A 288,358-nucleotide genomic window follows, 5' to 3' on the forward strand; every position below is an offset into this window, starting at 1 on the left:
CCCTGTCCCAAACGACATACATCACACATACACAAATAAACTTTATTTAATACTTTCCGGCTCTCAATTTATGTTAGTACCTGTGCGACCTTTGTTAATCCCATTCTCTATTTTCTAATGTGATGTGACTCGACCCATGCAAAAGTCTTGCCTTTAATGCTGGAACGTATTAATCTAACCAAACGTTCTCCATGATGTTTACATTACGTTGTCAATGAAATATTCTCCGGAGCGAGTCTTAGTTTGGCCGCCCTGCATATACGATGGTTGAAACTTAAATAGTGGCAACATTTTTTCACAGCCGATAGAAAAGGGTTTCATGTTTGCACCTATTACTGTCCTCCACAGTAGCCACCAGCGTTGTGTAGAACCCATTGCCAGCGATATGGAAGGCGTAGTGTACCGTTAGCAGAGCCTGTTCTGTTGATGGTGGGAATGGAGCGGTCTACTGCCTGTCGAATCTCTGGAACAGTTCTGAAGCGAATGGCACGAAGTATTTCCTTCATCTTCGGAATCAAATCAAAGTCACAAGAACTTAAGTTCGAGGAGTATGGTAGATGGTACAGTACCTGCCAGTCCCATCACTGAACAAAGCAGCCACACCTTGCGCTGTATGCGCCCGCGCATTGTCGTGCAAAATGATGGGTGGGCTGCGCAGAAAGGCTCTGAGACCTACGGGACTTAACTTCTGAGGTCATCAGTCCCCTAGGACTTAGAACTACTTAAACCTAATTAACCTAATGACATCACACACATCCATATCCGAAGCAGGATTCGAACCTGCGATCGTAGCGGTCGGGCAGTTCCAGACTGTAGCGCCTAGAACCGCTCGGCCATCCCGGCCTGCTGCGCAGAAAGTGTCGCCGCCTCTTTTGCAGAGCCGGCCGCAGGTGCTGCTCCTAAAACGATCAGCTTTGCGAAAGAAGCGGCGATACTTTCTGCGCAACCCACCCATCATTTTGCCTGACAATGCGCGGGCACATACAGCGCAAGCTGTGGCTGCTCTGTTCGGTCGATGGGACCAGGAAGTACTGTACCATCCACCATACTCTCCGGACTTAGGTCCTTGTGACTTTGATTTGATTCCGAAGATCAAGGAACCAGAATGAGATTTTCACTCTGCAGCGGAGTGTGCGCTGATATGAAACTTCCTGTCAGATTAAAACTATGTGCAGGACAGAGACTCGAACTCGGGAGTTTTGCCTTTCGCGGGTAAGTGCTCTACCATCTGAGCTACCCAAGCGCGACTCACGCTCCGTCCTCACAGCTTTACTTCTGCCAGTACCTCGCCTCCTACTTTCCAAACATTACAGAAGCTCTCCTGCGAAGGAAGGTAGGAGGCCAGGTACTCGCAGAAGTAAAACTGTGAGGACGGGGCGTGAGTCGTACTTGGGTACTTCTGATGGTAGAGCACTTAGCCGCGAAAGGCTAAGGTCCCGAGTTCGAGTCTCGGTCCAGTACACATTTTTAATCTGCCAGGAAGTTTCATCAAGGAATCACTTCTTGGCATTCGCTTCACAACCGTTCCAGAGATTCGACAGGCAGTAGACCGCTCCATTCGCACCATCAACAGAACAGGCTCTCCTAACGCTATACTACGCCTTCCACATCGCTGGCAACGAGTTCTACACAACGCTGGTGGCTTCTTTGAGGGACAGTAACAGATGCAAACATGTAACTCTTTTCTATCGGTTGTGAATAAATAGTTGGCGCTATTTAAGTTCCAACCCACGCAATATGTATGGTAATGGAGCTGTAACACAAACGTGGAACAGATTTGAAATTACTGCTTCCAGTGGGAGACATTCCATCCACAAGGAGCGCAGTATGTTACCCTGGATGTAGAGCCATTCTTGGAGACAAAAGTAACTTCAGATGTTCTTGTTACATGCTGCTGGAGTGAACGTAGCGATTTTTTTTTCGGTAATGCTACCGAGCATGAGTGACTCCACAACTCGGTGCACTACATTTCGAGTCTCAACTTCTTGCGGTGACGCTCGTTGAGACGCTGTGCACCATCGCTGGAGGATAGCCATGTAAGCCGCTAATGGTGCAGCCATCCTTCAGGCTCAGCTGGCAGCTCTGAAAAACAAGCTGTTGTCGGGGCGGGCATTCCCGCGGGCCGGACGGGACGCCGGCGGGCGTAATTGGCGGCGGCGCGGCGCGGCGCGGTGCGGCGTTCCTGGCGCGTCCGCGATAGCGCTGGCGTCGCAGCCGCCGCCGCCGACGCCGACCCGTTGGCAGCACCGTTATAGCGAGGCGACCGCAACCGCGGAAGCTGCGCCGGTGCCTGCCGCTCGGTTTTGCAGGGATTACGCGCCTCGACAGCTGCGCGTCGCCTGCCGTCCGCCCCGTTGACAGCACCGGCCGCCGCTTCCACGAAGGGGCACCGCAGATGCCGTCCAGACGTCGACCTCGGCGCTCGTACAATAGTGCGCCATTTCTGTTTCGTCACTGGGAACATTAGTCCGATCCGAACGACTGTTTTGTCTCACTGGAGGACCTTTTACTTATAGGTCAATGCATGTTCATAAATTTCCTAAAGCAGCACGACGCAATTCTTAATCAAAAAAATCTATAAAAGCGTCTTTGAAGATTAGAATAGTTTCAGTCCATGTTAGGTACAAAGCACCTGCAGAAAAGTAACACAACCGCATCTACATCTACATCTACATGATTACTCTGCAATTCACATTTAAGTGCTTGGCAGAGGGTTCATCGAACCACAATCATCTCTACCATTCCACTCCCGAACAGCGCGTGGGAAAAACGAACACCTAAACCTTTCTGTTCGAGCTCTGATTTCTCTTATTTTATTTTGATGATCATCCCTACCTATGTAGGTTGGGCTCAACAAAATATTTTCGCATTCGGAAAAGAAAGTTGGTGACTGAAATTTCGTAAATAGATCTGGCCGCGACGAAAAACGTCTTTGCTTTAATGACTTCCATCCCAACTCACGTATCATATCTGCCACACTCTCTCCTCTATTACGTGATAATACAAAACGAGCTGCACTTTTTTGCACCCTGTTAAGGATCCCACACCGCGCAGCAATATTCTAACAGAGGACGAACGAGTGTAGTGTAAGCTGTCTCTTTAGTGGACTTGTTACATCTTCTAAGTTTCCTGCCAATGAAACGCAACCTTTGGCTCGCCCTTATCTATGTGGTCTTTCCAACTGAAGTTGTTCGTAATTTTTACACCCAGGTACTTAGTTGAATTGACAGCCTTGAGAATTGTACTATTTATCGAGTAATCGAATTCCAACGGATTTCTTTTGGAACTCATGTGGATCACCTCACACTTTTCGTTATTTAGCGTCAACTCCAACTGCCACACCATACAGCAATCTTTTCTAAATCGCTTTGCAACTGACACTGGTCTTCAGATAACCTTACTAGATGGTAAATTACAGCATCATCTGCGAACAACCTAAGAGAACTGCTGAGATTGTCACCCAGGTCATTTATATAGACCAGGAACAGCAGAGGACCCAGGACGCTTCTCTGGGGAACACCTTCAGTTTTACTCGATGATTTGCCGTCTATTACTACGAACTGCGACCTTCCTGACAGGAAATCACGAATCCAGTCGCACAACTGAGACGATACCCCATAGGCCCGCAGCTTCATTAGAAGTCGCTTGTGAGGAACGATGTCAAAAGCTTTCCGGAAATCTACAAATACGGAATCAACTTGAGATCCCCTGTCGATAGCGTCCATTACTTCGTGCGAATAAAGAGCTAGCTGCGTTGCACAAGAACGATGTTTTCTGAAACCATGCTGATTACGTATCAATAGATTGTTCCCTTCGAGGTGATTCATAATGTTTGAATACAGTATATCCTCCAAAACCCTACTGCAAACCGACGTCAGTGATATAGGTCTGTAGTTCCTACTACCCTTCTTAAACACTGGTGCGACCTGCACAATTTTCCAATCTGTAGGTACAGATCTATCGGTGAGCGAGCGGTTGTATATGATTGCTAAGTAGGGAGCTATTGTATCAGCGTAATCGGAAAGGAACCTAATCGGTATACAATCTGGACCTGTAGACTTGCCCGTACCAAGCAATTTGAGTTGCTTCGCAACCCCTATGGTATCTACTTCTAAGAAACTCATGCTAGCAGCTGTTCGTGGTTCAAATTCTGGAATATTCCATTCGTCTTCCCTGGTGAAGGAATTTCGGAAAACTGCGTTCAATAACTCCGCTTTAGCGGCACAGTCGTCGGTAACAGTACCATCGGCGCTGCGCAGCAAAGGTATTGACTGCGTCTTGCCGCTTGTGTACTTTACATACGACCAGAATTTCTTCGGATTTTCTACCAAATTTCGAGACAATGTTTCGTTGTGGAACCTATTAAAGGCATCTCGCATTGAAGTGACTGGAATTTTTTAAACTGTTTGTCATTGCGAGTCTAGAGTCGTAAATCCAGCCTACACAGTCCAGTCACATTAACGTGACAACCTGCCAAAAGCCTGAAGAACCAGCTTCTGTGCCCCGGACCGTTGCGAGACGAGCAGCAAGACAGTCAGTGAGGTTCTGCCAGGTACAGACTCCAGTAGCTATGCTAGAGTAGCGCGTACAGCTCGAACGAAGTGGCCCCACAGATTCTCGACCGGGTTTTAATCTGGGTAGTTTGGTGGGCGGTGGAGTTTGGTAAACTCATCTTGGTGCTCTAAGGAGCACGAGCGTACACTGTCAGCGGTGTGACATATTGCATTATGCTACTGGTAGATGCCACTGTGCTGAGGAAAAACAAAATTCCCGTAGTGACGGACATGGTACCCAAAGACAGATACATGCTTGTGTTGATCAATTGTGACTTCCACAATGACAATAGCAACCAGAGGACGCCACGAAAATATTCCCCAACACCATTACTCTCTCTCGATTCCTGCAGGACGTTTCCTTTCAGACGTTCCATGCCGTACTGCGATAAGGTATAAAACGTGATTCATCTGAAAAGGTCACCTGTCACTAGCTAGTGAAAGCCCAGTTGCGGTATTGGCGTGCGAATTCCAGCCGACGAACAACAGTCAGCATGGGTGCGTGAACTACGCACCTGCTACAGAGGCCCGTGCGCCGCAGCTTTCGCTCAATGGTCGTTGAGGAGAAACTGCTGAAAATGGGCAGAATCTTAGAACATATTCTGAGCTCAAACATAACGCTGTATTTAGAACAAATGACCACCGTCATGCCAACCAGCATGGATTTCGAAAACATACGAGGGCTATCCACAAAATACATTACGTTTTGAAATTAGAAATAAATAAAGTATTGGAATTTTTTTTTACTATATACAGATGAAAGCCACACTTAAATACTACTTTTCTACATAGTTGCCATTTAAATTAAGGCACTTATCGTAGCGATGGACGAGGTTGGAAATTCCTTCGTCGTAAAATTCGGCCGCCTGCGCCTTCAACCACGTGGTTACCTCTTCTTGAAGCTGTGCATCGTCATCAAAACGCTGCATAGCCAACCACTTCTTCATTGCTGGGAATAAGTGGAAGTCGCTCGGTGCCAGGTCGGGACTGTACGGCGGATGAGGAAACAACTCCCACTTAAAAGATTCGAGAACTTCACGAGTGGCATTTGCCATGTGGGCCCGGGCGTTGTCGTGAATCAGCAAGATCTTTGAGCCCAACTTTCCCCTGCGTTTGTTTTGTATTGCTCTTCTGAGGTCGTGCAGAGTTTGGCAATACCTTTGAGAGTTTATTGTAGTGCCTCTTTCCAGGAAATCCATAAAAATCACACATTTTCTGCCCCAAAAGACAGTCGCCATCACCTTCCTTGCCGACATTGTCTGCATGCATTTCTTGGGTTTTTGGGGGGAATTTGTGTGCCCCCACTGCATTGACTGCAATTTTGTCTCGCAGTTCACATGCTTAACCCATGTTTCGTCACCAGGAACGATGCGATCGAGTAATGAGTCGCCATCTTTCTCGTAAGCGTCCAAAAACGTTAACGCTGCAGCCATTCGCTGATTTTTGTGAATCTCTGTCAAGATTTTTGGTATCCATCTTGCACAAAACTTGTGGTAACCAAGTTTTTCGGTAATTATTTCGTGCAACAAACTTCGTGAAATTTGTGGAAAACTCATAGAGAGTTCCGTTATTGTGAAATTACGGTTTTCGAGGACCGCGGCATCGACTTTTTCGACAAGTTCGGCAGTCACTATGCTGGGTCTTCCACTTCGCTCTTCGTCGTGAACGTTAGTTCGGCCATTTTTAAATTTTATGACCCATTGACGCATTCCACCTTCAGTGATTATGTTGTCCCCATACACTTCACAAAGCTGCCGATAGATTTCTATCGGTGTACAGTTTTTTGCAGTCAGAAAACTTATTACAGCACGCACTTCACACTTCGCGGCATTTTCAATTAATGCTGACATTTCAAACTGTCACAGTAACTCAACGGAGTACAGCACGAACCTCTCACTAGCACGGCAAGATGCCGACTGAGCGGCGGAATGCCATGACACCAAGATGGCCACGCTAGCCCCGCCCCTAACGGACACAAACGAAAATGTAATGTACTTTGTGGATAGCCCTCGTATATCATGTGAAACCAAACTCACAGAAGTCAGGCACATGCAGTATTTCCAGATTTCCGAAAAGCAATTTTGACACGGTACCACACCTACGCTTATTATTAAAAGGTCAATCGCACGGGACGTCAACCGAAATGTGTAATTTTATCAACGGTTTTTTTGTGGAGAGGGCGCAGCAAGTTATCTTGAATGGATAGTCATGGACAGATGTAGAAATAACTTGAAGTCTACCTAAGGTACGTGTATTGGGTCCTTTACTATTCATGTTTCATATTAATTACCTTGCAGACAAAACTGATAATAACCTCATACTTTTCGTAGATGCTGCAATTATCTACAATGAAGTACACTCTGCAAGAAGCTGCAAAAATATTCAGTCAGATCTTGAAAAGATCTCAAAGTTGTGCACAGATAGGCAACTTGCTTTAAATTTTCAAAAATGTGAAATTGGTTACTTCACAATAGGAAAAAACGTAGTGTCCTATGACCATAATATCAGTGAGTCACATTTGGAATCGGTCAACTCATACAAATACCTGGGTGTGTCACTTAGTAAGGACATGAAATGGAATGATCACATACGGTACTCACAGTCGCAGATAAAGCAGGTGGTAGACTTCGGCTTATTAGTAGAATACTGTGGGAACACGAACGGTATACAAAGGAGATTGCTTACAAATCACTCGTGCAACCTATCCTACAATGTTACTCAATTGGTTTGGACCCATACCAAGTAGGACTAACAGGGGATATTGAATATATGCAGACAAGGGCAGCACGAATGGTGACAGGTTTGTTAAACCTGCGGGAGAGTCTCACAGAGATGTTGAAAGAACTGAACTGGCAGATACTTGAAGGTCAACGTAAACTATCTCGCAATCCATATGTGAATGGAACGGGAAAAAGCCCTTATAACTGGTACAGTAGGACATACCTTATGCCATCGACTTCTCAGTCGTTTGCAGAATGTATATGTGAATGCAGATGTACATATACTGATAATCTTTAAGCTATGCATCAGCATTTGTAAAATCTTGTAATTCATGATATTTCAGTTTAGTAAAGGATTGTTTTTAAAAAAGAGTGTGTTACCTAAAAGTTTTGTAATCTTACTTTTATTTAAATTCCATATTTATTAACAAATAGAAAATTAATAGACAAATATGGAATCATATTTTTTTAACTAAAAAATCTTTTTATTTTTAACTACCAAATACATGAAAAATGCGAATATTTACGGTGAACTATTTGCTACAAATATGTGCAATATTGAATAAAAAATGAAATATTTTTATTTCTAGAGACTGAATACTATTAAGAGAGCTTGCATTATTTCATTCAAAAACAAAGCATGTCGAACATCTGTTACAAACTTTATTTTAGTACAATTAGTACCCAAAAATAAAAACGAGTTGTTTTTATTAAAAATTATGTTTCAGTGATTGTTAATGAACGTTTCCATTTGAAATTAAATACAAAATTTACATAAAAGAAACAAAATTAAGTTGACTATGGACAACCGAGCCAGCGAATTTACAAGTACCAGCTTTGTACGCTACGTATTCAGGCTTTGTATGCTACGTATTCGGCACTTGGCGCTGATAATTTCGAAATGCTTTGAACTTAACAGAGCTCAGAAATTTACCATTCCTTAAAGGCCCGTTTTCACAATTTTCTTTGAATTGCTTCATAATGCTTTACGAAATTGATGTCCTGTCACTGACCTCCAAATCCTATTATAAGTATGAAGAAGACCAACGATGGTAGAGCAGTCCGTAGGGTTTCTTTGCCCCAGTCGATTACTCGTGGCAATTGAAACTATTCCTGCTTATTCTTGCTTGTAATGAGTGATTGTTTTATTCACACGTCGGTAATATTTCTTATGTTATGTAAGCTATATGCTGTGCAGTTTGATATCAAAACAGTGTAAATGAGGGTATGAGGGAAATACTTCTTACAAAAGTCGAAATATAGTAACAGGGTCAAGGAACTCATAATGACAATATAGTTTATCATTGACCAAAGCAAAATTCGTAGTGTCTCAAGAATGAATTTTCACTCTACATAAGAGTGTGCGCTGGTTTGAAATTTCCTTACAAATTAAAACTACTTTTTTCCCTAATGTGTATTTATATGTGTGGTGACTGTTCTTTCGTACATATCCGAAACAAGCAGGCACCATTTATTTTTGATCGCACAGCCATAGATTTACATGATTAAACTGAAATTCCGACATCAGCTGCAATGGGGCACTGGAATAAATTATGTGCCGACAAGCGAAAATGTGTGCTGGACCAGTATTTGAACCCGGGGTTCCCACTTTTTGCGAGTGCTTGTCTTAACTGATTCCAAGGACGCATCACGTCCATCCAAAATTTCCAACTTGTCACACATTACCTACGTAGCATCCTCTGTCCATTACCCTCATTGCTCACAGTCTCTCACTGATTCCTGCAAGAGACAAAAATGCATATATTTATGTGTGTGGTGCCTGTTCTTTTGGACATGTCTTAACTGGCCTTCTGTTGATATGTAGTGTTGAACAACAGCATTCTGAAATGACATAGCGGAGGCTTGACGAATGGTGCAGCTGCTAGATGTAGTGGAAACTCGAACTATGGAAACAGTTCTGTGTCCTGCTCCAATATATTAGGCACTGCATCAGAGAGCTTGTCTGCGTGCTGACTTAGTGGTGTAGATGAAGGATATAATGGAAACTCAAAGTCTGGAAGCAGTTTTACACACTGACTTGATTTCCGCTCCAACATGTCGGAAGCTGCGTCAGTGGGCGTATCTGCATGCCAACTTGATTTCTGGTGCTGTTGGTCAAATGTATCGGGCGCTGCATCGTCTACAATATGGGGTTTTCGAAATGAGGAAGACATAAAGAAAACCATGAAAACATGTATAATGAATAATATTTATAATAATAGCGATAATGATAATAAACATTGAATGAGTCAGTTTTTCTGCCTAAAGGTGACATATTCCTGATGGTGCATCACGGTGATGATCAGGCTTTCATTATTGCGTACACAGCACAAGTCGTGAGTTCTCTTGATTGTACAGATTGGAATAAGTATTTCAGACTGCGCCCAATCCCCAGGTCAGCCATCTTAGCTTCTGACGTCATCGCTTATACCATGTATAACCATATTGGATCCCCATGTTAATGTAAATTTAGAACCGTGCAGGTTAGTACATGTACCGTTACCCTGCTATGTGGTTTGTTGTTTTACAGTCCAGACGAGTAATAACATGTTTGTAGACTTGAAGTAGTATTGGGGGGAACTAGGTCAACTATAAATAGTTGATGGAATATGCTACTGGTTTAGACATGTCCATACTGGTTACTGCCTGCAGGGTAGCGGTATAGGGGGAAACAGACCACAAATAGCATTCTTTGTCTAAGTGATTTACTGTATTGAAAGGTCACTCGTGAATAAAATACCAGAAACGCATAGCGCAGACTTCTTCTGAAGTGTTCTGATGGGTGAGCGTTACAAGGCTTCACCACACAATTCCATTAAATCTGTGTACTTAAGTATACCGCACGCTGGATGGTTTTGGCGACATGCATCAGGTTTTTGAAAGTGAGTGCACTGTGTGGTGTTCTCATTGTCGATGTATATTTTCACCGTTCTGACTGGTTATTACTCACTGCAATCCAGTAACATTAGCAACCTAAGAGTTGAACACTGCAGTTACATGTGCTGATCTCTGATATAACCGATATCGGTCATGATCTGATTACACTACTTTCATATTAGCAAATCGTGGATTTTTCATAAGTTAACACTGCACTAAACTCGCAATCTGATGACAGTCCTAAAACAACACATTTAATATTGCAGAGAGTAACGCCACATCCATTGGTGCATTATGCGATGCTAGATGTATATACGTTGGAGATAGTGGAAACTCAATGCCTGGAAACAATAGTTGCACCAGTGTATCATGTATTGCCTGGAAGCAGCTGTGTACGCTGCTTCAATATATTCTTCATTGCCAGTTAGCCTGGACGCTAGGTTGAGTGGCGGATAGAAATCAGCTGTAAATGTTATGTGTCATCTGAATAAAGTAAAACACTTACGATTTATGTGAGGAAACAGTTAAAATGCAGTGCTAGTCTGGTCAATAAATCGAATTCTGCTTATTGGAACGGTGGTTGGCGTATAACGTTTAGTCTACATTGATGTCAAATTTGCATCACATTCGATGTTAACAAATTTCTCTTCTTCAGAAACACTTTCCTTTCCATTACCAATCTACATTTTATACCGTCTCTGCTTCGACCACCATCAGTTATTTTGCTTCCAAAATAGCAAAACTCATTTACTACTTTAAGTGTCTCATTTTCTAATCTAATCCCTCTGCATCACCTGATTTAATTTGACTCGTTTTGCTTTTGTTGATGTTCGTCTTATATCCTCCTTTCAAGACACTCTCCATTCTGTTTAACTGCTCTTCCAGGTCCTTTGCTGTGTCCGCTAGAATTACAATGTAATCTTCTTCTCCGTGGACTTTAATTCCTGCTCCTAATTTTTCTTTTGTTTCCTTTGTTGCTTGCACAATATACATACTAAATAACATAGGGGATAGGCTACAACCCTGTCTCACTCCCTTCCCAACCACTTCCCTTCCATGCCCCTCGACTCTTATAACTGCCATCTGGTTTCCGTACAAATTGTAAATAGCCTTTCGCTCCCTGTATTTTACGCCTGCCACCTTCAAAATTTGAAAGAGAGTATTCCAGTCAACAGTGACAAACGCTTTCTCTAAGTCTACAAATGCTAGAAACGTAGATTTGCCTTTCCTTAATCTGTCTTCTAAATTAGTTCAAAAAAATGGTTCAAATGGCTCTGAGCACTATGGGACTTAACTTCTAAGGTCATCAGTCCCCTAGAGAACCTGCGACCGTAGCGGTCTCGCGGTTCCAGACTGTAGCGCCTTTAACCGCTTGGCCACCCCGGCCGGCAATTAGTTCTTAGGGTCAGTATTGCCTCACGTGTTCCTACATTTCTACGGAATCCAAACTGATCTTCCCCGAGGTCGGCTTCTACCAGTTTCTCCAGTCGTCTGTAAAGAATTCGTGTTAGTATTTTGCAGCCGTGTCTTATTAAACTGATAGTTCGGTAATTTTCACACCTGCCAAAACCCGCTTTCTCTGGGATTGGAATTATTATATTCTTTTTGAAGTCTGAGGGTATTTCACCTGTTTCATACATCTTGCTCACCAGATGGTAGAGTTTTGCAATGGTGGCTCTCCCAAGGCTATCAGTAGTTCCAATGAAATATTGTCTACTACCGGGACCTTGTTTCAGCTTAGGTTTTTCGGTGCTCTGTCAAACTCTTCAAGCAGTATCATATCTCCCAATTCATCTTCATCTGCGTGCTCTTCCATTTCCATAATATTGCCCTCAAGTACATCGCCCTTGTATAGACCCTCTATATACTCCTTCCACCTTTCTGCTTTCCCTTCTTTACTTTGAACCGGTCTTCAATCTAAGCTCTTGTCGTTCATGCAAGTGGCTCTCTTTCCTCCAAAGGTCTCTTTAACTTTTCTGTAGGCAGTGTCTATCTTACCCCTAGTGATAAATGCCTCTACATCCTTACATTTGTCCTCTAGCCATCCCTGCTAAGCCATTTTGCACTGTCGATCTCATTTTTGAGACGTTTGTATTCCTTTCTGCCCGCTTCATTTACTGCATTTTTATTTTTTCTCCTTTCATCAATTAAACTCAATATCTCTTCTTTTGTCCAAGAATTTCTACTATCCCTCGTCTTTTTACCTACTTGAACCTCTGCTATCTTCACTATTTAATCTCTCAAAACTACCCATTCTTCTTCTACTGTATTTCTTTCTCCCATTCTTGTCAATCGTTCTTTAATGCTCTCTGAAACTCTCTGCAACCTCTGGTTCCTTCAGTTTATGCAGGTCCCATGCCCTTAGATTACTACCTTCTTGCAATTTCTTCAGTTTTAATCTACAGTTCATAACCAATATATTGTGGTGAGAGTCCACATCTGCCCCTGGAAATGTCTAACAATTTAAAACCTGGTTCCTAAACCTCTGTCTTACCATTTTATAATCTGTCTGAAACCTTCCAGTGTCTCTAGGCCTCTTCCACGTATACAACCTTCTTTCATGATTCTTAAACCAAGTGTTAGCTCTGACTAAGTTATTCTCTGTGCAAAATTCGACCAGGCGGCTTCCTCTTTCATTCCTTACCTCCAATCCATATTCATCTACTACTCTTCCTTTTCCTACTATCTAATTCCAGTTCCCCATGACTATTAAATTTTCGTCTCCCTTCACTATGTGAATAATTTATTTTATCTCATCATACATTTCTGCAATATCTTCGTCATCTGCGGAGCTAGTTGGCATTTATACTAGTACTACTGTGGTAGGCGTGGGCTTCGTGTCTATCTTGGCTACAATAATGCGTTCACTATGCTGTTCGTAGTAGCTTTCCCGCGCTCCTATTATTTTATTCATTGTTAAACCTACTCCTGCATTACCCCTATTTGATTTTGTATTTATAGCCCTGTATTCACCTGACCAAAAGTCTGTTCAAATGGTTCAAATGGCTCTGAGCACTATGGGACTCAACTGCTGAGGTCATTAGTCCCCTAGAACTTAGAACTAGTTAAACCTAACTAACCTAAGGACATCACAAACATCCATGCCCGAGGCAGGATTCGAACCTGCGACCGTAGCGGTCTTGCGGTTCCAGACTGCAGCGCCTTTAACCGCACGGCCACTTCGGCCGGCCCAAAAGTCTGTTCCTCCTGCCACCGATCGTCACTGATTCCCACTGTATCTAACTATAATCTACCCATTTCTCTTTTTAAATTTTCTAATCCACCTGCTCGATTAAGGGCAGAACGCCAGTTTTGTTTTTCCTGGTAACAACGTCCTCCTGAGCAGTCCTCGCCCGGAGTTCCGAATGGGGGACAATTTCACCTCCGGACCCAAGAGGACGCCATCATCATTTAACCATACAGTAAAGCTACATGCCCTCGCGAAAGATTACGGCTGTAGTTTCCCCTTGCTTTCGGCCTTTTTCAGCACCAGCACAGCATGGCCGTTTTGGTTAATGTTTCACGACCAGATCCGGCAATCATCTAGACCGTTGCCCCTGCATCTACTGAAATGGCTGCTGCCCCTCTTCAGGAACCACACCTTTGTCTGGCCTCTCAACCGATACCCTTCCGCTGTAGTTGCACCTTCGGTATGGCTATCTGTATCGCTGAGGCACGCAAGCCTTCCCGCCAACGACAAGGTCCATGGGTCATGGGGGGGAAGAGCGGGAACATATGATTAAGTAATACGCACGACTAATCGTGTCGGCGTAATCTAGTAAAATTTCGTTGTCATTTTGTCCTCATTTGTTTTTAGGTTACTAAATATTGTGGCAAATTTTTCTATTCACTTTAGAATCAACTTTCACAAAAAGATGAGACAAATAAGGTAAACTCGTCAACTTCTTTTATAAGAGGGCACGCTGGGAAGTAATGCTTTCGAATTTTTTATGCGAAAAACCCTTAAAGATTTTTTAAATAAAATAAACGTTAGTAACATTGTACGTCTTTATTTTTCATGTCTGCATATTTACAGCCTTCTTCGCTAGAGGGCTCCGAATTTTAGCGCGTAACATGGCGGTGTGTAAAAGTAACTGTGTCGGTGCGTGAGAAACAGAACGCTGTAACGTAGTTACGTAGTTTCGATTTGTAAGATATCGTATACACATGGAGCACCCTGCCCTTCAGCATAACAATGCACACCACACACGAGACATCTGCAGCAAACCGACACCGTGAGGAAAAAAAAAAAAAAAAGTTCAAATGTGTGTGAAATCTTATGGGACTTAACTGCTAAGGTCATCAGTCCTTAAGCTTACGCACTACTTAACCTAAATTATCCTAAGAACAAACACACACACCCATGCCCGAGGGAGGACTCGAACCTTCGCCGGAACTAGCCACACAATCCACACTGTTTACAGTTCCGACTTGATGCTATCGGATTTTCATCTATTTCCAAAACTTAAAGAACATCTTCGTGGACTCACTTTGTTAGTGATGAAGCGGTGAGGTCGTGGCTCCATCAACGAAATCAAACATTCTACAGTGACGGTATCAAGTTCAAATGGCTCTAAGCACTATGGGACTTAACATCTGGGGTCATCAGTCCCCTAGACTTAGAACTACTTAAACCTAACTAACCTAAGGACATCATACACACATCCATGCCCGAGGCAGGATTCGAACCTGCGACCGTAGCAGCAGCGCGGTTCTGGACTGAAGCGCCTAGAACCGCTCATTCACAGAGGCCGGCTACGGTATCAAGAAACTGGTCTCTCGCTGAGAGAAATGTGTTCGTCACCAGGGTGGCTGTGTTGAGAAATAAATGTGTAGACGTGAGGAACATGAATATAGACTGTTAATAACATTTGTTTTATTTAAAAAGCTTTAAGAGTTTTCATATAAGTAATTTTGAGGCATTACTTTTTAGCACGTCCTCGTGGGACTGTTATTAGAAACCGGCAGTGGGCTTTCTATGTACCGTAGAGTTCTGTGGACCCGAAAATTTCGAAGTTCTAAATTTATATTACTTTCTGTCACTGAAACAAAACTAGTTATGCATCTGCGATGCGAGAAAGTATCGTTTGATCAGCTGTGAATATAAGTGTCAGGATAAAATTACCACTATTCATATCATTGCAACAATCAGCTGTTAAAGATTTTCAATTTCATAGACCATTAGCAATGAATAATTCAAAACAAAATTTGTGACATACTATATAAATATGCATCTCGCCAAGCAATATACAATTCTCTGTCCATTGCAGACCAGTACTAGCGATGTTCCGTCTTGCGTATTCAGTGAGAGTGACGTGTCTACATGATTCTGTACACGTCCTAACTTCCTTACCTTATTCCCAAGAACCCTATGGGAGAAATACGACGATGGCTGGAGAATTTTTGAGCATTATTCCTCGAACACGAATTCTCTAAATTTATAAAACAGGGTTTCGTGTGATCAAAGCGCCTTTCTTCCAAAGATTCACATTTAAGTTCCCTGAAAGTCCGTTACTCATTCATCGACGCCACGCCGGCCTGATACGATCGTAACAGTGCGTATCTGAATTCATTCATGTCTTCTGTCAAGAATAGTTGACACTAAACGATGGGGCAGTACTCTAAAATGGGTCGCACTAGAGTCTTGAATGCTACTTCTTTTATTGATCAGAAGCACGTTCTCACAACGTTTTCCACACGTCGGTCATTTCCTTCCCTACCACAGATTTTAGCTGCTCGTCCCATTACGGATGTTAGTATTACCCCTAACGATTTAAACGATGTGATGGGCAGCAGCAGTTGCCTTGAAGAAAGACTTTAACTATTAGATTTCTTAGGTACAGCTTCGCGCTTCATTTATTTTCTCGCAAAATTTGCTGCAAATAATACGTTATGGTTCAGAAGTAATACTGATGACCATAATTATGATATTAGCACATGTAATTTCCTTCTCTTATTTAAAACTGACTTTAGATAAGAAAAGGTTAAACAATGCAAATCATTGTTTGTAGAAGTTTTCAAAATTACGAGGACTGTTTTTCAAGGTTAGATCTGTCATGAAATGAAAATCACAGTGAAAATCAAAAATTCTTTAACTGCATCATCTATCTACACATTCCAGCTACTTTCCTAAGCAGTCGCCACTCCGACTTAACATTTGTCGTAGCGTTGTACCAACTTTCCAGTACCCTCGTTATAAAGGCAGTCGCCTGTGCTTTCTGCTAGTTCTCTACACCGGTCTGCAGCTCGTGGTCTGTGACAAAATGCAGTCCTCGGCGCAAGCGGTTCTTGCAAACAAAGAGATGGAAATCAGAGGGCGCCAAATCCGACTTATATGGTGGATGACCAAACACTTCCCATCGAAAGGGAGCGTCTTTGTTGCAGCTGCAGTGCGCGGCAGAGCAGTGTCATGAAGGAGAGTGCCTGATGCCAGCATTCCTCTTCGTTCGCTCTGAATTGTCCTTCATTGCCTGATGCACTCGCTGAACAAGATCGTTGTTTAATACTCGCGTTCTTTCCCTACCGCCTGCATCATAAACGTCTGTACCTCCATGTTCAAAGTTCTGCGCCGTTATCGCTCTTTAATGAGAGTCACGTTATGCGGGCTGCATGAAATCAGGCAGAACCCCAAAGCATGAAGGAATCGAATAACAACATGCACTTCACGCTTAACGACTGTACTGTTCTAGGCACTTTTATGCGCTAACTTTGCACTCGGAAATGAAAAGTGTGACATGACGCAATCGACGGTCACAGTAGACACACTGGATCGGATTTTCACTGTAGTTTTCTATACGCAATTGATCAACTGATGAACCTTAAAGAAACAATAGCCCTCGTATGAAGGACGTTTTACCAAATTTGTGCTTTTTCTTCGCTAGCTCATTTAAAGTTCAAGCATGACGTATGTCCTTGGGAGGAACTCATTATTTTCAGGAAGATTCGCTGCCCACTGCAACTTAAAAAAAGGCTATAATATCACACCCTTAAGTCTAAAATGTACTCTAATTTACAGATAATCTATCTGTTATTGCATGAGGTAGCCTGCAATTTTCTTATGTTCACAATATCCCAATGTAACATTTAGAAAGTATGACAGATTTTGACTAATCATCGTTGTCATCGTATGCTTCAAGTATTAGGCCACTCGGAATCCTGTGAACTTTATTTAAAATTACTTCAGTGCTGTGATCGTTGGACAATGCTTGAGTGTAAAACGCCATCATCTGCCTTGTGTTAAACCCTATAGCGCCTACATCGATAGACAACCCAACTAACTCCGGTGTACTCGACGTATCCGCAGCTTAGCTGTAGGCTGAATTGGTACTATCGTTAAGTTGTACGAAGCGATGCTAATTCCCTGAGTCTGCTGAAGCAGACTGAAATCAGCCGAGTTCCTGTGTGCTGCAGAAAAGCAGTTAGGTCATGCGAGTGAGCGCTGCGTGATGGGCCAATTAAGTCTTAACGCCTGACCGCTTGCTACAGCATACCATGTTGAGATCCAGTTTCATTAATCGATAGTGCTGAACTCCGCTATTGCTCAATACAGGGCGGCGGATCACTTCACGGTAATTGAACAGCCAGTCAGCGAGGACCGCCCCTGGGACCCGTCTTCATCGGCGTGTGACCGCTGCGTCCTTCAAGCGAGGCAGAAAGAACTGCTTCAGTGTCCGTAATTGCTTTGAACGTTATGGCTCTCACTAAAACCCACGATGAAGACATTCCAGAACAGTAACATCATGCAACAGGCGTAAGGCGCGAGAGGTTCACTTTTCTTTAAAGAAATCCGGAAACTGTCGACAGCGTTCGGCACTGCTTCCTGTGAATATGTGCACGCCTTTGATTTTACCACTTAGTTTAGTGCATACGCAGATTCGCATCTGCAGAAGGAGCTGCACGGCCTTCGAGACATCGTGACCCCTTCTGTACTAAAGGTGATGTAACATCTCTTCAGCAGTTCAGTGCAGGAATGATTCATCTACACAGATAATATTAACAACAAATCCGAAAAACAACATTATTCATTTCCTTCACAGCACTGTCGGTGTAATGACTGCGCAACGAATGCTAAGTTAATGGAAGTACGCAGTTTACTTTGGTTCATCCACGTAATGACATTTCTCTTCCTGTCACGGTAATATCTACTCATTTGACAACTTCCTGGTGCAGGTTATACATTTCACGAGTGTTACTTACTACGAGAAAAGCAGGACATTAGCCATATATTTAATTACATAGAAATTTCAGTCATTTACCTTAGTTTAGGCGAAAACTGTGGGACACATGACTTCGTCAGCTATCGCAAAGTTCATAGTTATGTCACAATATAGTGAAATGATGTCTACTGTCCTCAAAGATCATTTCCGGTAGTACAGTAATTCTTTTCCTCTGTTGGTTTTTCAAGCAAGTTGGCGTAGTGGTTAAAGACATAGCACACACATTCGCGAGGAGCAGGGTTCAAATCTCTGTCCGGCCCGTCAGACTTAATACCTTTAGTGTTCCGTGCCTTACCCGTAAAAAAAAAAAAAAAAAAAAAAAAATCCTCATACGATAACAAAGTTGTCCGTCTGTCTGTCCATCTGTCCGACTGTCAGGAACCCTTTGTTTCAGGAACGAGTAGACGTGTCGAGATCAAATTTATGTCGGACATTAAGGTCTAAATTCACTTGGTGACGCGAAAATTCTAGAAATGTAGCAAGAACCAAGGTTACAAAGTACAAGTGTAAGGTGGCTATAATTTAGCACCTTACAAGGATTCGTCTACATACTTTGCCGTGATTTACAACCGGAATTAGGTATCATTTGAAAGGTTGTTCATCGTATATATGGATATTTAGAGATGATTGACATTGTCATGTACACCTTGTAAATACACTACCGGCCATTAAAATTGCTACACCAAGAAGATGACGTGCTACAGACGCGAAATTTAACCGACGGGAAGGATATGCTGTGATATACAAATGATTAGCTTTTCAGAGCATTCACACAAGGTTGGCGCCGGTGGCGACACCTACAACGTACTGACATGAGGAAAGTTTCCAACAGATTTCTCATACACAAATAGCAGTTTGACCGGCGTTGCCTGGTGAAACGTTGTTGTGATGCCTCGTGTAAGGAGGAGAAATGCGTACCATCACGTTTCCGACTTTGATAAAGGTCGGATTGTAGCCTATCGCGATTGCGGTTTATCGTATCGCGACATTGCTGCTCGCGTTGGTCGAGAACAAATGACTGTTAGCGGAATATGGAATCAGTGGGTTCAGGAGGGTAATACGGAAATACGGAACGCCGTGCTGGATCCCAATGGCCTCGTGTCACTAGCAGTCGAGATGACAGGCATCTTATCCGCATGGCTGTAACGGATCGTGCAGCCACGTCTCGATCCCTGAGTCAACAGATGGGGACGTTTGCAAGACAACAACCATCTGCACGAACAGTTCGACGACGTTTGCAGCAGCATGGACTATCAGCTCGGAGACCATGGCTGCGGCTACCCTTGACGCTGCATCACAGACAGCAGCGCCTGTGATGGTGTACTCAACGACGAACCTGGGTGCACGAATGGCAAAACGTTATTTTTTCGGTTGAATCCAGGTTCTGTTTACAGCATCATGATGATCACATCCGTGTTTGGCGACATCGCGGTGAACGCACATTGGAAGCGTGTATTCGTCATCGCCATACTGGCGTATCACCCGGCGTCATGATATGGGGTACCGTTGGTTACACGTCTCGGTCACCTCTTGTTCGCATTGACGGCACTTTGAACAGTGGACGTTACATTTCAGATGTGTTACGACCCTTGGCTCTACCCTTCATTCGATCCCTGCGAAGCCCTACATTTCAGCAGGATAATGCACGACCGCATGTTGCAGGTCGTGTACGGGCCTTTCTGGATACAGAAAATGTTCGACTGCTGGCCTGGCCAGCACATTCTCCAGATCTCTCACCAATTGAAAAAGTGTGGTCAATGGTGGCCGAGCAACTGGCACGTCACAATATGCCAGTCACAACTCTTGAACTGTGGTATCGTGTTGAAGCTGCATGGGCAGCTGTACCTGTACGCGCCCTCCAAGCCGTTTGACTCAATGCCCAGGCGTATCAATGCCGTTATTACGGCCAGAGGTGGTTGTTCTGGGTACTGATTTCTCAGCATCTATGCACCAGTACCCAAATTACGTGAAAATGTAATCACATGTCAGTTCTAGTATAATATATTTGTCCAATGAATACCCGTTATCATCTGCATTTCTTCTTGGTGTAGCAATTTTAATGGCCAGTAGTGTAGTTGTTAACGCTTATTGCATGAAAGGTGACGGAGTGTCTTTATTATCAAAACGGCGTAATGAATGATTGCCTATACTAGTAGAGATTGGAAATGAAACTGCAGGCGTAACTCAAGCCCTGGGCTGAAAAGCCCGCACAGGTGTGTCGGTCCTGCTTAACATAGTAAGTAGCCAAGACGGACGGTAGGGTACCTGAGCGCTGAAGCACAATGGAGCGGCGGCTGGCTTACATTGTAGCGAGGCCGCAAGGATAACCGGATAATAATTCGGAAACTCCGAAAATCTTAGACGTAATAGAGAGGAAAGAGGAAGCGTTACCTCGGAAATCACGCCCTGAGAAGCTACCGTTGTATGAATTCCTAATTAACAGCAAGAGGTATTTCCTCTCAGCTTTCCGCGCTGGACGATTAAAGACTAAAATATGGTTGGTCAGCATTCGGAAGAATGTGTAGAGAGGCAGAATATTGTGTGGTTTCGAGAATATGATTCGCCTTCTGCAGTTACGAGGGAGGGGAGCCGAGCATTGCTGGGAAGCCAGCGGTGGATAGAAAGGGGTCTTCCGTTTTGAGCGCCCGTGTTTGATGGTCGCTCAGTAGCAGCTTTTGTTGGTACAGACGGAATTGCTGTCTTTGCTTTCAGGAGGTTTTATAGTTAGTGAACGGTTAGACGCTGTCCTGTTGCTAACTTAACACGATTCTGGGCTTTACCTCCGGGTAGGGAGTCGTCGTTAAGTACGCAACATTCAGTGATTGAGTACACTTCTTCTGTCTATACTCACGTCGACCCGTTATCTGAATTCTGTACTTGTGGCTGGGAGTTCTCGTTTCTCGTCTGTACATCACTGAGAAGAGAAGACAGTATTAGATAATACTTGTCAGAGGACTGCTTTCTGCTGTCCTAGTGTTCGAATGAGGCTTTTTTTCATATTTTGTGGCTGAAGTTCCGTCGTCGCAGACGTGTACGAGAACCATCACTCCGACGCACCGGACGCAGTAAATACGGTGATACTGCTAATCGCTTTGGCTTATTGGGGCTATACAGCTAAATATCTTTAATCACGTAACTTTATTTCGAGTGAATTTGCTCGCCACTGTAGATTATCTTTGAAAGTAGTGTCTTCTAGCATTTGGTACCTAGATGATGTCAGTCATCTCGCGTCCCAAAAAAGGGCCGATTTGGGCAATTGATCAGTAATATTAGTTAGGCAATTCATTTTCATTTCTTTATGTCCATTGGACATTGAGATGTAAAGATTTGTGATATATAAAGGGGTTTTAATCTACAATAAATCTATAAGCAGAAACAACAGTTCCCTTAATCATTCATTTATGTTTTATGTTGTAATTTATATGTTAAAGAGCAATAAGGAGGAAGTAATGGCTCTGAGCACTATGGGACTTAACATCTATGGTCATCAGTCCCCTAGAACTTAGAACTACTTAAACCTAACTAACCTAAGGCCAGCACACAACAGCCAGTCATCACGAGGCAGAGAAAATCCCTGACCCCGCCGGGAATCGAACCCGGGAACCTGGGCGCGGGAAGCGAGAACGCTACCGCACGACCACGAGCTGCGGACAGAGGAAGTAATATCACCTTTAAGAGATCCTAAGACAGGGCCAAATCTTCATTTTCGCGTTCAGTATTTTCCGTTGCGCACATTAATTTTTACACCCGCCTGGAGTAGGATCTTGGACAACTATAAAAATCCGAAGATCGTTCATTTGTAGTTAAACAACACGAAAAAATATTTTTGGTCATAATTTATCCGTCTGTGTGTTTGTCTGTCTGCCCGTCTGTCAAGAACCTTTTTCTGTGGAACGGTGGAGCAAAATTTTGAGCTTCTAGGTCAGTGCTGTCAAAAGATGCAGCCATGTATATCACACATTTTGATACTTGGAAAGTCAGTCATCAAAACCTATAGCGTAGGCCTACTTTCCGTTGACATAGACTCATGAAATATGCGACGAAGCAATTTTATATTTCATATCCGATAGTTGCTAATTTGTAACCATATAACATGAAAAATTATTTCTTTTGTCATTATTGTTATGCGATTTCAAACCTGAAATTAAAACATTCTCGAAAGTCTTGGAACCTCTGAGACCGACGTCTTGCCAGTATCAACGTCAATTAGAGGCAAAAATCGTCAGTATTCTCGATTTCCGGTATGAATGAGATGTCTGTATAAATAATCGAGTTTGTACGGAACGCTGAGTGCGCGAGCCCTATTCGCACGTGGTCAGTTTCTTCCCCTCTAAATAGAGTAATATAGAGGCGACAGACCCTGCAACCCACTGATTGCGGCGAGACGCAACACGCTAATTGGGGTCACCTCTAAGCTAGCTCCCGTGATTGCGTTTAGGTCATTACCCTTCGTTTTTCCAAGAAATCAAGATCCAAGTTCATGACGGTAAAACTATTTAGGACCAGGTGGAATCTTTAGAAAAACCGAACATAAGGAAATCTGTACAGGGTGAGGCGACTAACTTTTTCGCCTCAAATTATTCGTACTTTTGACCTGCTAAAGTCATTTATAAAGTATTGTCATGCAAAGAAACAGTGGCCCAAGACTCATGAGATAACCAATAATACGTTCTTGCAACGTCATTAATAACCGAGATACAGGCATCAGCTTTGTTTTGTTTTAAGTGGAACTGATATTTTTACCGGCAGAATAGTAGATCTCGCTGAGACAAAATCAGTAATATCTCTTTTGTGGCTCCAACAAGAAATCACGGACTAAAAGTACATTGAATATAGCGACTTTCGCGTTTTTATTGCGGTCGTTGAGTAGCCAACCACTCGGAAGTTTACGCCACCGCAGAGTCCAATGCCCAAGCATGGCATTTGTGCCTCAGCCCAGGGTGGCACTATATATATATATATATATATATATATATATATATATATATATATATATATATATCGCTGACAAGCCATTCAGCCGCCATTAAGTAGTTAACTTTTTACCTCTCATAATGTTCAACGCAGTGTTAGGTATGCCTGAGAAAATTTAATGTTCGCAAAAGAATGCACTTAGTACAAAGTTATTAGAATTTCCAGGATAAAATTTATTTTAAATGAAATTCATATTATTTCTTCCGTTTGTTTTATACTGTGTCATTTATACGCCCGGCAGAACTCGTGCATTAAAATAATACGTGAAATAAATTAAACTTGGTTCAACTGTGAACAGAAACCAATGAAGACATTATTAAGTCCCATCGTATTTCCGTTGGTGATTTTCTCTTTATAGACAACGTTCAAAGTGGGAATCATTTGCATCACGACGCTGGGTGACTGACGAGCTCACTGCTGTCAATATATCTGGAGCAACTGCTTCAGACTTCACCAATTCGCTCTCACAGAATCTTCTTGTAGACCATACGCCTCGCATGACTCCATAGGAAGTACTGTAACTGCATCAGCTAGGGCGATAACCCCGAATACGTCTGAACAGGACTGCCTCTTCCTACCCACCGGTCTCTCTTGCTACAAATTATTACGGGGAGGACACCTATCATATTGGAACCACATCATTTGATGCTTTCTCAAGGACACATTTTCTAATAACAAAATTTGTGCATACTTTCCCCCATTCAATGAGCCATTATCGAAATAATGGTCGATTACGTGGCGTCCGATAATGCTACACCACCAGTTCACACCTCACTATCGTTGATTGAACACATGCATCTTCCTTTGACCAGTAGTGCCTGTTTCTCAAATTTGCATTCCCGTGATTTGTTCAACTTGATCTCATCATTCATTGTTTAAAACGAAGTTGAAAATCATTGCTATGTAGCTCTTGGTTGTAGAAACATATGGAACGGGTGATATACGAGGGCAGTTCAATAAGTAATGCAACACATTTTTTCTCGGCCAATTTTGGTTGAAAAAACCGGAAATTTCTTGTGAAATATTTTCAAACATTCCCGCTTCGTCTCGTACAGTTTCATTGACTTCCGACAGGTGGCAGCGCTGTACGGAGCTGTTAAAATGGCGTCTGTAACGGATGTGCATTGCAAACAACGGGCAGTGATCGAGTTTCTTTTGGCGGAAAACCAGGGCATCTCAGATATTCATAGGCGCTTGCAGAATGTCTGCAGTGATCTGGCAGTGGACAAAAGCACGGTGAGTCGTTGGGCAAAGCGTGTGTCATCATCGCCGCAAGGTCAAGCAAGACTGACTGATCTCCCGCGTGCGGGCCGACCGTGCACAGCTGTGACTCCTGCAATGGCGGAGCGTGCGAATACACTCGTTCGAGATGATTGACGGATCACCATCAAACAACTCAGTGCTCAACTTGACATCTCTGTTGGTAGTGCTGTCACAATTGTTCACCAGTTGGGATATTCAAAGGTTTGTTCCCGCTGGGTCCCTCGTTGTCTAACCGATCACCATAAAGAGCAAAGGAGAACCATCTGTGCGGAATTGCTTGCTCGTCATGTGGCTGAGGGTGACAATTTCTTGTCAAAGATTGTTACAGGCGATGAAACATGGGTTCATCACTCGAACCTGAAACAAAACGGCAATCAATGGAGTGGCGCCACACCCACTCCCCTACCAAGAAAAAGTTTAAAGCCATACCCTCAGCCGGTAAAGTCATGGTTACAGTCTTCTGGGACGCTGAAGGGGCTATTCTGTTCGATGTCCTTCCCCATGGTCAAACGATCAACTCTGAAGTGTATTGTGCTACTCTTCAGAAATTGAAGAAACGGCTTCAGCGTGTTCGTAGGCACAAAAATCTGAACGAACTTCTCCTTCTTCATGACAATGTAAGACCTCACACAAGTCTTCGCACCCGAGAGGAGCTCACAAAACTTCAGTGGACTGTCCTTCCTCATGCACCCTACAGTCCCGATCTTGCACCGTCGGATTTCCATATGTTTGGCCCAATGAAGGACGCAATCTGTGGGAGGCACTACGTGGATGATGAAGAAGTTATTGATGCAGTACGACGTTGGCTCCGACATCGACCAGTGGAATGGTACCGTGCAGGCATACAGGCCCTCATTTCAAGGTGGCGTAAGGCCGTAGCATTGAATGGAGATTACGTTGAAAAATAGTGTTGTGTAGCTAAAAGATTGGGGAATAACCTGGTGTATTTCAATGCTGAATAAAACAACCCCTGTTTCAGAAAAAAAATGTGTTGCATTACTTATTGAACTGCCTTCGTATATGTCTATCAACAGCACGCGAAACGATTTTTTGGCTGACACCAACCTCTCTTGGTATTTCACGAGAACAGGCATACTGATTTATTGTTGTAGCTTCAATAACCGCTACGCCTGCAATTTAAATTGGTAGTAGTCTCCCTACGTATACAGGGCTATTACAAATGATTGAAGCGATTTCATAAATTCACTGTAGCTCCATTCATTGACATATGGTCACGACACACTACAGATACGAAGAAAAATTCATAAAGCTTTGTTCGGCTGAAGCCGCACTTCAGGTTTCTGCTGCCAGAGCGCTCGAGAGCGCAGTGAGACAAAATGGCGACGGGAGCCGAGAAAGCGTATGTCGTGCTTGAAATGCACTCACATCAGTCAGTCATAACAGTGCAACGACACTTCAGGACGAAGTTCAACAAAGATCCACCAACTGCTAACTCCATTCGGTGATGGTATGCGCAGTTTAAAGCTTCTGGATGCCTCTGTAAGGGGAAATCAACGGGTCGGCCTGCAGTGAGCGAAGAAACGGTTGAACGCGTGCGGGCAAGTTTCACGCGTAGCCCGCGGAAGTCGACGAATAAAGCAAGCAGGGAGCTAAACGTACCACAGCCGACGGTTTGGAAAATCTTACGGAAAAGGCTAAAGCAGAAGCCTTACCGTTTACAATTGCTACAAGCCCTGACACCCGATGACAAAGTCAAACGCTTTGAATTTTCGGCGCGGTTGCAACAGCTCATGGAAGAGGATGCGTTCAGTGCGAAACTTGTTTTCAGTGATGAAGCAACATTTTTTCTCAATGGTGAGGTGAACAGACACAATGTGCGAATCTGAGCGGTAGAGAATCCTCACGCATTCGGGGACGCAAATTCGCAATTCACCAAAAGTTAACGTGTTTTGTGCAATCTCACGGTTTAAAGTTTACGGCCCCTTTTTCTTCTGCGAAAAAAACGTTACAGGACACGTGTATCTGGACATGCTGGAAAATTGGCTCATGCCGCAACTGGAGACCGATAGCGCCGACTTCATCTTTCAACAGGATGGTGCTCCACCGCACTTCCATCATGATGTTCGGCACTTCTTAAACAGGAGATTGGAAAACCGATGGATCGGTCGTGGTGGAGATCATGATCAGCAATTCATGTCATGGCCTCCACGCTCTCCCGACTTAACGCCATGCGATTTCTTTCTGTGGGGTTATGTGAAAGATTCAGTGTTTAAACCTCCTCTACCAAGAAACGTGCCATAACTGCGAGCTCGCATCAACGATGCTTTCGAACTCACTGATGGGGACATGCTGCGCCGAGTGTGGGAGGAACTTGATTATCGGCTTGATGTCTGCCAAATCACTAAAGGGGCACATATCGAACATTTTTGAATGCCTAAAAAAACTTTTTGAGTTTTTGTATGTGTGTGCAAAGCATTGTGAAAATATCTCAAATAATAAAGTTATTGCAGAGCTGTGAAATCGCTTCAATCATTTGTAATAACCCTGTATGTTTCCGTAGGGCAAAACTTCCAGCCTCGCGAATTCTTCTGATAGTGTGAACGAGTTGGACAGCTCTCTACCTGGGAATGGTTCTGCATGCTCTTGACGCACTTTGGTGACGTTCACCATAAATTAAGACCATATGGATTAATTCTTGATCAGTAAATGGCATCGTATTTCTGAAATTGGTTTACGCATTATTAATGATTCGACTGTTTGGATGTTTTATAAGCAATATACTGTAAATGAATTGCAGCATTCCGCATAAGAAAACTGATTTACGTAGACACTGGTTCGACTGTACTTGAGTTAACTGCTCTGAACAGTAACATTCTCTTGTCTCGACGACGCAGGTGTCCGTAGAGAATAGCATAAATTGTTCCACTGCTGTATATCTCACGAGCCCCTGGTCACTGCTCGTCTAGGTGAAAAAAAAAAAAAACGTTACGAATGTCTTTAACGGGCCCAAAGAAATTTGAGATGAAAAAGTTATGTGCCTCGCCTGTATCCCTACAAAAATGTTTCTTTTGGCACTTGTCATCCGTCGTCCAGTTTGGGATAAAAACATTCTCGAAAGTCTTAGCATTCGTGGAACCGGTATCTTGCCAGTATCATTTTCGACAACAGGCAAAATTCTTTGAGATTCTCGAGTCCTTGAATGAACGAACTGTCTGTATGCATAATTAAAATCGTACGAAACGGAACCCTCAGTGTGTGTCTCCTACTCGCACCTGGCCAGCTTTCTATTCTCAAACTGTAATAATTCGTTTGTCTGTACCTGTACATCACATCTACCGATTTCTGTCGCCATTGGATAATTCCTTCAAGTGCATCTTTTTCGTCAGTATATTTCTCCTGTTACCCACGGTTTCTTTGCAGCTACCGTCCCTATGCTTTCCAACTTCTGCGATGGTTCTTTTTAGATATGTCCATTCCTCTTCAACTGACTATGATATACATTATTACAGTATCTACAGCCTCAGAGAACTTCAAGCGTATCTCATCATTCGTTAGTACTTCCATACTCTAGTCTCTTAAACTTCAGCCTACTCTCCACCATTACTAAATAAATTGTGATCTGAGTCTATATCCGCTCCTGGGTACGCCTTACAATCCAATATCTTATTTCGGAATCTCTGCCTGGAATCTTCCCGTATCATCTGGCCTTTTACAATTACATCTCCTCCTCTTGTGATTGGTGAATACAGTATTCGCTATTACCATCTGAAATTTATTGCAGAACTCAGCCTTTATCATCTCTCATTCCTACTACCAAGACTATTTACTCCCGTAACCCCTTCTTCTAGTGCTTCCCTTGCAACCGCATTCCAATCTCCTGTTGTTATTAGATTTTCATCTCCCTTTACGTACTGGATTACCCGTTCAACATCGCTATACACTCTACATACTTTTTCATCTTTCGCTTACGAGTCAGCATGTTGCAGGTGTTAGTTTGCTGTGATTCTGAAAAGAAAAATCCTGTCACTGAATTGTTCACAGTAACTCACTCTTGCCATATTCTCCCGTCCACAACGAATCCTATTCACGTTATACCATTTTCTGCTGCTGTTGATATTACTCTATACTCGTCTGGCCAGAAATCCTAGTTTTCTTTCCATTTCACTTTACTGACACTCGCTAAATCTAGATTGAGCTTTGGTTTTTGCGTTCTCAGATTTTCTCGCTTCCCTGATATGTTCAAACTTCTGATTGTTGACGCCCCGACACGAACGTTACACTTTCGTCGGTTACTCAATTTTTTTCTCGTGGTCACCTCCATCTTGGCATTCTCCTCCTGGAGATCTGAACGGGGTACTAGCCCGGAATCTTCTGCCTATTGAGAGATCATCACGAGACTTTTTCAGTTATAGGCCGCATGTCCCTTGGATACGCTTACGTGTCTTTGATGCAGTGATTTCCATTATTTGCTGCATCCTCATGGCGTTGACCATTGCTGATTCTCCTGTCTTTTAGGAGCAGTTCCTCAGTCCAAGAGCGACAGAGTACCCTGAACTTCTGTCTGCTCCTCCACCCCTTAGACAAGGCTGTTGGTAGAACGAGGATGACTTCTTATGCCGAAAGTCTTCGGTCATCTTGTTTGTGTTCATCTGACACCCTCCTTTCAAGACGCTGTCCATTCCGTTCAAATGCTGTTCGAAGTCCTTTGCTGTCTCTGTCAGAATTACAATGTCTTCAGGAAACCTCAAAGCTTTTATTTCTTCTCCCTGAATTTTACTTCCTACTGCAAATTTTTCTTTGTTTTCCATTACTGCTTGCTGAATGTACGGATTGAATAACAGCGCGGACAGGCTACAACACAGTCTCACTCACTTCTCAATCAGTGCTTTCCTTTCATGCCCCTCGACTCCTATAACTGCCGCTGGGTTTTGTACAGATTGTAAGCAGCCTTTCACTCCCTGTATTTTATCCCTGCGACCTTCAGAATTTCAAAGACAATATTCCAGTCAACATTGTCAAAATCTGTCTCTAAGTTTACTAATGCTATAAATGTAAGTTAGCCTTTCCTTATCCCATCTTCTAAGAGAAGTCGTTGGGTCAGTATTGCCTCTCGTGTTGCTACATTTCTCCGGAATCCAAACTGCTCTTCCCCGAGGTCTGCTTCGACCATTCTTTCCGTTCTTCTGTAAAGAATTCGTGTTAGTGTTTTGCATCCGTGACTTATTAAACTGATATTTAGATAATATTCACAACTGTCAGCACCTGCTTTCTTTGCAGTTGCAGTTATTATATTCTTCTTGACGTCTAAGGGTGCCGGAGGGGGTGGCCGAGCGCTTCTAGGCGCTACAGTTTGGAACCGTGCGACCGCTACGATCCCAGGTTTGAATCCTGCCTCGGGCACGGATGTGTGTGAAGTCCTTAGGTTAGTTAGGTTTAAGTAGTTCTAAGTTCTAGGGGATTGATGACCTCAGAAGTTAAGTCCCATAGTACTCAGAGCCAGCCAACGTCTAAGGGTATTTCGCCTGTGTCATACATCTTGCACACCAGATTGAGGACTACTGTCATGGCTGGCTCTCCCAAGGCTATCAGTAGGTCTGACGGAATGTATATTCTTGGGGCCTTGTTTCGAATTGTCTTTCAGTGCTCTGTCAGACTCATTTCTCAGTATCATTTCTCCCACCCCATTTTCATCTGCGCCCTCTCTTCCTGCTATAATATTGCCTTTAAGTTCAACTCCCTTGTTTGCACTCTCTGTATACTCCTTCCGCTTTCAGCTATCCATTCTTTGCTGAGTACTGGTTTTCTATCCTAGCTCTTGATATCCATAGAGCTGCTTTTCTTTTCTTCTAAGGCCTCTTTAATTTTCCTGTCGGCGGTATCTGTCTTTCCCATCGTGAAACATGCTTCTAAATCCTTACATTTGTCCTCTAGCCATTCCTACTTTGCCACTGTCAGTCTCATTTTTTTCAGCTGCTTCATTTTTACATTTTCTCCTTCCGTCAATTAAATTCAATAGCTCCCGTGATATTATAAGGATTTCTACTAAGCCTTGCCTTTTTACCTGTTTTATCCTTAGCTGCCTTCATTATTTTATCTCTCAAAGCTACCAATTCGTATTCTACAGTATTCCTTTTCCCTGTTCTAGGAAGTCGTTACCTAATGCTCCTTCTGAAACTCTCAACAACCTCTCGTTCTTTCAACTTATCAAGTTCTCATGTTCTTAATTTCCTACCTTTTTGCAATATCTTCAGTATCAATCTGCCGCTCAGAACCCATATATTATGGTCAGAGAGTCTACATGTGTCTCTGGGAGCGTCTTACAATTTAAAATCTGTTTCCGAAATCTCTGTCTTACCATTATGTAATCAGCCTGAAACCTTCCGTTGTGTCCAGGTGTCTTCCACGCATACAGCCTCTTCCATGATTCTTAAACAAAGTACAAGCCATGATTAAATTACGCTCTGTGTAAAATCCTACAAGGCGTCTTCCTCTTTCATTCCTTCCCCTCAGGTTCATATTTACCAGCTACGTTTCCTTCTCTCCCCCTTCCTACAATCGAAATCAGTTCCTCCTTTACAATTAAATTTTCGGCTCTCTTAACTCTCTGAATAATTGCTTTTATCTCATCATATATTTCTTGAATCTAGTTGGCATATAAACTTGAACTACTATGGTGAGTGTGAGCTTAGTATCTTTCTTGGCTACAATAATACATTCACTATGCTGTTGTAGCAGCTAGTCCGCATTCCAATTTGTCGTTCGTTATTAAACATACTCCTGCATTAACCCTAATTGATTTTGTATTTGTAACCCTGTATTCATCTGACCAGAAGTCCTGTTCCTCCTGCCACCGAACTTCAGTAATGCCCACAATATTTAACTTCAACCTATCCATTTCTCTTTTTGAATTTTCGAACTTACGTGCCCGATTAAGGGACCTAACATTCCACGCTCCGATCCCTAGAACGTTTGTTTTGTTTCTCGTGATGACATCCTTCTGAGCAGTCCCGGAGATAGGAAAGGGGGAATATTTTACCTCCGGAATGTCTTACCCAAGAGGATGCCTTACAGTCGAGCTGCACTACCTCAGAAAAATTATCGATACAGTTTCCCCTTGCTTTGAGCCGTTAGGAGCACCATCAGAGCATGGCCATTTTGGTTGATGTTACAGGAGCAGATCAGTCAATCATTCAAACTGTTGCTCCCGCAACTACTGAAAAGACAGCTACCCCTCTTATATATAGGACCCAAATGCTTCTCTGTCCTCTCAACAAATACCTCTCCGTTGTGAATGCACTTGCGGAACGGAAGCCATCCCTTCCAGAGCATGTTTCATGGACCAGGGAAGGTGGGGGCAATTTGCCACATGCCACCAGTGGTTCGTTTATGAGCAGTATATACTCTACCAGATGTAGACGCAAGGGAAGAGGTTGCTGAAAGCCATGACTCCCCTCCATCCCCACCCCACCCCAAAAAAATTATGAGATGGGTTTATATTGTTACATATATCAACGTCCTAATTTCTATGCATCTAAAAAGCCAAAAGATTCTTGAAATTATAAACCGTGTTTATGAGAGAATACTTTCCAGCTGCCTGCCTGGATGGGTCTGTCGACTGACCAAATACACAAAACATTCTAGGCGGGTAAAGGCTCCAGTTCGTAGACTGACTAAGCCTGCTGGCAACAACAAACCCGGTACGAATCGTGAGCCCAGGCGTCGTCCGGGAAAACCATAGGAAGTTGAGTGAGGCAAGGCAGAAGTAAAAAACCCCTCTGCTAAGAAAAAAACGTAACACAAAACTTTACTGAACGTAGGCAGGAACGACAGAATTAACAGCATTTTCCCTATCTACACAGCGATACGCATGGCCAAAGTATTCAGACTTGTGTTCACAATCGTTATGATAATTGAACTGGTGACATTGGAGAGCGCACGTGTTGATTTTATGTCACGGAAATTATGACAATGTCAAAGTTGTGAGAGTTTGTTGCTGTTAAAAGTCTTAAATAAATTGGAAGAGACATGTACCTTTGAAATGTTCGGACAAATATTTTTCAAATTATGTAGTTCCCTGAAATGCAGTTACTTTGGAGTTCTGCTAGAGCGATGTACTCAGCACTAATGCAATCAGATCGAAATGACTATTTTGAAATTTGTATATATTTTATAATTACTGAAATCCTAGGTATCTCTGCCGCGTTTTAAAAAAAGCTGGTTCCGACTGCAAGTTGTACTGGAGTGGGAGCGGTACCAGAACCGAAACCTGGATCCGCCCCTGTCCTCTTCTACTGTTCACGAGGAAACCTGCAAAAGAAACGTGAAGAAAAGAAATATCTACTCACTTATAGTCTGCAACGTCTAAAGTTATTAATGCGAAGTTGAATGCAGGAATCATTGTACAGCCAGGCACCTATTCATATGTGAATGAACAGGGTTTTTAGAAACTGTGTTATCTATCGGAAAAGCAACCTTCAGAAACATGTGCTCTTCTTTACAGAAACTGAAAGAGAGAGAGAGAGAGAGAGAGAGAGAGAGAAAGAGAGTTGTTAAGGTTTTCGTGGCCACTTGTTGACAAATTGCCTGTTGGTTTCTTTCTCATGCTCTTCGGCTGACATTTTTTGTGATTTTCCGAAGGTTCGCCAGCACGAGAGTCTGGCATTGTCAAAGCTTCACCCACCCAGTCCACCACCAGCAATCGAGGGCGAAACTTTGAGAGAGCGAGAGAGATGGTGGCCGACTGAAGTTGTGATCCTGACCATTTACAGGGACTCACTACTCGAAATCAGTGACCGATTTTCGAGACCTTGTCCGGTATACACTTTTAATGTGTCAGAAAGTTTCATTTTCCCTGCTCTTTTGTGTAGCAGATAGATAAGCAAGGCTGTCGAATGCAATGCGTATTTAAAGCTTCATCCGTTAGTCTTTCACGTGGTCTTCTTCCCAGAGAACCGCATGACTCATGAGACAACTGACCGGTAACAGGCAGCACATAAGTATGGCTAATCTCTGATGATCCATTTCATCAAGGGAGTCCTTTCAAAACAAAAGAGCATAGAAAAATCACCGTTCACTACTTTTTATATCCAGCAAAGTGTGGTGTGTACTTGTCACAGTCACAATATTTTATTTTCCTGATGTAATCCAACGCGTTTCGGAGCTAAGAACCTGTTTTCAAAGACTACGTTGAGGATTTTCAGGTCTTTAAAATGAGCTTGTAGATCCAAAATATTGTGACTGATTAAGGCGTGTTGCTAACAAAAATATTCCTAATTTATAAGTTACAGTCACGTAAACTCGTTGACGAAATGTCTGTTAACAACATGTGCATATATACATGTGCAAACACTTGCACCACACGTAATTAAACACGTACAGCTAGGAGAATATATTTTTTGGGCAATAAAAAAATGGTTCAAATGGCTCTGAGCACTATGGGACTTAACATCTGAGGTCATCAGTCCCCTAGAACTTAGAACTACTTAAACCTAACTAACCTAAGGACATCACACACATCCATGCTCGAGGCAGGATTCGAACCAGCGACCGTAGCGGTCGCGCGGTTCCAGACTGGGCAGTAAAAGAGTACAGCAATGACTTGAAGATTCATTAGGTATATCAAATTTGCCATCACAGAATTTAGTATACGTTTCCTCTTTGCAGGAAATAAGTGGTCTTGTAGACAAGTGCTGTACACATTTTCTGCCACTTAACATATGCTATAATTGTATTTCAATTTGATGTAGTACGTAACATATATTTTATTGTTTTGGTGAAAATTAACAGCGCATTTTTATGTTATGTTCCCTGTTATAGGTAGCATTACACTGACTTAATAGATTTGAAGAAAGAAACACTACAAATTAAGGAGGATTCTATGTGTATGCTTAGGCGAAGCCGGCCTGGAACAGTTGCCGAAGTGTTGACAGTTTTATTTCTAACAAAATAAAACTTTTATTCTTTATGGAAGAGGAACACTTCGACTGTGATGAATAAAGGTTTCTTGGAATTACTGCAGCCAGTCGTCTTTACCTTTATTTCTATCAATACATGGTGATTTCTCCAAGAGAATATTATTAGTAAGGGAGGATTCATTGGTTTATTTAAACGAAGGAAACTGACGCTTGAGCAAGCTACCTAAATACTGCTAACTATGACTTTCGTGAACAGTCATATTAAAATATTTACTTCTATTTCTACTGCTTCATATTGTATATCTACTACAAGCCTGTTACCAAAGCGGAAACCTGCCCATACAGCTGGGACTACACAAGTACAACGAATATTATAGTGTGGTTACTTTCCTTCTGCTTAGAGTTAATGTCAATGTCCGATTTCGTCATGCACCCGTGTATTTCTTGCCGTCGACTGCTCTTAATTTATACCATTGCATTGTAAGCAGTCGTACATTAAAAACTCCTGCATTCTTAGCCACAACGAGCAGGTAAATATCAATGGACTGCTGTTAAGAATTACTTTCAACAACGTTTTGTGTTGTTAGTAATTCAAGAAAATTTGACTAATTCCTATTGCACCGAAATTCTACACCTATAATGAACATTTATGCAGTTACAAGCTGGTGATTACGTATAGTATCCACCAGCAAGTAAAATTATTCTCTTATTGAGACTTGAGAAGAATGTTTCTCTGGTACGATGTATATTTGGAGTCTATTTTAAAAATGTTCAAATGTGTGTGAAATCTTATGGGACTTAAATGCTAAGGTCATCAGTCCCTAAGCTTACACACTACTTAACCTAAAGTATCCTAAAGGCAAACACACACACCCATGCCCGAGGGAGGACTCGAACCTCCGCCGGGACCAGCCGCACAATCCATGACTGCAGCGCCCTAAACCGCTCGGCTAATTCCGCGCGGCGGAGCATTAAAGTTGCATAAAATACGACGTCTTGGATCATCGCAAAAGAGACTATTCGTTCATAACTTTGATAAATGATTGCTGTCTCACTATTTGATTGTAGCTGAGCTAAGAACTTGAATCATTTTTTTTTCTTTTTATTTCACCGTTTAGTCTTTCACTGATCAAAGTAGCAGAGTGGTAGGGTGAGAGAACAGAGACTAGGACATGATTCAGGTTTTGCGTAGAACCGCTAACGCGCTAGAGACGAACATAGAGACAGTTCCTTTAGAAACACCCCAGTCAATACGTTCTCCCACACGAGATGAAACTCAATTATTTGCAACTCAGCAAGGTCATCGTTAGCGGTGTGGCAACTCTTATCAAAACACAATAACAATTAGCCCTTGAATTCTTTGAAATGTACTATTCGAGTTAAGAGAAGCACCCTGTTTTGTATGGTTATCTCTGAATGGTAACTAGAAACACCACGGTCGTCATTCACTGCGTCACAACTAGATTCGGCACCTCTGAATCAGATAGCTATGCCAATACTGCTGGGCAGGTAATTTGGTTATTCTTCGAGGTATTTCATAATTTTCGAACATTCTATGTATTGACAAACTGCCTATTGGCTTCTGTCTCGGGTTCTTCGGCCGACGTTCATCTAACGATTTTTCTGACGTTTCGCCAGCACGAGTGGCTGGCATTGTCAAAGCTTCACCCTCCATTGCCGGTGGTGAACTGGAGGCGCTCTCTCTTCGCACTTGAATTCCTCTTCTTGAGGATGTTAAGGGGGAGTTTGTTGTCGTTAGATATTTACTCCACTGAGATGGGTTGAGGTATGCTGGGACTTTGGGAATAACTGGGACGGTTGTGCGTATTTGGGTTCATGTGAATTGCCTGTCGGAGACAGGCGGTAGGTCACGTGAATTGACAAGTATGCACCGGCTAGGGGCCATTACTTAACTGGCCCTGTCGACGCCTGGGACTGTCAGTCGGCGACTGACAGAGCGGATATTTAATGATGATGAAGATGATGGTGATGGGTGCCGGACACAGTGAGGAGGAGAGTCTTCTAGGTCCTTCTGGCGTCTGGGTATCTCTTCTTGTCCTTCTTCTTCTTCTTGTTGTGGTGAGTGTCTGCTTGTGACACTTTAGGATGTATCACATCCTCCCAGTTGGCAGCATCGGCGTCTTCAGCGGTCCTCGCCCCTTGTTCCTGGCTTGCGTAGTCTTCTTGTTGCTCTTGTTGTTCTATTGAAACGAAGAGAGCTTCCCACTGGACAGGCGTGAGAGGAGGGCGGGCGTTGTAGGACCTGAGAGTGTCCAAGTGAATGGACACTACCTTCTGCAACTGCGTCTTAGAGAGGGGCCAAGGAGCCTCCTCCATGATGGTTTGGGTTGCCATGGTCTCCGCCACGACAATTGTCTGTGCGGCTGCGTCTTGTGTTTCCACCCTCGTGGCTTCCTGTATTACTACAGGTTCCACGGGGGCGGCAGTCTGCGTGTCGGCGTCCTTCTTCTGGCTGTAGAGAAGCACTATCACACGCGCTTGTTCAGAGAAGCTGTAGAAATCCAGAAACACGCGAACAGTTTCAACAAGAAAGAGGAAAGCCTTAAGGTAAACGGATCCTGGCTTCCCGTACTGCAGCAAACGACCGTCGCAGGTAGCAAGAGGAGAACCGCACCGGAAATGACCGCGGAGAAGCCCTCGGACGTTGGCGCGCCAGGTACATATAGTCTGCGGCCGCGTAACTCACACTACCATCCCCCTCACCACAGAAGTAACACAGGCGCCACAACCTCTGCCACAAAGCACAAATGCCGCTCCTAACAACACACCAATACCCGCACAAGCGGCCGCTAACTCCACAACAGCACCTCAGGCTGCCACACCCAACACCAACACACCACCTGGGGGAATACTGGAAACACTATTCCCCCGACACACGACCGTTCAAATCCTTACCAAGGTGCTGACGGCCGTCACTACACTCATCACCCAGCTCATGAGCGCCGAACCCGGGCAATACTGGGCTGTCATACACACTGCCATCACAACACTCTTTCACACTCTTACATGAATAATATACCACACCCGGCCCATAACGCAGACCCGCATACACTATCACAGATCCTGTTCTGGAATGCAGACTCGATCCACAACAAAAGGGCAGAATTTGCCGCGTTCATGGAGCGCAAGGGAATCCTTGTCGCGCTACTGAGCGAGACTAAACTTAAGCCGCACAAACAATTAAACTTTCCTGGCTATTGTGTCTATCGTACCGACCGACCGGGCGACGCCGTGGCAGGTGGAACTGCAATCGTCATACACAAAGACATTGAGCATACAAACATAGAGCTCCCTGAACTGGAAAAAATCGAGGCTACGGCCGTCAGAGTCAAGTTCAACGAAGCCTACACCGCACTGGTATCGGTATACAACAGCCCTGTAGGCATCTCAACATGCGATATCAGCACATTACTCAACATTTCACCGCGAGTAATAGTCGCTGGAGATCTGAACGCAAAACACCCAGAATGGAATTCACGCATACGAAATCCCAACGGCAAGAAACTGTACGAACGTTCGCTAGGCAGAAACTACATTATACTAGCGCCGACTGAACCGACACACATTCCCTATCAGAGGGGACACAGGCCAGACGTGATAGACATGGCCCTCATCAAGGGCATTACAGCGACACTCAACGTTGCCGTTGAAAACGATCTGCCCTCAAACCACCAACCTGTAATACTATACATTGAGGAAACACTGCAGCACACGGAACAATGCAAGATGTTGGACTACGGGCGCGCGAATTGGACATTGTTCAAGCAAACGCTTGATAGCCACATCCCACCTATACACGAAATTAACGAAACAGGACAAATTGACGAGGCAGTAGAAACCCTCACTAACGCCGTCCAGGACGCAATGGCAGGCACCATACCTGATCGCACCTCACAACAACGCAGTGCGGCCCTACCCCAGGAAATCCTGGGCCTAATCTCAATGAGGAATCGCCTCAGGAGACAATGGCAGCGCACCAGGCGTCCGTACTTCAAACGGCACATTAACAGACTACAGGGCATCATACACGATAAAATACAAACACATAGAACACAACAGTGGAATCAAAAACTCGAAGGGCTGGACACAGCACGACCTGGCGTGTGGCAGCTAGCCCGACACTTCACCAGGGAGAAAATATACACCCCAACGCTTCAAGGGCCTGACGGACCTGCATACTCAGCGGAAGAGAAAGCAGAACTAATGGCTCGAACACTCGCAGCGTCATTCACACCGAACCTGGTACCATCAGATCCAGTGTTCACACTTGCTACTGACCAAGAGGTTATACGCATTCTAGCCCAAACATCGCGCGACGACATTCGACGTGCTAGCACAGCCGAAGTCTCCTGGGCTATAATGCATTCCGCTGCTAGGAAATCCCCTGGTCATGATGGCATTCAAAACCGTGTCCTCCAGGAGTTCACGGATAAAGCAACTGAGTACCTAACACGCATAACGAATGCCATACTAAAACACCAACACTTCCCCACCTTTTGGAAGACGGCCAAGGTCCTGATGTTCAGGAAGCCGGGGAAAGACCACAGCCTCCCACAAAATTACCGACCCATCAGCCTTCTGAGTTCGCTCAGTGAGATTGTTGAGAAGGTGATTCTCAAACGCATCACTAGGCACTGCATAACAAATGACAACCTGAGGCCGGAGCAATTCGGCTTCAGGAATCACCACTCCACAACACAACAACTCCTACGGGTCGTTGAACATATAACACATGGCTTCAACATAAACAAAGCTACAGGGGCAGTGTTCCTGGACATCAAAAAGGCTTTCGACCGTCTATGGCACAACAGCCTCATCCGCAAACTCAGCGACGCGGGATTCCCTGACGGGCTGCTGCGTCTAATACACTCATACCTCACAGACAGGAGTTTCAACGCTGACGTGCAGGGAAAACAATCAACACGACACGGTATACACGCGGGAATACCCCAGGGAAGCATCCTAGGGGCCCTACTGTTTAACCTCTACATAAACGATCTCCCAACCACACACAACACAATGATGGCAATCTACGCGGATGACACAGCCATCCTTGCGCAAGATTGGAAACCATCAAACATTACGTCACGCCTACAGACTGCACTCAGAGTGGCCGAGCCTTGGTTGGAGAAATGGCGTCTTAGAGTAAACGTCGACAAGTGCGAAGCCGTTCTGTTCACTAGAAGACCGAAGCAACTGTGCAAACACCGCTACTGCAGACCAATAACTCTACATGCACGTCCAATACGTTTCCGTGAGAAAGTCAAATACCTCGGTGTCTGGCTGGACCGGAAATTACTCTGGGGGGACCACATACAACACATGACCAACCGAGCTAGCGCGAGGCTCAAACAGCTCTATCCTATGTTCAACAGGCGTAGCACACTGAACAGAAGGGTGTCGAGGTCCATGTACATGACACTTATCCGACCCCTGATGACGTACGCAGCTCCTGTCTGGGGATACGCTGCGCCTACACGCCTGCGCCGTCTGCAGCTCATACAAAACAAAGTACTCAAAATCATAAGCAATGCTCCACGATACACACGCATCGCGGACCTTCACCGGGAATACCGACTTGAGACCCTCACGGAGGTAATCCACAAACTCACCACAAGACTATCCAGAAACTCCAGACATTCGCAGAACCCGTTTATTCTGAATCTGGGGAACTACGACCACAACCATAGATGGAAACATAAAAGACCAAAAGACATACTTGTAAGGACATAACATCTATGGCCAAGCATACGCAAACATAACGGCACAGGCGAGCCCCTGTTAATCAGACGCCATTACTGGATATCCAGCTGGAATACACTGCCGAACAACTGGCTCCACACAGGGAAGCCGTACCGTACACTGCATGCAAACAAGCTCCACACATCCCCCACACAGTGAGATGATCTATGGCCGATCTCCCACTACTGTATAACGATCTTGATTGTTCCAGGAATGCAGCAGCAGCAGCAACTGGGACACATCGCAATCGCTCGTCATGGTAATGATGCATGATACCTATACTAACAAATCCAACCTTGCATGAGCTATCGCAGCTAGTAAGCCACTACTGCTCTTACTACCCATCCCACTGTCGTAGAGGTTTTTTTCCCACGGCACGAGCCATGGCACTTTTTTTCCCTCTGCTCTTCAAATCGCTACCCTCACTCGCGTTTCGTCCACTATCTATCACCTGATGGACCGTGTTAATGCGTAGTCTTACCCAGACGCACGGACAACATCACAGCCCAACATCCTGTGATCCACTTACTAGACAACTAACATGTTTACGGAGGTGACAGTAGAACTTTCGGTTTGGTCACCACGTTGGTGCGGGCGTGGAGGGGCCCCATCTCTTTTTTTTTTAGCTCGTCTCCAGTTCACCACCGGCAATGGAAGGTGAAGCTTTGACAATGCCAGCCACTCGTGCTGGCGAAACGTCAGAAAAATCATTAGATGAACGTCGGCCGAAGAACCCGAGACAGAAGCCAATAGGCAGTTAGTCAACAAGTGGCCACGAAAGCCTTAACAATTTTGTATTCTATGTATTCCCAAATCTACTACAAATCAATGTCAGTGATAGCGGCCTATAATTTAGCAGGTTACGTAATTTTCTTTCTTGTGTATTGGTGTGACTTGTGCAACTTTCCAGTCTTTAGCTGTGGATATTTTGTCGAGCGAGCAGTTGTATGTGATTGCTAAAACAGAGCTATCTCATCAGCACACTTTGAAAGAAACCTAACTGGGACAATCTGGACCGGAAGACTTGCCTTTATTGAGTGACTTAAGTTGCTTTGCTACACAGAAGATATCTGCTTCTAAATTACTCATGTCGCTAGCTATTCTTGGTTCAGATTCTGGAATATTTACTGCATCTTCTTCGGTGAAAGAATTTCGGAAAACTGCGTTTAGTACTCCGTTTTAGTGGTACAGTCGTCCGTAACATTACCAGTGCTGCCGTGTAGTGGAGGTACTGTTTCTTGCTGGTGTGTAGTCAGCGAAAACATTTTTTTGGAATGTGAGGTTCTTACAGATCATGGCACCAATATTATTTACTAGAGGAATGTCGTATCTTTCTGAAATATATAACATGTAAGTGAATATTTTATGTCAATTACTTACTTCAGCAATCTGTATTACGTAAAAATAATTCACTTGCGTGTAGTAAAAGTACAAGTATCTCTTTCAGCACACACAACACAATAATATTTCTTCACGTTTTGAAGTTTCACATACGGTTATACTGCATGAAATCCGAACAATAGTATGTATCGGTATTCTTATACGTAAACAAATGCATGTTGTCACTTGGGTTATGTCTGGTAAGCTACAATTTGGGACAACGTTTACGTTGCTTCTAATGCCGGTGAGCAACCGTAAACTCTGGTGATCTTCCCGCAACATTCTTTTGCCTTTTCATTGTGTGCGACAGTTCATAATGAATATAGCCATTACAGGCGGCTTTAATTATTTAACGCATAGCGATACATCAATAAGACTTTCGGAGAACGCAAGAGCAAGTTCAAATATCAAATAGTTCGCAAGCGCAATGAAACGGGAGCTGTCCGATCGCGGTAATGAATAACTGAAAAGTTCCGTGTCAGATTTTTATGTGCATGTGTCTGCTTTGCCGATAACACAGAACTATGGTATGTATCGGAATATGTGGCGTGAAATGGATTGTCCACGTGACAGAGAGAAGTCATATGTGGAACATCTATAAAGTACGTGAAAAACTTCCTTATCGGTGTATCGCTATCCGCTAATAGTCAAGAGCAGTTTGTAATCGCTGTATTCATTTTGAACTGCCCTACATTTTGTTCGAACGAAACGCGAAGAAATTAGTGCCGCGTGATACTTCCCGTTATTTGTTATTTCGTACTTCCTAGTCTCCTGGCAGAACAGGCAGTCAGGCACTGTACGTGAAAAGTGTTTCCGAGCTCGGGCTGCGCGGTCGTATCGCAGGTAGCTGCAGAAGGGCAGAGCAAGGCGGCACTGCTATTGTCTGTTTTTCCCCCGGGGGCTCCAGCTGAGTGGGGCAATCTGCGCCGCAGAAGGAACAGGTTTTCCGTGGGACTGTGGTGGGGAGGGGAGGGGAGGGGAGGTTCAGCCGTCTCCCCGCCAGTGGGCAGCACTGCAAATGGCTACACCAGCTGCGTCACACCCGGCGCTTATGCAGGAAGACTGTGAGGCGAGCAAACTGTGCAGGTACAGCTGGACTGTGGCTTTTCTTCTGTATGTTTACTATCGCTTCAGCAATCAGCGTATCACGATCCTCCGTATGGAAGAGATACAGTATATTATACGTTCTGCTGTTAACTGTCGTTCTTACTGGTTTTCCACATTGCCGTTAAATTTACGAGATGTGGTATTGTCACAGTGAAGTTTATGAATACGGTATAAAAAGAGCTCATGGCTCCTTAAAACGCAGGTGAAGACGTCTCTGCTCCTCAAATTTAGTAAACATATGTGAATTTCCATCGATTAGAGTTATGAATAGTATGATTGTTTACATTTTTACCTTCAAGATATGCACGTTTTCAGCTGTTCCCTAACTTAATTGTAACCTGACGTTTAAGGGGAATATATTTCTGTACTTACGTTTGAGCGGAGTCAGATTAAAATCTTCATTGATTGTTGTAATTAGTCTACATTGTTTGATGTATGACGTTGTATAGCAGTTCCAAAACATTTTCGTTACACAGCATTTAAGAAACCAGTTTGAAAATAACGGTAAGTTTAGTACACTTACTCGTTTATTGACAGTCACTGTTGTTCCTAAATTCTTATGAAGCTGTAAAACTTTTGTCAGTGGCCTTGAATATGTGCTGTTTGTTTAGTGTTACTCAGATGTACTGAAAGGTACCAGCCGTAAACTGCGCCTCAAATTAAAAATAAAATAACACGGTCAACCGAGCGAGGTGGGTCAGTGTGAAGATTGACTCGTTCATATTCAAAGGTGGGCTGGTGACCCCAATACACTGACTGATTCAGATTTTCTATGGTTTCGCCAGGGCCGGTTGAGACGAATGTTTGGGAGGCTTTTTAATCAAGGTCACGAACGATCCTCTTACTCTTCTTTGTCCAACTGGGGCTGTAAAGGTGACAACGTGGGAAGGGGGGGTGAGGGGTTAAGCTATTCTTTCTGTGGTTATTTATGATTTTTATCGTAATGCCAGATAATATACAGTATTAAGAAGAGAGGCAAACTTGTTTTAAATGAGGTCAGCAAAGCCAACCTGCAGTAATGGCCCCCTGCTGTAGAACAGCTTTGTGATCAGAAGCAAAAACAGATTCCTGAACAGAATAAATTCGAGGGAGAACAGTATTGTCACTTTAATCGTAATGCAATCGAAAATTGTGCTATTCTTTTTTTCATCATCTTGGATTCGTAGGGTTTCATCAGATCTTGTTTTTAATACACATCGATAATTCTTACAGGCCTCTGGATTATGTCGGAAGCTATTTGCAAGTTACTGTATTACAAACTGTGAATGTCCTTGAATAGGGCTGTAAAATATTCAGGTGATGCCGTTTACGACAAATGTTTCTGTGTACTCTGTCGATTAACGCATTACCTCTTCTCTGATTGTCTGATCGTAAGTACTCTTTTTATCTACTTTGGCAAGTACGTCAGCTCGCACTAATACAGCTGATCCTCAGAAGTTAGCAAGTTTTCATTTTGGAGATCAGGGAAAATTACATCGGTAAAGGATGTGGAGGATCAGTTGAATGGAGCAGATAGTTTGTCGTAAGATGAATATCAACAAAATTAAAATAAGGGTAAGGAGTGTAATGCATCTGATGTCGGAAGAATTAGTTTCGGAAGTGACGCTATTTTTGCCATTTGTGCAACAAAATAAGGGATGATGCCCAAACCCTTAACTAATATCACACGTCTGTGAGGCGGCTGCCACATCCACACTTTCCTCCGTGTATCTTTCAGATGGGGTGGTGGCTGCTTGCTGCGAAGGTGGAGTGGTGATGGCACTACTCCGCCTTCAGTAAAACCACATTAAAGTCGCCATGATGTCTCTCAGGTACTATTTGCGTGATTATTATTCGTTGTACGTTTTTATGGACATCTCGTGTTTATTGCGATATTATGTAATATGTTGTTATTGGCAGTGTCTCGTAATTTGCACAATATGGAGCCTGTACCATGACCATCTCATTCACTACAGCTTCAACCAAGTGGTTATTCACAGAGAGTTCTGAGAGTAGATCAACCGAACTTCGAAATGCATTTGGAAGAAATTATTACAGAAAGTTTGGGCGATAGTAGTGTTAATCTAGATTATTAGATAGAAAAGGACATAAACAGATGATGATCTGAAAAAAAAGTCCTGTCGCTGTGGTTTCTGTTGTTATACAAGGGAAAACTGCTTCAAATGGAGAAAAGCACTATCACCAACAAATGTCAGAACAGGGTAACGTAAGTGTTGCAGATTTCTCTCTGCAATTTAGTGCTAATGCCTTTGGTAGGACTCCAGATGTTGAGCAAGTATGGGGTCTAATATTTATTAACGATATTTTACACAAGATTCTATAGTGGTCGAAGAATAAAATCGGTTAAATAAAAGTGCTCTCGAAATACCATAATCTATCTTTTGTGCATGATATTGATGTCCATGAACTGAAAGCTTTTATAGACTTGTTTGTATTCATAACAGCCTCCAAATCTGGCAGTGAATCAATACGTTATGTTTTGTCAGTGGATGGAACAGGATGTATTACTGCGAAACTTGGGTGAAACAAGGGTGTTGTATATAGGCACATCCTGACAAGCAGTGAAATCGGTAAGGATTCATCTAATGTGTGAGGGGAAGGGGGGTTGTTAAAGTAATTGCAGCGAGACTAAGGTGCTACAGTAAGCAATATAGGCAAGAAGGGACCTTCAAGTGAATGTAGACTGCAGTAACAATATAAAGGAACAGCAGCTTGCTCAGGATAAACGAGCATGGAGAACTGCATCAAAACTGTCTCCGGACTGGTCGATGTAACAGTAATATTGGTTCACGAGTTTTGTAATTTCGAGCGAGTATTAAGGGCAGTCGCAGTTTGGAAGAAGTGTCTCTTTCTCGGCAATGTTCAGTTAATGAGCTTGATTATTCCGTAAGTTGGGGATAGATATTAGATTACAAGAATGTTCCAGAGTACAGAGAGTTGTTTGTTGGGAGTTAATGATTTGGGTCGTTGGTCGTTGGTCGTTTGTTTTCCCTTGGGGCGTTAGTGGAACTTTTCTGGACATTGCGGTGGTTCGATGGTTGATGACAGTGCGGGAAATCGAACCAAGAGACGGCAGCGTACAGAGGATTGTATTTGAGAACAGATTCAGTGAGAAAGCCTGCAATTGAGACAAGAGCGAGTCAAACCGCAGCTACGACGTTGATTCGACTAAAGAACGAAATATTATAACTTTTTCATAGAGTGCTCTAGTTGGTCCTGGTGGTGTTCGGATTCGAATTTACGCCAAGTGAAGCTCTGGAAATTGAGAGCGCCCTGCTTTCGCAGAGCGATGGCGATAGGGCCTCATAGTTCTGTGATCGTTGAAGCTAATAGTCTGCGTCCAGAGGGACCGGCGGGCTTCCAAAGTGCTCGCAGGGAGCGAGAGATCGTGGTTACCTGCCTTCTCCACGGGCGACTGATCTGGAAGGGGCACACGGAGAGACCATGTCGTTCTCAAGCTAACAGTGAGTCTTTTCGGCGCAGATCTGTATACAGTTCTGCGTAAGAGGAGAGAGTCAATAACTATTATACTATAGGATGCGATGGGCGGAAAGGACGACGTAAGTTATATTAAACCAAATAAAATTTTGGTCCAGATAAGACCAAAGTATTTGTTTTGATATAACTGACTATGCCGTTCTTGTATTTTCCATCCAGAGACTTTTCCCTTTCTCCCTACTAATGAAGTGGAACATCTAGGGAGAAAAAGGAGATAAGACCACGTGGAAGATTTTTTGCTGCCCGAACTCCAGGTTTTGTAAATGCTGATATGCTAGAGGGTTATTGTCGACTTGAACCTACTTGCTGCAAGTCAGTGGTAGAAACAATGACCTTCCTACTTTTCAGCATCTGGTTTATAAAATAAAAAATAGACAGAATTACAGACCAAAAACGAGAACAGCGTTTTTTGCATTATCATGAAACATATTCTAATGCTGTTATAACAATAAGCACCATCACACCCTGCTGTAAGTATTATGCAGTACTGCTCTAATGCGTGGGCTATTCAAGCCGGCATGAAGGAAGTAGTTCTGACGCAGATAGCGCTCCATCCAGTTGGTTTAGTCTGCATAAAAGTGTGTTGCAGATTTACAGGAAAAATTACGTAGCAATCACTGGATAAGCAAAATTCCCTCCACGAAAGTTTACGATGTTAGTCTTACAGATTAAAAAACAAAAGCTCCACTGTAAATTTGACGTACGGATAATAAGAGGAATAGGAGACTGTACGAAGATGCACAGAAAATAATTGTTCATTCGCCCCATAAGCGAATGACAGGATGGGAAGCGAGTAATCATGGTACGAAGTACCTGCCTCTTGTACCGTATCTTGGATTGGCGATTAGGATTTACAAGTGACTTGCGACATGTATGCTTGGATATTTGATATGGTGACCGTCAATATTTGTGAAACCCTGACTAAACAGCTATGTAACTGTCACGATACCACTACTTGTTAATCTACACACACACACACACACACACACACACACACACACACACACACACACACAGTTTGTGCCATGCATGCCTCTATCTTTTTACAGTTTTGTTGACAACTTGACGTACTTGAACAGTGTTGCAATAATCAAGAGCACAAAACATCAAGGTAATACTGCCTTTGTCGCTCATTAATTAGAAGGCTTTTCCTGTAATCGGAGTTTCGCCAACGTCAGTTCTTTCCAGAGCTGCTCTGTTCGCCCTCGTCTTTTTCTTCTTTGGTTACAGACCGAGGCCGCTCTTCAAGCAGATCCCTTCTGTTAGCGTACAGTCGTTCCACTCGCGTCCTATTCTCGACACTACTTAGTCGATAGACTTCATTTCTAAGGATCCTCGTGTTTTATGCTCAAAGTAGGTTCTGAAAGACGTAATCTTGTTTTTTCTCTTAAACTGCAATAATTTTTAATGGACTCAATCTTGTTGAAAGCACTCCACTCAGATTTTGGCGTATTATCTTTACAAAAAAAATTTTAGCTTTCGAGATGAGCATGGGAGCAGACTGCCCTGCTGCGCCTTCGGTTAACTCGACCTGACTCGGTGTCGCCCCACAGTCTTTTTCTTAATGACACGACCGTGTCGATTCACTGTAAGCAATCGTACTAGTGAGACAGCACTGACAGCCACTGCCGCATCTTGCAAAATGTGAGCTAGAAGAGCTGGCATGTTTTAATGGAATAGGGCTCGAAAAAGGCTGCTTTAAGCTCTTCCAATACGCATCTTGAGTAGTTTTCCATGGTTTCTTCAACATGACTAGGGTTCATTCCTACCCGAACAATGTGCAGAGCCGAAACTCAACAGGAAGCTTCAGACAAAATCACCATCGGCTAATTGTTCCTCCAACAACAGCATGGAAATTTCTTTAGTCCTAGTTCAATTTATTCGCACCATGTTTGATGATTATCTAATTTTTAATTATTTTTTCCATCAGCTTTCTAACTGGTCTGATGTGGCGCACCACGAATTCCTATCCCCGCCTCTTCATCTCGGAGTAGCACTTTCGCTCTGTGCTGAGTTTTTTATGCTAGATGTCGTTTTCCAGTTTCTGTTTTTCCCTGCGGTTTTTACTCTCTACAGCCTCCTCAACTACCATGTAGGTTACTACGTGATGTCCTGTTATTCTGGTCCTTCCTGCCTTTGTTTTCCACATGTTTCTCTTCTCGCCGATTCTGCTGAGAGCCTCGGCATTTATCACTCCATATAATTTTCAGCGTCTTTCTATAGCACCACATCTCAATTGCTTCGATTCTCTTTCTCTCAGCTTTTCCCACAGTTCATTATTCATTTTTATAGAATGGTGTGCCCGAAATGTAAATTCTCAGAAATTCGTTTCTCAAATTAATGCCTGTGTTTGATTCCGGTAGACTTCTCTTAGCCAGGAATGCCCTCTTTGTCAGTGCTGTTCTGTTTTTATGTCGTCTTTCGCTCGTCCGTCATAGGTTATTTTTCTTCCATGGTAGCCGAATTCCTTAAGACTAGTTCTGATATGTTTATCGCTATTCTAATTTCCGCTGTTTCTCATTTTTTAAAGTCTTGCTTCCATTGTCAAGCGCAACGTCAGAACTACCGTTCTGGTACCTACCTCTCCTAAAGCCAAATTGATCGTCATGTAATAGATCCTCCGTTTCTTTTCCGCTCTTCAGGATATGATTCATGTAGGCATCTTGCATGAACTATTACGCTAATTGTTCGAGTATCTCTACACATTCTACAAACCAACTTCAAGTCGTTAGAGTGCCACTTCCCTCAATGATTTTAGAGAATCCGAAGGCCTTCGGCATTATTTGATCGCAGCTTCTCCAACGCTGTGTTAAACTCTAACGAATTATATTACTTAAAATCCTGTCAAAAAGGAAGAGATTGGAGTTCAACGTCCCGTCTAAAACGAGGTCATTAGAGACAGAGCAAAACCATGAGTTAAGGATGGATGGGGAAGAAAATCGACCTTTCCCTTTCAGAGGAACAATCCTGACATTTCGTGAAATCACGGAAGACCTAACAGGACGGCCGCACATAAAAAAATTCGTAGTTTGACAATGTACGCTTAATTATCATGTGCTAACCTACGATGGTAGTTGATCTCGTTGCGATTGGGTGACCAGTAATGTTCTGGTCGAACAGTTTGTTGGCTATGGTGGTAATGGCTTATTTCTCACAGTTTCGGAGGAAATAGTAGCATTTCGTTGAAGTTTTTCATAGTTAGATACTCCATGTATCCTTTGGAAATTCGTATAAGATTGCCGGTAACAACTGGTATAGAAAATTTTCTTAGGTCCTGATAATTAGTTCCGTTTCGTATTTTACTTTATCAGTGCGGGTTGTTATTGATTTGTTCCTCAATATGTCGTAAACTCTATACCTGAATTTTATTACTGATACATACGTGCATGTCGAGAAGTTAAGTCTTCTTAGAGACCCTCTAAACAACACGAGGGAGGGCGACGTGGTTTGCACTAAGTAGTGCCCAGGCGACTATAGCTCATGAGGAACACTTTTCCTGCCTACTTTCTCCCCCCCCCCCCTCCCCCCCTCGTTGCTTACGCTGTCTGCTTTGATCGGCAGAAATCGCGTCGCGCATTTCAGGCCATGTTGCGCTGTACCATTGCGTACTTTCGGAAGTCGTTGTTGTTGTGGTCTTCAGTCCTGAGACTGGTTTGATGCAGCTCTCCATGCTACCCTGTCCTGTGCAAGGGTCTTCATCTCCCAGTACTTACTGCAACCTACATCCTACTGAATCTCCTTAGTGTATTTATCTCTTGGTCTCCCTCTACGATTTTTACCCTCCACGCTGCCCTCCAATGCTAAATTTGTGATCCCTTGATGCCTCAGAACATGTCCTACCAACCGGTCCCTTCATCTTGTCAAGTTGTGCCAAAAACTCCTCTTCTCCCCAATTCTATTCAATACCTCCTCATTAGTTATGTGATCTACCCATCTTATCTTCAGCATTCTTCTGTAGCACCACATTTCGAAAGCTTCTATTCTCTTCTTGTCCAAACTAGTTATCGTCCATGTTTCAGTTCCATACATGGCTATACTCCATACATATACTTTCAGAAACGACTTCCTGACATTTAAATCTATACTCGATGTTAACAAATTTCTCTTCAGAAACGCTTACCTTGCCATTGCCAGTCTACATTTTATATCTTCTCTACATCGACCATCATCAGTTATTTTGCTCCCAAATAGCAAAACTCATTTATTAATTTAAGTGTCTCATTTCCTAATCTAATTCCCTCAGCATCACCCGACTTAATTCGACTATATTCCATTATCCTCGTTTTGCTTTTGTTGATGTTAATCTTATATCCTCCTTTCAAGACACTGTCCATTCCGTTCAACTGCTCTTCCAAGTCCTTTGCTGTCTCTGACAGAATTACAATGTCATCGTCGAATCTCAAAGTTTTTATTTCTTCTCCATGGATTTTAATACCTACTCCGAATTTTTCTTTTGTTTCCTTTACTGCTTGCTCAATATACAGATTGAATAACATCGGTGAGAGGCTACAACCCTGTCTCACTCCCTTCCCAACCACTAGCTCCCTCTTATAACTGCCATCTGGTTTCTGTACAAATTGTAAATAGCCTTTCGCTCCCTGTATTTTACCCTGCCACCTTTAGTATTTGAAAGAGTATTCCAGTCAACACTGTCAACAATTTTCTCTATGTCTACAAATGGTAGGAACGTAGGTTTGCCTTTCCTTAATCTTTCTTCTAAGATTAGTCGTAGGGTCAGTATTGCCTCACGCGTTCCAATATTTCTACGGAATCCAAACTGATCTTCCCCGAGGACGGCTTCTACCAGTTTTTCCATTCGTCTGTAAAGAATTCGCGTTAGTATTTTGCAGCTGTGACTTATTAAACTGATAGTTCTGCAATTTTCACAACTGTCAATACCTGCTTTCTTTGGGATTGGAATTATTATATTCTTCTTGAAGCTGAGGGTATTTCGCCTGTCTCACACATTTTGCTCACCAGATGGTAGAAGTTTGTCAGGACTGGCTCTCCCAAGGCCGTCAGTAGTTCTAATGGAATGTTGTCTACTCCCGGGGCCTTGTTTCGACACAGGTCTATCAGTGCTCTGTCAAACTCTTCACGCAGTATCGTATCTCCCATTTCATTTTCATCTACATTCTCGTCCATTTCCATAATATTGTCCTCAAGTACATCGGCCTAGTATAGACCCTCTATATACTCCTTCAACCTTTCTGCTTTCCCTTCTTTGGTTAAAACTGGGTTTCCATCTGAGCTCTTGATATTCATACAAGTGGTTCTCTTTTCTCCAAAGCTCTAATTTTTCTGTAGGCGGTATCTATCTTGCCCCTAGTGAGATAAGCCTCTACATCCTTACATTTGTCCTCTAGCCATCCCTGCTTAGCCATTTTGCACTTCCCGTCGATCTCATTTTTGAGACATTTGTATTCCTTTTTGCCTGCTTCATTTACTGCATTTTTCTATTTTCTCCCTTCATCAATTAAATTCAGTATTTCTTTTGTTACCCAAGGATTTCTACTAGCCCTTGTCTTTTTACCTACTTAATCCTCTGCTGCCTTCATTACTTCATCCCTCAAAGCTACCCGTTCTTCTTCTACTGTATTTCTTTCCCCCACTCCTGTCAATTGTTCCCTTATGCTCTCTCTGAAACTCTGTACAACCTCTGGTTTAGTCAGTTTATCCAGGTCCCATCTCCTTAAATTCCCATCTTTTTGCAATTTCTTCAGTTTTAATCTGCAGTTCACTACCAATAGATTGTGGTCAGAGTCCACATCTGCCCCTGGAAATGTCCTACAATTTAAAACCTGGTTCCTAAATCTCTGTCTTACCATTATATAATCTGTCTGATACGTTCTAGTATCTCCAGGATTTTTCCATGTATACAACCTTATTTTATGATTCTTGAACCAAGTGTTAGCTATTATTAAGTTATGCTCTTTGCAAAACTCTGCCAGACGGCTTCCTCTTTCATTTCTTATCCCCAATGCATATTCACCTACTATGTTTCTTTCTCTTTTCTTTTCCTACTCGTGAATTCCAGTCACCCATGACTATTAAATTTTCGTCTCCCTTCACTACCTGAATAATTTCTCTTATCTCATCATACATTTCATCAATTGCTTTATCATCTGCAGAGCTAGTTGGCATATTAACTTGTACTACTGTAGTAGGTGTGGGCTTCGTGTCTGTTGGCCACAATAATGCACTCACTATGCTGTTTGTAGTAGCTTACCCGCACTCCTATTTTTTTATTCATTATTACACCTACTCCTGCATTACCCCTATTTAATTTTGTATTTATAACCCTGTGTTCACCTGACCAAAAGTTTTGTTCCTCCTGCCACCTAACTTCACTAATTCCAACTATATCTAACTTTAACCTATCCATTTCCCTTTTTAAATTTTCTAACCTACCTGCCCGATTAAGGGATCTGACATTCCACGCTCCGATCCGTAGAGCGCCAGTTTTCTTTCTCCTGATAACGACGTCCTCTTGAGTAGTCCCCGCCCGGAGATCCGAATGGGGGACTATTTTAACTCCGGAATATTTTACTTAAGAGGACGCCATCATCATTTAACCATACAGTAAAGCTGCATGCCCTGGGGAAAAATTACGCCTGTAGTTTCCCCTTGCTTTCAGCCGTTCGCAGTACCAGCACAGCAAGGCCGTTTTGGTTAGTGTTGCAAGGCCAGATCAGTCAATCATCCAGACTCTTGCCCCTGCAACTACTGAAAAGGCTGCTGCCCCCTCTTCAAGAACCACACCTTTGTGTGGCCTCTCAACAGATAGCCCTACGTTGTGGTTGCAGCTACGTTACGGCCATCTGCATCGCTGAGGCACGCGAGCCTCCCCACCATCTGCAAGGTCCATGGTTCATGGAGGAGGACTTTCGAAAGTATCGAGTGAAATAATGCCACGGTACTTTGCTTCCGGCAGCAGTCGTAGAGTCCAAAGGGGGGGGGGGGGGGGGGGTAGTTATAGGACTCCAACTGAGGAGAGAGAGGCACCGAGAAAAATTTTTCTGCGTTAACGTAAATCATCTTAAATTCGACGACAAATGTGTCATGAAATAAAACGTTAGTATTTTAACGTCTACAAATTCGTGATGTATGTTGCTCTATAATATCCCTCTATTTGTACGCAGACAGTAGAGAACTGAGACCGTGTGACTTAGAAAACACACCTGTCGTTTCTTTTCGCAGTCAATGTTGAATTTTGAAGACTGTTTCAAACTATTCCCATTTCTTTACTTGAGTTTAGTATGTGGCTACAGCAAACAAATGACTAAATATAAGAAAAGCATAAAGAACATTCATTTGCGATTGTAGCAGTGGTTTTTTTTCCTCGATATTTTACAGCTGTTTCTACACTGTAGTAAGCTATACCCAAATACTAGACACAGTACAAGGGTTGGACAAAAATATGGAAACTCAGCGAGGAATGCATGCTTGAACATAAATGCAGATGCTAGCCAAGCCTGCAGGTTGCGCTGTTGTATTTGTCGACGAAAGCGGCCTCATTATGTTGCAAGTGTCAGTCACGGTCAGAAGACTGTTCTATCCAGTTGTGAGTGCATTCGAACGTGGCTAAATTGTTGGGGCTCATATGATGGGTGCTTCCGCAATCCAGTAAGTTTAAATGTTTGGTGTTTCAAGAGGCACCGTATCGAAGTCTGTATACTGAATACAGGCGAAAGGGGAAACATGATCTGCTAAATCACAACGCGCACGAAAATATGTGTTGATTGATCGAGAGACCCTAATTGAAGAGGAATGTGACGGAAAATAAGAGGACGACAGCAGTAAAAGTCACTGCAGAACTGAATGTTGCACTCGCGAACCCTGTCAGCATCAAAACGAGACGAAGGGAGCTCCAAAGCAGCAAAATTGCAGGGTGAGCTAGAATTCTAAAACCACTTATCAGTGGCGCAAATGCCCGTAGCAGGAAATCGTGGTGCAGAAGCCAAGGACTATATATCAGTTGAAGAAAGTCGCTTGGTCGGATGATTTTTGTTCCACACTGTTTGTAACTTCTGTAGAGTTTACGTACCAAGAGTGAAACATGGTGGCGTTCAGTGATGATTTTGGCAGCCATATCGTGGTATTCCTTGGGCCCCACGGTTACCTGCAAGGTCGCATTACTGCCAAGCATTAAGTGACCATGTTGGCTGATCAGGTTCATCCCATGGTATGTTTGTTCCCCAGTGGTGATGCCGATATACGAAATGTCCAGGACTGGTTTTGTGAATACGAGGGCGAATTGTGGCAGCTCCACTGGCCACAATAACAATAGTCTCCAGATCCCAACATTAATGAGCCTTTGTGATCTACTTTTGAGAGAAGTGTGCGTGATGGCTTTTTATTTGAACTTGCTACTGTTTTGGAGGGAGAATGGCATAAGATTCCCATGAAAACCAAACAGGACGGACCTGTATTTATCCATTCCAAGACGGCTGGAAGCTGTTTTGAAAGTCAGTCAACTGTTTTCTTACACTGTATTAGGCACGGTAGGATGTTGTGACTTTTGGTGTTTCCACATTTTCGTCCACCCTTTGTATACAAAGTGGCAGAAACAGTCTGTAAGTCTTTTAAGGGTGTTGAGGGGTAGGCTGGTGCTGAGAATTTCTGAAACAACTATTAGATACGTTTTGCCGTTTCCAAGTCAATTGACACTGAATTTACCTAGTCATACTGTTACGCACGCAAATTCAAGCGCCCGTTAAGAGTCGGCGTCGACAAACGTATTTATTTGGTTTCCTAAAATCGAACAAAAGAGCAGTACAAAAATTGGATATGGGACCGTGGTAAGGGTCGAATTCGAGCCAAAGCATGAACAGCCTCGTGCGCTATCATTTATGCTATTAAAATAACTGACACTAATTGTATCTGTCAGGCCGTTTGAATTAATGCGAGCAACAGACTGATTGGCTAACTTCAATGCTAATTAACTCGTAAATGGCGCAACGTACCGATTATCTCTCAGCACAACCAATGTACCCTGCGATATCCTTACAGTTTTTTATACTGTTTCTGCCCACCCTGTGTACATCAGTGATTTTTATTATACAGGGTGTTTCGCAATTCATGTTTCACACTTCTAAAAGTTTTAGAGGAGACTTAGTAGATCAAATTTTACGTAGAAACCCATGTCCGGAAACGTCATCCAACGATGTTATAGTGTGTCAAAGTTATAGGCGCCGGTGCCTGTAAAAGTGATTCCATGATGATATTACAGACTTCCAAGGACGATGGAGAAGGATAAATCCATCAGTCTGAGGTAAGAGTCCCTGTATCGGAAGCGAGCGAATCGAAAGGTGTAAGAGAGAACCGGTCTCATACCTCTGACAGTGGAATACATGTACAGGTACTGTTGTTGCTATGAATGTAGGACATGCAACTTCCAGAGGTGGCAGTATGAACGAAAAAAAGTATAAATGCCTAGTAAACATGGTCTGTAAAATGCATGGCTAACAAGCTATTAGCTCTTGTTGATCTCACCTACTGAAAAAGTGCTCACAGCTCTTAAGGCTCCATTTTAGAGCCCATGTTTACTAGATATTTTTTCTTTTGGTCCATGCTACCACTACTGAAAGCTGTATACCCTACAATCTAAGCAACAACAGTATCAGTACAGGTTCACAGACATCACCGTACGAGTGTTCTTGTCTGTTCCGACTCTCTTAGTGCACTGCAAGCGCTTCACCAAATGTATCCGGTAGCCACGCTGATTCAGCTCATCCATGACTGCTTAGAGCGGCTCCAGCGCCGTGGCAAGAAGTGATATCTTGCTGGCTACCTAGCCACTTTGGGATACAGGGTAACGACATAGCTGACAAAGCTGACAAGGAAGCATGTTGGGATGGTGCTGTCCATTAATGTCCCCTCCAATTGCACGCCATTATCTCATTTTCTGACAGATGCATCATGCGTCAGTGGGAGACTGAATGGTTGCAGGTGTCGGACAACAAACTGCGGTCACTCAAACAGACTACAAAAGCTTGGCGGACTTCGTGTCAGCCTCGCCGCTGAAAGACGGTTTTGCTTACCAGACTGTGCATTGGGCATAGCCCTTTCACACATAGCTTCCTCCTCCGGGAGGAGGATCCACGTCTCTGTGAAGTTTGTGGCGTGCCGCTTTCAGTTCAGCACACTGTGGCTACGTGTGTCCTGTATACTGATAATAGGGCAGTCCTTGGTCTCGCTGGAGAGCTGCCCACCGTCCTCGCAGATTCCGATACCAGCGTTAAGAGTGGTGAAATTTTGTGAACTATCAGGCCTCATCCCTAAATTGGTGGGGAAGGGCAGCAGACTTTAGTACGTTATAAACTGCTCTGCATGTGGGTTGGCTCTGAGCACTATGATACTTCTGAGGTCATCTGTCCCCTAGAACTTAGAACTACTTAAACCTAACTTACCTAAGAACATCACACACATCCATGCCCGAGTCAGGATTCGAACCTGCGACCGTAGCGGTCGCGCGGTTCCAGACTGTAGCGCCTGCATGTGGGGACAGCCTTCGTCCCCACTCATGAGAATTCATGTTGATTTTTTCGTCAGGGCGCTGATGACCGTGATGTCGAGCGCCCCCTCAACCCAACTCATCATCATCATCATCATCATAATCATGACTGCCATGTACTCTACTGTCAGAGGTATCGGAACGGTTTTGGCTTACAACTTTCGACTAGTTTGTTTCCGATACAGGGACCCTTACCTCAAACTGATGCATTTATCCATCTTCATAGAAAGTTTGTAATATCATGGAATCACGATTTATATACTTACATTTACAGGCACCGGCGCCTTTAGCTTTGGCACCCTGCAGCATCGTTGGATGACGTTTCCGGACTTGGGTTCGTATGTGAAACTTGATCTAGTACGTCCCCTCTGCAGCCTCTAGATGATTTGTGAAATACCCTATATATCGAGGTAGGTGCACCTTTGGACATAAATCATGATCATGTCAGAGTGCTCGCACTGTTCGCTACTATGGTCGCCAGGGCCAGTTTTTGGTACCAGTGGCAGAAGTTTCTGCTCAGCCTAATGTTGATGAGTCCGTGTTTCCATAAAAGTCCTAAAAGGGTAGTGGTCTGTGCGTAGTGCGCTGTTTTCGAGGGCGAGTAATTTTCCCTTAACAGCCATTTATTCCGGCATCTGATTGAAATAAACTTCTGAAGGTTGTGTAAGGAGGCAGCAACTTCTAGAAATTTTCTATCAGCAGGAACAGGAACTGGCGAGTGAAAATGCCTAATTTTGCTGTGGAGACTGATTGGCTGAAAGGGATAAATACTAAATTTCGAGGAACGATTAGATGCTCGCAAGACTGGGAGTGAGCCGACACCCCTCGGAGTGGTAGGAAGTAAGTAATGGACCCTGTGGATAGAGTAGGAAAAGTGTTTCCTTCTGAATGCGATGTTGTGATCTTTCATGATCAACAAATTTGCTTTTCAAACACACAAAGACTACTAGAATCACAATTGCGCTCCGGTGCTCGGTGGTGGGAATCTGTTTTTCGGTGTTATCGGCCAGCGTGGTTTTTATTCAAAGGGTACGTGCAGCTGCGTAGGAAGAGACCTCATAGTAGAGCGTGGAGGCAAGCAGCTTGCGCAGCGATGGTGTCTAGTGAATGAGATGGTGAATGGTGCCTGTTTCAGTAAACTTTCGTAAAATCATTATTTGCAACTATTAACTTGGCTTCATGTAGTTCAGCAGGTTGCTCTTCTGCTACTTGCTTAGTATACGGTCATGCCTGGGCGAAGGACTGCGTAGGAAACCAACATTATTGATTTTATTTCCTTTTTATTTCATGTCAGCATCCTATGTCACCCCTTATACATAATCCTAACCATGGATAGCTCTGTGATGTATGAATGTATGTGTGGATGATTGAAAATGCATGTGCGTTTGTGATTGGGCAGGCCGGCTAGTGCGGAAACAGTGAAAATTTCCACCGAAACTTTGTTCAAATTTTGCACAGTGAACTGGTTGGAGCCTTGAGCAACGGGCACTGGCGCTTTTAGCATCCAACCGACTGGACGAAGTGTCTGGTGCCACGTGTCTTTCGCGACGATTGGGATGTTGCACCAGACCGCAGCTTCTGGAAAATTTTAGAAATTTTCTTAGTCGAGTTCTGACAATATTTTAAGTCGTTCTGCTTTTGAGCGCACTTAGGATGAAACATTTTGGTTGGGATTCCGGTTAGTCGTTTCGTCTCATAATATAAGTTAACCCTGCAGTAATTAAATTCAGTTATCAAGGGATTTACGTAGCTAAATTTTGCAAGTTTCACAGATTTCAAATTCATTTTTGGAAGGACGACTAGATTTCACCATCCACCCAGGTTAGGATTTTTCCATCGTGCGCTACATAATTTCCTAGTCAGAATGAGTCGTCACGAGACAGGTTTGACGGCAAGAGCTCTCAATTCGTACGAATTACTAGGATTTTCTTTGATATGGTGAACTTATCTTCTAGTGGCTTTCTTTCCAACGTGTAGCGAGTGGTTGAGTTTCATTGCCTTCTTAAGAGCGCTGTGTTGCATACTTTGCTGAGAGAATTGTCACGAGTTTGTTAAAAACCCATCACCAGAAAGGAACTCCTTGATAATAGACATCTTCATTCATATAATACAATTCGTTAGTCGTCTCCCCCACGAGCATTCCACAACGCCCTTCCACCTCCTGCGGTTATTGACAATAGCTGTCGTACTTGAAAAACGTCTTTCTAAACAATTAATGAAATTCATTCCCGGATCAGTCTTGCTGAATTCGCTTAGATTCCATGTCGCACTAGAGAGAAATCATACGTCCAAATTCCATCAAATTCTCTTAATGACTTCAGGCTCAGTGGAACTTAAAAATAGAGATATTTCCTGCTCATGATAAGAAGCACAGTGTCTTCGTAAAGTCTACGGTATATGGCGAAATATTTATCCCGTATTTTACAAAGAATCGAAATGCAGAATGATACAGTAATCAGACGATAGAAAGCATCAGTGCGTAAAGTAAATATTGTAGAAAGGAGAAGCAAATTCTATTTGTTTCCATGGAAACTTGAGTGTGGTGTTCGTGTGACTGTTTCCCTATTAACTTTGGACTGTGTTTCTGTTTTGTTGTTGAGGAGGTTATCGGCGGAACCATCTGGAGGCAGTGTGTGAACCGCCAGCACTGTACGTGGTCCAGGCCAGTGGTCGGATCTCAGAATCTACCTGACAGTTGTTACACAACTACATGCCTTTGAATTACTGACTTGTGCGATAATCAGAAGTTTACCCTTGTTTCGCGGATCAAACCGAGGCTGGCGATCCCATTATTTACAATAATGTCACAAGTGTAGCAGAATGGAGAAATAATCTGGATCCTCAGAAAAACGTTTCCGAGTGAATCAGCTGAGCGTAATTGGTCTCGTCCGCCGCACACTGCTGAAAGAACCTGCCCTTTAGTGGTGGCCACGAGGAGGACTTAACAAGACACGACGGACCCGCCGAGGGGGAACAAAAGGAACATTTCAAGCTTTTTCTGAAGATTACAGTGCAAGAGAAAACTTTTAATCTGTTCTCTAAAATAAACGTTGCTGCTGGACAAGCATGGTTTCTGTACTAGAAAATGGTTTGTTTAAGCTGATTTATTTTAGACTTCGGTAACGAAGACTATTCTAGAACTGGTATTTCGCCCGCAACTCTGATTTTTTCCTGTAAAAACGACATTTTACGCCCTAATATTGGTTAGCTTTTCCTGCTGCTGCTGCTGCTGTTGTTGTTTTTGAGGATTCGAGCTATTCGGCTTACAGTATCCTTACGAAAACACTATGTATTTTAGCTCGCTGTCGCTACAGGAACTGCGAACTCTACTGCAGTCACTGATAAAATGCTTCCTTTTTTCCCTGTTTTGAAAGTTTAGCTTTGAAGCTTATGTTCCATCGTAACAATTATCATATATATTATTTCTCAAGTCAGCACCCTTTTTATCAGCACATACTAATCGTGCAGGGATGAATGAGGCATCATAAGAAAGGTTTTTCAACCGGCTGCTGTCATGGCATGCCGATTTTGCGCTAAAAATATTCGTGAAAAATTTTAACGTGAAAGGGTGTTTAACTATCATAAGTAAAGAGCCATCATGGATACCCAGGTTCATACCTGTATTTTACGAAGCTGACGTATTAATCGCGAACGGGAGGCTCTCTTTTCATATTATCCTATTACAAATACCATTTTATTTGTTCTAAAGTATATACTAAGTGGATAATTTATACACAATTTTCTCACAGATAATACCAGTGACCAATGCAGAAGTCCACTATATTTACCAGTTGTACAAGTTGACGTTTCTAAACGAATGTAAGTTCCGAAACGACGGACATATTTGTCATTGTCACCAACTATCATTATCTCAACAGTTTCACTAACTCCAAATACTGTCATTATTTAAAACTGTAAAAGTGCGTAAGTTTCGGAAGGGGCACCTGATACATAAAGTAAAAGTAATTTCAGGCGTGTCCAAGGGAGGTGTTGTGGGAATCCTGGTGTTTGCTGTATTTTCGTGATGAAGCAGACAATACACTTTCGTGACAAAACTCATGGGATAGCAATATGCACATATACAGGTGGCGATAGTGCCGCATACATAAGGTATAAAAATGCAGTGCATTGGCGGAGCTGTCAATTGTATTCAGGTCACCCATGCGAACATGTTTCGGACGTGATTATAACCGCACGACGGAAATTCTCTGCGAGAAATAACCATAGAAATCAATGTAGGGTACGGATGACGAACGTATTCGGTAGGTGAAATTTGGCGTTAATGGACTAAGGCAGCAGAAGATCGACGTGAAAGTCTTTGCTAACAGTAAGACATCACCTGAAGCGCCTCTCCTGGGCTCGTGACCACATCGGTTGGACACTAGACGACTGAAAAATCGTGGCCTGGTGAGACAGATCGCGATTTCAGTTACTAAGAGCTAATGGTAGGGTTCAGGTATGGCGCAGACCCCACGAAGCCACGGACCCAGGTTGTTAACAAGGCATTGTGCAAACTACTAGTGTCTCCATAGTGGTGTGGGCCATGTTTACACGGAATGGACAGGGTCCCCTGGTCCAAATGAATCGATCGTTGACTGAAAATGGTTATGTTCGGCTACTTGCACATCATTTGAAGCCGTTCATGGACTTCAAGTTCCCAAACAACTATGTAATTTTTATGGATGACAATGTACCATGCCACCGGGCCACAATTATTAGTAGCTGATTTAAAGTACATTTTGGACCATTCGCACGAATAATTGGGCCACCCTGATCGCCCCATATGATTCCCATCAAACATTTACGGGACAAAATCGAGAGGTCAGTTAGTTCACAAAATCTAGCACACGCAACACTTTCGCAATTATGGACGGTTATAGTGGCAATATGGCTCAATATTTCTGCAGGGACTTCCAAATTTGTCGAGTGAATGCCACGTCAAGTTGCTGCACTACATCGGGCAAAAGACGTCCGACACGATATTGGGAGGTATCCCGTGGCTTCTGTCACCTCACTGTATAATAGAACTGCTCAGGAAGCTGTGGGAATGGAAAGTGACTCGGGGTGAGTCAGCGTTCTATAAACACATTTATTAGCAATTAAACTCAACAAAAGAGAATGGGTGAAAAAGGTCAAACACAACTAAAATGCCAGTACTCAATGTACGAGTATCCAAAATTTAATATGTAGTACAACAGAACAAACAGTAAAATACTTGGCCCTGCAGAATATCTTCAGCTTTACAATAAGAAGCTGGGCACATAATATACCTACAATCCAACACACAATAAATAATTATGAACATTGCAAGGGAATGACAAATAAAATAATCGAATATTAACACGACACAATATCCACAAAATACCACAGCAGAAGCCGACACACCAAAACCCAAAACTAACGCTAATACCGTATAATGAATTATAAAAGCAAACTGCAGCATCCATGTACATGTAGAGATAGATAAGAGCTCACTTCTTTTATAAAATCAGCGGGTACATGTACACTATATGATCAACAATATCCGGACACCATCAAAAACATAAGTTTCTGATGCTAGGTGCGTTATGCTGTCAGGTACTCCACATTAGTGACCTCGGTAGTCATTAGACATCATGAGAGAGCAGAATGGGGCGCTCCGCGGAACTCAAGGACATCGAATGTGGTCAAGTGATTGGGTGTCACTTCTCATACGTCTGTACGCAAGATTTCCGCACAGGAATTCCAAACTGCATCAGGATCGACTTAAAGTACTATGACAGTTAGGCGGCCGGCCGGCCCGGGTGGCCGAGCGGTTCTAGGCGCTACAGTCTGGAACCGCGCGACCGCTACGTCGCATCTTCGAATCCTGCCTCGGGCATGGATGTGTGTTATGTCCTTAGGTTAGTTAGGTTTAATTAGTTCTAAGTTCTAGGGGACTAATGACCACAGCAGTTGAGTCCCATAGTGCTCAGAGCCATTTGAACCATTTTTGAGTTAGGCGGAAGGTGAGAACTTGGATTTCATGGTCGAGTGACTGCTCATAAGCCATACATCACCCCGGTAAATGCCAAACGACACCTCGCTTGGTGTAAGAAGCGTAAACATTGGGCGATTGAACAGTGGAAAAAAGTAATGTGGAGTGACGAATCACGGTACACAATGTGGCAATGCGATGGCAGGGTGTGGGTGTGGCGAATGTCCGGTGAACGTCATCTGCCGGCGTGTGTAGTGTCAACAGCAAAATTCGGAGGAGATGATGTTAGTGTGGTTGATTTTTTTTTTTTTTTCATGGAGGGGGATTGCACCCCTTGTTGTTTGGCGTGGCACTATCACAACAAAGACCTACAATGATGATTGAAGCACCTTCTTGCTTGCCACCGTTGAAGAGCAATTCGGGGATGGCGATTGCATCTTTCAACACGATCGAGCACCTGTTCATAATGCACGACCTGTGGCGGAGTGGTTACACGACAGTAACATCCCTGTAATGGACTGCCCTGCACAGAGTCCTGACCTGAATCCTGCAAAACACGTTTGGGATGTTTTGGAAAGCCGACTTCATGCCAGGTCTCACCGACCGACATCGATACCTATCCTCAGTGCAGCACTCCGTGAAGAATGGGCTGCCATTCCCCAAGAAACCTTCCAGCACCGGATTGAACGTATGCCTGCGAGAATGGAAGCTGTCATCAAGGCTAAGGGTGGGCCAACACCATATTGAATTTCAGCATTACCAATGGAGGGCGCCACGAATTTGTAAGTCATTTTCAGTCAGTTGTCCGGATACTTTTGATTACATATATATATATATATATATATATATATATATATATATATATATATATATATATATATATATATATATATATATAGGAAATGTAACAAGAATAGTATACAGTAAATGACTTACCACACATCAAACGACTCAAAATTTAAAAAGAAAATTACTAAAAGACAACGGAACAAGCTTCCTCTGTAGTCTCACTTATAACAATGCGATGTATATTAGAACTAGTCTGATCACTTCTCGTCACTCGACGGAGCTACTCTGGGCAAAAAATATGCGGTGGCCACTTTTCCCGTCCACTCACTTTATCACACCTTCCGCTCCCGATCTTACTATTAATTGCTAGCATACGTACATAAATTACTACCTCATATTAATTAACAGTAACTGCAATATGAGACAAGGCCCCAGATGTTTACTAAATGTGTTGAATGTTGTTTTTCTTCTACTCTTTGCGTTTTTACGCAACAGCCTTAATTTGACTTCATATTACCCGCTACAAACATATAGTGATGTACCACATTTGAAGATCACTGTCTCTATATAGCTGCATTCGCGAGAACATGGTACTTCCGTTTGACGTTTGTGTCATAGCATATACCTAATGCGAGTTGCACATGCTCGTGGGTTGTCAGCATTGGAAGACAAAGATTAAAATATTCCCCCTCTCTCTTCTACCAACACCGCAGTGGCCGGGCTACTCACCACTCTGAACTTGAGGTAAGCGACAAACTTAATTCGAAGCTGTATTCACCTGCATCAATTAAAATTAAGCGCGTCTTAAAACCTTACTGTCTCTTAAAGTACATTTAGTTGTTGTTGAACAAGGAAAGTATAGTCGTAAGAAGCTGTTAATGTAAGTTGACGTTTTTGGATTCTGCTGTTAATTTAGAGAAGCGTGTTATTATAAAATGCGGCTGAGAACCGCGAGCCGCTCGAATACTTGATATGGGCCGCAGCCTGACCACCACTGATCTGTAGTGAATGATGGAGGGTACTTCTGGTAGCACTATGTGAACACCCTTCGGATTTTCTCGTTGCTGTCTTTGCATAAGCAGTATGCAGGAGCAAGTAATATGGTGTCCATCTCTTCATGCAACGTACTGTATCGGAATTTCAGTAGTAAATCTCGGCGTATGAATAACGCCTCTCATGTAGCGTGTGCCACTGGACGTTCTCAAGTATCTTCGTAAGGCTCTCGCGGGTGCTACATAATCCTGTGTCGAAACGCGCCGCTCTTCGGCAGATCTAGTTTATTTCTACTACTAATCCAACCTTGTACTGGTCCCAGACTGATAAGGAGTCCTCAAGAGTCAGTCGAACAAGAGTTTTGTAAGCCACTTCTCTTATGGATGAATTACATTTCCTGAAGATTCTTCCTATAAATCTTAGTCTTGCATCTGCCTCTTCCTACAATTAGTTTTATGCCAATATTGCTCTTTAGGTCGTTCAGAATGGCTACTTCTAGCTAGTTTACGATAGTTACTGATTTCAACAGTTTATCACCGGTAGTGTAATTGTACGGTTGTGGATTTCTTCTGCTATGTATACGCAATATATTACATTTATTTACGTTCAGGGTCAACTGGCAGTGCCTGCACCATTAATCAATCTTCAGCAAGTATTCCTGTAATTTGCTACAGTCTTGTGACGGTCCTACCTTATTACACAATCATAATCTGCATGCTGCCTCATATAGCTCCCGACGCTATCCCCTGAATCATATAAGAAAACAGTAACGGTTCTATTACACTTCCGTAGAGTACTACTGAAGTTATCTTTACATCTGTCGATTTTATTCTGTTAAGAGCGACATGGTGAGTTCTATGTGCCTGGAAATCTTGAATCCAGTCGCAAACATTCGGTAAGCGCGTCACACTTTGGGACAGTGTCAAATGCTTCCTGCAACAAGGCACCAAACAGAGTGCCGATGTCTGTCGCGCTCTGGATTTCGTGGAGGAACAGAGCCGAGTAGAGTTTCGCAAGATCTCTCTTTTTGCGGGATCCATGTAGACTTGACACAGAAGATTTTAGTTCTCCAAAAACGTCTTAAGATGTGTGCGTAAAACATGTTCCATAAATTTGCAACAGACTGATGTCAGCGATAAAGGGGGTATAATTATGTGTATCTGTCCTAGGACCCTTCTTAGACGGGAATGACCGCCACGTTTTTCTAGACCTGCAATAAATGTTGCTGGAAAGGGAGCAGATTCTTTCACATAATCTCTGTAGAATCCTGCAGGTATCTCATCTGCTCGTGATGCCTTTCCACTAAAAAGCTATCGTTGTTTTTCTTTGCCGCGATAGTTATCTCAATATCTGCCATTTCGAGGTTCGTGCGAATATTGAAAGGAGAGACTATATTACGATCTTCCGTTATGAAACAGTTTAAGAAGACAGAAATCAGTATATCGGCCTTCTGTCGATTAGTCTCACGTGGTCGTTCCAATTTTAAATTATCACCTGCTTAACTGCCTGTTAATCCAACTTCGTAACACAAGACAACAGCGGTTGTGCGTGACATCGATTCGACAAGTCCTTGGTAGATTTACGGAGGTATGTTGGGCCAGATATCGTCAGCGCACGTAACTCCAGTAAATTACGGGCCGGTGGTGTCTGGGCGCGGAGCTGGTGCAGGATAGCGTCCCAAATGTATTCCGTCAGGTTCAGATCATGTTAGTTTTATGATCAAGACATCAACGTGATATCACTGTCATGCTCTTCGAGCCATTGTAACACAGTTCCGCCTTTGTAACACGGTCAGTATCCTACTGGAAGACGCCATCCTCATCGGAGACTACATCAAGCATGAAGAGAAGCAGGTGGTCCACAATAATGTTCATCTAACCCACAGCTCTCATGGTACTTTCGATTGCTATGACAGGTCCCGTGGAAGTTCAAGCGAATGCCTCCCACAGCATAATACTGGTTGAGTCAAAAAGGACTTTACAACTTTGGAATGATATAAAAATTTCGAGATAAATTACAGAATCGGTAAATAGATCGTTTTGTAGCAATAAACCTCAAGTTTGATTCACGTAATGCACCAGTATCCCACTCCGCCACCACGAGCGCCAATGTACTGCACAGTTAAAATGGCTACTTTCACTGGCGCAGAGTATGCTCGCTGTGTGCAAGCAGGCCTGCAAGTTACTCTTGACACAAGAACTGGTCGCGATAAATCCACAGGTTGCCCACATGTTGATGACTATGTATCTGGATATGCTGGAAAACTTTTTAATTCCACAGATCGATTAAGATGATCGAGATGGGGTGGTTTACTACTAGCAAGACGGTGCGCCGCCTCAGTTTCTCACGGGAGTTCGAGATTTCCTAGATAATTGCTTCCTATGTCGATGGATTGGCCATGAAGGGCCAATTGCAGGGCCACCACGCTCTCCAGACTTGACATCACTGTATTTCTTTCTCCGGGGGTTTCATTAAAGACCGTGTGTATGTTCCTCCCCTATCAAATAATTTAGCTGATCTGAAAAATTGAATCTACGCTACTGTTGTGCAAGTTAAGACAGATTTGCTACAGTGAGTGTGGCGATAAACGGTGGGATGTTGGCCACATCACAAATGGTAGTCACATTGAACCACAACGACTCTTGACACTTGAGGCAGATTGCTACAAAAGACACAGCTACCGATTCTGTAAGTTACCTCAATAAATTTGTGAACCATTCCAAAGTTGTAAAGTCCTGTTTTGACTCACTCTGTACTGTCTCTGCATGTCTGTCTCTGTGACAGTGCATCTTTCAAGTCCACCCAGGGGACTCGCGGCTTTTTCGTGAGCTCTTGCGTGCTGCACACAGGGCTCGAGCTATTGCAGACCATTCTTCCTTCCCAGGCTGCATTTCCTTCACCATATCCCTCCCTCACCATCCTTGCTCCTTCCCCACTGCATCTACATCTACATCCATACTCCGCAAGCCACCTGACGGTGTGTGGCGGAGGGTACTTTGAGTACCTCTATCGGTTCTCCCATCTATTCCAGTCTCGTATTGTTCGTGGAAAGAACGATTGTCGGTATGACTCTGTGTGACCTATAATCTCTCTGATTTTATCCTCATGGTCTCTTCGCGAGATATACGTAGGAGGGAGCAACATACTGCTTGACTCCTCGGTGAAGGTATGTTCTCGAAACTTTAACAAAAGCCCGTACCGAGCTACTGAGCGTCTCTCCTGCAAAGGCTTCCACTGGAGCTTATCTATCATCTCCGTAACGCTTTCGCGATTACTAAATGATCCTGTAACGAAGTGCGCTGCTCTCCGTTGGATCTTCTCTATCCCTTCTATCAAGCCTATCTGGTACGGATCAAGCAGTGGGCGAACAAGTGTACTGTAACCTGCTTCCTTTGTTTTCGGATTGCATTTCCTTAGGATTCTTCCAATGAATCTATCTGGCATCTGCTTTACCGACGATCAACTTTATATGATCATTCCATTTTAAATCACTCCTAACGCGTACTCCCAGATAATTTAAGGAATTAACTGCTTCCAGTTGCTAACCTGCTATATTGCAGCTAAATGATAAAGGATCTTTCTTTCTATGTATTCACAGCACATTACACTTGTCTACATTGAGATTCAATTGCCATTCCCTGCACCATGCGTCAATTCGCTGCAGATCCTCCTGCATTTCAGTACAATTTTCCATTCTTACAACCTCTCGATATACCACAGCATCGTCCGCAAAAAGCCTCAGTGAACTTCCGATGTTATCCACAAGGTCATTCATGTATATTGTGAACAGCAACGGTCCTATGACACTCCCCTGTGGCACGCCTGAAATCACTCTTACTTTGGAAGACTTCTCTCCATTGCTGCGTTATGTTCTACATCTACATTTATACTCCGCAAGCCACCCAACGGTGTGTGGCGGAGGGCACTTTACGTGCCACTGTCATTACCTCCCTTTCCTGTTCCAGTCGCGTATGGTTCGCGGGAAGAACGACTGTCTGAAAGCCTCCGTGCGCGCTCTAATCTCTCTAATTTTACATTCTTGATCTCCTCGGGAGGTATAAGTAGGGGGAAGCAATATATTAGATACCTCATCCAGAAACGCACCCTCTCGAAACCTGGCGAGCAATCTACACCGCGATGCAGAGCGCCTCTCTTGCAGAGTCTGCCACTTGAGTTTATTAAACATCTCCGTAACGCTATCACGGTTACCAAATAACCCTGTGACGAAACGCGCCGCTCTTCTTTGGATCTTCTCTATCTCCTCCGTCAAACCGATCTGGTACGGATCCCACAATGAGCAATACTCAAGTATAGGTTGAACGAGTGTTTTGTAAGCCACCTCCTTTGTTGATGGACTACATTTTCTAAGCACTCTCCCAATGAATCTCAACCTGGTACCCGCCTTACCAACAATTAATTTTATATGATCATTCCACTTCAAATCGTTCCGCACGCATACTCCCAGATATTTTACAGAAGTAACTGCTACGAGTGTTTGTTCCGCTATCATATAATCATACAATAAAGGATCCTTCTTTCTATGTATTCGTAATACATTACATTTGGCTATGTTAAGGGACAGTTGCCACTCCCTGCACTAAGTGCCTATCCGCTGCAGATCTTCCTGCATTTCGCTACAATTTTCTAATGCTGCAACTTCTCTGTATACTACAGCATCATCCGCGAAAAGCCGCATGGGACTTCCGACACTATCTACTAGGTCATTTATATATATTGTGAAAAGCAATGGTCCCATAACACTCCCCTGTGGCACGCCAGAGGTTACTTTAACGTCTGTAGACGTCTCTCCATTGATAACAACATGCTGTGTTCTGTTTGCTAAAAACTCTTCATTCCAGCCACACAGCTGGTCTGATATTCCGTAGGCTCTTACTTTATCAGGCGACAGTGCGGAACTGTATCGAACGCCTTCCGCAAGTCAAGAAAAATAGCATCTACCTGGGAGCCCGTATCTAATATTTTCTGGGTCTCATGAACAAATAAAGCGAGTTGGGTCTCACACGATCGCTCTGTCCGGAATTCATGTTGATTCCTACATAGTAGATTTTGGGTTTCCAAAAACGACATGATACTCGAGCAAAGAACATGTTCTAAAATTCTACAACAGATCGACGTCAGAGATATAGGTCTATAGTTTTGCGCATCTGCTCGACAACCCTTCTTGAAGACTGGGACTACCTGTGCTCTTTTCCAATCACTTGGAACCCTCCGTTCCTCTAGAGACTTGCGGTACAGGGCTGTTAGAAGGGGGGCAAGTTCTTTCGCGTACTCTGTGTAGAATCGAATTGGTATCCCGTCAGGTCCAGTGGACTTTCCTCTATTGAGTGATTCCAGTTGCTTTTCTATTCCTTGGACACTTAGTTTGATGTCAGCCATTTTTTCGTTTGTGCGAGGATTTAGAGAAGGAACTGCAGTGCGGTCTTCCTCTGTGAAACAGCTTTGGAAAAAGGTGTTTAGTATTTCAGCTTTACGCGTGTCATCCTCTGTTTCAATGCCATCTTCATCCCGGAGTGTCTGGATATGCTGTTTCGAGCCACTTACTGATTTAACGTAAGACCAGAACTTCCTAGGATTTTCTGTCAAGTCGGTACATAGAATTTTACTTTCGAATTCACTGAACGCTTCACGCATAGCCCTCCTTACGCTAACTTTGACATCGTTTAGCTTCTGTTTGTCTGAGAGGTTTTGGCTGCGTTTAAACTTGGAGTGGAGCTCTCTTTGCTTTCGCAGTAGTTTCCTAACTTTGTTGTTGAACCACGGTGGGTTTTTCCCGTCCCTCACAGTTTTACTCGGCACGTACCTGTCTAAAACGCATTTTACGATTGCCTTGAACTTTTTCCATAAACACTCGACATTGTCAGTGTCGGAACAGAAATTTTCGTTTTGATCTGTTAGGTAGTCTGAAATCTGCCTTCTATTACTCTTGCTAAACAGATAAACCTTCCTCCCTTTTTTATATTCCTATTAACTTCCATATTCAGGGATGCTGCAACGGCCGTATGATCACTGATTCCCTGTTCTGTACATACAGAGTCGAAAAGTTCGGGTCTGTTTGTTATCAGTAGGTCCAAGATGTTATCTCCACGAGTCAGTTCTCTGTTTAATTGCTCGAGGTAATTTTCGGATAGTGCACTCAGTATAATGTCACTCGATGCTCTGTCCCTACCACCCGTCCTAAACATCTGAGTGTCCCAGTCTTTAGCTGGTAAATTGAAATCTCCACTGAAGACTATAACATGCTGAGAAAATTTATGTGAGATGTATTCCAAATTTTCTCTCAGTTGTTCTGCCACTAATGCTGCTGAGTCGGGAGGTCGGTAAAAGGAGCCAATTATTAACCTAGCTCGGTTGTTGAGTGTAACCTCCACCCATAATAATTCACAGGGACTATCCACTTCACTACAGGATAAACTACTACTAACAGCGACGAACACTCCACCACCGGTTGCATGCAATCTATCCTTTCTAAACACCGTCTGTACCTTTGTAAAAATTTCGGCAGAATTTATCTCTGGCTTAAGCCAGCTTTCTGTACCTATAACGATTTCAGCTTCAGTGCTTTCTATCAGCGCTTGAAGTTCTGGTACTTTACCAACGCAGCTTCGACAGTTGACAATTACAATACCGATTGCTGCTTGGTCCCCACATGTCCTGACTTTGCCCCGCACCCATTGAGGCTGTTGCCCTTTCTGTACTTGCCCAACGCCATCTAACCTAAAAAACCGCCCAGCCCACGCCACACAACCCCTGCTACCCGTGTAGCCGCTTGTTGCGTGTAGTGGACTCCTGACCTATCCAGCGGAACCCGAAACCCCACCACCCTATGGCGCAAGTCGATGAATCTGCAGCCCACACGGTCCCAGAAACGTCTCAGCCTCTGATTCAGACCCTCCACTCGGCTCTGTACCAAAGGTCCGCAGTCAGTCCTGTCGACGATGCTGCAGATGGTGAGCTCTGCTTTCATCCCGCTAGCGAGACTGGCAGTCTTCACCAAATCAGATAGCCGCTGGAAGCCAGAGAGGATTTCCTCGGATCCATAGCGACAACACATCATTGGTGCCGACATGAGCGACCACCTGCAGATGGGTACACCCTGTACCCTTCATGGCATCCGGAAGGACCCTTCCCACATCTGGAATGACTCCCCCCGGTATGCACACGGAGTGCACATTGGTTTTCTTCCCCTCTCTTGCTGCCATTTCCCTAAGGGGCCCCATTACGCGCCTGACGTTGGAGCTCCCAACTACCAGTAAGCCCACCCTCTGCGACCGCCCGGATCTTGCAGACTGAGGGGCAACCTCTGGAACAGGACAAGCAGCCATGTCAGGCCGAAGATCAGTATCAGCCTGAGACAGAGCCTGAAACCGGTTCGTCAGACAAACTGGAGAGGCCTTCCGTTCAGCCCTCCGGAATGTCTTTCGCCCCCTGCCACACCTTGAGACGACCTCCCACTCTATCCCGGGCAACCACAGTCGTAGTCCGATCGGGGGATGCGTGGGACGAGCTGGCCGTCCCCGACAAACCCCCATCCGGACCCCCACAGTGATGCCCATTGGCAACAGCCTCAAGCTGTGTGACCGAAGCCAACACTGCCTGAAGCTGGGAGCGAAGGGATGCCAACTCAGCCTGCATCCGAACACAGCAGTTGCAGTCCCTATCCATGCTAAAAACTGTTTTGCAAAGAACGTCTGAACTAATCTACAGAGAGCGCAAACAAATCGACAAAATTTAAACGGTTATTAAAATACAAGATTGCCTAGTAAATGCAGTAATGCTGCTACTTGCGCACTGCTGACACTGCTCGGTGGCGGAAGGAGACTACGCGATTTTACACTATTCAGGTACTAAAACGCGATGCTACAACTCTCAAGTACTATAATACGCCCGAAATTTATGAATTACACAATGCAAGTACCAAAAACACGCAAAGAAATTAAGAATTAAACTATGTAACAAATGAGTGAGCTAGGAGTATACGACTTGCTGCTGCAGCTGCTTATCCCCTACTTCCCCTCTGTTAGTGTTCTTATTTATATTGATCAGGGTATCCACCTGGGTCCCTGTATTCCATGCAATTTTGTTCCTCGTGCTTGATCTCTTTCATCCTTTTTGGTTTCGCGAGTGATGAGATAGGCAGCCAAGAGTTGCATTCACTTCACAAGATGGTAACTCAGACTAGTGGCAGTCTAACGAATAACTAATGATAATCTTGCTGAAGCTACCTAACGTCCGATAAGCTAAATGCAACGATGGAACAATACGCCAAACCCGGAACCAGCGATCTGCACTACGTCCTCAGAATACTGTGCTTAGAGTGCCTGGAACGAGAAAGGCATCACTACCATCAGAGCAGAAGAAACACCAACCGGCCCCCAGGGCAGGTAACTGGAGCGTTAGCGGCCACCAGGTAAGTCAAAGTACCGCTGGTTGGACTTAACAAATTGTAACAAGTTGAACGCAGTAAATAGTAATAAGTCGAGGAAAGCTAATCAGATCCGCCTTCCCCAAGCACTCCACTCTTTGCTCTTCGCCTCGGCGACACTACGAGCAGCAGCACGAACCCAAGTCACTGGAGAATCGCGAAATATCACAATAGTGGAGGTTTCTCTACTTGGATTGAAATGCACTCGTCTTAAAGCTGGCTGAATCCGGTTTACGACGAGGTCGTGCACCCTCGTGATCACAGCCCTTCCACCCGGCACTTCATGCATGCTGTCAGCGGTCCCGGCGTGTTCTGGAACTGGGCGGACCTGGCCACACACACACACACACACACACACACACACACACACACACACACACACACACAGACACACACCGACACACACAGAGAGAGAGAGAGAGAGAGAGAGAGAGAGAGAGAGAGAGAGAGAGAGATACTACATACCGATAACCGCCGCTGCTGCCACTAGCGGACAGGACACGCTTGCGAAACCGAGTGGTGCCAGTCAACACGATAAGACATACAACTGCAACTAAACGATACCGTCTGGCCTCCAAAAGAGGGCGGAAATCTACAAACAACACCAACGCGAGCCGCAGCACAGCTCAAGACCCTGTGGTGAATGTGGACACCCATTCCATGAGGAAAACACACTGCGTTCCGGCACCTCTGTGTGTAAATTGTCATCACCACTACTGTCTACACTTACCAGTTCGTACAGCTTTTTTTTGGGGGGGGGGGGGGGGGGGGGAGGCATCCGTATTCTGACTGGTTTGATGCGGCCCACCACGAATTCCTCTCCTGTGCGAACTTCTTCATGTCAGAGTATCACTTGCAACCTACGTACTCAATTATTTGCTGTATGTATTCTAATCTCTGCCTTCCTCTACAGATTTTGCCCTCTACAGTTGCCTCTAGTACCATGGAAGTCATGCCATCATATCTTAACAGATGTCCTATCATCCCGTCCCTTCTCCTTATCGGTGTTTTACACTTACTCCTTTCCTCTCCGATTTTGTGCAGAACCTCCTCATTCCTCACCTTATCAGTCCACCTAATTTTCAACATTCGTCTGTTACACCAAATCTCAAATGCTTCGATTCTCTTCTGTTCCGGTGTTCTCACAGTCCTTGTTTCACTACCATACAATGCTGTACTCCAGACTTAGGTTCTCAGAAATTTCTTCCTCAAATTAAGGTCTATGTTTGATAGTAGTAGACTTCTCTTGGCCAGGAATGCCCTTTTTGCCATTACTAATCTGCTTTTGATGTCGTCCTTGCTTCATCCGTCATTGCTTATTTTACTGGCTAGGTAGCAGAATTCCTTAACTTCATGTACTTCATGACCATCAATCCTGATAAGTTACTCGCTGTTCTCATTTCTACTACTTCTCATTACCTTCGTCTTTCTTCAATTTACTCTCAGTCCATACTGTATACTCATTAGACTGTTCATTCCGTTCAGCAGATCGTGTGATTCGTCTTCACTTTCACTCAGGATAGCAATGTCATCGGCGAATCGTATCTTTGATATCCTTTCACCTTGAATTTTAATTCCACTCCTGAACCTTTCTTTTATTTCCATCATTGCTTCTTCGATGTACATATTGAAATGTAGAGGGGGAAAGACTACATATATGTCTTACGCCCTTTTTTAATCCGAGCACTTCGTTCTTATTATTCCCACGTGAGTCTTGTACATATTGTGTATTACCCGACTCTCCCTATAGCTTACCCCTATTTTTCTCAGAATTTCGAACATCTTGTACCATTTTACATTGTCGAATGCTTTTTCCAGTTCAACAAATCCTATGAACGTGTCTTGATTTTTCTTTAGTCTTGCTTCCATTATCAACGCAACATCAGAATTGCCTCTCTCTTGCCTTTACCTTTTCTAAACCCAAACTGATAGACATCTAGCGCATCCTAATTTTTCTTTTCCATTCTTCTGTATATTATTCTTGTCAACAACTTGGATGCATGAGATGTTAAGCTGATTGTGCGATAATTCTCGCACTTGTCAGTTCTTGCAGTCTTCGGAATTGTGTGTATGATATTGTTCCGAAAGTCAGATGGTATGTCGCCAGACGAATACATTCTACACATCAACGTGAACAGTCGTTTTGTTGCCACTTTCCCCAACGATTTGAGAAATTCTGATGGAATGTTACATGTCCCTTCTGTCTTGTTTGACCCTATGTCCTCCAAAGCTCTTTTAAATTCTGATTTTAATACTGGATTCCCTATCTCTTCTAAATCGACTCCTATTTCCTCTTTTATCACATCATGCAAATCTTCCTCCTCATAGGGGCTCTCATTGTATTCTTTCCACCTATCCGCTCTCTCCTCTGCATTTAGCAGTGGATTTACCGTTGCACTCTTAATGCTACCACCCTTGCTTTTAACGGAAGGTTGTTTTGACTTTCTGGTATGCAGAGTTTGTTCTTCCGACAACCATTTATTTTTCGATTTCTTCACATTTTTCCTGCAGCCATTTCGTCTTAGGTTCCCTGCACTTCCTGTTTATTTCATTCCTCAGCTACTTGTATTTCTGTATTCCTGGTTTCCCGCAACGCTTTTGTACTTCCTCCTTTCATCAATCAAATGAAGTATTTCTTCTGTTGCCCATGGTTTCTTCACAGTTACCTTCTTTGTACTTGTTTTTCTTTCCAGCTTCTGTGATTGCCCATTTTAGAGACGTCCATTCCTCTTCATCTGTACTGCCCCACTAAGCTATTCCTTACTGCTGCATCTGTACCCTTAGAGAATTTTAAGCGCATCTCGTCATTCTTTCGTTCTTTTGTACTCCACTTCTTTGCGTAATGATTCTTCCTGCCTAGTGTCTTAAATTTCAGCCTACTCTTCATCACTACTACATTGTGATCTGAGACTATATCTGCTCCTGGGTACGCCTTACAATCCAGTACCTGATTTTTGAATCTCTGTCTCACCATGATGTAATCTAACTGAAATCTTACCTTATCGACCGCCGTTTTCCAAGTATACCACCACCTCTTGTGATTCTTGAACAGAGTATTCGCTATTACTGGCTGAAACTTGTTGCAGAACTCAAATAGTCTTTCTCCTTTCTCATTCCTTGATCCAAGCCCACATTCTCCTGTAAACCTTTCTTCTACTCTTTCCCCTACAACTGCATTCCAGCCTCCCATAACTATTAGATTTTCGTCTGCCCTCCCAATATCCTCATATACTTTCTCCTTCTCGTCATCTTTAGCTTCCATATATACCTGAACTACCGTTGTCGGTGTTGGTTTCCTGTCGTTTCTGACAACAACCCTATCACTGCACTGTTCACAGTAACACACTCTCTGCCCTACCTTCTTATTCATAACGAATCCTTCTACTGTTATACCACTTCCTGCTACTGTTCATATTACCCTATACTCATCTGACCAGAAATCCTTATCTTCCTTCCACTTCACTACACTGACCACTACTATATCTACATCGAGCCTTGCATTTCCCTTTACAGATTTTCTAGTTTCCCTACCAGGTTCAAGCATCTGACAATCCACACTCCGATTTGAAGAATGATATTCTTTCGTTGATTATGCAGTCTGTTGCCGGCCGGTGTGGCCGAGCGGTTCTAGGCGCTTCAGTCTGGAACCGCGCGACCGCTACGGTCGTAGGTTCGAATCCTGCCTCGGGCATGGATGTGTGTCATGTCCTTGGGTTAGTTAGGTTTAAGTAGTTCTAAGTTCTAGGGGACTGATGACCTCAGATGTTAAGTCCCATAGTGCTCAGAGCCATTTGAACCATTTTGCAGTCTGTTGCTCATGGTCACCTCCCCCTTGGCAGTCCCCTCCCAGAGATCCGAATGGGAGACTATTCCAGAATCTTTTGCCAATGGAGAGATCATGATGGCACTTTTCAATCACATGCCACATTTCCTGCGGACACAAGTTACATGTCTTTAATGCAGTGGTATCCATTGCCTTCTGCACCCTCATGCCATTTATCACTGTTGATTCTTCCGCCTTTAGGGGTAGTTTCCCACCTGTAGGACAAGAGTCCTCTGAGCCTTTGTCCGCTCCTCTGTCCTCTTTGACAAGGCCGTTGGCAGAACGAGAGTGACTTCTTATGTCGGAAGGCTTTGCTCGCCAATGCTGATTATTAATCAAAATTTAAGCAGTGGTAGGATTCGAACCCGGGACCGAGGGCGTTTTGATTACTAATCAGAGATGAAAGAAGAAAAGAAGATCCAAGAAAGAAAAGATTACTGTGGATCGTCTGTCTTACACTGAGGCTAGCCAAAATCATGACCGATTGCACCTAGTGTTGATGTTCTTCTACTTTTACTTCTGTTACCTCCTTTCCCCCCTCCTCCCTCTTCCCTAGCTCAGTCGTGTCCCCCTCTTCTCTCCCCCCCCCCTTTCCCGTGCAGTTCCCTCGCCCTCCCTTCCCTCTGCCCAGCCAAAGAAATGCCCCCTGTTCTTCGGCGCATGCCACTGATGGGGCTTACCCACCCCCCCTCCCCCTCCCCGTCATTTATCAGGCCGGAGGCCTGCTACCACGACTCGGTCACAGGATGCACTGTCTCTGAACGCCACGGTCACCCACTCTCTTTCGGTTGCAGATCTCGCAGAAACCTGTTCTCCCTCCGTGCCCTTCACTCTGAAAGAGAAGAAACATAAACCCCAGGATAAAGCCGCTCTGGTGCCCTTAGGAGTGCCACCTCTCCCCTTGTAACCTGAGTCTGATATCTTATTTATAGATGTCATCCTGCAACCTCTGACCCAGTGACATGATCTCCCTTCAGCTTCTTTATGTCCAGCATGGACTCTATCCAAATGATAATCCAGTGGAATTGCAACACATATCCTCTTATTCTGCACTCTGTCTTGCTCTTCAGAAAATGCACTTGTGTGATGACCACTCTCCAACATTTCATGATTACCGAGCATTCTGTCAGAACCATGCCAATCACAAGATAGCGTCTGGAGGGATCTGCACTTTGGTTTGCACCAATGTCATTAGTGAGTGAATCCCCTTTCGTACCAACCTAGAAGCAATAGCAGTATGGGTGCAAACGACCCCAGCAATCACCTATCACAATGTCAGCCTCCCTCCAGGTAGGTGACTTCCTTATGTTGACCTGCCTACCTCAATACAGCAACTCTCACCCCCATATTTCCTCTTTGTGGTCTTCAATGCACAGCACCCCATATGGGGGAGAGCCACTTCAATAGGTAGGAGTCTTCTAATTAACCAACTTATTACAAATTTTGATATGTCTCCCCTCAACAATGGTTCCCTTAACCACTTCAGTGCTGCTCCTGGCACCTTTTTTGATATCGATCTCACATGCTCCTTCCCACTCTCATGGCTTCCCTGGTGATCTTTGTGACAGTGATCACTTTCTGGTGATCCTGTTGTTCCCCTGCCGCTGCCAGGCAGACAGGCCTCCACTTTGGGCATTCTGCAGAACCAACTGGCCTTCATATACATCTGCTGTGCGCTTCGACACCCCTCTCTCGGAATGCATTGATGAGTCATGGAAGAAGTCTGACACTGTTCTTCATGCCGCTGACACTGCTATCCCCCTATCCACAGGTCCCCCTCGTCTTCGACCTGTACCATGGTGAACCAAGAGTGTAACAGTAATTATCCAGGATTGCTGATGGGAGCTACAATAATACCCTTCACAGACCAGCCTTATAGCTTTTAAGCATCTCCAGACTAAAGTTCACTGCCTTATTAAGCAAAATAGACAGGAAAGCTGGGAGTGCTGTGTTTCCTCCCTGGGGGGTGTATGCCTATTCATAGCTGCCTTCTGGGCTGCCAGCGACAATAAACTGTCCAGGGTCTTATCTTACAGGGTGCTCTGTGTACTGATCCATCAATCCTTGCAGAACACCTCGTAGCGCCAGCATCAGCGTCCTTTTTCTTTCTGATGAGTTGAAGGAATCCCCTGTTTCAACCTCCACTAAGCTGAAGCTTATATGAACCCTTTACTGAGTGGGAAATCTTCCAGGCTCTTGCCTCTGCACATGACACAGCCCCAAACCTGGATTCCATCCACAATGAGACGATCCAACACTTGGACATTACACAGAGGCAAAATCTCCACAGGAGCTTCAACCGCATTTGGCTCACAGGTGCCTTCCCCTCGCAATGATACCTGTCTTTAAGCCTGGGAAGAACCCAACGTCTTTCGACAGTTACCGCCCATCTAGCCTGACCAATATACTTTGTGAACTGTTGAGAGGATAGTTACCTTCAAATTATGTTCAGTACTCAAATTTCAGGCCTTTTGTCCTTGTATCAGTGTGGCTTCCGTGAAGGACGATCTACAACTGACCATTTACCCAGATTGGAAACAACATGCTTCAAAATGCTTGTAACCTCTGTTGGGCCAGTGATTACACTGGCGTTATATGTAGACAATTTTTGCACTTGGTGCAGCTCCCTCTTGGTAGGGTCTGCTGAAGACCAGCTCCAAGGTGCCATCCATCAGGTCTCTGTGTGAGCCCTCTCCGATGGCTTCCTGTTTTCTCCTCCAAAACGCGGGTTATGAATTTTTTTCTGTCAACCCCACAGTAGACCCCGACCAGTGCCTAGAAGTTGTTGCACATTCTCATTTCTTGGGTCTGGTTTCTGATAAAAAAGCAGATGTGGCTGCCTCATATTTCGACCTGAAGACTACCTGCATGCAGAAGCTTAATGCTATCTGCCTCCTGGCCCCCACATCTTGTGGTGCAGACCATGCTCTCTTCTCCATCTGTACTGTTCACTGATTTTGTTCAGACTAGATTGTCCATTCAATGATTTCCTGACAATCCCGTGTACCCTGTCCTCTTTGCAAACGAGTCTCCCTCCTGATACCCACCTTTGGGTGGGATTGCCAGTTGTAATGGATATCCATCTCCACCTCCATGCACTGGAAAGTGCCCTGTGTATTTCCTCCCATACCCTCCCCCCCCCCCCCCCCCCTCTCTTGGATGGTGCCTCAACCAAGAATTAGGGCTGACCCATTCCAGGGTCCTAAGGTCTCTGTCAACCATATGATATTCCAGCGTTTTGTATGTTCCATCCTTGATGGGTTTCAGGCCAATACCACGTTCTTCACTGATGGTTCTAAAATGATAATTAAGGCGGGAATGGTTTTACGTCTCCTACTGGCATAGAACACCATTTACAGCTGGGATCATGTAGTGTGTTCACAGCAGAGCTGCTAGCCATTAACAGGGCCGTCTATTTTGTTGCTGAGACCTCTATGAATATATACTGGCTAAATGAGCAGCCAGCAAGCTATAGAACGATGCTACTCTCATCACCCTTTGGTCTCTGCTATACATGACCTTCTCCCTGCTCTTGGCCATGCCGCCTGCTCAGTTGTCTTTCTCTGGGTCGCTAGTCATGTGGAGATCCCAGCAAATGAACTGGCTAACCATTTGGCTAGAGAGGCATATACGTACCCCCTATTCCCTTTCATGATTACAGGTGCATATAAGCAGATACACACAAAATCTCTCTTTGCCCAAATGTGGAATGACATCTGATGCACTACTGCTCCCAGTAATAAACTCCGCACAAACAAGGAGACTACTGCAGTTTGGCGCCCTTCCTTCTGCTTATATCATAAGGCGTCCACTGTCTTATGCCTGTATACAATGGTCTTACTCAGCTCAGCCATTGTTTTCTCTTTGATAATGGTTCAAATGGCTCTGAGCACTATGGGACTCAACTGCTGAGGTCATTAGTCCCCTAGAGCTTAGAACTAGTTGAACCTAACTAACCTAAGGACATCACAAACATCCATGCCCGAGGCAGGATTCGAACCTGCGACCGTAGCGGTCTTGCGGTTCCAGACTGCACCGCCTTTAACCGCACGGCCACTTCGGTCGGCTTTGATAATGAGCCACTCCCACAATGTGATTGTGGAGCCAGACTGATATATACTATATATTTGTGGAATTTCTTCTTCTTTTGGCCCTTCGTACTAGGTATAGCATTCGAGATTCCTTGTCTTTAATATCAGCAGACGATTCGCAAATGGTTGAACCAGTCCTCTGTTTCTTTGTGAAAGTGGTTTTTATTTTCAGTTATGAAGTTATGCTTTCCTCCTGGAGCAGGGGCAGTGTGGTTGTGGTTGGGTGGCCGGTGCCTCACTTAATGTTTTCTGTGCCTGGGACCCACGGCCACTCCCTCATGCAAAGAACGCTCTTTTACCCGTCTTTTTCCAGTTTGAGAGTTGGCCTACCCTTCTATGCCTTCTACTGTGTGTGTGTTTTTAGCTGGTAAGTAATTGGTTCCCCCTCTGACTGGATCCGCCCACTTCTAGCGGACGCCTCTATCTTACGCAAGTAACTTTCGAATAGCGAAACTGATGACCTCGCTGTTTAGTTCCATAAACCCCCTCAATCAATCAATCACGTTTTGAGTAGCTGTTCGCCCGAGTGACAGTATATATGGGCACGACCGTCGACCTGATGTAAGAAAACTTGATTACCGGACCAGACGACACATTCCCATTGATGCAGGGTCCAATACCGGTACCTGCAGTCGTAATATGTGATGTTGGCTCAACAGGGGTATACGTAAGAGTTGTATACTGCGCCGACAGAAGTGTTCTGAAACATTTGTTCCTGTGTCACCATTGTACTCTGTCGTTGTTTGCCACAGATCGTCCAATGTGCTGCATTACAAAGCACGCACTTATGTGATGAGGCATGGACGTCCGACACCTCTTCGTCCACGAGTAATTTCATCGCCCTTCAACCACTTTCCATAGATGCCTACGACAGTAGCACGTGAACAGCGGACCAGCTTAGCTGTTTGTGAAATTCTCGTTGCAGTCGGGTTTCCAGATTGAGTTTTCGAAATTCCCCTACAGCAGACATAAAAATTCCCCAATTCAGCAACGTTACCCAAATATCTTAAACCTACCTGTTGCTTTAAACTATTTTCTATTAGTGTTGGTACATTGAATATGTGGAATTACTTGTTGAGAGCCGTAAAATTGATATACATAAAAAAATTATATTACATAAACTAAAACTTTTAGTTTGTACATAAAAACAATTCCTTACCAGAAAAATAAAATAAACCTGCTCTAGGAGTGCCAAGTTTGCTTCCTTCACGCTTTTTTCATTGTTCTGTTTACAAATTAGCTTCCGCCTGCGTGTACTTTACTTCACTGCCAGTTTTTAGCCGGAAGGGGGAGTAGGGGTGAGGAAGTAAAGTTCTTGAAGACGAGGCATTACTTTAGTGTCCTGGCTTAAATACCAAATCTCTCCGCAGTGTCTCGTGAAGTGAGGGCATGTGATACTGTTGGTGCTGCGTCCGTGAGATGGGGATGTTAAGCTTGGCTCCCTTGGCTAACCGCGAGGACTAGTTAAATTCCGGCACCGGGTTTCACCCTCTCCCTTCTCTCGTCGTCATCATGAACATCATAGTGCAAAACACACACACACACACACACACACACACACACACACACACACACACACACACGGAACGTGTTACAAATAAAGAAACGATAAAAGGAAAGGCCATCGGCTGAGTTGAAGAAAGGGTGACGGTAGTGAATATCTATAAAACTATGCGTTGTTTGAACTAAAACATCAGAGATGGCATTAGTAGGAAAGATAGGCAGATTAAATACTTCCCCGATTTACCCTTTGTCGAAATTTTCTTTCCCATAAATTTTCCCAACGTTTCGGTTTTCCCAAAGGTTCCCACCAAAACAATAGTTTTACCAAAGACTGTGAAAAGAAAAACAATCTGGAATTGTTGCGTCGTGGGGCGGCGGGCCCATGTTAGTCACTTAACGTAATACGTACGTAACAATGTATTGAAAAAAGTAATGAATTCATCTTCGGTTTAGGCAATTCTCATTTATAGTCGCGTCTCAGTTGCATATTTTTAAAATTAGATCACGTGTTTCGATCACTCTGGAATATCTTCAGAGATAAGTCGTTGCGTCAGCAACCCATGTTCTCTAGTCAGAAACACACATGAGAGTACTTAGATCTGAAGACGAACCACAGTGATCGAAACACTTAATCTAATTAAAAAACATGGAACTAAGACGGAACAACAAATCAGAATTATCTTAAATATCTATACAGTTGCTGAATCTCTCAAGACGATTATGTCGAGTATAGTGAGAATTCATCTTCCTTAATTCAGACACGATACGCTTAAAATACACCAAGTATACGGTGTCGATCTATTCCTGGAAGTAATTACGCGCACAAGAAGTTACGCCGCAGTTGCTAATCGCTCTCTGCCGAGTACTCTCTCCGCCTTTCTCCCCCTTCCCTCGGTCGTGGCCACTCTGCTGTCGCGGGAGACGTTTTGTAGCGGCCTAATTACGCTGTTTGTGACGAGGCCGTGCGAGGTGGAGCGCGCCGAGCCAATGGCGGGGCGCCGCTTTACGCTGTGTGTGTGTGTGTGTGTGTGTGTGTGTGTGTGTGTGTGTGTGTAGGCGCGCTGGACTGGGCGGCGGCCGAGGTGGTGGCGGCAGTCGTTGACCGCAGGCGGGCGCGGTCGCGGTCATCGGCCGCCCCTGCCGCTACCCCGGCAGCCTGCGCTGGCGGCAGGTAGACGCGGCGCTGCCCGCGGCCTTTTGCCGCCGGCCAGCCAATCATCCACTGCACGCGCTTCCTTATTACAAGCCTCGCCGGCGATAATTTATGTGAGCCGCCGGCGGTATGTGAGTGTAACGTGTGTGTGTGTGTGTGTGTGTGTGTGTGTGTGTGTGTCCGCATGACGGAATGCAACCCCCGTTCTTGCGAGCCGGCCGTGCGGACGCGTACACAACGGAGCGCACAGGTGGCTCGCCTGGCCTCTAACAAGGCGCGGGATAATCACCGCTCTTATGGCTGCCTCTCAGGATGGTTTCTTTCTCTGGTGGCGAGACAAGGGAAATCCATTTTGATCCTGTGGTACATCCAACACTTCGCCTCCTAACGATGTGGTAGTTAGGCGCACACCATTCGCTAGCCGTAGAATTGCGACGTGACTTGTTCCGATAAATGCGAGATCGGCGAGAGGATTCTGCTGCTGAGTGTTTTCCATATACAGGGTGTTACAAAAAGGTACGGTCAAAGTTTCAGGAAACATTCCTCACACACAAATAAAGAGAAGATGTTATGTGGACATGTGTCTGGAAACGCTTAATTTCCATGTTAGAGCTCATTTTAGTTTCGTCAGTATGTACTGTACTTGCTCGATTCACCGCCATGATTTCATACGGGATTACCTGTGCTGCTAGAATATGTGCCTTTACAAGTACGACACATGTGGTTCATGCACGATGGAGCTCCTGCACATTTCAGTCGAAGTGTTCGTACGCTTCTCAACAACAGATTCGGTGACCGATGTATTGGTAGAGGCGGACCAATTCCATGGCCTCCACACTCTCCTGACCTCAAACCTCTTGACTTTCATTTATGGGGGCATTTGAAAGCTCTTGTCTACGCAACCCCGGTACCAAATGTAGAGACTCTTCGTGCTCGTATTGTGGACGACTGTGATACAATACGCCATTCCCCAGGGCTGCATCAGCGCATCAGGGATTCCATGCGACGGAGGTTGGATGCATGTATCCTCGCTAACGGAGGACATTTTGAACATTTCCTGTAACAAAGTGTTTGAAGTCACGCTGGTACGTTCTGTTGCTGTGTGTTTCCATTCCATGATTAATATGATTTGAAGAGAAGTAATAAAATGAGCTCTAACATGGAAAGTAAGCGTTTCCGCACAAATGTCTACATAACATATTTTCTTTCTTTTGTTCGTGAGGAATGTTTCCTGAAAGTTTGGCCTTACCTTTTTGTAACACACTGTATAAGCTCGCACCAATGTCGCAACGTGACCAAAACTGTCCTTTACCACCTGTATCCGATCTCCGAAATTACTAGCAGGCATGTGATTTGTCTACATCTGTACTCCACAAGTCACTTTGTGCTTTGTGTACCATTCTCACTTCTCTATTTTCTTGTTGCAGTCACCAGTGGCTTGCAGTGTAACGATTCCATCTCAAGTACCGTGCTAAGTGGCGCTGGGGTTAGCACACTCGACTCGCATTCGGGAGGGCGATGGTTCGAACCTGCGCCCGGCTATCCTATTTTAGATTTTGTGCCATTTCCCTAAATCGCTTCAGGCAAATACCAGGATGGTTCCTTTTCAAGGGCACGACCGATTTCCTTCCCCATCCTTCCCTAATCCGAGCTTATGCTCCGTCTCTCATGACCTCGTTGTCGACGGGACACTAAACACTGCTCTCCTTCCCTCCTCCTCCTCCTCCTCCTCCTCATTCCTAGTTCCATCTCGTCTGTTATTGAAAGAGTCCAACAAGTGTAACGTCCCCTTAGAAAAAATTGTGAATGACTGTGCTGGTAGACGTCCACGTTATTTGATACAAAGACAGCTGAGCAAAACTGAACGTACTCAGACAGTTCTCTCTTTACTTATTCTGATCATCACTAAACTGACACACAGTATTTTTTTTTTTTAGCGCAACGCAATCTGACTTTCAATAACCCTACAAAAGAATGGCCCTGAGTAACAATAACCTATACCTTTCATAAATCACTTACCTCACAAAAATCTTCGTTACTCGAACTACTGCAATACAGCGATCGCCACTACTGCCAGCTAAATAAAAGATTCTAATTACTGAAGGCACTAACTACTGATAGGCATAGTTAGCAAATCAAATACAATGTATTTACCTTAGTAATGTTCAAAAGCTATTATATATATGTATATCTCAATTCATGACATCCATCTTAACAAATTTCCTTTTTCTGGCGGACACACGTCCAGATCGTCCGCTTATAGTGACCTCTCAAAACTCTGGCCTCTCTCTCTCTCTCTCTCTCTCTCTCTCTCTCTATACATTCACCACTGCTGGCGGCTCACCTCCAACTGCACAACGCTACGCGCTGTTCACATCCAACTGCCCAACACTACACAAGCGAATATTCCAACAATGAGTCCAACCAGCCGCAGACTGCACACAGCACAGTCAGTGATTTTCATGCAGAGCACTACGTGGCGTTACCAACATAAAAACCTAAACAGCTTACTTACGCAAGGAATATTCCTGCCGCGATACATTATCGCATCTGTGTGCTAACACTGCAAGTTGTCCCTTACATGACATTGCGTGTGGAGGGCTTCAAGGGTTGTACTGAAAGAACCAAACACCGCAATAAATGCCTGGACATAAAGACGCTGTTGTATTTGGTCACGAACTGCACCTACAGTATTCTGCAAGCGTCAGCCGTGGTCAGAACGGCGTTCTAAGTAGCTGCGAGCGCATTATGTCGGAGCTAAGTGCATTCAGACAAGGGTAAATTGTAGCACTGTGACTGCTGCCGTAACATAGTCGAACACTTCGGTTTTTCAAGAGGTATTGTATCGAAGATTCATAACACATACAAGGAAAGTAAAAATAGATCATTTGCTAAGTCAAAACGCCGACGAATGTGAGTGTCGAGTGATCGTGACGTTGGTCATTGGAGAGGATTACGACGAAAAGTAAGAGGAGAACAGCCGCAAAAGTCACACCAGAGCTCAAAGTCACACTTGCAAACCCTTTCAGCACCATCGCGATACGAAGGGAGTTGCAGAAGCAGGGAATTCAAATAGCGCACGTGACATGGAAAATACCCTTAACAGGAAAATGTGATGTCGAAGCCAAAGAACCTGGACTAAGGAGCAATGGAATTAAGTCGTTTGGCCGGATGAGTCTTGTTCAACACTATTAAGTTTCTGTCAAACTTTATATCACAAGAGTAGAAGGGAGATCGGTAATGATTTGGGCAGCGTGTCATGGTATTCCAAGATCCCCCCGGTTACTCTGAAATGTCGCTTTACTGCGAAGTATTATGTTACCATTTGGGCCATCCCATGGTCCAATGTTTGTTCTCAAATGATAATTTTGTGTTCCCACAGCTCGAAACGTGCAGGACTGGTTTTTTGAACACAAGTATGAATTTTCGCATCTCCCGTGGCCACCACACTCACTAAATCTCAACATTATCGACTCTTTGAGGTCTACTTCGGAGAGAAATGTTCGCAGTGGCTAGCCAGCACCACCATCGTTATCTGAACTTGATACTATTTTGTAGGAAGAACGGTATAAAATTACCTCGAAAACCACTTACGGTCTGTATTTCTCCATTGCGAGACGATGGGAAACTGTTTTTAACGCCAACGGTTTTCTTTCACCGTATTGGGTGTGTTGTGTTTTTGGTGTTTCCATATTTTGTCGTCCCACTGTATATTTAACAAACTCGGAAGTACATCTTATCAATCTGCACTTAATGGCCGGCCCAAGTGGCCGTGCGGTTGTAGGCGCTGCAGTCTGGAACCGCGAGGCCGCTAAGGTCGCTGGTTCGAATCCTGCCTCGGGCATGGATGTGTGTGATGTCCTTAGGTTAGTTAGGTTTAACTAGTTCTAAGTTCTAGGGGACTAATGACCTCAGAAGTTGAGTCCCATAGTGCTCAGAGCCATTTGAACCATTTTGCACTTAGTGGTTCGCTGATTGCTTCAGCAGAGACCTACTTACCTCAGACGCGTCGTCCCCATTGGAACTGTTCTCTGTAGAATGCGGCCACGAGCTGGTATTGTCTTCAGTGAAAATTCAGTGTGGTCGTTGGGTTCACTAGTTATGTCACTACAATACTGTTCAAAGTCTTTATCAAACCTTATTTATTTGCCCAAATGAAAGAAGGAAAGACTTTGTCTATATGATAAAATCAACGCTGCGAGAAAGCCAGTCGAAAAACCATACATTAATATAATGAATACATTATTTCATAATATCGAGCACCGCAAATTTTCTACATAATTTCACTGTATCTTCTTCCAAGACTTCCATTATCAAATCGAACTTGGAGAAATATAGCTCGTCCCTTCGATCTCCAGTTGAATGTTCACATCACCAGTTACCGAGCTACATACACTCAGAGATTACTACTACTAACAGTTCCGAGCTCTCGCGCACAGGGCGCTTTCTCGTGATGGCTCGGCCATCTCCGCCCCAATATTCGTTATGTTGATGTAATTCATTTTTTGTCTCTTGGAAGTTAATTTTTAATAAATAGTATTACAATTATAAAGCCTCAGCGTGGGTAAAGACTGCAGCATGGTTTCCTTGAAGTCAGGCAACTCGCCACCAATTTCGTATGGGAGTTCATACTGTCTGTCATAGTTGAAGTTTCCTTTCCTCTATGTGTCTATGCTCTCCAAATGTTAACAGAAAACCTCTCAGTGATGTAAAACTACTCTCTTGCAGCTTCTGCAACTGGAGTTGGATGAGCATTTCGGCGAATCTTTCGCGCTAACTAAAGGAACCAACGACGAACACATTGCTGTTATTTCAGGGGCGGCCATATCGTGCGAAACTTCACGCGTGCAGCGTGTTCTGGCCCAGTTTGTCAGTCGACTTTGCTCGCTATAATTATAATTGTAATTTCTTTATTTTGGCTTTGGGTTATAAGAACCATACAGCCAACAACGTATAAAGTGGTACAGAAATATAATAGTAAAAAAGCGAAATAGCACAATATTACGAAATTAGCATGCAAACACACTGTTAAAGTAAAATAAAACCACAGTTAGACTAATACCAGACAGCCAGCGGCAGTGATGACAATGAAATTGGAGCAGAATTACAAACAGCACTATACAGCAACGTTATGACAAACGTGCATATGCTCTTATAGTAAAATACAAAGCATGAAAGGGCAACACTGTACATCATACAATAAGTACAAGAGAAATGTAGCATGCAGACAGACGTACTTAAAGTAAAAGAAAAACCCAAAATGATAAACACTGCACAATGTACAATAGTGCTAGTTGGACAGTGACATAAAATGCACAAGAGAGCAATAATGAACATTTAATCTACAAATGGAGGTCTGCACTCAAATTAAAACACAAAATTACGCACCCGATTACGAACCGGGCTTATGCCATGTGAAAATGAAGACCACGGCAAATCGTAAATTAAATTTGGATGCCGGTTGCTTTCAAACAATCTGTGAGCAAGTTATACTTATCAAAACGGTGGAGTAAAACAAGAATACTGGTGGAGAGGGTGTAACCTCTCGGAACCAGTTTCTTACGCAAGCTTGATTGCGCAGTCGTGTAATGTAACATATCAATATGATGTGGTTAAGATCCACTAATGCCGTTGGGGCGTTGTCGAATTGTCCAGACGTTATAATCTTCAACCGATATACAGGGGATACACAAAATTTATTAATAAGGGGTTACCCCCATTTGCCCGTAATATAGCTGCGATTCTTCTTGGAATACCGGCATATAACGATTGTATAGCCTCCAGTGGAATGTTACGCCACTCTTCGATCAGAACCTCTTCTAACTCCTGTAGTGACTAGGGAGGCGGCAATATGCTCCGGAGTCTGCGCTCCAATACCGCTCACAAGGGTTCAAATTCAAATGGCTCTGAGCACTATGGGACTTAATATCCGAGGTCATCAGTCCCCTAGAACTTAGAACTACTTAAACCTAAGTAACCTAAGGACATCACACACATCCATGCCCGAGGCATGCAGTCGCTCGGTTCCGAACTGAAGCGCCTAGAACCGCTCGGAGACTGCGGCCGGCCACAAGGGTTCGATAAGGTTCAAGTCCGGTGACTGTGCTGGCCAGGGAAGACGCTGCAGTTTCGTTGCATGCTCCTCATATCACTATTGTACTATCCTGGCTATGTGAATGGGTGCATTATCGTCCTGAAATATGGCATCATTGTTGGGGAACAACATTTGAATCATGAGGTGCACCTGATCACCTAATATGTTCACATAGTCGTTGGCTGCAACACGGCCTTTGAGAGTAATGATGGTACCAGCAGAATACCATGATATGGCTGCCCACAACATCACAAATCCACCTCCATGCTTAACCCTTGGAATCAAGCAATCAGGATTTGTGGTCTTCTTTTGGCATTCTCCAGAAGTAAGCCCGGCCCGAGGTTGGGAATTACGAAAACGTTGACTCTTCGGAGCATATGACGTGTTTCCACTGATCAGCCGTCCAGGATTTATGCTCCTGACACCATATTTTATGCTTCTTTGCCTTGATTGTCGTCACTAAGTGTAGATAGATATGGGGTCTCGAAGACGGTTATTGAGCTCTGTAGTCACTTTAGCCGCCGTATTTTTGTCTTGTTCTGACACAATTCGTGTTAAACCACGAAGATCTCTGTCATTTAGTTTTGATGAGCGCCCACTTTTACGTTTACACGATGACGTCTTTCCATGTTTTGTGTAGGCTGTCATGATTGTTGAAACACCTCGTATGCCTGCTGATTTTCATAAACCTCCCTTCGTACTTCCTTTCTAGAGATATATTTCCTTTGCGTGCTGAGTTCCCTAGTCTGAAACCTTTTCAACTCCAGAGAACTACGGGCTGCTTCCGGAAACTTAACATCAAGCTCCCTCATTCACGATCCTCTCGTAGAAAATCACATACGCGATTACGCTGCTTCTCAGAAATTTCCGGAACAGCACGACGTTTCACTTAGCATTGCGGTACGGCGAAGTGCATTGGGCACAACTCTCTGAGTTCGGCAGAATCATGTAGCCAGTGTCGTTTAACATTCGCTATTTGTTCATTGTATGAAGGACGTTCACACACCCAATGGCTGTTTTTCACAAAAAGAGGCAGTCTAGCGATATGTTGCCGCAGTCCTTTAAAATGAATGGGAATTACAGAAGAGAGGGTTGAGAATTCTCAGTTCGCATGGCGACAGATACTGCATATTTGTTATTAAACGACTGTACTATGCCATGCAGAAAGAATTTAAAGATCTAGTTGACAATGAGAGCAACATACACTACTGGCCATTAAAATTGCTACACCACGAAGATGACGTGCTACAAACGCGAAATTTAACCGACAGCAAGAAGATGCTGTGATATGCAAATGATTAGCTTTTCAGAGCATTCACACAAGGTTGGCGCCGGTGGCGACACCTACAAGGTGCTGACATGAGGAAAGTTTCCAACCGATTTCTCATACACAAACAGCAGTTGACCGGCGTTGTTATGATGCCTCGTGTAAGGAGGAGAAATGCGTAGCATCACGTTTCCGACTTTGATAAAGGTCGGATTGTAGCCTACTGCGATTGCGGCTTATCGTATCGCGACATTGCTGCTCGCGTTGGTCGAGATCAAACGACAGTTAGCAGAATATGGAATCAGTGGGTTCAGGAGGGTAATACGGAACGCCGTGCTGGATCCCAGCGGCCTCGTGTCACTAGCAGTCGAGATGACAGGCATCTTATCCGCATGGCTGTAACGCATCGTGCAGCCACGTCTCGATCCCTGAGTCAACAGATGGAGACGTTTGCAAGACAGCAACCATCTGCACGAGCAGTTCGACGAGCTCGGAGGCCATGGCTGCGGTTACCCTTGACTCTGCATCACAGACAGGAACGCCTGCGATGGTGTACTCAACGACGAACCTGGGTGCACGAATGGCAAAACGTCATTTTTTTCGGGTGAATCCAGGTTCTGTTTACAGCATCATGATGGTCGCATCCGTGTTTGGCGACATCGCGGTGAAAGCACATTGGAAGCGTGTAGTCGTCTTCACCATACTGGCGTATCACCCGGCGTGATGGTATGATGTCATTGGTTACACGTCTCGGTCACCTCTTGTTCGCATTGACGGCACTTTGAACAGTGGACGTTACATTTCAGATGTGTTACGACCCGTGGCTATATCCTTCATTCGATCCCTGCGAAATCCTACACTTCAGCAGGATAATGCACGACCGCATGTTGCAGGTGCTGTACGGGCCTTTCTGACTTCAGAAAATGTTCGACTGCTGCCCTGGCCAGCACATTCTCCAGATCTCTCACCAACTGAAAACGTCTGGTCAATGGTGGCTGAGCAACTGGCTCGTCACAATAAGCCAGTCACTACTCTTGATGAACTGTGGTATCGTATTGAAGTTGCATAGGCAGCTGTACCTGTTCACGCCATCCAAGCTCTGTTTGACTCAATGCCCAGGCGTATCAAGGCAATTATTACGGCCAGAGGTGGTTTTTCTGGGTACTGATTTCTCAGGATCTATGCACCCAAATTGCGTGAAAATGTAATCACATGTCAGTTCTAGTATAGTATATTTATCCAATGAATACCCGTTTATCATCTGCATTTCTTCTTGGTGTAGCAATTTTAATGGCCAGTAGTGTATTATAACTATCGGCAGACGGGATTCATTGTTCTGTTGTACGAATAGTGAAATTTCTGAAGTCATACGCATTATTTAATTCCCAGTTGCAACCGTATTCAGTGGAAGTGTGCGGAAAGTATAGAGACTTCATATGTTACTACAAAGTACGTTGGTTAAGTCTCGGGGCCTGCCTGGAGTAATTTTTCGTTTCAAAACTCGCTATCGTTGAATGTATGAAAGAAAAAGGAGAGCAGGAACGAACATTAGAATTGTAGCCTTCGCATTTGACTTCACATAGCCCACCGTAAGACATTGCTACATAACTTCTTTCTGGTTTGATGGGGATGCATTTAAAAAGAAAATCGCGTTGAGAAGGGTCACATTCTGACGAAGATAGTCCACTTCCCTAAGCTCAGTCCCGTTAAAGAAAGGTCGAGATTTGAAGAATTCGTTCTGGCCTTGAAAGAATTACAAGGGTAGTTTCATAAGGATTTTGAAGACAGTATCAGTGTTACATCTGTTTCCTTGCTGTTTCTGATATCGTTTGCCGTTTCAGATTCATTCATTCATTCATTCATTCATTCATTTCCGTGTCCGGTCAGCATTCCCAAAACATAGCAGCTGTAATAGCTTTGTCATTTCCTTCATGAACATCTTGTATTGCGGACGGGTTGTCCAGAAGGGGGATACAAGTAGGTAGCTTGGATCTTCTTCAGCCCCGCAGTCGCAAGAGGTGTCTACACTCGCTGGTAGAATACCCATTTCTTCAGGTTGGTCTTGCATCGGGGGACGCCCACTCTTAGGCGGTTGAGGGATCTCCATACAGAGTATTGTAAGGTTTGCGCCAGGAGCTAGTTCTTCTTTTGGTGATACGTCTACGGACAGTGAGCGCTTCCATGTTGCAAGATGAATTGCCTCTGGTGTTCCCTCCAGTGGCGCAGTCCTAACAAGGAAACTCCTGCGGGATTTAAGGCGGGATCTTGCTGCCTGATGACCATACAGAGGATATCGGCGGTCATTCTCCAGCTTTTTTCTCTCATTGTCTGCAGCAATGTCCCTCCGGATATTGGGTGGGGTATTCCAACAATAGGATACAATTTCTGCACTGCCTCTTCAGATGAAAGCACCGCTGTGTGTAAACTGGTGTAACTAACTGACCTGCAAGGTAATTCCAGTTTCAATGACAAATCTTTTTACCTTAAGACTGAGCAGGCCGTTTACATTGCTTTCCTCAGGTAGAGTTACTAAGTCTCCATAATGAGGTTGCGAAAGCGCTACAATATTTTGATTCATATATTTGTGTGGAAGACCTTTTCCATTATGAAACTAAATAGGTCACGATTACGAGGCAACTTGATTGCGAAGCTAGCTCTCTCTCTCTCTCTCTCTCTCTCTCTCTCTCTCTCTCTCTCTCTCTCTCTCTCTCTGTGTGTGTGCGTGTGTGTGTGTGTGTGTGTGTGTGTGTGTGTGTGTGTGTGTGTGTGTGTGTGTGTGTGTGTGTGTGACTACCATATAAAAACTATATTACAGCTTCAATACGTCAAAAATAATTAAATACTGCAAGTTACTTTTGTTTGTCATGTATGTTGTTGAGAAATGCACCATATAAAACCAACTCGTGTGCACTGCGAATGCACTGCCATTTAAATGAGGCGCTCAGACAGCGTGACAGCTCAGATGACGTGGCGTGGCGGTGGGGGAAACCTGTAGCCACGCTGAGCGCTTTCGCACTCACGCCCGGGGACAGACTGCGGGCCGAAATCTTGGCCGCCGTTGTCTTATTTTAATCTTCTCTATTTCCTCTGTCAGTTATTCCTGGTAACTGTCCCAGCTGCCGAATATTGCTAAATTATAGATCGAATGAGGAGTTTGTAAGCTATCTCCTTCGTGGGCGGAGTGCATTTCGGGAGGATTCTTCCAATGAATCTGTCTGGGGTCTGCCTTAACTGCGATTAGTTTCATGTCGTCGTTCCACTTGCAATCGCTTCCTATGCGTACTCCCTGATATTCAATGGAGCTGACTGCTTCCTGTTATTGTTCTGCGATGTGTAATCATGCAACGAGTCTTTCCGCTGTGTCGCATTTGTTTGTGTTGAGGGTCAGCCGTCAATCCCTGTACCACGGGTCAGTCCTCTGCAGGTCTTCCTGCGTTTCGCCGCAATTTTCTAGCATTGCGACTTCTCTGCGTACATACCCATCTGCGAAAAGCCTCGTGGAATTCCCTACTCAGTCCGCTAGGTCATTTGTATAGACTGTGATTATACTTAAACTTTGCTACTTGAGCCATTGCTGAAGGAAAACTATTTACCGTCTGGGTACCCATCGTTATAGGATTGGTGACCAGACAGTGCCCTGCAGGACTTGCGTTGTTTGTAGTGTTAGCGTCATGACCTGCCGATAGGCGCCGGTGGTGATACGGCGACGTAGGGTTGATCACGAGCATCAGAGTGCGTTACACTTGCAGACAGTCAACATGGGGTTGCTGCTGTTCGTGAGTATAGACCCATTAGAGGAATATGGAGAGTCCTCTTTCCGCACCAGGACTGATGTACATGCATAATTCGGAAGTTCTAATTAAATGGCTATTGGGAATTGTTCCTGGGAGAGGCTGACGCCCAACTGCGCCACAAGTTCATGAAACAGTTACTGTTCCCATGAGTGTGAATACTAGATGCAATGTATGACCTTCAAGCAGTACACGAGCTATCACGACAACTGAATATTCCATGGTCCACCGTTCGAAAATTGCTGAGAACAGCTGCGAAATGGTTTCTGTAATGTCGTGGACGTAGACGGTCATCACACTGAGCAACCTTTAAACCTGGGACGTAAACGTGGTTCGCTCTTTATTTCTCTAGCGCATGTCCTTACAAATGTTCCCACAAAGTCGTAGGATTACTCATTTCGCAAGGGGGCGCTCTCAAACGGCGAAAGTTTAATTGTAACCACCCTGTATAATGTGAAAGTAACGGTCCTGCAACGCTTCTAATGGGTACACCCGGAGTTACTTTTACGCGTGAATGTTTCTCTCCGTTAAATGTAACATGTTGTTTCAGGCTGTTAGGAACTCGTCAGTCAAAAAACACACAGCGAATCTAATGTTCTGTACGTTCGTATTTTATTTACTAGGCGACAGCGCAGAACTGTATGGAACGCCTTCCGCAAGTCAAGGAATGCGCCGGTGTCTGCTGCTTTGTGGATCCCGTGGACGAACACAGCGAGCTAGGTTTCACCATACCGTTGTTTGCAGTACCCAAGTTGATTCCTACAGAGGACATTTGGGTCTCGACAAATTTCATAACAAGCGAGCATAAAATGTTAAACGATTTTTCCTGAAAACCGGAACGACCTGCATAATTTTCCAGTCGCGGGAAACGCGTCGCTCCTCCAGTAACCTACGGCCCATTGCTTCGAGAAGAGGAGCGAGCTCTTTCACATAAAATTAAAGAAATGTGTAAATTACCCATCGAGTTCAGTGGCCTTTCCTCATCTAATAGTTTCAGTTGATTTTATATTCCGCGTTCCCTTATATCAATTTCTAACATTTTGACGTTCGTGAGCCAATTTAAACGTGCAACCGGTGTTTAATATCCTCGGTGAAGCAATTTTGAAAAATGGAAATTAATATTTCGGCCTTCTATTATACTCCGCTTCGATGCCATTATAGTGAAAGAGCTTGTGGGCAAATGGCTTTGAACCATTTACTGATCTAACATAAGACCAAAACTGTTTAGGATTTTCTGTCCGACTAGTAGATAGAACTTTACGTTTGAATTCGTGAAGACTTCATGCCTATCTCTTCTTAGGCTAATTATCCCTTCGTTCGGCTTTTGTTTGTCTATGATGCTTTGACTGGTTTTCAGTCTGCGTAGAAGGTCATTGCTTTCAGAGCAGCCTTTTTGTTAAGGCTGTCGAACGAACGGCGACAGGTCTTTTCTACTGCAGCACGATGTGGAAGTGTTCTGAGGAAGTGGACTCTTCTGTTTTTGCGGCTCTTGCTGGAAGACTTTCTCTTCCTTTCCTTCATGATGTTTCAGTTTTTCTATACTTGCGGTTGTCCCTACAACCCAGCATGGTGGGCAGAATCATGAAGTAACGCTTGCTGTTGCTGACTGGGTTTTTTTTTTTCCTCAGGGGTGCAGGAGAAATTTTCCTGTGCTGCTACAATGTGTGAGTAGCTTGATTCTTCGTTACTGAGGCTCTGCATTGTCAGTGGGTAGTCGCAGTAAACCCGGACCGCGCAGTGACACTCACCGGTGCGGACGGTGGTCGAGGTCTGGAACGAGTGGACTCAGAGAATCCTCGGCTTTTTTGTAGAAGGCGATGGCCAGCTGCTGGACTCTACCGCGCAGTGGCTGGACGACCATATGGGTGTCCTCCATTGGGGAGTCGCGCAGGAGGTGAAGTCCTGTCCTGAGCGACCGGATCTGAATCGTCTACAGGCGCTGGAGATTTGATGTGCTCTGTGTTGTCCTACACTACGGCCGCGTATTCGAGCGGAGGACGAATAACGGCTTTTTCTTCCTGGGAGGCGTCGAGAAGGTCTTCAGAAGTCAGCAGTGGATAGAGCAGCCTGAGTCTACCCAGTGCCTTGCCCCTGACGATATCGATGTGTGTGGTCGCTACGTAGGCCGCGGTCCGGCGTGACGCCCAGGTATTTCGCAGTCCCACTCCAAGGTACCGGGACTCCCCGTACTGACATTGTGAGCGCGTCGTGTCGGTAGTAGGGCCTTGCGACAATTAGTGCGTGTGACTTCCCGCCCTTGTATCCGAGGCGCCACTTTGAGGGCGTCGGTGGCCGTCTGTAGGCGTCGTTGCATCCGCAACGACTGTAAATCTCCCTGTTGACATGCTCCGTGCACTCCCGGACGACGGCCAAGAGGCCGTAAAGCACAGGCCCAACGACCGACAGGTCTTTCCTATCCTTAAAAACTTTGCTCGGCGTCTATCTTTCCCATCTGTCACAATTTCTATCGGCAGCTACATGTCTAAGGCATAGTGTAGCCTACTATATTCGTGAACTTCATCCGTTCATTCACAAGATTTTCGGTCTCAGATCTGAATATTTCATGTTGACCGCTCAAGTAATCTTAAATCTGTTTCTTGTCGCTCTTATTAACCAGAAATATCTTCTTACATTTCTTTACATTCGTATTTACTTGACATATTCAGTGATGCTGTAACGCCCCTATGGTCGCTGATTCCCTGTTCTACGTTAACTGAGTCGAAAAGTTCGGGCCTATTTTTAACCAGCAGATCTAATATGTTACCATCATGAGTTGGCACCCACATTGATCACTTCTCTCCCAATCTGTAGCTGGTAAGCTGAATTCTCCTCCTAGTGCTACAACATGACCAATAAATTTACTTACGTGGTTCTCTAAGTTATCCATCAAATGTTCCGCCACTACCGTTCCTGAAACAAGAGGGAGGGGGGTCTGTGGCAGCTCTTCAGCAAGTCATGATAGTACTATTACATATTTACTACAAAATTTTTCAAAAAAGTAAATTATCATCTCAAATCCCATAACTGAAAGAGCCATGACGAAAAGGAGTTTAAAGAAAAGAAAATGTGTAATAAAGAGTTCAGTTGTAATTATTTTTATTCAAAAGGTATTTTTAAGGCAATGGTAACATTCAAGCTCTGTACAAAACCATTTTCAATCATAGTATCTATCCATTTCCACGGGGTCCCTGGTTCGATTCCCGGCGGGATAAGGGATTTTCACCTGCCTCGAGTGACTGGGTGTTTGTGCTGTCCTCATCATTTCATCATCATCCGTGAAAAAGTGGCGAGATTGGACTGAGCAAAGGTAGGGAATTTGTACGGGCGCTGATAACCGCGCAGTTGAGCGCCCTGCAAATCAATCATCATCATCATTATCTATCCATTTCACTGTCTCACCATTATAAAGCTTTTTCCTGGCTGAATGCTTGTCTTTCTTTGGTTTTCTTGTGAGTTTTTGGAACGGACTCAGAGCCGACACTATTTAGTCGAATATAGGTGTCTGTAATCTTCTCAAGTCACTCACAAGAATGTACCTGTAAGAATGAGCTGATTCAATCAAAGATTTAAGTTACAATGAAAACTCTCGCACGCATTTGTCGTTCTCCAAAGTGTAAAGCACTCGCCTGCTTAAATACGTGCGCGCTCTTCTATAGGAAGCTCCTATTGCAGAATTGCGGAATTCCTGTCCTCCCAACTACACTACAACTTGCGCACGCCACGTAATACTGGCAACAGCCGCGTTTCCCTTCCTTTAAAATGAGCTAGTTCATACTTTGTCTCAGGCGTGGTTGCGTGGTACTAGCACGTTGTTAACACACCACTCTCACGATTAATGCCGATCGGCACTGCGACTCCTGGCAATGGCCTTCAGGTCAGGTCAGGGGCCGTTATTCTGACTGGTGGTAACCGCTGGGAGTGCCTTCGACCAGAGCAGGCAGCATCATGGCAAACATGGCGAATATCTTGCACAGTAAAAAGACCCGAGTCATGAGTCAGTGACCGTAAGGCTCTGGCAGTCTCTACAGATAAACTGCAATATTTCAGGGCAAAGCGTCAAGGCCTAAAGAGCTTCCCTTCTTTAGCCACGCCTTGGACGAAAAGCAAAATATAGCCAAGTACACGAAATCACTTCCCCCAGATCCCAGTTTGCACCCAGACGGCTGATGGAGGGTTCTTTGTATGTACTAAACCTGCTAGATAACATCGAAAACGTATTTGGAGAAATCCAACCCCTCAGTAAACTACGAAGTGGCGCCTCTTCTTTCTCTTGTGCCTTTATTCCGCATCGGCACAGTGTCAACATGGCTAATTTAAGGGGTGGCTGGATGCTACGCCGTTTCTCCTCCCCACCCCGCCAGGACATAATAGTGTATCCCAACATTCTGCGTATAGTCATGTGAAAGTACGCGAAAATTTTCTAAATATTTGCAAATCGTGGAACTGAAGTGGGACTTGGATACCAACCCGATATTCACCTACTGAACCTAAAAACACAAAGACTTTACTCTGTGCTAAAAAATCATTCCAGGCTGGGCCTGCAGACCACCCCTCGTCGTTAATCCGCCGGGAGTACTCGGTTCGGGGCGGCGCACCTTCCTATTCCGGAAGAGGCGATTTAACACGCAAGCTATCAGGGCAGGTAAACTACGAAATGGTTCTGCCTCAACAACAACATCGGCTCCTACTCACTCTTGAGCGTTACTCTCTCGCAATGAATTTGGTCACATACTTGTCACTGGAATACTTATTAAGAGTCTGAACGTGTTTCAGGGCCAAATTTTTCACGAGGATGTAACGCTGCATGCAGACGAGGAACTATCGGCAATTCTGGAGAAGCACGGGATCCGCTATCTACGTCGTGTACATCGATGGCTGCGATACAAAATGCTGGTACAATTCCTTAGTTGTGGCCGGTTCTTTTTTCCGGCATACTCAACCCTTACCACTTTCAAAGTCATTTCATTCGCTTTGGCTGTTATGAAGTCGCTGGGGACAGAACTCTGCACTCTCTCTCTTTCTTCTTTTTCTTTTCTTGTATTTTTCACGTGAGGCTTTATTTATTTTTTTTTATTTTTTTCATCAGTCTTCTGACTGGTTTGATGCGGCCCGCGATGAATTCCTCTCCTGTGCTAACCTCTTCATCTCAGAGTAGCACTTGCAACCTGCGTCCTCAATTATTTGCTGGATGTATTCCAATCTCTGTCCTCCTCTGCAGTTTTTGCCCTCTACAGCTCCCTCTACTACCATGGAAGTCATTCCCTCATGTCTTCACAGATATCCTATCATCCTGTCCCTTCTCCTTATCAGTGTGCTAAGGAATTGTTATTCAAGACGCTGGAGAACAAGGGGAATAACAAAAGAAAGCGGGAATAAGAATTTAGCTAAGAATGCCATTATCCCAAGCTGTATCCTGAGTCAGCACTTATTAACTTGACGTCAGGTGCAGGTCCAAGGGAGGTGTGAAGAATTCATGACACTTACTCCACTAATGTAAACAAATTAATGATTATATTAGCAAGTAAGATATCCATCTGCACCCGCCCGCCCCCTCTCCTCCCGACCCCCTCCCTCCTACGAGAACCGAGCCCTGGATCCACGCCTTATTGACGTGTAAATTTTGCTGGCTGGCCGACAATAGAATTCACTGAAAAGTTTCCTTTCTTCTGTATAACGATATTCCCAATTAGGAACAGGTATTGGACTCGCTTTTAATTGGACTAGGGCCTCTTGTTGGAGAAGTAAATGTTTCCAAATGGCGAGATGTAATTTTTAAGAACCTGCCGGTTTCTTGTCTTGTGTTTCCGTAGCTAAACACACCAAGGTAGGTGGCTCAGTGGTAAGACGATAGCCTCGTATTGTGAAGGTCGACGGTTCAAATCCCTGTCCAGGCGTCTAGATTTGTGTTCTCTGTGGCATCAAACTTGTGTAAAACTTGTGTAAAACTTGGGGATGGTCCCTGTTGTGACCAAACGAAAATACTGTCGCCTGTCCATAACTTTGGTTTTTTTATTGCTCTGGAAAAAGGCTCATTAAACTAGTACACATGAAATATTAGTTCATTTTATTACGCAGATGAGTAAAAGATCTACTTAGCTTTGACACATTTCTTTGCCACAGTAGTACTAGATGATTTACAACTGTCATTGACTGTGACTATGAAATGATCACTTGATGGATGATGATGATGATGATCAGTTTGTAGGGCGCTCAACTGCGTGGTTATCAGCGCCTGGACAAATTCCCAATCTTTGCCACTTCCATGAATGATGATGAAATGAGGACAACACAAACACCCAGTCATCTCGAGGCAGGTGAAAATCCCTGACCCCACTGGGAATCGAACCCGGGCCCCCGTGCTCGGGAAGCGAGAACGCGACTGCGAGGCCACGAGCTGCGGACTTGATGCATGAGCTAACAAACTGTTCTCTTGCTGCACACTATTTGACTGTGAGAACAGTACAAGTTCATCTGAAACTTTAACTACTCGTTGGTCGTACGCTGATGTTGACTGGGCTAAGCTTTTGCATGCTCGACACTATACTGACATCATCGTGATGTGCTGCTACGCTGAGAGGGGCTGCACGGTCTTCAGGAGTATCTCCGATTGGTTGTTGCGGATTGCAGCAAATCCTCGCTAATGTTTGTGGTGTCGATGTACGTTGCCAACTTTGATGCGACACCGCGATGTCAGGATGATACCACAGTTCCTTTGTGAGGGTCTTGCTGATTTCCTACCCCACTCTTTCCCAACTGAAGTTTAGATCCGTCTCTAATGGCCTCGTCATCGACGAGACTTTAAAACCGAATCTTCCACCCTTTTTTTCATAACTGAACAGGTGATCCGTCTTGAAGACGACCACAAAGAGACTGGTTCTTTTTCCAGCGACGACATTGGGGGTTACAGTTGACGCACGAAAAACACGACGTGAACAGCTAACGGATCGACGCATTCAGGTGAGAAGAATAGTTAAATATCGTTGCCGCTAGCAGAATCGTTTCCCCGTTGTGCCAGTTCCGTAGACAACAAGCGCATAAGAAGCCCACAGTTTGTTGCAGTGCAGGGTGCATTAATTCCGGTATTCCCTCGCGGTTGCCGCTCATTTCGCAGCCTCGGACAAACACTGGTGCTAGATAATAGCAGAGTGGCGTGGCGGAGTATTTACCGGTCGTCAGGTGGTTACGTGCTGGTGGCTAGCTGCAGCGAGCCGCTGATTTCACGGCGTGGCTGCTCCAGCAGCAAGAAGCCGGCCCTGGCAATGACCCGCGGCCGCCGCCGCCGCCTCCACCTCCGTGTTTGCACAGCGGCCGCTCCGCCGCTCTTTGTGCCGCCTTTTTGCTTCTCTCCTCGGCGCCAGATTGGCTGCGCTATTTATACAGCGGCCCCGGGAACTACCTCCATCGATAGGCTCAGAATCCGTACAGGTGCTGAAGAGGGTGGACCGACCGATCCCAGGTCGAGGGTACGGGGTCATTCAGAGCGTGCTGCTAGATAGTACATAAATCAATAAAACAGTTGTCAACATTAAGTACAACAGCTGCAGTACGCTGTTGACGAGTAAAGTGATAGTTCTTAAAAGAACTGTCAATCAATCAGAATTTTTTTATAAGTCTCACACGTGACATAATTTAATAGAACAGTACACCTATTTGAAATTATAACATCTACGAAGAATCACTACTTGGAACTACCAAAATTAGAATTGCCTGCTACCGCCTAATGAAGAGAAGCAGGACTTAGGGAAGTTCAAGAAAACTAATGAAACTACGTACAGTATCAACACAGAAGGATAATAAAAGAATAGAGAGTTTTCAGTATTATTATTATTATTTCTTTCTTTCTTTCTTTTCTCAGACGTTATGTCTGGTCAAAAATGGAAAGTGACGCGGACCTTGATCAAGCGTGACTTCCTTTTAACTGTATGGTCCCCCTGCGGGTCCGGGGATTAGAATAGGCCCGCGGTATTCCTGCCTGTCGTAAGAGGCGACTAAAAGGAGTCCATCCCCCTCACGGGGGTAGTTAGCGCCTGCGTCCGGAGACGGACGGTTCCACGACCTATCATCGTGGTCCTTTTGGTTTTTCACTTCTCGTTTCTTCCTTCCTTTTGTTGGTTCCTTTCTTTGCTCTTCTCCACCTGACTGTCTTCCTTACTCTTTCCCTTGACTTCTCCTTGCTTTCTCATTGCCTTTTTCTCCTTGCCTTCTCATTGCCTTTTTCTCCTTGCCTTCTCATTGCCTTTTTCTCCTTGCCTTCTCATTGCCTTTTTCTCCTTGCCTTCTCATTGCCTTCTTCTCCTTGCCTTCTCATTGCCTTCTTCTCCTTGCCTTCTCATTGCCTTCTTCTCCTTGCCTTCTCATTGCCTTCTTCTCCTTGCCTTCTCTGGTCTCCGCCTCGGCGTTTGAGACAGTCTGTCCTCTTTCTCCCTCTCTCTCTTCTTTTTCCTCTTCTTCCTTCCTCCCTGTGCGTGCCTGAAGGCCGACCCACGCGTTCGCACGCGTAGCCGGTGACGGGGTAACGCGTAAGTCCCCGCCCTGGGTAGACATGTAAGGCACGTGCGTACCCCCTGGTAAAGGCCAGGCCCGGGGAGGGGTGATTGCCTGAGCTGATACCTTCTGACCATGCCGATTGGTCCCTCCGTCTGTTTCTCGGGAGGTGTGACCTGAGGTGTAAACATTCACCTAAGGCGGGAGTGCCCTCTGAGAGGGTCCCCACAAGGAAGGAGCGCGCCATCGGAGACGCTGGCAATCGTGGGGGATTCCTCCGCAATGGATTCTACTCCATCTCTTTCGACTTCGACCCAAAAACGGAAACGTGACCAGCCAACAGTGACAAAAGTACTACCGCCTGCCCCACAGTTCCTCGTAGTTTCTCGATCTGAGGACGGAAAGGATTTTTCCTCTGTCAACCCTTTCGTTATTCAGAAGGGCGTAGATGCCATAGCCGGATCTGTCAAATCTTGTACCAGGTTGCGTAACGGCACCTTATTACTAGAAACTGAGAGTGCCTTTCAGGCACAAAAACTGCTTCGGGCCACCCTCCTGTACACGTTCCCTGTCCGGGTGGAGGCCCACCGAACTTTGAATTCGTCTCGTGGTGTAGTCTATACTAGCTCCCTCGACGGATTGACTGACGAGGAGCTTCAATCATTCCTCGCTGAGCAGGGCGTGACGGCTGTCCATAGGGTCATGAAAAAGGTCAACAATGACCTTGTACCGACCCGGACAATTTTCTTGACCTTCGATAGTGTTAAGCTGCCATCGCGCATCAAGGCGGGCTACGAGGTTATTTCTGTTCGCCCCTATGTCCCGACACCTACGCGCTGCTACCAGTGTCAGCGTTTCAATCACACTCGACAGTCTTGTTCCAATGCGGCTAAATGTGTCACTTGTGGCAGGGATGCCCATGAGGGTGACTGTCCACCCCCGTCTCCTCGTTGTGTGAACTGTCAGGGTGATCATGCCGCATCCTCCCGCGACTGTCCTGTCTATAAGGAAGAACGCTGTATCCAGGAAATTCGGGTGAAAGAGAAAGTGTCCACCTCGGCTGCTCGCAAGCTATTGGCTAGTAGGAAGCCCACGCTGCTCCCAGCGGGGAAATACAGGACTGTCTTCGCCTCTCCTCGGACTACCCGGGAGGTAGCAACCCAGACATGCGATCTGACCTTCAGCACCACGGTCGTCCGTTCGGCCAGTGCTAAGATCGCGCGGTCGACGTCTCCTCTTCCTCCCATCACCCCACAGACACGAGCACCTTCCTCAGCTTCTGCTAAGACGAAGACCCAGAAGTCAGATGCACGGGCCTTCAAGAAGGAACCATCCCGTGCAGACTTCCTCCGTACCTCGACCTCCCAGCCTTCGACCGGTACTTCCACTACACGTCCTTCCAAAAAGGCGCATAGGAAGCACAGTTCTCCTTCTCCGCCACGGCGCATTTCTTCTCCTGCGCCACCCAGCGGTTGCCGCCCCAGGCCGTCATCCGTTTCGCCTGGCCGCACCGCTGGTCGCCGTACATCTGGCCGTTCACTGGCGGAGGAAGCTCCCCCTCCCGGCCATCCTCCCGAGATGGCCGATGACCCTATAGACCCAATGGACGATGACTGTCCGCCTACTGATAGCGGCGGCAGTGCTCGCTCGAAGCCAGGCCCTAAGCGGCCTTCGAGGTGACCACTTCTCTCATCTTTCTTTTCTTACGATGGCACTTATTCACTGGAATATTCGCAGCATTCGCTCCAACCGAGAGGACTTGAAGTTGCTGCTCCGCTTGCACCGTCCGCTTGTCGTAGCCCTCCAGGAAACGAAGCTACGCCCATGCGATCAAATTGCCTTGGCACACTACACCTCTGTGCGTTTTGACCTACCCCCTGTGGTAGGTATCCCAGCTCATGGAGGGGTTATGTTGCTGGTCCGGGATGATATTTACTACGATCCCATCACGTTGCACACCGGCCTGCAGGCAGTTGCCATCCGCATTACTCTCCCCACTTTTACGTTTTCCTTTTGTATCGTTTACACTCCATCGTCATCTGCCGTTACCAGGGCAGACGTGATGCAACTTATTGCTCAGCTACCTGCACCATTTTTGTTAACTGGAGACTTCAATGCCCACCATCCCCTTTGGGGCTCTCCAGCATCCTGCCCGAGGGGCTCCTTGTTAGCAGACCTTTTCAACCAGCTCGATCTTGTCTGCCTCAATACTGGCGCCCCTACTTTTCTTTCGGACACATCTCACACCTATTCCCATTTAGACCTCTCTATATGTACTCCCCAACTTGCACGCCGGTTTGAGTGGTATGCACTTTCTGATACATATTCGAGCGACCACTTCCCGTGTGTTATCCATATCCTGCAGCATACCCCCTCTCCGTGCTTCTCTAATTGGACCATCTCCAAGGCAGACTGGGGGCTCTTCTCTTCCAGGGCGACCTTTCAGGATCAAACCTTTACAAGCTGCGATCGTCAGGTCGCACACCTCACGGAAGTCATTCTCGCTGCTGCTGAATATTCCATCCCTCACCCTCCTTCTTCTCCACGTCGCGTACCGGTCCCCTGGTGGACCGCAGCATGTAGAGACGCTTTACGTGCTCGTCGACGTGCTTTACGCACTTTTAAACGCCACCCTACAGTGGCGAATTGTATCAATTATAAACGATTACGTGCTCAGTGTCGTCGTATTATCAAAGAAAGCAAGAAAGCCAGCTGGGCTGCTTTCACAAGCACCTTCAACAGTTTTACTCCTTCTTCTGTTGTCTGGGGTAGCCTGCGCCGGCTATCTGGCACTAAGGTCCACTCACCAGTTTCTGGCTTGAAGGTCGCGAATGACGTCCTTGTGGCCCCTGAGGCTGTCTCCAATGCCTTCGGCCGCTTTTTCGCAGAGGTTTCGAGCTCCGCTCATTACCACCCTGCCTTCCTCCCCCGCAAACAGGCAGAGGAGGCTAGACCACCTAACTTCCGCTCCTCGAATTGTGAAAGTTATAATGCCCCATTCACCATGCGGGAACTCGAAAACGCACTTGGCCGATCACGGTCCTCTGCTCCAGGGCCAGATTCTATTCATATTCAGATGCTGAAGAACCTTTCTCCTGCGGGTAAAGGTTTTCTTCTTCGTACATTCAATCGCATCTGGATTGAGGGACATGTTCCCGCATGCTGGCGCGAGTCTATTGTTGTCCCGATTCCTAAGCCGGGGAAGGACAAGCACTTGCCTTCCAGTTATCGACCTATCTCGCTTACCAGCTGTGTCTGTAAAGTGATGGAGCGAATGGTTAACTCTCGATTGGTTTGGCTGCTCGAGTCTCGACGCCTACTTACCAATGTACAATGTGGATTTCGTAGGCGCCGCTCTGCTGTTGACCATCTGGTTACCTTGTCGACCTTCATTATGAATAACTTCTTGCGGAAGCGCCCGACCGCGGCTGTGTTCTTTGATTTGGAGAAGGCTTACGACACCTGTTGGAAGGCGGGCATTCTCCGCACCATGCATACATGGGGCCTTCGCGGTCGCCTCCCTCTTTTTATTCGTTCCTTTTTAATGGATCGACAGTTCAGGGTACGTGTGGGTTCTGTCCTGTCCGACACCTTTCGCCAGGAGAATGGGGTGCCACAGGGCTCAGTTTTGAGCGTCGCTCTCTTCGCCATCGCGATCAATCCAATAATGGATTGCCTCCCAGCTGATGTATCAGGCTCCCTTTTCGTGGACGATTTTACCATCTATTGCAGCGCGCAGTGTACACGTGTCCTGGAGCGCTGTCTTCAGCGTTCTCTTGACCGTCTTTACTCCTGGAGTGTCGCCAATGGCTTCCGTTTTTCTGCCGAGAAGACGGTCTGTATTAACTTCTGGCGATACAAAGAGTTTCTCCCACCGTCCTTACGACTCGGTCCCGTTGCTCTCCCAATCGTGGAGACAACCAAATTTTTAGGCCTTACATTTGACAGGAAACTTAGCTGATCTCCACATGTGTCATATTTGGCTGCCCGTTGTACCCGTTCTTTAAATGTCCTCCGTGTTCTCAGTGGTCTGTCGTGGGGAGCGGATCGAACCGTCCTACTTCGTCTATATCGGTCGATCGCCCGCTCCAAGCTGGATTATGGGAGCTTCGTATACTCCTCTGCACGGCCATCCATCTTACGCCGCCTCAACTCCATACAACATCGGGGTTTACGACTTGCGATCGGAGCATTTTATACCAGTCCCGTAGAGAGTCTTCATGCTGACGCTGGCGAATTGCCACTCACCTACCGGCGCGATATACTGCTTTGTCGGTATGCCTGTCGGCTACTGTCAATGCCCGACCATCCGTCTTATCGTTCCTTTTTTGACGACTCTCTTGACCGTCAATACGGGTTGTATGTCTCTGCCCTGCTACCCCCTGGAGTTCGCTTTCGTCGCCTCCTTCAACACCTTACTTTTTCCCTCCCTGCAACCTTTCGAGTGGGCGAGAGCCGCACGCCACCTTGGCTCCAGGCTCAGGTCCGCGTTCACCTTGACCTCAGCTCGCTCCCAAAAGAGGTGACCCCCGGTTCGGTCTACCACTCCCGTTTTTTGGAACTTCGTTCGAAGTTCATCGACATGACTTTCATTTATACAGATGGCTCTAAGACCAATGACGGGGTCGGGTGTTTCTTTATTGTCGAGGCACAAAGTTTCAAATACCGGCTCCATGGCCATTGTTCGGTCTTCACAGCTGAGCTCTTTGCCCTCTACCAGGCTGTTCTTTACATCTGCCGCCACCGACATTTTGCTTATGTCATCTGCTCAGATTCCCTGAGCGCCATCCAGAGCCTCAGTGATCCGTACCCGGTTCACCCTTTCGTACACCGGATCCAACGCTCTCTTCAGCAGCTGGTGGACGTCGGTTCTCCAGTTAGCTTTATGTGGGTTCCTGGCCATGTCGGTATCCCTGGGAACGAAGCTGCAGATGCCGCGGCCAAGGCTGCGGTCCTCCAGCCTCGGACAGCTTCTTGTTGCGTCCCTTCGTCCGATTTTAGCAGGGTGATTTGTCGGCGCATCTTATCTCTGTGGCATGCCGATTGGGCTGCACTTACCCACAACAAGCTTCGGGCCTTAAAAACTCTTCCCGTGGCTTGGACGTCCTCCTCACGCCCTTCTCGGCGGGAGGAGGTCGTTTTAGCCCGGTTAAGAATTGGACACTGCCGGTTCAGCCATCGCCATCTGCTGACGGCTGCGCCGGCGCCGTTCTGCCCATGTGGGCACTTGCTGACGGTTAGACACATTTTAATGTCCTGTCCAGATCTTAACACACTGCGCCTCGATCTTAACCTGCCAAATACTTTCGATGCCATTTTAGCGGATGACCCACGAGCAGCTGCTCGTGTTCTTCGTTTTATCAATTTGACAAACCTCGCTAAGGACATTTGATGATGCTGTTTTTTAATCCTATGCCTGTTAGTCTGTCTTTTATCGTGTTTTCCCTTTTAGTTGTTGTGGTCCACTTGTGCCTCGCGGTGCATTCTTAGAGTAGTCAGGGCACTAATGACCATTGAAGTTGTGCGCCCTAAAACCACAAAAAAAAAAAAAAAAAAAAAAAAAAAAATTAACTGTATGGTGTATGTTATATTGCATTTAGGAACTTTAGGGTGATTGATCGTGTATCATTATTATTTCTTTCTTGTCTCAGACGTTATGTCTGGTTAAAAATGGAAAGTGACGCGGAACTTGATCAAGTGTGACTTCCTTTTAACTGTACAGTATATGTTACCTTGCATTTAGGAACTTTCGGGTAATTGAACAAGTATCAATTACAGATTTCTGTAGTTGTATATATAAGTTTGGATGTAGCTGTATTGCGTTGATGTACTGGTGGATATTGTGTGGTATGACTCCTGTAGTTGATAGTATAATCGGTATAATGTCAACTTTATCCTGATGCCACATGTCCTTGACTTCCTCAGCCAGTTGGATATATTTTTCAGTTTTTTCTCCTGTTTTCTTTTGTATATTTGTTGTATTGGGTATGGATATTTCGATTAGTTGTGTTAATTTCTTCTTTTTATTGGTGAGTATGATGTCAGGTTTGTTATGTGGTGTTGTTTTATCTGTTATAATGGTTCTGTTCCAGTATAATTTGTATTCATCGTTCTCCAGTACATTTTGTGGTGCATACTTGTATGTGGGAACATGTTGTTTTATAAGTTTATGTTGTAAGGCAAGCTGTTGATGTATTATTTTTGCTACATTGTCATGTCTTCTGGGGTATTGTGTATTTGCTAGTAATGTACATCCACTTGTGATGTGATCTACTGTTTCTATTTGTTGTTTGCAAAGTCTGCATTTATCTGTTGTGGTATTGGGATCTTTAATAATATGCTTGCTGTAATATCTGGTGTTTATTGTTTGATCCTGTATTGCAATCATGAATCCTTCTGTCTCACTGTATATATTGCCTTTTCTTAGCCATGTGTTGGATGCATCTTGATCGATGTGTGGCTGTGTTAGATGATACGGGTGCTTGCCATGTAGTGTTTTCTTTTTCCAATTTACTTTCCTCGTATCTGTTGATGTTATGTGATCTAAAGGGTTGTAGAGGTGGTTATGAAATTGCGGTGGTGTAGCCGATGTATTTATATGAGTGATTGCCTTGTGTATTTTGCTAGTTTCTGCTCATTCTATAAAGAATTTTCTGAAATTGTCTACCTGTCCATAATGTAGGTTTTTTATGTCGATAAATCCCCTTCCTCCTTCCTTTCTGCTTAATGTGAATCTTTCTGTTGCTGAATGTATGTGATGTATTCTATATTTGTGGCATTGTGATCGTGTAAGTGTATTGAGTGCTTCTAGGTCTGTGTTACTCCATTTCACTACTCCAAATGAGTGGGTCAATATTGGTATAGCATAAGTATTTATAGCTTTTGTCTTGTTTCTTGCTGTCTCTGTTTTCAGTATTTTTGTTACTCTTTGTCTATATTTTTCTTTTAGTTCTTCTTTAATATTTGTATTATCTATTCCTATTTTTTGTCTGTATCCTAGATATTTATAGGCATCTGTTTTTTCCATCGCTTCTATGCAGGCGCTGTGGTTATCCAATATGTAATCTTCTTGTTTAGTGTGTTTTCCCTTGACTATGCTATTTTTCTTACATTTGTCTGTTCCAAAAGCCATATTTATATCATTGCTGAATACTTCTGTTATCTTTAGTAATTGGTTGAGTTGTTGATTTGTTGCTGTCAGTAGTTTTAGATCATCCATGTATAGCTGATGTGTGATTTTGTGTGGGTATGTTCCAGTAATATTGTATCCATAATTTGTATTATTTAGCATGTTGGATAGTAGGTTCAGAGCAAGGCAGAACCAGAAAGGACTTAATGAGTCTCCTTGATATATTCCACGCTTAATCTATATTGGCTGTGATGTGATATTATTTGAATTTGTTTGGATGTTAAGTGTGGTTTTCCAATTTTTCATTACTATGTTTAGGAACTGTACCAATTTAGGATCTACTTTGTATATTTCCAATATTTGTAGTAACCATGAGTGGGGTACACTATCAAAAGCTTTTTGGTAATCAATGTATGCATAGTGTAGAGATCTTTGTTTAGTTTTAGCTTGATATGTCACCTCTGCATCTATTATCAGTTACTCTTTACATCCTCGTGCTTCTTTGCAACAGCCTTTTTGTTCTTCATTTATAATTTTGTTCTGTGTTGTATGTGTCATTAATTTCTGTGTAATGACTGAAGTTAATATTTTGTATATTGTTGGTAGGCATGTTATTGGGCGATATTTAGCTGGGTTTGCTGTGTCTGCTTGATCTTTAGGTTTTAGATAAGTTATTCCATGTGTAAGTGTATCAGGGAATGTGTAAGGGTGTGCAATGTAACTGTTAAATAATTTAGTTAGATGTGAATGTGTGGAGGTGAATTTCTTTAGCCAGAAATTTGCTATTTTATCTTTTCCAGGAGCTTTCCAATTGTGAGTAGAATTAATTGCTTGGGTGACTTCATGTTGCAAAATTATCACTTCAAGCATTTGTGGTGTCATCTTGTACGTATCTGTTTCTGCTTGTATCCACCGTGCATGCCTGTTATGTTGTACCGGGTTTGACCATATGTTGCTCCAGAAGTGTTCCATGTCTGTTATGTTTGGTGGATTGTCTATTTTAATGTGTGTGTTATCTATTGTCTGGTAAAATTTCTTTTGGTTTGTGTTGAATGTTTGGTTTTGTTTCCTTCTATTTTCACTTTCTTTGTATCTTCTAACTCGTTTGGCCAATGCTTGTAATTTCTGCTTCTTTTCATCTAATTGCTCTATCATTTCTTGTTGTGAGATTTTACCTAACCTTTTTCGTTTTTTTTTTCTGACATTTCTTTCTTATAAATTGTGTTAGCTGTCCGATGTCTTTTCTCGGTTTTTCTATTCTGATCTGTAGCCTGTGTTGCCATGCTGGTTTTGTGGGTTTCTTCTGTGTGTTGGTTGGTTCTGATCTCTGCCTAGTGTGTATATTTAGCGTAGTGAGTGCTCCTATATAAACCAGTAGTTGTAACTCTTCCATAGTTGTGTTTTCATGTATTTTGTTGTGTATGATTGTGTTGATAGTTTTTATTGTTGTTTCGACTTGTGGGCTATTTGCCGGTCTATGCAAGAATGGTCTAATGTCTGTATTTGTGTCTTTGTATTCTATATATGTCAGCTGAAATTTTTCTTCTATATCTAACATGTGTGTCACTTCGTGTTCTATTTGTGCTTGTTCTGGTGGCTGTCTTAAGATTTCGTTTTCCTCTGACTGTTTAATTGATGCGTGTTGTGCTTTGTTTGTTTGCCCTTGAATGTTTGAGTCCATTAGTGTAATTTCTTCTTCTTCTTCTTCTTCTTCTTCTTCTTCTTCTGATTGCACATTATTTTGTTCCAGTATTTGTTGTTCTTGTTGTTTGATGTTTTCTAATTCTGACTGGGGTATCCTGTTATTTTTGATTATTACACGGATCTGATCAGCTAGTCGTTGTTCTTTTAAAAATTTTAATTCTGGGTATCTGGTAATAAAAGTTGTGTATACTTGTGATCTGTATCCAGTTGTGTTGGTTCCTAGGTTTGTTGCTTGGTAATAACAGAACATGAGGTGTCGATTAACTTCATCTGACCATCTCATTCTCTGTCTTTGTTTCCTTCTAGGGTGGTTGTAGGAAGCATATCCTGCAAAACACCTCTATTTGGATTTGAATCATTTTCCAGTTGGCTAGCAGTGTCGTTACCATTGTGGGCGGGCATAGGGTTCAAGCGTCGTCCCCGACCATGACGGCGCTTGTCCGAGGCTTCTTTAGTTCTGTCCTGAACCAAATCACACTAAAATGGGGGTTAGCCCTATTAGTGGTTTGTTCTTTTCGTCGCCTTTTACGACTGGCAGAACATACTGGAGGCCTATTCTTTTCCCGGGCCTCCACGGGAATCATTATTATTATTATTATTATGTGCCTTAGGGTACATCTATAGAAGACAGCATCTTAGTTGGGTTCTCTAGGGTTAGTTCAGTAAGGCTGGTTCACCAGAGTTGGGAACTAGGAGTTCAAATGCTGGTATCTGGAAGATATAATTTGGACATTGGGACTGGGAAGCTTGACTTGAGACATTGTAATTGCGTCATTGGGATTGTGAAGATGGAATTGGGTTCCGACTGTGGAGTTCGGTCGCAGGGATAATGACGGTGCAGTTCGGACGCAGAGATTCCTCATAGGAACAGGTGCACAGCATTGTAAAAGAAGATCTGCAGTAACTAAACCGTGGGAGATTACTTAATGTACACGCTCCACTAAGGACGTTTGAGACTCAAGTAGTAGAAGTAGCTGGAGCACAATTTGAAGGACAACTGGTGTTGCCAGTCATAAACGATAAACTGATCCTCTATAATGCAATATCTAGAGCTGTAGCGAATTTCAAGTGCATCTCATTATTCTTCATTCTCCAGTATCCCGCTTCATTACACTTTCTCTTAACTTCAATCAACACTCCATCATTACTAAATTGTCATTAGAGCCTATAAGGAATCTTCTTTATATAACTTTCTGCTTATGTTGCTATAACTCCCGCATCATTTGATTCTGAAACTGCTGAGTGAAACTGAATGTAAGTGAACCTGCTTAAACTGCTGAGTGAAACTGACTAGACTGTCTCTTTGCTATTTTATCATTTCAACACTGACCTAACAGAATTTTCCCTAGCAAACAGAACTCAAACTTCTCCTATTCATTAATTACCCACAATATTCAACGGTAACGCGATCTGACTGCTTTCAAATTAACTCAGAAGAATGACCCTGAATACGTTTCGTAAGACACTTACCTCACAAAAAATCTTCATTACACGAACTACAGCGATACAGCAAACACCAATACAGCCAGTTACATAAAAGACTCTAACTATTGAAGGCTCTGACTACTGATAAGCATGTGGTTAGCAAAGGAAAGATTTTGTTGCAAAGCATACATGTATTTTTATCTTAATAATGTGACATCAAGTTCAAAAAAAGTATATAATCGTCCGTGACATCCAGTTCCCAAAATTATTTAATCATGAATCATACTCACTCTCCAAGTCGGACACCTCCAAAGCGTCCGCTCGCGCTAATAATACAAACCTCCAGCACTGCTAATTATTAACCTATAACCTCCACCACTGCCTTCTACTCACTCCCAACTTCCATCACTGCTGGCTGTTCACCTCCAATTGAAAGTCCGACCAGCCACAGAGTCTCTTACAGAGTTATTAATGCAGTCTATCGCGCTGCCAACATACAGACACATAAACAGGCTATTTGCAATATCTCCTTCTGACTACCCCTTACAATCATTTATCTGATTTCAGAATCTTTGACTGGCCGTGATGTAGCTCAGCTGTAATCTTGCAGTACCTCTGTGCCCTTCCTTGTTCACCTCCTCCACGTGTCGTTTTTGAACAGTGTCTTTGCTATTATTAGCTGAAATTTATTGCAGAACTCAGTAGTATTTCTCCTCTCTTTTTCTGCAACTAAGTCCATGTTCTTCCGTAACTGTCTTTTATTCCTTCCCCTAGCACTGCGTTCCAATCCCAACCCTTATTAGATTGTCACACTCCAAAGTGCAGGATGCAAGTGATGTGAGATTCGGACTGGGGGTTCTGAAAGCATTAAAATAGCATTATCAACCACCATACTCTATACTGTAAAACTTAAATGACATCAATAGAAGCCTTTAGCACTTAATGTCAAACTAAACAGCATCCTGCCCAGAAATAATTCTTACTTAGAAAGAGGCATAGTAAAAATAATAATAATAATAATAATAATAAAAATAAAAATAAAAATAAAAGTAAAAGTAAAAATAAAAATAAAAATAAAAATAAAAATACATCCAACTGGCTGAGGAAGTCAAGGACATGTGGCATCAGGATAAAGTTGACATTATACCAATTATACTATCAACTACAGGAGTCATACCACACAATATCCACCAGTACATCAATGCAATACAGCTACATCCAAACTTATATATACAACTACAGAAATCTGTAATTATTGATACATGTTCAACTACCTGAAAGTTCCTAAATTCAATATAACACATACCATACAGTTAAAAGGAAGTGATGCTTGATCAAGGTCCGCGTCACTTTCCATTTTTAACCAGACTTAACATCTGAGAAAGTAAAGAAACAATAATAATAATAATAATAATAATAATAATAATTCCCGTGGAGGCCTGGGAAAAGAATAGGCCTCCGGTATGTTCTGCCAGTCGTAAAAGGCGACGAAAAGAACAAACCACTAATAGGGCTAACCCCCATTTTAGTGTGATTACTTGGTTCAGGACAGAACTAAAGAAGCCTCGGACAAGCGCCGTCATGGTCAGGGACGACGCTTGAACCCTATGCCCGCCCACAATGGTAACGACACTGCTAGCCAACTGGAAAATGATTCAAATCCAAATAGAGGTGTTTTGCAGGATATGATTCCTGCAACCACCCTAGAAGGAAACAAAGACAGAGAATGAGATGGTCAGATGAAGTTAATCGACACCTCATGTTCTGTTATTACCAAGCAACAAACCTAGGAACCAACACAACTGGATACAGATCACAAGTATACACAACATTTATTACCAGATACCCAGAATTAAAATTTTTAACAGAACAACGACTAGCTGATCAGATCCGTGTAATAATCAAAAATAACAGGATACCCCAGTCAGAATTAGAAAACATCAAACAACAAGAACAACAAATACTGGAACAAAATAATGTGCAATCAGTAGAAGAAGAAGAAGAAGAAGAAATTACACTAATGGACTCAAACATCCAAGGGCAAACAAACAAAGCACAACACGCATCAATTAAACAGTCAGAGGAAAACGAAATCTTAAGACAGCCACCAGAACAAGCACAAATAGAACACGAAGTGACACACATGTTAGATATAGAAGAAAAATTTCAGCTGACATATATAGAATACAAAGACACAAATACAGACATTAGACCATTCTTGCATAGACCGGCAAATAGCCCACAAGTCGAAACAACAATAAAAACTATCAACACAATCATACACAACAAAATACATGAAAACACAACTATGGAAGAGTTACAACTACTGGTTTATATAGGAGCACTCACTACGCTAAATATACACACTAGGCAGAGATCAGAACCAACCAACACACAGAAGAAACCCACAAAACCAGCATGGCAACACAGGCTACAGATCAGAATAGAAAAACTGAGAAAAGACATCAGACAGCTAACACAATTTATAAGAAAGAAATGTCAGAAAAAAAACGAAAAAGGTTAGGTAAAATCTCACAACAAGAAATGATAGAGCAATTAGATGAAAAGTAGCAGAAATTACAAGCATTGGCCAAACGAGTAAGAAGATACAAAGAAAGTGAAAATAGAAGGAAACAAAACCAAACATTCAACACAAACCAAAAGAAATTTTACCAGACAATAGATAACACACACATTAAAATAGACAATCCACCAAACATAACAGACATGGAACATTTCTGGAGCAACATATGGTCAAACCCGGTACAACATAACGGGCATGCACGGTGGATACAAGCAGAAACAGATACGTACAAGATGACACCACAAATGCTTGAAGTGATAATTTTGCAACATGAAGTCACCCAAGCAATTAATTCTACTCACAATTGGAAAGCTCCTGGAAAAGATAAAATAGCAAATTTCTGGCTAAAGAAATTCACCTCCACACATTCACATCTAACTAAATTATTTAACAGTTACATTGCACACCCTTACACATTCCCTGATACACTTACACATGGAATAACTTATCTAAAACCTAAAGATCAAGCAGACACAGCAAACCCAGCTAAATATCGCCCAATAACATGCCTACCAACAATATACAAAATATTAACTTCAGTCATTACACAGAAATTAATGACACATACAACACAGAACAAAATTATAAATGAAGAACAAAAAGGCTGTTGCAAAGAAGCACTAGGATGTAAAGAGCAACTGATAATAGATGCAGAGGTGACATATCAAGCTAAAACTAAACAAAGGTCTCTACACTATGCATACATTGATTACCAAAAAGCTTTTGATAGTGTACCCCACTCATGGTTACTACAAATATTGGAAATATACAAAGTAGATCCTAAATTGGTACAGTTCCTAAACATAGTAATGAAAAATTGGAAAACCACACTTAATATCCAAACAAATTCAAATAATATCACATCACAGCCAATACAGATTAAGCATGGAATATACCAAGGAGACTCATTAAGTTCTTTCTGGTTCTGCCTTGCTCTGAACCCACTATCCAACATGCTAAATAATACAAATTATGGATACAATATTACTGGAACATACCAACACAAAATCACACATTTGCTATACATGGATGATCTAAAACTACTGGCAGCAACAAATCAACAACTCAACCAATTACTAAAGATAACAGAAGTATTCAGCAATGATATAAATATGGCTTTTGGAACAGACAAATGTAAGAAAAATAGCATAGTCAAGGGAAAACACACTAAACAAGAAGGTTACATATTGGATAACCACAGTGACTGCATAGAAGCGATGGAAAAAACAGATGCCTATAAATATCTAGGATACAGACAAAAATAGGAATAGATAATACAAATATTAAAGAAGAACTAAAAGAAAAATATAGACAAAGAGTAACAAAAATACTGAAAACAGAGACAGCAAGAAACAAGACAAAAGCTATAAATACTTATGCTATACCAATATTGACCTACTCATTTGGAGTAGTGAAATGGAGTAACACAGACCTAGAAGCACTCAATACACTTACACGATCACAATGCCACAAATATAGAATACATCACATACATTCAGCAACAGAAAGATTCACATTAAGCAGAAAGGAAGGAGGAAGGGGATTTATCGACATAAAAAACCTACATTATGGACAGGTAGACAATTTCAGAAAATTCTTTATAGAACAAGCAGAAACTAGCAAAATACACAAAGCAATCACTCATATAAATACATCGGCTACACCACCGCAATTTCATAACCACTTCTACAACCCTTTAGATCACATAACATCAACAGATACGAGGAAAGTAAATTGGAAAAAGAAAACACTACATGGCAAGCACCCGTATCATCTAACACAGCCACACATCGATCAAGATGCATCCAACACATGGCTAAGAAAAGGCAATATATACAGTGAGACAGAAGGATTCATGATTGCAATACAGGATCAAACAATAAACACCAGATATTACAGCAAGCATATTATTAAAGATCCCAATACCACAACAGATAAATGCAGACTTTGCAAACAACAAATAGAAACAGTAGATCACATCACAAGTGGATGTACAATACTAGCAAATACACAATACCCCAGAAGACATGACAATGTAGCAAAAATAATACATCAACAGCTTGCCTTACAACATAAACTAATAAAACAACATGTTCCCACATACAAGTATGCACCACAAAATGTACTGGAGAACGATGAATACAAATTATACTGGAACAGAACCATTATAACAGATAAAACAACACCACATAACAAACCTGACATCATACTCACCAATAAAAAGAAGAAATTAACACAACTAATCGAAATATCCATACCCAATACAACATATATACAAAAGAAAACAGGAGAAAAAATTGAAAAATATATCTAACTGGCTGAGGAAGTCAAGGACATGTGGCATCAGGATAAAGTTGACATTATACCGATTATACTATCACCTATAGGAGTCATACCACACAATATCCACCAGTACATCAACGCAATACAGCTACATCCAAACTTATATATACAACTACAGAAATCTGTAATTGATACTTGTTCAATTACCCGAAAGTTCCTAAATGCAAGGTAACATATACTGTACAGTTAAAAGGAAGTCACGCTTGATCATGGTCCGCGTCACTTTCCATTTTTAACCAGACATAACGTCTGAGAAAGGAAATAATAATAATAATAATAATAATAATAAAAATAATAAAAATAATAAAAATAATAAAAATAATAAAAATATAATACTTATTCTCAGCAGATAAAATGTTTTCAACCATTACTCTTATGGAGCCGCACTGACATATAAGGAAGCACCGACTCAAAACAAATTAACAGAAATCACAGTATGTGCAATATTTCCCTGTAGAAACATTATAAGTGGCCAACCAGAACAACACAGTGCGGTAATGAGCAAATGCCGGAACAAGAACTACACTGTACTACTACGAAACGCCACCAGTTATTCACCAATACTACAGCAACACAATTACACAGAGCCACCGAATATGCTGAGAATACACAGCAGTGTAACACAGAAAATTTATGGATATGTACAATGATTAAAATACGACCTCTGTGTGAAAACAAACAAACAATACAGAAATCACTCTTACGCCCAAGTAACGGCCACGCCGTGACTGCTACACTATGTTTGAAAATGAAACAACAGGTTCTGACTCACTACTCTCACTACCCACCATACAGTATCTTCACCCTGATGACAACTGAAAGCTGCCCAACATGAGGGAATAATTTTAATGAGAAGCAGAAGTCAGAATGTCCAACTCGTTAAACAGATGTCTATAAGATGATCGTAGGTGAGCCCCCACATAATAATCTTACAGTTTGTTTTTGAGCAATGACTACTTTCTTGCTGAAAGATGACTTGCCCAGAACATTATTCCATATGACATTGAATGAAAATCTGTAAAATGCGTCAACTTACCGATTTGCCTCTCCTCAGAATTTGCACTGATCTAAGTGCAAATGTGGTTGAACTAAATTGTTTTAGAAATTCTGAAATTTTCTTTCTTCAGTTTAAATTCTCACCAGCATGTACGTCTAAGAATTTTTGTGTGTTACACTTATCATTGGTGTAATAACTCTAGATGGCAGAAATGAAAATGTTGCGTCTTCTTAAAACTGAGGGTGTGACTGTGACCATTCGCAGACAAACAGTCAATGATACTTTTAGGAACACTGTTTACCAATTGTTATGTTTCTGTTTGTATGCTTGGACTGATTAAGATACTAGTGGCATCTTCAAAAAGAACTAATTCCGCTTGTTGTATGTTAGAAGATGCAAGGAGCAATAGTGGACTAAAGACTGAGCCTAAGACTGAACCTTGGGGACTCCATATGTGGTTTCTCGCCAGTCAGAATAATGTCCCCAGACTACGTTGGTTGCATTACCAAGCACAACGTTCGGCAGTCTTTTGGTCAGATATGACATCCGTTGATTGGCTATACCCTCAATCCCATAAAACTTCAAATTTATCTAGGAGAATATTGTGATTCACAAAGTCAAATACCTTTAACAGGTCACAGAAAATGCCAACCGGCGCTTTCTCATTGTATAATGTTTTTAAAATGTGGTGAGTGAACATGTAAATGGCTGTGGCTGTTGTTTTCTCCTGGACACCAGGTGATACCTTCCGCTTTCCAAGTGAGCAATGTCCACGTTCACCTTGGCCACACTCCTTGTTGACCGTTGTTTGTGTACATGCTTCCCGTCTCCATGACACTACATGTTCCAGATTGTTCTTGTTTGTCTCGCTTGCGTGTAAAAAAAAAAAAAAAAAAAATTTCAAATGTGTGTGAAATCTTATGGGACTTAACTGCTAAGGTCATCACTCCCTAAGCTTACACACTACTTAACCTAAATTATCCTAAGGACAAGCACACACATCCATGCTCGAGGGAGGACTCGAACTTCCGTCAGGACCAGCCGCACAGTCCATGACTGCAGCGCCTAAGACCGCTCGGCTAATCCCGCGCGGTGCTTGCTTGCCCCAACAAACTGATTCTCTTCTGAACTGGAGCCCCCGGTGACTACTTTGGCTAACAACGCTGAACCAAAACCAAATATGGCCAGCACCCCAACACAACCTGGCACTACCCCACGACTTGTCAGCCTTTGGACACCGAAGCATGTGGTTTTGGCTCAAATTATGGCCATATCTGCTCTGTCCAGCTAACTCACACATCTAGGACGAGTCCAACATCCGATAACCCAGCCATCGCGCCAATACCTGCTCCCCATCGATGCATCACAGGATTGTCAGCTGCTTCCGCAGCTGTCAAGATGCTGATATAGAGATGACTTTGACTGTGATACTCTGTGCAGCAACCTGCCCACCTCAGAGTCATGTTGCCGCAGGGAAGTTCGGAGTGGTACTGCTACTGGCCACATGCCACGAAATGTGCTCTTTCACGAGGCTCGTGAACACCAGACCTGCTCAAGCACGACCAACTGGGCCTACGAGAAGAGAAGCGTGGCACGAAATTCAATTCACGGCACAATATCACCCTTTCAGTATCCTCATATACTCTCTCTCTCTCAACTGTTTCTGATGTCAGCATTTGCAACAGAGAACTATTGAGAACAACCCTTTTACTGAATATTTCACAGGAACTCACTCTCTGCCCTGCCTTCCTATTCATAAAGAATTCTACTCAAGCTACACCACAAACTATTGCTGATGACATTACTCTACATTCACCTGATCGGAAATTCTTATCTTAGTTTCTTTTCACTACATTGATCTCCATTTCCTATGTCGAACCTTTGTAAAAAAAATTCGCTCTATGCACTATGGGACTTAACATCTGAGGTCATCAGTCCCCTAGACTTAGACCTACTTAAACCTAACCAACCTAAGGACATCACACACATCCATGCCCGAGGCAGGATTCGAACCTGCGACCGTAGCAGCAGCGCGGTTCCGGACTGAAGCGCCTAGAAGCGCTTGGCCACTAGCCTTTGTACTTCCCTTTTCAAATATTCTAGATTCCCTCTCATGTGTAAATTTGTGACATTCCATGCTCCTACTCGTAGATTGTTACGCTGTCGTTTGTTATTCAATCTCTTCCTCATGATTACCTTCCCCTCGGCAGCCCCTGAGTCCCCTTCCAGCACTCCGAAAGGCGATCTAAACTGGAATCTTTGCCTATTGTGAGATGATCACGACACTTTCCTTTTACAGCAAACATGCCCTATGGATACATATTATGTTTCTTTAATGTAGTTGTTTCCACTGTCTTATGAAAACTCGTTCCGTTGATCATTGCTGATTTTTCCGTCTTTTATGTGCAGTTCCACAACCAAGGGCATGAAATTACTCTGAAACTGTGCCTCTTTTGAGCAAGCCATTGTATCGGAAGTCTTTGACAGCCGCCATCGCTGATGACTTGTATTCCTTGACAGTGGCTGGAGTCGAACGTGGGACTCATTACGTATTTATTACTAGTCAAACACGCTGCCCATATAGGCGTGGGTCTGTGGAACGAAAACTGAATCTAATCTAAGAAGAGAGAAGTTGTTCAATAGACAGTGCAGGATCGTACGGTCGTGTAACTAGAGTTTAGCAAATGTGTGTTTTTGCAGAAAGACAGCTATGCATACGGACACTGCGTGGACGTCTTGAGCACAGTGCACTGTCTGCACGGCGACCATTGTTGCGGCTTTCCTTAGTGGTCCACGCAACAACATTCGACACAGGAGTAGCACTACACCATCGTCTTCTCAGACATTGCGTACAGCATCACGATGAACGAATACGTGTGTGAAGGCTCCGAGGGGAATGAATGTCACAGATTGCATTCATCATCGTCATACAGACGTAATGGTAACGGTAACGGTAGACAACGCAGTTACTTCTGTTTTACATAGTATATAATTTCGACAGCAGCTGTTATGTTCCTGACGTGTTGATGCTGCTGGCTATACATTATCTGTGACATCTGTCTCTGACACTATCTTTCAAGAAGGTAGCTAGACTGCTTGTTGCCTGTGCTGTAATGATCTACCTCCATAAACAGGATGTCTGACTGATCCTCTGGTCACCCACTGGAGAAAATGGCCATGGACTGAGATACTGATACACCACCATTCGCCAACCACAACGATTGATGAACTCTTGCGTGTAGTCGAGGGTCGTCCAGAAAGTAATGACCACGTTCTTTTCTTCAACTACTGTTTGTTCCACACAATGAAAATAACACACAAGAAGGAATAATGTTTTACCTACGCAACCTATTTTTCTATGTAATCTCCTTCCAGTTCAGTAGCCTTCCAGCGAGAAACAACGGCGTGCTCGCCTTGTCATTACCAGTCCTTGTTCTGGCCGTTTCTTCACTGCACAATCACCTCGTCGTCGTCCTCAAAATGCCTTCCATAAATACTACCCTTAATGGCTAAAACAACTGTAAGTCCGAGATAGGTGGGAGCAGACGTGTGGGTCGGATGGGTTAATGGTGTCCAACCCTGTCTCGTGATGTGTTCAGAAGTCCTCAAATTCGTGTGAGGCCGAACATAATGTGCTGAATCAAAACATCCCCTACGATGTTATCTCCGTCTACATCTATACAGCGCGAGACATCTTGCGTTGTGTGACGTAGGATACTTTGTGCATCATTGTCAGTCTCCCCCTTTTCCAGCTTTAGTCACTTATAGTTCGCGGGAAGAAGGCCTACTGATAAGGTTCTATTTGGACTCGAATCTCTCTAATTTCATTTTCACGATCTTCTCAGGAGATAAACGTAGGAGGGAACAATATATTGGCTGACTCTTGTACGTTCGTACACACTCGGAGCTCGAACAGTATACAATACAGTAATGCGGAGCGACACTCTTGCAGCGTTTGCCGCTGGAGTTGACTGAGCATCTCTTTGACGCGTCTGCACTTACTAAATGAGCCCTTAAAGAAACTGCTGCTCTTTCTTGGATCTTCGCTATTCCCTCTATCAATCCTATCTGGTCCAGATCCCAGACTGATGAGCAGTATTCAAGTATTGATCGAACGATGTTTTGCAAGCTACTTTCTTTGTTGATGGACTAAATTTCCTGAGGAGTCTTCCAACGAAGCTGTCTGGCTCGGAAAATATCGAATATTATTCGTTGTGACTATACAGTCATTCACAATAGCAGGCAAGTGCGAGACAGTACATGATCCTCATTATATTCTAACACACAAAGAGTATCAAGTATTACTCGCTCTTACTAATACTAATACTACTACTACTACTACAGACAGTCTCTGTAGGACGTGTTCTTTTCTAACAGGCAAAAATTTCAGGTTGATACCTGTCGCTGGATACTTATCGGAAACTCATTTGTGCTCCCTTGAATGTGTACAGACTTCTCGTAGCTTTCACATAGTCAGCATCAAAGTGTGATCCTCTAGTAACTGGGCCCAACGACTCAGCTGTGGTACTGCTGCTAGCTGTCTCCTGATAATAATTCCTTCTGTCTCATGGTACTGACTGCTACTGCCTTGATCCTGTGCCCTAGTTGCTGATACACTTATTTTTTCAGGGACTTTGGGATGAGTTTCTCTAGCAGCGTTGCTTTCCTTTGAAGCTACAAGAACTTGCTAATGACCGAAATATTTCCAGAACCTTCGAGAAGTTTTTCGAGCATCCCGGCTGTGTGCCCGCTTTCGCTGTTGAGCTTGGTACTCGAGGGTGTTGTCCTCGGTAACCCTCATAGCACGGTCGTGGCATCAGCAGTACAGTCAATAAGTCTTCCTTCATTCGTGGCTCTGGTCCCCTTCAGGATGCCCACCTGACATCGCGCATTGTGTGTCGTTTGAATATTAAGGCTTCTCTGCTTTCTTCGCATCCATCCCACATTTTATATGAATAACATTTGACAGCCATGACATCAGAATATGCCATCAGGTGGCGTGGCTGTATGGGTACATCGGTGGCACTAGTACCCACAAAAATAAATCAACAAATTGGTAACGGAGTAGTATCGAAAATTTTTACAGAAAGAGAAACAAAAGTGTACATGTAAAACTAAGTACAAAAATTCAAAGAATTAGAGGCAACAGTACGTTAACGCATTACAAAAAAAAAAAAAATGGCTCTGAGCACTATGGGACTCAACTGCTGAGGTCATTAGTCCCCTAGAACTTAGAACTAGTTAAACCTAACTAACCTAAGGACATCACAAACATCCATGCCCGAGGCAGGATTCGAACCTGCGACCGTAGCGGTCTTGCGGTTCCAGACTGCAGCGCCTTTAACCGCACGGCCACTTCGGCCGGCTAACGCATTACATGATTCAGTTTGTAGCCAATAGGAAAGGGGAAGATACGATGGCAGGAGAGGGAAATGTGGGGTTAGGGAAGCAGAATACTGAAGGAGTAAATCATAATACAAAGTTCATACAAAGAACAAAACTATAAGTAACTAAATATACTAATTACTAGATGACATTACCACCATTTGTGCTGGTAGATAAGGTAAGACATCAGAGACAGGGAGGAGCAACTGTAATACATAAATGGTGCCACTGCGCCGACAGAATATTTCACACATCAGTAAGTTATCCGATACTCTAGGAATTTGTAAGCAGTGTATGTTTTTACAAGTAAGACTACATGCATGGAGGTGACAAAAGTCATGGGAACCACCCAATATCTTGTTGGACCTCCTTTTCCCCGGCGTTGTGCAGCAACTAGGCGTGCCATGGTCTCAAGAAGTCGTTGGAAGTCCCCTGCAGAAATATTGATTCGTTCTGCCTCTATTACCCCCAACAATTGCGAAAGCTTTGCCGATGGAGGATGCTGTGGACGAACTGGCCTCTCGATTATCTCCCATAAATGTTCAATGGGACTCAAGTCGGGTGTTCTGAGTGGTCAAATCATTCGCTTTAATTGTCTAGAACGTTCTTCAAACCAGTGTCAAACAGTTGTGGTCCGGTGACATGACGTCGTTGTTTGGGTATATGAAGTCCATGGATGATTGCAAATGGTCTCCATGCAGCCGAATATAACCACTTCCAGTCAACGATCGGTTCAGTAGGACCAGAGAACCCAGCCGGTTGCACGTAAACACAGCCCACACTATTAAGGAGTCACCACCAAGTTGCACAGTGCCTTGTTCACAACTTAGGTCCACGGCTTCGTTGAGTCTGCGTCACACTCGAACCCTACCATCAGCTCTTACCAACTAAAATCGGGACTTATTTGACAAGTCGTCTAGGATCCAATCACGAGCCTGGGATAGGCACTGCAGGCGATGTGGTGCTGTAAGCAAAGGCAATCACTCGCGTCGATCGTCCGCTGCCATAGCCCATTAACGGAAGATTTCGCCGCACTATCCTAACGGATACGTTCGTCGCACGTCCCACATCGGTTTCTGCGGTTATTTCACTCACCGTTGCATGTTTGTTAGTTAACACTGACAATTCTACGCAAACCCCGCTGCTCTCAGTCGTTAAGTGAAAGCGGTCGTCCGCTGTGTAGCCTATGGTTAGAGGTAATGCCTGAAATGTTCTGTTCTCGGTACACTCTTGACACTGTGGATCTTATAATATTGAAGTCCCTAATGATTTCCAAAATGGAATGTCCCATTCCTCTATTTCCAACTACCACTCCGCGTTGAAAGTCTATTAATTACCATCGTGCGTCCGTAAATACGTCGGAAAGCTCTTCACATGAATCACTTGAATACAAATGACAGCTCCACGAATGAACTGCCCTTTTAGACCTTGTGTACGCGGTACTATCACCATCTGAATATGTGCGTAACCCTAGTCCATGGCTTTTTGTCACCTCAGTGTAAACATCGTTACATCAGCGAAGTAAATACAGAAAACATAAACTTGAGAGTATTTATAAATATTATGAAGATGGCATCTGTTCTTTCGGACATGTCCGAAAGAACAGATGCCATCTTCATAACGTTTAAGGCTAACCGGCTGATGACCTTCAGTGCGGATGCACACGATTTGCCTGTACTCTTACGGGCCTCCGTGGATTGTCTGCCGCGAGTAATGGGTGTAATAGCAAGGGGACTACGAATGTAGTGTGTGAAGTTGAGAATGTGGGTCTCACAGGGATAGTGCCGGCGATAAATCCCTGCAGTCGCACTATCCTCTGTGCCCTCGGTGGCTCAGATGGCTAGAGCGTCTGCCATGTAAGCAGGAGATCCCGGATTCGAGTCCCGGTCGGGGCACACATTTTCAACTGTCCCCGTTGATGTATATCAACGCCCGCCAGCAGCTAATGGTATTGATTTAATTGTAATTTTATATTTACAAATAGGTTAGCAAAAGACCAGAAAATAATGAAAACCCATATTTTTATAAAGCTTTACGCTTAAGGACTATTTGCGTATGACGGTAATATACAGGGTGTCCCAGGAGGAATTATCAGTACTCAGGGATACGGCAGGAACGATCACATGAAGCAAAAAGCTTCGTGTGGACAGATTCCGAATGGGCCCCGTGATACGACATATTTGATGTGCATTTTTATGTATACACATTTGTAACACATTCACTAACAAGCATTTCGTACACGTCATGTTACAGTTGTTGAACATAATATATGTTGGAATATCCTGCCTCGACTTCAGTTTATTTGTGCACTCTTGGGTGAACACATTGCGTTGCTTGCTTGAGTGCCTCTGTTCATTCCCAAATGAGGGCAACATCATCCATAATGCGGCCAATTAGTTCATCTCGTGTATTCTCCTTTCGTTTGTGCACCCCAGGCTTCATCCAAATCCATAAACAACAATCCATTGAGTTGGCTATGGCGACTATGGTGGCCATTAATCATCCTACCACGCCAGTCCAGCGATTAGCATAAGAAAGGTTGTGATATTCCCTTACATTTCTGGTAACATGAGGAGCAGCTCCATCATACTGAAAGTACACTGCAGTCCATGTGGCATGTTCAAGGTGATCAACAAACGAATGTTCACAAAACAAGTAAAAATTCTGCCCCGTCATTCGTTATTTTAAAGTGGCTGAACGTATCGACGTGTTACCATGCCTCACTAAACATTGACCAAAAAACTTACTTGCAAAATAGTTTTTACTGTAGTTTGTGGATATTCCCGCGACCATCAACGATTATTGCGTGTGTTGTTTACTCCCCTCGATGTAAACGTTGCTTTATCAGCTAAAAATATATAATGAAGCAAATGACGATTGTCATTTAACCAGTGATAAAATTTAAGTCGTGTGGCATCGTTGCCAATGTAAAGATAGTGGATAGACTGTATATGAAAAGGATACTAGTTTTCCGCAAGTAATGTTCGCATATACGTGTTCGTGAGACACTGGTAGGTGCAGAAAGTCGTCGCGTGCTGGTATCAGGACTACGCTGCACCGTTTCAAGAAAAATGTGGCTGTTCCTGCACAGGTTGTTTAGCTGCACGTTCAGAAGAAACATGGGAAACTGGAAAAACGCCTGTTTCACGCAATGTGCTGAAAACTCTGGTAAACACTCTACGGTCAGGAATTCGACGCGTGGAAAAGCGCCGACAGTACTCTCAGACAGCAATAGGAGCACTACCATCGCAGAAGCGTAAATACATGCCACATGTGCATATTCGTGTTTAGTGTAGATGTGTGGCATTTTAGCCAGCGCCTGTACAAACACAGCTAACGGATGCTTCTCTCTGATACGCTTTCAATCCATCACATCTCTTCGCTCACAACACACCGCGGGTAATTGCGCGTCCGACGGTATAATTTAATGACAGAATGACATTCCGAATAAAGAAGTTGAAAGCAAAGAAGTGGGTTAGGCTTTAATAAAACATCAGAGAAGTTGTGCGGTAAGACAAATGAGCGTTCCTGTCATATTTCTGAATGTTGACAATTCCTCCTGGGTCATCCTGTATGTACTTGTGAAGCTCAAATAACTTTCTTATGTCGAGAACCTAACCATGCTTAACAACGAACATGCACGGCATACAGTGTTAATAATTCAACAGCACAAAGAGACGAATGGTGCTACGTATAACGTAATGTTCAAACACGTATAGGAATAACTCTTTGTCTCATAGTTCTGTTGTATTAGCATCATATCCCGTCCTTGTTAAACCTGGTTAGGCTCTTAACGATACCGAGTTGTATCACAAGTATACAGAGTGGTCCATTGATAATGATCGGGCCAAATATCTCACGAAATAAGCATCAAACGAAAGAACTACAAAGAACGAAACTTGTCTAGCCATCTACCAGATGGCGCTATGATTGGCTCGCTAGATGGCGCTGCCATAGGTCAAACGGATATCAACTTTTTTTCAATAGGAACCCCCATTTTTTATTACGTATTCGTGTAATACGTAAAGAAATATGAATGTTTTAGTTGGACCACTTTTTTCGCTTTGTGATAGATGGCGCTGTAATAGTCACAAACGTATAAGTACGTGGTATCACGTATCATTCCGCCAGTGCGGACGGTATTTGCTTCGTGATGCATTACCCGTGTTAAAATGGACCGTTTACCAATTGCGGAAAAGGTCGATATCGTGTTGATGTATGGCTGTTGTGATCAAAATGCCCAACGGGCGTGTGCTATGTATGCTGCTCGGTATCCTGGACGACATCATCCAAGTGTCCGGACCGTTCGCCGGATAGTTACGTTATTTAAGGAAACAGGAAGTGTTCAGCCACATGTGAAACGTCGATCACGACCTGCATCAAATGATGATGCCCAAGTAGGTGTTTTAGCTGCTGTCGCGCCTAATCCGCACATCAGCAGCAGACAAATTGCGCGAGAATCGGGAATCTCAAAAACGTCGGTGTTGAGAATGCTACATCAACATCGAGTGCACCCGTGCCATATTTCTATGCACCAGGAATTGCATGGAGACGACTTTGAACGTCGTGAACAGTTCTGCCACTGGGCACAAGAGAAATTACGGGACCATGACAGTTTTTTTGCACGCGTTCTATTTAGCGACGAAGCGTCATTCACCAACAGCGGTAACGTAAGCCGGCAGAATATGCACTATTGGTCAACGGAAAATCCACGATGACTGCGACAAGTGGAGCATCAGCGACCTTGGCGGGTTAATGTGTGGTGCGGCATTATGGGGGGAAGGATAATTGGCCCCCATTTTATCGATGTCAGTCTAAAAAGTGCATTGTATTCTGATTTCCTACATAATGTTCTACCGATGTTACTACAAGATGTTTCACTGCATGACAGAATGGCGATGTACTTCCAACATGATGGATGTGCGGCACATAGCTCGCGTGCGGTTGAAGCGGTATTGAATAGCATATTTCATGACAGGTGGATTGGTCGTCGAAGCGCCATACCATGGACCGCACGTAGATCGGATCTGATTTCTTTCTGTGGGGGAAGTTGAAGGATATTTGCCATCGTGATCCACCGACAACGCTTGACAACATGCGTCAGCGCATTGTCAATGCATCTGCGATCATTATGGAAGGCGAACTACTCGCTGTCGAGAGGAATGTCGTTACACGCATTGCCAAATGCATTGAGGTTGACGGGCATCATTTTGAGCATTTATTGCATTTATGTGGTATTTACAGGTAATCACGCTGTAACAGCATGCGTTCTCAGAAATGATGAGTTCACAAAGGTACATGCATCACATTGGAACAACCGAAATAAAATGTTCAAACGTACCTGCGTTCTGTATTTTAATTTAAAAAACCTACCTGTTACCAAGTGTTCGTCTGAAACTGTGAGCCGTATGTTTGTGACTATTACAGCGCCCTCTATCACAAAGCGAAAAAAGTGGTCCAACTAAAACATTCATATTTCTTTACTTACTACACGAATATGTAATAAAAATGGGGGTTCCTATTTTTAAAAAAAAACGCAGTTGACCTATGGCAGCGCCATCTAGCGGGCCAACCGTAGCGCTATCTGGTTTCCCCCTTCAAACTCTACAAGTTTCGTTCTTTGCATTTTTTCGTTTGGCGCTTATTTCGTGAGATATTTGGCCCGGTCACGATCAATTGACCACCCTGTATATACTTACCCCCACATTCATACATTCATATAATCCTTAGCAGAAGGTTTTAGAAAACATAATTTTTAATGTTTATGTTTTTTCATTTCGTTGATATGACATTTATGACATTTAGTGTTCTTTGAAAAAGCATACACTGCTTACCGATTCCTAGATTACCAGGTAACTCAGTGATGTATGAACTTTTCTGTTGGTGCAGTGGCACCATTTATGTAATAAAGATGCTTCTCCCCATCTCTGAAGTCTTCCCGTACCCATCACCCCGTTTGCGTATTATGTCATCCAGCAATCAGGATGATTTTCATGCTTTACGTATTTTGGCTTTTGTGTGAATTCTGTATTGTGATTGTAATGTTACTCCGTCAAGCAGCGACTCCAAATCAGTTGAGCACTTTTGGCGAGTACATACGCATTGACGCCATACGTTGTATCAAGTCATTTTATTTTATATGTGTTTTTTTTAATATATCTTAATACCTTCAGTAGCTTTACTCTTAATGACTTTCGTAAGCTACACTTGTAACTTTCGTAAGTAAGCTTGTACTTATGCCTTTGTGTTTCATTTGGCAGACATTTTGAAGATGGGCTGAGCCCGAAACGCTTCAGTACAAAAAATTTTAACAACTAGTGACCAGCTCATTTTTAGCGACCCAATTAGCATTGACATGAGAAGTGCTCTCAATGCTACGAATACATCGTTATTGTTTATATGGCGTTAAAAACTCAGGATGTAGGTTTCATTGAGTACAATTGTAGTTATAGTCGCGATGCGCTACTAAGCTATCCAGATAGGATATCTTTGCATGCCTAACATACTGTTGGTGAGGATGCAAGCAAATCGACGCAGTGAAAGAACAGGTTGAGGTCTGCAATTTGCGCACGCGTTAATTCCGCTTTGTTGGTGCACGGAATTGCAGCTCCAGCCTTTCGAACATCTTTGTTCCAAAACTTTGCGAATATGTTAGTAGGCTATGTTCGTTGCATATTTCTTACAGTTGGGAGGAGAATTGTAAAGTAGGACACTATCGATTAACAATGCCAGCTGAAGATATGCTGGTACCCGAGAGCTTTTCTAGGACCTGAACTGGACAGAGGGGAGGGGCAGCAAATGCCTTTGTTCCGTATTATTACACAGGATGGGGGCGTTTTATGATTGTACATTGTGTTCTTTATTATTGTAAAGGCAGCCCGCACGCACGCACGCACGCGCACGCGCACACGCACACACACACACACACACACACACACACACACACACACACACACACACACACACACACACACACACACACACACACACACACACACACACGAGAGAGAGAGAGAGAGAGAGAGAGAGAGAGAGAGAGAGAGAGAGAGAGAGAGAATATTGACACACATAATTTACATAATAGGAAACAAAGTAGGTCGGTTAGTTCCACTGCAGGATTATCACAGTATTTAAGTTATACTTCGATGCTCTCCTTATTATTTGTTTGCACGGTAATGAAGTTCATCGAATGAGAATTCACGAACAATTTCTGCGAGTAAAAGTTTTAATGCCACATTTCATTAATGAGCGTGAAGCAAAAAATCTATCGATAACATATTGCCAGCTACGAAATCTAGTAATGTTCATTTATTTTATATACACTCCTGGAAATTGAAATAAGAACACAGTGAATTCATTTTCCCAGGAAGGGGAAACTTTATTGACACATTCCTGGGGTCAGATACATCACATGATCACACTGACAGAACCACAGGCACATAGACACAGGCAACAGAGCATGCACAATGTCGGCACTAGTACAGTGTATATCCACCTTTCGCAGCAATGCAGGCTGCTATTCTCCCATGGAGACGATCGTAGAGATGCTGGATGTAGTCCTGTGGAACGGCTTGCCATGCCATTTCCACCTGGCGCCTCAGTTGGACCAGCGTTCGTGCTGGACGTGCAGACCGCGTGAGACGACGCTTCATCCAGTCCCAAACACGCTCAATGGGGGACAGATGACAGATCCGGAGATCTTGCTGGCCAGGGTAGTTGACTTACACCTTCTAGAGCACGTTGGGTGGCACGGGATACATGCGGACGTGCATTGTCCTGTTGGAACAGCAAGTTCCCTTGCCGGTCTAGGAATGGTAGAACGATGGGTTCGATGACGGTTTGGATGTACCGTGCACTATTCAGTGTCCCCTCGACGATCACCAGTGGTGTACGGCCAGTGTAGGAGATCGCTCCCCACACCATGATGCCAGGTGTTGGCCCTGTGTGCCTCGGTCGTATGCAGTCCTGATTGTGGCGCTCACCTGCACGGCGCCAAGCACGCATACGACCATCATTGGCACCAAGGCAGAAGCGACTCTCATCGCTGAAGACGACACGTCTCCATTCGTCCCTCCATTCACGCCTGTCGCGACACCACTGGAGGCGGGCTGCACGATGTTGGGGCGTGAGCGAAAGACGGCCTAACGGTGTGCGGGACCGCAGCCCAGCTTCATGGAGACGGTTGCGAATGGTCCTCGCCGATACCCCAGGAGCAACAGTGTCCCTAATTTGCTGGGAAGTGGCGGTGCGGTCCCCTACGGCACTGCGTAGGATCCTACGGTCTTGGCGTGCATCCGTGCGTCGCTGCGGTCCGGTCCCAGGTCGACGGGCACGTGCACCTTCCGCCGACCACTGGCGACAACATCGATGTACTGTGGAGACCTCACGCCCCACGTGTTGAGCAATTCGGCGGTACGTCCACCCGGCCTCCCGCATGCCCACTATACGCCCTCGCTCAAAGTCCGTCAACTGCACATACGGTTCGCGTCCACGCTGTCGCGGCATGCTACCAGTGTTAAAGACTGCGATGGAGCTCCGTATGCCACGGCAAACTGGCTGACACTGACGGCGGCGATGCACAAATGCCGCGCAGCTAGCGCCATTCGACGGCCAACACCGCGGTTCCTGGTGTGTGCGCTGTGCCGTGCGTGTGATCATTGCTTGTACAGCCCTCTCGCAGTGTCCGGAGCAAGTATGGTGGGTCTGACACACCGGTGTCAATGTGTTCTTTTTTCCATTTCCAGGAGTGTATTTTACCTTTTGTACACAACTCTCTCTCTAGGACGACCAACTAAATTTAATTTCGCCTGCGAAAAACAGGCAGTTTGTCAAAGAAAGACTTCTACAGAAAATCTATCTAGTTACTATACTTTGAACTGAGACATGTCAGTTTATTTTGTTCAAAAGGCTGTATGCTGTCAGTATTTTTCGACCCAAGTTGAATGAAAGGAAGTTATTCTTACGAGATGGCGAACAGCAGCTAGATTGTGTCTTAAATATTGCGGAATTCGACGTCGAGGTTATTAATGCTTCTCAGTCAGTGATGGATTCCTGTAAAGTAGGAGTTTCTTGAATTTAAATATATGTAAAATAATTTATGGCGGAAATTCTGAAGGGATGGATATTAAATACACTCGATCACCGATTTCAGTCATGTATGGCCGCACTCCCGAATTAATTTGACAAATAGGCGATCATTTATTAAACATTAAGCACAATGTCTCGACTTGCATACGTATATTCTACCTTCCACAGAACTGTTATATCGAGAATCTTTGAAATCGTAATGTTATTTCTCTGTTTAAGTGTAATACACCGAACACACGCTGCGTAGCAGTTCTGACATTCGGTGCTCACTTCATGCCACCTCCCACACCTATAACAAATTTTCATTGTCCATTACTATGTGCAACCAATCAGTCCAACACGCGCGAATACTCTTCTCTTGGAACACACTGTCTTTCAGCAGTCATCTTCCAGATCCTCTGAGCTCAGACAATTCATCTGGGCGTTACACTTATACAACACAATATATACATATACAATATTTTATTTATAAATCTACGTATAGCTTAGATGGCAATAATGACAGAAAGAAAGAAAAGTAACGGATGAAAATTCTGTCAGAAACTCATATTAATATCATGAAAATAGGAGAGTTGGAGGAAACGACACACGATTATTTGTAAAATAAAAACTCACAACTTTTGAAAAATTTTCTTTATTAATCGCCAAATATACTAATACTACCACTTTATAATAGGTATGTACGGCGTACCTAATGAGTGTAGTTAGTAAAAGATACGTACATAACATATAACGTCAGGCAGGTGACGTTCAGGTACATGTGAATATTTTTTTAAAATATATATATTAAGATTTTCAGTAATTTTCTGAAACTCGCTGGTAATGCGAGCGGAAACGTCATTTGGAATGTTAAGCCTTACTAATTTTCTACCAAGCATTGACTACAAACATTCTGTCCTGTGTATCTTCCAGATCCCACAAGTACCTGTGACATCTATGTTCTTCTATTAGTAACACTACATTGTCTTCTGACCACTATATCATTGACTGCTGGGAAATTAGAGACGCAGCAATATTTAGAGACTCAAAAACTAAATTTTCTGCCTGTTTACATTCTTGTGGCTTTGGAAAACATGGCTCTATTAAACCACAATCTCAGCTTTTCTCTAGTTTTTAATCAAAAAATGGTTCAGATGGCTCTGAGCACTAAGGGACTTAACATCTGAGGTCATCAGTCCCCTAGAACTACTTAAACCTAACTAATCTAAGGACATCACTCACATCCATGCCCGAGGCAGGATTCGAACCTGCGACCGTAGCGGTCGCGCGGTTCCAGACTGAAGCGCCTAGAACTGCTCGGTCAAAGCGGCCGGCCTTGCGGTTTTGAATTGTGCAAGAGTAAATATAAGTTTGTTGCTACAAAAGCACTGGCTACTGGCGACGCTGCTCGACAGTAGCACACGTTAATCAACAGTCAACAATCAACTAATATCCCACCTTTACATGCATTGTTCGCCTAGTGACAAAAGTGAATCGTGTGCCGTCCAGCCATTTATTTACTTTTGTGGACAACTGTGTTCATACATGCAGATACAATTGTGTGACTGGGTGCATGAAACAGAAGTTAATGAATTTTTGTGGTTCAAGGTATGCTTTCTGTCTCATTTATTTAGTCATAACTTCCTTAAATATTTGTTGGTAGTGTTCTGTACTTTATAAAAGTGCGGTGTGTTTCTTGAGACCAAAAATGGCCACTGTTTTTAGTTAGTTACATGTTCCCTGAACCATACGAGGGCGTGCTGAGAAGTAATGCTTTTTTATGTGAAAACTCTTGGAGCTTTGTAAATGAAACAAGCGTTATCAACAATCTACGAGGGCGGTTCAGAAAGTAACCTCCGATTGGTCACAGTGCGGGTTGTGGGGGGAGTAGCGACGCCATCTGTGCGTTCACACACTCAGCAGGTCAGTCGGCATCAAGCCGTGGTCGAGTGAACGTCGTACCTGCGCTAGTTTAGTTTTTGTGGCAGTTTGAAATGTGTGCTGCAATAGAAAACCCCGCCAAATGTGAAGTGCGTGCTGTCATAAGGTTTTTTACAGCCAAAGGATATTCTGCAGCAGCTATTCATCGTGAGCTTTGTGCCGTGTACGGACCAAGAGTTATGAGTGAAGGAGTTGTCCGTGAATGGGTACGTTTATTTAAAAGTGGACGAGAAAACGTTCATGATGAAGAGAGGAGTGGTATACCATCATTGGTGACTGACGAACTCGTTCAGACAGTTGATGCAAAAGTTCGTGAAAATCGACGTTTCTCAATGTCGGAGTTGTCTACTGGTTTTCCACAGATTTCTAAGACTCTCTTGTGCAAGACAGTGACAGCAAGATTGGGTTACCGTAAGTTCTGTGCACGATGGGTGCCCAAAATTCTTACCGACCACCACAAAACTCAAAGAATGGCCTCTGCATTAGACTTTCTGTCACGTTATGAGGACGAAGGAGAACCATTGTTAAACAGAATCGTGACTGGTGAAAAAACCTGGATTAAGTACGTGAACCCTGAGACAAAAGAACAATCAAAGATGTGGGCACATTCAAATTCGCCTACCAAACCAAGAAAAGCCTCGCAAGATTTTTCTGCCAGAAATCTGATGGCAACGGTGTTTTGGGATGCCAAAGGGGTGTTGTTGGTTGAATTCATGGAACGTGGTACGACCATTAATCAAGACGTGTACTGTGAAACAATAAAAAAGTTACGACGGGCTATACAGAACAAACGCCGTGGTATGCTGACTTCCGGTATCGTTTTTTTGCACGATAACGCCCGTCCTCACTCTGCTCGCAGAACAACGGCCCTTCTTGAGTCCTTCAAGTGGGACGTTATCAACCATCCACCTTACAGCCCAGACCTGGCGCCAAGTGATTATCACCTCTTCATGCATTTGAGAAATGGCTCTGGTCACAGCGGTTTGATGACGACGAAGAGCTCAAAGATGCGGTCGCAGGCTTGCTCCAGGCACAAGCGGGTGATTTTTATCCAGAAGGAATTTCAAAGCTTGTGAAAAGATACGATAAGTGCCTCAATCGCTATGGAGACTATGTAGAAAAATAGTGCAAAGATGTAGTTGTAAGATGTATATATTAAAATATTTTTATTTAACTTGGTGTATTTTTTTAAATCAACCGGAGGTTACTTTCTGAACGGCCCTCGTACATCTGTATTATTCATATTATATATTTATTTCTCAGTATAATCACTCAGGTGACGGACCGTTTCTCCCAAAGAGAGACCAGTTTCTTAATGCCGTCAGTGTAGGATGACTGACTTTTTTGACGAAGCCCAACCTCACCTGTTTTTGCACGGCTTTGATACTATGAGTATAAAGTCTTCGAAGGTGTTCTTTAAGTTTTGGAAACTGATGAAAATGGGATGGAACTCAATCAGCATAACAGCGCATGCATCCAAGTTGCTGACAAAAATAATATAAAGAAGAATGGGAAAGAAAACTGATGATTTGTTACAGGACAATGAGTTTGGCTTTAGAATAGGTAAAGGCACCCGAGAGTCTGAAAGTTATCTTAATAAAGATAATATAAATGTTGTTGTTTATTAAACATTTTACTTACGTCGGGGATGTTTGGAGGATGATCGATGACAGTGAACCCAAAGCGTCGTATTAATACAGGGGCCGCAGTGCTCGTGTGTGGTCTGCCATGGTCACGCTGAGGAGATAGTGCTCAATGTGCGGACGAACTCTTCGAATTAGAAACTCGATTACAGCACGCTGTTTCTCACACACTGACATAAAGAGACATGATAATATCGTACATAGACGAACATGTGACTACAAAAATAATCACCAGTCTGTAACGAGAATGTTGTGGGAGTATGCAGACTTTTACCTCTGGATGTGCCCATTCTCATTAGAAACTAAATGTATATGGAAACACAAGCAAATATCTGAATAAGATACGTCTGTTGTCATTTAACATGTGCACTGACAGTAAACTGCGTTCTTTTACAGTGGTGTGTTCTACTGAGATTCTCCCAAGAGTGCTAGACCCGGGAGTGTTTTTATGGAATTTGGAAAACAGGTGAGATGGATCGCCATAAATGGAGCTGTATGGGCAAGTCATTAGCCAAGCCTGGATAGCTCAGTCGATAAGGTTATCGATCGCGATAAACGACGTCTGATGTTCAAATCCTAGTCTGGCACGCAGCTTCAATCCGCCATGAAATTTTAGCGCAACGCACATTTGGTTGCAAAGTGATAGATTCTTTCTGGAGACGTTTATAGTTGTTATAAAACTCATGTAAACAACGAAATATTACAATTTAGAGCAGTTATTTGGGAGAAGCTGTAGGAATCAATGGAGGGATTGGCCATGGGGGGAGGGGGAAGGGGAGGGCAGGGGAGAGGAGGTTGAGGGTCGGAGACTAGGGCGCAGTAAGACCCGGAGCTGGACTTAGCTACAGGCTACTGACAGCAGAATCTAATCCACGTCTCAGGTTGACACGCTAGGGAAAGAATGCCGACGCGCCGACGATGAGCTGGTATTTGCATCCGTTGGGGTATCCTGCTGTTGCGAAGAAAAGGAGTCCCACCTGGCGAAAGCACAATGCTGCGACGTCGACGCTTCTCAGAGGCGTAGACACTGAAACGGCAAGTCACTGCCTCGAATTGATGGCCAGAATGGCGTTAGCACGTTCCTCCTGTGAATCTCATCCCGACGACGGTCACTGACCGCTCTTGTAACGAAGCGTATTGTTAACAAATTCATTGTTGAGCACAAAGAGCGACTTTTATTGCTGCGTCATCGAGATTTGTTCTAGATCAGAATGGCCTCGTGATCATTATTGTTCTCCGGTCGCCACTGTGTTTGGCAGGCGAAAGAAGTGGGTTCCGTGGTAGAAATCAGGCATTTCGAGATAAACCAGGAGCCTTATTTTTGTCGACGAAGAATTAACGAGACAGTCGTGAACAACAGTGAATCTAACAGCAGTGCCTCTTTTGCAAAAAATGCACACAAAACATTGTTATTGACTTCTGACATCTTCCTTAAATGAATGTTAGGGTATCTACAATGAGTAATTCATTATTCTCTTTGTGTGGAAGCTTAGCGATAGCTACAGTACAGGTTGCTTTTGCCGATCACTAATTACGATCATATTCATAACAAAGGAATCTTTCCTACAGAACGACTCGGGATGTAGTTCAACGATTCATAACCAACGTCATGTGGCCACATTGTTAATTTTGCTGCAATATGAGATCACCATCATTAAGTGATCATTCAGTGTATATTTGACATACAGAAGGAATTATTTTAGTGCGCTGTAGCTCTGTGGTAGGCTAGCAACGTTTCATTGCACCTCTTCCGACAGTCGAGCAACAATTTCGATGCAGCATGACATTTGAGTCCATCTCTAAAAACGAGAACAATATGTTTACTTAGATGAAGTAGGGGTGCCTGTAATGTATGTATCTCTTTAACGCCAAACATGAACCAGATACACTAAAATATTTCTATATCATGAGGCAGGGATTCGAATGCATCGCTTATTTTCTATTCTCATTTCCTAAAAGCCGAATAGTGAACTACCGTCTTGGGATTTTTTGATACATTTCACGAGAAACGTAGCGCGGTATGTGTCTTCCTGTAAGTCAAATTACGTAAGGAAAATGACTTCGAAAAACCTATGATTTTCAGTAGCGTCAGAAAATTTGCACAGATTAGTTCTACATTTCACATCGCTAACATTCTACGTATCAAAGTTAATCTATCTTTGTCGAAGCCTTGTCCCACAGTTACGCAGGGTCGGCCATGGTTAATCGGATGTGGCATGTTAAGTTTAAGGGGTGGCCGGATGCCCTTCCTGCCGCCACCCTGTACCCCCTTGGGAAGGAATTAGTGTACCCCAGCTGTCTGTGTCTAATGTAAGTCATGGAATAGTGAGAATGTGTTGCAAATGTCTGCGAGTCGTGTAACTGAGGCGAAAGGTGGGGACCAGCATGGTATTCACCTAGCGGGATGTGGAAAACCGCCTAAAAACCACATCCAGGCTTGCCGGCACACCGGCTCTTCGTCGTTAATCCACCGGGCGGATTCGATCCGGGGCCGGCGCGCCCACCCGAGTCCGGGAAGCAGCGCGTTAGCGCTCTCGGATACGCTGGCGGGTACATATCAAAGTTATTGTCCTTGTCTAATGCAGAGGTCACAACTATGACATTATGCAGTTGGAAATTTGAGTTTATTATCTTCTGTGGATGATGGCATGAACGTGTATCCTTAAAAATCTTTCTGCTTCATTGAGGTTCGGTACTCCTGAGGAGAAAGTTTCAGGAAACCTGTAAGCATTATTTTTACGGGATAAGCGAAAGGTTCAGCTTCTTGTCTGATCGTAATATTCCGTAAACTCTTCAAAAGTGGTACAAATTTATGAGTTATGGACAAGGCCTTCCCCAAAGTCCACGTCTGTAAGAAGGTATTTTGTGGGCACTATCTTCAGTTAAGGGGGCATGTCGCTAAATTGATGAGATGGATCGCAGTTAGATAGATTATATTCTCACTAGAAAGCAGTAGTAAGTAGTAGTAGTAGTAGTAGTAGTAGTAGTCGAATGTTCTGACTTTCTTTAATTTGGGTGAAAAGCGGGTATAACTTTCTGGGTTACAGAAAGTGTTATTTCACTACCTTATGTTTCCTAATTGTTTTAACATCACACGCATATACAATTTCATGTACAGTTATTCAAATAATACACTGTTCAGTCACATAAATGTGGCCACGAGTCAATAGCGTGACTTTTGCAGTGCAGACTGCTGCGAGACGCGCAGGAAAACTGACAGTAAGGTTCTGGAAGGTACCTGCAGGGATGTGGAGCCATGCTGACTCCAGTGCCGTGGCCAGCTGATTTATCGGTTGAGGATTGATGGCGCGAACAGCCCAGTCCAGGTGGACTCACAGATTCTCTATTGCGTTTAAATCCGGGGAGTCTGGTGACCAGGGGAGTATGTAAACTCATCCTGGTGCTCTTCGAACTACACACCTACACTGCGAGCTGTGCGACATCTTGAACTGTGCTGCTGGTGGACGCCATTGTGCCAAGGAAAAACAAACTTCATGTAGGGGAGGTCAAGGTCCCCCAGGATAAATGCATACTTACTTTGATCAATTGTGCCTTCCAGAATGACGAGATCATGCAGGGAATGAAACGGGTAGCCCAGACCCTTTTGACGATTTTAGTAGGGTGGTTGCTTCCCGACGTTCCACACCATACATGCCAATGGCCATCTGTCTGGTAGAGAATAAAACGAGATTAATCGAAAAGGCCACCTGTCGCCACTCAGTGGACGTCCATTTGTGGTGGTGGCCTGCAAATTCCAGTCTTCGTCGTCAACAAACAACAGTCAGCGTGGGTGCATTGAACCAGGTGCCTGCTGCGGAAGCCTGTACAGTGCAACGTTCGCTGAGGAAATATAGCTGGTAGCTCCTTGCTTCATCTGGACAGTCGTCTGCTCAACAGTTGCACGTCTATTCGCCTGCACACTTCTCCACATCCATCGTATACCTTGTCACGGCCCATGGTGAGTCGCCTTGGCGCCAGTTTTGGATAGCGTCATTTTGCCATGCGTGCTATACTTTCACCACGGCTTGTAACGGCTCTCGAGCCTCGTGATGCGGCATAGTCCGCTCTTGTTAGCAGAGTAAACATTACACATAAGCTACGTCCGATCACGCCCGCCTCGCTGGTAGCAAGAATTTCCAAACCTACATCTTACTTGATTTTTAACCCTGTTTTCTATCATTCGCGACACCTTCCTTCCACAGAGGAAAATTTTGTAAGCTCGGACTCCCGAGGTTACAAAATTTTCGATTTCTACGTGCGGTGCCAGTGAAACTTGCCAGACTTTATTTTAAAACATGGTTTCACATCATACACTCTAATACAAGTACATTGTCATAAAAATAGAAAGCACAATGTAAGTACGACTGACATTTGGTTGTTTGTTGTCCACACAGACTTGTCGTGGTAACTTCCACATTACACTTCTGTATCACTCTTTCCATTGTCCGTAGTTCACACAACAATACAAAGTTTTGGATTACACAATTCATAGTCCAGAGCTTTACCTAATATTACCAAGGTTTCACATAATATTACACATAGTACAGGCCTCTTTTTTAATGTATGATCACTTTAAAATTTCATACACATAGTTTGCAATACACAACACAAAAGAAAAGGAAATAGGTTATTATACAACATAGTTTTATCATTCAACTTCAAATTACACTTGCACATAATTTTTAAGTTGTTCTTTCATCTCCTATCTGTTTTGGGTACCAACGACTCCACTGTATTTGAACGTGGTTCTATTTGTTTAGTGAGTCGTGGCGTTTGACTTTGCTCTCTCCACTTCACTCGATCGGGGAGAGGAGTACGTCGTGTATACTTTAATTCATACTCTCCACCATCTTCCTCCTCTCCACACTGTACAGAATAGAGGAAAGGAGCGTATCGGACACTTCTTTCACGGCTGATATCTGTTACCACCGTATTTGTCACACACACTTTGATACAGCAGTTTCCTCCTACTTCAGACAATCTTCTGCCACACCCTCGACAACACTTATAATATACACATGAGAAACATATTATAATAATTACAACTAGGGTTACTGAACCTGCGTATCCCCACACGTAATACATACTTCGTGACCATCCTCGGAAGGTCGTTCGCTGATGGTGTTCTATTTCGCCTTGTAGTTCATCTATTTTGTGACTTGATATATTTGGGTCATCCAAGTGTCTTACAATATGTTCTAAGGGTAACGTTACAGGTATTTTTGTGACCTCCTGCTTCTCCTCATTTATCATACAAGTCTATATCTAAATTTAACATAGGTACTATGTCATCCTGGCTTACGTTAGTACTAATTACATGGCCAACTTGTAGCGTGACTTGCGCACCGTATCCTTTGCACTGGCTTGTAAATGTTAATTTATCAGTACCTCTTATGATAATATCATTAGGGAGTAACTCATTGCGCAATATCGTTAAACCCTCGTCCCTGACTGTGACATACAGCCATTCTACATCTACATCTACATCTACATGATTACTCTGCAATTCACATTTAAGTGCTTGGCAGAGGGTTCATCGAACCACAATCATCTCTACCATTCCACTCCCGAACAGCGCGTGGGAAAAACGAACACCTAAACCTTTCTGTTCGAGCTCTGATTTCTCTTATTTTATTTTGATGATCATCCCTACCTATGTAGGTTGGGCTCAACAAAATATTTTCGCATTCGGAAAAGAAAGTTGGTGACTGAAATTTCGTAAATAGATCTCGCCGCGACGAAAAACGTCTTTGCTTTAATGACTTATATCCCAACTCGCGTATCATATCTGCCACACTCTCTCCCCTATTACGTGATAATACAAAACGAGCTGCCCTTTTTTGCACCCTTTCGATGTCCTCCGTCAATCCCACCTGGTAAGGATCCCACACCGCGCAGCAATATTCTAACAGAGGACGAACGAGTATAGTGTAAGCTGTCTGTTTAGTGGACTTGTTGCATCTTCTAAGTGTCCTGCCAATGAAGCGCAACCTTTGGCTCGCCTTCCCCACAATATTATCTATGTGGTCTTTCCAACTGAAGTTGTTCGTAATTTTAACACCCAGGTACTTAGTTGAATTGACAGCCTTGAGAATTGTACTTTTTATCGAGTAATCGAATTCCAACGGATTTCTTCTGGAACTCATGTGGATCACCTCACACTTTTCGTTATTTAGCGTCAACTGCCACCTGCCACACCATACAGCAATCTTTTCTAAATCGCTTTGCAACTGATACTGGTCTTCGGATGACCTTACTAGAAGGTAAATTACAGCATCATCTCCGAACAACCTAAGAGAACTGCTCAGATTGTCACCCAGGTCATTTATACAGATCAGGAACAGCAGAGGTCCCAGGACGCTTCCCTGGGGAACACCTGATATCACTTCAGTTTTACTCGATGATTTGCCGTCTATTACTACGAACTGCGACCTTCTTGACAGGAAATCACGAATCCAGTCGCACAACTGAGACGATACCCCGTAGGCCCGCAGCTTGATTAGAAGTCGCTTGTGAGGAACGGTGTCAAAAGCTTTCCGGAAATATAGAAATGCGGAATCAACTTGAGATCCCCTGTCGATAGCAGCCATTACTTCGTGCGAATAAAGAGCTAGCTGCGTTGCACAAGAACGATGTTTTCTGAAGCCATGCTGATTACGTATCAATAGATCGTTCCCTTCGAGGTGATTCGTAAGGTTTGAATACAATATATGCTCCAAAACCCTACTGCAAACAGACGTCAATGATATAGGTCTGTAGTTCGATGGATTACTCCTACTACCCTTCTTAAACACTGGTCCGACCTGCGCAATTTTCCAATCTGTAGGTACAGATCTATCGATGAGCGAGCGGTTGTATATGATTGCTAAGTAGGGAGCTATTGTATCAGCGTAATCTGAAAGGAACCTAATCGGTATACAATCTAGACCTGAAGACTTGCCCGTATCAAGCGATTTGAGTTGCTTCGCAACCCCTAAGGTATCTACTTCTAAGAAACTAATGCTAGCAGCTGTTCGTGGTTCAAATTCTCGAATATTCCATTCGTCTTCCCTGGTGAAGGAATTTCGGAAAACTGCGTTCAATAACTCCGCTTTAGCGGCACAGTCGTCGGTAACAGTGCCATCGGCACTGCGCAGCGAAGGTATTGACTGCGTCTTGCCGCTTGTGTACTTTGCATACGACCAGAATTTCTTCAGATTTTCTACCAAATTTCGAGACAATGTTTCGTCGTGGAACCTATTAAAGGCATCTCGCATTGAAGTCCGTGCCAAATTTCGCGCGTCTGTAAATTTTAGCCAATCTTCGGGATTTCGCGTTCCTCTGAACTTCGCATGCTTTTTCCGTTGCCTCTGCAACAGCGTTCGGACCTGTTTTGTGTACCATGGGGGATCAGTTCCATCTCTTACCAGTTTATGAGGTATGAATCTCTCAATTGCAGTTGCTACTATATCTTTGAATTTGAGCCACATCTCGTCTACATTTGCATAGTCAGTTCGGAAGGAATGGAGATTGTCTCTTAGGAAGGCTTCTATTGACACTTTATCCGCTTTTTTAAATAAAATTATTTTGCGTTTGTTTCTGGTGGATTTAGAAGAAACTGTATTGAGCCTAGCTACAACGACCTTGTGATCTCTGTATCAGTCATGATGCTCTCTATTAGCTCTGGATTGTTTCTAAGAGGTCAAGTGTGTTTACGCAACCATTTACAATTCGCGTGGGTTCGTGGACTAACTGCTCGAAATAATTTTCGGAGAAAGCATTTAGGACAATCTCGGAAGATGTTTTCTGCCTACCACCGGTTTTGAACAAGTATTTTTGCCAACATATCGAGGGAAGGTTGAAGTCCCCACCAACTATAACAGACAGTATGAGTGGGGTATTTATTTGTTACGAGACTCAAATTTTTCTCTGAACTGTTCAGCAACTATATCATCAGAGTCTTGGGGTCGATAGAAGGAGCCAATTATTAACTTAGTTCGGCTGTTAAGTATAACCTCCACCCATACCAATTCGCACGGAGTATCTACTTCGACTTCACTACAAGATAAACCACTACTGACAGACACAAACACTCCACCACCAATTCTGCCTAATCTATCTTTCCTGAACACCGTCTGAGACTTCATAAAAATTTCTGCAGAACTTACTTCAGGCTTTAGCTAGCTTTCTGTACCTATAACGATTTCAGCTTCTGTGATTTCTATTAGCGCTTGAAGCTCAGGGACTTTCCCAGCACAACTACAACAATTTACAACTACAATTCCGACTGTTCCTTGATCAAAGCACGTCCTGTATTTGCCATGCACCCTTTGAGATTGCAGCCCACCCCGTACTTTCCCGAGGCCTTCTAATCTAAAAAACCGCCCAGTCCACGCCACACAGCCTCCGCTACCCGTGTAGCCGCCAGCTGAGTGTAGTGAACTCCTGACCTATTCAGCGGAACCCGAAACCCCACCACCCTATGGCGCAAGTCAAGGAATCTGCAGCCAACACGGTCGCAAAACCGTCTGAGCCTCTGATTCAGACCCTCCACCCGGCTCTGCACCAAAGGTCAGCAGTCGGTTCTGTCAACGATGCTGCAGATGGTGAGCTCTGCCTTCATCTCGTAAGCAAGACCGGCAGCCTTCACCAATCAGATAGCCGCTGGAATCCAGAGAGAATTTCCTCAGATCCGAAGCGACACACGTCATCAGTGCCGACATGTGCCACCACCTGCAGCTGGCTGCACCCTGTGCTCTTCATGGCATCCGGAAGGACCCTTTCCACATCAGGAATGACTCCACCCGAAATGCACACGGAGTGCACACTGGATTTCTTCCCCTCCTTAGCCGCCATATACCTAAGGGGCCCCATTACGCGCCTAACATTGGAGCTCCCAACTACCAATAAGCCCAGCCTCTGCGATTGCCCGGACCTTGAAGGCTGAGAATCATCCTCTGAAACAGGGCAGGTAGCTGCATCTGGCTCAGCCAGGGACAGTACCTGCGTCCAAATACTTTCATTCAATATGGTACACTTTTGATTGGTGCACAGGATTAGCCGAGCGGTCTAGGGCGCTGCAGTCGTGGACTGTGCGCCTGGTCCCGGTGGAGGTTCGAGTCCTCCCTGGGGTATGGGTGAGTGTTTTTCCTTAGGGTAATTTAGGTTAAGTAGTGTGTAAGCTTAGGGGCTGATGACCTTAGCAGTTAAGTCCCATAAGATTTCACACACATTTGAACACTTTTGATTGCAATCTTTTGGAACTTCTCTTATAGGCTGTAGCATACGAGCTTCACATAGCTCGTGGTCATAGGTGGAGATTAAAACAAACCTCTGCTTGCAAATATGACTTCTCAGCGTGACCGTTTTACAGTGTAACTGGTCACGGGACAGAAGCGCGTACTGTTATTTCGCATCATCAGTCAGCAAGCAGTTTTTCTCAGGCTCTATATAAGCGAACGATTTCTTTGCATGATCATACTCCGCGGGTAATGGCCATATTCTATATAACGTATATACGCTACTATCCACTAAAGGTACATTTAACACACAACTTAACGTAGTGCCGGCAAGAACTACATCTATATCTATTATATGAAGTAACAGATACCCTTGGTCCTTCGTGAGTTCAACGAGGAACTTATTGTCTCTTGAATCTTCTTTTATCAGTTCTAAATACTTGATCACCTGTACGGGATTAATCAAGTGTGGTCCTAATAGACCTTTCTACGCGTTCACTATTGCAGAGACTAATAAGTGGCATTCCTCCCGACTTCATTGAACATACCAGTAATCAGCATTATTTGCTCTGTAATAGTTAAGAGAATCAGGGCATGTTGTACCTTCCTATTAGTGCTATTCTCATAATCCTCTAAATGCATACTCAGTTTTCTTATTCTTTCTGCAATTATCTGAGTGTTCTTAGTTACCACGTTAAGTGTTTGATTCACCCCTGTCAGTGACGCGCACACAATGGTCACTTGTTCTTTGGACAATCGTAACAGCTCTCTCTGCTGTTCCTCGAGTACGTCTATTTTGGCTTTGAAGAATGCCGCATCTTCGTCTAATATGCCAAACAATACCTTACTTGCATCCCCTATAAAATTTAATATTCCTCTTTTGACCCTCGGTCGTTCATGCATATCCAGCTGATCAATCAACTCTTTCGATCTAGAAATTTTACTCAGATGCCGTTTCACCGTTTGTTGTACACTCGCGCACTATCCAGTGCTTAACTTTGCCCGACTCAGCTTACCCATGCAATGTGTTACCTCTCTATTGGCAACCACTTGCGTGTCCTCAAATTTGTCATGCAGTTCCTTGAAGTTAAAATAGCTCACCACTCTCCATGTTGTGCTGTGCAAACTCGTGCTGCCCTGGTTGTTTTAGTAAATCCCCGGCTCTGACTGAAATTTTTGCACTCGTACATCTTGCGGTGGCGCTTCTCGTCCCACGAGGCTGATCTGCAAGACACTCCCGACTATCGCTGTCACCCACAGTGCCTTCATGCTTGGCATCTGTAATAGAAAAGTACTTGTCACTCTTCTGCTCCTTTATCGCCTGCGGCCCTTCTTCCTTTTACATCACGTCTTCTAATAGAATGTCCACATTTCCGTTCAGTAAAATTCCTTCAGCCTATTAGCATGCACTTTTATACATTTCTTCCCTTTTAGCCTAATTACTACGTTCGGTTCTTGCACATCAACCACAGTAAATGGCCCTCGCCATTGGCTAATTTCTTCGATCGTCCCCGACGCACGCTCTCGTCATACAGCAATACACGATCTGTCTTTCTAAATTCCCTCGTGTTTTGTGTTCTGTCATAGTTATTCTTGTTTCTTTCTTTGCTCACTTGTGTTGCCTCACGGGCATCTTGGTGTAACATTTGTAGTCACTGTCGAATCTCCGTCACGTAATCATCATAATTGTAGATTACGTTTGCTGGTTTCTTTTGTAGCCATCCCGGAACTTCCTGCCTAAGAACAATTCGAATGGTGTGTATCCCGTGATACTATGAGTAGTAGTATTGTACACAAAACATGCGAATGCAACCCATCCGTCCCAATCTGCCTGGTCCCGGTTCACATAGTGTCGCAGCATCTCCGTCAGGGAACAGTGTGTACGTTCTAGCGCTCCATTGGACTGCGGATGGTACGCTGTCGTATGTATTTTCTCTATTCTCAGTAATTTGCAGACTCGTTTCATGGTGTCGCCTATGAAATTGCTTCCCATGTCGCTGAACAGAGCTGTCGGGATCCCAAATTTTAAAATAATGCTTTCCACCAATTTTCGTGCAACCGTATCAGTGTCTTGCCGAGCTATCGGTTCGGCTATTACAAAATTCGTGAGAGAGTCTTGAAAAGCCAAAATATATTTGTGCCCAGACTGGGTAATGGGTAATGAACCTACTGTATTAATATCACAGCGCTCAAATATAAATTATGGGGTCGGAGTTAGCTCTAGTGGTTGTTTAGTCTTAGCTCGTGTGATCTTGTTCTTTTGGCAACTTTTGCATGGCCTTATGAACTTCTCTATGTCAGCTTTCATACCCGGCCATGTATAGGACTGTTTTATTCGTTCATACATCCTTCCCATGCCATGATGGCCTCCTATGGGAGATATGTGCATCTTCTTTAGAAATGCCAATTTATCCTCTGCACTCAGAACATCATCTTTGTTTATCTGGGATGTCTTACTGCCTCTGCTTATCTCGGTCGCGTCAGCTGTCTCTTTGGGGTCTTCTGTCTCATCTGTCACCTCCGTCTCCACTGTCTCGTCGCTATTCGATTCCTTGATTGCGGTCTTAGTGGCGACGACCTCTCGCTTATCTTTGTGCCTGTCAGTCTCATTTGTACCCCTCTTTGTAACCTGCTGTGTGTGTTTGTCGCCGTCTTGTACACTCCGAATGCGTGATAGTGCGTTGGCCACGCGATTTTGCTTTCCTTCCTTATATATGGTTTGGTAATCGTATTCTTCCAACTTTAACCGAAGCTTCATTAATCTTGGCGATGGATCCGTAATGCTACCTAACCACATCAGTGGTTTATGGTCCGTGAGTATCTTGAACTCCCTTCCAAAGGGATGCGGTCGGAAGTATTTGACTGCCCATACTATGGCAAGCAACTCTCGCTCTATTGTACTGTAATTCAACTCTGCTTTGTTGAGAGTATGTGATATGTATGCAATTGGTAAATCCTTTCCCATTGGACCTTGACTCAAATATGCCCCTAACGCGTACTTACTGGCGACAGTTGTTAATTAAAACTCTTTAGTGAAGTCTGGGTACTGTAGTATCGGCGGGTTGGTTAACTTCTCTTTCAATGTTTGAAACGCCTCTTCCTGTGCTTCCGCCCAAACATACAGAATTCCTTTCTTTAATAGTTCGTTTAGGTGTTTAGAAATTTTGCTAAAGTTGCTCAAAAATCTTCGGTTGTATCCGATCATACCCAGACAACAGCAGTTGTCCGTGGCTGCGGATACTTTTCTATTGCTGCTACTTCAGTGGGATCAGGTTTCAGACCTTCCGCTGTCAAAACGTGCCGCAAAAATGTTACTTCCGCCCATTGGAATTCACTTTTGTCGACTTGCAATTTTAGGTTTGCTTTCCGTTAGCGATCAAATACTTAAAGTCACGCATTATTGGCCCTCAAGTGACGCACCCAAGACAACAATGTCGTCAAGGTAAATGAACACTTTATTTTCCTGTACACCCGTCAGTACAGTATTCATTAACTGTTGAAATGTGGATGGAGCCGTCTTCAGGCCCATCGCCATCCTATTATATTCATAATGGCCTGTGCTAAATGCCGTCTTTTCTCGATCCCTTTCGTCTATCAGGACTTGATAGTATCCTTTCGCAAGATATAGGCTTGAGAAATACTTTGCCTTCCCTAGGCTATCTAGTATTTCATCAATTCTGGGCAGTGGGTAGACCATATTCAACGACATATCATTTAATTTCGGATAGTCGACAACCACTCTCCACTTTCGTGTGCCGCTGGCATCAAGATTCTTCGATAGTAATAACAGAGGGAAGTTAAATGGACTGGTACTCGGTGGTATTATGCCGTCATCCAGCATGCCATCTATCTCCTTTTTCAGTGCTTCCTGTTATGTTTGGGGGATTCGGTAAGGCCTCTGATTTATGACCGTTCCTTCTGCTTCAGGTACTAGTGATATCTGGTGCTTCACTACAGTGGTGTAGGTAAGCGCGTCTCCCGGTAAATGAAAGACATCATTATTCGCCAAACACAACCTCTGTATGCCTTCTTGCTCTTCTTGGTTTAAGTGCTCTATACGCAGGTTTTCTTTCAACAAGTTCTGCCGTGGTTTTCTCCCGTCTTTCTTCCCCTGCGGCGCACGTCGGATTTTACAACTGCTCGGTGGCGAAATTCGTTCCACTAATACCTCCAGCGCAATAAAATGGACGTCTTGTTCCCTGGTGTTCATCACATTTGTTATGCACATCCCGTCTCGGATAGTCACTATGGCTTCTGGTATATAGACTGCTTCACTCCCTAGTTTTCTTGCCACGCGAACTTTTATAAATCTTTCTTCTCGCGCCCCGATTCTTATTTCTTCAGAGCCCTCCGGGGCTGGAGACAGGTTGCTCCTACTCGTCTTGACCTTACATTGATTCTTTGCTCTTCGGGGTGGCCATTTACTTTGCTTAGTTTCATTTTCCTTTGGTTTCGTACAACAATCTTGGGATGGCGCAGGCGCCAGCCGGCTGACACGCCTCGCTGTGTGTTTGTCTTGACCAATACCCTCGTTATCTACGCGGAATGGGCCTCTATCGCCCGTTTGCGTTGCAGCAACTTTTTCTGTTCATGCAGTGACCTTGGGCGGCATCTTTACAAACAAGTAGGCCAGCCCTTATCTACAATGTCAGTTTAGAACTGGGGATTAGCGATCATGATGTCATTATAGCAACTATGATTATAAAAGTTAATAGATCAGTCAAGAAGGCTCGGAGATTATTTATGCTAGATACGGAAGATAAGCAGTTTTTAACATCTCATTTACACAGTAAATTGACATCATTGAGTTCAAGCAAGACAGATGTAGAGAAATAATGGGAAAAGTTTAAGCATATTGTAAATCGTGGTCTGGACAGTTATGTTCCTAGTAAGTGGATAAAGGATGGAAAGAGCCACAATAATTTAGTAACGAAATTTGTTAGATGCTGAGGAAGCAGAGCTGTTGCACTCTAGTTTCAAAAGGGGACGAACAAACGACGACAAGTAAAGGTTAGTTGAGACTCATACATCTGTGAAAAGATCTATGCTCGAAGCATACAACAGCTACCACCGTCACACCTTAGCAAAAGTTCTGGCATAGAACCCGAGAAAATCGCTAAGCGGGTCGAAGGCTTCCATTCAGTTCCTTGTTGACCAGTCTGGTGTGGCAGTTGACGATAGTAAAGCGGAAGCCGACGTTTTAAGTTTCACGTTCAAGAAATCGTTCACGCGGGAGAACCGAACAAACATACCGTCATTTGAGCATCGGACGAACTCCCGTATGGACGACGTATAATAAGCATACCTGGCGTGGAGAAGCAACTGAAAGATTTGAAAACATAGAAATCACCAGGTCCGGATTTTACAAAGAATGCTCTACGGCATTATCCGCTTACCTAGCTTGCATTTATCTTGAATTTCTTGCTCAGCACAAAGTCCGAAGCGACTGCAAAAAAGCGCAGGTGACTCCAGTATTTAGGAAAGGTAAAAGAACAGACCCGCAAAATTACATGTACCAATATCCCTTACTTAAGTTTGCTGCAGAATCCTTAAACACATTCTCAGTTCGAATATAATAAATTTTCTTGAGGCTAAGAAGCTTATGTCCACGAATCAGCAAGGTTTTAGAAAGCATCGCTCGTACGAAACTCACTCTTCTCACATGATATACTGAGAACTATGGAAGAAGAGCAACAGGCAGATTCCATATTTTTAGGTTTCCGGAAAGCATTTGACACTGTGCCCCATTGCAGGCTGTTAACGAAGGTACGAGCATATGGAATAAGTTCACAGACATGTGAGTGGCTGGAAGACTTAAATAATAGAATCCAGTGTGCAGTGTGTTGCCATCCATGGCGAGTGTTCATCAGAGACAAAGATATCGTCAGGAGTGCCAGATGGAAGTGTGGTAGGACCACTGTTGTTCTCTATATACATAAATGATTTGACAGACAGGGTGGGCAGCAGTCTGCGGTTGTTTGCTGATGATGGTGTGGTGTCGAAGTTGAGTGACTGTAGGAAGATACAAGACGACCTAGACAAAATTTCCAATCGGTGTGACGAATGTTAACTAAACTTAAATGTGGAAAAATATAATTTAATGCATGTGAGTAGGAAGAACAAAACTGCAAGGTTCGGATACAGTATTACTAGTGTCCAGCTTGACACAGCCAAGCCATTTCCATATCAGGGGGTAACGTTGCGAGTGACACGAGGTGGAACGAGCATGTGAAAACTGTGGTAGGGAAGGCAAATGGTCGACTTCGGTGTATTGGGAGAATTTTAGGAAAGAGTGGTTCATCTGTAAAGGAGACAGCATATAGTATGCTGGTGCGACCTATTCTTGAGTACTGCTCGAGTGTTTGGTATCCGTACCAGGTCGGATTGGAGGAAGACATCGAAGCAGTTCAGAGGAGGGCTGCTAAATTTGTTACCGGTAGATTCGAACAAAACGTAAATGTTACGGAGATGCTTCGGGAACTTAAATGGGAATCCCTGGAGGGAAGGCGGCGTTCCTTTTGGGAAACACTATTACGAGAATTTAGAGAACCGGCATTTGAAGCTGAGTACGGAACGAGTATACGAGAAATCAGAGTGGCATACAGTCGTTTTTCCCCCTCGAATGGAGCAGGAGAGGAAATGACAAATAGTGGCACAGAGTATCCTCCGCCACTCACCTTACGGAGAGTATCTATGTAGATCTACATCTACATTTGCATTTACACTCCGCAAGCCACCCAACGGTGTGTCGCGGAGAGCACTTTACGTGCCACTATCATTACCTCCCTTTCCTGTTCCAGTCGCGTATGGTTCGCGGGAAGAACGAATGCCAGAAAACCTCCGTGCGCGCTCGAACCTCTCTAATTTTACATTCGTGATCTCCTCGGGAGGTATAAGTAGGGGCAAGCAATATATTCGATACCTCATCCAGAAACGCACCCTCTCGAAACCTGGACAGCAACCTACACCACGATGCAGAGCGCCTCTCTTGCAGAGTCTGCCACTTGAGTTGGCTAAACATATCCGTAACGCTATCACGCTTACCAAATAACCCTGTGACGAAACGTGGCGCTCTTCTTTGCATCTTCTCTATCTCCTCCGTCAACCCGACCTGGTACGGATGCCACACTGATGAGCAATACTCAAGTATAGGTCGAACGAGTGTTTTGTAAGCCACCTCCTTTGTTGATGGACTACATTTTCTAAGGACTCTCCCAATGAATCTCAACCTGGCACCCGCCTTACCAACAATTAATTTTATATGATCATTCCACTTCAAATCGTTCCGTACGCATACTCCCAGATATTTTACAGAAGTAACTGCTACCAGTGTTTGTTCCGCTATCATATAATCATACAATAAAGGATCCTTCTTTCTATGTACAGGTATTCGCAATACATTACATTTGTCTATGTTAAGGGTCAGTTGCCACTCCCTGCACCAAGTGCCTATCCACTGCAGATCTTCCTGCATTTCGCTGCAATTTTCTAATGCTGCAACTTCTCTGCATACTACAGTATCATCCGCGAAAAGCCGCATGGAACTTGCACTATCTACTAGGTTATTTACATATATATTGTGAAAAGCAATGGTCCCATAACATTCCCCTGTGGTACGCCACAGGTTACTTTAACGTCGGTAGACGTCTCTTCGTTAAGAACAACATGCTGCGTTCTGTTTACTAAAAACTTTTCAATCCAGCCACACAGCTGGTCTGATATTCCGTAGGCTCTTACTTAGGTTATCAGGCGACAGTGCGGAACTGTATCGAACGCCGTCTTGAAAGTCAAGGAAAATGGCATCTACCTGGAAGCCTGTATCTAATATTTTCTGGGTCTCATAAACAAATAAAGCGAGTTGGGTCTCACACGATCGCTCTGTCCGGAATCCCTGTTGATTCCTACAGAGTAGATTCTGGGTTTCCAGAAATGACAAATCGCGAGCAAAAAACATGTTCTAAAATTCTACAACAGATCGATGTCAGAGATATAGGCCTATGGTTTTGCGCATCTGCTCGACGACCCTTCTTGAAAACTGGAACTACCTGTGCTCTTTTCCAATCATTTGGAACCCTCCGTTCCTCTATAGACTTGCGGTACACGGCTGTTAGAAGGGGGGCAAGTTCTTTCGCGTACTCTGTGTAGAATCGAATTGGTATCCCGTCAGGTCCAATGGGCTTTCCTGTGCTGAGTGATGTAGAGCTGTGTTAAGCGAGTGAGCGCTGACGCCTTACTGCCTGTTGATGTTGTCGGCAGGGAGTTGGAGCAGCTGGCCGGTGCGCGGCCCTCGTGGCGCAAGGTGACTGCGGAGGGCCTGGATGTGGACTACACGCGGCTGCTGGCGCCTGCGCTGGCCGATGCCGTGCTGCACGAGCTGGAGGCGGGACTCACCTACTTCACAGGAGACCTGGCGCGCGTGCGCGTCTTCGGCCGCTGGCATCCCATCCCGCGACAGCAGGTACCGCATTGCACGGCAGTTGCCATCGTTCTCAGGCGCGTACTGGTGATATGCTATTCACAGTGCATGTTTTGTGTGATCAACTCTTCACTTCCTCCAGTAATCCATGCGCATTTATTCAACATATACTTACTTCACACATACACAACATATCAATTTTTGGCTGGGACAATGTTCTCATCAAAGGATGTTGCCCCAGAAATAAATTAATATGGTTCCTATCCCCTAGTCCCGAGCAAGGTTTTCGGGAGGTTTCCCTTGGTTGCAGGGCGTATGCCAGATATGGTAAGCCCTTTCATTTATTTCCAATTGGTTCAAATGGCTCTGAGCACTATGGAACTTAACACCTGTGGTCATCAGTCCCCTAGAACTTAGAACTACTTAAACCTAACTAACCTAAGGCCATCACAAACATCCATGCCCGAGGCAGGATTCGAACCTGCGACCGTAGCGGTCACGCGGTTCCAGACTGAAGCGCCTATAACCGCACGGCCAAACCGGCCGGCTTCCAATTGGGATCCCCTATCTGCCCCATTAACAGCTCGGCTGAATAGAACCACGACTCTCCAGAGGGCTGGATCTCGAACAGCCCACTTGACTCCTAGAAATAGAGAACAGAAAAAATGATTCGCATCAGCTATGCTCAGAATGGTTGATTCGTTCTGTGGGAGAGAGGAAGGAAGGGGGCAGAAAGTTTTTCGTCAGAAATGGCAATCTTTGCAGCAATTTAAAGCCAGTGTTGGCTGGAGTCTTGCAGGGCTCTGTTCTGGGACCTGTGCAGTGTTCAGTGTACACCAACGACATTCCCAAGCAGGCGGGAAGGGAAATCACACTGTGTACTGATGACACTGTGCTACTCAAAGATGGACACAACCTAAACTTTATCTACAGAGACATCTGGACAAAATCAGACAGTGGTACACTGTCTGGAAGGTGAAAAGCACTCCTAAGAAGACCCAAACAATTACATTTACCACCAATCTCAAACTAACAACTCACCGTTGGTGGCATAGACTTCACATAGTGTGACTCAGGCCGTTACCTTGGTCTTCCGCACCCAAGAGATTGAATCGGAGGTGGCACATAAGCATTGTGGCCAATAAGGGTTGGGACCTATATTACCAGTTGTACCCCATCTTCAGGAGTAACGCTTTATCAACAACTTGAAATTGACTACGTGGAGGTGCAGGCGTACTTCTGGCCATCACGTATGGTTTGGAAGCGTGGTCAATGAACGCCGACACACACACTTGAAAGGACTGCAGACTGTTTGCAACGAAGCATTACGAGTTAATAAAAGGCACTCCAAAGTACACTCTCAACACACGCATCAGATAACACTTGGGACAACCTATCAAGGGGACTGATGACGTCAGATGTTAAGTCCCATAGTGCTCGGAGCAATTTGAACAACCTATCAAACCAATCAAAACATACGGTGAAAATCGATGAACTTTCTGTACGTAAACTATTACAACTATTACTTCATCACTCAACCCCGTAAGTTCATTAGGCCAAAAACCACCAAATTCGTTTCATAAACATTTACAGATGACCCTCGCACAACACTTTATGAGCACTCACACGTTTACATACTACTCCAACAGTAATGGGATGCACAGTTCATGTCATCTCATTTTTCACATCTTCTGTAGCATAGCTAGAAGTCGGAAGGACATGATGCCCCGTAGACCTTTTTGCTAGTTTGTCTGCCAGTACACATACACTTTCCCTGTACTGGCCTAATTTCGTTGGAGTAAATTCCAGTCTGATACACTGACAGGAAACTAAATGATGAAAATGTCTTGATTTTCCAGTCGTATTACAACGCTGAGACACCGCGACGGTTCGACGAGTGTTATAGTCAACACCTTTCAAAGAAATGTCGAAATATTGCTGATATGACTGTAGGCGACGTGGTCTTCTGATGTCGGCGGATGCAGTGAGTAGGAGGGCAGATTGTTCGACCGAAAGCTGCTTCCGAATTTCCGAGTTAGCATGCTTCACCCGCCCCGCGTACTGTCCCCTGCTGGCCGCCTTCTCGGTGTTCAGCCCGCTAACGCGCGATTCCACGCCGTAGTTGACAACCTTCGTCCCTATCGACAAGATTCTCTTCTATCCTTATTTCTATAGATTCCTTTATTATGGTTTGTCGGCCAGAACAATTTTGTATTATCACTACTGATTTATCTGTGTGTGCGCCAGATGTGTTCCTCGCAGCGTTTCGAGATACAGAATCGGGTTTCCCCTGTGTGTTGGCGCCCACATTCACGTATGATACTTTTAGTGGGCCCTTCACATATCCAAGAATGCCTTTTTTCCTCGGTGGTGATCAATGATAGTGTAAGTGTCTCATTTTCCTAGAATCCGTGCGATTTCTGCTGACGGACTGGCGCTCTTGGATCTACCGGATGCAGCATTTGGAATTCGGTGCCAGGAAATCAAATTCCTAAGGCTTACAGTACAATCTTCAAAAAAGGAACTTTAAAGCGACGTCTTTGAAAGTAAGATTTCCGAATGCGGTGAATTACAAAACATTTAACTTTGTAAAATAGACGCCAGAAGCAGAGGGTGCAGGGTACAAGTTTCGTAATAATGAAATCTCTGGTTCCATTCTCCTTAGCTGCAGCTTAATTTCGCTATGAAATCTCTGGTTCGATTCTCGTTAGCTGCAGACCAATTTCGGTTTTATTTAAATTCTACACTCCTGGAAACTGAAATAAGAACACCGTGAATTCATTGTCCCAGGAAGGGGAAACTTTATTGACACATTCCTGGGGTCAGATACATCACATGATCACACTGACAGAACCACAGGCACATAGACACAGGCAACAGAGCATGCACAATGTCGGCACTAGTACAGTGTATATCCACCTTTCGCAGCAATGCAGGCTGCTGTTCTCCCATGGAGACGATCGTAGAGATGCTGGATGTAGTCCTGTGGAACGGCTTGCCATGCCATTTCCACCTGGCGCCTCAGTTGGACCAGCGTTCGTGCTGGATGTGCAGACCGCGTGAGACGACGCTTCATCCAGTCCCAAACATGCTCAATGGGGGACAGATCCGGAGATCTTGCTGGCCAGGGTAGTTGACTTACACCTTCTAGAGCACGTTGGGTGGCACGGGATACATGCGGACGTGCATTGTCCTGTTGGAACAGCAAGTTCCCTTGCCGGTCTAGGAATGGTAGAACGATGGGTTCGATGACGGTTTGGATGTACCGTGCACTATTCAGTGTCCCCTCGACGATCACCAGTGGTGTACGGCCAGTGTAGGAGATCGCTCCCCACACCATGATGCCGGGTGTTGGCCCTGTGTGCCTCGGTCGTATGCAGTCCTGATTGTGGCGCTCACCTGCACGGCGCCAAGCACGCATACGACCATCGTTGGCACCAAGGCAGAAGCGACTCTCATCGCTGAAGACGACACGTCTCCATTCGTCCCTCCATTCACGCCTGTCGCGACACCACTGGAGGCGGGCTGCACGATGTTGGGGCGTGAGCGGAAGACGGCCTAACGGTGTGCAGGACCGTAGCCCAGCTTCATGGAGACGGTTGCGAATGGTCCTCGCCGATACCCCAGGAGCAACAGTGTCCCTAATTTGCTGGGAAGTGGCGGTGCGGTCCCCTACGGCACTGCGTAGGATCCTACGGTCTTGGCGTGCATCCGTGCGTCGCTGCGGTCCGGTCCCAGGTCGACGGGCACGTGCACCTTCCGCCGACCACTGGCGACAACATCGATGTACTGTGGAGACCTCACGCCCCACGTGTTGAGCAATTCGGCGGTACGTCCACCCGGCCTCCCGCATGCCCACTATACGCCCTCGCTCAAAGTCCGTCAACTGCACATACGGTTCACGTCCACGCTGTCGCGGCATGCTACCAGTGTTAAAGACTGCGATGGAGCTCCGTATGCCACGGCAAACTGGCTGACACTGACGGCGGCGGTGCACAAATGCTGCGCAGCTAGCGCCATTCGACGGCCAACACCGCGGTTCCTGGTGTGTCCGCTGTGCCGTGCGTGTGATCACTGCTTGTACAGCCCTCTCGCAGTGTCCGGAGCAAGTATGGTGGGTCTGACACACCGGTGTCAATGTGTTCTTTTTTCCATTTCCAGGAGTGTATATTCATCATTAATTACAAATGTTAAGCAAATATTAAATCATAACTTTTTAAATAAAAAATACCATCTTTTCATTCATACATGAGAAGTGCGTTTATAGTTCAATAAATAAAATTCTACATAAGTGATACTGTTCAGTATGTAGAAACAAAAGAGTACTTCATTTTCTGTTTGATGTTCCACATGTTTAGGAAATTTTAGTTTATTGTCAGTACTCTCATTTTCTAACGATTAGTAAGTAAAAATAGGATATTATTTTTGTAAAAAATTGTAATTTAATATTTGTTAATTATCATTTCTATTTGTTGATAAATACAGAATTTAAATAAGCTTAAAAATAAGTTGCTGCTGACGAGATTGGAACCACCAACTTCACATTTACAAGATTTTCACCCTAAACTCTCAGCTATCGCTGACAGTGAGTCATGTGAATAAAAACGAGTTGTAGCCAAGTCTTGCACAATTATAAGACTTATCCAAGTTGTATGTGAATAAACTTTTAGGTTCTAAGATGCCAAGATGTATCTTGGCTTTACCGAACGGGATGCATGTAAACTGTAAGCAAAGAGCAAAATCTATTTTTCACACTAAGGTACATCCAGGTTGTTCGGAAGACGGTGGTGGTGCATGCTAGTTCTTGAACACAGTCCGTCAGCCTGCGTCATGGCAACGTTCCTGCCGGTAACACATGAGAAAAGTTATCGATTCGAAGGGATGTTAGTAGATGTAAAGAGCTGTTACGATTTAAAACTGAAAACGTGGACTTTTTAACTGTGGAATTAATTAATACCTGTACGTGATGAAATACGTGGAGGAGCCTTGACTTCACGAAAACGGATGGACATACTTCTTCGTTGTATGGGCGATCCTGGATTCCAGACTGGTGTGACCGAAGATTTTGGAGCATGTAAAACAGTAAACGATGTTATGGATCAGATAGTTTCCTTTTAACAGCTCACGACTGGATTAGATTTCCGTCTAAAATACAGGAAACTAATACAGCTAAGCTAGAACGGCAAAAAATATTTCGACTGCCAACTGTTAAAGGGGCATTTGATTGCACCCAAATAGAAATTATAAAGCCAGCATTACAAGACGATGAACACTTGAATCGCAAAGGTTATGCTGGTGAGAAATGCAGTACCTTAAGTGCAGAACGGCCTGGTAGAGTGCGTGGTGCTGTAATATGGAGGCGTAGCCCAATTAGAAATAAAATTTCAGGGTACAACTGGGATGCCTGCACACTTACTTGGTGATTTAGGGTATCGAATATTTCCATGGTTAGTCTCTCATTTTAAGCAAGCAAGAAATTAAACCAGCGTGAAATGCCGATCAGCGTCGATTGAATTTGGTCCATGCCAGAGAAAGAGCAATAGTGGAGAGAGCCTTTGGTCAACTGAAGAAACGGTTTTCAATCATCGGAGACTGAGTAAGAGTTTCTTTGGAGAGAGTCCACAAACTAATAGTAACGTGTGGTGTACTTCACAGCATGTCTAAGCACTTGAATGATCAATTTCAGTATCATTTGGAGGACAGGAACGTGAAAGTTCTGATGAAGACGAGTCTACCGACAGACAGCTGTAAAGCAATGGAAGCAAGGTTCGTGGTGAACAGAAGCTCTGATTTTTTAAGGTTTTTTTTATTGGGTTAATTGTGTGCCATATAAGCAACTTGTAAGCAATGTAGTTATAAGTAAGTCACCTAATTACAAAAAAAAAAGCAAGGAAAAATGTAAAGTAGTATGTTTAGTTACTTATTTTAGACAATAAAGAAAGAAATGGAAAGGATATGGTAATACGAAAGAGTAACAACACAATGTTTACGTCTCACACTAATAATTAGTTTGAGAAGATTTGTCCTGTGCAATTTTTTCTAGCTTTTTCTTTTCCCTCTCTGTGTGAAGGAAAAACACAAATCTCTGAAGTAGGGGTAAAGACAAGTTACCTGTTCCTCCACTTTCGTATGCAGCAAGGGCTTTCACTCCAGGTAGAATATATCTTGAGGGTGCCAGTGTTGTTGTCGCAGGAGCAACAACTGGCCACGTACCTACGTATTGACGTTTCCCTCTGATCTTCATTTCTATCGCAGTCTTGAGCAGCATTTAATACGTGCTTGACACCAACCGTAATAGCTCCTGAAAACTTTCTAAAAACAGTATTGTCTTCCTGGGAGGGCAATACCAGTAAACGCTTTTCTCAGTGTTTATAAATTTATTTGGTTTATTTCTGTTTTCGTCGGGTCGATTTTCTTTTTTATTTGACTCTTCAAAATGGTTCAAATGGCTCTGAGCATTATGGGACTTAACATCTATGGTCATCAGTCCCCAAGAACTTAGAACTACTTAAACCTAACTAACCTAAGGACATCACACAACACCCAGTCATCGCGAGGCAGAGAAAATCCCTGACCCCGCCGGGAATCGAAATGGGAACCCGGGCGCGGGAAGCGAGAACGCTACCGCACGACCACGAGCTGCGGACTGACTCTTCATATTACTGAAGAGTTTATTAAGCTGTGCAACACTGTGCTGTTTTCCAGTTCTGTAGTAGTATCCCTGAGCAATAGTATTTCACCCGGTCTTCTTTTCTGGCACTACCTTCGGTATTTTAGATTTTTGTAACATAATCGTGTGTTCAGATAGCAAACTGATCAACATTGCTCTGTGAACAGTGGTCTTATCAACAACATCACTTTCACTGGGAGACATATCGATAATTGGGTCTTCAACCAGTATGAGCTGCACGTCGCGATCCCCTCCACGCAACTAACGTTTGATGCGAGTGCAATGGGTCGATAGATAGGCGTGGAAGGTGGTGGGCAGTCACAGAATAGCTGCGATTTCTCGCGAACGCTGACTCACCGTGAAAAACAAGATGCATCTTTCCGTTGGGTTTTATCAACCTGTGTAGAATGTACTTTCATTTTCCGACTGAGCTCTATACCTAGATTTACCATCGAATTATTCACTTCAGAAATAATAGGTGCTGAATCTAGATCCTAGAGACTACACATCACTCAATATGTTAGAAATGAGAAACAGAGATCGGAAATATTCTAATGTTAAAAGAGGATTTATTCGAGTTTCTCTGAGAATTGCGTTGTACTGTTTTATGAAATCAGCATCCGGACAGTGTGCTTCAAACCCTATAAGTATGAAGCAAATTGGAGGGGAGCAGTAGGTGAGGTGCCCTTGTGAGAATTGTCCCCTGTAGGAAAAATAGCGGATCTTTTGTCTCCTTCTTATTCGTACTAGTGCGCAGCACCTTTTCTTTTTTCATCGCACTCTTAAGCTGGACCTCACTGCACTAGATTTGAACGAACACTTTCCGCAAGTGGTGTGCGTCAGCTGGAGGGCTTTCCTCGTCGCAAGCAACGCGCGCCCTGTCGATGGGGTGGTTAGCACTGTAGGGCTCTGCGACTCGTCCTTTACAGATACGGGTCAGTGCAGGTCTTATTCCTGCACTGTCAGCCATTAAAACTGCGACCCAGGGAGGATAGCAAATAACGACATTTTACCTACAGTGCATTTAGAGTATAGTAGGAAGAGTACATTATTAAATTTGAATGTGATCTGTGGGAAATTTAGTATACAGACCTATTACCTTTGGTAACAATGGTAGCTCTCACACGGCTGGGCATAGACTCGAAGTGAGCTGTTGTCATTACAACTTTATACTACACTCTAGCCGAGAAACCAGGCATTGCTCGGGTCAGAATATATGGCATGACTCCTCTTTCCTCTTGTGTTTCATTCCTTCGAGCTAGTTTTCACATAAGAGTGTTTGAACACAGTTTTATCCTTTGACATTTTGTCTGGAAATGAAATTACGTAAAGAGTAATATCTAATCTTCCACAGTAGCTAATAGAAGTACGGTACGGATTCTACTCACGAGTAATAATGCGTCGGTCTAAGGCGCTGCAGTCGTGGACTGTGCGGCTGGTCCCGGCGGAGGTTCGAGTCCTCCCTCGGGCGCGCGCGCGCGCGTGTGTGTGTGTGTGTGTGTGTGTGTGTGTGTGTGTGTGTGTGTGTGTGTGTGTGTGTGTGTGTCCTTAGGATAATTTAGGTTAAGTAGTGTGTAAGCTTTGGGGCTGATGACCTTAGCAGTTAAGTCCCATAAGATTTCACACACTCAATAACGCGAAAGAAGAATGAGCGAAGTGATTGACGAAAGTGTGCTAAATTATGAAGAGGATTATATTCGCTAAGAATAAGAGAAATGTTTATCCTAAATCACTGTAGCACAGTGTAACATAACAGTCGGGACACTCCGTCTGGTTTTTGTTACACACAGGAATAGCGGCACACCAAGCGGCCAGCAAGTGACACTTCTGGGTACGTTATTGGATGTATGAGAATACTGTCCGCACGTACTGAAAAATGACGTTCCACGAAACTGTAGATTAAAGGACAGTTTATTTATTATTCTCTTGTAACATATGGATGCTTACTGAAGCATGTCATTTTCCTTTAATAACAAAAAATTGGGATAAAATCCGGAAGGCCTCACCTTTAGCAGTTATGTAGGGCTGGATGTGTAACGAACGGAACTCCGTGTTGATAAAAAAAATGTCTCTCACAGAATTTCGTCCGGCGAGGGCGAGTACAACCGGCAGAAAAAGGTCGTTAACGAGTGACAATCTGACAACACTGTAACCACATGTATGTTAACTACCTCTGTCAGCAAACATCAGTTGTGCTGTAAAGTTGGTGCAGTGGGTATAGTTTTGGGTTAGCATGCAGGAGGTCGATGCCTCGATCCTGGGTTGAGACATATGTGTTTTTATTTGGCAAATGTACTCCAGGTGGTACAGTATCTGGCCTCTTAATCGTCAACGACGATTGCAGTGGGTCCTCTAGAATACATTTGCACTTACATATTACAATCGTAGAAATGGAAGATTAGTCAGCTTTGAAAGAAGCCGTTTTCACCTCGAGGGCGTGAATTTATTCGCACCACTTCGTCTACCAGTTGCGAAACCTGTTTTCTTTGCACCCTCCTCCAGTGGTCCCATAGATTAGTACCAGCTAGTATTCTTGCCTCGTTCAGGTCCATTACATTTCATTAGGGTGTTAAGTTACCAGTAGGACTAGCAACGTACTTTGCGAATAATGTCCAAACTCGGTTACTATTTGTATGTGTTATCACCACGGTCCCACTAATTATGTCTTTCAACAGTGAGTCTGGTAACAGCATGCTGTTTAGTACATTATTATTATTATTATTATTATTATTATTATTATTATTATTATTATTATTATTATTATTCTGTCGATGAGATTGTGAAAACATCACGTCTATTACTGTTAGTGAAGCAGTGTAATTCGAAAGGGGACTGATGACATCAGATGTTAAGTCCCATTGTGCTTAGAGCCATTTGAACCATTTGTAATTCGAAACTGCACATTTCAAAATTAACGGTGTCGGGATGAATCATGCAGAACAATATCTGTCAGAGGGGTAATGCACCTTAAGTGGAACAGCGCGCAGGACTGACGGCACGTTTATACTGTATGCGCTCTCCACCAGACAGGGACTAGTTGCCAGCGGAATAACGCGCCCGTGACGGATTCCAATGTACGTGTGCACACGTATCGAATTTTCTCATTGTAAACCTCTATACCAGTGTGGCAGAAGGATGGCACTCACAAACGATGAATATGTATATGTGTTTCTAGTCCTTGGTACATCTTATAACCGGACTGGTGTCGCCGTTCGTGAATTTGGTGCTAGACATCATCGTCAACGCCATCCAGATAAAAATGTTTCGTCACCTGGAGCTGCGCCTTCGAGAGTCAGGTTCTCTCCTTCCACTATCGCGTGACGGAGGTCGTCCACGGACTCGCCGTGCTCCAGCTATTGAGGAAGCTATTCTGGAGGTCATACACCAAGAACATCAGCGTAGTACACGCAGCGTAGCAGGGCAGCTGCGTGTCTCGCAACGCACGGTTGTTAACGTGCTGCACAAGCATGGGCTGCACCCCTATCATTATGCTTTCACGCAACACGTGCATCCTGCTGATCGCCATCGCCAGGTATCATGCGTTCCTCTCAAACTATCTGCCTGTTGCGCTGGAAGATGTTCCGCTACATGTTCGGCAAAGGATATGCTTCCTACATGATGGTGCACCTCCACACTCTGGAATTAATGTGCGACAGTATTTGGACAGGACATTTGCATAGAAATGGCTCGGGCGTGGAGGTCCAGTTGTATGGCCACTGCGTTCACCTGACCTAAGTTCCCTGGATTTCTTCCTGTAGGGACACCTGAAAGAGCTCGTGTGCTCTCTACTCTGCCGACGAATGTGGAAGAATTGGTAGCGTGTTTTCATGCTGCTCTTGTTACTGTGGACGCAGCTTTGCTGTGAAGGGTACAGAGCTGTATGACCCGGCAGGTTGCGCAATGTTTGGATATGCAGGGAAGTCGCTTTGAGCATCTGTTTTTCTGAGGACAACACACTGTTGTGAAGGTCATGCGGTTATTAATATGAACATTATTATTGTCACTGGTTGCTAATGTGCGGCATCTGAACGCTTGTATTACATGTGGTATAAATGACAAGTAGATGTTGTGTTATTGTACTGTGCTATCATCTTTAGCATCCCGAAATTGATACTGTTTTAATAGTTATTCTGCCCTATGACAGGTCGTTTGTTTCAACTATTTCTTATTTGTCTAACCACTTGTTTGTTGTTTTCAGCGTTACAGAATGTTGTAAATTTAGGATACATGTGACATAGGAAACGGTGTGTATTACAATATGAAATGTCAGAATGAAATTGGCAAATAAAAAAAATGCGTCACCTCCCAGGATTGAACCCTCGACCTCCTGCATGCTAACCCAAAACTCTAACCGGTGCACCAACTGTACAGCGTAACTACTGTGTGCTAAGAGTGGTAGTTACCATACATGTAATTACGGTGTTGCCAGATTGCCACTCTCTAACGCCCTTTTCTACCGGTTGTACTCTCCGGACGAAATTTTGTGAGCGACATTTTTTTCTCGCTGGCATATGAGGAGTCGCGCTATATATATATATATCGATAGCCATCATATATCTGCCGTATTGAGGTCGGTGGCTGTGTAAGACTCTGTGTTGCTCGTTCTGTCCTGACCTGCTCCGGTACAGAGGGTATCTGAATGTTGCCCTGGACAGCACGTTCTCCAGGTCTCTCGCTCTTCGAAAACACCTGGTCATGGGTTTCTGAGACTGGCACGGCATCACTCGCCAGCCTTTGCGTTTGATAACCTATATCTATATATAAAATGCTTGCGTGTGTACGTACTGGCAGACTTTTCTCCAAGACAACCTCACTGTAACCCACTCGTCGTTCTGTTGGTAGGTAGCCCTTGGTCACATGCTATTAGTAAGGGAGATTGGTCGCGGTACGTGGGAGTGGGCGATTGTAGCGAGCAAAAATCTGCGGAGTATGTAGCAATAAATACTCTTAGAAAATGCTATACACTCTGTGACACGAACTTTACCGTAAATGTCAAAACGCGTTTATCGTTTCATTCGTCCGACATAATTCGACGCTTGTGCGGTTTCATCATTCAGACTTTAATAACGTTTTCGTAATCGCACTTTACCGACCATCAACAGAGAAACAAAGAAAAAACTTCAGACAGACAAAAATAAAAATACTAGTCACCAATAAATGAATAATCGAACGGTAAACTACAGTCACAGTCTAACGTAACAGTCGCGACACACTCTGGTGTGGAAGTTGTTACTGTTGGATAGTTTGAGCGGTTCAACCACTCCAAGTAGTGAGAAAGCAGTGACATGAGTGGTTAGGATAATGAAAGTTTTATTTATCTTTCTACCTAAGTAACGAAATAATTTTATATTTTTGCTTTCAATCCATTACTAAGTTACAAAGTAACATGAATTATCGTGAAATATGTATAAAAGCATCCGAATTTTACTCATTTAGTGATACAATGTACAGTTTATTGCTGAAGTAATGCTTTCGAATACAGTAATATCTGAAATTGAGTCCGCCTTGATGCAAAACACCTTGTTATTCGTTTATTTCTTTATTATCCCCAAACTAGTTTCGGCGACAAATATCGCCATCATCAGTGGGGTTTTTTTAATCTAAAACATGCAGAAAATGGCATGGTTGTACAAACACAGTAAAACTTTATTACATTTTTACAGTTCGTCTTTTGAAATATAGTTTTCTATTGATACTTTCATACTACCTTATTTATTGTACGTTACAGTATGTTTTAAGCAATTGTTGGCGCTGTTTGCGACATATTTTCTGTGCGCTTTTTTTCTGTAGCCGTCTTTTTACTTAGCGAACATCATGTCACCTGCAACCATATCGCACAGAAAACATGTCGCAAACAGCGCCAATAATTGCTTAAAACATGCTGTAACATACAATAAATAAGGTAGTATGAAAGTATCAATAGAAAACTATATTTCAAAAGATGAGCTGTAAAAATGTAATAATGTTGTACTGTGTTTGTACAACCATGCCATTTTCTGCATGTTTTAGATTAAAAAAACCCACTGATGATGGTGATATTTGTCGTCGAAACTAGTATGGGATAATAAAGAAATAAACGAATAACAAGGTGTTTTGCATCAAGGTGGACTCAATTTCAGATATTACTGTTTTTCTATGCAGACACGGACCGAATGGAAGAGTTCCAAGATAATATTAATGCTTTCGAATACGTGCAGAACTGCAGCTTACTTCGCTGATAGCGAGGTAAAATAAGAATATATTTCGTGCATGCACAACATATATTTCTATTGTGGTCTCTAATTGTGATAGGCACTTACCTTGACACGTAAAAAAAAGAAAAAAAAGAAAAAATAGAATCTAACGATTCTCCCATTCCTATAGTTCACTCGACTTTCTGATAGACGAATTTTCTTATGCATGTAATTACTGTTGCTGCAAAAGCAGATATGTAGGAGATTGTCGCCGTTCGTGGCTAACGTGAAGTAACAGTTGCGGAATTGGTTGCTTCCCTATTGCGAAAGATTTTTATTGCTTTTTTGACGTTTCATTTCGATGTCTGTCGGTTTTCCCTGCAGCTACAGGTGTGGTGGCTGATGGGGTATGTTAATAATACAGGTATTACAGGTTTCAGAAGTTCCATATTCAATGAACTGGGCTGGACGTGTAGCAAACGAAACTTCGCGTTGTTAAGTATAACAGATATCGCCATATTCCAGCTGTGCGAACCAAGATTGATCTTTTTGTGTACTCAGTGTGGACGCCAGGTGCTGGGCCAATATGACAATGACGAACGCAATCTGGCACCGCTCGCTTTCTTCCGAAACCTCCACACATGATACGTTCACTGTGGTGCTGTACGCAGAACTGGGACTCGTCCAAAAGGGCGACGCAGTGCCGCTCCCGTGTCCAGCGCTGTCCTCAGGATGAACGTCCTGAAGGGAAGCCGCAACAGCGGTCTCCGTACTGACAGTCCGTGACGTTGCGCGGGTCGTCGCGCTCTCCTTGTGGACACCTGTCTTGCTACAGACAAGGCCATTTCCTGAGTCAAGCTATGTGACGTAGCTGTGCGTTCTGCACAACATGTCTGTCTACTCGGGAGGAGTTGGGTCACTGATATCTTCCACAGCGTTGAGTGCGGTCCTCTGAAGCTATGATTCAGTAGTGTCACCAGCGCCGACAGTGATATCACGGAGTGATAAGCCGCATTCTGGATAGGCCACGATCCTGCCGCTGTAGAATTCCTACACGTGCTCGTAGGCGTTTATCTTTCGTAGAAGAGGCGTAACATAGAACCAACATTCCAACGTGATTTCAGAGAAACGTGCTGCGTAATCTTTGCTTTTATACACAATTTCGATAGCTTTCCTAGTTTGAGCGGATGCGCTGAAATGCTAATCGTTTCCATATCCAAACACATAGTACACTTGATGACAATTTCACATTTGTTACATACCGCCTTCATTGTGCTGCAGTTTTAATGATTATCACTGTATAAGCTGCATGGTTTACCGTACAACGAGCCTTTCTCCTGATCAGGATACCCAAGGAAGTAATGCATTCATCGTAAATGTAACGTTGTGCGGACCCTGTGTAGGTGATCGAAAAACTCATACAGCGCTTGTCTATTCTCTGTACGCACCACGATTGCGTCATCGACATAGCGAAAAAGTTTTGGTAATTTTGATCTTTGGTAACAGTGACAACTGGCTAATGTGTGGTGGATCCAAACTACTATCTTCTATTGAGACTGCACTGCCGGCTCCTGTGGCCGAGCGGTTCTAGGCGCTTCAGTCTGGAACTGCCCGACCGCTACGGTTGCAGCTTCGAATCCTGCTTCGGGCATGGATGTGTGTTATTTCCTTAGTAGTTCTAAGTTCTAGGGGACTGATGACCTCAGATGTTAAGTCCCATAGTGCTCAGAGCCATTTGAACCATTTGAGACTGGACTTCTAGTGTGCGGGAAGTTTATGATTCGATTCTGACTTTATTTAGGCATTGGCATGGGCAAGGGCTTAGGGTCGTCGTCCGTAAGCCCTATTGCTGTGTTGGTTTCTGTGATTAGTTTGTAGGTTTATTGGGGGTGCCTCCACAACTGCGCCAGGCACTTTTACCCGATGTCATTGTTCTGGAGCGATTGAGGCTGTGTTTTCCAGGTGTCCGGTGTTTGGCTGTAGCGCGTCAATCTTGTCCAGGAGTGTTTAGGTTTTATCCTGGTTTGGTCGTAGATAGGTGGCACCTGGAGTTCTTGGCGTAAGTCGTTGACTCGGACTCATCTAGGGGCACCAAGTACGAATCTGAAACACCTGTTCTGCGTCACCTGTAGTAGCTTGAGATTCGTGATGCTAGTGATCCACCACGTTGAGCAGCTGGTTGGTGCAGGACATCTAATAACAGCTTCCTCTTAGACTAGATGTGAAGTCTGAAAAGTAATTTGCTGTTCAAAGTTGCACCTAGATATTTTATTGGCCCAGGTGATTTCTTGGTTGCGGAGGAAAAGTCCGTCACGCAGGTCTGGACGTCGACAAGTGAAAATGATCGCCTTAGTTTTTTCAGCGTTGAGCCTAATTTGGTTCGGTGTTGCTCATTCTTTCGATAAAGTGAGCTGACGTAATCGCCCTGTGGCAGCGGCGATTCTTCGGCTGCTCGTCACTAGGGCGTCGTCGTCCGCAAATTGCCCGAGGACGACTTGTGGCAGCACTTGTAAATCTTTTGCATGTACGGTAAAGAGTGTCGACGATAAAAACGGTCCTTGTGGGAGTCCGTCCTGGAGTAGTTTGTAGCTTGACCGTTGTCCGTCACTTTTGACCAGGATCCGTCGAGATTGTAAAAAGCTTTTAATTAGTATGAGACAGTAGTTCGGAATTGTCCGCAGATCAAGTTTGTGAAGCAACTTACCTCGCCTTACGTGTGACACCTGGTTGGAAACCCGAGAGCTTTTCAACGATGCTATACGTCGGGAAAATTTACATTCAGGAAATTACATGTCTGTGAAACCGCTTATATTTGTGCAAAGGGAACTTCCTTCTAGAGTTTTCCTGCTCCTCCTCATCTTCCTTCGTCTCTCTTTCATTGATAAATTTGTAACGGGCGCAGCTAAGACGTTGTAAAATGGTGTGAAACAAATCGGAGACGATTATTACGCCGCCCGCGAGTTTCTCGCGTGACCCGGCAGCCTAGCGCTGGGAGTCATGAAATAATTCGTTGAGTAAACAACCCTTTCGAGTTAAGCGCATACTGCAAGCGAAGTCATATTACTAAAGCATCACATGACTTCATACAACCAGAGTCTACGACATGAGCTCGCACATTGCAAGCGTATTCGTCAGACTGTCACGTTTTCAGCAATTGGCGTATCTTTTGGATTCCTTCCTCTATAACGATTCACTGAAGCTGAAGCAAAGACAGGAGAATATCTTGTACATTAGAGTACATGTAGAGTAGTATGTGGACGTCTAGTCGTCACCATCATGTTCATATATTCATAAACAAACCACTGAAATCAATAAATATTGTTGCTAAACATCATATATCCTTAGCTTATTTGTGCCGTATTTTTCGTACTTATGTGACACAAATCCTGTAAAATAGACCACGGCAGAGCATACTTCGGGTAAATCATTCGGATCAAAAATCATAATCTCCCGTTCAAGCTGAAGCACCCCAACACGTACATGAGAATGTTCGTTGTTAAATGAAATGCACGTTTGGCTTTCATCGCTGACTCGTGATAAAGTGTAAGCAGCTTCGTGTTCTTGCATTCTCGTCAGAACTCCCGGCAACGTAGCACGCACTGCTAACTTCCTAAGTTTTGGTACGTGTCGTAGAAACGCAGAAATTTCACATTGGAATCTTCTGATTGTTTTTCGAAGCTTTTTAGTTGTTTCTTCTATTTCCAGTGGCCTTCCATCCAAGGATTCGTCTTATCTTTTTTACGTCTCCTTTTAGGATACTTGATTTGTGAGTTTGTTACTTGACATTGTTCTTGTGATGAAGGAGATCGTGCGTCTATTTTTTCACAATCCAAGCTAGAGGTGACTCTGGCGTTTGCTATAAAGCAGCTTCATATTCTGTGTCGTCATATTCTCAAGTATTTGGTACGTTAGCCTTTCAGTTCCATCAGTGTTAAGCTATCTTACAAGAACAATATCTTTAAAAAATAGGCTACTTGTCATCAGTCCCAGCATTTGCTGCGTCACCGTACTCATAAGTCTTAAAACGTCTCTTATTGCGTTCCTTTTTTCACTTCGTTAACTAAAACAAACTGAAAACTTCTATAAGGATTTACTGTTCTGCAACATACTAATAGTTAATACAAGCGTGTCTACACACTTAATCTAATGTTTTTTCTGATAATGACTCATCTTGCAAAGTTTTCTCTAATTAAAGTCACTTACTAGTTAGGTTCATTTCTGAGGAAACGCCATCCACACAGTTCTTTGACGGTCACGACAGTGGCAGTTTTCATCACTTTGGTCCCATAACGACTTGCATTCATAAATTATACGAATAAACTTTTCAGTATCCATCTTCCGTAACAGGCTGGTGGTATGACACCGCTTCTAAAACGTTAACTAGGTGGGATCTGGTCGCTTTCACGTGTATACGGAAGCAGTCGTACGACTGATTTGCTTACAGTGTTACCGCTTCCAGTGCTATGCTCGTGTCGGGACTGTTGGAGCGACGCCGTGCGATTTAGGGGCGACTGAAGGTAGTAAGACCACACTGCCAAAGTTCGCGCACACTTGGTCTGTGGGGAAATTCGTTTCCCCGCTACATCTTTTCTTCCGGAAGTAGTAGCAGAGCAGAATGCGTAGGAGAGCTTCTGTGAAGTCTGTAAAGTATGTAAAGTAGGAGAGAGGTACTGGCAGAATTCAGGCTTTGAGGACGGGTCGCGAGTCGTGACTGGTTACCTCGGATGGTAGGAGCTTTGGCTGCGGAAGGCAAGGTTCCCAACTAGAGTCCCGGTCCTGCACAATTGTAAGCTGCCAGGAAGTTTCAAAACAGCGCACACTATGCTGCAAAGTAAAATATTCGCTCCAGAATAAAATTCAGTCGTCAGTTGCATATATGTAGGACAGACAGGGAGGGTACTTAAAACCCACTTTCGTGAGCACTCGCCCAACAAAGACGGGTAGAATTCATGTAAGTCAACTTCTGCAGAACAGCTCAAAATCGACACACACACACACACACACACACACACACACACACACACACACACACACCCTTGCTTAACATGGAAATTTTGCAGAGAGTTGACAAGGACTACTAAATGAACCTTTTACAAGAATTTGAAATACGTAATTATACCCATCTACAATCAAAAGAATTGTTGAATGATCAAGTTGCATTAAAAATGACACTATTTTGATTGCATAGCATTTCTTACAAAATGTGAAAGTTAGTCCATTTTTTTTATATATTGTAACTATGAGCCACGTTTTTTCCAAAAGTATTATATATAACTTCCTTACATACCTTAGTTACACTCTTTATATGCTTTTGTGTATGTTCCTTGCTGCTGGTACAACAGCTTGACATGTTCATAGATATGATTCAGTTACCGTAAATTATCACTCTCTTAATCTTTATTTACAGTAGTCACATAGAATATGAACATTTTTGGAAATTTCAAAGCATTATGCTTCTGTGTAGAAGGTATTGACATTTGCTAACCAATAGTAAGTTACTTTCTGTAATACCCTTCTCATACTTTACATAAATGTATGGCCAAAGTCTAAAAGATCCTGAAGACGACAAATTAATTTGTCGAAACCGATAAAGGGAAATAAAAATATATATATAAAACTGACGACTGAATTTCATTTTGAAATATATAATACAGTTGCTTAAAAATAATAGCTATGAATTAAGTAATAACATATTCGTTCCGAATAGATTTTTTTGGGCGGAACTGTTTTCTTTTCGTTTTTTGCATGACATTCCATGAATTCTACTCTGCGGAAAATTTTCATCGTATTCAAATCGACACTTGTTCATTTTGTTGTTGTCTCTCAGATTTTCCCCAGGTTTATGGTAACTGTTGATACTAATCTGCCCGTAGTTCATAGGATTTTTATCGCCAGCGTTACTCACACTTATTAATGTGTCCTTTAGCGCCGTTTCGAATAACCGTTGCTAGCAGCGCGGACGGTGATTGCAGGTGGCGTTCGGAGATGCGGGCCTGAGCTACAAGTTCTCCGGGCAGACGCTGCCCGCCAGCCCCTGGCCGCCGCTGCTGCTGGGCATGCGCGATGCCCTCAGCGCCCTCACCGGCGTGCGCTTCAACTTCGTCCTGGTCAACAGGTAGGTGCCGTCGCCGTAACACAGGGCATACATCTCGGCTCTGTGCAAGGAAAGGCTGAAATGTGGTTAGCAAGGTGATACTATGAAATATCCTCGAGCCTGTGATGTTAAGTGATGTGAGTTTTATGTTGTTTTGGACAGTAATTAAACGCGATGCGCTATCACATGACCTATTTCAGCAATAAGAGAGGATCCGTATTGTCCAATGAATACCCCCTGAGGATGGCAGCAAATAATTCCGTCGAAATCTTTCGTAATGTGTAGGACGCAGTTTAATATAGCAATACAGTTGATTTTTTAAAGGTTTTGACTCTAACCCATGAAATAGGTGCGGTTATATACTGTAGGAACTAGCGCTTCTGACATAGCAGGAACTTACAGGAAAATGGTACTAGTTGATGGAGAGTATGTAATTGACCATCTTTTCTTGCGACACAAGTCACAGAGGTTACTGGTCTCGGCCAGCCATTTGACATAGGCACAGGCTGTAAGCGACGACGTAATGCTCCCATTACAAAGTTAACGTAAGTATTAACTACTGCATTTTGAAATGATTTTGTGAATGTTTCGCGCAAAACAGTGAATTAAAAGAAGGTGAGGGAACTAACAGTTGGCTTTCTCACCAGCAGAATTAAATGACGGCTTTCATGAAGGCAACTTTAAAGAATTATACCATGAAAATAGCTACACAACTAAAACTGTGCAATAGTGAAAAAGACAAAGTAAGAGCATGTTTCATTGCAGATCACAATAGCCGGCACAACGGATCATTGTCATCAAAAAACTCAGTGAAAAAGATATTGGGGTCTTCCTAGCTCCAAGCGCTAACTCACGATGTCATGAGACGTATATTATACTTTATTTTTCAATTTTATATCATTTAATGTGTTGTCTTCAAAATATATGTCTCTGTGCTCTCGTCGATATGACACTGGTTTCTGCCGCCGAGTGCCCTACTTTTGAAGCCACAGTTTTACCCTACTAGGGAAGGAGAGTGTAGTGCACACCTGAGGCAGAAGTGTTTTAAACCATGTCATATGTCTCTCATGTTTTGATAGTTTGTGTTGTGTTTCTGCACCAGGTTTGGAAAAAAAGAGTCCGACATTCGCCTAAAGGCCTTGAGAAAATCCAACTACAGACCGCAACCACGAGTAAAAACTATATCCAGCTCCTTAATCTGCAGCTTGTATCCCATCAGAGCCATGCTCAGCTCTGTTCCACGCAAGTAAGCGCGAAACGCGTTACACTGTAGGAATCGGTGCTACGTATGTCAGTCGAAATGCTTACTGTTATTTCCAGTCTAACGGTGACACATGTGTGTAGCTGCCAACAATTTCAATATTTAACTTCCTGTGTATCGACATATTCTATAGCACTTTATAACAACAAAAATCTTGAGTACGAGAGTCTCTTGAGTAATTGCTGTACGTTTCTTTCTAGATATACCGTACTATTGTAACGTTGAGGACTCTATTTTGCGAGGCTGGCGGGTGCGCCAGACTTGGATCGAATCCGTCGGATTAATAGCCATCGCTGGCTTGAGGGGCCGCCGACTCGTTTTCTCACTTCCGTCTCAGGAACATTGTACGAAGGCAGTTAAGAGGACGAGCAACAGAGTTTCAACAACTTGACTTCCTAGTCTCCCCTTACAGTGACGTCGGACTTAACTTAGGGGTTGCAGTCAGAGGCCCAAGTGTGAAGTCGACGATGGGCAGAAAATGACTCGGCAAGAGCGGAGCCTGCGGTATGTGATGGCGCTGTAAAGAAATAGTACCTGGCTCTTTACGCTAGACGCATTTTGCTTTTGTTTTAAGAAATCATCATCATTGGCATCTGCTTGCTTTTGTTGTGACATATTGTCCTATGCAAACTTTACTACAGGGCGCCGTTTTGCAGTTTGAATCTCTGGCTTTTGAGACGTGTACATGCGTAACTTAGGTAACTGTGCAGAGTGCGTGCTAGTGTGTAGCGTCAAGTGTTTGCTGTTGTTGATTTTGATGTTGACTATTATTACTATTATTATTATTAAGATGAGTCTCACCAATATCAGTGTCATGTGGAACTTTGGAATGTAGCCCTGTATGTTGGCGCAAAAAGTGGCGATCACAAACTTTGAAAACTTCTCTTCTTGCTGACCAAATACTAGTTACAAACATTCCTTTCACTGCCAGGTGAACTGGGCTTAGTCGGGCACTTCCGCTGCAACATCCACATTTATAATCCGCAAGTCACTTCACGTTGTGTGGCCTAGGGTACTTCCAACACCACTGACACTTGCCCCCTTTCGTTTTCCAGCTGCGAACGGTACGCGGGAAAAGCGGCGGCAAGTCTTTGTGTGAGCTCTCATTTCACTTTCATGTCTTTGCGCTAGGTACACTATCTGATCAAAAGTATCCGAACACCTCTATGTAATCCAGGATTGATCAATCTGTTGCGAGTTGCGGATCCGCCAGTATATAAAAAGAGGCGGGGAGTATTGTGTTGTGAGTAGAGAAGCGGTAACAGCCCAGTCAGTCGATCAGGAGAGCTCAGTGACTTCGAATGCAGATTAGTCGTTGGATGTCACCTGAGTAACAAATCAATCAGGGACATTTCAACCCTTCTAATGCTGCCAAAATCGACTGTTGGACATGTGACGGTGAACTGAAAACACGAAAGAACAACCCACATCAAAAGTAAGACCAGGCAGACATGCTCTGACGGACAAGGACCGTCGAACACTTTGTGTGGTTGTTGTAAAAATAGCATGAAATCAGCGGAAGCAAACATTCGTGAGTCACAAAGTGGTACCAGCAGTCCAGTCAGCACCGTGACTGTGCTTAGGGAGTTGCAAAGAACGAGGAACAATGGTCGAACAGCCTCATGTAGGCAATGCCATGCACCACGCCTCTGCGCGGTGAATGACTGGAAAAAGAGCGATTTGAATGAATCGTGCTCTATCCTGTAGCAAACCGATGGAAGGGGTTTGGCGAATGTCTGAAGAACTTTACCTGACGTCATGCATAGTGCCAACAGTCAAGTACGGAGTAGGTGGTGCTACTGTATGGGAGCGTTTTCCGTGGTTAGGGAGTGGTCCATGTATTGCGCTTAAGAGAACGTTAAATGCGGAAGGATAGAAACATATTTTGTGGCATTGTGCACTGCATCTAGCTGAGGAACAGTTCGGAGACGATGACTCATTGTATCACAGTGACGAAGCACCCTGCCATTAAGTAGCATGCGTGAGGCAATGGTTTGTGGATAATAACATTCTTGAAATCTACTGGCCGGCCCAGAATCTCGACCTGAACCATGTGTAACACGTACTCCAGCGTCCTATATGAGTACCTTCCCTAGATTCAGCCTTTGAAGGAGAACGGACTGCCATTCTCCACTGTCGATCACAGTGTATTGCTATTCTTTGGATCTTCTCCATTTAATCTGTCAATCGTGCATGGTAAAGGTCTCAGAACGAGGCGATGTTCCGCATTTCACTACAATTATCTAGCTTTGCAGCTCCTCTGTATGCAACGATATCATCCTCAAATAGCCTCATGAAAATTCCGACGTGATCCACTATGTCATTTACACGTATCTGCTACGGTTCTATAACAGTCATTCGAGGTACGCCTGGAGCTGGTTATCTCTCCACTAACACATGCTGTGTTCTACTTGGCAGGAACTCTTCAACCAATCACAACCTGGTCTCATATTCCGCACGCGACAGTGCGGAAGTACACCGAACGACCTCTCCAAGTCAAAGTACACGGCATCAACCTGGGCGCAGATATTTGCGCCCTTCTTTGTGTCGTGTATGAACATGAAGAGCTTTTTTTTTTCTTTCTTACAAGATCATTGTTTGCGGAGTCCATGTGGATTTCTGATCTCCAGAAAGGCCATAAGACGCGAGCATAAAACATGATCAGCGCCAATGATGCGTTTGCTACTTGAACTACAAAGGCACGCATCATCAGTGTTGTAAGTAGGCTGTTTAGGTTTTCTTATTGGTAACGCCACGTAGCGCTCTGTATGAAAATCACTGGCTGTGCTGTGTGCAGTCTGTGGCTAGTTTGCATTGTTGTCTGCCATTGTAGTGTTGGGCAGCTCGATGTCAACAGCTCGTAGCGTTGCGCAGTTGGAGGTGAGCCGCCAGCAGTGGTGAATGTGGGGAAGTGAGATGGCGGATTTTTGAGAGTGGATGATCTGGACGTGTGTCCACCAGAAACAGTACATTTGTAAGAATGGATGTCATGAACTGCTATATATATTATGACTTTTGAACACTAGTAAGGTAAATACATTGTTTGTTCTCTATCAAAATCTTTCATTTGCTAACAATGCCTATCAGAAGTTGGTGCCTTCAGTAGTTTTAATCTTTATTTAGCTGGCAGTAGTGGCGCTCGCTGTATTGCAGTAGTTTGAGTAACGAAGATTTTTGTGAGGTAAGTGATTTGTGAAAGGTATAGGTTAATGTTAGTCAGGGCCATTCTTTTGTAGGGATTATTGAAAGTCAGATTCCGTTGCGCTAAAAATATTGTGTGTCAGTTTAAACACAGTCATGTATAATTTTTCTAAGGGGACGTTTCATATGTCGACCCTTAGCCGAGGATACCTCACTGGAATCTTCTGATTTTTTTCTTGTAGTTTGTGTAATTAGTGCAGCCTTTGTTTATTGCTAGCGCGTAATCATAGAGAGAATTTCCTTTGTAGTTGTAGTTTTTCATTCTTGTACAGTAAAACAGTTGTGGCATGCATGTAGATTTGCACCAAGTATTTCGCAGCTGCGCTTGCAATTAACGATTTATTATTTTAAATGCTATGTTTGTGTGTTTTCTTATTTTGCTCTTAAAATTGTGCTTTTCTGTGTTATTGTGTGAAATATTGTGACAATAATGGCGTGTGAAAAACGTAATACTAGGCTCCAAAGTAAACTGCGAAATGACAGTGAAGACGAAAGCAGTGTGTTAGCGCCGCCGAGTAATGAATTAACTAATGTTCAAAGTAGTAATTTGGTAATTGTGCATAGGGAAATGGAGCGGGCTGCAATTAATGGTGTAGGCAGTGAAACAATTAGTGGACAGGGGAGCATTATCGATCGATCGGTCAGGAATCCGAAATGACAGGACACAATCTTGCAAATACTGTAGATTCAGGTTTTGCGTCCTCACCGTTTTCTCAAATAAGTCAAGACACATTTTCTGCTTGTCAAAATGTGAGTGTTACCGATGCAAATGCACTGCCGAAAGGCATAGAGGAACAGATTCCAGACACTAATACATTATTATTGCAATTAATGCTACAAATGAAACAAAATCAGAGACAGACACAGCAAAAGCTTCAAAAGTTAGACACAATGGAACAAAACCTTCGGAAGTTAGATACTACACTTGAACAATCAATGTATTTACGTTACTAGTGTTCAAAAGTCATATATATAGCAGTTCATGGCATCCATTCTTACAAATGTACTGTTTCTGATGGACACACGTCCAGATCATCCACTCTCAAAAATCCGCCATCTCACTTCCCCACATCCACCACTGCTGGCGGCTCACCTCCAACTGCGCAACGCTACGCGCTGTTGATATCGAGCTGCCCAACACTACAATGGCAGACAACAATGCAAACTAGCCACCGACTGCACACAGCACAGCCAGTGATTTTCATATAGAGCGCTACGTGGCGTTACCAATAAGAAAACCTAAACAGCCTACTTACAACACTGATGATGCGTGCCTTTGTAGTTCAAGTAGCAAACGCATCATTGGCGCTGATCATGTTTTATGCTCGCGTCTTATGGCCTTTCTGGAGATCAGAAATCCACATGGACTCCGGAAACAATGATCCTGTAAGAAAGAAAAAAAAGCTCTTCATGTTCATACACGACACAAAGAAGGGCGCAAATATCTGCGTCCAGGTTGATGCCGTGTGCTTTGACTTGGAGAGGCCGTTCGGTGTACTTCCGCACTGTCGCCTAATGAATAAAATATGAGCGTGCGGAATATGAGAACAGAACATGAGTGACGCAGTCTATAAGCAGTTTCAATCGTGAAAAGTCGTCTGATGGCGAATCTTTCGATTCGAAAACGGTGACGATGCAGTTGAAAAAAAAGTCATTATGAACAGTGGCTGGTTGCTGTTATTAGTTTGTCTCTTTCTTTGACGTGCCATTTTCAGTTAATTAAATGCGGGGTGTAAGTGAAAGCTTCCCTTCTGACATTCCCGCAGTCACTTCCGCGCTGTTTGCGGCTTGTATGTATGCTGCTGAACGCCGTTGTCGTAGGCAGCCCGTTATACCTGCCTGCTTCTCTCCTGTGCCGCGAAAAGGCGGTAGCCGGCGGTGTACCGTTTTCCATTTATTGTTAACGGGGCGATACATTCGCGAGCCGGCTGTTACTCATTTTATGGGCGCAGTTAAATTATCGGCAGCTGATGGAGCAATTCGCCTGTAGATTGCTTGGCGTGTCGTCGCCGGCGCGGCGCTGAACAGTTACAGCGCGTCCTCGTCAGGGCAGCCGCTCTGCTGCGCCCGTCACTTCATACAGAAGCTGCACTCCGGTCTCGGCATGGCACCTGAAACGTGATGTCCTGCTGCTGATACCGTCTTCCGTTGAAACCTGTAAGAGCATATTAAAACGGGTACGTTTGCAATAAGTTCATTGATAACAGGGGAGACGTTAAGTTTTGGCGGGGGGCTGTAAGGCTTTTAATTAGAGTCTTGAAGGAATAGAAATACCTCTAGATGTCAAAAACAATTCTTAATAGCTGGTTCTTCCATGTGAATGGAACTGAACGGGAAAAAATGCCGGCCAGGAGCAGTAGAGAAGTGATATCAAACGCAAACGCATGCTGCAGATCGACTATTATTGCTTCTTACGAGGTGACACAGACGCTGTTTGACACCGGTAGAAAAGACACAGTTAAATTTCTCAAATGTGCACTGATATGGCTCCAGAGCTACCCAACCGAACCATGAAGTCCTCTGCTGAACAGAAAAGTAATCTTGGAAAAGTGTATCCCTAAGCTACGCAAAAAGTTCAGAGCTTGGTATCTTCCTTTGCTCCATACATGTCAAACATTTTTGTGATACATCCCTGTAACACTTACATGGTTTTATCCTCCCCCTTTATCAAAGTGAGAACTCTAAGAACGTGTTTTCTGGCGCCTCACTTCTGACTGATGACAATTCTTCGTCATCAGTATTCGCAAAAAGATATAGGCCAGGTAATTTCCGAAGAGTGGAGTCACATGAAAAGTTAGTATGTCTAAAATGGGAAGAATTCTAGAAAGTGATAAGTCATGCTCAACATGGGGTACTTCTGAGTCGCTAGCCCACGTGGCTTTCGACTTACCCAGCTGCTGAGGCGTTCCAGGCCGCTAAAGTCAGCCATTCACAGGTTACAGAACGTGCTGCCGACAAGAAATGGGTACGCCGACAGAACCGCCAAACCACAGTAAACTGAGTATGGGGAAGACATCCAGAACGAAAAAGGGAAAAACAGAAAGACTAACTTGCTCGAAAGTAGTCGGGAACAACGTCTGAAAGAAGCAGCATAGCCGTTGTCTGAGGACCTGCGTCCACAGCTCTTGAAAGAAGTAAAATAATGATAACAGTGAGTGCACACTTACATTTCACATCGTGCAAAATTATAAAGTTGTCAAAGTTTTATGAGTGTGTTGCTATTGTAGTTCTTAAATAAATTGCATGACACATGTAAAGCTCAAATTATCGGATAAATGCTTTTCAAATTAGCTGTGTCTCTGAACTGCAACACTGATTTGAATAAATTATTGTATCAGTTTAGTATCCGCTCACACAGGCAAAACAAAACCGTTTCGCCAGGCAATTACAGTCTTACGGTTTTGGGGTCGCTGAGGATGGGAGCAATCTGAAACAGAGAACATTTTATTTATTTATTTGCTACAATTACCTCACTATCTATGTAACAGTCTGTGGGCAGTATTATTACTAATACAGTTCTACTAACACAATCACACTATTGTCACAGTGTGTTAACAGTTCGAATTTCCTTTTAGTTCTTTATCATAAATACAGATTATAAAATAAAATACAAATATTGGAAAACATAAATAATCATGAAACAGAATACAAATAGTAAAGAAAGGTGTGTGGGAAGTTAGTGAAAGAGAAAATTTGTCCCTGAAATCGTAGCTGTTTCAGTGGTGAGGGCTCGGGAAAACTTCGAGCCTGTCCTCACTGAACTAGCTTTACAAGTATTTGGTTTTACAACTGATATCTTTTGCTCTACATAATAGTTTTCATTAATTGTTACGAATTCATCGTAATCTAATGTCAATTACACAATTTTGTATACTATTTTACTTGTTCTATTGTTAGGTTCTGTTGTATCACATTCGCCTTTCGACCTTGTATGGATAATTACATCAATTTTTGAATGTCACGTTCACTTGCTGTATCTATTGTTTTATTCGATTCAGTGTCAGTGTCTGTTTCGTGCCACAGGTTTTGTTGTCGTGCTTGTGTTGCGTTTTATAGTGTTCGGAAGTATGGTCTAGTTTGTCTGTAAGCGTCATCTGCTAGTTTGTTCAGGATTAACATTTGTTCTGATCTCTTATTGTGTTTCCTAGATCTTATAATTCTTCATTCGGTCTGAGGTGTGTTAATGTGTCATTTTATAGTAGCCCTAGCTGTTTGCTCCATACCCCTGCTCACCGCCAGGCCCTTGTTCGCTTGGATGAGATTTGTATATGTGTTTTGTTCTTATTTCCGGATTGTACTCTAGATAGTTACTGCTGATATTTGTAGGGGATGAGTGTAGTTGCCTGTCGTTGCTGTACTGCTTAGCAGACATTATTGGAAACGTCATATTCAGTACGTTTTATCTGCCTTTTATATAGTTCTTTATAGGTCGGGCACTTTGGACCCCCGGCCTTAGCGCGAGTTCTATTTTTATATTTGCAAGGGGTGCGGCCCACAGCTTTTTCCTGGCGACAGTCTGGTTTCTTGTGGTCTGGTTTGACACATCTACCGCAAACTGGCTCTTTATCACAACGTTTGGTCGGGTAATCATATCCCCAACATTTAAAACATTTTTGGACTGCTACAAAGTCTCTGATGCTAAATGACTCAAATTGTATGAACGCTGTCTCACGTTATAAAAGCAAAAATCTGACCCCTGGTGTACCTCAAGTAAATTGTTCACAGTTCTTTTGGCTCTAGGCCCTGTCTTGAAATTCTTCTCTTGTAATATGCTCACTGAGGTTTATTTCATAAAGATCGTCAAGGGATTCATCAGTTAGTGACGCAGGACCCTGATTTACTGTTATTAGTGGCCTTAGTTTTCGTAACTCTTCGCATCGAATGTCTTTTAATTGTGCAGTTTTGCCAATAATCTTCCTTTTGTCTGCCAAAGTTTCTATTTCCAGAATCACAGTGCTTTCTGTTCTTCTGACCGCCTTGATCTTTATCTTCTCCTGCCTCGGATTTATAGTTTTTGTAATAGTATCTCGAACAAGTGTGGCATTTTTATTTATTTCTGACTTAAAAAGTAGTACACTTGTCTGTTTCGCCTTTGCCTTTTCATACTTTCTTCTATCCTTTTCTTTGGCTTTACCTTCTGACCTGATGCTGCTACTGCGTGGAATGACTCTGGAGTAACTTTGCACTCATTTCTCAGTTTTTCGTTTTCTGACTCGAGTTCAGCAATTTCGTTTTCCAGACGTCTCATTTTGTCGAGAGCGCCTGGGTCGCTCGCTACTGCCAGGTCCCTTGGCAGTCTGTGGTTGTCAATTGGAAGCTCTTCGTTTTGTCCAAACATTTTTGCTTTGCCCATTGCCAAGGATCATATCTTGCTCCTAAAAGACGCTCCGACTGTAGTCGAAACTTTTTTTCTGAGCTTTTCCTGCAATTCTCCCAAGATCTCATCGCCTACTCGTACCATTTTAGCCTCCATGCTGGCACTTTTTGGTAGTAGATCTTCTAACGAATTAGTGCGTCTGACTGCTCGTGTTGTTCTGCGGTCGGCGTTCCAGAACCATCTCGACCTAGTGACATGACTGTAAGGTTCAGTCAGATTCTCAGTTATTAATCCAGCAGACATACCTTAGGTCTTAAAACACTAAAAGTTCGTGTTGTAGACGGCGCAGAACCTCGAGCGACCTACTGCGGCAACTGGCGTGTTCAGTCGTATAGCGCACGCATTGAGAACACCTGCAAACAGCTGTAGGTAAGTTACGCTGTAGTCGGCGCCTGCTGAGTCGCCCGCAGGTGGCAGGAACGGCTGGGCAGCTGGAAAGCCGTGACGCGGCACTGGTCGCTGGAATCCGCACACTGCTCCCTCAGCTCGGCTGACGATGCGCGACGCGTGACGTAGCGCGAGCCGGCTGGTGCTCAGCACCGCGGAAGGACGGCGACACCCCCACGCCAGCGGCGACCGCTCTCGTACCGCCTTATTTAAACCTTATACCGTCCTCAAATATCGCGCTGTATGTCAAATATCATTTCTGCCGCTTGTGAGAGTATCAGCTCTTAAATACCACTTCTATCACGCCGAAACGACGCTTTACCGCGGAGCCGATATCGAGCCACTGTAAAGCCGGCAGCCATTTTGGCCAAAAAAAACAAAAAAACAAACAAACAAACAGCCAACACAAAGTGTTTTGAGCGGAACCGACATTTAACGATCAGTACTTGGGGGCCGACGGCCAACTCATCGCGCCCTTGCTGCGGCTGTTCTCTTGAGGGGCCCATACCGTACTAATTTATATATGATACCAACAAATAAGAAGATCGCTACATTTGCCGTCTGTGATACAGCTCCCCACCCCCACACCCTTCCCAGCGTCAGTATTTGAAACTTAAACGGCACTGCTAGAATAAGTGGTCACTTGTTCAAAACATTCTTATTTAGAGACGCGTTTCGGGCACAGACCATCGTCAGAGCATCAGAAAGAAAAGTCTTCATACAAGGTGTGGAGTCACATGTGCCAGCCGTTAGCATCAGTACTCAACTACATCATAATCGCAGGCCTCCTGCGCGACGTTATGTCGCACCTTACAATGTCAGTATTGGTTCTTGAGAAAAAATAGTTGACAACTGGGTTAGTGGGTGACAGTAAGTCGTATGTGATCGATACCTCCGAGATAGCGATGCCGGCGAACATCTTTGGGTGGTCACACTAAGCGGCTGATGTTATGAGGCCTGCTGGCGATCGTCGCCAGTGATCTCCGAGCTACCTGCATGCAGAACTCTGGTCTCTGAATATAGAACTGCAGCGCGCCTCTGGACTCCTGTCGTCTGCATCGTCCGCCAGGCTGTACTAAGGCAAAATGTTGGCATCACCCTGTGTATAATTAAAGGTTAGTTATTCAAGGAACTTTCGGATTTGCTGCCGTTCGACGTTTGCTACCCTCCAAGATATTTCGACTAAGAACCTACCAATCATCTTAAGCGGAACCATCGAAGACTGAAAAAAGACTTATCCTGTCCCCATGTTTATTAGCGCCCTGTGAATATTCCACGCACGTTGTAAGATCAGATTATGATGACCACTGACCATACAACCCGAAGGGCAGTGGCCCAGCTGCAGAAATCAGCTGTCTTGGATTGTCGTTTGCCGTAGCCGTCGGCGAACTCTGTCTTCTTCGTTTGGAATAAATCGTTGAAATGATGGAGTGCCACGCTTTATGCAACAGTTACCCATTATCACGATTCGTCACGCACGCCGCTGAATGGTCAGCGTAGCACAATGCCATACGAGGGGCCCAGGTTCGATTCCCGGCTGGATAGGAGATATTCTCCACTCAGGGACTGTGTGTTGTGTTGTGTTGTCTTCATCATCATTTCATACTAATCGACAAGCAAATCGTCGAAGTGACGTCAACTAAAAAGACTTGCAACTTGCGCCAGGTGAACCGTCTACCCGACGGAAGGCCGTAGCCATTTCCATTCCCACGGTTCATCTCATTTTCCCCTACGCATACTTCCATACGTTGTTTAATAATGGAGTCCCAAAAACATGTTCCTGTGTTCAATAATATTATTTAATCCTACTCCACTGAAAGTGCGGTGTGGATAAAATGTTCAGCAACAGCAGATATGGTTCACTGCAAAAGGCGAGAGCTGAGTTGAATTTCGGGGCAGCGTTCTTCTGTGGGACGCGTCGTCTGCCATATGTAAACAGACTTCACTGGCAAGGTTCTTTGTAAATATCAGCCCTCTGCAATACCAAACTGTCCTTCGCTGCCTCCCAGGCGGTTTGTAGTCGTAGATGATCGGCTGAAAACCACTTTAACTTGAATTTCTGGAGGATACAGGCTATCTTGAATGAAGTATTCCCGACAAATGGAAGAAAAGCTAGGTATTTTGGCGGCATGGTCTCATTAGTATGCACTTCCTGGTTTCAAAGTCCGACTAATGAAGCCCTGTTAATCTGCTGGGTAGAATGTCTGTTTCTTTCTGAAAACTGTCTTTAGGTGTCCGAGCACTTTGGGCAAACTATATGGATTTGAGACCATGTAAGCTCTGCGTGCAAGTAATTTAAGCACACTCATAGTTTCCGACGGTTCATGGAATCTCGACGGTTGTAAATACAAATCAATGTGTGTGGGCTTACGATAAACTGAATGCCCCAAAGAGCCATCCTCATTCTTCCGCCGAGGCAGAACGTACAGGAAGGCAGGTTACACTCTATACTACATAGTGAATTGAATGTTCTTATGGAATTGAGTTGAAGTAAAAACAAAAATTTATCATCTCCATGAGGCCTCACTATGAAAGTATCGTCCACATTCATGCCGTTTTTCTGATTGTGAGACTTACATCATTCACTGTAATGGTTTCTGAAACAGGGAACTATCAGATAAGCACCGTGTTGGAATACTTCATTAGAAGAAGTAGACGCGACCAAAATAAATAATTCCTTTATGCGAGCCACGAATTTTACAACCTCACTTGTGGTTTTGCTGCAAATGTTACCAGAGAATTTGCTGCTCCGGATATACACAGTCTGAGACAAAAACTTAAGCACCCAGAACACATGGTCGGATGTGAATGTAACTTCGTACACTCACACACCATCGGGAGGTATGTGAATGGCTAGATTTGCAACTCTCTGACAGGCAGAACAGCCACCATAGCTCTTTAATGCTGTTCTTTTTTAGCATTTTTACTAGGGTCCATAAGGTACGTAAGGGGGCGTGAACGGCGTCCATATTGAGTGATCACTGTGAAGGCAGCGGAGAGACTGTGAATTGTGAGACGGCTTCATCAGCACCTGACGGGGATGCAAGGGGCTTCACGTGCCTCCAACTGGCCGGCCGCTCTGATCTTGAAATACCGAGCGAGGTGGCACAGTGGTTACACTCGGAAAGGCGACGGTTCAAACCCGCGTCCGGCCATCCGGATTTAGGTTTTCCGTGATTTCCATAAACCACTCCAAGCAAATGCCGGGATGGTTCCTTTCAAAGGGCACGGATGATTCCCTTCCCCATCCTTGACACAATTCTGTCATGTGCTCCGTCCCAAATGACCTCTATGTCGACGGGACATTAAAACCAATCTTCCTCCTCCTCCTTGGGGCAATATCGGACTGCATGTGAACCTGCGGGCAGGCATACCGTCGTCAAGTCCCCAATAAACCACGTGTGATCACCACAAGAGAGGGTCGCCGTATTGTGCACCAAGGACATCGTGACACCTTCACGTCTGCGCCCCCCATCCGAGAACAAATAAAGGACTGACTGCAGCATTCTGTACCATCCCGCAATATTGGTCGGAGACTGCTTGTCACCACAGCAACACAAACGTGTGCGTTTGGAGTGGTGCTGTGGTTGGGAAGCACGGACCACTGCCGATATATGGCGTCGTATTGTGTTCAGCAATGAAGCACAGATCTGCATTATTCCGGATGACCATCGTCGACGAATATGACAGCGACCTGGGGAAGGTCCCGTTCTTCCACTGTTTTGAAGAGGCACAGTGGTGTTACTCCTGGCATCGTGCTGTGTGACCCATTGGGTATGACATGTCGTCACGGCAGGCAGTGGTTGAGGGAACTCTGACGGCACGTCAGTACGTCACGGACAGCCTGCATTGTCATGTACTGCCTCCCATGCGACTGTAGCGTGGCTTCATTTTTTAACAGGACGGTGATCGTCCACGTATGGCATGTGTCTCTATGAACTGCCTGCCTGATGTTATGGTACTTCAGTACCAGAAAGGTCCCCAAGGGAGAAGGTGATAGAACATGTGAGGGATCAGCTCGGACCTAATCTGTCTCAATGCCAGAATTCAGGATATCAGGGACAAGTTAAAACATTTTAGATGATCCAGCATTGAAGTGGACATGGACTGCGGCTGGCCATAAACTGGTAGAAATAAGGAATACCCACAGTGGCACTTTTTGTAAAATATATTAATTACTCAACCAGTTTTGACACTACTTCTTCAGGCCCCTATGCAAACTGAATGGTGAAATCCAATCCTCGGTGCATTAGGACAGGTACCATGTGTACTGGCTGGCCTCATGGATGTTTTTTACACGATCTGTACGCTCCAGTCATCTAACAATAATTGCCTACAGCTGCAGTTACTGTTAGATGACTGGCGTGTACAGATCGTGTAAAAAAAAAAAAAAAAAAAAATCCATGAGGCCAGCTAGTACACATGGTACCTGTCCTAATGCACCGAAGATTGGATTTCACCATTCATTTTGCATAGGGGCCTGGCGATGTTACTTCGAAACTAGTTGCATAAGTAATACATTTTATAAAAAGTACTGCCGTTGGTATTCTTTATTTCTACTATTTACGGCAGTTGTGGCCCCCCTTGCCTCAGGAGAAGATATAACGTCTTTATGACACCCATGCCAACCGAAACAGTACACGAATCCAGGCCAGAAGGGATGCAACGTCACAGTGATAAGTGAGTTCTTATTGCCAAGTTGTTTGTAAATTTGACTCGATTTTGTTAGCAGTGAAATAACATGACGTGTTCTCACAATCCAGAAAGTTTCGTTTCGTTCTCCCCTTTTCTCTTTTTAGTCAGGCAGTGGATTTCGTGTGCTCTGTATCTTACCGCGTATATTCTGTATAAAACTCACAGACATTTGCAGCTTTATTCCCGAAATCAGTTATCACCCTCTCCTGTTGATGTACCTCTGTTGAGAAAAATAACTACCTGCAAAACAGGAGTGCACATAATCTCCATGGAAAATTGATATTTCAAGGCTTTTTGAGAGAAACACATTGTCGCATTTCCAGTACAGGTCTCTACGGCACTGAGTGGCAACAAACTGCCTGTAGGGAACGCATACTTCAGACACCAAGTATATAAAATGTATTACATTGTAGATTGAGAGTAAAGTGCCTTTCCATATTTTAATATCAGTTTATACTTCATCAGTACTTGATTACGAAACTTCCCGGCAGATTAAAACCGTGTGCCGGACCGAGACTCGAACTCCGGATCTTTGTCTTTCGCGGGAAAGCGCTCTACCATATTTTTTTATCTTATTTTGTTCGTTATTGATCGTTGTATCTTTTGGGGCGGACGTCCCATGGCGTCTGTTCAAGTTCTTCGTTGATCCATCCACTTAGTTTTTTTAGTACAGAGGGCAGCTAGCCCTCTAACCGAACACGCTGATCTACCGTGCCGGCAGCATCTGAGCTACCCAAGCACGACTCACGACCCCTTCTCACAGCTCGTCTTCTACCTTCCAAACTTCACAGGAACTCTCCTGCAGACCTTGCAGAACTAGCACTTCCGATAGAAAGGATTGCGGAGACATGGCTTAGGAAGTTTCATATGAACGCATACTCCGATGCAGAGTGAAAATGTCGTTCTGTAAGCATCCCCCAGGCTGTGGCTAAGCCGTGTCTCCACGACATCCTTTCTTCCAGGAGTGCTAGTTCGGCAAGGTCTGCAGGACAACTTCTGTGAAGTTTGGAATGTAGGACACGAGGTACTGGCGGAACTAAAGCTGTGAGGACGGGTCTTGAGTCGTGCTTACGTATCTGAGATGGTAGAGCACTTGCCCGCAAAAGGCAAAAGTCTCGAGTTTGAGTCTCGGTCCGACACGCTGTTTTAATCTGCTTGAAAGTTTCACATTAGTGCACACTACGCTGCAGAGTGAAAATTTCATTCTAGTACTTGATTAGTTCATTCGTTATTTTTGTTCAATCACGAGAAAGATCATGATAATCCCTGGAAGATGCATGGGTTGCAGCATCGCACAAGAAATCGTGTTTCCGAGGTCAACAGTGTCTACGGTGGATCTTCAGTGACAATTTGACCATACAGGTAAATTCCAATGAAACTGTATGTCTAGATGATGTCACTTTGCCTCCGCAGAGCCGTATGAGGTGATCATCAGATGTCAGCCAATTTGAACGGGCGGCGTCAGGATCCCATTTCTACAACGACTGTACAGAGACGAATGCTCGCACTGACTTCAACCGTCGACGACCGACTCGCGTCCAATTGCTGACACCTCGACGGAGAGCTCAACGGCTGGCATAGACTTCCACCATCGTCCATGGAAAATGGAACAGTGGCGGAGTGTAGGAATCCCGATTTGATCTGCATCTAATTGATGGGCGAGTGAGAGCTTGCGCATGCTCCTTGAAGCTGTGGACCCTGAATGTCCAGGAAGGAGGTAGCACAATAACGGTCTGGGCTGTGTTTGCATGCTCACAAGTAGACGCTGTTGTCCGGCTGCCGGGACTGATGACAGGTGAACCTGATGTGGACGTTCTAGAAGACTGTCTTCATCCCTGATCGAAATGGCTTGATTCAGCGGGACAATTCAATGTGTCACCGTTCTTTGGTTGCACACAATTGGCTTGTAGAACACTCCAGTGCGTTCACGACCATGGCTTGGGACACACACATCGTTCTATCTTTAACAGAATCGAGCAATTGTTGGGTGGTGTCGAAACAAGGACAAGAGACAGGATGACAGAGATTTGCTAAGACATCAGGAAATAACTTTTATTGTGCTAGAGGGAGCCGCAGAGTGTAGCAACTGTAGAAGAAAACGGAGATTGACGTATGCCGATGTACATCGATCGTTGCAAGTACTAATCTGAGACGAAAAGGTTCGCACAGGAGAAGAATTATTGGTTGGTCGGATCAAAACCAATCAGAAGAATGATGACTAAAAAGAAGTGCAAGTATACATGTCCGCTTCCGTAGCTAAGTGGTCAGCGCGGCTAACTGTCATGCAGGGGACCCGGGTTCGATTCCTTGTACAACCAGTGTTTTTCCTTGGTGGGAGGACTGGTGCGGAATTCAGTCAGCCTCTTGAAGCCAACTGAGGAGCTACTCGACAGATTAGCAGAAGTTCCAAGATCGAGAAATCCGACAGCGGCCGGGAGAGTGGTGTGCTGACCACATGCCATTCCATGCCATATACGGTGACGCCACTGGCAGAGGACGAAGCGGCGGTCCGTTGGAGCCCAATGGCCCGTCTAGGCCCAGAACGTGGAACTTTTGTTGAGTATAAATGGTATGTTTAGAAATTTGACACTTTGTACTTCGTGTGTTATTAATAATAAAAAAGGGAATAAAGTTAAAATCCTACAATGATACTCCAAATATTTACCTTTAATTCTCTTTAGAATTCTGTTGTACGTTGGATCAGTGCTGGTTTCCGTAAAACTCGAGTTACCGCACAGTCTGCATCTTTTAAGTATTACTGTTGTCCACGTAGAGCCATATACTTGGGTGAGACTTGGTAGAAGCCGAGCCGCCGTGTCTCAAGTGAGTTGGCCGGTTTTCGGATATATGATCCGCAACTTGAACGAGAATTACAAAGTACACACGACTTAATTCCTATAAACAGAAACAATAAGTAACATACATCTTCCAATTACAATAATTAATGGAAGGTACAAAGGACACTTAATATATGTGTTTAATATATTAGGCAATAATAATTGTTCTAACTGTTATCAGAAATTGTGACAACAGTAGCTTTTAATTTGGTTGACGCTTCTGCTGTTTAAGTTCCTTTGTGCCCGGAACCTTAGAAGTTCCTTTACGAGATATTTGGTTAGCACCGTAATTTTTGAAAATTCCTGGCAGATTACAACAGTGTGCTGGACCAACATTCGAGTTTGGGACCAATGCCGTTAACTGGAATGTTCTCTGCCAGCCGATCTATTTAAGCACGAATCACGGCCCACCCTCACAGCTTTACTTCCGTCAGTCCCTCTCTCCTTACCTTCAGGCGGGCTTCGGTGAAGTTTGGAAGGTAGGAGATGTGGTTCTAGCGGAAGCGAAGTTGTGAGGCCGGGTCGTTAGTCGTGCTCGGGTAGCTCAGTCGGTAGACCACTTGCTCGTGAACGGCAGAGGTCCCACGTTCGTATCCGGCTTGGAACACAGTTTTAAGGTGCCGGGAAGTTTCTCATCAGCGCACACTCCGCTACAAAATGAAAATGCACTCCAGAATGTTGTTATTAGTTGCCCCGAAGTCAGAGTTTCTTTATGCAAGTTGAAGATCCACATCTAGACGGACGATACCACTGAAATCGCTTTCTAGAGAACACTGTGATACGACATGATCAGGTGTACCGAACTCGTCACATTCACAGCGGTCTGTCTCACTTTTGCCGTTTTTGTGTAGATATACAAGGTACTATCCACGTGTCGTCATGAAAGGAACATGCCTCTACTTGGGTTCACATACTGGAATTTCGTCTTCTCTCGAATTGGTAAACACGACGACCAGTGTCCTTATTGCCCCAGTGCCTCTGCCACGTACAGGTTCTCCAGCAGTTAAGTTGCACTTTATTCGTGATTTTTTTTTTTCTCCAGTTACCTGCCTCACCTTCTCAATGCCCTACTTCCGCAGCCAACAGCAAGTACAGGTAGCTCTGTACCAGACAATGATATCGGCAGAATATATTCTCAAAATTAATAGCACTGCTTCTATTGGTGTTGTGCCAAATGCTCCCGTACCACTTAGAAGTGCAATTCGCTACACCCGTCTTAGGTGTATTCTCACACGTTGACAGCACTCTCACGTCGACATCTCCGAGAAAAGATGCACAGAAAATACACTGAATGGCGAAAAGTTATGTAATTCTGTAGAGAACCACCTTATTTCTTACATTATCAGACCCCCTAATTTTCAACATGCTTCTGTAGCATCACATCTCAGATGCTTCTATTCTCGTCTGTTCTGGTTTTCCCACAGTCCATGTTTCGGAGCGTGGAATGTCAGATCCCTTAATCGGGCAGGTAGGTTAGAAAATTTAAAAAGGGAAATGGATAGGTTGAAGTTAGATATAGTGGGAATTAGTGAAGTTCGGTGGCAGGAGGAACAAGACTTTTCGTCAGGTGAATACAGGGTTATAAATACAAAATCAAGTAGGGGTAATGCAGGAGTAGGTTTAATAATGAATCAAAAAATAGGACTGCAGGTAAGCTACTACAAACAGCATAGTGAACGCATTATTGTGGCCAAGATAGACACGAAGCCCATGCCTACTACAGTAGTACAAGTTTATATGCCAACTACCTCTGCAGATGATGAAGAAATTGATGAAATGTATGATGAGATAAAAGAAATTATTCAGATAGTGAAGGGAGACGAAAATTCAATAGTCATGGGTGACTGGAATTCGAGGCTAGGAAAAGGGAGAGAAGGAAACATAGTAGGTGAATATGGATTGGGGGAGAGAAATGAAAGAGGAAGCCGTCTGGTAGAATTTTTCACAGAGCATAACTTAATCATAGCTTGGTTCAAGAGTCATAAAAGAAGGTTGTATACATGGAAGAATCCTGGAGATACTAGAAGGTATCAGATAGATTATATAATGGTAAGACAGAGATTTAGGAACCAGGTTTTAAATTGTAAGACATTTCCAGGGGCTGATGTGGACTCTGACCACATTCTATTGGTTATGAACTGTAGGTTAAAACTGAAGAAACTGCTAAAAGGTGGGAATTTAAGGAGATGGGACCTGGATAAACTGACTAAACCAGAGGTTGTACAGAGTTTCAGGGAGAGCATAAGGGAACAATTGACAGGAATGGGCGAAAGAAATACAGTAGAAGAAGAACGGGTAGCTCTGAGGGATGAAGTAGTGAAGGCAGCAGAGGATCAAGTAGGTAAAAAGACGAGGGCTAGTAGAAATCCTTGGGTAACAGAAGAAATATTGAATTTAATTGATGAAAGAAGAAAATATAAAAATGCAGTAAATGAAGCAGGCAAAAAAGTCTAAAAAATGAGATCGACAGGAAGTGCAAAATAGCTAAGCAGTGATGGCTAAAGGACAAATGTAAGGATGTAGAGGCTTATCTCACTAGGGGCAAGATAGATACTGCCTACAGGAAAATTAAAGAGACCTTTGGAGAAAAGAGAGCCACTTGTATGAATATCAAGACCTTAGATGGAAACCCAGTTCTAAGCAAAGAAGGGAAAGCAGAAAGGTGGAAGGAGTATATAGAGGGTCTATACAAGGGCGATGTACTTGAGGACAGTATTATGGAAATGGAAGAGGATGTAGATGAAGATGAAATGGGAGATACGATACTGCGTGAAGCGTTTGATAGAGCACTGAAAGACCTGAGTCGAAACAAGGCCCCGGGAGTAGACAACATTCCATTGGAACTACTGACGGCCTTGGGAGAGCCAGTACTGACAAAACTCTACCATCTGGTGAGTAAGATGTATGAGACAGGCGAAATACCCTCAGACTTCAAGAAGAATATAATAATTCCAATCCCAAAGAAAGCAGGTGTTGACAGATGTGAAAATTACCCGACTATCAGTTTAATAAGTCACGGCTGCAAAATACTAATGTGAATTATTTACAGACGAATGGAAAAACTGGTAGAAGGCTACCTCGGGAAAGATCAGTTTGGATTCCGTAGAAATACTGGAACACGTGAGGCAATACTGACCTTACGACTTATCTTAGAAGAAAGATTAAGGAAAGGCAAACCTACGTTTCCAGCATTTGTAGACTTAGAGAAAGCTTTTGACAATGTTGATTGGAATACTCTCAAATTCTGAAGGTGGCAGGGGTAAAATACAGGGAGCCAAAGGCTATTTACAATTTGTACAGAAAGCAGATGGCAGTTATAAGAGTTGAGGGACATGAAAGGGAAGCAGTGGTTGGGAAGGGAGTAAGACAGGGTTGTAGCCTCTCCCCGATGTTATTCAATCTGTATATTGAGCAAGCAATATAGGAAGTGAAAGAAAAGTTTGGAGTAGGTATTAAAATCCATGGAGAAGAAGTAAAAACTTTGAGGTTCGCTTCATGACATTGTAATTCTGTCAGAGACAGCAAGGAACTCGGAAGAGCAGTTGAACGGAATAAACAGTGTCTTGAAAGGCGGATATAAGATGAACATCAACAAAAGCAAAACGAGGATAATGGAATGTAGTCGAATTAAGTCGGGTGATGCTGAGGGAATTAGATTAGGAAATGAGACACTTAAATTAATAAATGAGTTTTGCTATTTGGGAAGCAAATTAACTGATGATGGTCGAACTAGAGAGGATATAAAATGTAGACTGGCAATGGCAAGGAAAGCGTTTCTGAAGACGAGAAATTTGTTAACATCGAGTATAGATTTAAGTGTCAGGAAGTCGTTTCTGAAAGTATTTGTATGGAGTGTAGCCATGTGTGGAAGTGAAACATGGACGATAAATAGTTTGTACAAGAAGAGAATAGAAGCTTTCGAAATGTGGTGCTACAGAAGAATGCTGAAGATTAGATGGGTAGATCACATAACCAATGAGGTATTGAATAGAATTGGGAAGAAGAGCAGTTTGTGGCACAACTTGACAAGAAGAAGGGACCGGTTGGTAGGACATGATCTGAGGCATCAAGGGATCACAAATTTAGCATTGGAGGGCAGCGTGGAGGGTAAAAATCGTAGAGGGAGACCAAGAGATGAATACAGTAAGCAGATTCAGAAGGATGTAGGTTGCAGTAAGTAATGGGAGATGAAGAGGCTTGCACAGGATAGAGTATCATGGAGAGCTGCATCAAACCAGTCTCAGGACTGAAGACAACAACAACAACGTTTCACAACCATACAATGGCGTGCTCCAGACGTATATCTCAGAAATTTCTTCCTCAAATTAGGGTCTATATTTGATACTAGTAGACTCCTCCTGGCCGAGAAAGCCGTTTTTGCCACTACTGGTCTGCTCTTTATGTCGTCCTCTCTCCGTCCATTATGGATATTTTGCTGCCTAGACAGCATAATTCCTTAACTTCGTCTACTTCGTGATCCCCAACTCTGATGTTAAGTTTCTCGCTGTTCTCATTTCTGCTGCTTCTCATTACTTTCGTGTTTCTTCGATTTACTCTCAGTCCATACTCCGTGCGCGTTAGACCGTTCATTCCAATCAGGAGACCCTGTGATTCCTTTTCAGTTTCACTGAGGATAGCAATGTTATCAGCGAATCGTTTCATTGATATCTTTTCGTCCTGAATTGTAGTCCCGGTCTTGAATTTTTCTTTGATTTCCATAATTGCTTCTTCGATGTATAGTTTGAACAGTAGGGGCGAAAGACTACAGCCTTGTCTCACACTCTCCTTAATCCGAGCACTTCGTTCTTGGTCTCCCAGCGTTATTGTTCTTTCCTGGTTCTTGTAAATGTGGTGTCACCGCCAGACACCACTCTTGCTAGGTGGTAGCCTTTAAATCGGCCGCGGTCCGTTAGTATACGTCGGACCCGCGTGTCGCCACTGTCAGTGATTGCAGACCGAGCGCCACCACACAACAGGTCTAAAGAGTCGTCCTAGCACTCGCCCCAGTTGTACAGCCGACTTTGCTAGGAAAGGTTCACTGACAAATACGCTCTCATTTGCCGAGACGATAGTTAGCATAGCCTTCAGAGACGTCATTTGCTACGACCTAGCAAGGCGCCATTATCAATAGATATTTAACTTGTGATGCCTGTACCGTCAGACCGATGTACACCACTTATGGATTAAAGTTAAGTATTACATCAACTACGTACTTTATTTGCTACTATAAACTCCTTCAATTGTTCCAGACCTCACGCCAGACCGCGTGTAATTAAACGCGTGCATTTCGGCCTCCTCTAGCAACACGGTGTTTGCTCTTCTGCCAACACAGCACATAGCGACGAGTGTACAAATGGTCTTCTTCTTTATACTTGCTTAAATTACTTGTGTCATGGCTTCGCCACAATCTCCAGATGTACTGTCCGATTTTTATCGCTTGCAGAATCAGCAGACGCAGGCCTTATTGGATGCCCTTGGACAGCTCGTCCAGGGTCAACGTGCGATGCAAAACGATGCGGCAGCCGCCGCTCCACCGCTACCGCAGCCACAACACACAGTTGCACCACCTTTTCGTCCTTCTGATGCGGCACTGGAAAGCTGGACGGAGTGGTCACGCCAATTTGGATTCCATCTCGCCGCCTACAGAATTCAAGGTAACGAGCGGCAGCCTTTCTTATTAGCATGCGTCGGCGTATCCACGTACCGAGTGATAGTGAAATTGTTTCCCTGACGCGACGTAGCAGCTCTGTCCTACGAAGAAATTTTGTCTGCATTAGATGCCTATTTCAAAGAATCAGTCAATGTAGTTGCAAAAAGATATGCCTTCTTTCGTACAAAACGTACGGCCGGTCAAACTAATCGGGAGTGGGTTGCAACTTTGCAAGGCCTTACTAGGGATTGTGCTTTTGAGTGTGAATGTGGACTCCCTTATTCAGATACTATGGTGCATGATGCAATTGCACAGAACGTTTCTGATGTTCGTATATGGGAACATATTTTGAAACTAATCAATCCCTCCCTTCAACAAGCGATGGACATATTGGATAGGCAAGACACACTTGACTTTGCTCAGGAATCATTTGAAACTTCGCCAGCCGTGTGTCACGTTAACCGGCCCGCCGGGCGCGCTGCACGGAACAGTAAACAGCCCTCGTGCCCGTCCACACAGCAGCCGCCAAGCTCTCCGCTACGTGTGCCGCGCAAGCATGCAAATGCAGTGCTAAAGTCATGCCCGTGGTGTGCTACTAGACATTCGCGTGAGAATTTCCCGTCACGCCAAGCTATTTGCTTTTTCTGTAATAAAAAAGGACATGTTCAGAGCGTTTGCCAGAAAAAGCTTAGATCGGACACTCACAACCATTCCAGGCCCTTTGCTTCACGCCGGAATCGGAATCGAACCACGAATACTCAGGCTTGTGAACCTTCACCCATGCACATTCATGCAGTTCATTCCACTCTGCCCAGTGCCACTCTCTCTAACAGTGACTGTGTTCGTCCCACAAATAGTGTGCGTCGAAGTCGACGGAAATCCCGCTTCTGTACCAGTGCCTGTTCATGTTGCACGAGATAGTCGCTCTTGTCGTCAGTAGGACAGTAAACTTTTTGTAGATTTGGACATTCATGGCAACGTGATCCCATTCCAGCTCGATACCGGAGCCGCAGTTTCATTGATCAATAAAGACACCTACAAACAACTGGGCACACCTCCGTTGCGTGCCGCAAATGTTCAGTTAACTAGCTATTCCGGTCAGGATATCCCTGTGTTAGGACAGTGCAGCCTTCTTGCAACATACAAGGGACAAACAAAACTTGTGTCATTTTACGTCCTTTGTTCTTCTTCTACAGTGAACTTGTTTGGTTTAGATTTATTTCAGTTGTTTAACTTGTCTATAGTCAATCAGGTCCTATCAGTGAACCAGACTGTGCCTTCAGCCAGTGTTTCTCGTCTATGTGAAGAATTTGCTGACTTTTTGCACTGGGCCTTGGTTGCGCTCAGAACTATAAAGCACGTTTGGAACTGAATGTAAACGCACAACCGAAATTTTTCAGAGCGCGCAATGTTCCCCACGCATTGCGTGATGAGGTCGCACGAACGTTACACGATTTAGAATCACAAGGTGTAATTGAACGTGTGCAGGCTTCTCTCTGGGCATCACCCTTAGTAATTTTCCCAAAACCTTCCAGTAAATTGAGACTTTGTGTGGACTTCAAGGCCACAGTGAATCCACAACTAGTGATTGCAACTTTTCCTTTACCCCGCCCGGAAGATCTTTTTGACAAACTGTGCCCGGGTAAATATTTTTCGAAGTTGGACCTCGCAGATGCGTACTTGCAAATACCAGTGGACAAAGAATCCCAGCGCGGCTTGGTGGTTAACACGCATCTTGGTTTGTATCAATTCATAAGACTGCCTTTCGGGTGTGCATCCGCCCCTGCATTGTTTCAGCAATATCTGCAAACTGTTTGTGCCTCGGTCCCTACTGCAGCAAACTATCTGGACGATATTGTGATCTCTGGAAAGACGGAAGAAGAACATTTAGCCAATCTCAGAACATTATTTCAGGTCTTGCGACAAAATGGTCTTCGCTTGCGGAAGGACAAATGTGTGTTTTCTGCTCGTGACTTACCCTATCTGGGACATGTAATCAATGCCCAAGGCATACATCCCAGTCCAGAGCACCTCCGTGCCATACAAGACTTGCCTTCGCCGCAGAATTTGAAGCAGCTACAGAGTGTGCTGGGAAAAATAAATTACTATAACAAATATGTGCGCCACGCCTCTTCCATTTCAGCTCCGCTTCATCGCTTACCCCGTAAAGGTGTTCCGTTTGTCTGGACGACGGAATGCGAACGCGCCTTTCGCCAGTTGAAATCGGCGTTGCTTTCAAATACTTGCCTTACGCCATTCGATCCCCAGAAACCCCTTTTGTTGATGGTAGATGCATCGGATTTCGGGATCGGTGCTGTACTTGCGCACAAAGATGGATCCCATGATCGCCCTATTGCCTTTGCGTCCAAATTGCTTTCGTCTGCGCAAAGAAATTATTCCCAGATAAAGAAGCTTTGGCTCTCGTATTTGGTGTTACAAAGTTTCATGATTTCTTGTATGGTCGTCACTTTACCATCATCACAGACCACAAACCTTTGACATCGCTTTTTCATCCAAACAAGCCTGTACCTCCACGTACAGCGCAGAAATTTATTCGCTGGTCTATTTTCCTCTCGCAGTACCGCTACGATATCTTGTATCGGTCCACTGCTAACCACGGAAACTCCGATGCGTTGTCCCGTTTGCCTGTTGCTGAGGATAGAGCGTTCGATTCTTCCGAACTTGCTTGCCTGTTCATTGATTCGGAAACCGATGACGTGGTCGAATCGTTTCCGATTGATTTTCGTCGTGTAGCTACAGCCACAGCTGCTGACCCTGTCCTTGCTACAGTTTTGCGTTTTGTTGCTACGCAGTGGCCTTTGTCAAAGTCACGGATCGAGGATCCGTTGGTTCGCCGATTTTTTGCTCACAAGGAGAGACTTTTTGTACGACGTGGTGTTTTGCTGTTGCGTTCTGATAATGATCAGTCCAGGGTCGTGGTCCCACGTTCGTTACAGTCCTCTGTCTTACGGCTTCTCCACCAAGGACATTCGGGCATAGTGCGAACGAAACAACTTGCTCGTCAGCACTGTACTTGGTTCGGAATCGATGCTGCGATTACGAATATGTGCTCTTCTTGCATGGCGTGTACCGAACAACAATCCGCCCCACCGCGGAAATTCTTTGCATGGCCTAACGCCACTTCCCCTTGGCAACGCTTGCACATCGATTTTGCTGGTCCATTCTGGAATGCTCGATGGTTGGTTGTGGTAGATTCATTCAGTAATTTTCCTTTTGTTGTACGGATGTCTTCCACGACGTCATCTGCCACCATCCAAGCGTTATCCGCTATCTTTTGCATTGAAGGTCTTCCACAGACTGTTGTTTCCGACAATGGCCCACAATTCATGTCCGCAGAATTTCAGTCATTCTGCAAGGCCAGTGGTATTCAACATCTGACATCCGCGCCATTTTCGCCTCAGTCAAACGGTGCCGCTGAACGATTGGTCCGGACTCTCAAGTCACAGATGTTGAAGTTGAAAGAGTCGCATTCTCGGGAGGACGCGTTATTGCTCTTCTTGTCCTCGTATCGCTCTCAGCCCCGAGATGGTCGCTCACCGGCTGAGTTGCTCCACGGTCGTCCTCATCGAACATTGATGTCTTTGCTACATCCGCCGCATCAGGTTCCTGTGCAGCGGCAGCCACCTGCTTTTGCTCCAGGCGACGTTTATACTATCGCAACTATCGAGGTTCACGGCGTTGGCTCGCAGGGCGCATTCTTCGCTGCCTCGGCCGCGCTATGTATCTGGTTTTGGGGGCCTCTGGTGAGGTGCGTCGGCATCTCAATCAGCTGCGCCTCTGTCGTCGCACGGGTTCTGCCGCTCCCCGTCTGCTTTCAGCGACGGTGCCGTCCGGTCAGCGACCTGGGGACCCATCTACTGGCTCGCCTCATCCCCAGGTGTTACCGACGCTGCCTTCCATTTTGCCCCATGGCGACGCGCCGCCGCCGCCGCCGCCGCCGCCGCCGCCGCCGCCGCCTGTGCTCCCGCCGGCGACGCCCGCAGTGGACGCTTCGCTGCAGCCGCCAAGCGTCTCCCTGGGTCACGCGCCGCCGATCGCTTCCCGTGACCAGCTGTCCTCCGACATGGAACTCTTGCCCGCTCCGGACCAGATGTCGTCTTCGCCCGTCGGGTGCCCCGACGCGATGGAGGTCGACCCTACGGCCCCTCCTGTCTCTCTACGGGCGCATACACCGCATGTTGGCGTGCACCCTGGACTAGGTTTTCAGGCGTTTCCTAGCTCCCCTCGAACCGAATGGCCGGGTGCGGGTGGCACAGCCTCGCCTGTTGTTAGGCTCCCCACCTCGTCGCATACGTCAACATGGGGTCCTCCCCACGGCGGGCGGAAGCCTTATAACACAACCGTCCGCCGATTTGCGGGGGAGGAATGTGGTGTCACCGCCAGACACCACTCTTGCTAGGTGGTAGCCTTTAAATCGGCCGCGGTCCGTTAGTATACGTCGGACCCGCGTGTCGCCACTGTCAGTGATTGCAGGCCGGGCGCCACCACACGGCAGGTCTAAAGAGTCGTCCTAGCACTCGCCCCAGTTGTACAGCCGACTTTGCTAGGAAAGGTTCACTGACAAATACGCTCTCATTTGCCGAGACGATAGTTAGCATAGCCTTCAGCTACGTCATTTGCTACGACCTAGCAAGGCGCCATTATCAATAGACATTTGACTTGTGATGCCTGTACTGTCAGACCGATGTACACCACTTATGGATTAAAGTTAAGTATTACATCAACTACGTACTTTATTTGCTATTATAAACTCCTTCAATTGTTCCAGACCTCACGCCAGACCGCGTGTAATTAAACGCGTGCATTTCGGCCTCCTCTAGCAACACGATGTTGGCTCTTCTGCCAACACAGCAGTAAATATTGTAAATCACCATTCTGTCTCCATAGCTTATTCGTATTTTTCTCAGAATTTCGAACATCTTACACCATTTTATATTGTCGAACATTTTATTCAAGTCGACGAATCCTATGAACGTGTCTTGATTTTTCTTTGGTCTCGCTTCCAATATCAAGTGTAACGTCAGACCTCTCTTTCCGGTGCCTTTACCTTTCTTAAAAACAACCTGATCTTCATGTAACATGTCCTCGGTTTTCTTTTCCATTCTTCTGTACATTATTCCTGTCGGCAACTTGGATGCACGAGTTTTTAAGCTGATCAGCGTGTAATTCTGCACTTGTCAGCTCTTGCAATGTTCAGAACTGTGTGGATGATGTTTTCCCGAAAGTCAGTTGGTACATCGCCAGACTCATACATTCTACACCAAAGTGAATAGTCGTTTTGCTGCCACTTGCCGCAATTATTTTAGATATTCCGATGGAATGTTATCTATCCGTTCTGCCTTATTTGATACCAGTTCTTCCAAAGCTCTTTTAAATTCTGCTTCTAATACTGTAACCCTACCTCCTCGAAATCGATCCGTTTCTTCTTCTATCACTTCAAATAAGTCTTTCCCCTCATAGAGGACTTGCCTGTACTCTTTCTGCCTATGCGCTCTCTCCTCTGCGTCCAACAGTGGAATTCCCATTCCACTCTTAGTGTTATGACTCTTGCTTTTAATTTCACCGAAAATCGTTTTGATTTTTCTGTGTGCTGCTCCAGTCCTTCCAACAACCATTTCTTTTTCGATTTCTTCACTTTCTCCATGCAGCCGTTTAGCCTTAGCTTCCCTGCACGTCCTTTTTATTTCATTCCTAAGTGGCTTGTATTTCGGTATTGCTGGATTTCCATGAACATTTTTGTATGAACATTTTTGTACTTCCTTCTTTCATCAATCAGCTGGAGTATTTCTTGTCACCCTTGGTTCCTTTGCAGTCACCTTCCTGATAGCTAAGTTTTCTTTTCCAACTTCTGTGATTACCGTTTTCAGAGATAACCATTCCTCTTCAACGGAACTGCCTACTGACCTATACGTTATCGCAGTATCGATAGCCTCAGAAAACTTCGAGCGTATCTCTTCATTCCTTAGTACTTTCATGTCCCACTTGTTGGTGCAATGATTCTTTCTCACTAGTCTCTTAAACTTTAGCCTACTTTTCACCATTACTAAATTGTGATCTGAGTCATTATCTTCTCCTGGATACGCTTTAGAATCCAATATTTGATTTCCGAATCTCTATCTGACCGTGATGTAGGCTGAGATTTTCCCGGAACTCCCGGCATTTTCCGAGAATATGTCCTTCTCTTTTGATTCTTGAATAGAGTATTCCCTATTACTAACTGATATTTGTTGCAGAACTCAATTTGTCTTTCTCCTCGGTCATTCCTGCTGCCATGTCTGTGTTCTCCTGTAAGCGTTTCTCCTACTGCCTCCCCTAGATGCGCATTCCAGTCCCCCATAATCCAATTTTCTTCTTTATTTACGTGCTGAATTACCTCTGTCTTCATCCACTGTATACCTGAACTATTGTTGTCGGTGTTGGTTTGCTTTCGATTCAGAGTAACTCACTCTCTGTCCTATGTTCCTATTCATAACGAATCCCACTAACGTTACTCTATTTTCTGCTGTTGTAGATAGTAACCTACACTCGTCTCCACAGAAATTCTTGTATTTTTTCAGTTTTCCTGACTGACCCCCGACTATAGATTGAGCCTCTGCATTTCCCTTTTCAGATTTTCTAGCTTCCCTAGCACGTTCAAACGTCTGACATTCCACGCAGCGATTCGAAGAACATGATCCTTCCTTAGTTATTCAATCTTTTTCTCGTGGTCACCTCCCCTTTGGTAGTCGCCTCCAGGAGATGCGAACGGGGAGTAGTCCGAAATATTGTGTTAATGGAGAGGTTACCGTGACCCTTTCGAAATACCGTTACAACATGTGTTTGTAAGACCCGTTGCAGGCAACTGCTAGTGTCAATAATAAATAAACAAATAACTAAAACCGAGCGAGGTGGCGCAGTGGTTAGCACACTGGACTCGCATTCGGGAGGACGACGGTTCAATCCTGCGTCCGGCCATCCTGATTTAGGCTTTCCGTGATGTCCCTAAATCGCTCCAGGCAAATGCCGGGATGGTTCCTTTGAAAAGGCACGGCCAGCTTCCTTCCCCGGCCTTCCCTAATCCGATGAGACCGATGACCTCGCAGTTTGGTCTCTTCGCCCAAACAACCCAACCCAAATAACTAAATGTGGCCGTGTGTGTGTCGGCAGGTACCGAGACGGCCACGACCACATGGGCGAGCACCGGGACGACGAGGCGGACCTGGACGCCGGGGCGCCCATCGCGTCGCTGTCGCTGGGCGCCGAGCGGCCGTTCGTCTTCAAGCACCGCGACGCGCGCCGCCGCGGGCCGCAGCACAGGGACGTCCCACCAGGTCAGCGGCCGCTGCTGCTGCCGCCGCTGCTGCACCCTGTCTGCTTTGGCTCTCGGCCTTCCCTCGGTGTTCCTGAATCTCTCTGAAGCTGTTGGGAGCATTCGGCGATTGTTTCAAGTGGTAGAGGGAGTAGCTGATGGTAGAAAATATTACTCGCCGCCTCAAAAGAGCACACTGGTGGCTTTGGCGCGCTGTAGAGGGTGCACAGCTGGTACCAGGAGGCCACGTGGCTCTCCACCGCCGACAAAAGTTATTGAAGAGATGTCAGTGTGACAGTCGGTTGTAATGAATCAGCGCACTGACATGGGCCGATGCGGAGGCGTAACGTAACAGAAAGGCAGAAAGGAGCTGTCGTGCTTGCACGTTCCCATGACCACACCGTGAATGAATACGAATTTTCCAACCTCTCTACAAAGAATGGTGTACCACTCGCAGACATATAGAACTGCTTAAGAACGCTGTTCGTAAAAAAGTCCTAACCGACGACCAGTGTCAGTCAGTTTTAAACCCGGTAAGAGTTGCTACTGACACTGAATGCAGGTCCATCTCAACAAGTTTCCGAGCGAACATTGCGAAGGGAACTGCATGCTATCGATATTTATAGTCAGTTACCTCGCTGAAGGCCATTGCTCACAGTGCCAGATGAAGCTATGCATTTTCAGTGGGGTAAACAACACAGGAACAGGGCAGTAGATGACTGGAGGTGTATCGTGTGATCCGACTAGCAGCGACGTTGCCTCTTTTCAAACGCTACAAGGCGTCGAGTGAACGAGCAGCTCTATGAAGCGTGTAATAAGCTGTGTAGAGTAGTCCAGACCGGAGGTAGTTACGTGATGTTTTCGGGGTGTTTTTTCCCACTACGACTTGGTAGCACACATTCTGGTTCCCTTCAACATGAACCAGGACATTTATTTAAACACTATCGGTGACCAAGTGTTGCCCTTCCTCGTACATCTCCTTGATGAGTATGCTGTGGATACTCCCGTCTTCCAATGTGACAACAGACGTATTCGCAGGGCCGCGAGCACACATTGCCAGTGTGACGAAGCTCAAAGCGTCATCCACCCGTAATCGCTTAGAAAATGTCTGGAAGAACGTGGAACAGCGAATGAAACGTAACAGTTAACATCCACGCAGTTTGATAACTCTACGGGATGTCATCATGAATGAGTTTCTTTGTGCTAAATATGACACCCTTAAGACACTTGTGGACTCTTTTTTTTTTTTTTCTTGCGCAGCAGAGGCCTTTATGAAGGCTAACGACGGTGTACGAGGTATTATCGTGATGTCTTTTAGGGAAGATTACATGCTGTGTACTTGTGTACAAGACAATTAAGGACAGGAAACACAAATCCATGGCTGACTCTGGTACCTTCCACGGGAAATGCCATAGGATTTATTTTGTCTACTAGCGCTTGCACTATCTTCCAAAGTGTCACATCCGCCAGTAATTCTTCGCCTAAACATTGTTTTTCGATTTCCGAAGCGTGCTCACCATCTAATCTCTTACCATGGCTCATCCTATGTAATTCGGTGTTGTTGTTGGTGGTGGTGATCCTGGTGCTGCTGGTGTGATACAGCTCCCCACGCTAGTCTATCCTGTGCAAGTCTCTCAACCTCTACTTTACTACTGCATCTCACATCTATTTGAACCTTCTTCAGTATTCGGGCCTTTATCTCCTTCCTGTCTTTACCTCCCACATTTCTCTCCAGTACCAGTACCCTCGCGATATGTTCTATCAGCCGATCCCTCCTTTGATTCAGGTTGTGCCATAAATTTCTTTTTTATCCCCAATCGATTCAATACCTCTTTGTTACTTGATCCACACCTCAAATTTTAGAACTTCCAGCATTGCAGCGGGTCAGCAATCGTACGTATCGAAATAATTATGAAAAATCCGCCTCGATTTTACAAACTACCTGGTGTTTACCTAGGTTTCAGCGTGGATAACCACGCCTTCTTCAGAACAAATATAAAACAGCTTGCCTAAATAGGCAGAGTCAAAGGCTGAAATGGCCGCTGTAGGTGTTGATTTTAGCCTTTGACTATGCCTATTTAGGCAAGCTGCTTTATATTTGTTCTGAAGAAGTCGTGGTTACCCACGTTGAAACCTAGGCAAACACCAGGTACTTTGTGCAATCGAGGCGGATTTTTCATAATTACCTCTAATTTTCTTCGTTTCTTTTTAGCACCACATTTGAAAAACTTCTATCTTATTCTATGAACTAATCATCATCCGCGTTTCATTTCAGTAGAAAGCTAGACTCTAGACACATACCATCAGAAGAAAAGAGCTCCTAATGCTTAAATTTACATTCGATGCTAAATAATTTAGGTTTTCAGAAAAAATGCCAGTCTGCATTTTATATCTTCTCTACTTTGGCTCGATTATTTTACTACTCAAATACTATAACTCAGCTACAGTTTCTAATGTCTCATTTCTTAATCTAATTTCCTCAGCATCGCCTGATTTAAATTTCAAGACTCTGTCCATTCCATTCAACTACTCTTCCAAGTCCTTTGCCTTTAAGAGAATTATGGCGAACTTCAAAGTTTTCAGTTCTTCTCCATCAACTTAAATGCCCTTTCCAAATTTACTATTGATTTTTTTTTCACAGCTTGGTCAATCTTCAGCTTCAATGACATTGGTGATAGACTACAGTCCTATCTCATTCCCTTCTCAGTCACCGCATCTCTTCCATGTCCTTCGCCTGTTATCATTGCATTATGGTTTCTCTAGAAGTCGCTCAGTGTATTTTATCCTTGCTATCTTCAGAGCTTCAAAGTGTGTATCCCCGTTATTTTATCCCTGCTATCTTCAAAGTGTGTATTCCAGTCAACGCTATCTTTTGGTATCCACGAATCTATAAACACTATGAACGTAAGTTTGCATTTCTTTCACCTATCTACGTTTATATCTACATGCATATTCCGCAAACCATAGTATGGTACGTGGTGGAGGGTACGTTTTACCACTGCTAGTCATTTTCATTCCTGTTCCACTCGCAAATGGAACTAGGCAAAAATGACTGTCTGCCTGCCTCCGCACGAGCCCAAATTCCTCTATCTTTTGTTCGTGATCCTTTCTGGAAATGTACATTGGCGGCAGTAATATCGTCCTGAAGTCAGCTTCAAATGCCGGTCTCTAAATTTTCTCAATAGCGTTCTCAAAAAGAACGTCGCGTTCCCTTCAGGGATTCCCATTCGAGTTCCTGAAGCATCTCTGAATCACGTGTTGATCGCACATACCGTTAAACAATCCAGCAGCCCGCCTCTGTAGTGCTTCGATGTCGTCCATTAACCCTATTGTCGATCCCTAGCACTTAGCAGTACTCAAGAAAGGGTCGCACTAATGTTCTATATGCGGTCACTTATGCATATGTACCACATTTCCCTAAAACTCTCCCCACTACAATCATTACATGCTCGTTCCACTTCACATTGCTTTGCAACGTTACGCGTAGACACTTAATCGATATGTCTGTCAAGTAGCATACTAGTAATGCTGTATTAGAATGTTACGGGACTATTTTTCCTAGTCATCTACATTAACTTATGTTTTTCTACATTTAGAGCAAGCTGCCATTCGTCACACCAAATAGATATTGTATTTACGTGATCCAGTACCCTCACAGAGTCACTCAACTTCGACAGCTTCCCGCACGCCACAGCAAACAGCTGCAGATTGTTGCTCACATATCCGTCAGATCATTTATTTATATAGAGTAACAGCGGTCTTATCACACTTCACTGGTACACTCCTGACAATAACCTTGTCTCTGATTAACACTCGCAGTCGAGGACAAAGTAAGAAGTCCTGTTACTTAAGAAGTCTTCGAGCCACTCTGATATCTGGTTAGCTATTCCATAAGCTCATAGATTCGTTAATGGACTGCAAAGGACCGCCGACTCAAACGCTTTTCCGAAATCTAGGGATATGGAACCACTTCTCCGTAGTTCGCAGGATATCGTGTCAGGAAAGGGCAAGCTGAGTTTCACACGAGCGAAACTTTCTAAAACCATGTTGATTTGTGGACAGGAGATTTTCCGTCTCAAGGAACTTTATTATATTCGAACTGAGAATATGTTCAAGAATTCTGCAGCAAATTTGTTTACTTTTGATGGCCAGTTCTTTTACGCTTCTTATACATGGGACTCAGCTGCGCTATTTTCCAATCGATTGGGTCTTTGTGCTGGGCGCCAGATTTGCGATAAATGCGAGCTAAATAAGAGGCGAACGTCGTAAAGTACTCTTTGTAAAACCGAATGTGGATTCCATCCAGACCTGGACAACGTTGTCTGCCTTCATGTGTTGTGGCAACAGTGGTGTACGGAGGAGGTGGTGCTACAATTTGGGAGTGCTTTTCGTTGTTAGGGCGCGGTTCTCTTATTGCTTTTAAGAGGGGAAGGATGCAAACACATTTTGTGGAATTCTGTAGTACGTCCAACAGTGGAGCAGTTCGGAGACAATGACTAATTGTGTGATCACGACAATGCACCATGCAATAAAGTAGCGTCTGTGAGGCAGTGGTTTGTGAAGAATAATATTCGTGGAATGGACTAGGCTGCCCAGAATCTGTTCGACAACCCTTCTTGAAAACGAGAACGACATGTTATTGGGAACTCTTCGCTCCTCAAGAGAACTACGGTACACTTTCCAGTATAGGCGCAAGTTCTTTCACGCACTTTGTGTAGTATCGCGTAATTTTACGCAATATCGTGACCCTACTCTGTTGAGCGACTTAGTAATTTTTCCATCCAATGGTAACTTATTTCGATCTCTGTCATTTTGTCGTTCGTGCGACAAATTAAAGGAGCTACTGAAGTGCGACCCTTCTCTGTGGAATGCTTTTGGAAAAAGCGATTTAGTACTTTGGTCTTTTCTTTTTCATCCTCCGTCTCAGTGCCTTTATGATCACAGAATAGGAAAGATGGCTTCGATCCCTTTACTGATATAACGTAAGACCAAATTTTCTTAGCATTTTTTGTCAAGTCGGCAGGTAGAACTGTACTTTCGAAATGGTTGAACACACTACAGATGGCTCTCCTCAGTTTAATTTTGGTTTCCTTCACTTTTGTTTGAGAAGTTTTGGCTACGTTTGGATTTGCAGTGAAGCTCTCTCTGCTTCCGCGAGTAGCTTTATAATGTAGCTTTAGAACCACCTCACGTCTTTTCCATTCTTACAGCTTTATTCGGCCCGTACCTGTCGAAAGCATACTGTCCAAGGCTCTTGAACTTTGTCCATTGACATTCAAATTTGGTAGTGCTAGAGCTGAAATTTTCACGCTGAACGCAGAGGTAATCTGAAATAAGTTTCTTGTCATTCTCGCTAAGGAGAAATACCTTCCTACATTTCTTTGTATTCCCGTTCACAGGCGTATTTATAACTCAAGTCGTACCATCAGCATGGCCTCGCGTGTTCCTACATTTGTCCGGAATTCATACTGATCTTCCCCGATGTCAGGTTCTGCCAGTTTTTCCATTCTTCTATACATGACTTGTGTTGGGATTTTGCAAGCGTGACTTATTAAAAACATGGTTTACTGATATTCAGACCTGTCTACTTTGGAATATCCGATATAGATTTAACTATTACCGTTCATTGAGAAATTTTGAAACTCACCTTCTCGCTTTCCATTTTCCTCTTTCCCCTTTTAACTTAAAAACTCTACTGTATATTCCCCTTTTAGTGTTTTTCATGTTACGTAGTCTGGGCGCCATTCATGTACTGCTAACGCTTACTCAAGGTCAAACCTAGAATTTTTATCTGTCACTTCTCACTCACTCCACCTCTGGCAATGTAGAAAGTTTCAGGTTGGACAGTTATTCTAATCAACGTTAAACTGTAGGTCCTCCTATAAGTGAATGGGTAAATGAGCTCAAACGTCCCTTAAAACAAAACAGTCTAGTAAAGCATCATGGTGCTCAAACCAACCCTGGAGTAGATTAAAGCTTTATCTTTTCTTTAACTTCATTGAAAATAGCAATATTATCTGCAAAAAGACTGAGGTTACAATTAATGTTTTCTGTCATGTCATGAATACAGAGGATGAACAGTAAGTGTCTCAACAAGTAGTTCAGTGCGTAAACGTCAGTGCATTTGCGATAAAATTAGCGGGAAGACGGGTTATTCGCATACCTCCAATGGGTTTGACGGAGCACTGAATGAGCCAAGTCGGAACAAGGTCCCTGGAGTAGGTGACATACCCTCAGAATCACCGAGATCCTTGGAACGGTCAGCCATGAAAAAACCGCTCCACCTTGTGTACACGATATAGGAAAAAGGCGAAGTGCCCCACACTTGAAGAAGAATGGAATAATTATATTTCTGAAAAAGACAGGTGCTGACAGGTGTGAATATTATCAAGCTATCACTTTAATAATTCATTTTAGCAAAATACTGACGCAAATAACCTACAGAAGAATGGAAAAACTGGTAGAGAATGACGAGGAAGAGCAGTTTGGTTCTGGAAAAACGTAGGAACACGCAAGGGAATACTGACTTAGCTTAGACGACAGAGTTGTAGAATTCCTCTTGATACTTCACAAAGTAAGCAGGTTCAAAAATGGCTCTGAGCACTATGGGACTTAACATCTGCGGTCATCAGTCCCCTAGAACTTAGAACTACTTAAACCTAACTAACCTAAGGACATCACACACATCCATGCGAGGCAGGATTCGAACCTGCGACCGTAGCGGTCCCGCGGTTCCAGATTGAAGCGCCTATAACCGCTCGACCACTCCGACCGGCTCTATCATGTTCCAAACATCGTCTGCATAAAGTGTCCTGCTATCTTTCGGACGTCCTGTTGAGAAAATATGCTCTCATTTCTTTTTTCGTGTAATGTTTGGACATAGTATTTGCCCTATGAGTCACGCTTGACGTAATCCCCAGCAACAGACTATACACTATGTGATCAAAAGTATCCGGACACACCCCAAAACATACGTTTCTCATATTAGGTGCACTGTGCTGCCACCTACTGCCAGGTACTCCACATCAGCGACCTCGGTAGTCATTAGTCATCGTGAGAGAGCAGAATGGTGCGCTCCGTTGAACTCACTGACTTCGAACGTGGTCAGGTGATTGGGTGTCACTTGTGTCATACGTCTGTACACGATATTTTCACACTCCTAAACGTCCCTAGGTCCACTATTTTTGTTGTGATAGTGAAGTGGAAACGTGAAGGGACACGTACAGCACAAAAGCGTACAGGCCGACCTCATCTGTTGCCAGACAGAGACCGCCGACAGTTGAAGAGGGTCGTAATGTGTAATAGGCATATATCTATCCAGACCATCACACAGGAAATCGAAACTGCGTCAGGATCCACTGCAAAACCTGGATTTCATGGTCGAGCGGCTACTAATAAACCACATATCACGCCGGTAAATGCCAAACGACGCTTCGCTTGGTGTAAGGAGCGTAAACATTGGACGACTGAACAGTGGAAAAACGTTGTGTGGAGTGACGAATCACGGTACACAATGTGACGATCCGATGGCAGGGTGTGGGTATGGCGAATGCCCGGTAAATGTTATCTGCCAGCGTGTGTAGTGCCAACAGTAAAATTCGGAGGCGGTGGTGTTATGTTGTGGTCGTGTTTTTCGTGGAGGGGGCTTGCACCCCTTGTTGTTTTGCGTGGCACTATCACAGCACAGGCCTACATTGATGTTTTAAACACCTTCTTGCTTCCCACTGTTGAAGAGCAATTCGGGGATGGCGATTGCGTCTTTCAACACGATCGAGCACCTGTCCATAATGCATGGCCTGTGGCGGAGTGGTTACACGAGAATCACATCCCTGTAATGGACTGGCCTGCACAGAGTCCTGACCTGAATCCTATAGAACACCTCTGGGATGTTTTGGAACGCCGACTTCGTGCCAGGCCTCACCGACTGACATCGATGACTCTCCCCAGTGCAGCACTCCTTGAAGAGTGGGCTGCTATTCCCCAAGAAACCTTCCAGCACCTGATTGAACGTATGCCTGCGAGAGTGGAAGCTGTCATCAAAGCTAAGGGTGGGCCAACAACATACTGAAGTCCAGCATTGCCGATGGAGGGCGCCACAGATTTGTAAGTCACTTTCAGCCAGATGTCCGGATACTTTTGATCACATACTGTACGTGGTAAATTTCAAAGGGCTTTGTAAGTGTAACTACGTGTCTCTACCGTTAAACTTGGAAATGGCTTTATGGTGGTGTTGATCAGTTTTGTGGTGTTCCTTTGCTCCTGTTGTCCTCATCCCTTCCTTGGGATGTGCTGTTTTCATGATTTGCAAATTTACTTTTGTTTTAGCCCTTTGGCTGGGTTCCCTTATTATTGCTGCAGTGGCGAGGTAACATAAGAGAGGAAACTTGTGTCCTCCACTCGTCTATGAACTGTGTAAACTTTTTCTGTGTGCTACCGCGTTTTGACTGTTTGTGTATCACATTTTCTGATTTGGACATCCTAGACCAGCCTAAAAACCGCACTAAGACTGGCTTGTTAAAGTATCAGATGCGTAACGTATAGTAGATAGCACCCACAGAGCTCTCAAAGAAATTAACTAAACACCTCAGTTGTATCCAACAGTAGTTCTGAGCTCATAGGCATTATCAGCATCATTGAACCCATATGCCATACAGAGTCTTCCCCTATTAGTAGAAAAGAAAATTATATGTATCAGAAACAAAAAAAATTATCATTTGTGATGAATGCCAGAATGTGCGAAAATAGTGCATTTAGTGCATAAACACACTGATCTGCAAAACTTGAAGACAAAAGTAGCTTTCAGATGATTGACCACTGCCAAGTAACACAACCGACGGAACTTGTATCATACATAGAAAGAATTGTTGCAGTATTGTACGAAAGGCGACTGACAGAAATGCGCAATGAAACGAACAGGAATGACACTTTGTTCAAAGCCAATAATTACACTGAATTCACCACAATTCCATGGACATTGTGGACGATGGGACATGGTTCTTAATAGTGTGAGTGATCATCACGGTGGCACTGCATACTGTGCAGTGTGTTCCAAAGATAGCCATGAAGTTGGTAAGGAATTCTTGTGGTGGTACAGTTTCTTCCTACACGAGCATATTGACAACTGCTGGATGGTCGTTCGTGCATGTGGACATATTGCAATATGTCTCCCCAATGCATTACAAATGTAATCAATGAGATTTAAGTCAGAGGAATGGGCAGGCCAATCCGTTTGCCAAATATCCAGTTGTTCCAAGAGCTCGTCCATCTGCACTGTTCGATGCAGTCATGCAGTGCCTTTCATAAAAATAAAGTCAGAGCCGAACGGACCCCCGAAAAGACACCCATGGAGGAGTAGTATATTGCACAATAACGTTGATGTGTGGGAGTACCGTGTTCACAGATTTTGAGGTTATTAGATCTATATAAAATTATGTATGTATGTATGTATGTATTAAACTGGAGACCTAGAAACGATGGAGAGGCTTCCTCCCGCCGTAGCCCTCAGTGGTTCACAAACCCACAGCAGACCACCCACCCCTCCGTACCTCACACCAAACCCAGGGTTATTGTGCAGTTCGGTCGCTAGCGGTCAATCCTCGTGAGGCAATGGTATCACGCTAGTTAGTGTTTTGTGCTATGACCATCGCCACATGTCCTGAAACTTGAGCTGTCATTGGTTGCCTGAGTATCACTCTAGCAGTGCTATGTTTGATTCTGCTAGCATTCATTTAGCTATGTGAACATTTGCAAAGTAATTACTCCTGGCGAGCAGAGAGCAACGAGGCTGCAGCGTCAATGTAATGAGTCTCCCAAGGAGCAGCGAGGCGTGCAACTAGCGACGCTGCAGTTATAAACATATCCCTAAGGATTCACTGTTGGCACATTGCACCTCGCTGCTCATTGGAAGCCTTGTTGCATTTACACTGCAACCTTGGTGCTCGTCGAGAGTAATTATGCTGCAGCTGTTCACATATCGTCCTGCTGGAGTGGACTTGAAGCAGCCAATGTTTCAAGATGGCCAGCGAATGTGCTGTTCCAAACACAAACCAGCTTAATGTCATTGCCCAGTGTGTGTCACAGCGAGTAGCGCTGTGACACACACTGGGCACTTATCCAGGACTGTGAATACAGTTTACAGTAGTAAACGTAATAGATGTTTACTGCAGGCTATATTCGTGTACAATAACAAAGGAATGTGTCGTTATTTGTTGACTGCATTCTCTACATCGTTAACACTAACGAAGAGCTAACAGTAGAAGCTCTATGTTTGACAGCAGCTAAGATGAACAAGTGCCCTTAGTTCTTAACACTGGAACATCAGTTTTAGATCGCATGTTTACTGGAAATTTTTGTCTTGTTTTTGGCTATACCATCTCAAGATATGGTGTACTTTTTTTTTTAACACCCTATCTTTCAGCCGACCTGGGACTGAACACCCCAACCCTACTCCCTGGCTCGAAAACTAATGCTCCGTGTGTTGCTCTAAGTGAGTAAGTTAAACAATTGTTTAGATACAAAGACAAAAATATCAGGTAGAGAGCTGTCACTTCATGAAGGCCCTGGAAGTTTTTAACTGCAGCTAGTGCACAACATTTGCAGAATTAAGTATTTTGGGACTGAAGCACTGAACGTGTTGCAGTGAAACTGCTGCTGGAGCACGGCAGCCTGCTGATGATGAACCCGCCAACCAACCGGCTGTGGTTCCACGCGCTGCCGCGGCGCAGGTCCTGCCAGCAGCCGCGCATCAACCTCACCTTCCGGAAGATGCTGCCACAACCACAGCCTGCACAGCACAAGAGGTCTGCTCCCACCATTCGCTGACCGGTGTGCTTCTATTTCCTGTTAGTGCTGTCACCGAACCTATGGACACTGCTAATTTATGTATTTATTGATCCAAAGAAGTAAGTGTTAATTGATGCAAAGACATACAGAAAACGAAATGGAAAATGCACGAAGTTTGCATTACTATACCAATTCATCACTGTGTAAAACTGCACTGTTCAAAATAAAAACGGTATGATGCACATAACCACTTGCTGATATTCATAAAATAAGTTTATCCTGCTATAGAATGTGTATAAATGTTACCAGGCAATCATGTGATCCTCAGCTGCTGTCGTAAGTCAAAGCGAGAAATAGTGTGTGTGCGCGCCACGCTTTGTATAACAGTAATGTAGGTCGATGTGCAGACTTCACAGCATGACAGGAAGGAGCCATAATGTACATGACCTTATTTGTTTAGCCTGATCTAATTAGGGTCATCAGGCCATCTCTTACATTAGACCAGGGCACCACACATACAGTACCTTTTTTACATCATAGTTACCTAACACATAAAAATTTTAATATGACAAATAGTATTAACATGATCAGAGTGTCTATAGTGACAATGTGACTAAATAATACTGACTACGAACTAACAACGTTAATACTGGCAGTATTTCTACCACAGCTGCTGCCAATAATAGTGGTAAATGTAGTAATAATAATAATAATAATAATAATAATAATAATAATAATAATAAAAAAAAAAAACCCGTGGAGGCCCGGGAAAAGAATAGGCCTCCAGTATGTTCTGCCAGTCGTAAAAGGCGACGAAAAGAACAAACCACTAATAGGGCTAACCCCCCTTTTAGTGTGATTACTTGGTTCAGGACAGAACTAAAGAAGCCTCGGACAAGCGCCGTCATGGTCGGGGACAATGCTTGAACCCTATGCCCGCCCACAATGGTAACGACACTGCTAGCCAACTGGAAAATGATTTAAATCCAAATAGAGGTGTTTTGCAGGATATGCTTCCTGCAACCACCCTAGAATGAAAACAAAGACAGAGGATGAGATGGTCAGATGAAGTTAATCGACACCTCATGTTCTGTTATTACCAAGCAACAAACCTAGGAACCAACACAACTGGATACAGATCACAAGTATACACAACATTTATTACCAGATACCTAGAATCAAAATTTTTAACAGAACGACGACTAGCTGATCAGATCCGTGTAATAATAAAAAATAACAGGATACCCCAGTCAGAATTAGAAAACATCAAACAACAAGTACAACAAATACTGGAACAAAATAATGTGCAATCAGAAGAAGAAGAAAATGCAGTAATGGACTCAAACATCCCAGAGCAAACAAAGAAAGACCAACACGCATCAATTAAACAATCAGAGGAAAACGAAATCTTAAGACAGCCACCACAAGCACAAATAGAACACGAAGAGAGACACGTGTTAGATATAGAAGAGAAATTTCAGCTGACATATATAGAATACAAAGACACAAATACAGACATCAGACCATTCTTGCATAGACCGCCAAATAACCCACAAGTCGAAACAACAATAAAAACTATCAACACAATCATACACAACAAAATAAATGAAAATACAACTATGGAAGAGTTACAACTACTGGTTTATATAGGAGCACTCACTACACTAAATATACACACTAGGCAGAGATCAGAACAGACCAATACACAGAAGAAACCCACAAAACCAGCATGGCAACACAGGCTACAGATCAGAATAGAAAGACTGAGAAAAGACATCGGACAGCTAACACAATTTATAAGAAATGAAATATCAGACAAAAAACGAAAAAGGTTAGGTAAAATCTCACAACAAGAAGCAATAGAGCAATTAGATGAAAAGAAGCAGAAATTACAGGCATTGGCCAAACGACTTAGAAGATACAAAAAAAGTGAAAATAGAAGGAAACAAAACCAAACATTCAACACAAACCAAAAGAGATTTTACCAAACAATAGATAACACACACATTAAAATAGACAATCTACCAAACATAACAGACATGGAACACTTCTGGAGCAACATATGGTCAAACCCGGTACAACATAACAGGCATGCACGGTGGATACAAGCAGAAACAGACACATACAAGGTGATACCACAAATGCCTGAAGTGATGATTTTGCAACATGAAGTCACCCAAGCAATTAATTCTACTCACAATTGGAAAGCCCCTGGAAATGATAAAATAGCAAATTTCTGGTTAAAGAAGTTCACCTCAACACATTCACATCTAACTAAATTATTTAACAGTTACATTGCAGACCCATACACATTCCCTGATACACTTACACATGGAATAACATATCTGAAACCTAAAGATCAAGCAGACACAGCCAACCCAGCTAAATATCGCCCCATAACATGCCTACCAACAATATACAAAATATTAACTTCAGTCATTACACAGAAATTAATGACACATACAACACAGAACAAAATTATAAATGAAGAACAAAAAGGCTGTTGCAAAGGAGCACGAGGATGTAAAGAGCAACTGATAATAGATGCAGAGGTGACATATCAAGCTAAAACTAAACAAAGGTCGCTACACTACGCATACATTGATTACCAAAAAGCTTTTGATAGTGTACCCCACTCATAGTTACTACAAATATTGGAAATATACAAAGTAGATCCTAAATTGATACAGTTCCTAAACATAGTAATGAAAAATTGGAAAACCACGCTTAATATCCAAACAAATTAAAAAAATATCACATCACAGCCAATACAGATTAAGCGTGTGATATACCAAGGAGACTCATTAAGTCCTTTCTGGTTCTGCCTTGCTCTGAACCCACTATCCAACATGCTAAATAATACAAATTATGGATACAATATTACTGGAACATACCCACACAAAATCACACATTTGCTATACATGGATGATCTAAAACTACTGGCAGCAACAAATCAACAACTCAACCAATTACTAAAGATAACAGAAGGATTCAGCAATGATATAAGTATGGCTTTTGGAACAGACAAATGTAAGAAAAATAGCATAGTCAAGGGAAAACACACTAAACAAGAAGATTACATATTGGATAACCACAGTGACTGCATAGAAGCGATGGAAAAAACGGATGCCTATAAATATCTAGGATACAGACAAAAAATAGGAATAGATAATACAAATATTAAAGAAGAACTAAAAGAAACATATAGACAAAGACTAACAAAAATACTGAAAACAGAACTGACAGCAAGAAACAAGACAAAAGCTATAAATACTTATGCCATACCAATATTGACCTACTCATTTGGAGTAGTGAAATGGAGTAACACAGACCTAGAAGCACTCAATACACTTACACGATCACAATGTCACAAATATAGAATACATCACATACATTCAGCAACAGAAAGATTCACATTAAGCAGAAAGGAAGGAGGAAGGGGATTTATCGACATAAAAAACCTACATTATGGACAGGTAGACAATTTAAGAAAATTCTTTCTAGAATGAGCAGAAACTAGCAAAATACACAAGGCAATCACTCATATAAATACATCGGCTACACCACTGCAATTTCATAACCACTTCTACAACCCTTTAGATCACATAACATCAACAGATACGAAGAAAGTAAATTGGAAAAAGAAAACTCTTCATGGCAAGCACCCGTATCATCTAACACAGCCACACATCGATCAAGACGCATCCAACACATGGCTAAGAAAAGGCAATATATACAGTGAGACAGAAGGATTCATGATTGCAATACAGGATCAAACAATAAACACCAGGTATTACAGCAAGCATATTATTAAAGATCCCAATACCACAACGGATGAATGCAGACATTGTAAACAACAAATAGAAACAGTAGATCACATCACAAGCGGATGTACAATACTAGCAAATACAGAATACCCCAGAAGACATGACAATGTCGCAAAAATAATACATCAACAGCTTGCCTTACAACATAAACTTTTAAAACAACATGTTCCTACATACAAGTATACACCACAAAATGTACTGGAGAATGATGAATACAAATTATACTGGAACAGAACCATTATAACAGATAAAACAACGCCACATAACAAACCTGACATCATACTCACCAATAAAAAGAAGAAATTAACACAACTAATCGAAATATCCATACCCAATACAACAAATATACAAAAGAAAACAGGAGAAAAAATTGAAAAATACATCCAACTGGCTGAGGAAGTCAAACACATGTGGCATCAGGATAAAGTTGACATCATACCAATTATACTATCAACTACAGGAGTCATACCACACAATATCCACCAGTACATCAATGCAATATGGCTACATCCAAACATATATATACAACTACAGAAATCCGTAATTATTGATACATGTTCAATTACCCGAAAGTTCCTAAATGCAATACAACACATATCGTACAGTTAAAAGGAAGTGACGCTTGGTCAAGGTCCGCGTCACTCCATTTTTAACCGGACTTAATGTCTGAGAAAGTGAAAGAAATAATAATAATAATAATAATAATAATAATAATAATAATAATAATAATAATGCTTTAGTAGATATGTCATTACCTGCCTTCTGAATCTGGAGATGTTGTTCAGTTCTGTAATATAATGCGGGAGGTTATTCCAGAGTTGGGTTACTACCACAGAGAAGTACTTTGAGAAAGTGGATGAACAATGGAAAAGGGCAAGAAGGATTTTGTTCAGATGGGAACAGGTGTTTCTATCATGTTGTTCAGACAAAAGTGTTAAGGTCGAGGAGAGATGTGAGGGACAGTGTACAGTGATAACACGGTAGAAAGACAGAAGGAAAGCAAATCTCTGCACTTGTCTGCGCGCAGCCAGGATAGCTGTGCATATGATGGTAAAATATGATCAAATAGTCAAACATCACAGATATAACGAACACAGGTAATTACAACCAGTTCCAGGCATCATGAGATTTCCTAAAAAAGGCCTTGCAGGATAACATCATGTGTAACTTATAACTCGATGTATTACTGTTTGTAGAAGTTTCTTCTTCAGGTCAAGAGCAAAAAGCTTTTTATATTTTGTACAGCATGGAGAGATTCTGATGCCATCTTGCATGTTCCAATTATGTGCTCAGTCCACCTTAGCTTTTTGTTTGTTATTACTTCTAGACTCTTTGATGAGAGAGAGAAGTGGATTGTCCCATTCAGGATTAAAGATGGTAGGGATTCCTGATATTTTGGTTAATGAACCTAGAATGACCATTAAGTACCGCTTGGGTTTTAGATGGATTGAGCTTTAATTCTATATCATGCGCCCTTTTTAATGGTGCACACAGCTTTCCTCAGATTCATTGGATTTGCTCTTAGATATAACTGGAGGTCATCAGTGCACATGTGGTTTTGCAGTAGGATAAAACTAGTAACACATCATTGACGTACAATGAAAAGAGAATAGGACCTAGTACCGAATCCTGGGGGACGCCTGACACTATCTGCCTCCATTGTAACTTTGTAGTGACGGACATCACGCATTGCTGGCGAGGTGTCAGGTATGAGTAAAACCATTGCACTGTACTTTGCGAGAAATATAGGCTACTAAGTTTGGCAAGTAAAATATCAAAGTCTGCAGTGTTAAAGGCTTTGATTAAATCCAAGAAGCACATGACCATCACCTCTTGTGTATCCTTGACTCATCCTGAGTGAAGTTAGCCGATTTGTCAGTGTATCAAAGTGGACTGACCAATTTGTATGAAGGAATGGTGTAGCACTGGCTTCCATGCAGCACAGTGCAATAAGTGCTCCTAATAAGGTACTGTCTGACAGGTACCAGAGACAAGTGTCACACCTTGTCAATGATAGTTCATTTCAAATCCAGAAATACTTTAAGATTTACTACTATGGCGAATGCAAGTTCACCTCAAGTGGTTTCCAAGAAAACATTGCTAAGGGAACTGTGTGTAATGGAGATTTGTAGTATGATTTCGTGCAAGAGGCCATTGCCTGACGTCTGTACCTCAGAGCTTTTCACCAGCATCATCGTCATCTTCAGTTTTCTGCTTATTAGCAGGTCCTATGCGTCTTCATTTTCTGCGATCCATTGCTTCCTTTCCAATGTTGATGTAAGTGCTGCCATCCATCACATCAGGCCAGGACCTGGAATATCTTCCACCCTTGCCTCCTCTTTCGTGCCACATACCCATCCAAGACTACTTTTAATAGCTCCTCCTTCTTCTTAATATGTCTCCAATCCTATTTCGTTTCCTTCTTTTTATTACATCTAGTAATTGTCTTTGCTCTTCCACTCTTCTCACTATCTCTTCTTTTGCACTCTATCCATCCAAAGTGTTCTTTACATCCTCCACCAAGTACACTTGTCAAGGGCATCCAGCTTTGTTCTTTCTTTCTTCCTCAGTGTCCACATTTCAACACCACACAGTAGGACATTAGATACAAAACATTTTATTCCTCAAATAATTCTTCATACAGATGCAGAAGAGCCTCCTTTTCTATACAGTGTCACTTCCGCCGTTGCTATTCTGGCTGTAATTTCTGTGCTGCCCTTGCACTCGGTTTCTACCTCACTGCCCAGGATTTCAAATTTTCGCACATGTTCTAATAATTACATCTCCGTTCATCATTATCTTTACCTTTTTATTTCCTCGTAGAGCGTTGTGCAAAGTTACAAGCATTCTTAGCGATGTGTGTCCCGCGAGTCAAATTATACGATGTATTGCTGTGACAATTTAATCGGAAACGTTTTTTGATGAAACTTGGATTAATTCTTTTCTCTGCCACACTATAAAATCACTCTGTATTATGGTCGTCAGCCTCGCTTTGGCCCACGAGTCATGGTTAAGCTTCTCTCCTCCAAAGGCAATAATTAAAAGGCTTATAGCTATCTAACTATTTTCAAGGACTCGTACACAGCCTCCAACTGGCGCCTAAAAACTCCAGTTGACAATTTCCACAAAGAAAATCTGCAATACAGTCCAAAGTCAATAGGGAAAAGTGACACCAAAACATACCCTCAAAATTGAACGGGAACACATGAAATTTATTTGGTACCAATTAAACCTGGCCAAGTCCATTTCTTTTATGCAACACAATCTCCAGCTAGCGAATGGCTCCGCAGTGTGCTCCGAGGCCTCTATTTATCCGAGCAAGTCCATGCTCACTAATCCGCAACACTAGACGAGAAGCAGAATTAGACATCTACGCACAAGACTGCCGTTTGCAATGCTTTCCCGGAAAAGAAACCTCATGATCATGAAGTATCTATAACTCCTGACTTCCAAAACAGTAACATCTTAGAAACACAAACTATGACCAAGAAGGCCAACAAATTGTCACTTCCACATCATGGGTGCTGACCGGTGACTCCTCTATTTCGTGAGCTCCGAACCATTCCACGAAATTATTTGATAGACCTTTCAACCAACCAGAATCAGGAGCAAAATGTAAGAGTTCACAGTGACCGTTTCCTGCCTCCAAAGACAGCACTTCTGCAAGGTGCTGCCTACTGACAAGACTTTAAGAACTTTTCCAGTATCAGATGTGGTGTGCACCAGCCGGCCAACCGCCATGGGCCAGTCACTCGCCCATAAAATAAGCCTAGTCACCTCCGAGCACAACCTATTTAGGACAGTTAGGAAACCCCATCCCATCAACTTCAGGCTGAAAATGAACCCTTTCCCCTTTCTTTTTAATTTTAGTTCATTTAAAGAAATAAGCATCGCCTTTAACCACATTCTGCCCAGCAGCTGGTACAGGAAAGGTGACCTGGTCGAATGTCAAGCCTTAAAAGTGTCCAAGTACCACTGACGATGCTACGAATCTTGAGAATAGTGTTTCACTACATGTCCATTTCGCCTCCTTCTCCTCCTCCTTGGTGAACCACCACTGCTTGGCGAAGTTTTTTAAGAACTGGATATTAGTATGCTGTTTTCCTATGCTGCGGTATTCGAGAACTGATGATTACTGTGAGAGAAGGGCCCCTAACCCTCCAGCTGTGTTCGTTAATTTATCTGAAAGGCAGAGGATCTGGCATATGGTTTCTCTGAACTTCTCCCAGCTTTGTTGTTTTTACTGTAAGAATCGAGAGACGTGATATTGTTTGCACTCGAACAACAATTATTTGAATGTACATTACGTATTTCGTCTGGCCTACTACATCACAGTGGCCTGTTTATAGTTGGCATTGTTCGTCAAACAGGATTTAACCCATTTGTGGTTCTAGAGAACTCGTTATTGACAGTATTCAGGGAGTGGGGGTAGAATCGTCTTTCTACAAAAATCTTGTGCATCTTACATGTCACCGTCTAAGCACAAGATTTCTTCCCTGTAAGTATTTAAGGTATACGTACAGGAACAGCCTTCTATGTTCTGAATATTCTTTTTATTCAAGATTATTAACACTGAAATGGACGCAAACAGAAATTTCTTCATTCCAGTATTTCACTGCGTCGCCCCAGCTGCGGCACTTCGTGCATTCCGTGTGGTCAAAAGTCCTCGAACCCAACAATGAGAGCTGTGTGTGTCACATGAGGAATAATAAAGTAATCGGTAAGGACTGCAGAGCTATGTAGCGCTCTGTGCGAACCCATAGTGAAACATCGCAGATGGCCTTCGTTGTAACCCTTGTGTCGAGATCAGTGAGAGAACGACCATCTGAGAAACATCTTCATGGCCATCCTGCTAGCAGAAGCCCAGAAATCAGTGTTCTAGTTCATCCTGAACTTGAACCATAAGCAGGGGTAACTATATGTTCTGTCCCAATTCTAAGCTATAACCTTATTACCCTAACCCACTTTCATTATCAGTTCACTGTCCTATTGCATTCCGTGGTCATAAACAAGCCTAATTGCTCCAGGTTTATAGAACATCGCAAGACTGCACAATTGCCAAACAGCTTTGAGTGTTACGGCTCTGGGTTCGACTCCTATCGTGTGTAATTTGTTAATATTCGTTTATTTTCAACCAATTTCAACACATTGTTTAAACTATTTCGACATCACCCTCATGTTCACATCCAGCCAACTGTTCTAACCCTATAACTCTCATAAACAGCCCTACTGCAGTCCAAGGTTATATTACAACAGCATTTAGCACCATCTCAAGCCCACCTTAGGAATCATCGACATAAAATAGACATAAAAGAATTATGTTCAGATATTACCAACACCTCAATTAAACACTGCTGTTGCTGTTGCTGCTGCTGCTGCTGCTGCTGCCGCTGCCGCCACCATACCTGCCGTCATTCTCCCCCAATGCCAGTGACATTCGACGAACACAGACATAACGGTAGGGTTCGATGATATGTACCTGTAATCGTTGCAACGAATGCTTTACTTTCCTCCATAAACAATTAGACAAGCCTCATTGGCCTCTGTGACGTCAGTTCACATTGCTGTCACGTTCAATGAAATAGCGATCTAACAAATTAAATAATTTTACAGAACTCATTCCTGCAGCTGCTTCGTACGTATATCTTTTCAACGAATGCTTCCTCAAAACTATATAGAACAAAACAGGAAGTTATGTTGTATATCTATACTTAAATAAACGTACAACACAAAGGAGGTATTAATAGACATCCAGTAGATGTATGTGCCAATGGCCTTGCTGCAGTAGTAACACCGGTTTCCGTCAGATCACCGAAGTTAAGCGCTGTCGGGCGTGCCTGGAACTTGTATGGGTGCCGTCCGGTCGTTCGATATCCATATCTGCGTCCTGACACCTATGGGCTGAGGATGACACGGCGGTCGGCCAGTACCGTTGACCTTCAAGGCCTTTTCGGACGGAGTTTATTTTAGTTTAGTAGATGTATATAAACTCCGTGGGAAAGTGATAACATTTTTAAAAGTTTTTTCCCCTCCACGTATGACCTCTGTTACAATCATCCATTACAGGAGGTAATGTTTTCCCCAGTTCTCTGATACATCTATGGAATCGATTACGATCATCTGCCGACTGTTCCCATGGACCAATATGTGCAGCACAATAAACAAAATACCATGCTAATTTTCTGTAAAGTGACTCAAATTTTTTTCTTCGAACTGCACTTTCATTTTATATGAAGCAAAATACGTATTTATGGTTGAAGTCTTCTCATATACTCCAGAATCCTGTATCAGATAATTGATCTTGGACGTTCACAGCATGTTGAAATTCGGCAAACAAAGTATTTTCTATGTTGAAAGTCTTCCTTAACTAGCACTACTAAGTCTATGTTAACGACAAGTTATTTAGCATGTGATGGCCGTCCTCGCAGGGTGTTCTGCTGAAATAAGCTTTCAAAAGCGACAGCGAGGCTAATAATATCTACCCCTGCAATGCAGAAATGCTAGTGAAAAAGGAAATTTATGTATAATGGTCGATAGACAGCATAAATTGCAATATGATAAATGATTATTTACAGCAACTAGAAATCTAGTCAGTAGGAGAGGAAATGCTGATCCATTAACATGAAACGATCCGTAGTGGAGTGCATACAATCTACTACTATTTCATGTGAATGTGGAATGATAACTCGGAACTGATATTGCTCTTGCAGGTGAGGCTATGGTATATATGTTGACAAAAGTATCTGATCCACCACTTGCACTAATACTATTATATGCCACCATGTATAGTTTGAATAATAGTGACACAAAACTACTTGTTGTAGGAATGTGCTTAGACCTCAGTTTTAAACCAGTGATTGCATTTGAAAATCAACATTTTAAAAGCAAAGAGACAGTAACGAGTTAAGAGTAGAATTAGTTTTGTGAAAATTCCTTGTAAATATCGGCTATATTTAGTCAAAATACACAAAATCCTACAGTGAATTTAGAAAATCATGTTGTGTGAGGTGGTGATTTTCCACATTCTGTAAAATTTTATAATAATAATGAGAGTATTCATGTGCAGAAGGATACTTCTAAAAACCTGACCTGTTGTAGTTATACTGTTCAAAGAACCAGTGTCAAAGAAACAATAGACAGCTGTATATGGATATTACATGCGAAAATTTGATGGAAAACATGACTGAACTTGTAAGTTTTGAATTTTAACAGACAGAGAAATCTATATCCACATATTACAGTAGCTGTTACACTTTAATGTGTGTTACTGTACCCTGAAACCAATATACAGTACACTGGGACAGTTTATCTTTCCAGCCATAAATATCAGATTTCGAAATACATACAAAAAAGTATGAACCATGTGAATGTTTTCTCCATAAAAAATCCTTACATAGTAATGTAAACATGTAACTTTCAACATGTCAACACTGATTAAGCATCCTCTGTGCAAAGAGTTTATTGTAAATGGCTGCTTATGAGATACTACTAAGAAAAAGAAGTCAAACAGAAATGGTGCATTTCTACCCAGCTACCCACACTCAATAATTGTTGGTCCTTCAGATTTTGGTAAGAGAAATGTTGTTATGACATTGTTAATCCACACACATAGACGCCATTTCAAAATGTATAAGTAGTTTTGAAAATATTATTCCAATGCGAATATCAGCTATGAAAACAGGCGATAGAAACTGAAGATATAAATTGCAATGGGTATAGCGATAACATGACTGTAACATCACCTGATGAAGTAAAATCAAACATTGTTTCCATTTCTGAAAGCACAGCTTGCGAGAAGCAGGACCAGATAAATTACTTTTGCTTTGCTAGATATGTCACTAAAGATTTCTCAGACATATTCAAGAGTAATAAACAGCTGATTCATGATAATGCAAATCTTATTAACACTTTCAAACATGGTGACACAAACATGAAACACGTTTGCAAAGGCCCTGTCAGTACAGATACAACTTTCAAATGTCAAGAGCATTTGTGCAGATTGCACTGTAGTAAGTATGATTTTCTACTTACAGATAAACACAAAAACTGAATGATGGAAGAAATTTTCAGAAATGTGTTAAAAATATATATAATAACGTGCTCTGGCTTCACATACACAAACGGAGGAACAGGCATCGATAAGTCAAAGCATGAATAAATTTCACGTATGCAGCCCAAGAGGGTGCAGAAACAAAATTTGTGTTTGTATGTAGACATGAAACTTGTAATGACTGATGAGCATGTTAAGAATCTTAGTACTTTGACAGTTACCATGCAGAAAGTACTTAACATAAAACTTGATAAGGCTGACGGTCTGGTGAAGGAAAAATTCGAAAAATTATGGAGGGCAATCGATCCGTTAGCTCCAAGGGATACCATCACACATGAAACCATGGTGAGGGGAAAAAGGCACAACTACTTTGAAGAAGCATATATAAGCTGCATGCAGCCTCAAAGTCCGTTTATTGCACATCAGCGTGCTGACAAAACAGAAAATTACTGTAGCACATAAGGCCGTTCGTCAAAAATTACTATTGTTGAGAGCAGGACAGCTGAGTAGGTAAGAAAAACTGAAACCTGTTACTGAAAACACTGAACGAGTCTCACAAGCATAAAATAAAACAGACGACTAAGAGGATGTTGATATAATTGATGAGTTTGTTAATACAGAAACAAAACATATGGTGCCATCAGTGCGTGGTCATATAGTTTAGGTGGTTATAAAATAACACACATTGGGGAGAGAGAATTTGCTTCAACATCCGGTTTATTAAACCTAATATACTCAAAAAAGACTTTGAACTTACCATTTATGCGAGATAAGATGTAAAGACTTTGGTGGAAATACTGTGGATGACTCAAGAAAAGCAATGGTGGTATAATAAACAGTCATAGTAATAGTGATAGATTGTAATTAAAGTGCAGCTACTCACAGAGATTTAGTGCGACCTGTAATTATCGTATGGCAGCGAAACCTGGTAGATACACTAATGTGTTAATGTAGAAACGACTTATGCAGGAAAGAAATTGGTTCCAATTTTGGCCACCAGGTGCAAATCTGGCATTGTATACTGTCTGTGTGATAGTATGACACCCAGGCTGTCATTTGACAAGCCGTAATGAGAGTGAACAGTATGGCTATCGAGAAGATAGACCGCGTGCTGTTATGCTGTTAGTGAAACTGTTTTATGTGGACAGCAGCAATTACAGCGTCGCATTCAAAGAGCATTGGCAACTGAAAGTTCTGAGGAGAGGCCCAATGTCATTGAATGGATTAAAGATGATGATAATGCAATTCGACAACATGCATGAGCTTCGTATGACACCTGGAAGAGGAAGGCATCGCGTCCCGGTGGAAGTTATTGATGAGGTTGCTGTAAGTGACCATGCAACACATGCCACAGGTAATGCCAGTACTTGTGTAGTGTCACGACAATCGTCCACCCCATGGCCAACAGTACGAAACATATTACAGTCTGTTTTACAACGGTTTCTGTACAAGATCCACATGGTGCAGCAACTGAAATCTCATGATCCACAGCAATGTTCAGAATCAGCTCTTCGGATGGAACGAAGCACTGCGGAGTGGCCGCGCGGTTAGAGGCGCCATGTCATGAGCATGGATGTGTGTGTGTGGTTCTTAGCATAAGTTCATTTAAGTAGTGTGTAAGTCTAGGGACCGATGACCTCAGCAGTTTGTCCCTTAGGAATTCACACAGACATACATGGAGCGAAGTTGATGACATGTGGCTGGGCAATATTCTATGAGGTGATGAGGCAATTTTACTCTACTGAGCATAGTGAATATACAGAACTACCGAATTTCGGGTACTGCAAAAATCTTGTGTTGTGCATGAAGAGCCATTACACTCGCCGTATGAGAGACTGTGTGGTGTGGATTCAGAAGCTCCTTTATTCTCGGTCCATTCTTCCTCGAAGAGAATACACATAGAGGGAGTGTCAGATGTACCGAGATGTCTGCACGTTATCGAGGCCTCCTTGTACAGCATGTGATTTCTTCTTTGGATGAGCGGAACTGTGTGGAAACCACTATTTTCATGTACGATGGAGCAACACCTTATGTCGCTCACCCAGTAAAGATCTACTTAATGCAGTCTTCCATGAATGTGTTATCTGCAGATTTTTTCCAGGTGCGTGGCCTGCAGGGTCATCCGTTCTGAATCCATGTGACTTTTGGCCCTAGGAATATCCAAACGAACATATTTATCAGGGACACATTCGTTTTCTACGTGATCTGAAGGCCAGTAAAAGAAACGTGTTGCTCAGATTCCACCAGAACTTCTGCGAGCAACTGTTCACCGCCTCATTTTATGCATGCAGCGTCTTGTCGACGTCTCCATTGCTCATACTAAACAAACTGTGTAAGTAGTGGTTAATAATAAAATCAACATTATGCCTTTCTTACTTGTCTGAGCCGGCCGGGACGGCCGAGGCGGTTCTAGGCGCTAAAGTCTGGAACCGTGCGACCGCTACGGTCGCAGGTTCGAATCCTGCCTCGGGCATGGATGTGTGTGATGTCCTTAGGTTAGTTAGGTTTAAGTAGTTCTAAGTTCTAGGGGACTGATGACCTCAGAAGTTAAGTCCCACAGTGCTCAGAGCCATTTACTTGTCTGACTGTTTCTGCCCATATACCGTTCCTAACCCATTACATATGGAATAAACATTTCAGTACGTCTTCCTTGCATTCACAGTGCGAGATTTGCAAATAGTGGCAAAAGTCAATTTCTCATTAGTGCATTAAAATATCTACCACTTTCCGTTGTCATACGATAATTACAGCCCACACTGGACCTTTGTGAATAGGTGTACTTCAGATGTAACCACCCACTAAATATATAAATATTATTAAACCTACATATCATATATAATTTTTGTTCTACACGTCTAGTTCCGCAGTCTGAGCAAATCTCCATGTTCATAGAATGTGTCGGTACATGAAATTACAACTGAAAAATAAGCCGCGTGGGGTAGCTAATAATGAATGATTGATTCATTATTCACTAAGTACTAATACATTATTCTTCACTTGTGTTATATTATATATACTGACAGAAAAAGAATCACTGCACCAAGAAGGAATTGTGCAACATAAACGAAAGTTGGTAGGTGTGTTTCTGCATATGAAAGATGATGCCTATTCAAATTTTACGCCAGTCGCATAGGAGTAACTTTAGTAGAGCCACTGTGAGCATGCAAACCAAATTTGCTTCAAACACATGCTGTAGCTGTCGTAAGTGTTATTTACCTTTCAGATTGGACGTGGTGAGTTGATGTTAGTCCGAACGCCTTTGTAGTGACAAAGACGTCAATATCAGCACCTCACTGAGTTTTATCTAGAATAAATAATAATTAATTGAAACCCTCAGCTGCCGACAGGTGTTGTTGATATAGCTCGATGGGGACAGCTGAAAATGTGTGCTCCGACCGGGACTCGAACCCCGTATCTTCTGCTTACATGGCAGACGCTCTATCCATCTGAGCCACCGAGGACACTGATAAATAGCGCAACTACAGGGACTTATCCCTTGCACGCTTCCCGTGAGACACACATTCCCAGATGTCCACAATCTACATATGTAATGTACCTAATCGTCACCTTAGTGTGCGCGAGTAATGAGTAGATGGGCAAATATCTATTAGGTTTCATTACGTATGTAGGTTGCGGACAGCTGGGAGTGTGGGTCTCACGGGAAGCGAGCAGGGGATAAGTTCCTGCAGTCGCGCTATTCATCTGTGTCCTCGGTGGCTCAGATGGATAGAGCGTCCGCCATGTAAGCAGGAGATCCCGGGTTCGAGTCCCGGTTGGGGCATACATTTTCAGCTGTCCCCATCGAGGTATATCAACAACACCTGTCGGCAGCTGAAGGTTTCAATTAATTTATCATTTATTCTAGAGAAGCTGCACGGTCGTCAATGGTATCTGTTCTTTCGAGAACAGTTACTAACGTCATATATATAGTTTGATCTAGGTCGTCTCAGGGGCCTATTTGAGGGTGGATGTTCCTTCTGGGATACTGCAGAAGGACTTGGCAGGAATGTAGCCACTGAACACGATCGCTGGCAGTAGTGGTCACGAGAATGTCGTCGTGCAAGACAGACAATCTACAAAACAATTGAAGACGTCGAAATGACAACATCTGCTGCTGACAAGAAGAAGAATACTATAAAATCTGTCGCTGCACATTCACTACTAGATGGACCCGCTGTCTTTTGTGGATGTAGACTGAACTTCAGTATTGATCTTAATGATACATTTTCCCATGGTAATGGCTGGTTAACTGTAGCCATTGTAAGAGGAGGTACAGGAGTACCCAATGTATCAGGACTTGAAAACTTCGTCGACCGTGACGTCATAGCCTACCGCACATACCATACCCAGGAAGACCAGACTCTGGATAGCTGTGTGGCATTAAGTAAGTGGAAAACCATAATGTTTAGTGTATGGTTCTGGTGCATCATATTGCATCTGCAGCAGCAGTTTGAACAGCAGCTGGCACCACAATGGGGTAATAAACTGTCACAAATTGACTATTTGGACATCTCCGAGCCAGAGGCCCTTAGCGTGCATTCCATTGACAGGAAGAAGGTATATTGTATTTTCTGATAAAAGCTGTTTCTGCCTCGATGCCTGTGATGGCCGTGTGTTGGTTAGGAGGAGGCCAGTTGAGGGCCTGCAACCAACCTGTCTGTGTCCTAGACACGCTGGTCCTACATCTGGGGTGCGATTTCGTATGTTTGCAGCAGCACTCTCGAGGTTATCCCGTGCACACTGACTGCAGATTTGTACCTCGATTTGGTGGTTCCACCTGCTATCCTGCTATTCGTCAACAGCATTCCATGGGGTGCTTTTCAACAGGATAACGTTCGCCCTCATACTGCTGTTGTAACCCAACATCCTCTACAGAGTGTCGACATGTTGCCTTGGCCTCCTCAATTACCAGACCTGTCCCCAGCCGTGAACGTATGGGACATCATTGGACGAAAACTCCAACATCATTCACAAGTAGCATTAACTCTCCATGTATTGTCCGACCAAGTGCAACGGCATGGAACTTCATCCCACAAATTGACATCCGGCATCTATACAACACAAGTATGCACATTTGCCTGCATTCGTCCAACATTTTCTCTATTACACCAGTTATAAAGCATTTCACATTTGCAGTAGCTTATCTCGCGATTAGATTAACCTGTGATCTCACAATGTCAGTCACTTACATATGTTACCTACGCAGATGTGTTCTCGAAATTTCATTATTTTACATTAATTACTGTTTGCTGTTGCGACTTTTTCCGTCAGTGTGTATGAATAGGGCTTAATTTCGGCCAAATTCCGTCAGAACGTTGTTCTGGCACCCCGTAAGATTTTTTTTAACTGGCTGCAACAGGTCAGTACCGGAAATTAAAAATAGTGAACGTCTATTTTATCACAACGTAACTATAATTCGCCACTGGCTGGCATCAGTTAACGTAACAGTGAGTGACTAACTTGATGCGATGGGCAGAGGCATGGGGTGAGGTACTGTGGTGTGTGTGTGTGTGTGTGTGTGTGTGTGTGTGTGTGTGTGTGTGTGTATGTGTGTGGCGTGCCTTATACCCAAGATATGTGGAGCTTCCTTCAGAATTTATGACCGGCAATCTTGCGTTTACGACTGCCAGCAACCTCAGAGATCTACAATATAACCAAGATAAGGAAAGCTCCGTTGTGAAGTTACGACAAAATCTGACTGAAGAATATTACGCACAGTCTATCCCATAGCAGCGTCACATGATGCGGGGAGGGGAAGAGGAACATCACGGCGCTCACGTGATGAGGAGGAATGAGGGGGTGAAAGGTTTTTCGTTTTATTTTGCATTGCTACTAACTTAGGTGCCATACATCGATCAGCTGCTATGGTACGAATGGCACACGGAATTAATGTTTTGTGAAAAAGTATTAAAGGAACTTTCATGTTCAGATGTATTGCTTACTTGTAGAGATGAATATGAACTCAAACCAATCCATTTGTAATACAACTCAATGAGTACAAGACAAATGACCATTAAAGAAGCATTTACTAAACGTCTAATTCCACCCCAATGGACTAGGAATATCTTCTTCATCAAACAGCTACAAGCAGCTGTTTGACTGCTATCCCGTGCGAAGTGGCCGCGTGGTTTGAGGCGCCATGTCACGGAGTGCGCGGCCCCTCCCGCCTGAGGTTCGAGTCCTCCCTCGGGCATGGATGTGTGTGTTTTTCTTAGCATAAGGTAGTTTAAGTAGTGTGTAAGTCTAGGGACCGATGACCTTAGCAGTTTGGACAGTGGAACATTTGAATGCTATGGCTGGTAGCAGTTAAAAACATGATGTCATAGTCACGAAGATTACCGACTTGTGGCGATATGTATCGAGCAGAAGTAGGGAGCAAACTGACACTGCAATAGGAACAGATGGTCGACCTTACTTTTTGTATTAAGTCTCGTGGTTTTATTGTTTTGGTTATAAGAAAGTTGTGTTTTAAAAACTTGAATTTCAGAACGGTACTATGTAAAAAATGATTTATCATTGCGAGTTTTATCACAAGTATTCGAAAACTGAAACCTGTGATTTGTATGGTTGAAGAGGTGTGTTCCGAGAATGTACGTTTGGAGCACAGCATTTTATAGTAGTGAAGTATAGACTGTGGGAAAAATGGAACACAAGAGGATCAAACCGTTTGAGATGTGGTGCTACAGGTGAATGTTGAAAATTAATGAACTGATGAGATAAGGAAAGCGGAAATTCTCTGCAGAATCGCTGACAAAAACAAGGGGCAAGATGATAGGACCTGTGTTAAGGCAGCATGGAATAACTTCCATGGTACTAGAGGAAAATTTAGAGAGTAAAAACCATAGAGAAAGACAGAGATTGGAATACACCCAGCAAATAATTGAGGACATGGGTTGCACTTGCCACTCTGAGATGAAAAGGTTACAGAGGAGACGAATTCGCCGCAGACCACATGAAACCAGTCAAAAGACTAATGATTTAAAAAAAAATCTTTAAGTGTATGACTAAGTATTTGACCTTTTGTAAAACATTTTATTATTGTATAACATGATGCTTATATGTTTGTTTGTTGTTGTAGAAATTTTGAAATCGCTGCAGTGTGGCTTTTCGTTATCACAGGTCATACCTATCCCATAACTGTTGCCACTAGTGTCATTACGATTGTTGCTACCAACGTCATTACAGCCTGGCTTTTCGTCAGCATGGCCAGCGTCTGCTCTGCAACTGCTGGCATCTCATAATGAATTTCTGGATAAGTATCAGACTGTAAGTTATAATAGTAGCCAACATTTTTTAATCCATGATATGATACTTCAGTGCATGTTTTTCTCTGCTTGTTCTAGCTCATGACTTTTCGATACCACACCAACTGCACTAACAACCTTCGCAATAGATTATGGCTCCACAGCCCATGTCTGCTCCACAACTCCTGCTGGCATGCTCATTGGCTATTCACAGCTGACACCATCGCATGACGTTTCATCTCTGCAACCTGGCAGCTCACCATTGCTAATGGCAGCTCGTCCTCCTGCCTCAATATCCAGCTAATCGCATATGGCACCAGCACCCAGTGCTTCATCTCCGCTACAGTAGCAGACTTCAGTAATGCAAGCATATATACATTCATACATTGTTCAAAATCCTCTGGTATACTATGTTCACGAATATAACTTACAACATCATCACATAGTGTCTTCACATACAGTTTACATCGAATTTGTCTGTTGCAGTCCATTCTGTATACTGTATAGCCAATAGAAGTTAAATACACATGAATGATGTAAACAAATGTGCTGCAAGGGGTCATCAGATGCAACTTCAATGTAGGAGCTCTATATATGGTGATAATGGGTGCTGTGTTGCTAAAGACATTGGTGTCTGCAGGAAGATGAGATGAATCACACTCACTCGCCATCAGCCCATCGATGTGCTTCATCTTGCTACACAGATGGTCCCACTCCATCTCAGTAAACTGCATTTCAGTATTATATCAAACATTCTTGAATTCAATTATTACTTTCCAGTCACTATCTGGCACTCTACCAACATTTACACTTTCGACCCACATGCTGTAATTTATGTACTGCTAAACAGCAGCATTCTGAAATGAACTAGCAGTATGGATAACTGTAGAGGTTTATATACAAACATACAATCCTTTCCACAGTTGTGTTTATAGATTAAGTATTACGACAGATAACTTTCGGTTGCTTACGAGTTTACTGCTGCAGGGGTGTTAGAACAACTGGGTGGATATGAATGTGGTGGAGGTGCTGTAATAGTTCAAACAATAAATATGTTTTAATTTGCTAAATATAAACATATTTTAAGAAAATTACATATGATGAGGCCAGAATCCAGAGCCAACTGACTACAAAACTATTTGGAAATTGGGTAATCTTGTGGTGTCTTGTGAACTTTGACACTTGGTTGTTTATTACCACAGATTGCATCAGGACTGTTTATGGTCATGGGTTGTGCTAGGACAATTGACTGACAGTGAAAATAATGAGTGTTCCTTTACCCTGCTGATATAGAATTGGGTTCAGTTCCAGAAAGTTGGCCTAGAGTGGGAAGCTGATAGCGAGAAGGATTGGGAGGTTCAGATGGTTCAAATGGCTCTGAGCACTATGGGACTCAAGTGCTGGGGTCATTAGTCCCCTAGAACTTAGAACTAGTTAAACCTAACTAACCTAAGGACAGCACACACATCCATGCCCGAGGCAGGATTCGAACGTGCGACCGTAGCGGTCTCGCGGTTCCAGACTGCAGCGCCAGAACCGCGCGGCCACTTCGGCCGGCGGATTGGGAGGAATGGGATGATTGTGTGCAATATATTTTACAATAATTCACAACTGACTTATTAAATATTAGTAAAAATAATTGAAATATTTCGCCAGCTGGCCTTGTTTGCTCAAAATTGAGAATTCAGCCTTCAAAAAAATTAAAATATGCTACCTTTAGACAGTCACCAAATTCCATTTACCAATAATGAACTCTGTGACACCGCCGGCCGAGGTGGCCGAGCGGTTCTAGGCGCTACAGTCTGGAACCGCGCGACCGCTACGGTCGCAGGAACGAATCCTGCCTCGGGCATGGATGTGTGTGATGTCCTTAGGTTAGTTAGGTTTAAGTAGTTCTAAGTTCCAGGGGACTGATGACCTCAAAAGTTATGTCCCATAGTGCTCAGAGCCATTTAAACCATTTTTATAACACCAAAACTATTTTGATAATCAAAAACGTATTTTGCATAATTTAAAAATGCTGAATTGTATCACTGCCTTAAAGATGACGACTTTCCTCACTAACTAGTGACTCCAATTAATAACGTAAAGCACTAGATAAGCTATGGCAACAGCTTGATCACCAAAGTTATAAAAAAAAGTCAACTCACCGTAGTTGAGGCCCCTAACGCATGCTTGTGTGGTAGCGCTAGACTTGGAGGTAAGCTGGTTCGAATCCTGGTGTTGGAAGAAATTTTCGCAGCCAGTATTTCACCAGCAAACTGAGGAGAGGTGGTGATGTAGACTTGCTGGTGAGCAAACATCGCGATAACATCCTGGATTCATTTCCAAACGTGTCCACTTTGTCTCTAGAAGTGAGAGCATGTGACATGGTTGACGGCAATCTGTCTATTGGATGGGGATGTTAAGCCCAGCAGCCCCCTTGGTGCTATTTCAGTGGCATAGGCTATATGCCGCCACTGGGTTTCATCCTTTCCTTTCTCACGTCATCATACAATGCTAACATGACACCACCACACACTATACACACCGATTATAGTTACCTACACTCGATGACATACTTAACAGGCAACTCTCACATCCCACAAAAGAAAAAGAAATCTTCCCAACTAGGTGGCTGAAACTACATCTTGGGGTCTTCAAGCCGCACTATAGTCAATCAATCACCAAAGACGGGAACAACATTCCTCTAACATGATATCACTGCAAGGAACCAGTACTTAAGGCTGCATTGTAAATGATGGATGTAGGAAGACTGCGTCCAGCGAATTCTGGACTCATACAAAAATCTGCAGAATCTGCGCCCAGTATTCCTAGACACTACCTGATAACTACGTCTTGGCGTGCCTGAACCCTAGGAATCGTCCACCTGCAAAACTCCCTGTGAGCTGACCTGTTGGCACTCTGAAAGTCCTCATCCACCCCACTGGATGACTGTTTGAACAATCACCCTACGTACGATTTTGACTCTCTTACTGATCAATTAATGTGCTCTCTGTGTGTTATCCACTATGTGACCACTCATACATTACAAAGAGACCCAAAGTAGACGAATCTGTGATTTGGCGCTGTTCACAATGAAAAATTACCATACTGACGAGGAAAGATTAAAACAATAGATTGTAAGATGCTTAGTTCAAACGAGCATCAGTGTTGTGCTCTAGATGATGTTCACTCAGAAGTACATACGACTATGAATCAGGCAATATTCCAAAGACTTAAGTAACCAGCACACTCGAGGCATAGGCTATATGCCGCCACTGGGTTTCATCCTTTCCTTTCTCACATCAACATACAATGCTAACATGACACCACCACACACTATACACACCGATTATACCAGAATGAGATTTTCACTCTGCAGCGGAGTGTGCGCTGATATGAAACTTCCTGGCAGATTAAAACTGTGTGCCCGACCGAGACTCGAACTCGGGACCTTTGCCTTTCGCGGGCAAGTGCTCTACCATCTGAGCTACCGAAGCACGACTCACGCCCGGTACTCACAGCTTACTTCTGCCAGTATCTCGTCTCCTACCTTCCAAACTTTGCAGAAGCTCTCCTGCGAACCTTGCAGAACTAGCACTCCTGAAAGAAAGGATATAGCGGAGACATGGCTTAGCCACAGCCTGGGGGATGTTTCCAGAATGAGATTTTCACTCATGTCTCCACTATATCCTTTCTTTCAGGAGTGCTAGTTCTGCAAGGTTCGCAGGAGAGCTTCTGTAAAGTTTGGAAGGTAGGAGACGAGATACTGGCAGAAGTAAAGCTGTGAGTACCGGGCGTGAGTCTTGCTTCGGTAGCTCAGATGGTAGAGCACTTGCCCGCGAAAGGCAAAGGTCCCGAGTTCGAGTCTCGGTCGCGCACACAGTTTTAATCTCTCAGGAAGTTTCATACCGATTATAGTTACCTACACTCGATGACACACTTAACAGGCAATTCTCACATCTCACAAAAGAAAAAGAAATCTTCCCAACTACTAAAATACCAGAACAGCAAACAACAAAGAGCACATTGTACAACACAGGGTCAAACCTAATGGACATCTGAAAAATTTTGTGATTGTGAGAGACAGAAAGTGAAATAAACATCATCGTTCCGATTGTAATAACTTTAGCTTTGTAGTTCTCTTTTGACCACCTCCAGTCCTCTCTATCAAACTTTATTGTATAATGAAACACCACTGACGAGCCCTTAGCTCTTCTCCCAGCAGGATAGGTTCCAGAATTCGGACAAAGAGTTTAGTGAACCTCCCCTTGATCATCTGGGTGCATTTTGTAGGGCAAAATGAGTGGTGACTGTGGTGACACAATGGAAACGATTCAGTCAACAGGACTGCTTCAAACAATAAACGCTCCAAAACATGTGTAACTGCCATGAGAGAAATGCAACAACATTCTACACATAATGTATTTCGTATCTTGCATAACACCTGTCACTCAGCGATAGCGAATGACTGTCTATAAATATCTCCCCGTACATTACCTAACCTTCTTTATCATAGTGCTATGATTAGTATGCTAGAAATACGACAGTGTAATGGTGTCAGAGTATTCTTTGACAGCTCTCTCTCTCTCTCTCTCTCTCTCTCTCTCTCTCTCTCTCTCTCCCTCCCCCTCCCTCATTATTTTTTATGACAGCCAATCCTGTAAAGCTATGACCTATAAAATCTTCCCTAATGTCACCTGTTAGAGAAGTCGATAAAATTTTACAGCACCTCTCTCTCTCTCCTCTATCGAAAAAAAATAAGGTCTACTTGTTAACATCGACCATATGTGCTAATCTCATTATATAGACACGTACCGGTGCACTGGAGCAGGCAGTCACTGATCAAAGTCGCTTCCACAGATATGTGTAAAGTCTTGTCATATGTATGGAGGAAGACCATATTCCGCAGACTATCAATCACTATAGAGGGTTCCTGTGTTGTTATTTCATAAGCAGTTTGATACATCGGTTTTTTGCTGTAACACATCGAAATAGTGTATGACTTCAGCTGTATACACAGCCATACATTTTGTTTTTGTACCATGACTCTGAGGTCTCAGTTAGGTGCTAAACTGACATTAACACATTTCGATCCATTGGGTCTCGTAGTATCGCATGGTGCAAACTACGCTGCTCTCACAACACGCAGGATGCTTGAAATGAAAGACAGAGACGATGTTTATCGTCGACAAAAATGTGGAAGACAATGCAGCATTTGGAAACTGGAATAGTTCGCGGCATTGTGGGTGTTTCCAAACAGCTGTCCGAAGCTGATGACCCCTACATTTAATCTCATCTTCAACGGTGCTGGGGTAGCAGATGTTTCGGTGTTCCATTTTCCAGGAGGCCAAGAGCACTTATTCCTCATATTGGGGTGCATACTGCATCCAGGTATATGATCGCTGTTTCTTTGGACACTGCGTCTTTCACTTTTATGGCTTACAACGCATAACCGCATGTGGAACAAGGGAGTATTCTGTAGGACGTAAATCGATAGAGCATGGGTAGTATGCACAATCAGTTGGCAATCCCACTGGTCGAGGAATGGAATGATTTTCATACCTCCAGGCGCGCATGTAATATCCTCATTCCTCAACATTCTTGTCATACTTCCATTAACATAACGTACTTTCCATCAATCTTCGTAAATTTTACCAGATTTCCCGAACTTTCAAAGCATTTTACCCAATTACTCGAGGTCCAAACCACCACTGTCGACGACTTGACACGTCAACTAAACGTCTCATCACGTCGATCTCACGATGCCATCAGCCAATGAGATTGCAGCATGGACCTCAATTTCTGTACCACTGTAACACCCCTCCATTATCTTGCGAGTCCCATATACATGTGGACACATTGTGAACCCTGTTACACTGCTTGCATCACATAACAGAAGTATTATTTCTTAGTGTAGGGAATAGACATCAGCAGAGAGGAGGCTCAAAAACTACGTTCCTTAGCCGAAACACTTTACAAATTCGATAAGATTTTATGACGATTTGTGATCTCCCCCTATGTGCATGGGCATCACAAAGTATTCTCGCTTTCGTAGGATACAGCTGGAGATTGAAAGATCTCAACATAGTTGATAATTACCACCCCAAGAAACGAATCATATCCATAGCACCACTCTGTCCTCTATTTCGAAACGGGCTGCTCCTTTGTTGAACATATTGCCTAAGGATCCTGAGCAAAACTCTAGATGGTCTCTTTATGCAACTTGTAACGACTCGTCTGTCTTTAACCAACCCTTCCTGGAACAATGTCTCCGATTTAATTTGGAACTTACCAGAAGTAGGAGGGCATTATACCCACTACATTTGCTGTCTCGTGAAGGAACAGAACGAGCTGAGTTCCATGTAGTCAATGGTCTAAGATATTTTGCTTTCGGAAAGAGTATAACTCGTGTTCCAAACTTGTACAACCAGCCCACACTAGAGATATAGACTGGTAATGTCATTCCAATACTGCAACTGCCGTTCTGCGAAAACTGTTCCGTACCAATCTTACTCACGTCACATATCCAATTACACACAATCTCTGTAGATGTATGCATTTTGAGGTGGTCAATTCTCTAGTATTTTTGTAGTGTTTGGATTCCACGAAAGTACTGGAAGAAATAAATGATCGCAGAACATAAAAACACACTCTCAAGTCTACAGGGTTCTTCACTTAAGCATGCTATAATGTTAAAGCAGTATGGTTTCTGATATATTAGTATATTAATCATGTGGATTGAAAAGCTGTTAATACTGCAATGCAGGAAATACACTTCCAACACCTGACATTCATTCACTCTCTAAGTTTTCTATCCACTCACTATGATGAGAAACTTTAAGATCATAGATTCTTTGTGACACATGCACTATATAGCTTTCCAGAAGAGCATGGCGCCACTGTTCGTGTCCAATTAACGTTTGGAAATTATGCTATGCTCGCATTAGTCGTATAAAATTACAGTCAGCAACGGAAAAGGCATGAAACAACGACATCTGAAGAGGAAATAAACAACTGCAGAGCAGCAGTGTTTGCCATGTTAAATTACACGCTGTGCTGCACTAACTCCGTGAGCAGAACACAATCTCTCTGGTACAGAGGGATTGCCGTACGTCACAAACCCCTGTCACTGACTTCGAATCACTGCTACTACAAAACTGTCCAAATTTGGCAGACGAATGGAGTACTATGCATATATCTTCGTTCGTCTGGAAGAGAATGCCGAAATATTTTTTCCATCGCTTTGGGGAATATGATTCTTCACACATTGTAAACCCTCTGCTGACTGTTATACTGAGGTTTGCTGTTAACAGTTGCAGGTAGATAGCACTCTAAATAACACACAGAACATGCAGTTGGATATGAATCGAACGCAGGTTATTCCACACAACTGTTACAGCCCAAGAGAACCATGGAAAGAATGGTGAAATGTGCGAAAAATGATCTGTCTCAGCATTTCCCGCTCTTTATAATGCATCATCAGTCTACCATTTATCATGCCTCGTTACAACTCTCTCATCCAATTATTTCATCTACTTTCTATCATCCTTTAACGCAGGTCCATGTCGTCTAGAGGCAGATGGTTCTCTTTTCTAGGAAAGCATCCAAGACAGCAGCCAACTTGCATATATTCCTATTTCCTCAGTAGACATACAGCAGAATGTTGTTAAAAACCATGATGCAACTGTTCTGTAAGTTATTTGTTACCTGACATCGCATGGTTGTGATTGGCAGAGAGTACAGGGAAACACATTGTAAATACTATTTGTGAAAGTTTAAAACACTTACACAGTCTTCCACTGAGTCAAACACACCATTCATTCAGTAGCTGTATATTGAAATCCTCAAAAAGGTAATACATTGCTCATTAACTCAAGAAGACGTAAAAGTTATCATAGTCACATGTCTGAACACTGTAAATACTCTTTGAGTGTCTGCCTGCTTAGCTGCGTGGTTATGGCGTCGACTGAAATAAAACTCTCACTTGGCGGCTGAACTTCCCCGGACGGGGCCTCCTGGCCAGAAATGCCATACGCTCATTTCATTTTTTGCTGTTTGAGTTTGAAACACTTAAACAATCTTGCACAGGATTGAACACACGATCCACTCTGTACTTGTGTATTGCAGTCCCCAAGGTGGTAATACAATGCTCTATAGCTATAAGAGGTGATTGACAGTAACTCTGGGTTACACCTGGGTTCGTGATCCGACATATATAAATTTATTACTCCACATTTGGTGATCATCCACCTTAAAAAAATCTGTTCCAGCCCTCTTATCGTTGTCCATTAGAGGCTACTGTCTCTCTGGTTCCTAGTGCTTCCATGTCAACTTTTTCTCGTATTCCTCTTGCTGTTACACGCTCTTTCCCATGTACAAGGATTTTCCTACACCACGCAGACATGTAAGTACTTCCTCATCCTCCCTCAGTTTTCTCGCATTTTGTCGTATTTTCCCTCAATTTATTCTCATTTTCCGTCAATTTTCGTAATTTTACCGATTTTATGCCACTTCCGCTCATATGTTCACGACTACATTTCCGGCCATATATTGTAAAATCGCTTGTAACTGTAGTATAGCTGTCAACACGTTACAGGACTGCGCTTTTCTTCGATGTCACTAACTGTTGCCACCTAAAATAACTCCGAAAGTATGATAGTAGCTGAAAAGTTTGTGGGGCAAATGTGGCATGGAACAACGGGGGCCACAATATGACGTTGGTTCGTTGTTGTTAGGTGATGTCGCGTCACAGATAAGGTCAACTTTGTGTTTTTTTTGTTTTCTTTTAACGGGATGCTATGGTTTGGTACTTACTTTCTGATAGCGGCCATCGAGACGAATCCAGTGATGCGTAACAGTAACGTCTTTGAAGATCAAAAAGGTGACATGAACGTCCGTTTACAGAAGGTGTTCGAACTGGTGACCATTAGTATCAATGCAGTGCTGCAATCTTCTTATCATGGATTGAGTGATATTCCTTATCACTTCGGCACTTATCGAAGCACATGGTCTAACAATTGTCTCTCGTATAACGTGCAAATAGTAAATATTCTCCGAATACGGTGTAGCCATCTAACGTGCCACTGACATGTAAACACCATTCGATGGTTTCGCAATACAACACTAATAGGAATAGTAAGACTAGTATCGTCGAATCAAGCGAGTGTGAATGATGTATTCCTTCGAAGAACAAGTCGATATGCTTCTCATTTACGGAGAAGCCAACGAAATTCAGTAACAGCTAGAGACTTATGCTCTGAAAGATATCCTCAACGTACTCACCCTACACGTCGTACGTTTAAATATGTGTATGATGAATTGAGAACAATTGGATCTTAAACGCAATAGAAACATATCCGGCAAAGGAAAGTAACAAACGAGGAAACGGAAATTGGTACTCTTGCCACTGTGGTTCGCAAAGGAATCTGGCATGAACCAGAGTAGTGTTGTTTGTGTTCTGCATCTCCATAAATATCATCCTTATCATATCAGTCTCCACCAAGAATTAACTGTTACGGATAGTATGCATCGCACTGAATTCTGCCGATGGACTCAACTTCAGATTCAGAGGGATGACACATTTATAAATTTGATTTTATATACTGACGAAGCTACATCACGAACCATGGAAATGTTAATTTGCATAACATGCATTATTGTGCAACTGAAAATTCATGTTGGCTGCGGCAAGTTGCACACCAAAAACCATGGTCGGTGAATGTATGGTGTGGGATTCTGGAGGACAGAATTATAGGCCCCTATTTCATCGAAGGAAATCTTAATGGTAGGAAGTGCACCACATTCCTGCAAGAAACGTTGGGTCTGTTATTGGAAGAAATACCTTTAGGAATAAGGAGCATAATGTGGTATCAACAAGATGGGTGTCCGCCACATTTTTCGCTGATGGCTAGAAATGAGCTGCAGATACAATCGTTGGATTGGACACGGAGGAGATGTGTCGTGACCAGCTCGTTCGCCAGACTTGATGCCTCTGGATTTTTTCTTGTGGGGATTCGTAAAAGACATTGTTTATAAAGACGTTCCAACTACACCGGAAGATATGCGAGAGAGAATTGTGAGAGCATGTGCTTCGATACGTGCCGATGTCATAAGGAATACCACTTGTAAGCGTACTCTCATATCGCTGGCTTGGTTGCGGGGTAACTTTGCGAGCAGCCACGTCTGTCGAATCGAGCGCGGGATACGGAACTGGTATGTTGTGATGTAAGAAGCATTGTTATTATGGAAGTTTAAGCGTTGCCGCAAGTGCTATTACAGTAAAGTGATGGAATATGGAAGTGATACAGAGGAAAGCGCGTCAAGATGTAATTGAAAATGAGCAGTGCTGCCGATAACGTATTTGTGCATCCTTTCGTTGCGTGTCGCACAGCATCAATCATCCGCGCCGTGTTCGGTATCCCAGAATAAACTGATGTGGATCAGTAGAAATTAGTTACCATAAAAGAGTGCAGTCAAGTGCCAGTGTCTTGTAGCGAGCGTGAAGACGTGCGTTCGATCATCGCGTTTCCGCATTATCAACAATCAGCCGCGCCGCGACGGTTACGCTCACGCTCGTAGCAGTGAGAACTGAAAAATTAACTTTACGGTCAGTGTTATATCATTACTAGTGCCAAGGACGACTGGTACCAAAAGAAATCTGTATATGTGTAACGAGCGTAAGAACTTTCGTGCGATCATTCGGATTCCGCATCATCAGCAATCACCCGCGTCGTGTCGGTTACGCGTACGCTCGTCTGAGTGATACTGTGGACTGGTAATCAACCATTAATTGGAATAAACACTGATGAATTAGAGTGTAAACAGTGTAACCTGTGATTTCTTATCGTCTCAGAATACAGATGTTCATAGCAGACGTAGGACTGTGTTGTGTTTTAACGTTGAGTGGCTCCGCTATAACGGCTCGCATATTCCGATGGATAATTTCAGGCAAGCCAGCAGCGGTGTGGAGCAGAACAGTACGAGCGCCGCGGGATTATCAGATGCGTGGTGTGGACAGGGCGCACGGTCGAAACGACAACCAGTTTAAGGGTTCACCACCCCCATTTGTACCCCCGGGCGTGTTACACACTCAGTCCATGATAAGAAGATTGCAACACTACATTGATACCAATGATCATCAGTTCGAACACCGTCTGTAAATGGACGTTTATGCCACCTTTTTGGCCTTCATTCACCTTTAAAGACATTACTGTTACACATCATTGGATTCGTCTCGATAGCCGCTATCAGAAAATAAGTACCAAACTACAGCATCCCATTAAAAAAAAAAAAACGAAGTAGACCTTCATATCTGTGACGCGACCCCTCCTAGCAACGAAATACCAACGTCATGTTATGGCCCCCGTCATCCCATGCAACTTTTGTCCCACAAACTTTTCAGCTCCTATCATACTTCCAGAGCTATTCTTGGTGGCAATATTTAGTGACTCACCCTGTGTATATATAAATACAGGGTGATATATAACGGACGGGCCGAAGTGGCCGAGCGGTTCTAGGCCCTACAGTCTGGAACCGCGCTGCTGCTACGGTCGCAGGTTCAAATCCTGCCTCGGGCATGGATGTGTGTGATGTCCTTAGGTTAGTTAGGTTTAAGTAGTTCTAGGGGACTGATGACCTCAGAAGTTAAGTCCCATAGTGCTCAGAGCCATTTGATATATAATGTGTGTGTGTGTGAGGTAATGTATAAGTTTCACGTGGGAGGCCCGAGGCTCTACTCCAAACCTACCGCAGGTGAATCCACATTCAGACACCGCCCCAGACATATCGCGGGTGGATTCGTTTTCGAACCCTATCCCACCGTGACAAGGCAGCTGGGAGACAGAACGCAATTAGCGTTGGGTGTCTTTAGCTATTTGACGACAGTTACCATCCACTTTGGTATCAGAGGAAGTGACTACCTACCCTGTGGGAAGCCTTCAGAGACCTCACAGAAGCATGTGTAATAGTTACCTGGCGAGCGTAATCTGACTGCAGGAAAAAAACTACTCTCCATGCAAACGGGATCTCATGATCAATTTAATTAATTAGTCAATCAATTTTTAAGCAGAGCATTTTCTTAACCCTTCCTCGTGAGTCAAAAATGAATTTAATATTATTGTCCTGTTGATGCAGGGCCTAACAGATATTAAATTGATAAGAACAGATTTTTTTACTGGATAAGAAAATTTTTAGAGGAAATATAGCCAACGCCATACTGTTATACTCGATTTTCACAACAAATAACGATACTTTAGAGATGTGAAAACCGTGTATGATCTGGTTTCTTTTGTCTTCGATAATAACTCGTATAAGAGGTGGGAATCTACATTTCACATGAGAATTTCGAAGTGAATGGACAACAACATCCTCGTTTCTAAGTGGTAAGGTGGGTTTTTCAAACTGGAGAGCCTGTGCCGAGGTGGAATTACAGTCCAAGCTGCACCTGCTTGTCTTGCAGTGTCTACAGCCAGCGGTCGACCGGAAGCAGAGGCTGAGCCTCGCGCAACCGGCGAGTACAAAGAAAAGATTCCAGCTACCAGGTAGTTGATCTTGCCTGCTGCCACAGCGACAAGCGTCCTCTTGATAGCTGAATAGCGAACCAACCAATACACTGGTAGAGTGGCGGCAGAAGCGAACGCTTGTGTTGCATCAGAAGGTTTAGTATGTCGAGAGCCCCCTCGTGTAAATTGACCAGTTGATGGCTGGGCGCCCATGGTGATAGCCTGTCCAGCTCCTGAGCATCTGGTGTGGCAGGCGTGCGGATAATGGGAGATCGGCGGTTAGTTATCAGTGCGGTCGACCGCGAGGCGTAGCTGTTTCTTTGCGGTGTGGTCATGATCCCGGCGGCGGATGGTGCGTGGTGAGACTCAGAGGTCGGTTTGTGCTTCAGAAACATTTTTTCACCAGATACATTTAGTGAAACGTTGTGGTGAAGAAGGGTGCTTGTGTTTTCAAACGTCTGTGCATTCAAGATCTCGGATATATTTAGTGCTATGATCTGTTTCTGGCGGAAATTTAGTTGATTTCCGTAATGTTTGCGTGTGAATCTCAAACGTTGAAATTATTACAAGGAAGGATCATCATAAGGTGGTGGTGAGTGTTTTAAACGATCTATTTGATTCCTGTAAATTGTTAAGCAATTAATTCAATAGGGTAGTGCAAATGGGCTATTTCCCGCCATTTTTTATATCGCAATTACGCGAGCTCTCCCTGTGTTCCCGGCATTAGCCAATAGGTACACAGTAGTCTATGGGTAGGTATGAAAACCTCTACCAGCATTTTTGGAAAAAATGGAAATGAGCGAATGGCATTGTTGGCCGGGAGGCCCCATCCTGGAAGTTCGGCCGCCAAATGCAAGTCTTATTTCAGTCGACGCCACATTGGGCGACTTGCGCACTGGTGATGAAGATGAAATGATGATGAGGAGAACACAACACCCAGTCCCCGAGTGGAGAGAATCTCCAACCTGCCTGGGAATCAAACACAGGCCCACCTGCATTGGAGGAGAGCACGTTACCACCCAGCTAAGCAGACACATTGGTTCATGCACAAATAGAAAGTGGCCACCTGAGAGTGAGCGGTGGTGGTTTGCTGGAATTTTACCAGGTATCAAATATCAAAGGGATGCCACCATCCGATGCTTTGTGAGATCAAAGGAGGCCAATATCAGGGCCTGGACGACAGACACATATGGACGACCCAAAACAGCGTCTAATATACCACAATTCATTCCATTCTATGGTGCTTACAGTTATTACATTAAGGGAAGTGGGGTGGGGGGTACAGCTATAAGCTTTACCCAAGTGAGGCAGCCCTGTCTCCTGCAAATTGGTTAAATAAAGAATATGCATCATTACGTTAATGACAATCATTTGATTTTCATGTCGTGAGGTCCTTCCTCTCCAGCACTGTTGAGTCCTTTTCCCACCAATTTTTTTTCTGGGAGGAATGGGAAGGGAGAGGGCGAGGTTTGGGGAGTTTGGACATCCTCTGTTGGTGGCACTGTGCACTAGCTCAGTTGATCATTGCATGTCAAGGTGAGAACACACACACACACACACACACAATTTTCCAATAAGACAACAGCTCCAACTTACAGCAGTGCAATTGCGTAATGATGACCTGTAGTTGCTGGACAGGGTAATACTTGCACCTTCCACACCAACAGTGCTGTACAGACTGAGCGACTTTCCACCAATTTCCAGATGGAGGAGGGGAATGGAGAAGTGGGGGAAGGGAAGAAAGGGCTGAGAGGATTTTCCATAGGGAGAGGGGTTAATTAATCCATCGATTTAATTAATTATTCAATTAATCGAAAGTGTGCTTGTATCACCAAGGAGGAGGGATTGGGGATTTTCCAGAGGGGTACATGAGGAGCTGGAGGGGAAGGGAGGGGAGGGGGTTTCACAGATGCAAAGATTATCCCCAGGCGAACATAAATTAGTTAACAAAACAATAGGTATGCCTCTTAATGTATGCAACAAGCACTTACAAAATTCATGAGGGTCCCCTTTGCCTTAATACTAGCGCCCCTTACATCAATATAATCATCCCCTGGGTCGCACACCAGTCTGTTGGTTGCCATCCGTTGAGTTGCCATGGAAGACTCCACAGGCAGTATGTGTGTATCCACTCAACTTGGCAAGACTTGGACAACAGTGCCCTGTATATCGCATAATTGCCTCACTTCGTAGCACTGCCAAGAAATTCAAGTTTACGGTGCTGTGCCCAGCATAGCGCAGACGCATACTGGTGCACAAAATATCATCGGAAGGATATGTGCTCATTTTGTCAAACTAATGCTCAGAGCCAAAAGCAGTCATCACACCACCTCCAAAGAAGTGCAATATTGTTACAACACAATAAGGTAATCGCTGATTGGTACGCATCAACCAAATCCACAAGCACCTATCTAATATTGTAACTCATCATTCCATCGAACCTCCTTCTCATGTTTTGCAGATGAACAATGGCTCTGTTTGCGCCAGTCTCGACGATATCCTGCGTTTCTGCTTGTGATCAGTAGCATCTAAGTAGCGGCATGACAGTGAATCACTTGTGGAAGGATGGCTCTATCTGTGACCTCTATTCCTGAACTGCAGCGAAAGTCTCCTGCAGTAGCTCACTTAGAAGTCTGTTGATTGGTTCACGCCGCACGCCGCCTGGACGATGTTTTATTTTAGTATTTCCCCAATATTATTATAACATTACAAACAGTGATAAGGACAAATATGCAAGGTCTAGTCAAATTAATCTGACCACCTGTTAAAAGCCTGAATAACCACCTTTTGCAGTGCAGATGTGCAGGAAAAGAGTGATCACATCTCCATAACTGTCTTTCATCCCGGTAGGTACCAACAGAGATGTAGAGCCTTGGTGACTCTAGTGACCAGTTGCGTAGGTTTCGCGGTATAGTAACTGTGGCGTGAACAGCTCAATTGAGGTGGTCACAACAGATTCTCGATTCAACTTAAATTGGAGAGAGAGGGGGGACGGGGGGGGGGGGGGGCAAGGCTTGGTGCCCAGGGTGTTTGTTGTGACTTGTGGTCACATAAAACGTGATTCATCTGAAAAGGCCACCTGTCGCCACTCAGTGGACGTACATTCGTGGTGCTGGTGTGCAAATTCCAGCCTATGTCGCCAATGAACAGCAGTCAGCATGAGTGCATGAACCAACCACCTACTATGGAGGCCCATACACAGCAACATTCGCTAAACATCTTTAAGGAGACACTGTTGGTAGTCTTTCGTTTCATCTGGGTGATCAGTTGCTCAAATAATTGCACATCTATTTGCCCCTACACATCTCCATAGCTGTCTTTCATCCCTGTCATTAATGGCCTTGTTTTGGATAGTGCCATTTTGCTATGCATGGTATACTTCAACCAAGGCAGCACACAAACAGTTTGCCAGTTTGCATCATTGCACTTTGACGTCGAACACAGGCAGTGGTCGCATTAATGTGACTGAACCATGTACCAGGTGATCAAAAAGTCAGTATAAATTTGAAAACTGAATAAATCACGGAATAATGTAGATAGAGAGGTACAAATTGACACACATGCTTGGAATGACATGGAGTTTTATTAGAACCAAAAAATACAAAAGTACAAAAAATGTCCGATAGATGGCGCTTCATCTGATCAGAATAGCAATAATTAGCATAACAAAGTAAGACAAAGCAAAGATGATGTTCTTTACAGGAAATGCTCAATATGCCCACCATCATTCCTCAACAATAGCTGTAGTCGAGGAATAATGTTGTGAACAGCACTGTAAAGCATGTCTGGAGTTATGGTGGGGGCATTAGCGTCGGATGTCGTCTTTCAGCATCCCTAGAGATGTCGGTCGATCACGATACACTTGCGACTTCAGGTAACCCCAAAGCCAATAATCGCACGGACTGAGGTCTGTGAACCTGGGAGGCCAAGCATGACGAAAGTGGCGGCTGAGCACACGATCACCACCAAACGACGCGCGCAAGAGATCTTTCACGCGCCATCTGTCGGACATTTTGTAAACTTTGTTTTTTTTTTTTTTGTTCTAATAAAACCCCATGTCACTCCAAGCATGTATGTCAATTTTTACCTCTCTATCTACATTATTCCGTGGTTTTTTAAGTTTTAAAATTTATACTGACTTTTTGGTCACCCTGTAGAATCTCTAACGTTATCAGTATACAGAAACGATCAATCGCACACAATCAGCAGCTCTATAAGTTTCTATGGGGATCATGCTGTTTTGCACAGGGAAGTGTCGTCGTTGGATGGACGTAAGCAATTGCAGAAATACTTGGACAAAAATCCCATCTGTTGCAATGAATGGCAGCTGTCTTTAAATGTGGACTGATGTAAGATAGTGGCTCTATGAAGAGAAAGAAGCTGATAGTATCTCAATACGCAATTAGTGGCGGACATCTTGAGTACATCACATCATATAAGTGTTTATGGATAATAATAAGCAGCAATATCAAGAGGGATGGTCATGTAAAATCAGTATCAGGGGTGGCAAATGGAAGATTTAAATTTGTTGGCAGGTTTGTGGTAAAAGGTACTGCATCTGTAAAGGGAGTCACACAAACGACGCCAGTGTGTCGAATCCTATTGTTATAGTGTTTGAAGTCTTTAGCAAGTGAACATGGAATGAATTCAGACAGTTCGGTATAGTCAACATGGAAGTGTAGCAGAAATGTTCGGGCAACTTCAATGGGAAGCCTTGGAAGAAAGACGATGTAGTTGTCACGAAACCATGTAGAGTAAATTTAGAGAACCTCTTTTCGTAGAAGAGTATGGAACCATTATGCTGATATCATACATGTGAGCACAGGCAGAGGCATATAGAGCTCATATTGCCCTCCCAAATAGAGGACGAAAGAACATGTACCCTCCACCATGATTTGTGCATTGGCTTGTGGAGTATATCTGTATTTGTTGACCTTTTTTGGAGGGCACATCGATGCCATTATATACCAACACATATACTGTCCTGCCAGCCTCTAGCCAGCAATCTTCATGAGCTAAAGCAGCATGTGTTTAGGCGTGAAAATAAATTCCTCAGTATGACTTTTGGAGGCTCTTTTTTAAGGTGCAATTAATGGGTTGTAAGGTGACGGCCAAATTTCATTAAAAATAAAGCATTCTGAACATATTTAAATTATAGCAAGTTACCATATTGGCTCTAAAAAAAGCTATTAACAGATATTCATGAAACAGTATTGATGTCTCAGTTCACAGTTAACCAAGTTTTTAAATGAAATAAGGCATTCCAAATCTGATGGAATCTGAAAAACAGAGAATACAGCACTTTCAAATATTGAGCACTATTAAAAAAATTGGGTAATGAGGGAAATTCGGAGTATATTATGAGCAGCCCCGAAATAGCAGGCTTGGGAACTGAGTAAGATCTTAGAAGTCTTACCCTGGTAATGCAAGAGGCGAGCAAAGCAGGTCGGGACGCAACAGCTGGGCGGAATGCCAACAGGAAAGGACTGCTAACATTACATATAATACGGCCATAACATGAGTTAATTGCTACCCGCCGTAAATTCTGGCTGTCGAAAGTACCATTGCAGCAGAATGACATCATAGACACAACAGGTGCCATCATCGTGTTGATCACGCAGAGAGCGGTAAGAAGATATAAATCAGACGTAAAATGGTTACTGAGATCACTGATATTGCAGAATGCGACCACCACTGCTTCTGAAAGGAACTTTCAGCTACAGGCAAAATGTCCAGAAAGCTGACCAGTCAAGAAAATCATCCCAAGTGAAGTCACCATCACCTCACAGTAGCAATACACATGAGACAGTTTCTTTGTAAATATTACTCCTGCCCAGTGACTTGATTTACTTGTAGGCAGTTCACAGGCATCCCACCAGGAAGTTGGGCCTATGTTGGTGTACCCTCTGCTCATAAAGACTGTCTACAGTCACTAATGGGACAGCAAATCCGGCCTGGAAGACGTTGCTACTGCCAACTGCAGTGCTGTCATCTGGGACAAGATTGATAGGGGACTGTGGGAAACATCAGCTAAAACACCTTCTGGTGGACTAATCAGTGGGTCCAGGAAGCAGTCAACATTCGTCATTGTGGACGGGCGTGCCACTGCAGCTGCCTGTCTTCCTTTCCTCAATGCTGTCGGCCTCGCCCGTGCCAGAGTTCACAGTGTGACTCACGCCGACTTCACGTACTTGGTGTAGAGCCAGTGAGTGATTGCTAGGATGCCATCTACTATGTCAGTAAGAGCGCCTCGATTACTCACTGCCCCAGAGGCATCACAGACAACACTGGCCGAGCTGCAGCCAGCATCCTGTGACGTCACTGGATGCTGAGCTCACACCTTCACCGCTGCAGTGGTCGAGACAGGAAGCGCGAGTGTGTGTCAGCACATTCTAATGTGGCAAACACCACTCGTGATGTTTTATTAGCACCTTCAAGAACTGAGCAGGCCCTCTCCCACTGAGCCACCATTTGCCCATGCCCAAAGAGTGATGACCCAACCAGATCTTGACATCAGTTACCTAATGCTGTCACCTAACGTAGCGTCTGGTCCTACTGACATTACAGCTGAGAAGGGAAAATAGCTTTCAATGCGGTAAAAATTATGCTCTCCATTCCAGTCTGCTCACTGATGCTGTGGGTCTTGTTTCTGCCAGAGTCTGCAGTATGTCGCACACTTCGTGCAGAACCAGTGGCTACTTACCTGGGTGCCGTCTAATATGTCAATGAGAGCGTCCTATTTGTCCACTGTCACGAACTGCTAAAACCAGATGCAGTGCAGACAACAGTGGAGGATCCTCAGTCTTGAAATAGTTTTCACATTAACGGCTATTCCTCGCTGGTAGAAATAAAAATGATTACCAACTGCAAATTCTAAGTTTCAGATACACAGAATTGTCATACCAGTAATGAAAACTTTATTTAATTTACTCAAGACACTCTAGGCACAATTTTACTCTTCCGTTTATTTCTGTTGTTCATCCATTTGTTCTTTTCAACTGCCCAAATACAAAAAGCGGCAAACTCGTTCTGTGACTTCATTGTTAATGTGTATAATTTTTTTGATGTGTTGATTATACATTATTTTTGCCTTCATACAATTTATTTTCAGGATTCCTTTCAAACTTTCTCTGTTATGATCTTATATTGATTGTTGCTGTCGGGTATGCTCTAGAAGTGAAGGCGAAGGTAGCTCAAATTTATTCCATTACCACATATTCCTTCTTTTTTTCTCAGTTTCAGGATATTAAAATTTCCTTTAGCGCTACTGAGTGCAATTCAGATGATATGGAATTTTCTTTTTCTATTCTGAACTTCTCACTACCCTGGCAAGGTCTAATGGAAGTTTTAGCACTGATGTATACAGTTTTATATGCACTAAATAGGTCGAATCGATGCCTTGTTCATGTATTGCAAATAGCGCATGTATTGTTGAAAGTGAGTCAGAACCCTTCCCATAATCTATGAATGCAGGGCAAATGACTTCTTTTAGGGCCAGACTCATCTTGATTAAAATTCATTTTTTCTGTGTGTCTTTCTATGCTTTATAGAGCTCATCTCTATAAAGCATAGAAAGACACACAGAAAAAATTGTATGTCTCCTTTCATGCGAACTGGTGTAGCAATAGCATTGTTCCAGTTTTGCAGAATTACCCGCTTATGCAGATATTCAGTAAATAATTTCGCAGGTAAGTTCCCGTTGTCTAACTTTTCCTCAAGTCTTAACGATTTTCTGAAGTACTATTTTCTTCTTGTGCTTTTCTATCTCATATCTCAAATGGCTCTGTATACTTTGTAATCAATGGCACCACATCATTAATATTTGGGCATCGATTTTGAACAGCTGGGTGAAAAGGACAAAAACAGCATGCAAAGTTTTTGTAGAATGAACTAGCTGCAACTTTAAACGGACAGAACAACAGATGCACATGATATGATGATACCTGCTGGTTATGTTCACTCGTTGCAGATACAGTGCAGATGCAACTTGTTAAATACTACCTTATTTAACTGGTTTGCACTCGTCCTGAAACTACACTCAGACTGGTGGCACATGCGTAATGTTATAACTAGGGGAAGACCAAGGAAGAGGTTGCTTGGCTAGCAAATAAGTATCCAATGCCTCTAGTAGAAACAAAATATATTGTTGAGGCCCAGCGTCCTCCAGTTAAGTTACTGTAGATCGCTGACAATCTTAAATCAAAGATAAATATACCACACACCAGAATTCACATAGTCTGGCTTCAGGCCAGTAATTCCCAATGATCTTCATCTAACGTAAATCTGACTAACTAGCCATCCCAGTGGTAAACGATATGAAATATGCTGCTTTCTCCCAGGATTTTATAAACAAAACGCCAGGATAGTTCTGGTACTGCTTAGTGCCAAAACCCTCAAGATTCTCTATTACTATAAAAATTACACTCAAAATCATGACCAGAAGGCCACTTGCGATTATGTACCACGACACCACCTATGTGCACAGTAACATCGGAAGTGACGCCCCACTTATCAGCACCAATTTAAGAGATAAAGTAATAGCACAACCTAAGTTTTGTTCATCTGATGTAAAACATCTAAATTTGCAGTTATTGTCAAAGTCAGAATCTTAACTTGTAAACACCAATTAAAGTTACTTCCTAAGCGACTGTTCATATTTGCACTTTGTAAACATCATGTGAGCTACCAGAAGATTATGGCGGCACTGAGACTGACTAGCCGTCCATACAGGTCTGTCCTCAGCTGACACCTGCCACAATCTGCTCAAACAAGGAGCTCTGACCCCAGTTTATAACTTTTTAACAAACAATGGATCAATAGACAAGTCACTTATCGTAGTACACACAGTTATAGCATTTGAATGCTCCACATTTGTTCTTCGCCCATAAATTCTCTTGTAACCCTTCTCACAGTAGTTTTGTATTGTTCTGTCTACTTCAAAACATATTTTTCGACAAGACTACTTTTTTCTGCTATCTTTCAGAGCCAGGCTGGGTCCATAAAAAAGTGTGTTACTTCGAGCTTTTTGGAGAAGTATCCCTACGACAAGCTTACAGAATGTTGCAAATGCTTTGCTGTAGTCCGACTACAGCCCCACATTATCGGCTCACCCGGAGAATTTGCCTCTTCCTCGGCCCCACTAAACCCATCAGTACGACGACAGTCGAATATGGCCACCATGCACACCCAAGATTCTGAACCACTACTCAATTAAAACTCACATAACCAATGATCCCAACGGCAGAACTGGATGTTCGTATGCATCAAGGGATTGTCAGTTAACCCTCCTAGTACCACTGGTGTCAATATGAACCTACAACCACATTGGCAATAAATATCTGCCTTGTTTTCAAAACTACTGTTTTCAAAATATATGACTTTCTCCCTCTGAGTCAATTATATCCAGTGATGCTTTGTTTGTTGCTATATTTACAATGCATCAAAATCTGTTCATGGCTTTTGCACTGAGTACCTCTTGGATCAATATGGCAGAAACTTAAATTGTTTGTTTGTTTGTTTAATGTGGCATTTATGAAAATAGAATGATGAACATTATGTTGAACAGCTGTTAAACAAAAATCTGCAAGAGTTAAAATAATATTTCCTGCTTATTTTTGTACCTATTGTTAGGGTTTCTTGCATCCTCTGTTGTTGTACCCTTTCTAGTACCACTAGGATCAATATGACCCTATAAGGACATTGGAAGACCATATCTTCCTTGTTTCCACAGCTATTCTTTTCCAAAACATGTGGCTTTCTCTCTGTGTGTCAATTGTATCCAATAATGTTTTGTTCTGTTTTATATTTCCAACATATTAAAAGTTAGTCATTTTTTGCACAGAGTACCACTGGGGTCGATATGACCCCAATCTGAGTTTCTTTTTGTTTCTTGAAGGTAATATTTATGAAAATAGGATTATTGCTGTTACACTGAGTAACTGTGTAATTTATGCATATAACTAAAATTTAAATTTTCACGTATTATCCAAGAGCATAAGCGATATATCGATTACAAAGATGTACATGTGAAAGAACACTGCGAGGCAGCAGTCGATGATGCAGAGTGTGTATAACAAAGAGCTTATGTTACGTCACACAGAATAGGCAGGAATAACAGGGATTGCACGTCAGCGGCTGGCAGTGTCTCTTGCTATGCTCCTGAGTAGGCAGTGGCTTAGTATTAAATATTCTGTGTAATAATTTCAGTTTTGTGTATTAATGATTTATGGAAGAAATAAGATTTGAAGTAAAATTAATTAAGAAACTGCTACAAATATTATTACGAAATTTTGATAAAGAATCTTTCTACATATTGTTACATCAATCTACATTACAATAAGATAATCAGTATTCACGTATTTATGTGCTTTTGCTATAGAACGAATTTGAATGAGACCATCTTTGTATGTAACCCCAAGTCTTTCATTGTAATTTTTTGTAAAGGTCATTTGTTTGTGTAAATGTAATTTTTATGAAATGACTTAACAACTGCAAGTCAGTTTCACAAAATACTAAGATTTTCAAGTAAAGCCTAGTTTACATAACGACACTAGGTTGCAGGCAACTGCGCTACCGGCCACTGCACATACGTGCCACACGTTTGCACAACTCGTCGCTGAAACTAAACAGTTTCGGCGTGTTCCAACTTTGGCAATACTATTTGCGTGGGTTTTGAGTTTATGTGTGTTCGTAGAGTGTAGACAAACTGAAATATGAAGTTGGGAACGGAGAATAATGTTCACTTTTTGGATATCTATGCTTTGCATAGGTGTTTGTGGGATTTCAGTGATGCTGATTACAAAAATAAGCAAAATATTGCTGCTCTTGAGACCATCACCTGCGATCAGAACATAAATAGTTTGACAATATCTGAGCTGCAGGGCAAAATTTATTGAATTAGGAGCACATATACAACTGAATTAAGAAAAGTACAAGCAAAGGTGATTCTAGCTGTAGAAATTATCTACAAGACTAAAATCCCATCGTTGGAATTCACCGACACTTTATTTAAGGAGTGTTGTTGACAGGAGGGAAGGCTACGCAGATCAAGAAGATAATTCTTTATTCAATATTCATCCACTTAAAACGTCGCAGCAGTGCTCCCCAGTCACATATGTTTGAATTTTGAAATATTGCCACTGTACAGATGTATCTTCAAGAGAGTAGTTTTCAAACCATTCTCTTCTTAATGGAGCCTGCTTCGAATAATTACTGCTGTTATTGTTAATAACTTTACTGTTGATAAGTACTGGTGTTAATGAAAAAGCGTCATCACCAACTAAAACCGCATCTTACAACATGAAGAGTGTGCTGATTGTAATGCATGAAATGTGATATGTAATTTCAGTTCTGACGACAGTGCTTCATGCATTACAATATTTTTATTCCTTATCGCATAATTAACTCTATTTAGAAGAAGTGTTAACAGGTCTGGTGACATTCTAAGATAATTAAAAGAACTTCTTGGGTCTTCCCTTACAAATTATTTCAGCAAGGATGCTGAGCAACCGAGCTGACGTCTTTTCTTCATCCAGTCATGAATCGAAACACGTTTCTTATTTTTCTTCTTATGCAGCGATTCCACGCAACAAGCTTTAACTCCATCACAATTCGCGCGACGTGCAGCTGTCAAAACATTCATTTCAGACACGACTCAGGAGCCGCGTAGGGTTAGCCGATCGGTCTAGGGCGCTGCAGTCATGTACTGTGCGGCTGGTTCCAACGGAGGTTCGAGTCCTCCCTCGGGCATGGCTGTGTGTGTTTGTCCTTAAGATAATTTAGGTTAAGTAGTATGTAAGCTTCAGGACTGATGACCTTAGCAGTTAAGTCCCATAAGATTTCACACACTTTTGTACCTGGCGCGTCAACGTCCGAGGGCTTCTCCGTGCCAGGTACATATAGTCTGCGGCCGCGAGCTCGCCTCCAGTTCACCACCGGCAGTGGAGGGTGAAGCTTTGACAATGCCAGCCACTCGTGCTGGCGAAACGTCAGAAAATCATTAGATGAACGTCGGCCAAAGAACCCGAGACAGAAGCCAATAGGCAGTTTGTCAACAAGTGGCCACGAAAGCCTTAACAATTTTGTACTCTCAGGTATTCGATAACTTTCCCAGAACAATGACTGGATTTGTATATGAATTTCACGTAAAACCTCATGGCACATGTAAAGCTAAGCATTATTCATTCCTTTCATATACAGATATCAGGTAAAGGAAGAGCTTGAAGCGATGCTTAAACATGGCATTATCGAGCCAGCTGTTAGTCAATACATCAATCCATTACACATTGTTAATAAAAAAGATGGCTCACTAGAACTTGTTACGGACTCGCGCCTAGTTAATGATATCATCATCACTGAAACTGATTGTCCATAGACATTAGAAGAACTTCTGCAGAAATTCGAGTATAGATCTCAGACATGGTTTTTGACAGATTCAGTTGCACACTAACTACAGAAAGTACATGGCATTCCTTTGCTTTGGCAATTGTTACCAGTTCTGTAAATTACCATTTCGATTGACAATTTCTTCCGCTGCCTTCATTTGAACCATAGTACAATACTTCCACAAGGACTGAAAGATAGAATCACAAAGTATAGTGACGACATTCCCATCGCTGAACCCAGTTGGCCTGAACACAATATTCTTCATGTATTACTACAAACATTTTTCAAATAGGGTTTAACAATCAATCTTAGAAAATCTCATTTCAGTCAAGCATCAAACAACTTACTTGGACATGCTATTTCGGCTGACGGCATTGCGCCCGATTCCGAAAAACTTCAGGCTATACATGACATCACGGTACCCGCTAATAAAAAACAACTTCGCAGTTTTCTCGATCTTATAAATTTATTTGTAAATTTATCCACTATTCTGCTTTGGATATTCCAAGATTCTGACAGTTGACTGGTAAAAACACTGTTTGGTAATGGGACGAGCAAACACTTTCTGAATTCCCTGAATCTTAAACATGCTTTACTTACAGCACTGGTTTATCACATCCAGACCCTACCAAGAATTTTTCAATTGCCACAAATAGTTCCAACACAGCAATTGGTGAACATATTTTTCAAGAAATACAAAAAGAAGGTAAGACAGCAATCAAGAACACTGTGTTTGCTAGTCGCATTTTATCTCCAGCAGAACGTAACTACTCCATTACTGAATTAGAGACATTATGTGTTGTCTGGGCCATTACAAAATTTCGACACTTTCTAAACGGCAGATACAACTGTTTACAAAGAGCACAGAGCGATTCAATTCTTACTTCCAGCTAAATTCACGCACAATCTCCTAAGGAGACGGAAATTGTACTTCCATGAATTTGACTTCACCGTTATACATATTCCTGGTACAGAATATTGTAGCCGATGCATTATCCTGTTCTCTTTCCAACAGACAGCAAGACATCACAGTAAACTTTTGTCAAACGAATTTCAGCTTCTTATATGTGCAAAAGGTAACATTTCAAAATTTTATCTCTTCTTCATTGCAGGATATAGCCAAGGAACAGGACCAATACTGTATTTGGAAAGAGATCTAATTCCTTTGGTACAACAGAAATAATGCAAGAATCAGCTACAACTGCATAGTTTGTAATAGTATTCTCTTTCGCCATTCTCGCCCTGACAGCGAGAAATCGTTATTATGCATCCCAGAAGAGTTGGCTGATAAATTAATTTGGTATATGCATCTAAGCTACGCTGGTTCCCGAAAATGGTTTCTTATTCTCAGGCAGAACTGCTATTTCAGTAACATGGGGAAACACATACGTCGAGTTTTGGCAATACGTAACATTTGTCAAAAAGCAAAGTCATCCACTACATCTCAGATTGCTCCACTGTGTCCTATTGTTCCCATTAAATTACACCACATTGCAGCTGTTGATATTTTTGGATCCAGTCCAAGGACGAACAGAGGATTTTGTTATATTTTTTGTCGACTAAAGGTAAAAGTCGATGTAGCAAATTTGAACTTCTTTGTTGAGGACATTACAGAATTCATAGTTTACTACACCCAAATGTTTGTATTGAAACGTTACAAACAAGGAAGTCCACAGACGACCATGATGTTTCTAATGTAAAAAAATTCATTGAGCAAACTTCATCTTTTCTCCCTTTTATGATGCACTAGTTAGCATAAGTGTCACAAATCGACATAACATTTTTTACACTTACATAGATTTTCTACCTTCACATTTTTTGCACTATGTCTTATGCCATTAACATGTATTATCCATTTTCTATGTCATTTTGGTATGTTACTATGCCCTTACTTGCATTATTTTATGTGTGTTTAAGACCATTTATCACATTGTAATTTTTATTAATGCTGTACACTCATCCTCATCATTCTTGTTCCAGACTTTGATGTGTTGCGTAATTATAGCAACTGAGATATTATGCCTTTATTAAGCTCTAAATTCACGCATGGATCGCCATGTCAATGAAAATAAGTAACTAAGACAGAAACCCTGGAATATAAAACAAACAAAATGGTGCACAAATAATTCCTTTTAAGAACTAATATTTTTTCTCCATGACTTGCAGGAAAAAAATACAAAGATAAAACATGTGGACAGAAAGACAAAGAGATCAGTTTATTGTATCTTATATACAGGGAGATGCTGGACTTTGGGCAAATGAGGCAATGGATAGGTGTCACAATACTGAGCAATTTGAAAGGGTTCTTTTAGGCAAGCATTGGTCACCGAATATTCAGGAGAGATTAACAAATGAAATGTCCAGAAAAGTATAATCCCAGACACTGTAGTCTAAGGAAGTATTTTGAGAAATACATTAGTAAGACCAGGCACTGGGATGAGCCAATGGCTAGTAAAGATGTGATCCAGCTGTTAAAGTTGTGGCTGCCCAGACATATCAAATATAAGTTAATTAATGCTGACGAGGAAGATTTACACAAATCAGTATTAGACAATATTGATTTGGCAGTAGAGGAGATGAAGGCAGAAGAAAATGATACAAATCGTTCGTCTTCTCCTCAGAAAAATGGCAATAGAAATAACAAATAAGGCCACAATAATAAAAATGGTAAAGGTTATGATCAGCCAACCAGTAATGGAAGGCAAGCTAATGGTGCTGGTTTTCCACAACCGAATAGAAAAAGAAAGTGGGATGACACGACCCTACACCCGATACCAAAGCAATTCAAAGTGGCGAAATAGCAATAGTAACAACCGAAACCAGTGGAAGAGTAATTTCTTGCCACTGTGGAGTCCAAACACAGGTCTGCCACCAGGACCGAAGAGGGAACGAAGAAATGAAAATCACGGAGAAAATGTAAATCAGCAACATTGGCCAGCGCAGTAATCCAGTGTTACAGTGTTAGGATACTGGAGGTGTCAGACAGCAACCTTCAAGGCCCCTCCCAGACAACAAACTAGTTCCAACCGCAAATAAGCTCCCTATTGTTGATCGGCGGGCGAAGTGGGGCCACACCAAAACTGACTCCAGAAACCATTGACCTGCTGCAGTATAATGATGATATCGCAATGCAGGATGAATTACACTCCTGGAAATGGAAAAAAGAACACATTGACACCGGTGTGTCAGACCCACCATACTTGCTCCGGACACTGCGAGAGGGCTGTACAAGCAATGATCACACGCACGGCACAGCGGACACACCAGGAACCGCGGTGTTGGCCGTCGAATGGCGCTAGCTGCGCAGCATTTGTGCACCGCCGCCGTCAGTGTCAGCCAGTTTGCCGTGGCATACGGAGCTCCATCGCAGTCTTTAACACTGGTAGCATGCCGCGACAGCGTGAACCGTATGTGCAGTTGACGGACTTTGAGCGAGGGCGTATAGTGGGCATGCGGGAGGCCGGGTGGACGTACCGCCGAATTGCTCAACACGTGGGGCGTGAGGTCTCCACAGTACATCGATGTTGTCGCCAGTGGTCGGCGGAAAGTGCACGTGCCCGTCGACCTGGGACCGGACCGCAGCGACGCACGGATGCACGCCAAGACCGTAGGATCCTATGCAGTGCCGTAGGGGACCGCACCGCCACTTCCCAGCAAATTAGGGACACTGTTGCTCCTGGGGTATCGGCGAGGACCATTCGCAACCGTCTCCATGAAGCTGGGCTACGGTCCCGCACACCGTTAGGCCGTCTTCCGCTCACGCCCCAACATCGTGCAGCCTGCCTCCAGTGGTGTCGCGACAGGCGTGAATGGAGGGACGAATGGAGACGTGTCGTCTTCAGCGATGAGAGTCGCTTCTGCCTTGGTGCCAATGATGGTCGTATGCGTGTTTGGCGCCGTGCAGGTGAGCGCCACAATCAGGACTGCATACGACCGAGGCACACAGGGCCAACACCCGGCATCATGGTGTGGGGAGCGATCTCCTACACTGGCCGTACACCACTGGTGATCGTCGAGGGGACACTGAATATTGCACGGTACATCCAAACCGTCATCGAACCCATCGTTCTACCATTCCTAGACCGGCAAGGGAACTTGCTGTTCCAACAGGACAATGCACGTCCGCATGTATCCCGTGCCACCCAACGTGCTCTAGAAGGTGTAAGTCAACTACCCTGGCCAGCAAGATCTCCGGATCTGTCCCCCATTGAGCATGTTTGGGACTGGATGAAGCGTCGTCTCACGCGGTCTGCACATCCAGCACGAACGCTGGTCCAACTGAGGCGCCAGGTGGAAATGGCATGGCAAGCCGTTCCACAGGACTACATCCAGCATCTCTACGATCGTCTCCATGGGAGAATAGCAGCCTGCATTGCTGCGAAAGGTGGATATACACTGTACTAGTGCCGACATTGTGCATGCTCTGTTGCCTGTGTCTATGTGCCTGTGGTTCTGTCAGTGTGATCATGTGATGTATCTGACCCCAGGAATGTGTCAATAAAGTTTCCCCTTCCTGGGACAATGAATTCACGGTGTTCTTATTTCAATTTCCAGGAGTGTATTAAACTAACCTACTAAGTGCAACAGCAGCAACCTAGAACAGATATAGGCTGTGATTAAAACGCAGATAGAAGATATTCCGCTCAATGCATGCATTGATACTGGAGCGACTAGTAGTGTTCTGAGTTCAGAACTGTAAAAGCATTATGTATGACAAATAAAATACCAACTTATCCAGTACAAAACTGTCAGGTATCGGGAGCTGTTGGGGAAAACTGTCGGGTATCTGGAGCTATTGGAGCACGGGCATAAATAGTCAAATTCCAGGTGCAGGTTGACTTGAAACTTAGGGATGGAGCGTCATATGCACTTTCCTAGTAGTAAAAGGTTTATCAGTAGCTTGTATCCTTGGCTGAGACTTCCTGAGTAGCAGAAAGGCAAATATTGTATGGTGGGAGGAGAGTTGTACTGGATATGGTCAGAACGAAACACGTACATGACAAATATTGCCAGAGTATTCATATCAAATGCTGCAGATTAAATATTTTACAAGTTAACTCTGATTTAAAAGATAAGGAATACTATTATCATGAAAAGGAATAGAGAACACTACAGAAATACAGAAAATCGTTTACAAAAAGGTTATGGAATCAGATTATTTGAACAGTAGCCAGCAACATGAGCTTACTCATTTGATGTCAAATCATTTAAACTAGTTACATGGCAGTTTTGAAGTGGTTTAGACCCAAGTGTTTTAAGATTTAAATTTCTTGTTCACTTGATTTGGATGTAGCGCCCTATGAGTTCGTAATTTATGTTTTGTACACTCAGTTGAAATTGTGTGCTTGGATAGTGGTGGCGTCAGGTATTCTGGGCTTAGTCAGTTGAACTGATCTGGTGTGCACATGGTTGGGGGGTCTCTAATGTTAATGCATGTTCTGTGCTCCAGGTATCTATGCTAAACTTGATTTCTTGTAGGCATTGTACTGCTATGCACTTGCATAAGTTTCAGTCTGGCTGCGTCTTGTGATCCGTGTTTTGCACACCAGCAGTCTGTTGGTGCACTGTTTGACCCCATGACGACTGTCGAGTGGTCATACTAGTGAGGCATTAATTATGGCTATTGTGTGTGATGGTGTTATTCGAGCCCACTCTATGCACAGAATTCATTTACAAGATAAGTTGTATTCATTGTGAACTATCCCTCAAAATTTTTGACACAATTAGGAAGTGTTCACTTTAATAGCTTGTGCTCTCCAAGTAGTCACTAAGTTCTATGTTAAAGAATTCGATTTTGTACAAGTATGTTACCATATCTTCGAGTTGCATATTGAGATTGGTATATTGTTTGCTGTTACTTTATATTCCTAAAAGTAAAAACGTTCATATGTTAATGCCTCCTAAAAATGTTGGTGACACAAAGAATTTCACTCATGGTATTCAGTAAGAGTATGGGGGTCTCTTGACTCTGCTAATGGCGACTGTCACATATTGTTTAAATTATTTTAAGAAGCAGGTATTGTGATCCCCTCATTTTCCTGGATCTAATTTTATCCTTTAATGTCATCATCTTGTTATTTCTAGGGTCAAATTATTATTAGTGTGATTGCTGTCCCTTAGCGCTTTTTGTCTGTTGTAAATAAATTTTGAGAATTATCATTTTTCATTGAACCCTTTGTTAATTGCCAAAGTTGTTGTTAACTGCTTGATATGAAAAGAAGTGTTACTGAGCTCTTGCTCGCTAAGGGATTCTTGTTAAAATCATTCAAACAAATTTTGAAGTTCCTTTAAATTAAATTATATCCATTGTTTTTCTATTTGAAAGTTTGTGAACTCTTGTTGTTTGAGTTTAGAGAACCTGTATATTTTCATATATAGTTCACTTTTTGTGCTTGTGCTTGCCAAGGGAGGAAATTTTGCTGTTAGTCCGCGTTTTGTGCTCACAGGAGAAATTATAGACAGTGTAGAAGCAGGAATTCGCAGTGTGGATTCTGTAACAGCTGAAGAAATCCGTCTAGAAACAGTAAGAATATTAGCCAATGCAAAACCGCCGAAAAGTAATATAACTGTGGGTGAGAGAAGAGCTTTAAAACTCCTGAATGACAACGATAGTATTTTGGTTCTCCCAGCTGGCAAAGGAAGCGCAACGGTGGTTATGGATGTGGCCGACTATCGGAGTAAAATTACTGATCTACTGGGTCCGCAAGCATATAGGAAGCTGAATAAAGACCCCACTAACAGCGTTCTCAGAACTGTGTCGCAGTTAATAAAGAAGTCCTCCATTGAAGAGAGTGTACAGAAAGGTCCCTGCAATTCGGTTGCACTACCACCGAGGCTTTATGGATTGCCCAAAATTCATAAAGAAAATGTGCCGTTAAGACCGATACTAAGTGCCATTGGTTCGCCCACCTACTCGTTAGCCAAGTTCTTGACTGCACTGCTAAAACCACATGTGGGCCGTTCGGACTCTTATATAAAGAATTCGACACATTTCATCAGCAGATTGAATGGCATAGTGGTCCGGCCGGAGGACATATTGGTCAGCTTCGATGTGGTATCGCTGTTTACCATGGTTCCACTTAATGATGTATTGGAACAGCTGGATCGAATTTTTCCCGCCGATATTTCAGAACTGTTTAAGTGTTGTTTGACGACCACATACTTCAAGTGTAATGAAGAGTTTTATGAGCAAACGGATGGCGTGGCTATGGGAAGCCCCCTAAGTCCCGTAATTGCAAACTTCTTTATGGAGAAATTCGAAGAACAGGCCTTAGGTACTGCCAGCAAAAAGCCAAATGTATGGCTCCGATACGTGGATGACACGTTTGTGCTGTGGAGACATGGTAGGGAGGAACTAAGCCGGTTCCACGAACATCTGAACAGTATAAACTCGAGAATTCAGTTTACAATGGAGGAGGAGGTAGATGGCAAGTTACATTTCCTCGATGTGCTTGTTTTTAGAAACGAAAATGGTAGTTTGGGCCACTCAGTATACCGCAAACCCACGCACACGGACCGTTATTTGCACCGGGATTCGAACCACCACCCACAACAGAAGCGGGGTGTTATCAAGACGTTAGCGGACAGAGCTAGAAATATTTGTGAACCTGAGTTGCTCGACGCTGAGATGGAACATCTCCACAATGCACTAATGAAGAACGGATATTCGTCCGCCGAAATAAAACGTGCGTTGAGGCACCCACGCAGAAATCATACTGACGTACAGCCTACTGCAAAATCTAAGGTTTTCCTGCCGTTTGTTAATGTAATGTAACGGAAAGAATAGGGAGGATCTTGACGAAGCGGAATATTACCGTAATTTACAAGCCCACCAGGAAGATACAGGAATACCTTAAGCCTGCCAAGGACGCTCGCAAACCACTGGAAAAAGCTGGAGTGTAAAGGATCCCATGCAGCTGTGGTGATGTTTATGTGGGTACCACTAAAAGAACTGTTTATAAACGTTTGGAAGAGCATAAGGGAAATTGCAGAAGAGGAGAAACGGAACGATCAGCTGTTGCGGAGCATGCTTTCCAGCCAGGGAACCACAATATTCGTTTCGAGGAGACGCAAGTAGAAGCTGCCACAAGCGGATATTACGAAAGGCTCTACAGGGAGGCAATCGAAATCGCTAAACACCCTAATAATTTCAACCGTAAGGAGGAGGGTGTGAAATTAAACGGCATATGGATGCCGGTGTTAAAGAAGATGTGTACCACCTGCCCACTACTGGGTGATGGCTACGGCGATCGACGGCGACGGACAGCGGCCAATTGCACTGACGTTTTAAAACACGTGACGTCACGCCGCAGCGTGGGAGCGCGCGGACACGGAATTTAGCGGCAGTCAGTAGCGAACCAGTGGGTGTGTTGGACCTTCCATTGAGCTACGGACCCCCTTGAAGATGTCTCCCGCAGTCGGAGACGAAACGTTGGGAATCGACACAGAATTCATCAACCAACCACGGCATAACAGCCCAGATAATTATAATGGACATGATTAAACTTATAATTCATGCACAATAATTTTAAAACACAAATTTTCACACCACGTCTTATTTCATCAGAATTCTGAATTTGTTGTCCATTATAGTACAACTCGCTTGAACCAAGAAATTAAGCCAGTTTATCTGGAATATTTTTACCAAGTAAATCAAATACAAATTTTCATTATTATTCTTATAACAACAAATCCAATGAGTACCATGATGATCAGAGGTATCTAAATTAACTATTACGCATTCTAAATCCTTTGCTTCATTAGGTAATTCATCAATAATAAAAATGCCATGAAATGATTAATTTTTAATTGTTTAACTAACTCTTCAAAGTCAATATTGGATAAAGTATTATTATAGTTTTTGATTATTTTTTCGAAACTTATTTGCTTTTTTTAGTCTGAAACCCACTTTTTTGTCCATTGCTTCATTATGTCTTTTCTGTTCTGCCAATTCTGCATTGGCATTTTTCTTGTTTATTACCACATTTGCGACAGTTGCAGAAGCACCAGCAAGTGAACCAATAGTTGCTAAATATGGGAATGCAGCTAATAGTAAACAAAGAAATCTGGCTTTGTGTTGTGTTAGTCCTTTTCCTTCTTTCTTTTTTGTTAGATATTAAATTATCTTTTTCACAACAAGAATACCTAATGTAATAAGTAAATTTCCGCCAGTTTTTTCTCTTTCTTCCTTTTTTATGCATCAGATAAAAATGGTTCAATACTATGAACCTGTTCATCATTTAATTGAACTTTAATTGACTTTAGTTTAGTCTTGACACTTGGTAGCAAAATATAATCAACTGAAATGTTCTTGTTTTATATAGATAAAAATTTATAAGGATTAATAATTTGATAATCACTATCAATTTTCGTCTAGTTCAGTACCCATACTAATTTTCGTTTTCTGTACATTATTCCTCTAACTGCAGTTGCAGCTATTTTTCTCCTAATGAAGGATCACTTGTATGCACTCTTTCTTTTGTAGGTAATTGAAGTTCTCTATCACTTGATGTCTAGATTCTAATTATTTATGATCATGATAAGCAATATAATGTTTCTTATAAGCTTAGTCTAAGTTATTTTTTCCTGGATCACCACATACTACTCTTGCTTCTAATTTAGTAAAAGGTCTGCAGTATGAATATCCTGGTAGAAGCATGTCTGGCATTAGTAAATTATTTAAAGAAACAATTACTAATCCTTTACCATGTTTTTCACTTTTCTAAAAAGTGTGTGGTAAATAATTCAAAAATCTAATCAAATATAGAATTCCTTTGGGATTGTCAAATATAAAATAACTAAATTTGATTGTTAACATTTGCAGTATTCCTACTATTTCATTATGATAATTTTTATTTCCAGCTAATTCTTCACCATGGATTACTGTTAACCTGTAAATTAAATCTCTAACATCATTCATCCAAATATATTCAACTGGTTTTTCAGAATTTTTTTTTTACTAAACCTTTACCCATTTTATCAGGTGAACTTATTTCTGAATAATCTGAAGAATTACTAGTTGATCTTCTCAAGTTTGGAAAATAGTCATCAATAATTCCTTTTATCAAATATTTATATTTTCTAACTCTACTCGATTTTATTTTATTTGGGTTACTGTCAGAATATAATACTCCTCATTGATATATCTGCATAATTAGATAAATCAACACCATCAAATGTTTCATCCATATCATCTATCGTAATTTGTTTTTCAGTTAAAAGACTCATTAATCCATCCATTTCTTCATATGTCTTTTCGCCAATAATTAATTTATCTCCAATGAATTCAACTGGTAATTTATAAGCATAATTATATATACCAACAGTTCTCGTTCCAAAAACTTCAACTTTACTGTGATTAATATACTTTAACATTCTTTCACTATAATTTATTTTTTAGCATCATTCTCTTACCTTTTACTGCTGTCTTTAGACTATATAATTTACTTTTTAACAGCACCTTTTTTACTTCATATTTATTCAGCACAGCTCGTATTTCTGATTCACTTAATGTTTGTATAGTCATATTCGCCAATGTCATATTCAGACCGGTCGTCATTTGTTTTTCAGTATCTCTATTTTCTTCAATAGCTTTTAACACATTATCACCTAATCCTTCGATACCTTGTTTTACTTGTTCAATTGCATTATCAGTAACTTCTTGTTCTTTTTTATATTTTTCATATTCTGTTCATGGTTGTTTTTTTCCAAAGCTTGAACTGTTCTTTGAATTCTTCAGCTTTCTTTTTATTTCGTTAAGTTTTTTAGCGACTTCTGCATCATATTTTGCGAACATTTCTTAGTGATGAAAAACATTAATAAATCATTTTTAATGACTAATGTTTTGTTTATACTTAGCATTTATGATTATGTTTAACATTTATGTTGTTATGAAATTCTGTATTTTATTTCTGAACTTACCTTCAGTTGGTTCTCTAGTCATGTATATCATAAAAAATCCAAATTGATCATTCTAACATTTACTTCAAAATTTCTTTAAAATCATAAAACTTTAAACTACCAACAACAACTCATGATAAATATTATTTATATTTGTGTCATCTTGTCCGAAAATATTTAAGGAAATACGATTATCTCTGACTGTTTCGGTATTTTTAAATAAGTTTGAGTGAAATAAAAACAATATATTCCTTTATATCTTCCTCTAGCAAAATATTCTCTAAATATACCTTGATTTTAGAGAATGAAATCATCAAATACTACTAGTGAATTATCTAAACATCGATCTAATTGAATAATTTCATTATTAATTTCGATTAAACTAACAATTTTTTTAAATTTTATCTTCAATTTTTTCACATCTTTTCATAAATTTTTGATATTTTGGATGACATAAACTTTTTGAATAAACATACAAATGCTGAATTCTATTCAAAATCAAACCCCCTGGAGATAGAATATAGTTGTCCATCAAAAACTTGTTTTTCCACAATAATTTCCTACAGTTACACATCGAATATGATTTGGCAAGCGTTTACCATGTTATTTTTTATTTATTTTCTGGTTCAAATGGCTCTGAGCACTATGGAACCTAACATCTGAGGTCATCAGTCCCCCAGAACTTAGAACTACTTAAACCTAACTAACCTAAGGACATCACACACATGCCTGAGACAGGATTGGAACCTGCGACCGTAGCGTTCGTGTGGTTCCAGACTGAAGCTCCTAGAACCACTCGGCCACTCTGACCAGCTTATTTTCTGGAATTCTTATATTTCGCCCGCAATCTGCCATTTATTTAATAAATTTCGTTAACAGAAAATGGGATATAGCACATTATATCTTTAAAAAAAGATTAACCGGTCCAATAAGAGAAACTTATAATAGTGTTTCACTCTTTCGTTTTATTCGATGTTTTAACTACAAATATTGTATCAAAAAATAATAAACTTTACATTGATGTAAAAAGAATAGAAATTTCTGTTGGACAGCATAGTTTAAAACCTTAGAAAAATTTATTCATTCGAAGAGTCAAAATATACATATTAAAGCAGATGAAATTTTAGATAGAGTTGTTATTGAAAGTGTTGTAAAATTATATGTGGATGTAAAAGATAGTACTGGTAGTATATTAGGATTTAATAACGAAATTATTGAAGCTAATAAGAACTGTTATGAAAGATGTTCCTAAAATTATTGCATTCGAATTAATTAATATAAATTTTAATTTGGTTAATGGAATGATTGTTAAACATACTGATCATTTTCATAGGGACTCTAATGTTATTGCTTGATTTAAACCAAATGCTGAATTTGGAAGACCAATAATTTATGAACCACATTATCCTGTAGATAGTATTTTTGATTATCTTCAAAATATAAAAATTACTGTAACCAATGAAAATGATACTCTGATTGACTTTAATTGTGCTTATGTAACAGTTGTTTTAAAAATGTCTTAATAAAATTATCCTTAATATATCACGAACTAAATTGGGAGTTATTAGTTTTACTCATTCCTTGTTAATGAGAAAACACAAAATAATTTAAATGTACTGTAATTGAAGTAAATATTGGAGATGGATGGCTTCATCTGAATCATGCAAAATTATACATGAATATTAGAACTGTTGCAGCTAATTTAGACGGATCAGAATCAGATTATCCAACATATGATGGAAAATTCGATGAAAAATTAATTGATAATTATGTAGCAAAACCGTTTGATTTTGTGACCATAAAGATAGGAAATAATATCCAGAATTAAACATCCTTGTTTTCATCAACTGCTATGTTATATTTTTCTTCCTCTGTTACTGATAAAATAAGCTTGGAAGGGCACAGTCTTAATAATGGAAAAATAAAAAGTAAGAAAAACGAAGTTCTTCATCCATTATCAATGCCAGACAGATTTTTTTAAAGATTATAAAGGAATTATGTGGGAAGCAGATTTAATAGTAATTTTTACTAGGTCTTCTAGTCCTGGAGATGCAATTCTTAGAGGGCCTGATGATAATGATGCTGGAGACGCAATTAATACACACTTCATAAGGAAGGAAAAACTATAATAGAATCAGTGGACTGTAATAGAATCAATGGACAAATTGTTAAATATGAACCAAATTATGAGTTAGAACAACGAGAAAATAGTTCGAAAAATCCAAAATTCCAATATCTTTTTATGAACTACAAACTGTAGAAGTTGCAGGATTGAATGGCAAGAAAAATTTCGAACTAGATATCACAAATAACTTAGTGAAATTTGATAAGCCATAGATCGTATTTGTTACACTTCACACAAATCGTAAAAATAATCAGTTACTTGACTCTTCATTATTCGACCACGTTAATCTAGAGAATTTATACTTGAAGAATAGAAGAAACTAAATTTTCCCCACGAGATATGTGGAATATTAATTCTCAAAATAATTTTCTCAAAGCAACTGACACATTTCTCAATTGTAAACGTGTCACCTTCTCATATCAGACACTAGCATAACTCCATGTAACTTCATAATGAGCTATCGTGTCTCTGTGATTAACACGAGTCACAGAAAGAATACTGCATCTTCACAGAAAATGACTACAAAACTTTGAACAACCCTCAATGAAAATATTCCTACAGGTACTTTAGCATATGTAACAATATATGGCAAGAAAAATTTAACTTATGGTGCACAGCACAGAATACTTACTGAAAAATTTTAAATATATAAATGAATAAAAAATTTGAAAAAGATACAGAAATCTTAACAACTTGTTTGCATTTCATTTAGAAGTATTTTCAGAAATAAAGAGAAAATAAAAACTGAAAAAATTAGAATGTTAACATTTTGAATGAACTTAATGATACTTATTTCATTCAGAGAAAATTTTTTGAAAATTTTACTTTTCCTATTAAATTTTATGATCTTTAAATGGAAAATGTCAAACAGCTAAAACAGTGTGGTCAATGTCTAGAAAAAAAGAATATTAATGAATTTTATGAAGATAAATAACGAAAAGATGGATATCGTTGGATTTCTAAAGAAAGTCTATCGAGAAATCAGAAAATTAAAGTTACATGTGAATGTGGTAAAACTGTAAGCAAAAGCCATGCCTCAGAAAACATATACAAACAACAGATCATAAGAGCTTATTACTGGGAAAATTTTAGGTAAAGAATAGGCTTATTACAGCCACCATAATTCTTTTATTTATTTTCTTACATTCACCTTTTGAATGAAAAATTACTATTTTTGAAACTTGGTGAATGTGACACCAAATATACTCATTGTTATTAATTTTTCTGATTTAGACCAGAAGAATGGATTATATTAAATCCATTTAGTAGGTTCTAGGTAAATTTTCGTTTTCTAGTGAAAAGAACATGTGAAATGAATGATTTTCAGTAGAAAATGAAAAGTGAGCTGGAACCTACTAAATGATTCTACTTTTATTGCTATTGTCTTGTTCTTTCTAGTGGCAAATTGTTATTTGCATGAGTGCTGCCCCTTAGGGCTTGTCATCTTCTTGGAAATATTTTTTGAGAATTGTCATTATTCGTTTGACCCTTTGTTAGTTGCTAAATTGTTATTAATTGCTTAATGCAAAACGAAGTGTTACTTACTGACCTCTCATCCACTAAGGTGTTGTCGTTACAGTCATTTAAACAAATTCTGAAGTTACTTTAGATTAAAATATTGCAATGCTTCCTCAAAGCTTTATATGGTCAAACTGTTGTATTAAAATCGTAAACCTTCTCTGGGTTTACAGAACCCTCATATTTTTGTGTAAAATTCATTGTTTGTTTTAATTCTTCAACTTTTTACGAATGAATCATTTTGGGGGCAAGGAATGGTGAATGACGATCCAAAACCCAAATGTCCAGTCCTTCCACTGAAATGCTTATTGGTGACTCTCGTGCACTGGTGTTTCCTTATCACAGTGGGAAACAACTGCCCAGGGCAATCTTTGTCTTTTGTGCTTGCCGGAACAGCTTTGTTAGTCTGAAGCACTGATCTTTCACAGTTTATGACTCCTTGTAATTCCTGCAACAAGTCCCCTCCAGTAATAACACTGCGACTATATTTTGCTAAAATGACAGATTTGAAAAGCTGTGGTTTGTCACTGATTGTTGTTTTTGATTTACATATTCCTAATGGATGAACATACTTTTCATTTGCGATTTTCAGCACAATCACTTTTGCATTTTCTTTAGCTGATGATGATAAGCATCTGAGATTAAAGAAAAGAGACTATCGCATGTACAAGTTAGTTGTAATGATGACATCAATGCAAGTCCTGAACTTTAGGTACCTGTCTTCCATGCAGGATTGTCATCAGTGGCAGCCTTTCCTCTAGAGATGATCATCTCACTTGAAGACTTGAAGAGAATGGCCTAATCTGACATGTCGAAACCCACCCTGAAATCTGTATGCAGGAAGAGTACAACAAAAGAAGTGCACTATCAAAATTTTAATTGCTAAGATGCACTGGAAGTTTTTGTTTGAAATTGTTGAAGTTATTCATTTCTGTCATAACAAACAACCGATTATGGCAGCAGTTTGTACAGTGTGTCTTACCTAGCATATGATCAGCCATGACAAGAGAGCATAGCATTGCATAATGCTAACATATGGAGTAACACAATCGAATCTGAAGTACCTAATGCATACAAAAAATGTCATGTATCATTAAACCTAAAGGTCTAAGATATCTCTCGCCTTATGTATGATAATATAGACCAGTCTTGTAGGCTAGGAAAAGTATCTTCTTAATTAGTTTGTCTTTTCATTTAGTATTAGGAGTGAAATGAAGGAATTACTGCATTTTGTGAATAGAGCCTTAAATTCCATTGAATTCTCAACATCTACTGAGTAGGCTACACGAAATCAGCTTCTCACTATCTTGTGAAAAATATTCACTATGAGAACTGTGACTGCAGTATAGTTGTAACGTTTATAATTTGGACAATACCGATCCACGAGCACAGTTTGAAGATACTTATTCAAATAAAACAATGGTTTGATTTAAATAAACCTTTTTAAACCACACCTGTGGGTCATTGTTTTGAACTATAAACGTTGTAAATCAGCTTGTGTAACTAAAAATTCATTTTTCAGTTTTATTATATGTGACTCAAGCTGTAGTCCCGTTTTGCAACCTTTCTTTGTTCTGTTAAGTATATACATTACATAAGCAAAAATTTGGTCTGCATAGCTTATGTACAGCAAATAAAGTGTTGAATAGTCAGAGTAAGTAATTAGTCATTCAAAACATCATTAAGAATATAGTAACTCCAGGTTGCAAATGACACATATCACATTTGGTGTTTCTTTAGAAGACAGACGAAAAAATCAATGTCACATTTTCATGTAAAGGCAATACCTTACAGCACTGTATGCCATATGGAGAGTGCTGCTGTAACTAAACCTAATTGCAACACAAAGAATACATTGCTAGTTGAATTCACATTTCAATTTCTGAGGTCCCAATGTACAATCTCAGCATATACCCAGGGGCAGCTAACTGAGGAATAGGTTCACCACAGGTTAACTTGGAGTGAGCATTGTATGGCGCCATTTTATTCCCCAGTTAGTTATTCCCAGAATAGCATTCATGACGAATTAAGTTGGCAACAACTGAAAAGCTCTCTGGGTATCTTCGTATACGTCATTTCATGTTTACATAGTCGTCGTCTGCAGAAATAACATATCAAATATTAGTGATAAAGATTTCCAGATTGAAAAACCTATTTGCTTGAGAACACTTCAGCGCTGGTAGATACTGTAAAGGAGTTCAAGAGTGTAGTAGAAAACACGAAAACTGCTGCAGTCTCATTTAATGAAAATATTAGTACAAATCATTTAACTAAATTGGTAGGGTACACATATATAACGATTTAACTTGAAATTAAAGTATTATATATTTGTTGTTTGACCAGTAAGAGATCTTTCTAAATTTCCAAACAAATTACTGGAAAAAATATGCAACAGCTTCAATTCACAAACAACTTGACACAGATTGACAAAAGAACTACAACAGACATACCCTTTTTTCTTCAGAAAGAAACAAATATTAATGCCCAGAAAAGCAGCAAAGGCTACAGATTAATGGCAACCCTTGGATGGAATGCACATTCCAAATTGTGTACCATGAAATACACGATTTGATAAATTGTCAACAGAAGCATGTGACAGACAGTTCGATTCAGATGCAACATTTCTACACGTGATAGCATTCTATCAAATGTAGTTGTATGTATGTGAACTGTAAGTAGGCACATAATATAGAAGCAACTGAAATGTGGTCTCCTTTGTGAAATAGTTGGTCTTGTCAGTCTCTCCAACAAACTGTGGCAACACAGACATCTTGGAGAATGATTTGACTGAAAATGCTAAAAGGTCTTACTGACTAGCTTGCTGTATTCACGACTTTGTGACAGGTGTTTTACAGAAAATAAGCTGGCTGAATTATTGCACACTATTTGTGCATTAACATTTCCAGTTATTATGCATGTATAAATCCTGTTTCTATGTTGTGATTATTAATCATATTGATTATATATATATGGGAAATAAGATGCCAACATTTACAAAAAGCCACCATTATTATTTTTATAATCCTGGGGTAGAAATGTACTATGCACATGGTAAACTGGAGGCTGGTAATGTATCTCAGCCCAAATGTTTGAGGAACAGTAACTGTTTCATAAATAATTTTATGCTTGTCCAATAATCTCTAGCAGCTATAAGTAATGTGAGAGAGAAGGGGAAGTAACTGGAGGCCTGACACCTTCGCCGAATTCTTCCTTCTTTCCTGCAGTCATCTCAGCTGAGAAGTGTCAGTTTTGTTTTCAGAATAAAAATACCTTTTCTCACATTGAAAGAATTAGCAGAGTTGCAGCTGGCACTGCTTCGAAAATAGCTTCACAAGAACCAGAGAAGGGAGAAAGAATGGCACTGGTTAAAAAATAGCATAAATCTCAAAATTAGTATCAGAAAATAAAAATTAAAACAAATTATTTCAAAATAAAATTACATTAATCTATACACATTTGTTTATTTTATTTTTATTTAATTAATTAGTGAACTGAGATACTTAGCAAAACTGTCTCTTGTGAATGTTGACCATTGTCATATACATGCTTTTATAATCGTGCTGACTGTCTCCTTGCCAATACCAATGAAATCTCCAATGGACAGATTGAAATCACCAGAGGCAAGACATTTGTGCATCTGTAGTAGATCGTTCATTGGTGGCACAGAATCATTTCTGAAAGAAAAAAAAAGAATGACATGAGACAAGTCAATCGAAATTTAAAAACTTAACTTGCCAGCCGGTACTATGATTAGTAGAGTCAGTAACTAAATATTCCTATTAGCTGAATGATAAGTACCTGTGTTCTTGTAACACAACAATAACAATTACTTTATGATAAATATGGGTGCGGTTATGTGGATAATACTAATAACTGAGAGACACAACAGCTATCTGCTATAGCTTGCTACAAAAAAAAAAAAAAAAAAAAAAAACCTCTTGTTAATTTCGCTGTGGTAAACTTAGCTTGAATAAGCACAAATAATTTATATGTTTGAGGGAATAATACTAGCTACCTGCCAAGTTAGCCAAGAGCGCTAATGCGCTGCATCCTGGACTCGTGTAGGCACGCTGGCCCTGGATCGAATCTGCCCAGCAGATTACTGACATCGGCCGATGTGCCGGCCAGCCTGGATGTGGTATTTAGGTAGTTTTCCACATCCCACAGGGTGAATACTGGCAGGTCTCCATGCTCCACCTCAGTTACACGACTCGCATACATCTGACCATGTTCGCACTATTTCATGGATTACACTAGATGCAGACAGCTGGGGTACACTAATTCCGTTCCAGGGGGTATGGGGTGGCAGCAGGAAGGGAATCTGGCCATCGCTTAAAATTAACCTTGCCAACTCCATCCTAACCATGCCGACCCTGCGCAACTGTGGGACAAGACAACAACAAAAGAAAGAAAGATGGGAATAATGTTATGTGGTGGACGATTTGTTTTGTTGCTCTGAAGCACTCACTAAAAGATGGAATGTTGTTGTCCCAGTGGGAGATAAGAGTTAACAATATTTTCTGATATGGATATGGCTGAGTAAACTCGGGGCATTAATGCACTATCAAACTTTTTGTTACATTAAACCATTATAATACGTCATTAATTTCTGAGCAATGGCACTTCATACAAGTACAATATAAGGGGAAACGGAAGAGTACGATTCCACCAGTCTGCTTTGACCCATGATGTAAAGGTGTTGTGGTGTGTGACGTCATTAGGACGTGGAGTTTATGAGTTGGTTGTGTTTGTAGATGTCGTCTTGTTGTGTTTGATGGCGACCTCTGAGTGAATATGTGTGTGTGTGTGTGTGTGTGTGTGTGTGTGTGTGTGTGTGTGTGTGTGTGTGTGTGTTCACAGTGGCGAAATTTGTTGGTGGTAAGTAATTGTTTTTTGGGTCTATTTTTTGCGAGTTGTAATGTTTTGTATTGAATGTTTTTTAATTTACGTAATGATCTTATACTTTTGGATTTTTGAGGTGTGGTTTTGGTTTTGTTTTTTGTAGTTGTAAGTGTTGGTTTTTCAGTATCAGTAGTTATGGTTGACCTATACAGGTAAAGGGAAATGGCCTATTCCAGTTTCCATAGTTTTATATGCAGGTATTGGTGTTTTGGTTTCGTGAGCTGTGGTCAAGGGAAATGTCTGATTCCAATATTTGTAGTTTTTGCTGTAGGTGTTGGTGTTATGGTATCGTCAGCTGCGGTTGAGCTATATAGGTCAAGGGAAGTGTCCAATTTCTATAGATTTTTTTCATAATTTTGTGTGTTTTGGTATTGTGGTGTGTTTTTTTACTATTATAGTTAGCTTGTCCCCTCACTAAAAGATCCAAATTTCCTGTGGTTGTCCCGTTAATTTGACTGCATTTTTGGAGGGATATGTTATTGTCTTATTTAAACGTATTTTCGTGTTTGTTGACGCCATGGGTAAAAAAAGATGGGTGGAATCGGACACTTCTTTAATCCCAATATAAGATATTTCAGTTTAAGTTATCTTCAACTAGCTACAGTTTGACATAAAGGACACTGAAAATAATTTGATATTCAAGGAAAGTTAAAAACACACCATTCCAGGCACTCCTTCCACATTGTAAAACTATGCAGATTCAATAACTAGACTCCTTTTCTGTCCTGATAATATACATATATAGCTATTACAATTTGTGGTAAATACTGGTAGGCTTATGGGGATAATAATAACAACTGAGAAACGCAGCAGCTATATTATATACCTGGAGAAGCATCACCTTTAAAAAACAGAGAGAGAGAGAGAGAGAGAGAGAGAGAGAGAGAGAGAGAGAGAGAGAGAGAGAGAGGGAAAGGGAGAGGGAGAGGGAGAGGGAGAGAGAGGGGGGGGCAATGCTAACTTTGCTCTTCATCTTACTGTGTTTTTTCAGTGAATAATGGTAGGTGGAAGACAATGGTGTTGCTCTGAAGCGTTAATGGGCCTGTGATCCTGATATTTTCACAAAAGTGGAAAGTTGTTCTGACACTGCTGTTGGGCTTACAAACAGTGGCGTTCCCAATAAAAACAATATTTTCTGCTTTTGATGAAATGTGGCTGAGTGAAACTGGGACACTACTGTTTTATCAAAACGTTTTGCAATATGAAAAATCGATGCTTTGTCTAAAACAAAAACCTGTTAACACAAACAGTACACACAACTAGCGTTTTTTTTCGATTTGGTTCAGTCTGATATGGCACTGCTAAACACTGCGACACAGTCGTTTCCACTATTACAGCATTTGTAACACACATAAGATAAACAAGATTATTTTTTGCACGAATCGTCATTCTAATGCCACATAACACGAAAGTACTGAAATCAAACGCATATTATTGCAAATAAACTGTATTACTTAAGAAAACAGACAAACAGTCTCACCTGTCATATGCTCCAGTTTCTCACGTACAAGATTGAAAAGATGAAATACAGCATTCTATGATAAGCGAAATATTGACATAAATTCGGAATTTGCTTCATTTTCTTCTCCTTTCTCGTCCTCATTCTCATGAACAGTTCATCCAAAATCTAGTCAATCGCTGTTTGCATCTGTCACTATTCCTGCCATCTTGAAAATTTAGTCCCCGTTTATGTTGGCTAACCGGCCAGAAATCGTCGCATAAGTTATCCCGACTCTATTCTCCAGTTAGGTATTCTTCCGGGCTCGTATAATTCTTTTCTCGCGCTTTTCCGAGAACAGAGCTTAAAACGCCTGCTATCAGCGATTGTACAGACGGCCCTGTGAGAAGTGGCTATTCGTCTTTTAGACTAAATATAAACTACCAGTATGATGTAGAATTTATACCCATGAGAGAGCATAAATCTGTTTGAGTGCCTTTCATTAAAAGTGAACAATTTGGAACTGTGGGCAATGCTGTTGTTGAATTAAGCCCGGTTCACACGCAACGATCTGTCTGCGCTGACATCGGCGCATATGTCTGTACATGCAAAAGATGGAGGATGCTAAGTTACGTGCGTCTCGCGGGCCCCGAGGAATCGCTTCATGACGTCATCAGTAAGGCTGAAAGCGTGACAGCGCTGCCTGGTGACTAGACCTGTAAACAACTCTGTTGACGTATGTGACGTCACACGTTGGCCACAGCGTTTATACAGACTTGCCATCAGCTGTCGTTTTGGAACGTCAAATCAATCCAGATTGTTTGAATGAAGCTTCCATTAACATAATTAAATGTAGAAAGAAGGTTTGAATGCGAATAATCTGGATTATAGTGACATGATATATCCGCAGCATAGTCAAAGTTACATATTAGAGTCGTACGTGTAACAACTGATATCAAATTATTGGTCGAAAGGCAAAACACATATTACGCATTGAGGACAATGTGTATAAATGTTTTTAACGCATTAACTGCAGCTTTCCAATGTAGGCTAACTACCACTGAGACGTTTGCAGCACGAATTTGTCTTTGAACCCATACCAGCAGTAGCAAATGCGGAAAAACAAATCAAATATGGTAAAGAATATGTAGTGGAACGCCCATTCCATTTTTCCAGTTTGTGTACGATATCTGTAAGTAATATGCATCAAAACATGTCGGATGATTGTTCATTTTCTAATATATGTTTTTTGGGGATGACCCAGTAGTTTTATTTTTTTATTATGATAAATGCATTAAATGTGGGAAAGTGCATTTAAATACGCCGCAAACAAATATTAGGCAAAGCCACACGTCTGTCTGTTATCACAACCGTTATTTCTCATTCGCTGTGTTCCACAACTGTCGACGAAATTATCGCTTTTCAACCTAATGTAGACCTCAGACTATGCTACAAATAGTTATTACTCCAGCCAAGGTTTCTAGGGAAAGGGGGGGGAAGGGGACGAAATCCAGTATAGTGCTCTAGCCCAGATATGTGCTCTTGCCCAGTGTGTGTTACCGATATGCTTAAATTTTGATCGCTGTTTTTCTGTAAACAAACAGCTATATGCCAATCACATCTCCCTGTATGTAGTTTCTCAAAAATCCAGTTTATGTGATCTTAAGATAAAAAGAGCTCAATGAGGGAATATTAATAGATCCAAGCAGTAAGCCTACTGACATCTCCAAATTGTAAGACTGCTATAAATGCAAGTCACTGATTGTCAGAGTGTATCAGTGGGACAAAACATTTGAAGTAAATCACAAAGCTTAGGTTAGTTCAACTATTACTTCTTAATGTAGTAGGCAGTCACAATTTTCTTCCATATTTTGATGTACATACATACTACACAAGCAACCAAATGGTACCTGGTGGAGGGTACCTTGTACCACTACAAATCATTTTCTTTCCTGTTCCACTCGCAAACAGAGAGAGGGAAGAAAGGCTATCTACCATTCGAACCCAGATTTCTCATGCCTTCTAAATTTCCTCAATAGTGTTGTACAAAAAGAACATTATTTTCCCTCCATGGATTCTCATTATACTCACACATAGTTTGAAACTACTGGTAACTTATATAGCATCCAGACTCTGAGTTGCTTCAATGTGTTGCTTAAATCTGATCTCGATCTCAAACATTGGAGCAGTACTCATGAATGTGTCACATAATTGTTCTATACGGGTGGTGTAAGTGATCTTCCCCTCATTTCCAGTCACAAACTATATTCATCTTCCCAGAGGAAAGAAGTAACAACCCTGAAAGCTAGAAAGGTTTTTTTTTTTTTAAGTGCTGTTTTTCTCTCATACTTTATACAAGTCATTTCATAATTTTACAATGAGTACTGTCAGCTGTTCATATAATGGTAACATTAAAATCCTGTTAATTTGAACCTTAGTGTTAACATTAACTAGCAATTGCATTCGTGAGTCGAAACATTATGTTTAATTATATTTATAGAAGGAGAAGCTAATAAAATATTTTTTTTTACTTTGTATTTTTTTATTACCTTAGGATTTTCAGTTTTCTGCCTGATGTCTAGCAGCAACCTGTTAAAGACTTTCAATCAGAATGTGATATTCCATTCTGAATCGTAGGCAGGGATGTATAGCCTACATGGACATTGTTTTTACTTCCAGTATTTTGCAAGTTCATTTCACTGAATAGAGTAAAATTACTCCTATTATGAACAACAAATACTTTTAGGGAGTAAATATGTTACATGTAAGTGAAAGACTCCGAAGGGCTCTGAAAAGACTTTTGTAAGAAGCTGCGCTATCAATTTTACACAATAATTTTACTCATATGGATAAAAAGTTTTGTTAACTTGCCACATCAGATTTGAATAAAATCGCAAGCTTTTCATAGCAGCCACCATCACCGTCACCAGTAATGGTACTGGTGTGGTGTACTGTAGCAGCACATTAAAAGTGAAACTTCCTGGCAGATTAAAACTGTGTGCCCGACCGAGACTCGAACTCGGGACCTTTGCCTTTCGCGGGCAAGTGCTCTACCATCTGAGCCACCGAAGAACGACTCACGCTCGGTACTCACAGCTTTAGTTCTGCCAGTATCTCGTCTCCTACCTTCCAAACTTTACAGAAGCTCTCCTGTGAACCTTGCAGAACTAGCACTCCTGAAAGAAAGGATATAGCGGAGACATGGCTTAGCCACAGCCTGGGGGATGTTTCTCATTCTGGAAACATTAAAAGTGTTTCAATTGAATTGATTCTGCATTATTTCTCTTGCTCATGTCCTTGACATTAATGCTACCAAGTTGTGTTCTTGTACAGTAATTAGTTTCCATGTAATAACATGTTAAATATAGAAAGTTTAACTGTAACCAAGCAGTAGTTTTCTTTGATGACAATATCAGTTCCAGTGCACAACTGAATTTGTGGGGTGAAAATCCATTACTGCTGCTATCTTGTGCTGACAATGAGATGACTTTCATAGAAATACTGAATTATTTCATTTGTAATACAGTTTCATAGTTTTTGTAGTTGCTCATGACTATTACACTTGCATGCAATAGATGTAGCATCAGCATACAGAACTATCCTTGAATTTGGGGAGCAGTATTTTGTCATTTACATAAATCGACAAAAGAAAGTATCCCAGTACAAAGTCCTGGGTACCCTGTATTACATATCAGTAATTTTAGATCAGTGTATGCCACTCGCCATTCTTAAGAGTGAAAACTGATTTGTGTTAGATAAGGTTTTATTAAACTGTGAACAATTATCAGCATTATTACCCAGCCGTTTTCCCAGAGTATTTACTATCTCTCTCTACAAGCAATTGATAGAGATTAGCTTTCCCATCTATAGCTTATCGCAGAAAGTTCAGTAACACCTTCAACATGTAAGGAATTGAGCACCAACTATTGGCACTTTTGCAACATCACCATAAGGTTTGATATCCCTACTGAAAGACGAGCAGAAATTTTTTGTCAATTGGTGCATAATAAGGTTCTTTTTTGGTATACCAGTGCTCAGTAATAACTGAAACATCTGGTTTATTAAAACATGCTATTATGTGCAAATCATTGTGCTTACTTCCTAGGCTCGTAAAGTTTTGGAAGATGATCTTTGTTCGCAGGAGGCTCGTAAAGTTTTGGAAGATGATCTTTGGTCGCAGGTTGCATTGTCACCACATGTTTTTTCTTTTTTATTTTTCTTGTTTCTAACCATAAATATCCTCATTAAGTAAATCATATGTACTTGTCAAACTGGGAAGAGGACACATAAAGATCACACATGTACAAAATAATAAAAGGAAAGATTCAAAACGAGTTTCTTACAGCAAAATGTAAAACTTAATTGTTTTTGGATATATCACTTACTTATATCCTTCATTCAAAAACTTAAGAAGGCTGTTAGTTTAGTGTCTTCAAGGCATAATGCTGTTTCATTGAGCATCGCAACAATCAAGCCTGAGATAGTAGTGTACTATGATACTACCTGCGAAGAAATTGATGCACTGGATGCGAAGTGCACTGTTTAGTCTACCCAGCAGGTGTTCCAGAAGATGGCCCTGCACTATTCTATAGCATCATGAATATTTGTGTGGTATATACATTAGTGATATATTCATCACTGACAGAAAATTTAATAATCACATTTTTCCTTCAAGTTTCTGAAATGGCAGTTGATGAGATCATATCTGAAGAGACAGCTATCAACCCACACTTTCAGCACGAAGTAGGACTACAATTACCAGAATTCTGAAATGTGGATCTAGTAAACCTAGAGTTGCTCTAGGAAAATAAGTAAGATGTGACATGTGTCCCAGATCAAAGATGAGAAAATGAAAGGTTGCTGTATTAGTTATAGCACACAAATATGCAGTGACTAAGAAGTGTGAAATGACTGTGTTCAAAGCTATGTAGATTTGTTTAATTCCTGGTTTAAGTCATTCACATTATTTCATTGCTGTGTTTCCTGCTGCCATCCATTAATACCAGAATGTCAACAACTACTTTGTTACTTTAAAATCTTCAACATGTTCACTGTGGCTGACACAAAGGTCAATAAGAGCTACTAGCCACGAGCTTTTAAGTGTCAGCTGCAGTGAATGTGCAAAACAGGAAAATTTTTGCAATTTAATTTAAAGTCCTATTCAGCTTCCTTTTTCAGGCGTGTTTATTTTTAAATATTAAAACTGATGAGAGTTTCATTACAAGACCCCTAATTTTGAAATCTGGATGACATCATCCCAGCATTGCAACAAAATATGCACCATACATACACAACAGGTTCAATGCAATCTCTCCTCTCCACAAATTTGCTCCTAGATGTGTTGTATGTCATATAATACTACAGTTAATTTTCCATATATCTGAGCAAAACGAGTTATTGTGTGTCCATGTTTATCTCATCTAGGCATTGCATCTTTCCCTTAACTTCAGTGTGCTTTACAATAAAATTTGTATGAAAAGTTTTCTGTGTAAATTACCTATTCTACACCTACAGCTAAAACTTGTGTAACCCAGTGTGCCATTCAGGTGGGTTTACTGGTGTGTCAATATAATTGTCATGTTTGGTTTGAAAGGGGTTCTTGAAATATATTCCCACATAAATTTTTATCTATTCTCAGTTGCAAAATATATTACACACTGTCAGTGCCATTTCAATGCAAAGATTTTAAATCATGCTGGGGAATATACCAATAACACAGTTCCAGCATACCTCAGAAATTTAATTTTAGTTGCTTCAACCAATGACAATTACAGACCAAGTCTTGCACTGCCCTGTTTTATGTATTAACCCGTTGGCTGGCATGAAGGTGCTGGTGGTCACAGCAGATTGCTCTGCTGGGGCCAGCACTGATCTCATGGTAACAACCAGGTATCAGCAATTGTACACTTTAATCTTACCAAGGAAAAATATTTACTTATATTTGATATCCCTTACCATTTCAAGACGATTTTTCAGTTTGCGGTATTTTTATTTAAATGACTAAAAAGTTCTTCATGAATTCAGTTTTAGATACATATTTAACATAATATATTTAACTGTGTAAAGGATAATTCCTGAAACAGTAATTAGCATTCTAGCTGTATCTTTTTAGCCAATGCTGTACAGATGCATATACTTCACACTAGTTCCTAAACGACCACTTAACACATTCACTACCATGCTGCTGACAGCAGAGCAGCACACTTAATGCTGTATTCCAGACCTAATCATGTCAGGGCCAAGAAATGCAGAAGATAATCTCTCAGGGAGTACTATAATCTAATAATGTAAACTTATAACTAAAAAGGCCATTTCCAATTATGTCTACCAAGCAAATTATGCTTTGAGTCAGTGATTTCTTTTGCCATAACTGACTAGTGAACACGCATGCCATAGGATGGTGAATATTTATACTTTGCCTGTGAGAAGCAGCTATGCACATAGTCCAATTTATGTTGAAATTATCACCTGGGTATTTTAATTAAATTTGGTCTACTATAAGCAACATGATAAAGGAATCAAAAGAAAGACACACACAGATTTAATTTCTTTATTAACAATGCTCGGATTTCCACATCACCATGGAGGTACCAAGCTGGATGCATTACTCATTTTTTTACATGGCGAGTTTCCCCAGTAGGCCTATAAACCATGAAACAGACAAAAAAGCTACTTCTCGTTGTCTTCTCTTCCTTGGACTTTCACTTCAGAAACTCTGAAACAGCCATTACAAAAACACATTACACCACTCACAAACCTGGATTCAGTCACTGCAATTCATATCTATTTTACTGTCAAAAATACTGACTATGATCAATGATTAATTGTGAACATTCAAAAGTTTTCAAATGTGCAGGTTACTGTTAGAATACAGTTACTACACAATTTTTGATCAGGAAAAAGTTACGACGATTGCAACTTAAATACCGAAGCCATTTGTTATGAGAATACGCCGTTACCACAAATAATCCACACAGATGCATTGAAAGTAACATAATGCATCAGAATACTATAGGCACAAAGAATGAAATTTCTGTAGATTTACCATACATTTTACTTTTCTTGCGCATGATAAGATTACTAACGGAAGTTACTTACCGTCCATTGTCTGGAATATAAACTATCCTTTCTCGTCTGCAAACACGTGCTTTTGCAGCAAGTATTATCAATTTTTTTTCCGTGATTGAAAAGCTTTAACGCACACAAATCCCGCCATCATACACAAATCCACAATGCATCAGCATGCCATGTTCAAAGAATATCCGCGTTTCGAAAACTACCAGCGATATTGGCTTGCATGAGAGACGACGTCATGCCATGATATGACGTCATGATTCCTCAGGGCCCGCGAGACGCTTCTTGCTAAGTTCACCCAACCTGGATATGATGTGACGTCATTATGACGTATATACGCTTTAGTCGATTAACACACCTATCGACTTTTACGAACGTTCGAGATTCTAAACTGTCGTCTGCTAGTGGTTTGTTTTGACATGTGCGATTCTGAAAACAGCTCAGTGTGGCAGCGTATATGTACTTCGCCAAAATAAAAGTAAAAGAGCTGGATAGTAGTAGAAATATTCCTGACTGTGACCTTGAAAACGCCACGGACAACACGTTTCGTAAGAAAGTGAAGTCTTCTTATGTCCCGACCAGATTAGATTGTATGATTGTTGTATTGAATGCTTACGCCGAAAATAATATTTATTTACTATCAACATTTTAGTATGGTTTCATACAATTGGTCTTGTCAGTACATATTAGATTGTAGCAGTCTTGCTGACTTTTTTTCTTAATTTATATAGCTGAAAGAGAACTCGTGCACGTTTGTTAGCTAAGTAATTTATATGTCCATCCCAAGATAGTCTTTTATCAACCATAATTCCAAGTAATTTTACACTCGGACCGCAGAGACAGGTACCTTAGTGTCCAGTAATGACTGGTGTGTAGAATGATTGAATTTCGAACTTAAAAAGAAAAATATGAGGCATTGTTGAAGAAAAATCGTCGACCGGAGATGAAATACGAGGGGAAGTGGATTTCTCAATGTAATCATAACCAAAGGTTAGT

General features: G+C 42.9%; 1 protein-coding gene across 2 annotated transcripts; it reads left to right on the forward strand.

The window, feature by feature from the left end:
• The first annotated feature begins 42,635 nt into the window (after positions 1-42,635).
• Positions 42,636-215,663, forward strand: LOC126472016 (DNA oxidative demethylase ALKBH2-like). 2 transcript variants are annotated; one of them, XM_050099904.1, is made up of 5 exons: positions 42,636-42,707; positions 154,821-155,022; positions 173,796-173,938; positions 204,493-204,656; positions 215,274-215,663. In XM_050099904.1, the coding sequence occupies exons 1-5, from the start codon at positions 42,640-42,642 to the stop codon at positions 215,453-215,455; spliced, it is 759 nt and encodes a 252-aa protein (XP_049955861.1). In that variant the 5' UTR covers positions 42,636-42,639; the 3' UTR covers positions 215,456-215,663. The 2 variants fall into 2 exon arrangements, with proteins under 2 accessions (XP_049955861.1, XP_049955864.1); XM_050099907.1 differs by lacking the exon at positions 204,493-204,656.
• The last annotated feature ends 72,695 nt before the right edge of the window (positions 215,664-288,358 follow it).

The sequence above is a fragment of the Schistocerca serialis genome, chromosome 1 (genome assembly GCF_023864345.2).
Source record: "Schistocerca serialis cubense isolate TAMUIC-IGC-003099 chromosome 1, iqSchSeri2.2, whole genome shotgun sequence".
Taxonomy (NCBI): Eukaryota; Metazoa; Arthropoda; class Insecta; order Orthoptera; family Acrididae; genus Schistocerca; species Schistocerca serialis.

What these genes read in the sequence shown, in the direction of transcription:
- LOC126472016 (XM_050099904.1), top strand. Translation starts at nt 42,640, where the DNA reads ATGGCTACACCAGCTGCGTCACACCCGGCGCTTATGCAGGAAGACTGT. An exon ending in GAGGCGAGCAAACTGTGCAG is followed by an intron (nt 42,708 to 154,820) that starts GTACAGCTGGAC and finishes TGTTGTCGGCAG; the next exon opens with GGAGTTGGAGCAGCTGGCCG. An exon ending in AACTTCGTCCTGGTCAACAG is followed by an intron (nt 173,939 to 204,492) that starts GTAGGTGCCGTC and finishes GTGTGTCGGCAG; the next exon opens with GTACCGAGACGGCCACGACC.